This window comes from Sebastes fasciatus, chromosome 1 (genome assembly GCF_043250625.1).
Source record: "Sebastes fasciatus isolate fSebFas1 chromosome 1, fSebFas1.pri, whole genome shotgun sequence".
Lineage (NCBI taxonomy): Eukaryota > Metazoa > Chordata > Actinopteri > Perciformes > Sebastidae > Sebastes > Sebastes fasciatus.
Window position 1 is genome coordinate 32,392,830 of NC_133795.1, and position 288,358 is coordinate 32,681,187.

Below are 288,358 nucleotides of genomic sequence, written 5' to 3' on the forward strand. Positions count from 1 at the left end.
CTCTTTTAGTGTTTTTTTTAACCATATCTACACTGTAAACAATTGCTGTTCATTTACATCAGGATTTCAACAGTATTAACCTGTTATTGCTAAAAGCAGTGCTTTACTGTTAATACAAAAGAAAACCTGTTAAATTACGCTCATGGGCCGTTTTTTAACTGAACGATAATGCATTCTTAAAAAACAGCACTTTACTGCTGATCAGCTGTCTAAAGTATCATCAGTAACAGTTTCATGCAGTATTTGTTTAATTCTGGGACCTGATCTGCACATGTGAGGCTTGTACATTGTACATGATTGTAAAATCAGTGAATTAGCTTTATTGTTCTTCACTCACATGTTGTTCTGGTTTGCATTCTGTGCTTGTAGCCAGCTATAGACAGACATTTTGGGAAAAGTGTCAACAAGTCTATTATAGCCTTTTTCCTAACAAGTGCCTTTAATTGTATTTAGTGTGACTATTCCTATGTCTGTAACCTGCTAAGTCTATTCATCTAGGCAAACAAATAATGTTTATTAAAATGTATGTAAAAAACACAACCTAAATAGTGCATTAAAACAAATCAGTAAGATAATGTAAAAGAAAGGTGAAAAACAGCTTTATAATGTATCTTTAAACAGTAAATTAACTGCAAAATACTGTGAAATTAATAAAAAAAAAAACAGTTCAAACAGTATTTTTCATTAACAGTACAAAGCTGTAAATTTCAGCGACAGTATAATAATGTTAATTTTACAGTAACATAAAGGCAACCCTGATGCCAGTTCTTTACTGTTATTTTACTGGGAAATTGTTTACAGTGTAGTATTTTGTTGTGTAATATGATTTGGGAGTGAATTCCATTCTTGCATTGCTCTGTATATTGCTATACTTGTGTCTTGTGTGTGTTTCAGAAGCTGTGAATAATAAATGGCACCCTTTCCATCCTCCCCCCATCTCCAAAACCCCCTGCCATCATTACCAAGTCAATGGAGGGAGGCAGAGCGCGCTCATCAGCCTACACAACTAGTTGCCAGTCAGTGCAACATCTGTATAGTGACGAAGCGTAGGTGAGCTGCTGTGTCACACACACACACACACACACACCGGCTGAGAGCGAGAAAACACACCGCATGTGTGATGGCTGGGTCATTTTTGGAAAGTGCTGATCGTTACCACGCGGAAGATCCTTTACGCGCCTTTTAAGTTTCTCCCCAGCTGAGCGCTCGTTTCTTTTTTTTTTTTTATTTCGTTATTTATTAGATCACTTTTTTTATGGTTAAACTGCTGAGTTATACTCATGAATGAGTTTGCGAGTAATTCACATTTTTTGAAACTCTAATCCAAGAAGAAGAAGATGGATAGTGTTATTTTTGTCTTCCTATTATTTATTCTAGAGACTCATGCGTTGCGTTATGGCAACTCCAACAATCTCCAACCCTACATGTGAGTAACCTTTTTGTGCCATGTTTTGTTGTTTATCAGCTGTTAACTTATATTTTCTTAGTGGACATTTGATTCTTTAGGGATGATGTTTATACTCTTCATCTTTCCTGAGATATTTTTTTTACAGCCTCAAATTCCGTTTGAAGTTTGAGTGTGAGAAAAAAACTGCTGGCTCACCTGCACATGCAAAAACTTGTGTCAAAGACTCAACCAGAGGCAGAAAACGCACACTAGTGAATTTTTTTTTTTGCTAGAGCAGCTGGATGATCTGTTTTGTAGATGCTGGTATGATTCATTTAACTGTTGTGCACCCTCATCTTCGTCTTTATTTGCTTCCATGCACAGTATCACTGTAATTTACATGATTATATATTAGCTCCATGTGGATACTGCATTCCTAACTCTGTCAAAGTAAGTTTGAAGCCCCTCAAAGTGAAGAGCCAGACAATTATAACAGGTATTTTAAACCCCCAAAATAATAAACAAGGTGCTTGAATTATATGAGAGAAGATTCTCTGCCGTGGTTAACCTGCCACTAACAATAAGGTCTTTCATATGCAATTATGTGTGCAGCTGGAGGTGATCGTGATTACTGTTGTTTATGAGATGAGCAGCTGGATGTTGTCTTTGGATTCCTGCTGATCTCCATATGCAGAGCCTTCCTGTCTGTCCTTGGAGAGTTACCAAAATGTTTCAAAGATCATGTTGCGCTTGTTCTGATGAGACTTCTCTCTGTGTGCTGCAGCAGCAAATGGTGCGAAAGACATCAGTGGCAGGTCTGCCTGTTAACCCAGACAGACTTTGTGTAAGAAGGACAAAACATCACAGTTGGAAAGGCTCATATAGTGTTTTACCTGGGGGCGAAAATGTTAAACTATCTCCTGTTTCTGCTGACTTTCAGTCTCCTAAGTACAAGTGAAAACATGCATGTTCTACCGTATCTCCAGTGAAAACACTATAAATGTGAATTACTGCAAAATTGTGGCATTTTTCTGGTTTATTTTGAAAATATTGTGCAGTGAAGTGGTTAATGGTTACAGAGATTTTACATCATATGCTTTTTGTTTCCCCAGCAAACCAGTGGCTCACATATAAAACGTTTTTGATCTTGTCTGGTTATGATTTTGTTGCTTTGAAGTAGAAGATGTGGAAATGAAACAGAAAAGCCTTACCACTTTCATGGCTTCCTCTAAAAGACTTTCAGGTAACAGATTTCAGATGAATTACAGAGTTTAGGTGGAACTACAGGTAGTGTCTTGTGCAGCGCAGCGTTCTGAAAGGTGATGTATGAGGAATTCCCCTTAAGTCTTTAAAAATACCAAAACCAGACATCATCAGCAGCCTGACACCTCAGCACAGGTATAATGCCCTCACAGGCATTACGTCGTAGTCCGCTGGAAAACGCCCTGGAAGCTTTGTCCATTTATCGTACATCTGTAAAAACATTTTGACACCTTAAGTATTTTTGTCTCTGTTTTCGTTTCAGGCCCAATGTGTGTGTGGAGAGGGAGGTAACGCTGGTCGCCCAGAGGCAGCCGTGTGTGCAGGCCTTCACACGCATGGTTAAAGTGTGGAAGCAAGGCTGCATGGGACAATCGTGGTGCATGGGATACGAGAGGAGGTGAGTAATACACCTAATTTATTGTAGTCAGAAGAACCTCTGACTCTGTTCTCATACAAACACTCCCATCTCCACCTGCAGGGGATGTAGTGCTTTGCTGATTAAGCCCTGTCTAGAGCAATGCATTAATTATGTCTTCATGAGTCATGCGACCAAAAGAATTCATCACAGAAGGCATGCTCCTTCATTTGTCTCCACCTCCAAACAGTATCAAACAGGATGAGCTCCTTGACCTCCTCTTTCCTCTCAGTCTCTCTCCTGCTCTTGTTCTGTAATCACAGCTTTGAACCTCTCACAGAGTTAAGTGCAAGGTGTAGCCTCACTTCATCGGGGCTTACCATCTATTTAACACCCGGGCGTCTTCGCAGCCAACATTCCTTTGAAGGAGAGTCCTAATGCTAACATTTTAGACAGGGCTGGACTGGGACAAAAAAATCGGCCCTGGCATTTTGGCCCAGACCGGCCCCATCACCGGTTATCTGTGCTGTGCGTACCCCCAGTTCTGGGGGTCCTCCTGAATTCTTGTGACTTTAAAACAATGAAAATAACACAATAATAAGTACACTGCAACAGCTTTTTTATGTTAAACTTCTAATTTTACCTTTAAATCTCAGGAAAGAAAACTGAATAATTCGCCCCTCTGGCATAAACTTTTCATGTGAATATCTAGCATCATCTAATATTCATCAGTTATAATTCATTTTTTTGCCCCTGTTGTCCTTTTTTTAGGATTATAAATGCTGAACAGTGTCAGAAACAGGTTAAAAAAAGTAAATTTGATATAAATTGGGAGAAATACGAATTGTGACCCAGAGAGGAAACCAGGAGAGGGCGAGGAAAAACGGGAGTCGCCCGGCACAGAGCGATTGGGCCAGCCCAGTGTCAATTAAGGAAAAGAAATGGGCTGATTTACCTGTTTTATGGGCCAAAAAACAAAAAAGACATACGTCGGCCCAAAAGGACGTCGGCCCACCAGGAAAACGCCCGGTATGCCAGATGGCCAGTCCAGCCCTGATTTTAGGCCATCTCTGTGTCAGGAGTTTCTCACTTTGCTTGCTCACGCTCGCTTTCACGGCGTTATTTAATGCGTTACAAAGTCAAAAGCCGCTTTGAAGGCAGCCAAGGCCAAAATTACTCGCTGTAAACAAAACGTGTTTCTGTGTAATGACTGTGGAGCAATGAGAGGGGTCCCAAAGTACAGGGATAGGCACCACTCTCTGAAGTTGAGTCTGCCAGTCTCACACTTTAAAATGGCGCCTTAGAAGTCTGGGAAAATGCTTGCTGAACATTATACTGCATGTTACTCAAAGGACTGGGCGTCGTTTGATCAGATTACATGTTTGTTTTTCCTAATCTCGTGGTATTTAACCACATGAAACACTAGTAATTACATGTGCCAAATACTGTCAGATAATCCCTTCGTATATATGCGTGTTCACTGACATACTACTGTTTTACAATGAAATACTACAATTACACTTGTCTTTTGTCAACTTCAACTATTTTTGTCCCTTGAACAGGTTTGATTGAAAGTTTTTAACTTGATGTTTGTCATGTTAACAGGACAGCATACTACACTGCATACAGACAAGTGTACAGACAGGATTATCAGACTGTGTACAAGTGCTGCCCTGGATGGTCTCAACTCAACGGAGAAGCAGGCTGTCTGTATCGTAAGTATCCTCAACTATCTACATTTTTCTACCTTCAACCCCTTAAAGTAAAAAAAATCACATTTATCAGGTTGTGTTTACTAAAAGGCAATATGTCTTCTCCTGACTCAGCAGGAGGAAGGGTGCTTCAAACAGCACCTCACCCTTTGGCGCAGACCTCTGAATGAAAGGTTTTTAGTAAAAGGTCAAAATCTCTTGACCCAAGAGATGCTTTGCCCATCCGGACTCCTCAGCAGATGTTATCAGTCAGTGTCATGTCCACAGTACTTGTGTTGTTACAATAGTCCCACGAGGTTTAGATGTGGACGGTGGGAAAAAAATCTCAAGTGTTGAAAAGATTTGAAGTGTTGACATACGCTCTCAAATGAGGTTTGCATTGTAGTATCTTGTTCTACACTCAGCGAAAAACAATTACGATCTAGGTGAGTTCATGGCTCTGTAGCGCTCCTGTAGTTTACGACAGCCCGTCTGGCAGTCAGCTTTTACTTGGCTGGATGTGCACTTTAAAGGCAGGGTCGGCGATCTAGAGAAACTAGCAAGAGTACACTAGCTTTTTAAAAATGATCCAACCGAAACAACAGTTGGCCTGTCTTGCCAATTAATTTCCAATGACAGTAGCTAGCAGCACTAGCTCCAAACATCCCTAAATCTAGTGAGAAAGTCGCCAAGTCGGCAACACTGACAGCCCATTGCTTCAGGCCTTCCTCCAAAGCCACTCCCAAAATGATCATTATGAACATAAACATATCATAATGAACATGAACGACGAACATAACTATTGTTAATCCTCACAGCTGTCAAACTAGCAGCTTGTGGAAGACTCCGGTGACGCGCAATGAGTGCATGGGCAGAGTGTGTGCCGGCAGGTAGCCTGTCCAATCATTACATTCGGGCCAAATGAAATGATTGAACAGGTTTATTATAGTCCTGCCACAGGTACCGGATTTTTTTCTTTTTTGTCAGGTAATTTGATTTATTAATTACTATCGGTGTGTCGATGTAAAGAGAATTTCCACTGATGTAACAAAAAAAAATCTAAAATCCAACCCTGCCTTTAAAGTGTACATTAAAGCCCCAAACGACCACATCCCCTCTCTAGCTGTGGTCCCGTGTTAAAATCTTGGCTCTCATCCATATACTCATGCCACTCATTTCTCATTCAGAGGTGTGACATGGCAGTGCAGGTCACAGGATTGCATTATGGATATGAAAACAGACAAGCCCTTCCAGTGTTCACCCCAACCAATCACAGTCAAGGCCCTTCAAAACAATACCCATCAGCTCATGGTGGAGAGACCACCTGCTGATACGCACAAAAAGAACAAACCCAAATATGAATCTCTCCTCTGTAATTCCAGTCCTCGGGTCCATGTATGGAAAAGTAGTTCTGTTGGTCACACTGGGGCTGCCAGCAGCTCATCTCCTTGTGGATAAGCTTAGCTTCACACCGCTGAGACCAAGAAGCCTCCTTTGATGGGATTTTACAGCCAGTGATCCAGAGCGCATAGCCTGCATACCATAGACAGACCTTTGGCAAAGCCTTCCTGTAAACAGTTTGTCCCCTGTCCGGTTGACTGACAAGAAAGTTCCCACTTCCTTGCTCTCATTGCCCTAAACCTGGATAGCCCTCTGATGAGAAGTGGCTGGGATGTGGAGCGAGAGAAGATCTCCTGGATGTGCCTGTCATCGGTGTCTTATTATGGCATCTATGCTCTCTTCAAAGAGCTCTTTGTTTCCAGGGAAAAGGTTATGGTATTAAATTATACAGTACAAAGAAGCATTACGCCGTCTGCTCTGCAATGAGTTTGGGTTGTTTTAAAACACTCGTAAAGACATTTCTTAAAAATACATTCCTCAGGACTCCCTCAGTTAAATAGACGGGGGGTTTTGTTTCTTTTTTCGCGTGACAATGGCTGCCCTTTTCGACGTGAGGCAGGGCTTTTATCTCTGTAACCAAAGACGTGGCAGCACTTTGAGATGGGACAAACTAATCACCCTTTTCTCTGAGCCATTGAACCAGGATAAAAGGAAGCTCACACCACAATCCTCCCTCTCCCACTCCTGCGCACTTTGCTATGCTGCTATCTGTACTGTACCTCAGTCAGCACAATGCAATCTGTGGGGCTGTTTTCAACAGCGCCTCCGACATCCAAAAGGAAAAATCTGCTCTGCAAAATGTACAGCTTTAGTAAATCCTCTGAAAACCCCCCAAAGAAGGGAAGATAGGGAAGATGGGAATGCTTTGTGTTTGAGATAGTGATTTAGTGTCTGGCACTCCTGAGTTTTCTCTCTGTCTGGTGTTGCCACTCTTTGTGTGTGTGTGTGTTCCCTAATAAAATGTCAGTGGAAGGTAATTAGGCAAATGACTTGTGGTTATTGTGAGGTAGTTGAGCAGAATTGAGGCTCTAATCATGTTGTAAATGCAGCACACACACACTGTGGCTGGGAAGTGGCAGCAAGTTGAGTAGTTTGTCCTTCCTTTAGTTCACCTGTGTGTCTCCTCTGTCTCTATATCCACCCATTGTACAGATGTTGACATCCTGTCAAAGTCTTGCAGTGAATGGCCTCAGTTGTTGTGCTCTCCAGCATTCTTTGCTTAGCATAATTAGTCACATATTTGGAGAAAGAATATACCACAGCACAGCAAACGTCTGGTTGTTTTCACATTGTATTCTGCTGTTTTGACCCCCTCCCTCTTGTTTTCCATATCTTTTTGTTTTCAGGCTACTATATAATCTAATTAGGAAGGTCTGAGTTTTCCATTTATGCAAAAGCATCGATTTAGAGCTCTTGAGCGGTTTGCAAATATCTGAGATTTTAAGTTTTTGTTTACAAATTCTGATGTTTTCCAGCCCTTGTAGTTCTTTCACCACGTAGGTACGCTCTGCAGAAATGCAATATTTGGGCTGCAACTAACTTTTTTTGATTAATAATCATTTAGTGTGAAAAAGCCAGAGATATTCAGTTTAAAATGGAATAGAAAAGAGAAATTGAGTAAGACCTTACCTTGAAGAAGCTGGAACCAGATAATGGTTTACATTTTTGCTTAAAAAATGACTAATCAGTTATCAAAATAGTTGCCAGTTAATTTTCTGTCCTATTTAAGATCTTAGAGCCACATCTATTCAAAGTTTTTACAATACATCTAATGACTTCTTGTCTACAGAAAGTCAGACTTGTGCGGCACAATGCATTTTTTTTTTTGAAAACCCCCAAGTGCAACCGAGGTGACTTTTGTGTGTTTTGAAAAGACTCCAATTGGCTCGATGACTGTTGTTCTCCTGAAGGTGAAGAACTCTTGACTTTCTGATGGCGACTTCCTCCACTTAAAAATTTGGAGGACCACTCAATCAGTGAGTTAAACCTTTTACCTCGGCAAGTAGCCACGGGCCGGGTGAGGATGGACGGGGTTAGGCGGGAGTGGAAACGAGCAGTTATGTTGATTGACGGCAACAATAAGCTTTGTGACGGGGGCTGAGAAGCAGGGACAATGGTTCCTCCAGTTTGTCGTCCTCGTTAACTGCTGAATGGGAACTGGCCCCCTTTTGTGGTGGGAGCAGGCTGGCGAAGGTAGCTACATGTGAAATAGGCCCAGTAGCCAGAGAAGAGGAAGTGGTCCTCTGCCTATCCATGGGTGGTCTGTGTGTGTGTGTCTGTGTGCAACAACTATGTCAGCGGTTGTGGGGACGGCATCGTGCATAGCTGAACACAACTAGAGCCAGACTCATACAGAGAAACAGACAGAAATCAACCAACTGAGACATAACATGGTGAATTGTACGCCAAAACGGTGGTGTAATTTAGATTCCATGAAAATACTGCTTCTGGTTACACCGACGTATTCCTTTTGATCAAACATGCAGCAGAGATTGTAAGGTCATATGAGGCTGCGAGCAAATACCAGTTTACTGTTTGATACTAGCTGTAAGAACTTGTAATGGGAACAGATTGTAGAGTTATTCTAGTATAAGTCTGGCCAGCAAACATGACTGTCAAAGTTCTCAGACAAAAAGTAAACATGGACCTAAAGCAATCGCATGACATTGCTGTCCAGTTACAGATGTGGATGTTTTTGTGGGATGGTGAATGCGGCTGTGCGGAAATTAGCCAGCTTGTACAATATATGAACACGCTGCTTGTTTTATGTTTCCTGACATGTGTGCCATTATCATGTCTAATCCACATCTCCGTTGCATTAGAGCGAGGAAAAGAGAGGAACTTTACAATGCAGTGGGCCAAACGCTGACCATGTGTGGCAGGTGTTTTTGGTCGTGCTTACTCTTTGTGATGTGATTAAATGTCCATATTCTCATCCATATATAAGGATGAAAACACATTTCTCTCAAAGGAATCTGTGTGATTTAGACAGTGTGATATATGATGCAGCAGATGCCCCAGATATTCTAATTACAGGGTCTTTCTTGCTCACTTTTCGCTATGCATTTTTGTGCCTGCTTTGTCAAACTGACCTAGTTCAAATGGTATTTAAAGTCTTTCCAAGAAACCTGCTGGCCCTGGTTTTTACACAAACTCTTTGAAATGACACATTCCTCTGCATAGCAAAACATGATTTGTTGCCTCAAAAATACAGTGCTCGGCTCCACGCGTACCAGTTGTGGCACCAAGCGGAGCCTTGAGCGCCGGCCTTTGTGTCTGTGAATTGCCCTAAATGCGGTCTCCCTCTGGGTTGCACTCTAGGGGTTAAACAGATCGACGGAGCCTAAACAAACACTGGGCTGCCTCTGTGCTGATGTGGTCATCCCCTTCACAAGCTGTAAGGGTGACACCTGCTCGCTGGTTTTCAGTTTCTCGGCACGAGCCGCTGACCCCTGTCTCTTCTTTTTGTGGGAGCTGCTAATCCTCTCAGAGAAGGTGTCTTTGTAATAGAGTGGAGGCATTCACAGCGACAGATGAGAGTGAATTTTATGCCACGCTGCATGCCACATTAAGAAATTATTTCAGGGAAGATTAAGCAGCGTAAGGGGCTCAGGATGGGGGCGGCCCAAAAATGCCCTGGTAAGCTGCCAACAATCCTGTGTATGTCTCACATCTCAGAAGGGGGAATGTAAATTCCCCTTGTTGTCGCTTGGCCGTGCTACCCTGAAGTGACTCTGAGAGACATCTGACCTTTTACTTTGTTGCTGGTAATTAAGTTAATTTAAAGATTTTTACCACAATTTATAAATGTCTCATTAATTTAATCTCTCACAGCTGGTGGTGATATAATTGTCCTGAAGAATTTGGATCTTTTTGCAGTTAAATCCCGACCACTGGGTAATGCATTTTTCTGCTCGTCTGTCATCCGTAGCTGTCACCACACCAAAATTCCCTCACATTAGATAATGACAGAAGTGAGGATAGATATGTAGCTGTATGTTGAACTACTACAGTGTATCACAGCTTCTGTAGCCACACAGTCTTGAGGAACTGGAAGTCATCATGGGCAGATTAGCAGCGGTGAGGTGGTCTTCCTGTTGGAGTAGGATTTCAGCGGCTTCACCAATAGGGTACGATTTTAGTCTAATAGGTATTGAGCACAAGAACATTTATGTATTTCACAATGATGTCTGTTTTAGGTTGTGTGTGTGTGTAGACTCCTTGGATGGTCCAACTGTTGAGCAGGTGTCTGAGGATGGAGCCAGATGACATGCGGATGTTTAGACTGAGGGCCGGTCTCCAAGGAGCCCTGTGAATCTTCTGGATGAAATTACTCATCTGGGATTATTACAGATCACTTATTCATGTCCTTCTCCTTTTGTCTGGAAATGTTACGCTATTCCCCCACTGCTGACACGATGCGGTCGAAGCCAGAGTGTGGATATACTTTAGTCAGTTTATATTTTCACAGCCTATAGCATCTTTTAGTTTCCTCAGCTGATCAGTTTTATGTTTAATTGTACCTCTTTTTAAAGTATATGGAGTGGATATTAATGGAGTGGATATTTGTATACAATTAGGGCTTCAACTAAAGCTTTTTCTTTAGATCTAGTCCATCGGTCGTGTCTAGGTAGTAACCCTCGATTTGTGAAACTCTTGCGAGATGCTTAAGGTTAGGCATTGTTCTTGAATGGTTATGGTTAAATAGGTCGTCGGGCGGTGAGTCTCGTAAGAGTTTTCACAAATTTAGGGTGACCATCTAGACACGACCACAATTTTGCAGAACTGACCATCATAAAACAGAAAAAAACAGCAAATCTTAACATATGAGAAGCTACAACCAGAAAATGGTTACAAATACAACATTAAATGTGCTGCTACTATACACGCAACACAGACACAATGAAGGGTTCAAATGATAAAGGCAAGAAAAACAACAAAAACAAGAACAGGGATTAGATCAAATTCACACTTGTCGTGTCTCCATCCACGTATATTTTGAAGTATCACGTTAGAAAAGCTGAATGGAAAAGAAAAAACTCGATAAAACTTCCTCAGTTGCGCAGAAAGGTTTTTGCGCCCGATTGAAGCAGTGACTGACTGATCAGCTGTTTCCCATCTTCCCGGATGTTCCCATAACGCGTGAATGTTGTCTTCGTCTCTGGACAACATGAAACATGGCCAATGACATGAAAGAACAATTAAAACTTGCCCAATTGAAACAAATTCCTGAAGGACCTCAAGTCATTTTTCTCTCATAGAGAGATGGCCAAGCCGACTTGTTTTGTTTCCAATTCGCAACGTCTACTTCTTCTATTCCGTTTACTGGCAGATTACAGCCATACAAGCTTAGAGCACCAACATCTGACCAAACTACACTGTAGCCAAGTTTATTCACTTCAAACCAGTTGATGGCAATGTGCCCAATTCATTTTTTTTTTGCAACATATCAAAAGTTTGCTTAAAATTCACTTGACAATTCAAAGGAACTATCTTCTGTTTCAGCTGTCCTGGGCACATTGATACCATCTCTATGACCATATATGGCCGATAAATGGCATCAGAACTGGCAGCGCCTGGTGTGATGATTGGTCATGCTGTCTCTGGTTGGATTAGATGGGCAGAAAAATGCATATCTGGCAGAAGACGCACAGTTAAACTGGCATTCAGAGGGTTTCTTCACAATCATCTGAGGGGAACGATCGGCATTTATATTCCTCTAGTGATTAGATAGGCCGCGCTTCTTCACTCGCAGTGTCCTCATGTTGGCAGTCGGAAAAAGCGATGATAGACATCAATCCTCTGGACCTGTCATCACTAAACACTGTACTCTGCTCAGGAGAGTGCAAACAACAGGCCTGGCTTAAACAGCTGTGTCTTACTTAGGGATATTAGCCTCGACGCACATCAGATAAGCATACAGGCGGGGAGACTTCAGCACGCATGTACACACACATTTTTAGGTGAAGGACTGTCCTGATTAATGTGAGTGTTGTGTTAGTGAAGGGAATGTGATGGTACACCTCGAAGGTGGATTCCCATGTTTCGGAGCTACCTAGTTTATATATCCTGGATTCTTTGAATTTCCCGTCTTAACTAGCGTGAGCAGTTTGACTCGCAGGGATTTATGGGCGCATTGCCGAGGGCTCCAAGAGATGGATGAGCCACGCTCACCCTGTGGCTCGCTGATTTTTATCCCTATGACTCACCCATGCACATCTGTATGATCACTGTTTGCGTGAATGATCAAAGTTCAGTTAATCAATCAAGGTCATTCTCAGGTAACATTCTCAAACTGTCAGGCCACTTTCCCTTTTAACCCCAAGAGACCCACATTGACCCGTTTTTGTCTTTTTTTAGATAGCAGGTAAACAGTAGATGCTACATAGATAAGTTCAGCACTGTGTGTCAAGTTGTTCTAGTCATGAATCAGAAATAAACAGGAATGAATGAATCAATGAATTAAAAGAAATTGTGATAGTGTGTGAAAGGGCTAAGAACATTATGATAGAAGTATGTGAAGGCCATTGCCATGCTCATTTATGTCTCATAAGTTGTTGCGGCAATCTTTTGGGTCGATACCATTTGTCACACAGATATGTTGCTAAATTTAACCAGCACTATTGTTCTGGAAACCGCTCAGAAACCACCTTATTGTCAATATACGTAGGAATGCTCTGGGTCACAACAGGTCATTTTAAACAGTTGTCTTGCTACAATGAAATGGCTACTATGGGGACTAACATCATCACACATGAATACAAATTTGGCTCATTGGATCCACAAGAGTTTCAGCTTTCCAGTCATACCCAATGACTATTGCAATTCCAAGACTGGTTAGGTGCCCCAGTATGCAGAAATATTCAAACACATCATTTTCAGAATAGGCCAAAATAACACATTTGTACTGCATGCATAAAACTGCATGTTTTTTGCCCCAAACTGCATGTGATTATCAGTGGGCCTGTCTGTAAAGGGGAGACTTAAGGGTACCCATAGAACCCATTTTCAGTCACATATCTTGAGGTCAGAGGTCAAGGGACCCCTTTGAAAATGGTCCTGCCAGTTTTTCCTCACCAAAATTTAGCCTAACTTTGGAGCATTATTTAGCGTTCTTCTCAACAAGCTAACATGGTTGGTACCAATGGATTCCTGAGGTATTCTAATTTCGTATGATACCAGTACATATGTAATGTCAGTCGGGATCGCCGACGATCAGGATTAAAAGTCATGCGAGCTAATACCGCCACTCATGTTGAACACTCAACATCACTTGAATCACTCACAAATGTCTTCCACTTGGCCAAAAGCCTGTGCCTCTGCTCAGAGAAAGCCAAGTGGTGGATTCCTCTCACATTGGTTCGTGTGAATGGAGGAGAATCAAGGTTCCTCCTTAGTCAGGAGTGAACAGGCTGATGATAAGGCTTTGATAGAAAGAGGTCAGCGTTTGAAACTGAAGATGTTGACATCTCATGACAACAGCCAGGTGTCTCTGCTTCACTTACTAATTTTTTTTCCCCTGTCTTTCTCTTTTTCTACCACCCTGTCTGTCCACATGTGCAGCGGTGTGCAGCTACGGTGTGTGCTTCAACGGGGGCCAGTGTCGGGAGAGATCCACCCAGCTCTGTGACTGTCCTGCAGGGTTCAACGGTCCCAGCTGCCAGTATGGTGAGTAGAAACATCTTGACTATGGCTACGGTCCAAATCACATACTTCTTTTTACTTTTAGTACACACTGCAGCTGCCCTTACAAAGTACATACTGTTACATGCAGAATGCATACAATAGGGACATCCTACTTTGTCATGACATTGCGCCTTAAACTAATACCCCCTTGCTCATATACCTGATGAGCAAAGGATTATGGGTCAGAATAGCCAGAAAAGCATGCTGGCCTGCATACTGCAAAATGTGACCGGATGTAGTAGGACATCCTGGTATTTTTGGCGTTTTTTCATTTGTCATACTATGTATTGGGACATACTAAATCTTTTTCTAGTCTACTAAATAGTACGGTAGAAATGGTATTGGAACGCACAGTAAGTTTCATCTCTTCATATTTGTTTGTGCTCCATTTCTTTTCTCCCCTTTGATTTTTTTCTGCCACTCTAGCATTATAGTGTAAGAATAAAACAGCCTACCTTTTGTTTTCACTAAGGGAATGATTTGAGGGGATGAAACTGTCACACACTGCACGATTATGTGAAGTTATTCATTTTGACGCGTCCATTTTCCGTCACTGCCAGTGGATGCAGTTACAGTAAAAGTAGGAATCATAAAAACTCTTCAGATGGATTGAAACTGATAGCAGGTTGACATTTGATTAAAATCACCTTTTTTTGTCTCTTTGCTGGATTCTGATCCATTTCAGTCCGCTCTCCAAGCGTCCCCACTGAACTTTTGTTTGAGTGATCGCCTTTCTCTACGAGTGAATGAGAATCTCCTCACATCAGCAGTTGGCTTCTTTACCAGCAGCCCTAGTATTTTATCAGCAACTCCATTGTTGAATTTGAGCTGTTGAAGTAAAACAGCGGAGGATTCTGTTGTTTTTCTGATAACACCACACGACAGGAAATTCCTCTAATGTCAACTTCTTACCAGAATCATCCATCTGTCCCTCAAATTAGGCCCTCCTAGACACTTTGTTGCATAAGTCCAGTTCAAACTGCGGTGACAATTGAAATTCATGGTCTCCTTTTGTTACGATGGTCTGACCTAACTTTACGCTCTCTGGCCAGCATCCAGGAGCACCAAGTTCATCTCTAACTCGCTCACTTTTTCATCCACACGTGATTTTCTCAAACAGTTCTCTGGTGCCACAGATGTAGCTTCATGACACCCTGTAGCTATACCTTCACCTCCTTTTTGCTATTATAAGACTTATGATCAAGCCTTGGGAACTGTAGCACTGACAGCCCGTCTATATGATCAGAGCTCTCTGTGGTAGCTAAGCTGACTTGGCTTTACTGATTACTTCATGCTTGAATGAAAGACTTAATCATAAGGACAGTGGATCCATGAACACACATGCCCATCGAGGTGCTGATTAAGGCCACTGACAGTTTATCAGGAAACTATCAAAATATTGTCTTAATCGGTATCGGACAAAGAAAAAGACAACAGGAAAGAAAACAATATCTTATTCTGGTTTAGTGTCTGTGTTCCTAAGATCTGATGAGATATGAAAGATGAGTTCCTGTTTCTGACTTCAAAACCATTACTAAGATACCAGAACATTTACACGTCAAATATATTTATTGAAATATGTAACTAAATCTAATCCAATGAAAACATCTCTCTCCTCTCCTCTTTTGGCTCCATACCAAATATACAGCGCTGTCAAAACTCAAACAGTTTTTCTCATCCTGTTGCCACATTTTATTGCTTTTATTCATGTTCTCATTTTTAAAATATCAAAGAAAACATGAATACTGGGTTATGAAATCTTTGTCTGACACAAAGTTGAAGGATCAAAACTCTAGCAACACTTCATAGTATTAGAACAAATGTATTGTGAGACACACACACACACACTGTGCTCTTGTCTATATTCTGTTGTTGGTGTGTGTCTGAAGAAGACAACATTGCGTAGCGTGTTTTGAAGGCGATTTTTTTTTAATGCCAGAATTGATATATTTGCTTCATTTGAGTCTATGCGGAGGTAGAAGGAAGTTACTGCTTTTTAGCCGTCACTCGCATCTCTGTGGTCAAATCGTCCGACACTACAACTCTAGAGCACCCATACACTGACATTTATGTTAAATGCATTCAGACGGCCCCGATTGAGCTCACTATGGATGTATAAAGAGAACAAGGCTGACTGCAGAGCTAGCGACGGACTTGGTGAAGTATCGTTATAGTATCAAATCGGGAGATAGGTGTATCCTCCCAGCCCTATTATAATTCCTTGTCTTCATTCAGTTCTTGGCTTACGGACATTTGATTTTTGAATTATCTTTGTATCCCATCAATATAAAGGTTCTCATCCCTTTTGGTTTCGCTTCCAGGCAGCCCCTGAGCTCCACTGTTTGATATCAGTGCAGACATCAACTGCCCCCCTTCCCTTTCCACACATTGAGATCCGCCTGCATTGTTCTGCATTGTGAATGATAGCTGTCATCAATGGGCACCTAGGGGCCCTAGCTGGTGGAGAGCTATGCAGCAGACCCCCACACCCTGGCCCTCCCTTTATTGGAGGCTATCAGTCCGTAAACTATCTGGCAGTTATATTGCCCTGTGATTGGCATAGAATAGACGCTGGATGGCGGGTGTGGAGCTGTCAGTGACTCCGCGTGACCGGGGGCAACATTTGGGATTATGGGAGTCGGACACACAGGCAGGAATACACTCACAGCTGTCCCTTTTTTGAGGTCCTGCATGTGCCAAATACAGGTCACTTCGGTGTCGAGAGTCCTGAGGGTAAAGGGAATAAACCGCAGGCTGAGTACAAAGTGACTCATCGGAGAAACATCACTTCTAATGAATGACTCTTTTAACTGACTGACGGCTCTGATATATAGTTCAGCCGTTAACAAGAACACTCTGTGGTGGTCAGGCAAATACCATTTAGTTGTAAGTCTGTCACATTCTTGAGCCCCAGATAAATAACCTTACACAAGCTGCTGTTATAATTCAGTTACCGCTGCGGTCCACATGCTGCACACAACTGTCAGTCACCGCTTGTTCTCTCGTCCTGTTTACGTAAAAGCTGAAGCCACAGCGGTGGATGTGGCTGAGGACGAATGCTTGGAGCCGCAAAGACCCACTCATCATTTAATCACTTTAGATGGCAATGTAAGCATTCCTCTGCACTCGCATGTGGCGATATCTCCTTGAAGTGCTTTTGATGTGGTTCGTCTGTATTTGTGTGCAGCAAATGTTGTTTATGTCGTCCAAAGGGCCAATTAGTGCCCTGCTTTCAATAGTTGTCTGACGCTGTCATCTGTTTTGCCTTTTAGTCCCATTGTGTCTCAGTGATGATGCGTGAGACAATAATTATTATTATTTTTTGTGTATTTGTGCCTTGACTCTGTGGTAAAGAGAGGACCGGTGCCTAGAGGCAAAGACAATAAATCCCATTTATTTGAATGGGTCGCCTGCCTCGGCTCCATACTTCCCAAAACCATGATACTATCATACAGTAGGATAGATCATTTCTAGGTTGTATAATTTGACATGACTGATGGAGACTTCTGAAGATAAGTCATACTCTTGTAAATTACTTTCCAGACAGCAGCAATTTTTAACAAAGGTGGGGCACATGTTGTAACATTGGACGGGATTAATGAAGATAAGATGGAACTTTATTTTTCCCGAGGAAAAAATGTTGTGCAGCAGTTGCAGTACAAAGTAAGAAAGAGTATAATACAATATACAAGTATATCGAATGCAAATAAAACAACTATAAAGATTCAATAAGGTGCAAAGCCAAGCGTACATTTCAAAGCCCTGAAACCTATTTTATTAGCAACTGTCAATCAAACCTGACCTACTAGGGATATTTATTATTAATTCTGAACTTTAGTTTTGATTGACGTTTTTTTTTGTCATAAATATTTAATGTTGTAAGGAAATACTTCTGCATCTTTCGCTTCACATTTATAAGTTATAAATTAATTACCAAATCAAATAAAGCACTTGTTACAGAACTGGCAACCCTTTTCTGTAGCCAGGTACCTGTACGTATGAAGTTTTTTCTACTTTTGCTCTGAAGTCCTTTTAGAACTCTTTGTCTCGTCTATATCCAGTGGGATTTCGTCACTTGGTGCTTGATGCACTCTGAATCCAGCCTGTCATCAGTAGACAAGTGGTATCCTCTGGGATCAAGAGCTTCCAAGGCTTTTAGACCTCTGGCAGGGCAGATGTCTTCATACCAGCTGACATCTGGACTCAGCCACAGACATACAGACAGACGAACAGAAGAGCAGGCAGACACTGTTTGTACATGAAACGTTACCGGCTTCTTAGTTCAAGAATCTTGAAGCATCTTTTAAAGCTAGCTCTCATGTCCTGTAAAGAGGTGAAAGGTAAAATGAATGTTATCTCAAATACATAAAACTGATGGATTGTGTAATAACTTTCTAAGAGTTATTTGATACGCATATAAGGAGGAGGAATAAGGAGTCAGTGATATCAAAGTTAAATTCTTGATAGCAGGGAAACATTTTTTCAAATAGACGTAACCCGATATGAGAAAATACTGTATTTCTTCCTTTCCCACTGGTTTAATATGTGTTTATTAGGCTTTTTTTGTTGATCCCAAACTGAGAAATATTTTACTGAAAGAGCTCTTTCTCTGTTACTGTAATTGCGACTCATTTATTTGCTCTTTGCGAATGATTTCTGAACCGTAAGCTAATATCTTGGCTGGGTTTGGGGTCATTGCAATGCCAGGAGGACCAGCATGTTCTACACATCTCTCAAGACAGACCCTCTGCTGATGGCTATCATCATTATCTTTATTCTGTAATGTTTACTTCAAAGCAGGCTCCCAGGCTCAGACACGGCTATGTTGGCTTTGAAGCTTAGTCTGTTAGTATGTCATACAATCTGTAGAGCTAATTGCATTCATCCACCAAGATTATGGTCAAATATAGCTACTTAGTCTGATTTTGTACAGCTATTATCTAGCAAAATAAGTGCTACTGATATTTTATTTAAAATCTTTCAGAAACGGATATGAAAAATATGAAATATATATGAAAATAATGCCCCCCCCCTCCCCACAACTAAACTAAAATCAAATATTTTTGTTCATTAGAAACATCAGATATACAACTAAAAAGGAACTTTTCAAATGTATATCTTTTTGTTTTTCCTTTTACAGCAAATTAACAATGCAAACAAAGCCGTAGGGATGGCAAAAAAACCCGATTCACCTTTGTATCGCGATTTCTTTTTTTTTTTTTTTATGATTCTGAAGTTGATTTTTTATCGCCAGAATTGATATATTTGCTTCATTTGAGTCTTTGATGAGGTAGAAGGAAGTTACCGCTTTTATTGTCGTAGTCTGAGTAATGTGATGTCATATTCGCTCCGTATCCTTCAACCAAAAAAAAACGCAAAGAGCCGAAACAACAAAGCAGAGAACGGCGGAGGGTCTGCGTGGATACAACCTGCACCCTCAAATGTTAAATCCAACGTGGTAAACACCACACATACAGTAAATTATGGAAACACTTGCACACACTGCATACTAACTCTGTTATGGACAGCTAACTTTATCGTATTGCCGTAACGTGCGGTCAAGCCAGCTGTCACTCGCATCTCCGTGGTCAAATCAGTCGACGCTACAACTGTAGAGCACCCATATACTGACATTTATGTTAAATGCATTCAAACGCCCCGATGGAGCTGACCTTCGATGTATAAAGAGAACGGAGCTGACAGGAGAGCTAGAGATGGACTTGGCAAAGTTAGCAAAAGTATACACGTGTGACTACGTCCGGTTTTCAAAATAAGGTGTTAACAAACGGAACTGTATATACAAAATATATGTATGGAAATAAAATTGATTGGGTTATATTAACCAGAAATATAACATACTACATGAACCTTATAAATTAAAAAGAAAATACCATTAATTTGTGAGGGAAATATCTTTATTCTTTGATTTTGGAGTTTGCGGAAAAAAAAGAAAATTAAATTAAAATTGCCTGACGATGACTGATATATTTGATTCAGGACATGAAAATCAAAAAGTCCCTAGAAGTGTATGATTCAACTATTTCCCACGATCTAGTGTTAAAGAGTTAACAAAAATCGCAGTAAATTGTAATATCAAATCGCAATACTTGTAGAATCACGATACTTAAAAATGGCAATACATATCGAATCAGCACCCAAGTATCGTGATAATATTGAATCGGGAGATAGGTGTATTGTCCCAGCCCTACAAGGCAGATCCTATTTTACTTTTACATTTTGTGGCATCAATAACACGTATGCATCAATAACATGTTCTTATAGCCCTGAGATGCTCCTCCATTAGAATCTCTTCCTGTAATCCAGAAAGATTAACACACAAGTATTGAATATGATGTCTCCAGAGTTTTTTTAGTTAAACCTATAAACAGTCGACTGAAGCTCTAAATAATGAGGTCAGTTATTTCTACGGAGCCTGTTGGTGCATGACGCGAGTCCTCCACAGTCTGCTGGCCGAGGTGCTGAGAAATTGCACAGGGGGAACACACTGAGATCTGAATCTGACCAAGTTTACCTTGTGAAAGATGCAGAGATGATAACATGTCTGAGGGTATTCCTCATAATGTTTCTTAACCTTTGATTAAGACGTTCTGTAATGTCGGATCACATGGGTCACAATTACACAATGACAACTTAGTACATTTACTAAAGTTTTTGAGGTGCCTCTATTTTCAGTATTACAAGTTCATGCTACTTAACTTCTCCCCTATTTCATTTCAGAGAAAATATGGTACTTTTTTTACTTCCTTACATTTATTTTTAGATAAAGATTTCACTTTCAAAACATATGAACAATTTATAAAATATAAAGCATTGTTAAAGATTGATTAAAATGCTGCTTACATGTTAAAGCTTCAATAATAGTGCAATAATATTGATATAAAGTCCTGTAAGGGGCGGTTTTGAGTACTTGAGTACTTTTACTTTTGATAATTTAAGTACATTTGGCTGATAATAATTAAATAAATACATTTCGATTGCAAGACATAATTATCATTTGTCAACATAGTATTTTTACACTGTGATATTTCTACAACTATTGGAAAGTATGAGACCAAACGTGTAAAATTTGGTCCTATTTTTCTATGGTGTATGTTTTTCAGTATCGTGGTTATTCTGCTTCTGTCTTGGAGCTGCATTGTGAACTCTGCATGTTTGTTACCATGGTTGCAAGGTCACGACTCCAACCCTGGGGCTATTGTGGGAATTCAGTGTCTTGTTAAAGACTTACACAGAACCTTTGAAGTACACAGACTTGAACCAGGGTCGTCTGGTCGACAACTCAATGTAAGAGAGAAAGATAGCTGTAGAAAACTGTAATAACAGGTAATCTGGTCATCACATAAGACCACTGACATCTGACATGCCGCTTCCCGATTGTCTGTGAAGTACGTGCTTAAGTTTTTCTTAAGCCTGGGATGAGTTTGCGTGTGCAGCCGCAGTCAGCGAGGGTGATTTCAGATGTTGTTCTTCGCAGTTCCTCCTCTAATAGCTGTCCTACTCTGCAATTACGTAAAGTTCAATAGTGGTCTTTCCTCAGACAGCAGTCCAGCGGCCTGTTGTAACCTGCCTTTTGTCACCTCTCTTCTCACCTCACACACCTACAGACATAGTAGATTCCCTTAAAGCAGGCCGTGGGGGGAGTTCTCCAACTGGTCCATGTTTGTAAAAGTTTGATAAACTAGATTGCTTGCCCCCCAGAAGACCTGCTTGCAGCGTTGTCGAGAACCGCAGCGTTGTCAAGAACCGCAGTGTAGCTGCGTTCACCCACCAAGTGTGATGTTGACTGGGTGAACGGTTCTCAAGATATGCGAGGGGCAGTCATACATACGTACATACGCAGACCGACAGAGATTCCTTCCTATGTAGTTAGATCAGTGGTTCCCAACCTGGGGTCCATATTTGTTGGCGTTTAACCTTTCAAAAACAACATTTTGCTCAACATTTGCTGTCCCGCTTGCCGAACACAAAGACAGGCAGCACCTGTATTAACAGGGCGGTCTAGCAGCAATCTAACCGCATCACAAATTACATTTCTTTAACCACAATAATAAAAAGTCTATTTTGGCTTTAACACTCCAAAGATCATATTATGTATCTTCATTCGTTTGGCGAATCCCTCAAGACGTCATCTTTTTATTTATGTTGACGAAACTGACGAGTTGTATACATAAAAGAAAGTTGATTTAATAAAAAAGAAGACTTGCTTATTGAATACACTGAATCACCTCATTCAAAATGAGGATTTTGTTCGAGAATTTATAATAAGTAACTATTTCCGACTTGGTCCAGAGATGTTCTGTACCAAATTTTGTGATGATTGATCATAATGTGTAGGAGGGAAAAAATCTGATTTGGACACAATTCCAAATGGCGGAAAATCAATCTGGACGCAAATGGGCGTGGCTTATATAGATAGATGCATCTGGACCCACAAAATCCAGGAAAAAAAAGATTTTTCTGAGACTTATGGTTAAAAAGTAACAGGCCAAAATGTAAAGTTCATTGTTATAGCGCCACCATCCTGCCAAATTGCACCACATTCGACACTGCACTCCCTTGGGTCCTGAGCAAAACACCCGCCAAGTGTGAAGTCGGTCGGATGAGCGGTTTTTGAGATATGCGAAGGAAGCACGGAAAGACAGATTCCTCGCTTTATAGAGTGAAGCGCATATCTTTCCTGACACAAACATGTCTTTTTTTTTCTTTTTACATGTTTGTCAAGGTTATTCCTTCGTAGTTATGGTAACCACTGAAGCACATAAGGTCAAATGTGACCAAAGATATGGGTGGGTCATGCCTCCCAGATGTCAAATTCCAGTTAACTCATTAGTGGCATGTTGGTGAGAAATACAGCTTAACTTTGCTGTTACTGACGGCGGTTTCATATTTGAATACAACATGCAATGATATGGTATTTGCTCATCTTTTACTAGTCTTGTAAAATGGAAAATCACCAGCGATTATAGTATCATTAGTAACTGTGTGCTTAGTTAAGCTGATTTACGTGACAGTGGTGACTTTTGTTCTCTCTCCCTGCGCTGAAGATTGCAGAGGAGCAGAGAGGTCAAAGGTCAAGCCCTCATGTGGATCCAGTATGTGCTATTTTAGAGCGGCCTCGAACTCCCGTGGCTGCGCTCACTGGTAATGAACAGCAGGAAGGCTACGTGACATCTAACCCTATTTGAAAATATGAGTTAACTGCTATCATCACTGCTGCCCGTCAAGCCGTTAAGAGACTGACAGTGACGGGACGGAGCAGCAGTGACTCACAGATGGTATCTGTCATGTTTAAAGGATGCAGGGGGCCATGTTGTAAAAGAGAACATCTCTTCACCGTATGGCTAAACCATTTCACACATGCTGCTCACTCTGGAAAGGAGTTTGACTGTCAGTTGATTAGTGAGGAAACACTCTTTGATTTTTCTTTGGTTAAGTATATCGTGTATCTGCTGTTCCCTTCATGTTCGGGACCACTGAGGAATGTGATGAGAGAGGAGCTTTCAGCATGTCGGCCTTGGGACCTTCCCCATTGTAAAAATAAATCCCTGAACTCCGAGTCCCATTGAATGGTTTTTACTTGGGATCAAGAAAAAAAACATCTGAAAAACCTCCTAGCTAGCTGAGCACTTTAGCGAGTAAGTGCCCCTAAATGAAACACACATGCCGGCCCCGGTCCTCATGGCTGGAGGTAGGACAGTGTTCTTGCCTCAGCATTGAGTTAGTGCGTGACCCCATTGTGACGATTAGCCAGTGTGGCTGATAATATTAATGGGCCCTCTTTCACTAAGAAAATATAAGTTTTTTTGGAAACCAGTAAGTGGTCCACGAAGAAGAGGAGGTGGAAAAGATCCAAACATGAAGATTTTCACGTCAGCCTTTAAAGAATGTGAATTGCTGGAATTTAACAACCTGTAATCTGAGGCTTCTCTTAAATTAAACTTGAAGGTACCTTGCAAGGCTTTGGTATTAGCTTTTCCTTGCATTTACCAGTTTATATGCTGACAGAGAGTCCGTCACAAGCTGATTGATGACCCTAATCGGTGTCCTGCACCTTGAACCACTTTTAGTTTTTCAGTTTGCTCCGCTGCGCACATTGACATTGTTTCTTTTGCTCATTTACATTTTTTTCCTTCATTGTCTGGCTGTGCGTTGTATCCCCCACTCTGCTAGACATTGAGAACTGTTCTGGTCCACCTTTTTGTCTCAAACCACTAACTTCTGCTTGCTGTGAATGGGCCCTCCCCTCCCCCAAATACTAATGAGGGCATGGACATCTTTGTTTGTTGGTCCTCTTTCTTTAAAGTAGTGGTTCTCCTGATTGATGCTGATGCTGTAGCAAAATGGGGGTTACATTTGTGTTTTTGTTGTTGTCGTCTTTGTTTTGATGTGACAACACATCTGCTTTGCCAATCATGATCAGCAGCCAGCAACCCCTGAAAGCTGAAACTTACATTTTAGTATCATGTCCTGAGCAGTGACGAAATTTAGTTCCAGGAGCTCGTCCCCAAAGCCGTTGGAGAAAATTGGAATCAAAACCGTAAAAAATGGCTATGCTAAACATAACGTTTTATTTAGTTCCTGCAGTGGAAAAGGTATTGGTTGACGGGTATAGCACAGTGATATTTTTTTATACGCTCTAATAAGACAATTGGATTACAAAGTAGCTGTGACCAGCTCAAATCCACTTACACTGTTGGCAGCCTCATCATAGAAAAGATTTCAGGAATATCGCACCTTAAATGTTTCCTGTTTTCTACTCGACGTAAGAACTGTGAACTGTTGGCTGGGTTGAAAGACTTAAAACACTCAGCCATAATTCACATGGTTATCTGTTATTGCGGTCAGCTACCCAGAGCTAAATATGAGCATTAAAGACTGTGATGCCATGGGATTGTAACGCTGTGAGATGCCCAGCTGCAGCAGTTTGTCACTCATGGTTGGTGTGTCCATCCTCCACTGAGAGGTCAAAAGGTGTCGGGCATTAGGTTATATAACTGTTTTATAACGACCCATCAACACATTTGTTTTATCTGCTCAAAATTGGGCTGTTATGCTTTTAGAGCATTTTTTAAGTGGGAGAGAAAAAGTTGTAAAAGTCAAATGGCTGATAATGGGATAGTAAATGTCTATAAAGATCACAAGCAGTCTAAATCATTCTAAGGGTTTCCCTTTTCCTCTCTGATGGGCTTAACAGGCTACAGCTGAAATGCCTGTGAACAGGTTGAAGTCTGCTTTTTTACTTTACTTGGAAAGAGTTATGACTCCTTGGTTGTAACCTCAAAAACACAGAATGTGAAAAATGTTGTAATGAGAGGTGTTTTAGGAACAGAAAACAAGGTCAGGTGACATAATCTTGTTTTTCAACGCTTTTGTTTGGATAATGCTTAGATATTTTTTTTTTTGTTACAACACAATCTCTCCCATCAGTCATAAATTTAACTTTAAATGGACCCTTCACGGAGTCACTGGCATGTTTTCTATTTTTTTGCCATTTGAAGGTTTAATCCCGTTCTTTGAGTATTGTTAGCAGCCAGTTTAGCGTGACTTCCAGAGCAGCTGAACTGAAGGAGGCCATGGAGATGTAAGCACTGCCCAAAGAATCAGAAACTCCCAGAAACCGTTTTCTCACACATTCTCCTCCGTTTTGTGCTGAACTCCTCTGATTCTTTGTTTTATTCCCTCTTTAGTGAGAGCGAGTGAAGCAAAGGATAAGAAAATGGATGTGGAAGGAATGTACAGAAGTAAACAGTAGAGATCTGTGACTGTTTCATGGTGAAAAGTCACATGTCTAGGGCCACAATTTATGATTATTTTCAGTATTGATTCATTTGTCAAGGATTTCTTTTTATAATCATTTAATCCTTTGGTCTATAAAATGTGAGGAAGTAGTGTAATATGCTACTCACAATTTCGCATATCCTTTCATGTATTTTTTTTAAATTGCAAAGATATTCTGTTCACAATATTATATAATAGAGAAAAGTAGTAAATACTCACATTTGAGAGTTTGGAAACAGTAAATGTTTGGCATTTTTGCTTTAAAAATAATTAAAGGTACCGTGTGGAGTTTGTGAGCACTAGTAGCGCTGTGGAGCATTTTTTGTACCAATGGGTCCACGTTTTGTTTTGTTTGACACACATGCGATACATAGTCCCACCACCGGCTTCACACTATTCCACTGATCGACAGTTTGCAACGGTAACAAATAAAGAAACAGCAAAGGCAACTTGATGTAAATAATACACCATGTGTTTTATTATATTATATTATTTAAAAAAATGACAACTAGAGTTGTTCCGATACCGATACTGCCCAAAAACTGGTATCGTGTATTGGCGAGTACGTCAGTCTATGCACCGATCCGATACCTTAATTTATTAACCCAGAAAGAAATCGACTCGTTTAACCGGAAATCAATTCTTCTTCACCGCTCCAAAACAGTAGCCTTCACTGTGCTGTCGCCCTGGATGTATCATGGCTGCTACTGGCAACTACTGTTTTAGAGCAGCGAAGAAAAACTGATTGCAGGTAGTTTGTCACGTGACGATAGCAAACTACAACAGTGCGGTGACAATAGAGAGTATAACGGTAGTCAGAGCGAGGAAAATGTCAGCCATTTGGCAATATTTCACAGTGGAAAATCCAACAAGTAAAATGGCGATATGTACAGTATGTAAGGCTTCCTATCCATTTTTTTTGATCACGCTGGTATCGGATCGGTACTTGGTATCGGCCGTTACTGCAAGTTCAGGTATCGGTATTGGTATTGCAAAGGAAAAAATGGTATCGGAACATCTCTATTGAAAATTGTATGATGACGGAAATGCATTCAACACCTTTGTCAGGTTTCATTGATAGACATAATGCACTTTGGTGAGTAACAATGAACGTAAACATAATTAGCAATGACATTGACACTGAGAAGGGGTTATATTTTTTCTTTTGCAGGAATTGTTTGCGATCCCTTGTAAACAAAAGCATGGATCCTGAAATTCAGTCAGTCTTCCCTCTTCCCGTGTTTGCGGTCCCATCCTGAAACAGTGTGAGATATTTAGATTTAACCCTGAGAGAGAGAGAGCAGACTTGTTCCTGTGAAATCAGGAAAGGCACCTCTAATGAGAGGGAGTGCGTTGCAAGGGGTCTAAGGGTGGGATACATCCTTGCCCACCTACCTGCCTTTGCGTCCTGCACAGCACCCTAATCTCCCATAATTGTGCCGAGTCTGGGCTCCCATTCTCATTAGTCTCATTAGGCTCTTTACAGCATTCCTGATGAAAGGTCGCTCCTGGTCACGCTGGGGCCAAGGCCATCAAGTTAGTGTAAATTGGCAGTGACAAGAGTTTGCAAAATACAATTAGAGGAATAATCAGCGTGGACTGATCCCTTCATCTGCCAGTGGTGCCCTGATTCTCCTCATCTCCCCTACCTTTTTACTGCATTGAAACTTCCATATCTTCACTAAATCTGCCTCTGCTGCCTTTGTTCCTCCTTATCAGCTCCATATGTTCTGCACTGAACCAAGCACTTCACTTCTAATCTCTGTTTTCCCTCCACCTATAATGTTATCTCCTTTGTGGTGTATTATCTCCATATGGAAGCCACTTAGCCTAGGGGAACGTTCTCCCAAGATTGAGCTCTCTTTAAATGCACAGCCAGCATCTCACTGATGTTTCCTGAGGTGTAAGAAGCAAATGATGAGCTGACAGAAATGTAATGAGACGGGGTCAATTGCCTTTCACATGTCAAGGCTGTTTAAAAAAAAAAATCAGACTGTAGTTTTAATTCCATAACTGACGGATGGCTCTGTTTCATCAGATCTTATCTCAGTGGAGATTTGAAGAGTCTGAAGTAGCAGGTTTTAGGTGGCTGAGTACACATGTATGAATATTAGGGATGTCCCAATCAATTTTTTTTTTATAAATCCGAGTCCTTTAACATTGAGTATGCTGATACGGAGTATTACATAGCAGCAGAAAATATGCATTTTTGATTAAATATGTATCTGGAACATTTAGATAACAATTGTAGCCTTCTAAATCTGACTTATCTTATTTATTTTTTACAAGCTATTAAATTCAAATACCAAAGGTCCTGGTTCAAAACTATGAAATAAATCAGCGTAAATTATTGATATGATGAAATTGAAAGTTTGGGAGGATGTGACTCATGAAATTGACTTGAAGTGATCAAAGAAGAGGTATCTCTTTGTTGAAGTTTTTGTAGCTACAGAAACACTCTGAGGAGTTGTAAAACGATCAACAAATAACAAAAAATAGGGCTGTCAAAGTTAATGCGATAATAAAACTTGTTTTAACGCCACTAATACATGTATATTTAACGCAATTGATCTGTCAGAGGTTGTAGCAGGCTCAGTTTAAAGCTAGAGTGAAGGTACTGCTATCATAAGAAGCTATAAAACCTAAGGAATCCATTGGTACCAACTAATAAGACTCCAAATCTGCACTAAATTTTGGCAAGGAAAAACTGGCTTTGCCATTTTCAAAGGAGTCCTTTAACCTCCCACCTCAAGATATGTGAATGTAAATGGGTTCTGTGGGTACCCACGAGTCTCCCCTTTACAGACATGCCCACTTTATGATAATCACATGCAGTTTGGGGCAAGTCATAGTCAAGTCAGCACACTGACACACTGACAGCTGTTGTTGCCTGTTGGGCTGCAGTTTGCCATGTTATGATTTGAGCATATTTTTTATGCTAAATGCAGTACCTGTGAGGGTTTCTGGACAATATCTGTCATTGTTTTGTGTTGTTAATAATTTCTAATAACAAATATATACATGCATTTACATAAAGCAGCATATTTTCCCACTCCCATGTTGATAAGAGTATTAAATACTTGACAAATCTTCCTTTAAGGTACATTTTGAACAGATAAAAAAATGTGCGATTAATTTGCGATTAATCATGGAAAATCATGTGATTAATCAACATTAAATATTTGAATCGATTGATAGCCCTTGCTTCATGAATTAATATTAATTTATTTTGTGGCATTTATGTTTTTCCTTTTTTTTTTTTTTTTTTTTATAAAATACTGAATTGTTTTACCTCTTCAGGCTTTTGAAAATATTCAAATCAAACTATCTTATAGTTTGGTAAAATCACTCCTTGTCTTAAATGCTCACAGCTGGTAGAAATATGTAACCTTTGATGACAGATTGCGAGATGACTTAGTACTGTTTAAATGATCACAAGTCGAAAAGGTTGGGAACCACTGATCTTGATGCATCCTCAGATTGGAGATTGCTCTCTGGTTCTCATCACCTAATTATCGACTGAGAGGTGCTGCACTGAAAACAGACATAGCCTTTGGATATCTGGCTGTATGCTGCCTCATCTATGTGAGGCTCCCATCTTGTTGCAACTGTCCTCCTACCGTTGTGCCACGCTGGGTATGAAAACACCAAAGACACGGACAAACTTATTTCAAAGTCAGGAAAATACCACCACGTGCTGCTTGAGCAGGTTTGTGCACTGCCATGAAAACAGAGCTTCTGAATAAGACATAGCCCGAGGGGGGTATTTGACTGCCGTTTCTCTCAAATTTGAACGACTGTGAAACCATGTAGTGTCACACTTCACATGTGAAGCAATAATCAGAGCCTCAATGTTTTTACTCTCCTCTTCACTTTGAGCATGACAGTCTGTCATGTATCTGCCTCCTTTTGCCCCGCAGGTAGAAGGCTCTGAGCAAATTTCCATCCGCTAAGGCCCTGCACATACCACAGCCGCATATCTCATATATATCTCACACATGCGACCGAGAGGGAGACAGGCTGGAAACCAAAAAGTAATTTTTAGATGCCTGCTGGCCTCCATGTGTTGTCCCAGGCGCTCAAAACTCCAGGGTCAAAGTTGGAAAACACCGGTCCCAACAGGTAGAGCACAGATAGAGCACACGCAAAGGGTCAGAGGGCAATCCCCCGAGGTCCGGGAGGTATTTGTTCCTCCTGTTCGTCTGTGTAGATCATAAAATGTTATTCTGGAGACATGATTGGTTCATGCAGCTGGCCTACTTTTTTTCTGTGTTGCGGTCTGTAACTTTTACTGACAGTGAAAATAAGTCAGACACCTTTGGCTATCCACAGGCTTTTGAAGGGACAAACCTCTTCCAAGATGTATTGCTCTGTTAGGCACCTTCCATCAAATGATTACAGTCAAAACAGTCATGTGAAAGATATTTGGGATGGTCTCTTCCAGTATATAACACTTTCCAGCTTGAGGTCAATGACTGCTGATGGCACAACCCCGTGACTCTCACTGAGCTGCCTCTGTAGGGAAGACGAGGGAAAAAATGAAAGCTTACAGGAGAGAGAAGCAGCTGGCTCTTAAGAGTGGGGTATCCCATAACACACAAACACACATGAGGGCCTATACTCAAATATGTGCAAATGAAACACACACACTAGCACACTTACCTTGCGGTGCAGTGAAATGGATCATCAAAATAGGGATTAGAGGAGTTTAGGACTCAGTGGAGCAGAATGTTCACTAAACAAACTCAAAAACTGGATTTTAGTGTCTTTGATGTCGCACATAAATCCCTTGTGGTCAAACATGCACGAATAATAAAAGTCAAGGCTCAGTGGGGTGCGTAATAAGCTGTACAGAGACTACAGAGTCGCTTGATTGATATTTTTACCCAAGAGTCAGACAGCCTCTCAGTGCTTCTCTCAGCACAACGGTCTGCTGCTCATCTGTGGTTTTTTGTCAACACATGCCTTGGGGAGAAGAAGTGTATAAAAACAAAATACAAATGTTTAAACTGACAGATGAGCAGAGGATTTAGATTTACACGAGAAATGTTCAATTGAAGGAAAGCGACCACCACGGCTGACTCTAATGGGCTGACACACCTGTGAACAAAGCAAAAATATCTCAAGTAAATCCCTAAATGTAGCAATGATTCAATGATTATTTTCATTATTGATTAATCTGCAGATTATTTTCTCAATTAATTGATAAATCGTTTGGCCTATGAAACATCAGAAAACGGTGAAAAATGCCCATTACAATATATATAGCCTGATGTCACATCATCAGATGTCTTGTTTTGTCCAACCAAAAATTTAGAATATTACATTTATTATAATGTCAGATCAAGAAAAGCAATTAATTCCCACATTTGAGAACCTGGAACCATCAAATGTGTGGTATTTTTGCTTGAAAAAAGCTTGAATGATAAAAATATTTGCCGATTAATTTTCTGTTAAATGAATAATCGATTTCGTTACAGCTCAATACCCTCTGTCATATGAATTTATATTTCAAGAGAAAAGTTGGAATGTTTTTTGTTGACTTTAGTACAGTTTATTGGAGCCAATAGAGGTGCAGCAGCTCAAAACGCTTCACCCCTGAGACGCGTGGTTGCCCCCTATAGTTTATATTTTAAAAAAGGAAACGGAAGCGCATTTCATTGCCTATACCGTAGTACCCTTTACTCACAGATTGTTAATGACTTCATGGAAACATTAGAGGTTTGTGAAAGGAGGTAAAGAAGCCTTAAACATCATAGAGGTCTGTGTGTGGTTGGTCCTTTATCATTAAGGGGACATTTTTTAACTTGGTTTCAGGAAAGCCACACCACTTCCGAATGATGGTGCCACTTAACAACAACTCAGCAGCCACACTGGCCACAATTACAGGGCTTTAGGAAGAAATTTGTACCCAAAACTGTGTAGAAAGCATCATTGGACCAGGGGTGGAAATTATTGGATGCTTAATACAGCCTACATAGTTTTCTGGTTCACCAGAGTGGAAGATGTTTTACCAGAACGGGCACTTTGACAAGTAAAGTGTGGTCCTCTTTGACTATATTGTGGCAGCTGTGTTTTAGTTACATGATGAATGAGAGCAGAGCAGAATCACATAGTGTTAACTTGATAAACATCCAGCAGCACATCTGGGCTTTTATTGACGTAGCAGGAGATTAACAGCAGGGGGCAATGTTGAACTTGAGCTGATGCCTTGCAGCGGAGAAGGAAGGAAAGAAATGCATCCTGATTTTTGTCTTATTTTGCATAAAATCACAATCAAAGTATTGCCTCCTGCAGTTTTAACTGTATTTAGTGCCACGTCTGAGTATCTGACCATCTGAAGCTTTGCCTCTGGAAATAGTGTGCAAAAAAAACATGCCGGATGTTTTGTGCTTTCATACTTTCTATATTTTATTTATTTACAAAGTCATTTAGACCTGAAGCGTATAAGACTAATCCTCAAAATGCCATTGTTTACCTCATCTGATTACACCTGGCATGTAAAGTGAGCAGGCTTCCTGATCTCCGCTCTTGTTGCCTACAGTCTACCTGTAAATGTTACATAGTGCAGAGACAGTAGTCTGGCAGAGAGGCATTACAAGGAAACCTTAGAGCTAAAGTACTTACACAATGACCCGGACCGCAGCAGTAATGTTCGGATAAAAAGCATTTTAAATGTGTCTTTGGGATTCTCATGATATCTGACTCCGGGAAGAATATCCATGTGAAATCCATGTGGAGTTATGGGGTCCATAAAATAACTTTTATAACAACATTTGTGGGCTCGGGGTGAGCATTTGTCACCAGTTCATCTGTTTCACTTGAGCGTCTGCCAGGCAGATTTGTGGGGCTGCCTGGCAGACGGATAAAAGAAACATGTCCTTTACATAAGGCATTAAAGCATGTTTATTTGTATATAACACCTTTCAACAACGAGGCAACTCAAATACTCATATAAAAAGAAGCACATCAATAAAATAAAATGTAAATGTAATCTAAAAAACAATAAGATTAAACAGTAGAATAAAAATAGTGCAACTATGGTGCAATGCAAGATATGAATAAATGGTCTCAGTCTTATAACTGACCACCAGTATAGCTGACCCTGAGGTCAAAGGTGAGGAGGAGTTTCCTGTGAAAGAGTGTGAAGTAAATTGTCAGTTCCAGTTCATAGATGGTTGGTTTGTTAGTCAGGCAAGATGTTGTCATGAACCGTCCTGCTGCTACATGTGCAGGTCAGTCAGTGAATGAAACCTCGAGCCAATCCCCATCTTTATAGCACCTGGTAAATGAAAGCAGCTGTGAGGACGGCAGGGAATGCAACCAGGAATGAACACCAGCAAAGCACATTATTACACCAGCAGGCTTCTAGATCAGGGCCCTAAAAGGAAACAGGTTATCCTCGACGTCCTCCCCCCCCGCTGATCCCGCGATGAATACTGCAATTTTCCGGCCCATGACCCCCCTGAGATAATATCAGAGGTCTGGTGGTTTTTTGTTGGCCCCTCGAGGTCTACCGAGACGTTAGCCCCAGTCGTCCTGGGAGCAGTGGCTGTCGTCCTTATCGCAGGAAGTCGCACAATACAGCAGAGGAATGTAAACCTAGAGCTTTGCTGCAGCTGAACTTGCAGAAACACAATCAAGATTTTTAGTTTTCAATTCTTTACCTGATTGCTTTGGAACAGAGTTTCCACTGCAGGGAAATACACATTATACAAGGTTGTTTTATATTAAATTTGCAAGAAGACATAACAGCATTGAGCAAATTTGGCACAATATTTGTTATCCTATTGGAACAAAGCACAGAAACTCCTCCTTCATACGGACGTGAGTGTGACAGAATATCAGAAATTTCCATAATGAAATTGTTTAGATGAGGTGGCAAGCCGCTCAGATCTTGAGTTTTTCTGGATCGATTTAGTCAGTAGATGCCTAAACAAGTCACATCCAATATTGTTATTGTTATTTAATGATGACATTATTGTTATATGTTTTTTGTTTCATAAAAAGGAATTTATTTATTTTGTTTGATCAAAATAATGTGAGCTTCAGGCTAGGTCGCCCACCTCTGTTGAAACACCACAGGAAACCCTTAATGCACTGCATTCAAATTCAAAACCACTAACTACAGCTTCGGGAATTACACAGTTAAACACTTTCTTGATAGATTTTTAACAAAGACTCTACAGTATAGTATAAGCTTTTAGTGCTGAAACGATTAGATTAATGATTTTTCATCTCAATACTATACTGAAATGCCCCATATGCACATTGAAAGGGTTATTGGTAATTGTTGCTCCCATTAAAAATACACTATTTCCCAAAATGTCAAACCTTCCCTTTAAAGCTACAGTTGGTAACTTTGAGCAAATATTATAAAAAGTTATTTTTATAAACTGTCTCCTATATCATGACGGTAGTGCATGAGACAGATAATCTGTGAATAAAATTATGTTCCTCTGTGTCCTCCTGTGCTCATAACGGCATTTGCAAGATTTTGAACGTGCCCGAAGGAAAACAACCAATCAGAGCCGAGCAGCCTCTACAGCAGCTGTCAATCACTGCTCGCGAATCTCGCAAACTCCGATAAAACGGTCAAACTATAGGCAGCGCTGATCAAATATGAATCAATATTCTGTTACTGTGATGCCTATTTATCGCCTCAAATGTTTTCAGAAACATCTTGGAGTGTACTGTTTAGCTGTAAAATGAGAAACATCTGATAAACAACATGATAACATCTAATAAAGGAATCCTCATGTTTGTTTGCTACTTGCCAAGAGGACTCTTGTGCAACATATTTTATGTATCTGAACATCCACCACATGGTGAAACAGTCCCGTGTGATTCTCCCTGCATGGGTTTGACCCTGAGCTTTGGCCTTTGACCCTGACCTGGGGCATAAATTAGGCTACAGACGCACTACAATGGTTCAGGCATCTGATGTCTTTTTGGAAAGCGTGCACATGGACCCCCCAGAGGCTCAGGTCAGGGAGAACAAACCTTGGTGATCTGATGTTCAAGGGAAGGGGGGTGATCTTAAAACATGCTTCTTTTTTTGAAGGAGGCTACAGCTCCTGTTTCGCTCCTTTAGATGTGTCTGATCACTCTGCGGGAGGTTCAGCTTGGTGACGGATTGACGGATGAGCGAGGGTGACACATAACGAAATGCACCCTGGAGTCCGATGGAGGTGCATCCTCTGCTCCAACCCCCAGACTCACTCATGTCTTCAGAGATCATTGAGTTTAACATTCAGAGAAAATACTTTTATGGATGGGAATGATTCTCATTTTGAAAATAGCTTACGGTATATTACTGCAGCAAAGAGATAAAGTGATAGATAATCTTTCCATGCTGCGACCACATTAACAATAATCTGTTTCATCTCTCTTTTTTGTTTTTTGGCAGAGTTTTGGAACTATTTATTGATTTCCAATGTGGTCCTCATTGTGTAAGAAAACAACAACAATGTAATTGAAGACAATATAATATAAGATATTAATACAATAAAAAGATCCTCAAAGCACATCATTTCCATATTAAAAACATAAAACCTGTGCATGATTTTCCTCTAACGATTTTCTTCTGCCCTCTAAACACAACTTTGGCTAAACTTTATACCTGATTGGAGAAAAAGACAAAAATCCTACTAAAAACAAAAAACATGCTACTTTATTGATCCGCTTTAAGCCAAGTTCGCACTACACGACTCTCAAAGTCGTCAGATCGCAGTACTGTTCACACTACACAACTTGCTATCTTGTAATCATAAGTCTTTAAGTCGTTGTGGTTTTCACACTACATGAATAACTGGCGACAGGAAGTCACACACTACAAGATCTTTCACCGGGAGGAATCCCCGATGTGGTCTCCAAACTAAATTTTGTCAAAAACAAAGGCGAAAATAACACGGTAAATGCCGTGATACCATACACGAGACACATGCTGATGTTGTTGTTGGCACATGTGTTCACAAAATAGCCCGTTTCCACTGGTTTCCACACACTTCTTTACTATTTATTACTCAATTTGCAACAACAACTTTTCTCCGTGTTGCAAATGCAACACATCCAGTAAGTTCCTATTGTTACAGGTGACCCCTCCTGCCCCAGGTTTCCTCTCAACTCATGTCTCGCGCTCTCATTGGCCGGAGTCCCCGACAGGTCCAGATATTTAGCATGCTAGATATCTGGAATGTGTCTGCGAGGCATCGGCGAGCATCGGCGAGCTTGAGCGCTGATGTACGAGATGCGAGTCAACATAGATTTTCCTCCAATCTGGAGCTTTTGTTGGGAGCTCAAAAAACTGTCGAGGAGCGGAAAATCAGGGCTAAAGTCGTGTAGTGTGAACTAGGCATTAGACATTTAGTTTCCAGTGTTGTGTTTCATATTCTGACCTGTAGCAGTTGAACATTCCTGACCGCTTATTTGGCAGAAAGACCCAAAGAATGGCGAGCATGACACTGACCCTGGGCAGACCCCCGCTCAAGCTGCCACACAGGTGTGTGGCTTCGGGGAGGGTAAGAGGGGGAGATGGACATCCACACACACACACACACTCAACATCACAGAAACACACTTGTGCTTCAGATCTCACCACAGGATCCTTCAGGGTCTTTAATCCTGCCTTTGACTTCAGGTCACCATCACCCGTTTGCTTTAGTCTGTTTGATTCTGCATGATTTTCTTCAAACCTCTTGTTATCATGGTATTTATTTAGCAAGTTAAATGAACTGTACTAAATGGCAGGAACTCTCTCCCACCCCGGGACCCAGACTCATTAAATCAAGCTCTTGTGGTGTAGTGCCCAAATAAAACTCATCCCTCACAAGTGGATCTTTTGCTGCAACTTTATCTCGTCTTGCTAAAAAGTATTGGAGTAATACATTGATAAGGAATTGTGTTTCATAGTATAATAAAATAATAAAATTCATTACATATTGTATGCCAGTTAGGTTTTATGACACTTGGCAATAAAAAGAGGGCAGTGTTTTTGGTGTGAACATTTCCAGATGTTGTAAACTGAGAGGGAAATCGTTTAACTGGATGGTTAAACGCTGGCATCGCAATGCACCGAAAATTTGCTTGAGGGGGGAAAATGTTCTATAAAGCAATTTTCTTTGCATTCGCAGTCCTCCTCCGTACAGTAACTCTCCTCTTTTATGGACATGGAGAAAGTTTACAAGCTGATTAGTGCCAAGTGAATGCTCCCTCCTAATTTTCTCCATGGCTTTCAATTTTCAGTCCAAGATTCCTCTGCTAGCATGGCGAATGAAACAGCCCAATGTCATCAAGTTTAAAACTATACGCCGTAAGCACAACCTCTCCTGACAAACCCCCATGTGAACGAAATTCAACATTAATGCAGGCAATGTGGCGCCGTGTCCCGGAACTGCAGTGTAAAAGCGAACAACACGCGACACATTACTCCTTTTGGTGTTCGTTTTCAATATCCTCATTACGCAGACGCTCTGCAGCTCAAATTATGGTGTATGGTGACCTGTCATCACCTGACCCCGAGTCATTATGTGTAGTTTGGGAACTGGAGGGGAAGATTTTATCTGATTTAGTTGATGACAGCTTTGGCAGGATATTTAGCTGATGGAAATGAGATGGAAAAACTGTGACTTCTTGTGGAAGTGTTTCAGAGGTTGTGTATGATTGATAAATGGCCATCCCGGTTCATGATGGAGGAAGTTAGAGGCGATGAGGATAACATGGAAACGCTGCATATTTCCTTTTGTCCCACTCAATTTATTACTCCTATTTTGATTCTGTTTTGGATATGTTATGCATTTTTCCTTTTTCTTGAAGTTGGTACAAAGGAGACAAGTTTCAGGATGGAAACGGAGCACACCATTTCCTGTAGTCACTCTCATGAATTTCCAGGCACTTGAAAACTTTCCACATTTTTTTAAAAGCTATATCCAAATATATTCATGGAAAACATTTGAAACTTAATCAGACTGACATGAAAAGGAAAACACATTTTTTCTTAATACTTGCTGCTAAAAAAAGCTCTATGCTGTTTTCACCAAAACACTAAGCTTATGAAACATGTTGGATTGTTCTTTGTTCTTTCTAATTTCTGCTTTTGGTTGTGCTTTTGATATCTGCAGGATTAACTCTGTCCTTGTTTCTCCCCATCAGATGTTAACGAATGTGAGGAGACCAATGGAGGCTGTGAGGCGCTCTGCTGTAACACCATCGGAAGTTTCTACTGCAGGTGTCCTCCTGGACAAAAACTGAATGGAGATAGTAAAACCTGTCAAGGTGAGTCCTCTACTATATTTATTTGCTTGTAGAGCTGGGTTGCATATCAGTTTAATATCAATATCAGTAATATGATAACCAGAAATCGGGTTTCTGGTTATCATACTGTTCTCTGATACAGCTTTTCTGATCTAGCTGAGTACATTGTTCTCTCTGCTGGATCATCAAATCCACATTACTACACTCAAAATGTTGTTGAGTGTAAATATCTTTTGGAAGCATAAATGGTCGTCTCCAAAAAAAAAAAAAATTCCGCACTGTCACATCCCTACCAACGACCATTACAGGCATCGTACGGTACCGTCGGTACTGTAGAAAAAGAGTACCGTCACTGTTTTAAAATTTTGGCATCGACTTGGTACCGAAGTATCGGTACTCTTGACATCCCTAGTCCAGACCGACATATCTTAATAGTTGTTGAATCCTAACGATTTTGGTGATCTCCTGACCATTCAAGGACCAGTGTGTAGCATTTAGGGGGATCTATTGGCAGACATGGAATTTAATATTAATAAGTATGTTTTTTTTTAGTGTATACCCACTTGAAATGAGGGCAATTGTGTTTTCGTTAGCTTAGAATGAGCCGTTTATATCTACATACGGAGCAGGTCCTCTCTTCGCAGAGCCAGCCGTCATGTTTCTACAGTAGCCCAGAACGGACAAACCACGGTGTTAACTTTTCCTCTGGCTCAGCTATTCTCTAAATGACCTACGCTACTCTTACAACAACTGGCTCTAGATAGGGCCGTTCACCTTTTCATGTCGACCACCGTAGTTGTCCCACAAGCTTGCCACAAGGGAGAGTTTGCAATCTGCAACCTCACCGCTAGATGTCGCCAGATCTTGCACACTTTAAATTTACATTTGTGATTTTCAGTGAAATGTCGCGACTATTGGATGGATTGCCATGACATTTTGTTCATTCATTTCCCCCTGTGGATGAATTGCAACAACTTTGGTGATCCTTCAACTTTCCATCTAGCACCATGAACATTTTTTAATTTGTCCAATACTGTAGTTTATGACCAAATACCTGCAAAACTAATGTTATTCCCATCAGCCTCAGCTGTGCTTTGTGTGTTGTGCTTCATGGCACATTTTAGAGCTGTGGAACCTCAGTCTTATTTAAACAGTTTATAGATTATTGGATGACATGTTGAACGACCTATTTCATTTTAAACATACTAATGGTTTGTGTTTTTACTCCACTCAGCATTCATTTGTTTTCGGTCCTTTATTCTGTATTCCTCTTTTTGCACATGTTCATGTTGACATTTATGGAATTTTGTTTTCATTTTTATTTGTGGCTAAATGAATGTAGACCACCCGTAAGCATCAAAACCAGATCGTTGTAACTGAAGTGAACCACAGGACCAGATCTTTTTTAACTTGTACACTCTAGATGATAAAATGATGTGGCCTCCTGTTGTTTCATGACTCAAAATGCCTGTGGACGAAAGCACAGCTACCAGTCTATCAAGAGATCGAGCATCTCTGAACCACAGCTCACCAAAACGGAGCTTCTCCCCAAACATTTTCCCATGAGATTCCCATTTTTGCTCCATCATAGTTTGATGTTTCTGATTAGGAAATCTCTGCCAGTGGTTGGTTTAATCAGAATAATGACTCCTCTGTGCAGCAGCCAAGCCTAGAGGAGAGACGCTGGAGTGCGCTGCAGTATATGGCTGTCTGCTGGAGGACCCAGTGAGAGATCTGATCCAGGTCACGGTTATTAAGGAGAGTCGATGGGAACGTTGTCACAGCTGGCTTTCATAGCTCTCTGCCCTCCGCCACTGGTGTATATTGGAGGAAAACAGCTACCCGCAGCATTAATGTCCTAATTGTCTGTAATTGGCAGTAGTATTAACAGAGGTAAAAGAAGCTGAATGAATGCGGTGAATGTTTTAGTTAGCACTGCATGTGTGGCGCTGCGTCTGCAGAGAGTGATCAACTTTCCTCCTGCGTGACGGACTGAAGCTGGGAGGGCTGCAGAGTCAAAAGCCGGCATGAGTCCGGATGAGAGACAAGATCCATCCATTTAGCTGTTAAGAATAAATGGTTCTGGGGAGTTGGATCGTACACAACCACATTACTACTTTGGGGGAATCCTGTCCTTGGCAACATGCTATAATTTTTTTGATGAAAGACATCTGCTGTGGGAATATGCGAATACTGCTGGCACGGACAAGAAACGAACAAATGCATCTTTTGTTCGGTGCAAAAAAAAAGAAAGAAAATACTGAATTTACAATTTAATCCCTTGAGGATAGTTCCCTGGATTTAAGCTCCTGGTCAAATTCCATTTTATTGATGCACTTATTTATTTATATATATATGTATTTTACATTTTGAATAAGCAACGTTGAAACAAATGGCACTGATTAAAGTGGAAGAGGCCAGCAGTAACTGCTGTCGTGCTGAGTGCAGTGCAGTGCAGCAGTGTCAACATTTTAGCTGTCATGCCAAATGAACTTGACTGCTCGGACCAATACGAGCGTGAAGGTGGGAGTAATGGTCTGCCAGTGCTTGGCACCTGTCTTAATAGTGAGCTCAAGGAGTGTGTGAGTAACGACTCCCAACATCAGCAGGTAATAGATGCTGTTGTTGTTCCTGTAAAGATTTCTTTAAAGAAAATCACCTTGCTGTTGCCAAGTTCTCTTCTGGATTTTTGTGGTATTTTATCAGATTGTTTTACTCTGGCGAGGTATCTTACAGTTATGGCTCCGAGCCTATCATGTGTCTTACATGCTTGAGCGGACTGCGTTCCTCCTCACCTGGCTGGCAGGTGAAATCTGCACAGATTGGCATTTTATGTGTGCAGAGTGGTTAATATTTTGGCATGTGTGGTGTAACACAAATGTTCTGTATCAGTTTCTGCTGGTCTGTCTGAGCTTGAGTACTTCTCAGATGCTTGTGGCCTGATGTAATGAATGTACAGGTGTACGTTACAGAAGCGTTAAGTTCACATTATTAAGAAGAAAGGTCATAAGAAGTGAAGCTATCACACAGAGGTCTCTTAAGGATCATTTCTGTTCAAATCGGGGAAGTGATGCTGACCATGAACACGCTTTGCTCTTTATAAGCTCTATAAAGTGCCGTCATGGTCCCGCCGCTGTGTTTGTGTGTATGTGTTGGCAGCAGATGAGAGTGCACAGTGCTTAGCTCCTGAATAGACGATTTCACTGCAAGGCTCATTCCTTTCTCAGATGTTTGGATTATAAATACTGAATTTGACATCTGGCACTTATCACATTTGGCTTTCCTTTAGTGGCTTTTTAAAATACATGTCAATATCAAAAGAAAAATATAGACAGCACATCCTTTAGTCTGTTCACATTTTTTATTCTCCAACACCGGAGTGATGTGCACTCATAAATCTCGCTTTTTATCACAGAAAAAGATACAGTGGCCCAGTATAGTGAAATGTGGTAAATCATTGAGGGAAAGACATCAATCACTGTTGGCTGGTTTAAATGCAGGATTATTTATTTGTAGTTCATGCAGCACTGGATATAAAGTACCTTTAGTGTAAGAGAGACTTTAGGCTGGGGGTGAGAGGGAAGTGTCGGGAGAAGAGGAGAGAGAGGAGGGTCTTTAATATGATGGAGATTTAGTTTTAGTAGATGGGAGGGTGAAAGGGAGAGGGGGATGGAGGAAGGGAGAGAAAAATCAGGAGGCAGAGTGAATAAGAAGTAGTTACCATGCTACATTAGACCAGGATTCAGCACCTGCAGAACTGGTCACATTTTTTCATAGCTAATGTGCTTAATAAAAATTATGTTTTTACAGTAGATAATATTAATAACAACAAAATTGAAGTTCTCGTTACGTTCCACTTCCAGCCATGGCGTTGTCATCAGGATGGTGGATTTTCTTTTTGGTGTTAATTGAAGCGATGGCATGTCTGACATCTGCTGCCAACTATCCACAGAGTTACTATAGAAGGATTTGCTATAGGCCAAACTGTTACCATGGATACCAGCGTTACAACCATGGCTACCTGGCAGCAGGTAAGTGATCATTTCACAGCCAAAATGCAGATGAAGCTGTGGCAGCAGTGCTTTAATGCTTTCCACTCTGGGTCCATCCTCGAGAGGAATAGTTTGTAAAACTTAATTATTCAGCTGTTAATCACTGAAGAGAGTACCGCTGTCATGTCATTTAATTTTACAATAAATTAATTTGACTCTTTTCAAACAGTAGAAATGCTACCATGTACACTTCAAAATGTAGAAAATAAATATTTTTTTATATACAGTGGGATGCATAATCAGGGTGTTATTTACAGGAGTCAGAGTATTAGTTCGTGGCTCAGCCAGACTGACTTATCAGTCCCACTGATAATGTGTCTGCTGTATGAGCAGTCTGGCACTGCTCACATAACTTAGTCTCTGATCAGAGTAAGGGAGGATTGCTTTTACCAACCAAGATTAGAGCGCATGAAAACATGAACTATGAATCATGAGAGATGCTTTGTACCGCTAACACAAACGGGGCTAGATACCAGATACACTCTCGACAGATTATGTCAATATTATTATGAGTGAATATTTCTTTTCGTGTTTGGCAGGACTGCAGCGCTCGGGGATAAATGCGCAAGATGAAACATGTTTTACATTTATTATTACCATATTGCTGATAATCCCTCTAATCTGCTGTGCTACTTAGATGTCATTCTTGGAGTTAAATCAAGGCTGTTCAGAAATAATTTATCTCCTGCGCACAATAAACAAATCACCTTTCGGAAACGGACCAAAATAGTTTTCCATGCAGACGACACTGTGCTGTAGGTGGCTGCGGGCAGAGAATTAATGTGCCTTCTGTAAAAGCCAACGGCTGCGGAGGCTTTGGCTCCGAGCTCGGGGGGGATCATGTTCTGGAAGTGGAAACCAGGCTGGAGGGGCTTCACTGACTGTGCACTGCAGTCGTCAGAAGAACAGCAGCTCGGCAGCGCTGGACACATTTCATGAAAAACCAAACCAAAGGACGGCATGCAGCGTGGATGGAAAAACGAAAGGACGGCTCCTGCCAGCTTTCCTGGATGAAGTGGAGCTGAAGTTTGGCAGCAGAGAGACGAAGAAGAGGAAAGTTTAGAAGCTCATTTCTGCCCCAAACACTATATTTGAAGTTGTCGTTTGATATTATTATGAGTAGACGAGTTCAGCCGAAGGATATTCCTATAATTTAGCTGTCTTGGACAGGTTTTACTGGAACCATTAAGCAAGTAGATTTTACTCCCTTTATGCTCATACACTGCATTTTTGTTCTTATCCTTATCCTATCCTTTTTATTATGAAGAGCAGAAATCAGTGTTTCATGAATTACATTAACCACTAAGATTTCATAATTTACAACGCTGTGCTTCCTCCATCGTGTTCTATAACATCAGGTTGACATGTTATGGGTCTTTTAATGACCTGATTTATGGGTAAATCATTGGTCATGTACTGTTTGTGTATAATTGTGTGTACTGCGGGAACATGAACACAGTGATGTGGTGATGTGTAATGTGCATGATTAGGCTCAGATGCAGAAGCTGCCTCCATCCCGCACAGCGTGACAAGAGCACTGTGGAGGCTAAATTCACTCCTTATGTTACAGAGACTGAGATTCATATTCGTTTCACCACTGGCCACAAGAAATACGACCCTATAGCTGCTATAAACTATATTTGTATATTAACAAAATATGGAGACCAAATACAGAGCTTAAAGGAGAGCGAACATTGGACTTCATTTGATCTGTATCTGTTCAAAATGTACCTTCAAGAGACATTTGTCAAGTATTTAATACTCTTATCAACATGGGAGTGGGCAAATATGCTGCTTTATGCAAATGTATGTATATATTTTTTATTGGAAATCAATTAACAACACAACACAATGACAGATATTGTCCAGAAACCCTCACAGGTACTGCATTTAGCAAACAAAATATGCTCAAATCATAACATGGCAAACTGCAGCCCAACAGACAACAACAGCTGCCAGTGTGTCAGTGTGCTGACTTGACTATGACTTGCCCCAAACTGCATGTGATTATCATAAAGTGGGCATGTCTGTAAAGGGGAGACTTGTGGGTACCCATAGAACCCATTTTCATACACATATCTTGAGGTCAGAGGTCAAGGGACCCCTTTGAAAATAGCCATGACAGTGTTTCCTCGCTAAAATTTAGCGCAATTTTGGAGCGTTATTTAGCCTCCAGCAAGCTAGTAAGACATCGTTGGTACCAATGGATTCCTTTAGGTTTTCTAGTTTCACATGATGCCAGTATCCTCACTCTAGCTTTAAAACTGACGGACAGACAGACAACACATCACACTCATATTCACATCTATAGGCAATTTGAACTTTCTCCTAACTGGCATGTCTTTGGACTGTGGGAGAAAACTGCACTGAGAGGCGAGATATAGAGGCGACTGTATTTATTTGTGAATTATTCTTCCCACTGAGGGTACAAGACTGTCTGTTTATTTTTTTTGGAGGGAGGGGATTTGCACTGAGATGAATGTTGAGAAATTATTTATGGGGGTTTGTTTATGCTGAACAGTTTAATGCATTGTTTACAAAACAGTGCAGACACAGACTTAATGTGTGGTCAGTGGTGAGACGGTACAAAACAACACACAAAAAATTAATTAAATACAAGAGACAATTAAATAAAAGTAATTTCCCCCCCCCCTTAGCAAATTATATTATTAGGCTAGTTTATAAAACTAACTGTTTTTCACTGGAATACCTCTAAATTCTTGAAATAGTTTCTTGCTGAAAATAGCTGCCCGGAGTCACGACTGTACTGAACAACACATTTCTCATCCAGACATTTCACTTGGCGATGACTAATAGTCTTTTATGATGTGTTGGTTGTTTTTACAGTAGCAGCCAAAATACATTCACACCTTTTTAATACATCACACCATTTTTTTCATTCAGCAACATTTCCAGTAACTCCGTAACACCCGCAGTGATAATTGTAGTAATGTTGAAGCAATGTGTAACTTGTCACCGGCCTGGAGGTGAGGTGGGTTCGACTTCATGTCCAAATTTTTGCTGAAGATGATGGCAGCAGACGGGCTGTTAGTCCAAACAGAGCAGAGCTTCATAAATCAGCTCTGATCTCACAGGGGGTCTGCTGGGGAACTCAGAAAACAATTTATTAGTCTTTGACCTTTAAAATAAGAAATGTTTAGGGACACGGCTTGTTTCATTTGGAATCTGGTCACATGGCAAGGCAGTCGTGTTTCACTCACCATCACTTTCCCAGACACTTTCTTTTATTTGTTTATAATCTCAACGCTCGGTGGCTGAGAGGAATGTGTATGTTTAGCATCCTCTTGATTTAAGCTTCCATATGTTTGCTGCACCCAAGGGACTTTGACAAGAAGCAAAGGAATTTAAATTTGGGTTTAAATGTTCAGTAGTTGTTACCACATGGGGGATTTGTTTGTTTTGAGCTGCAATGCACTTGTAGAATACGTTCCCTTCTCATCCATCATCTCCTTTCTTCTCGGACTACATCTTTATCCTAAAACCTGCGGTACATTCCTCCCTCAGCTTGGCAGCTCATCTGGGCTTCATTCTTGGGACCAATCTTTTCTCATAATGAGAGGATTTAGTCAAATTGCACTAATTTCTCTCCCGTCTCTCTCTCTCTCCTTCTGCCTGCTTCTGTCTTTTCCTTTTCTCCCTCCTTCCTTACAGATATCGATGAGTGCCAGGTCCACAATGGAGGCTGCCAGCACAGATGTGTTAACACCAGGGGCTCCTACTACTGTGAATGCCACCCAGGCACTCGCCTGCATGTGGACGGCCGCACCTGCCTCGGTAAGGAACATTACAGCTACGTGGCAGTGCATACATCGTACAAGCTGAAGTCCACACACTGAAATAATACTATAACAGGCAATTTTGCCCTGTTAGGTCTTTGTTAACATACTGTGACTAATGTTACAAACACAGCTTGATTTGAGGTTTCATCCCTCCTTTAATCCGATTAGAAACAGAGTATGAAGGCCTGCAAAGTTTCCTCTTTGTAATGTGGCCCCACTTGTTCAAAACTCACATAAACAATGAAACACTGTGTCAGACGAACTAGTCTGCTGGAACGTTCTGAAAGTCTTTAGTGTAAGTACTATTTGGTCATTATTTCATTGAAGTTTAGCCACATATGCTTTTTGACACGGGCTCTTAATCATGGAGACCACATTTATAATATTGGAGTAGACGACCCCTTTGATTCTGACATACATTGTGAGATGATTCAAATAACATTTGCTGCTAAAACCACACAGAGTTACAGTCTGTGAATTTTTAATACCCTTCAGTGGATATCTTGTAGAATCTGAGAGTAAATCAACTCAATAATGATATGTCTTGGAGCACATTTGTACTAAGGCTCCAGCTAACTGCTTTTTTCATTACCGATTCACATGCGGATGACTTTATCGATTATTGGTTGGCCTACAGTATAGAATGTGAGAAAATTGTGTTGTTGGTGTTGTCATTAAATTGCTTATTTTGTTTGACCAATAGTCCAAAGATATTCTGTTTATGAACACATAGGGCAACGTAAAGCAGCAAAGTCTCACATCTGAGAAGCTGGAACCAATGATTTTTTGGCATTTGGGCATTCCCTTTCAAACTATTAACAGGCGCAAATGCATTAAATATATGAATTTTTCATATATTTTTTCTCTGTTTCCTGGCTATTTGTTTGGACTTGTCCCACAATGTCTTAAAGGGATAGTTTGGGTGTTTTGAAGTGGGCTTGTATGAGGTACTTATCCATAGTAAGTGTATTACTTACAGTAGATGACAGTAACAGACGAGGCACTGGAGCAAAGCAATACAGTGCTGTGGACGGGACGGCAATAAAACATATTTTAGCCACCTAAATGAAAGGCTCACCTAAAAAAAATTGATATCCGTTTAAGTGTACGCTTATACTGTAGTTAGAATATTTTCTGACGGTGAACTGACCTGAAAGTGAAATGTATCTTGTTTTTGTCAACTGAGCCTGCTGGCTTTGGAGAGAGCATAGATAAGTTTTACTTCAGTCTGGTCCCTGTCGGAAAGGGCCGTCTGACGGCAAAATAAACCGGTGAAAATACTCTAAATATAGCGTACACTTAAACGGATATAATTGTTTTTTAGGTAAGCCTTTCTTTTAGGTGGCTAAAATACGTTTTTCTGCCGTTCCAGTCGACAACACTGTATTGCCGTCATCTACTGTAGGTATTAATACACCTACTGTGGATAAGTAAACAACCCCACTTCAAAACACCCGAACTATCTGTTTAATCCCCTCCACTGCTACTCTTTTTTTTATAAATATACAATCAAAGTTTAACCACCTATGCATTGTATAAGTACTTACAATTAAACACCATCATAATGAGCGAATGTAGAAAACGGTGGGTTGATTGATCGGTTTAGTTGGCTGTGGTTTCTGTACCTCGCTGTAGTTTTGATTCCAACCTTTCCCTCCATTAAATTCTGCTTGTGTTATTTCAACGCTCACATAAGCTTCATATAAATCTACGCGTTACCCTGTCACTCTTGACCTCTGCTGAGTTTACGCAGTATCCATGTTCTGTTTCTGTCATGCCAGATACATTAGAATTGGATTTTCCAGAAATAGCTGATAGAGAAAAAGAGTATAAACCTGGCACCAGTTTTCGGCAGTCAGGAATGTATACAGAGTGTCCTGACATTTAGAGTGGAACTCATTATGTGTTTCTTGGCTTCATAAAGCGAAAATAGTTTCATTGTCTTATAGAGCAGGCACTGTAGCTGGGACACAACTGTCCCTGCGAGGCCCTTGTGTGACAGCTGTTGCGTGAAGAAATGACTGAGTGCACCAATAATCATAGCGCACATCTGGATTGACTCCCAGGTGAAGCTTATCTGTGAGGCTGCATATCCGTCTGCTTGGTTTCAAATCGTGCAGAGGCAAGCTGCAAAATGTGTGCATGTTCACAAATGGAGCAAGTACGGAAATTAACTCTGAAATCTTCATTTCCATATAACAAGTGAATAAAAGTGTTTTTCTTTCATTTTTGCACTATGTTCAGCATCATGAGCAAATACATACCGGGTAAAGGCCAGCACACATCAGTCAGCACAGATTGATAGGAAGAAAAGGAAGAGCAGATGTCTTGAAATCAATTTAATCTCAGCTCTGCTTGTCTTATCCAGCTCTTGATCTGCCAGCAGAGGTCAGATGTATCCCACACACTTAGTGTGTGTCTGAATAATATTTGAGCTGGAAAGCTCTCTGCGGTTTGACGTGTACTTGTGATGGATGGATCTTGACTCCTTCCTTTGAGTATGAAAAACACCGGCTATGAGATCGCCCGGCTGTTCAACCTCTACCTGTTGTTTTCTCTGAACGGATCTAGTCCTGACCGTCTACCGGGGTTTCATCTGTTGCTACAAAGAAGAGACGCAGACGGAGGGAAGATGATTGAGCTGGCTCTGCCCTCAATCTCATCAGCGGATGAGCGTTGACCACCACAGAGGTCCTGCCATTCAAATCTCTCTGTGATTTTTGGCTCTTTTGTGTTGATGGATCTCTCGTGGCTCAGAGCAAAGCAATTCTCGGAGGTATTCGCTGATTGTAGGAATGTCAGTACAGCGGTCATGACCTCGCTGAGAAATATTCCTGTGGATGTGGAGTGAAATCAAAAGTCAGGAGATCTAACATAAAGCTGCCGTTTGGATTTATGGGCATTGATTTTTTTTTCTGCAAAGATGGCAGATTTTCTCATTCCCTATGACTGCTCTCTCCGCCCCTTCATTTAAGTTTCTCTGGCCTTTTGTCATGTCTCTAAGGTTGTTTTTTTGTTTGCCTTTTCAGCTGTTCATTCGTGTGCCATCAGCAACGGAGGATGTGAACACTACTGTGTGCAGCAGTCTGCCGCTCATTTCCGCTGTCGCTGCAAGCCAAATTACTTGCTGGCAGAGGATGGCAAGCATTGTAAACGTGAGTACCCAAACTGGTGTAAGGCAACACTAAACACACATCAACACACGGCACAAGCCAGAAAGGAGGAATAATACATGGATCCATGGCTAAGGAAAGAGGGCCAATAAAACTGTGCAGTTTGGAAGATTATGAAGGTGTGATTTTCAAGATCTGATCACAACATTAAAAAGATATTTTCTGCATCTGCTGCCAGTTGTAATTATCTGACAGGATGTCTGTGATGAAGCAGGATTAACTGTCATTCATAGGATGGGACGTTAAATTGGAGTGAATCACAGCGGTCTCCTTCATTGATTTTTCCCTTCAAATTAGTATTTTGATGTCCTTGCTTCTTTTAATCTCTGATCTCTGAGGCCGTATAGTTGAGCACGGCTCTCTGGGGTTGAGAAATCATACATGCATGTATTTTAAATAACTGTCTCTCAGATGCTTTTACTTTGCAATTATTGGCTGAGAACAGCTTCCTCTCATTTTTGCAGAAGGTTCTCATCCCAGATGCTGGACAGGCTTACACAAGTCACACACACACACACACACAACTATGTCAAGAGAACAATAAAGAGATGAGGCGGAGGTTCAGGGTGGCAGTGTGAATTTAAAGCTCTCCACCTGCTCTGCATTAAGATGTCAGTTTTTACAGTTTTCTCCACGACTGCGCCAGAAGTGTTCCCCGCTTGACTGACAACGGTTGGATTTATGTTTATGAGTGTGTGCTTTTTGTGTTGCAGTGCAGAATCCCTGTGCGGATCAGAATGGAGGCTGCATGCACATGTGTCGGGTTGATGGTGGGAACGCTCACTGTGATTGTAGACCTGGTTACCTCCTGGCTGAAGACAGTAAAACCTGTCAAGGTAAATTCACTAGTAACCCAAATAATGACATTATAATGATTATTAATGTAGCTCAGAGTTAATCAAGTGAAGAGAATATAAGGTGATACATATAGAAAATGATTTAGAAAACAATATTGCCACATTTAGTATAGCTGCTCTGGAGCTTTTGATCACATCACACACTCATCTTCCTCAGCATGATGAAGTTTACCAAGTTGTCATGGAGTTAAAGCTGTAGATGTTCAAATTAAATTTTTCTGAGCACTTTAAAGATTGCTCGTCCTCGTTGACTCAAAAGTCAAGTTTGAAGATTGGAAACGGTAGAGAAATGGAAATTTGAACATTTACATGCCATTTGGGCAAACTGTCAGCTAGTAGAAGCAGAGAGAGGGTTTCTGGCACAACTTGACCTTCTTCCAAGGTGCATGGAGAAGGGAAAAAAGTCTCCAGCAATACTTGTGGTATATGAAGGCCACAAGCTGAAACGCGTTGGTCCCACAAGATTGTGTGATGCAATTGAAAGCAGCTCCAGAAAAACAGTTGTGATTAAAATAATAAGTACAGCTTTTAAGGAAAAGAAGATGCAGAATATGGAAGCCAATGTTTCCACTGTCGGTATCTACCAACACTGTTGGAAAAAAAGTGTGTGAAAGATGGTTTTGATTTATGAGAAGATGTAAATGAACTTGTGCACACCAGATGTGTTCCTACATTTTATAATTTTTTTTTTAAAAACATATTTCTGTCACAGATGTCGATGAGTGTGAGACAGAAGCAGCCAACTGTGCTCATGGCTGCCACAACACATTGGGCTCCTACGCCTGTGTGTGTAACGCTGCCTATGAGCTGGGATCTGATGGAAAACAGTGTTACAGTCAGTTTAAACCCTCTTAATATTATAACATGCATTAGAAACCTTACATTTAGCTTGTGATATTTAAGTCTTTTAATTAACACTCATTATCTTACTGTGAACTTGTAAAAGGAATCGCGATGGAGATCGTGAACAGCTGCGAGAGCAACAACGGAGGCTGTTCGCACCACTGCCAACATTCAAACAGCGGGCCCGTTTGCTCCTGTAACCATGGCTACAGATTAGACGACGACCTCAAAACCTGTACTGGTAAGAAGCTGTAATGTAATTGCATGTATTGAAAAAAATGCTTTAAACTAATTATAAGGCATACTCATACATTACATCAGCACTGATTCACGGTAACTTTCCAGAAACGTCTTATTCAATTATTAGTGTTTTATGTATTACTGGATTAGTAAATTGGTGTTTATGACTAGTTCTGATTTCCATTTCCTTTTTGGATCTACTCCTGTAATTCTAAATTTGGTAAAATACCAGATTTGTGAAGCTCAGAGTCTAACAAATCCTCTTTTGTATAGGCGAAGAGCTATGTTCAGTACAGAACTTTAAATTAGTACAACATTATCATCATTTTGATAACTGATATATTGAGAAGTGTTATGTACAACCCATTTCTATGAATGAAGGTAGGCTAAATATTAAAAACTCTTCTCAGTAAAGTGCAAAACAATTCAACAGCACCACAAACTACATCCTCCAAAGTTACCGGAAAGTTGAATCAACACCTCTCTATATAACAGTTTCTACAAAAACGGAACATTATAACCTTCATGAAGGGAGGATTTATTATAGGACTGTTGCGTTAGACTGCATTAATTTTACCTAATAAACTGGCAACTGAGTGCTTACTTTATTAGGGATTCAAAGGGATTTAGGTTCAGTGATCAAATTTGATGCTTGGTTAATATTCAAGATTTCTTTTTAGCACAATCCTACCTATGAGAGGTTGTCACACTGACAATATTGTGCCGTATAACTCCCTGTGGATCCCCTCATATTGTACTATAACTATTGATATAGATTTAATAGATATTATTGCCAAAGATCCATTCTAATGATGCTGTTCTTACTGCAGAAGGACCGCCCAGTTAGTGTAGATGATCACTCAATGCAGCTAGATAACAAAAAGCCAGAAAACAAAAGTAAAACAGGGCTCTATACATCCCCTGACATGTTTTAAAATATTTTTTCTACAAGTAATAAAATAAATCTCTTTCAGGACTCTAATCTGTTACGTCAAAATGCTCTTTTGGTCTGGAGGTGGAAGATGGTCTTGAGGTTTTGGTGTTAGAATACAGGACTGAATGAACTGATATAATGAGGAAGAAATATAATATAAGTTTAAGTTCAATACTATTATTTTCTACTTTGACCTTAATTATCTGTTAAACTTGTACAATTTACATGATCTCGTAAAAAACCTTCTGTCTGTGAGCAGGTAAGCATGTCACTACGGGCGGTTCATAATTTTGGTCTCCCTGCTTGTTGTGTTTGGCAGACGTGGATGAGTGTGGAGAGCAGCGTTCCTGCTGCGAGCAGGACTGCACCAACTACCCCGGGGGTTATGAATGTTACTGCTCAGCAGGATACAGACTCAACTCAGACGGATGTAGCTGTGATGGTATGTTTAACCCTTACTGGTTGGCACTCACACTTTTATGAGACTCAATATTTACCTCTGTTGAACTTGGGAGAGAGTTCCAGTTTGACTCCGTAGACGTCAACACAAACATGCACAATGTTGTCTTTGTTTAAGTTTAACATGTAGAACTAGAGCTGCTCGTTTAAATTGCCTTGGCTTCTCTCAACTTCTCTTAATGTACCAAAAGTGTTTGAGTCTGTGTTGTGTCTGGGTTTGTTTAGATGTAGACGAGTGTCTGGCTGCTAATGGCGGTTGCGATCACACATGCCAGAACAGCGCGGGATCCTTTCAGTGTTTCTGCCGCCGGGGTTTCCGTCTGGACGAGGACCGGCAATCCTGCATCTGTGAGTATCAACATTAAAAAGAGAGTGGCCAAGTGTGAATCACACCAGAAACATGCCAACGGAAAATCTGCCAAAATGTTGTCGTACTGCAAAAAAACATCCTGTGTACCGAGACGTTCAGTCTAGATTGTGTTAAAGAGCGTGTTTTTATCAAAAACAGAATTGTTTACTTGGGGTGGATATTGCAGTTGTGTAAGTGTTAAAACATAAAGCTAGTACTCCTTTTATGTAATAAAGTTGTACCATTTGAGCAAGCCATTCTACACTAGTTTGATGTAACTAAAAAAACAAGACAGGGGGCAGGTTAAGTACTATTGCCAGCCATTCATGATAGAAGTTTTTGAATAATAGGCCTTTTTCACAGCAGACATTTTGTGTCTCACTAAGCCATGCCAGTGTGGCAGTGAGCCAGCATCATGCACAACAGCAGGGCCCAATCCCACTGCCCCCCCAAGGCCTTAAGCCCTGAACCCTCATGAATTAACTGACGCCACCTGGTAAATGCTTGAGTGCGACAGGCTGCGAGGGTTGGAAATGGTAGAAATACCAATGGGACAGCACTTTTTGGCAACGTATCGCATACATCATATATTTTACTTTTGTTACTGCCTGATTTGAACGTTTCCCAGACTTTTGCTTTACGAGACGAGAGGTAGTCAAAAAATCAGTTTACTTGTTTTTGTCAAAACGGCATCATTAAGCAAAATAAATGGTTGATGAATAAAGCAGGTGTGTATTATAGCCTCTGATTTCATGTGTGTTTTATGTGCCAGGCTGAACACCCATGTGCCATCCTCTTTGTTTACCTTTTTGCTCTTTAACACCTCCGGGCTTCCCCCAGTAACTCTGTGTTTTAACATCACAAAGATATGAATTATGGGCAATTCCCTTAGGCAAAGTCTGCAGAAATATGGAAAGTGTGCATAAAGGGCTCAAAATGTCTGTGAGAGAGCCTTCAAACAATTTGACGATTTGACGGTGGGACAGCCCTAAACCCTCACAGACTTTGTGGGAACGTTGCCTCTAAGTCCGTGAGTCCCTGTCAAAATGTCTTCAGTGAAAAACGACTAAACCACTAACAGCCTGTTTTATTAGAGCTGGGTATGGAGCACTGGTATGTTTCGGTGAAGTTGAACTACCTTTTGTGGAGAAAATGTCTCTTATGTGCATCACAGACATACAGAATTTGTCATGAAAATTGAGGAAATGTCCCTTAGTCTTTAAATTATTTTCGTAGTTGACATCTGACAGAAAACCTACCAACAGGGGTGAATGAGTTTCAGTTGTTAGCGCTTTAAAAACAGATATTCTCGAATTAAAGTAGCATTATTATGATATCAGTCAACCTAAGTCAAGTCAAGCTAAGAGATGTGGGCATTCTTTCTTATTTTGTACTTGCTTAACGTACTATCATACATGTTGCAAATTGTAAAATTGAGGTATCTCATCAAAATGGTAGATTTTTGTTCACTTATTTTGAAAAAGAAATTGATTTTAAGACACAAAAACTAAATGGCCTACACTATGTATTTATTCCAGTGTGTGTAACTGACTTTCTTCCCGTCTTTCTCCCCGCAGCACTAGAAGACGCAGTTGAGGCCCTGTCCAGCGGAGGTCCCATCGAGTTGCCTCTTCTTCGACCCGTGATTACCTTGATGCGGGACTACAACCAACCCCTGGAGCGCTATGACGACTATGAAGACGACGAGGGGGAGCTGAGGGCCGAGAGTAACCTCGCAGAGAAATTTGGTGAGTTTTTCTCCCCCAAAACCGTTAACCACTCATTATCACTGAGAGGAACCTGCGTCTGATTACCTGAGACTCCTGGGAGGTGAAGCTGTCTGACAGACTCATTTACTGCAGGCCACATGGTGCGGGTTAATTACTGTGCTTCATGCTCCCAGACTGTCTGTACATACTGTAACACCACAGCGTCTTTGGCAGGAATGCTGAGTCTTATATGTCCTGGCAGTCTGTCACAGGAAGTCAAAGGCTCTGTTTTGTGTCGCACGAACTTGGACTCTTTTGACAACAGCAGAACAGTTAACGATTCATGTTACTTCACTGAGAGTTGACAGGTGCAACGCCTACAAAATAAATTTAGATATATAATATTATTTGACCTGACAAATATTCGACTGGGATCCAAACATTGTCCATTCAAATAAATCTGTGTTTTGGAGTCAGTGTGCGGGCGTTTACTTTTTTCATCAGTGCTACTTTCCAATAGCCTTGAGCCTTACTGTGATGTGTGTGTATAGCTATCTATGCTCCTCTTAACTTCAATGAAAGTGTAATAATCTCTGTCAACCTTGAAGATCATAACCTCTGACATCCAATGAGAAAATATTCTGCCCAAAAAAAGTCAGAGACAGTTACTAAACTGTGTGTTTGATAGCGTCAAATGTCATGATTAGAGTTTATATGATAAAAATAAATAAATCCTTCATTATGAACTGTTGTTTCCAGTGTGTTTGGATGACACTTTCGGCAATGACTGCAGTTTGACGTGTGACGACTGTTCTAATGGGGGAAAATGTAATCCATGGAAAAGTGGCTGCGACTGTCTAGATGGATGGATAGGCGCCGTCTGCAACCAGAGTGAGGATTGGCTCAGCATAAACAGACACAAATACATTCACATGTCTGTGTCTGTCACTACTGTATCAAACTATAAAGTCAGTTTGACAGATTTGCAATAATAGACTCTTTTTATTTTTCAATCTCACAGCGTGCCCCGAGGGGTATTTTGGTAAAAACTGCTCCTTCCCCTCTAAGTGTAAAAACGGTGCCAGCTGTGATCCAGTCACCGGGAGCTGTCGCTGTCCGCCTGGGGTCAGCGGGGACTTGTGCCAGGATGGTGAGTTTGTCCCCCTTTTGTCCCAGACAAAAGTATTTGTTCCTTAATCATCAGTGAAAACATTTCTTTCCCACCACGGGAGGTAGTTATCTGAAGTTTACTATGAGTTGTTTCCTTTGTGCTGCAGGCTGTCCTAAAGGCTTCTATGGGAAGCAGTGCAATAAGAAGTGTAATTGTGCCAATAACGGGCGCTGCCATCGGACCTACGGAGCCTGTCTGTGTGATGCAGGACTATACGGACGCTTCTGCCACCTCCGTAAGTCCCTCTGTCCTAACTTTACCAGAGTCTCACCCTTGAACTCTCATGTCAGGAACCCCGGATTATAAAAGCATTGATACACAGGCTCACTGTGAAGCAGTAGCATTGCATTGCAAGTATCCATATGCAATGAAACAATTTTGTAAATACTCGTATTGTGGCTGTAATTTTATTGTTGTTGTCACCATTCTTTCTGTGCATCATACTGTTGTGAAATCATCTTGTTTCTTCTCCTTCAGCTTGTCCTAAGTGGACCTTCGGCGCCGGCTGCTCTGGGGAGTGTCAATGTGTCCAGCAGAACACGCTGGAGTGTCACCGTCGCCATGGCACCTGTGTCTGTAAATCTGGTTACCAGGGCAACACCTGCAAGGAAGGTGAGCGTACTGTCACGATGCTCTGCTCATCAACGGACCTTACTCACATTTACAGTCGGTTGTGTTCTGCTCTAAGGTGATATTACTGTACAATTACAGATGATGGATTTTATAAGAAACTTTTTGAACAAGTATGTACAAAAGTATATGCAAAAACACAACAAGGAAACAACAAAACACAAGTCAAAACCCCCTCCCTTATATTGTATACACCTGTAGGCAAACGAAACAGAAGGAAAAATAAAGTTTGCCAGAGTAGCGAATATATGGCCATGAATGCCAACATATGCTGCTCTCCAGTGTCCATACAGGCTGAAATATAGACACGCTCAGAGGGTTGCAGCCACACGGAGTTGCAGCCAAGTCCATTTGCTCCATCCATCCATCCAATATCTGTAACCGCTTATCCTATTCAGGGTCGTGGGGGGGGGCTGGAGCCGATCCCAGCTGACATTGGGCGAAGGCGGGGTACATCCTGGACAGGTCGCCAGACTATCACAGGGCTGACACATAGAAACAGACAACCATTCACACTCACATTCACACCTACGGGCAATTTAGAGTCAACAATTAACATAACCTGCACGTCTTTGGACTGTGGGACTGTGTGCCCGGAGAAAACCCACGTTGACATGGGGAGAACATGCAAACTCCACACAGAAGGGTTTGAACCTGTGACCCTCTTGCCGTGAGACAACAATGCTAATCACTGCACCACCATGCCGCCCCAAGTCCATTTGCTTTCTGACATAATCTGTAAAGGGAGTCAAAATCGTAGCAAATGTACAGTATGAGTCTGTCGAGGAGAACCAAATCCCCTCTCAAAATAAAGACAGAAAAACATTGAGCCATGTCTCAAGAGGGGAGGAGGCTGTATTACAGCTGTCTTAACGTGGACAGTGAGTGATCTGTCCTGTTCTGTCTCTAGAATGCAACCCAGGTACTTACGGAGCCGGCTGTGAGAAGAAGTGCTCCTGTCCCCCAGGAGTGTCATGTGATCATGTGACTGGAGAGTGCCAACGAAAATGTCCTCCTGGTCGTCATGGAGAGAACTGTGATCAGGGTAGGTGGTGGCCCTACAGAGGACACACATTCCTCACACTTAAAGGCTAATTTGTCTTCAGTATTTGTCCTCTCGTGTTGTGACAAGTCTCTCCTGTGTGTCCTGTCTCAGACTGTCCAGAGGGAAGGTTTGGAACAGGCTGCGTACATCCATGTAACTGCACCGGCGCCCCATGTGACAAAGTGACGGGACAGTGCAAGTGTCCAGCGGGGACGTCAGGAAAGCACTGTGAGAACTGTGAGTGCAGACTGATTTTTTTTTTTTTTTAAACAGCTGAGTTGTTTTAAACATTTTCAAGATCGCAATTCTGATAATGTGAATCTTTTTTCACAGTGTGTCCGGAGGGTTTCTGGGGTCCAGGCTGCACAGAAACTTGCCCCGTTTGTGAGAATGAAGGCGTGTGTGACAAACACAACGGGTCATGTAACTGTCCTTCAGGGTTCATGGGCAGATTCTGCCAGAACTGTGAGTATCAGCACTGTGCATTTTTTTCAGTTTCCACAGCAACATGCATTAAGCAGTTAACCAGCTGAGGAGGATAGCAGCACGGTGGAATATGGAAATCACGCACTGGTGCAGTTTGGACAAGAAATAGAGCAACATGTCAGAATACAGAGGAGTAGTTTTTCTCCGTGGTCATTTGCTAAAATCCTGAAAACCGACCTCAGACATAATTCACTGGGAAGAACGAATATAATTCCATCTCAAACAACCACTGGCTCTTAAAGCTGAATCACAGAACCAAAGCTGTCATGGGAACTTGCCGTGCTTTCATGCAATCCGGCGAAGTCGGTTCTGGTAGATTAGTCTTGATGTTTTTTATATTTTTTTCCCTGTGCAGCGTGCCCGAGTGGACGTTTCGGTCAAGGATGCCAAATGAAGTGTGTGTGTGAGAACAATGCTCGCTGTGATCCGGTGAGTGGGCGGTGTACCTGCGCTCCTGGCTGGACTGGACACAACTGCAGGAAAGGTAACAGTGCTGGAAAAACATTTGTTATCACCTAACATCAGCTACTAACGCTGAAGAGAATTATATAAGAACACTGATCTTATATATCTGACAGTAAAAGATGTCCCTGGTTATGTCTAACACTCAATTTGTGTTGCAGCCTGTGATGCAGGACACTGGGGTGCAGACTGTGCAGAAACGTGTGACTGTAGAAACGGAGACGGCAGCTGTGACGCCGTGACGGGCCAGTGCAACTGTGAGGCTGGTTACACTGGAACACACTGCCACCAGAGTATGTAGTTATGTGTTAAAACATTTAAAGACTACAGTGTCCAATCTGTCACAATATCAAGTTTATATGTGTATCAGTTTCCATGATCATAGCATGTTTCAAGTTTTTGTTTGAACCAGTCACATGACATGAAAGAACCAACAAAATCCTTTCATCAATCATTTGCAGTTTGCGTTGCCATCATTCAGCACAGTATCATTCTTAGTGCTACCACCAGACGGTGCCAAAGTAACAATCCTACACACGGTGGTTTTAATTTTTCCGTTTTGTCTCTGTTAGGAGCTTATTTTGTATTGTAGAATTGTGTCATTTTACAAACTAACCTTTACATGTTCAACGTTATTTGAAGCTACATATCACTAGTCTGTAAGTCTAAGTTGTGTGTGTGTGTGTGTTATATTCCCTCAGAGTGCCCATTAGGTATGTTTGGTCTCGGTTGTCGCCATCGGTGTCAGTGTGACAACAAGGCGTTGTGCGACCATGTGAGCGGAGCTTGTACCTGCCTGGTGGGATGGACTGGAACCTTCTGTGAAAAGCGTAAGAGAAGCTCCCTCACGTCACAAAGACAAATTCATCTACTGAGTGTTTAAATATGCTAGTAACAGGTAGGCTGCGGTCGAAAGGTCTGTTTTGCTTGGGAAGGTTCCTAACTGAGCGAAATGACCCGGAAGTATCTGAGTAGCAGCCGTGATGAGAGCTGTTTGAATCCTCTAAATGCTAAGGAAAGGAGCTTCAATGCTTCCTTTCTTATGTCCTTTAGCATAGGATACACTGGACCATCCTTTACCAAAGGAAAGGAGATAATGCCGCCCCACAATTCCTTGCGGCAGCAACATTTAAAACGATGCACCATTCTGCCGTTCATGAATTCAAACAATATGCTTATCCTGCATAATATTATTTCATACAGTCATATACTAGTTGGGATTCACGTTGATAAATATGAGTGGACAGTGGCAACCATTTCGTTTCACTTTATTTGCAATTAATTATTTATTTATTTCGAACATAAAAAACAAAACAAGAATAACAAATAAAATGAACAGTAAACATATAGCAAACTGTCAAACAAACAATCAGCATAAATGAATATTACATGTCCGAAAAAGAGAAGGAAGAAGTACAGCCTACACATGGTCCTACCGCTTCTCTATAACTCAAACAATTAACTCAATGTTTATCATATATTCCTTTTTTTTTTTTCAATTTCAGCATGGCAAATGGAGTAATATTTTTCCCCGGTTGTCCACGTTAGGTAGATAAGAGGATAATACTTTATTATAAATTGATGGTAAAGTGTTACAGCAGCAGAAGGAGCTGTGGTATCTCTCTTTCACACACCGCGGGTGAAGGAGCCTGTTACTGAGAGAGCTATTTAATACCACACAGTTGCAAGCAGCGCCTTTTGTAGTCCATCTTCAGAACATTGTAGTTTCACCACAGCAGACCCGCGTCACTAACATCCGCCGCCATCGCATCATAATTATGGAGCCTAGTGGATGTGCAGTCAGATTCTCTTAACACCACGGTTGTCTTTTCCTTATGAACTTTCCTTCACATCTTTCCTTGACCTCATGACGTTTTCCATCGAGGTCAAGGAAAAGTGGTTAGGAAAAGACATTAGAACATAATGTTTGACTTTTCCACTGCAGCCACGGTCTTTACATCTGTGTGTGTGTGTGTGTGTGTTTCAGCGTGTCCTCAGGGTTTCTACGGACTGGACTGCCAGGAGAAATGTTTGTGTCTAAACGGCGGGAGCTGTGACCACGTCAGGGGAGTTTGTTCCTGTCCTGCTGGCTGGATCGGTCCGTTCTGCAATCTGAGTGAGTGACAGGTGCACAACAGAAAGTTATGAAGTTCACAGGTGCCGGCGTCACTCCAGTCTTATGAAAAGATGTTTGATATCAGGACATTTGTGGAGCAGCATGGAAGCACAGAGAACATCTTTGTAACGCTGACTCACAGTGGAACAAAAACACGCTCGGTTTCAGAGTTATTTGGGAAAACCCAGCGCAGTCACACATGAGAAAGCTCCGACTTGATGTTCCCCATGCTATGGCCTGTATCACTTACCAGACACTGGAATTTCCACTTTTGATCAGCAAAGTTCATCAGGAGGTAATGATATTGTTTGTCCCTCTCCTGGCAGCCTGCCCAACAGGTTTCTATGGAGAAGGATGTAACCAAACCTGTGGCTGCCGTAACGATGGCATCTGCCACCCGGCCAGTGGGCAGTGTGTGTGCACGCCCGGCTGGACCGGACCCAACTGCACAGAAGGTGAGTGAACACAACACAGAGCTAAGTAATCATCTATATGACAGGTAAATATGGGGGGGTCACAAGATGGTTTTGTCTGCTTTTCTCCCAGAATGCCCTGCAGGGTTTTATGGAGCAAACTGTCGGCAGCGCTGCTTGTGTCAGAACGGAGCCACCTGCAACAAGAGCAACGGAAAATGTACATGTGCCAGTGGATGGATGGGCACAGCCTGTGAACTGGGTAAGACTCAGAGATACTGTGAGTAAGAGTCTCTGTATGTATGACCGCAAAACCACCTTCAGATGGAACATTTTCAGGAAAATTCTCATTTATTACTACTTATTTTTGTACATTTGGCCGTCATTTATAATAACATACTCAGATCTGGGAACACTGATGTTGCTACGGCAAAGGCTGATGGGGCAAGAAACAGGAGATGACCAGACAGGCTGTAAACAAGCCAACAGTTTCATCATATTTTCTAAAATTTTTATTTGGATGCAAAACCAAAAGTGAGCACACTTGAAATGTCCGAAATATTTCCTCATTGCTCTGGAAAACTGTGCAACTGCAGCAAGTCCTGTAGGTCAAAGTTGAACCAACCACTGTCTGTCTACAACAGCCCCTGTTTTCACTTTCAGATAAGTTTGGCTAACCTGGAGGTTTGTTTAAAACATCTTTGGCTGCTGGTGTGTCTTGCCTTGCCAGGCTTATTTTTAGCAACTTTGCCATATTCCCAGTTCAGTGTCATTATTACCAAAATGGACAACTGACAAAATTACAAAAATAAGACCCAACTGGTACAAAATCACAATTTCCCTTTAACTTTGTACAACTTTCTTTTTGCCATCTACATGCAGCAAAATGCAAAATGTTTTTCCCATCCATTTCCTTATTTCCTCGTCCAAATCAAGGATATAAGAATAGAGGTTGTCGTGCGTTTTACAGATTGTAAAGCCCTCTCAGACAGACAGACTTGTGACTTTTGGCTGTATACATTTTTTTTTATGAATCAACTATACAGGTAAATTAAGCTTTTATTTTATGAGTTTCTACCTTTCTGCTTTCGGGATAATAAACCGAATTTAGCAAATTACAAATATCTTTTTACCAACCTACCTATTCATATCACAATTTACAATAAATGTCAGTACTGTAGCTACAACAACCAATGACATCTAACCAGAAGTTCAACCAACCAGTCAGCCAACAGACCGACATCTTTAACTCGTCATTCTGGAATTAAACCGGACAAATATATCAGAATTGAGCCAAAACAAGAAAACAAATACACGCATTGATTTATAAACCTTTTTTCAATGTTAATCTGATAATTTATCTTGATTTACGCTTTAGGTTGTTTGGCCCAGCTCTCCAAACTTGATGAATTCAGCCCTGTCTTGCAAAGCCATGACGATGTTGGTTAGTCTGAAGAGAAATGCAGAAGAATAACATTACCTGAACCCTGAAGTAAACATTTAAAAACAGTGGCCTGTGGTTGTTTTTACTGGGCTCTGGAAATACATCAGTCTGAGTTCAATCTGCTGCCTTAGCTCATTTGTTTTTTTGCCTACGGTCAGGTTATTTGCTGGCAGAGATTGTTTCTGCACCACAGACGAGTCTGCTCTGTAAAAGTCTCTGCCGACCCGGCGATGACATTCCAGCTCGTTCTCCCTCTGAGCTCCACATCACACACTATCCTCCCTCTGTGCCTGTTACAACCTTTCCCTGTCGAGCCGTGCCAAGCCCAGCCCCCTCTTCGTGCTCAGGAAACCTCTAATCCTGTCGCTGGAATGTCTTTACTTTCTAAAACTCTGTGGCTACTACTCTGATTGCCAACTCCATACTCTGTCCAACTATAAATTACTGGAAAAAAAAAAACATGCTGCATCCCTCAGCAAAAATATGACAACGCAGGTTTCCCTGTCATATATAGTTCACATCACGACGTCTCTGTTTTGTTTCTCTCTTGTCTTGTCTCATGTGTGTTTTTCTGCTCGTGCACGCTGCTGTATGTTTACACAGAGTGTGCGGCGGGCCGGTTCGGGGCGGACTGCCAGCAGCAGTGTCAATGTGAGAACGACGGCCAGTGTGACAGACAGTCCGGACGGTGCAGCTGCAGAGCCGGCTGGGTCGGAGAGCGCTGTGAGAAAGGTGAGCCAGTGAGTCTCTACGGCAGAACTGAAGCAAAACTAATGAACCAGCAGAAACTTTGACCTCATGGGAAATGCTGCACTGTGGAAAACTGTTGGACTGGCAATATTGTGTATTTTTGTTAATTATAACCTCTAATTTTGCACCTTCTCTGCTCAGCATGTGAACCAGGCCTGTTTGGTGCCGGCTGTGAGGAGAGTTGTCAGTGTGTGCACGGGGCTTCATGTCACCACGTCACTGGAGAGTGTCACTGTCCACCGGGGTGGAGAGGAAAACTCTGTGACAAAGGTACAAACCTGAAGACACTGTGGTGCTCTTGCAGCCCCTGGTGGACTGAGTTAGTCCTGGTAGTTTGATGATGAACCTGTTACATTTTCAAACATCTACATGCATGAGCAGTATCAGCGAAACCTTTTACAATTTGGATAAAACTTGTTTCTCATATGTTCTACACTCATTTACTTGATATTGTCATTCTGTTTCTCCAAGTTGCAATTCGACTTCTGTCTACTGTGAATTAGGGCCGCCCCCTTTTAGTAGATTAGCTGACTAATCGGTCGTTTCGGTCTTAGTCGACAAAGATTTCATAATTTGTTATGCTTTTTTCATGCTAAATGACTTATTTCCACATCTACACTCTAGTAAACACAAGATTTAAAGTGGTGCTTTTCTATGTTTCTTTGTGGAGAAACTCAGTTTTACAGATCTGCCCATTAAATCAACTAATAGGTTAGTCGACAAAATCATATGAATGTTAGTCGACTTTCTCTGATCGAGGACAGCCTATTGCATGTCTGTCTAGGAAGAGTGATCCTGTCTCTGTTGATCTTCCTGAGGTTTCTTTTGTCTTTTATCCCATTGATGTTTTTCTTTATCCTAATCGAGGGTCTAAGGATAGAGGGTATTGAGGATGTTGAACAGATTTAGAAGCCCTTGGGGTATACATTATTAATACAATTTACCTGACTTGACCAATCAAAGCAACTAAGAAAATACTAAATATACTTACCTATTCTTTTAAAATGACAGACTGGACGACATTTACAAGTAGGATATGGATTAAAGGGGAATATGCGGAATATAATTTCCTCCCAAGTTATAGCTATAAATACCTTATATTGTTTTGACTTTCTTTTCTTTCAGCATGTTTGCCGGGTATGTATGGAAAGGGCTGCGTGCAGCACTGCAGCTGTGCTCAGGGCACGTCCTGCCACCACGTCTCTGGAGACTGCGGCTGTCCTCCTGGATTCACGGGAAACGGCTGTGAGCAGAGTAAGTGCTGCAGGACCAACTTCTGCCTCCAGTCCTGGTTTTATTCACTCATTCTTGCATTAATAAAACACATTGAATGACACATTTATGATGCATCTAAATTGTACATGTGAACCTCTCCCCCCCACCTCAGCTTGTTTACCAGGAACATTTGGACAGAACTGTAACCAGGTCTGCCAGTGCTCAGAGACAAACCAGCTCTGCCACCCGGTGTCTGGATCATGTTATTGCGCTCCAGGATTCCATGGCCCCAAATGTGACCAAAGTACGTAAAATAACATGTATACCTCTTGGTCATATCACGTTACACTGAAGTAAAAGCCTTTTAAAAATAACTACTTCTCTGCTGTTTTGATTTTATTTTCAGTTTGTGGAAAAGGTCGTTACGGTCCAAACTGTGAAAGCGAGTGCCAGTGTGAAAATGGAGGGATGTGCATACCTTCCACTGGAGCCTGTGAATGTCCAGCAGGATTTATAGGAGCACGCTGCAACATCAGTGAGTCCATATCTGAAACTGTGCTGATGATGGGGACTGAATTAGTAATAAATGATAGATCGTATGGGATGACAAGTATCTTGTGTGTGTCTCTGTGGTGACAGCGTGTGCAGCTGGGCGCTACGGAGTCGACTGTGCTCGGGTGGCGACGTGTGGAGACGGAGCCCAGAATGACCCGGTCACAGGTCGCTGTGAATGCATCACTGGACGAAGAGGAGAGGACTGTGGACACGGTGAGTTCTCAGTGCTGTTGATACAGTTTGATGTTTCATCTACTGGTGCTGCAATAACCTGTACCTGAATGCTCTACATTACACACAAAGCCACCTGCCCCACTGTCAAAGTGTGGGGCAAAAAGCCTCAGTGGGGAAAGCTTTTGCCCATACAGCGGATCACTGGTTCAATTCCTCTTTTATGACCAGTGGGCATATTTCAAATTTAAGGATAATGCATCTTCCCGATAATTTGAATAGAAAGAAAACAAAAATCAACTAAGGATATGATAACCAAAAGAATTGTAGTGAGGAAACACGGCAAAGTCAGACCAGAGCAAGTTAGGTCTGAATTGTATCCTTATGTTTGTCTGTGTGTAATTTTGTAGAGGTAGAGTATAGTGTAAGATTAGGATTCATGTCACAAGACAGTGAAAGTTCTTATTGACAAACTTAATACAATGTAAGTGGACAGATGTAATTAGTATACTGTATATATTATAGTGTGCTTCTGCAATAGCGAATAACTCTTTTCAACTCTACTACAACAAGTGTGTGTCTAACTCAGTGAACTTTAGAAATGGCTTCAAACATATTTTTTGCAGTTTCAAAGAGAGCTTCGAACGTCACTGCTTCTGAATAGTGAACCAACCCTCGATGCACCGGTATCAGATGTAACATAACTACATAACTACTTGACAGCTATCTCTGTTTTATCTGTGACCTTTTGACCTCAACCTCAATCTCAGATCTCTGAGAACAGTCCCTCTGTTCATTGCAAAGTCTAGACTCATCTGTGCAGGTTTTTATTATTGTCATCGAGACTCTGTGCTCACTGTGATGGATTATGTAGGTCCAGCAATTTTCTGTATAAGTTGTTTTTCTTATTGTACAAAAATAAAGGGCAGCAAACGGCTCCTTCTAAAGGGAAGAAACACAACTTTTCTGTTACCTTGTATTTTGTCTGCTTTGATAATGAAGCAGAACCATGTCTGCAGTTTAATTTAAGAGTGTGTTTTCTGCCTCAGGCTGCTCTCCAGGCTGGTTCGGGGCGAACTGTGTCACACGCTGTAACTGCAGTAATGGTGGAGTGTGTGACTCTGTGACTGGCAACTGTACCTGCAGTCTGGGCTGGACTGGTTCATACTGCGATAAAGGTGACATACACTTTCATATATCTAGTTTCTTCATTTTTTTTAACCTTCTTCTGCTCATTATTGCATACATGGTCTGCTGTAGCATGCTAAATCTAAAAAATACCAAATAATAACACTGGTGTGAAGTCACGAGGATGATTTTTCTTCTTTTTTGACTGTGTGTTCCTGTTTCATTCGTCTGTCTCCCAGAATGTCCTGCGGGCAAATTTGGTGCCAACTGCCAGCTGAAATGTAACTGTCAAAATAACGGCACTTGTGACAGAGTGACAGGGACGTGTCAGTGTGGTCCAGGCTACTATGGACATCAGTGTGAACACGGTGAGAACTGAACAGACAAAACAAATACAAAGACAGACAGAAGTGTCTTAAAGGATCAATACATCCCATTAGTTTGCAATAAAAATGTCATGACAAAAAAGTCATAGTATAGTATACCATAAATTGTTTTAGAAAAAGTGTCATAGTATGGTATGCAATAAAAATGACATGCCATGAAAAAAGTTATTAAAAAAAGTCATAGAATAGTATACTATACTATACACTATGCCATGAAAATGTCATAATAAATGTAAAAAAATGAACTTAATATAGTACGTAATAGAAAATGTCATGAAAAAAGTCATAGTATAGTATGCAATAAAAATGTTTTTTTTAAATCATTATTTAGTCTGTCATAAAAATATCATAAAATAGTCATAGTATAGTATGCCATAAAAAATATAAAAAATGTGATAGTATAATCTGTCGAAAAAAGTAAAAACAAAAGTCATGTTATTAAAAATGTCATAAAAAGTCATTGTATATTATGTCATAAGAAATTTAAAAAAAAAATCATAGTTTAATATGTCTTAGTATAGCATGCTATAAAAATGACATGAAAGTCATAGTATAGTATGCCATAAAAAAGTTACAAAAAAAGGTATAAAAAGTCATAACATAGTATGTCATGCAAATGTCAGGAAAAACGCCAGTGCCAAGTTTTTGTTATGGTAAGTTATGTAGTCTTTTTTTAATTTATTTTTTATGAAACAATATATTTGTGACCCCTTTTTTAAAGATTTACATTTTCAGTGGGAAGCAATAGGTATTGGATAAAGTCAATACATTTTTAAATATTAAATATTATTGTGATACACAAGAGGGCAAAAACAGTAATGATCTGCAAGTGTAATAGGGTTGGGTATCATTTAAAAAAAATTAAGTCCCAGTACCATCTGAAATATAGTAAAGTAGAAGTAGATAGTAACACAAAATAGAAATACTCAAGTAAAGTAAAGGTACCTCAAAATTACACAAAAGTATAATACTTGACTTAGTTTCCATCACTCTTTAATTCCCAGCCCGGTCTCAAATGTCCATTTGAACTCATTGTTAATTAAAAGGACAAACAGAAAATTAAAGCATCCTGACTTACATCTTCTAACTAAAGCTTCCACTCTTGAGGTGTCAAAGTTCAACTCTCAGACTGGGGTTTGTACTCATTTATTAATTCAGTGAGAACATTTTTAACCATAAAGTTCGGCTTTACATCTCGTGGCGTGAATCCTTCGTCCTCAGCCTGTCCTCCTGGTTTCCACGGCTCGCTGTGCCAGCTGCAGTGTGACTGTATGAACGGAGCCTCCTGTCACCCAGCGTCAGGCCAGTGTGTCTGTACTCCAGGATACCACGGAGCTCGCTGTCACAGAGGTCAGTCAAATCGCTGCTGATCACCACAATAATGGCAGGATTACTGGCATTTTTTAGCTTAATTTGTCTTTTTTTTGAAAAACATTTTCCCATCCCCAACTCCTCTCTCAGTGTGTGAACAGGGTACCTACGGTCATGGCTGTGCCAAGGTGTGTGACTGTGAGGACGATGCTCCGTGTGATCCTGTGACAGGAAGATGCCTCTGCTCTTCAGGGAAGACTGGACTCAGATGTGACATCGGTAATCTTCTAACCTTTTTGTGACTTTGAGAACACACACACAGCGAGCTGCAGACCAGTGTGAGTCCATCAAAATGAAAACACATCGCTCAACTCCTCTCCTGTTCACCATGATTTATTTATGGGAGGGGGAGATTTACAAGTTGCTCGTTAAAGGCTAGGCATTCTTGGTTTTCTAAATTGTGCACTTTAAGCCTGAAGGGGTTGCACGAGGAATTAAACTTTAAGGCTTTTTTTGTAAAGTCTACTAGATTATATCTGTTCACAAAGACGTGGAATTTTTTTGAGAAGAATATGTAAATTTAGTTGGATGGATGTGTCGAGGTGAACCTCAGATTGACTTAATTATTAAAATAAGTTTGAAAAACAGGTTGAAAGAGATCAGAATTTGAGGCTTTTTGTTGAAAAATGGAGATTTAACCTTTTCATCCATTGATGGGTTTAGATGGATTTATATTGGCAGTGACACATGATATGTACATGTTTAAAAATTAGAAAAAGTTGTGCATTGAAGAGTGTAAGAATTATAATTATAACTGCAGCAGTAGATATGTTGGTTTTAGAGGGTTATTGACAGTGTATGGCTGATTAAGTACAGTGCTCTATAGCGCCTCCCAGAGGGGATAAGTTCAAACCGGTTGTGTCCAGGGTGTGAAGGGTTTGCAGTAATGCTTCCTGCCCGTTTCCTGACTGTGGAGGTGTATAAGTCCTGGATGGAGGGCAGGCTGGTACCAATGATTTTCTCTGCAGTCCTAACTGTCCATTGTAGTCTGTTCCTGTCCTGTTTGGTGGCCGACCGAAACCACACAGTGAAGGATGTGCAGAGAGCAGACTAGATTATTGCAGTGCAGAATTGTATCAGCAGCTCCTGAGGCATGTTGAACTTCTTGAGATGGCGTAGGAAGTACATCCTCTGCTCGGCCTTTTTCATTATGGTGTCTATGTTGGAAGTCCACTTGAGGTCCTGGGAGACGGTGGATCCCAGAAACTTAAAGGCTTCCAGAGTCAGTATATGTCGTGTTAGTCACGATGTGGGCAGTGTAGTAGGTCAAAGAATTTCATGACTTAAAGTCTCAGTATAGTATGTCGTAAAACTTTTATGGAAAAAAAAATCTTAGTTGAGTATGTCGAAAAAAAGTCATATTATAGTATGTGTAATAAAAAGTAATTGTATAGAATGTCAAAAAAAAGTCGTAGTAGATTTTGTCGATTAATTTCATGAAAAAAAGTCATAGTATAGTAAGTCGGAAAAAAGTCATAAGAAACTCATAGTATAGTATGGCAAAAAAAGTCATAGTATAATATGTTGACAAATTTCATGGAAAAAAGTCATAGTATAGTATGTCGAAAAAAAAGTCAAGAAACTCATAGTATAGTATGGTGAAATAAATTCCTAATAAAGTATGTCGAAAAAAAGTCATAGTATAGTACGTCGAAAAATAGCCTTAGTATAGTTTGTCGGAAAGAGTTATAGCTGAGTATGTCGATTAATTTCATGTAAAAAAAGTCAATACGTCGAAAATTTCATGAAAAAAAAGTATTATAGTATGTCCAAAAAAAGTCAGTGTAGTATGTTGAAATAAAGTTATAGTATAGTATGTCAATAAAAAAGTCATAGTATTGTATGTAGAAAAACAAGTTACAGTATAGTATGTCGAAAAGAGTCATTAAAAAAGTCATATTAAGTATGTCAAAAAAAGTCATAGTATAGTTTGTCGGAAACGTCATAGCATAGTATGTCAAAAGTTGAAAAGTCATTAAAAAGTCATAGTATATACTATGTTGAAAAAAAATCATAGTATAGTATGTTGAAAAAAATTATAAAAAAATAATTTTATAGTATGTGGAAAAAACTCATAGTACAGTATGTCAGAAAAAGTCAATAGTTAGTATATAATAGTAAAAAGTAATAAATAGTATAGCATTTCATAAAAAGTCATAGTATTTTATGTTGTAAAAATGTCATGATTTTCCACAATTTTTAAATTGTTTCCAAACCTGTTTTGTCGCTGCTATTGTCACCAAATCTCTGGGCTAAGCCGGAAAAAGCTACTTTCTGGGATTTTTGATGTTCCATACAGTTTCTCTAGTTGGCCCTCAAAGTTTGCTCAACTTCTGTGGGCAGGGCTTATATTACAAAAAATCTCGTTAAAGCTTTTTGTTATTGCGACCACATTTGGAAGAAGGAATCTCTGTCTGTTTGTGTGTGTCCTTTGTATATTTCGAGAACAGTTCATCTGATCTATTTCACACGTGACGGGTGTATTGCTGGAGACCCGAGGACGTGCGGTGTAGAAGTATTGTTGTATATGTTTTCAGTATTGATAAACTTTGAATAAACAAGCGATAGCGCTCTGTGCAGCAGCGCTGGAAACTATTGCTTTAAAAGCGCATTGACATCTTGTTAGTTTTTCTAAACTGTTTGTATTTGTGTTTTGTGTCAGACTGCAGAGTGAATCGTTACGGGCCAGACTGTGCAGAGACCTGCGAGTGTGACAACGGTTCGCAATGCGACCGACGCAACGGCCGCTGTACCTGCCTGCACAGCTGGATCGGACTCTCCTGTCAAGAAGGTAACAGTAATGACAAACCAGCACACATGCATCCCGGCTGTCTTTATCGGTTCTCTCACTTCATCATTACATCCATGTGGACAGCAGGTGACGAGCTTTTGCTGACTCATGAGTCAGAACAGAAGCAACATTTTCGCTGACTTTGTGAAATAAGAGTGAATAACTAGTTCAAATGCTGACAGCGGTCAGTTCCTGCAGAAGCTTCACTTTCTGTTTGGTGTCGTCTTTGTTCTGATCAAACATGAATGTGTGTGTGTGTGTTTGCTGAGGTAGACTCACAGCTCTTTGTGTGTTTTCCTCAGGTGGACCTCCACGCCTCAACTACAGCAGCAAAGGGGATTCCAGGCACGGCAACTCGTTGTAGCACCGCCAGCTAGCTGGAAGACTCAAACTACAAATGGGACAGATCAGCCACGTTTTACTGAAGTGACTCATGTTAGTGAGAGCTTGTGACGGGAAGTTGTAGCAGGCAGCTGGAAGACATTCATGGAAATAGACTCTCTGATGAGAACTGCAGTTTCATGTTTGGACCTCAGCTGGATTCTTTTTTTTTTTTTTTTGCGTGCCAAAGTGTCCTTTGAACAGCCAGTCAGCCTGACCTGCCACAGTGGTACTTTGTGATTTTCTTGAGGTCAAAGTGGAACGTCAAACGTTTTAGTCTTCAGGACAACTACATCCGCGGAGTGCAGTGTCAGAAGACTGTGGTTGCGTTTACTGCACTTTCGGTATTTTGTGTTTAATATTTTGTTCTTGAAATACCTTTTTGCAGGTACTGTGTATAAAATAACCTCTAATTTTGTAAGGAAATTGCTGGATATGATGCAACCTCAGTTTTTGAAACCATATTTCATTACTTACCAGTACTATGAAGTTGTTTTTCAATCTATACAATATGAAGTACTACCCTCAGTCCAATGGTGCTAAGGTGCTTTACTGTACAACGCAACAAAGATTAGATAATATGCCTTAATGGACAGCTGGAATTTTACAGTTCAATATGAGTCACTGAAGATTACACATGTATTTGCACCTTCTTTAAGGTTAAGAGTCTAAATATTTTTCTTTTGAATCATTTTGTGTATAAATTGCTTCATATTTATATTTCCCACAGTTTGTATACAAGTGAATATACCGCAAGTTTTAAAATGCATCTTTTGTTTTCCACTGGATAAAAGTGACTTTGCAGCTCTGCCAAATCTACAGTCCAACAAACAACCCAGAATGCTATTCTACACATGAATGTCAATAAAGACAGACGCGTAAAGGTTTGTTTACCATTCTTATTTTATCATTATTTCATTTTCATTGAAGATCGAAGCTGTACATCCTGTCTAAATTCAGACTCAAGCACAGTGCAGATAGCAACGCCTGCAAAAGAAAATTAAAAAAGAAAAAAGAAAAAAGAAAAAGGCAGAGGTGATCACAACCAGAAATATATATACAAGGTCAAACTATGTACAGGAGATACCAGGCTCTCACTACCTCATCTTCAGAGTGAATTCAGTCCACCATTGCATTCACTTCAGAGCATTCCTCATCAATGCATACACTACACAAAGAAATTGCTTCTTTCTGTCAGTCTTAGAATTGATACAATACTGATAGGAAAAATGCAGCATGATGAAAAAAATAAAAACTGTTCTTTTGATTCTCTCTATTGCATTAAAGGCTAAAACATAAAAAATATATTCTCTGTATAACCTAGAACCTTCTGTAAAATAAGCTCTATCCGTCTGTGGGTCTGGTTTCATTTCTGAACTAGTCATGTTAAAATGTTAGAACAGCAAATATGAAGAAACTAGGACCTCAACATTAAAGAGTTAATTCTACAATGTGCAGAAACCTTTTATCACCACAAGATCTTTGTTAGGCAGGTCAGCACGGTGTGAAATAACACTGATGGACAAACTAAATGCACAGCGATACCGATTAAAGGGCAAGTTTGACACTTATTTGCTTTCTTTACTGAGAGTTAGATGAGAAGATTGATAACACACGGGTGGGCACAAAATATGAAGCTACTAGTGGTGCGGGAAAAAAATATTTATTTTTTTTAACGATTTTTAAATAGATTTTTTAATGTCAGAATCGATGTATAATTGTTTCATTTGAGTCTATGCGGAGGTAGAAGGAAGTTACCGCTTTTATTGTTGTAGTCTGAGTAATGTTACGTCATATCCGCTCCGTATCTGTCAACCAAAACAAAACGAAGCCGGCTGCAGCGAGCCGAAACGACACAGCAGAAAACGGCGGAGGGTCTGCGTGGATACAACCTGCACCCTCACATTTAAAATCCAGCGTGGTAAACACTACACATCCAGTAAAGTATGGAAACACTTTGTCAGGAAAAGCAGAGTTAGACATCAAGGCTAAAGCTGCATGTTATCTCTGTCATGGACAGGAAACGTGCGGTCAAGCCGGCTGTCACTCATCTCCGTGGTCAAATCAGCCCGACGCTACAACTGTAGAGCAACCGTATACTGACATTTATGTTAAATGCATTCAAACGGCCCCGATGGAGCTGACCATGGGTGTTTAAAGAGAACAGAGCTGACTGCAGAGCTAGCGACGGACTTGGCAAAGTTAGCGGAAGTATACACGTGTGACTACGTCCTGTTTTCAAAATAAGTTGTTAATGATATATAATGATATATTTGACTTCAGGACATCTCTGACTACATACATGCTGAAAATCAAACATTTTTACTGTATCAATTTAGATATTTTCCAAATTAGAAGTCCCTAGAAGTGCAAGATTCAACTTTTTCAAATTTCTAGTTTTTCTCCATGGTCTAGTGTTAAAAAAGTTAATAAATCATAATATCGAATCACAATACTTAAAAATCGCAATACATATCGAATCGGCAGACAAGTATGGTGATAGTATGGAATCAGGAGAGAGGTGTATCGTCCCAGCCCTAGAAGCTACCGCCAGCAGCCGGCTATCTTAGCTTAGCATAAAGACGGAAATGGGAAAACAGCTGGCCTGGCTCTGGACATACCAGCCCCTCTAAAGCTCTCTAGTTGGATCTTGTTTGTTTAATCTGCACAAAAATGTCAATTTGCTGTTTTTATTACAAGAGAAAATGAACAGGACTTGTGTCAAAGTCAGTTTCCCTACCCTACAAACAGTTTTGTATGTATTAAACAAACAAGATATAATGAATTAGTGAGCTTTAGAGGAGCGGGTCGGTGGATGAGGTGATCAGACGAGCTGTTTCCAGTCTTTATGCTAAGCTAAGTTAGCCTGCTGCTGGCGGTAATATTACTTCATATTAAACAGACAGATAAGAGTGTGGTATTAATCTTCTTTTTTTTTTATTTTAACTTCCAGTAAGTAAGCGAATAAGCGCATTTTCCCAAAATGTCAAACTTTTAGTCTCAAACTTCCTCCCTGCAGATGAAAATATTAAGACACAGGAACTCCAGACTAGTTGAACTAAATACTCTTTGCTTTTTTTTTCTCTTCTTCTGAGAAAAACACTCAGACACAGCAAATCAAACATATACAGGGATCAACTAATACAGCAGGCTAAAGCAAGGGATGGTTTTAGTTGCCTCCCTCCTCATACACACACACACACACACACACACACACACACACACACACACACACACGCAAACAGGGTCGACAGCAGAGACATGAAATCACTTGGCTGCTGTTATAAATCCCCTAGGAGGAGTAACGAAGCAGACTTTGATTATCCCCTCCGTTTGAACATCTCATTCATGTCATCATTCACACTAATATGAATATAATGTTTTCTTAATGTGTACTAGTTTATTATCTGCTAAGAATCAATAGTTGTATCAGCTGTTAGTAAAGACTTGTTACCTACACGTGTTAGTAAGCGGAGTGGCATCACCTTACTTGTCCCGTAGGTACTGTAAGCTGGGTGAAAAGGGGGCCCATGCTATCACATGCTATCCACTTGTGCTTTAATCACAGTAAGAGAGCACCCAAAAGGAGAGAGAATGATATAGGGGCGCCGTCAAAATCTGCAGTAATATTTCTGACACAGGTTGTATGTCGCCTGAAACAAAACCTTACCGATCCTAAAGCAAGTAGCTGTACTTATGCATTCTGTATATGAAGGACGTATTTGTTAACTAGTATAACAGCGTGGTCAAGTAAAGATATATAAATGGAGTAAAGTCCATACCATAGATAGATAACAAGCTGGACAGCACATGCGACCAAGATGAGTTCTATAATCTTGCAGGAAGTGAGAGTGAAAACGCTCTTTGAAGAGAGATGAAGAAGAAGAAGATCTTTGGCTCAAGCCACGCTAAAATGTCACCGGTCCTGCCCAGTGTCCACACATGAAAGAAAGACAGGTGAGTAAATACGACCTCCTGACCATGTGCACGCCAACGCGCGACTAAAACCACCTGCTCCGTTCCCTGAGCTGCTGCCACCCACTGATTAACTGGACCTCCTCCTCGCAACTAACGCCACTTCCACCAGTCAGCCTTTCCAGTATTTACTTGGGACATGAGACCAGTCGGCCGAAGGTGCAGCTGCCGAGCTGCTCGTCCACGCCAAAAGCCCGCAGCACAGTCTGATGCAACTGTAAATAAGGCAAAAACAACTTGAACAAAATTTGATCAAGGAAAAGTTTCCATGAGATGTGGAGCCAGCAGTGATATGACCACTTCCTGCACAGTAAATCCTCAGCCTGAGAACAGAGAGCAGAGGCTGGGCGACACAGTGAAGTACGACACTGCGTGTGATTTAACGCGACTGCAGTTCCTACCTTTTAGGGATGAATAAATAGCTAATCAGACGAGTTGACACATCGGCCTACGCTCCTGACTCGTCGTCAAAGACGGTTCACTGGTCAGAGCGGAGGAGCCTCATTCCCCCTCCTCACTTTGGCCGCCACCGACACGCTTAGACAGCGGGAGCGTCGGGAGCATCAGGATGGACAAACATACTGCCAGTGAAGACAAAGGGAGGATGAGGAGGAGAGGGAACTATAGAGATAGAGATATGAGTCTATAGTGCAATGGCTATGAGATAAGACTATTGTAATACCAATCCTCTCCCCTCCTTAGAGCAACCCTCCAACACCTATACTGACAATACTAAAGTGCTGATTGTTAAAGCCCACGACGAGGCTCACACACTGACAATGTCGACAACACAAACAAAAGGTTTTTCAGAGAAACCTTGACGGACTCGTACAGTACACTACGGGCGTTTTGTAAACAAGAACGTCCAAGGAACAAATGCATGGCTATGGTACATGTGCAACTGAGTAGATATTCTCGTATATTCGTACAGTATGAACTTAATCTTCCTTTTAGTTGCATTCAGTCTCAGAAAAAAAAAAAGAAAAAAAAAGGAGAAGTCTGGCTGCCAAGCAAGCGTGTGCTTATGTGTTTTTTTTTTTTTAAAAAGGTATTTTTCTCTACGGTTTTAAAATACAGTTCAGCTGAATTGAATGTATAACTGATTTAAGTATGAGCGCATATCCCTAACCTCTCTTCCACTTTTGTCTTTCTTACCTTCCTCTCCTGTGGAGGTGACTGTATTCCCCCCCCCCCCTTTACTTATCTTATCCCTGTAACTCTAAATGAGGTGCCCTGGGTGGCCTTGGTGTGGCCAGACTCATGCGCCAGGGTCTCACTCAGTAAAAGCTCAAGCAAACAGAGGATCAGGCAAAGGTGGGGGCGCTGTGGCTGCAGCCCGGGTGCAGCCCTGCCGGGCGGGGCCGCGCTGCGCGTTAGGAGCGGTAGTCCTTTTTACTGTACGGCTTGTTCCCCAGGATGCTGTCCACCTCGTGTGTGATGGACGATGACAACTTTGGAAGAACCTGTGAAAAGGAGAGGGACACAAATGGTGGATATGTTACTGTGATTTTGGTTGTATTGTTTAACAGGAAATCATCAAACATTGTCTGCAGTTGCACATCCCAGCCTCGAGATAGCACTGACGGGGGAGGTTTTTTCTAGCCCAGTCTGCAACTTCCAGCTCGTTAATACAGCAACCAAAATACTGGAGGAGTTATTAGACAGTTTAATAGCCCCTCTAAAGTAATTCATTTGTATATAAATCTTGTGGGTCGTTTAAAAGACATTAACTTGATACTTGAGTTTGTTTTGCACTTTCTTTTACTCACATACAGCTGGATTTGTTAGTGTAGATTATTACACATTACACAGTGGAATCGATCTTTTGGAGGTCGTAGCGGGCTCAGTTTTTTTTTAGAGTGAAGATGTATATGGTATATGGTATATGAAACTAGAAAACCTAAGTCCATCGGTCCAAATCCATTGGTGCCAACAATGGCATACTAGTTTGTTGTGAAGGAGGTTAAATAAAGCTCCAAACTCACACTAAATTTTGGCGAGGAAAAAGTGGCATGGCCATTTTCAAAGGGGTCCCTTGACCTCTGACCTCAAGATATGTGAATGAAAATGGGTTCTATGGGTACCCACGAGTCTCCCCTTTACAGACATGCCCACTTTATGATAATCACATGCAGTTTGGGGCAAGTCATAGTCAAGTCAGCACACTGACACACTGACAGCTGTTGTTGCCTGTTGGGCTTGAGTTTGCCATGTTATGATTTGAGCATGTTTTTTATGCTAAATGCAGTACCTGTGAGGGTTTCTGATAATATTTGTCATTGTTTTGTGTTGTTAATTGATTTCCAATAATAAATATATACATACATTTGGATAAAGCAAGAATATTTGTTCACTCCCATGTTGATAAGAGTATTAAATACTTCACAAATCTCCCTTTAAGGTACATTTTGAACAGATAACAATGTCTGATTAATTGTGATTAACTATGGACAATCATGCGATTAATCATGATTAAATATCTTAATCATCGATTGACAGCCCTTTTTAAAATACATCAACTTGATACTTGCATACTCGCATCCTGCTGATTTGTTAGTGTAAATTATTACACATTATACAGTGGAGTAAAATGTATTCAGATGCTTTACTGAAGTAAAAGCAATAAGCACAAAAATACTCCATTACCAATAAAAGTCCTCTCATCAAAATTTAACTTGAAAGTATTATTAGCAAAATGTACAACAGTTATTGCGGTAAAAGTACTCGTTACACAGCAGAATGCTCCGTTACCGGTATATTATTATTTTTTACTGTAATTTCCTTTACAGGAATCCAGAAAACTGTTTAAAAGAGACAAATACTTTAATTTTGCCATGATGTAATTATTCCCATGTAGAGAATCTGTTCTCCTCCCACTGTGTAGACATTAAATACATACTGAATGAACAAAGATGACGTAGAGTGTGTCTATTTCAGGGTCTGTGATGTAAAACTCACAGTAAAAGAGAAACTGCTGAGCCCTTTAGAAATGTGAGCATAGCATTTCAAAACTGAAATATCAGAAGTGCTGAGGGAGAGGAGACATATAGCGTGCGCACATCTGGTAAACACACACGCACACGGGAGGAAGCTCAAAGCATGAGAATAGAAAAGAGTATGCTCTTTACTGCAGGCCAGACATAATGTGAGGAGAGGACGTAAACCCTCACCGGTCTGAAAACCCCATTAAAAGAGTGCATCTTATCAGGAGAGGAAGAAATGGCCGTGAGCTCGTCTCTAATCCCCCTGGCAAATGATACTGACCTTATTAACTCGGTACAGTAAAGCACCCAAGCGTGCGGCAGCAAACTGCCCAAGAGGCCGAGCTGTACCCACGAGAGGAAGCTGCTGTTACAGATTGTAAGGCACGCATACGGGCCTTATGAAACGGGTCAGGTCACATTTTCAACAAACTGAGCCACTGATTTGCTCTGCATGACAACAAACACATGTACAAGCACACTGCGACCTCACCTGTATCGCTCCGATGTTCTCCATCAGCTGGTCGGTGCTGGACGCCCCTAAAAGGACGGAGCTCACCCCCTCATTCCGTAGGCACCACGCTGCAGGAGATCAGTAAACACCAATGACACCCACAACTACAACCACACACACACTCTTATAGAACCACACACACACAAACACATTTCCACAACAACAACACACACCCGTTTGGTAAAACATGGAAGCTACTGAAACATTTCCTGTCCACAAATTAAATTATAAACATGAAAACAAATGTATAGCTGGCCACAAACTGCACTCGCATCACACTCACACAGTGGTGGAAGAAGTACACAAACCATTTGCTTATCCCGATATAAAAATACTCCAATACAATATATACTCCTGTACTTTGAAGTCAAATTTAGAATGCAGATCTATTTTCAGCAAAATGAACTTAATGTGTACTTACATCATCATATATCATTTTATTATTATGGACTTAGATGTAGGGCTGCAACTAACGATTATTTTCATTGTCGATTAATCTGTTGATTATTTTCTTGATTAATTGATTAGTTGTTTGGACTATAAATGTCAGAAAATGGTTCCCAAATGTTTCCCAAAGCCCAAGATGACGTCCTCAAATGTCTTGTTTTGTTCACAACTCAAAGATATTCCGTTTACTGTGATAGAGGAGTAAAGAAACCAGAAAATATTCACATTTGAGAAGCTGGAATCAAAGACTATTTACCTTTTTTTCTTAAAAAAATATTTAAACCGATTAATCGATTTTCAAAAGGGTTGGTTAATCGTTGCAGCTCTACTTAGATGGATTAACATGTAAGCAGCAGCAGCATCATTTTAATGTTACAGATGGTTGAAAGGAAGCTAATTTGAATTACTTTATACCGCAGCTCTTTTCCTATATTTAAAATGTGTTAATGTCGCTGCGTGGAGCTCACTAGAATGACTTTTATGTCGGTAACTTGAGACTTTCTGTGGCACGTAACACCACCATGACTGAAATTAATGTAACGGATAGCAGCAACACAGAATTTTAAAATGACAATGACAAAAGAAACTGTATTTAATCATGTCGTGGCTGAATCCTGATCCGCTTTAATGAGGTCAGTATCTGCACCGACACCAGCCGGCATATTAGTGCATCCATATGTGAAATAAATGTGGAGCAGAAACTGCAATATTTCCCTCTGAAATGCAGTGAAGTAGAAGTACAGAGTAGAATAAAATGGAAATACTAGCGCCCTTTGGTAAATGTGCCTAAATTCCTATACTGCACTAATAATGTGCAGCAAACACTCTGAATGTGAGAAAACGGACACAAAAAACTCATCTCTGTTTGGTGTGCTATTATAATTGTAATCCGTATTATGCAATACAACTGCATGTTTTTGCAATTGAGGAAAATACGCTTGTAAGCAGATTACAGCATAAAGGGATGGAGAATTTAGCTGTAAAAATAGTGGGATTATAATTCCAAGCAAATTTTCGACCTACATGAGAATATGGCCCAAAGAGACAACGGTTCAAGGTCCGCTGGATTGACTGACACAAGTGTAGAGCTTCCCCCTCAGGCCACTGAGACACCCACAACATCTATTAACTATGTTCTCAAAAGCACCACCTGGATTTACCACCTGCTCCAGCAGCACCAGGCCTCGGTCTCAAGCCAGAGGCAGGAAGGAGTCCATCATTGTTATATAGTTTATATTCAATACTGGAGTGCCACAGTGATGTAGGGGGACAACATGATGGACGTAAATCTCCTGTGCTGCCTTCAGGAGCGCTGGAAGGATTTATGGTAATTGGGAGAGATGAGTGTGTCCACTAATGGGCCGTGAAACCTAATCTATGACACTGCATTACTGCGAGGGTGAAAAATACGCCGGGATCCACGCTGAGATAGGAGAGGGAGTCCCAGATTTACTTGCCTGTGTCGCTAACGTCTGATGCTTTAACAGCCCTCGCAGGAGCGAGCGTCTTTGGGGTTCTCACTTTCCTGCCTGCCAGTGAATCGATATCGGTCACTGGATTTATGTCTGGGATGCTATTTTAATGCTGACACTGGAAACTGTTGAATACATGTTAACACCACAGACCTGCTTATAGAAATATATACTGTAAACATGTTTGCATTCCTTATGTTGGTATTCACATTACCATCTTAATGTATTCAAGGGACGGTGTCAGATCCTTGTTTAGAAGGAAATACTTGGTAACACTTCATTTTACACAAATTTCATGGTAATTAGCAAGTAACCTATTTTAAATTTCTTTGGACCTACTGCCAAATTACCCCAATATTTACCTAAAAATTACTTTATTATAAACATTATATAGTAATTATATGCTGAAATAGCATATAATGGTTAAAATAGGGTCCTTAGGCTTGAGAAGCGGCTGTGTGCTGCTCTTCATCGGAGGTGGAAAACCAAAACTAATAGAAGACACTTCTGATCAGGCACAACTCTCACCATTGTGTGACTTATTGTCTACACAAATGTATGATTCAGGGAGTTTTTTTGAACAAATTTCAAATAAGTTATTTGCTAATTATCATCTATTTATCAGCAGACATGGAAATAAAGCATATCAATTAACTTTGTATTCTTTTCCTGGAAATGTATTAAATAAATTACCAGCTATTTATTACTGCTTATTGGGAAATAGCGGAATATAATTATTAAATAATGTATAATAAAGTAATTTTCGATACATTTTGAGGTAAATATTGGGTTAATTTGGCAGTAAAACCAAAGACATTTCAAATAGGTTACATTTTACTGAAATTTGCAGACCTGTAAAATGAAGTGTTACCAGATACTGTATATTCTTTTAATGTTAATGCCTATTAGTCCCTGAGAGACAATAAGATTGTTTAAGTCCCTTTAAGATACACTATGTACTTTTTATGTCCTCATTCTCAATTTCCTCCCTATTTTCTTGTTATCTCTCTTTTTTTCTCATGAACCTCTTTTTAAAAACTACAGTTCACACACACACACACATACGTGACAACACGACACACCAACAGTGAAACCAGACAGCTGCCAGAGCGGTGTTGACCTCGGCCCGTCCGAGGCAGAGGGACGGACAGACAGACAGAAAGAGAGAGAGCGGCAGAGTGTATCTGCGTACCGATGGCGAGTTGGGGCAGAGTGCAGCCCAGCCGCTCCGCGATTGCCTGCAGCTCTTTCAACTTCGCCTGCTGACGCCGGCCCTCCTCGCTCAAGATCTTGTCCTTCAACCACTGGTAGCCCTGTCGAAAACACAGCACACCTGCTCAAAAACACAGCCCTGCTCACACACCGCTGCGCCGCAGCTCCTGTGTCACCAGGGCCTGTTTTTAAACACGTGACTCTGTCTCCTGCCGTCTACAACCTCAGCCTGGAAAACATAGCTAAAGCTTACTGAAATGCTGACTTTTTAATTCATTATCATTACAAAGTTACAAACGTTAGAGGAAAAAGTCTTGTAACTTCCTGTAATTATATCTGTCTGTGTTCAGCTGAGTCAAAACAGTAATCTTTATATAGTATCAAGGATCAGAAGTTCTACCATCAAGCTATTCATAACAAATTAGAAACCAGGAAGAATAATCAATGAGCCAAAATACCACAAACATCCACAAGGAACACTGAACCAAACAGGAAGCAGCACATTCAACACAACACCAAAACAAGTCACCAAAAGTACTGCACAACACCAAAACGGAGAGCTAGTTTCATCTCTAATCGACAGTCACTGACACCCAATCCACAGATACACAACATGCCACTCCACAAGGACACATCGTTGCATTAAGTGCAGGTGTTGTTGGCTTCTGTGTAACGCAGAGGTGGAGTTTCAAATTCTGGATGTCAAAATCTTGTTTTTTCGATAATATAATGTGTATTATAAAAATGAAAAGTAATCTGTAAATTTAAAGTGAAATATTCCACTGGGTTTGTGTCACTGAATGAAATCATTAAAACTGTTTCTCCACCTCATTAATGTTCAGTTTAGTTGCTTTATTATGCTTATCAGAAAACAAAAGTCTTTCAAAAAATATGAGTTGCCTGAAATAACAAACTGAATTTCTTTATGATTAATCTAAGTTTAAAAAGAGTTGGTATCCATGATGTCAAATTAAAAACAATTTAAATAAATATGGTCACATGCTGTGCTGCTATTGTTCTGTGTGTATCTATGTAACGTGTGTGCTCATGTGTGTGCACTAAAATGAGTTAAGCTGATACCAGCTGGCAAACGGTGTGGACCAGCAACGCTTGGGAAGAGGTGCACAGTGCATGGCGTCATCCATGGCACTGAAAACATACAAACATGTGAGGTGTGCACAGGGTTACGTAACCTGAAAGACACACAATAAACAAACAAACACACAAACCAGCAACCAGTAGGGAGACACAGAACGGTGACACCAGCACAGATGATCAAATAAAGACACAGCGAGCGAGGTTCGTCTACCTTCAGAGAGGCCCGAGAGTAGGGAGGCACCCTGCCGTCGTATTTCCCTGAGATGATCCCACAGGCCAGTGGTGACCACGTCATGGCCCCCACACCTGAGAGCAAAAGATGTGATCATCATGATGACACCATCACTTGCTCATAGAGTTGTAGCGAAACACTAAGTCGTTGCTGCACAAGTTGAAATCTCGGATCTATGAAATAGTCTGTTCATATTTGCATTAAAAACTCTGCCTTGTTGGTACAGAATTTGTGTTCAACATGTTGCAGTAACCTGACTGTCTGTAGCTGTAGAACGCCACCAATCCATCACTGCTCACCTATCTTATGGAAGAGCTCAGGTAGCTGCACTTCCACCTTCTCTCTCTGGAACATGTGGTACTCAGCCTGCTCGCAGATGGGAGGAATCTGGTTGAATTGTCGCGCCACAGAGTACGCTTCCTATAGGAAAACATGGAAGAAAGAAATATTAGGCTTATATACAGTAGTATGTCATAAAAGTGAAAAGTAAAAAAAAAAAAATATTAAAAAAATCATATTATAGTATGTCATAAAAAAGGTCAAAGTATAATATGTCATAAAAATGTTCATAAAAACATCAAAGTATAGTGTGTCATAAACATGTCATAATATTGTGTGACATAATACATGTTATGGAAAGGTCAAAGTATAATATGTCATAAAAATTGTTATATAAACATCAAAGTATAGGATGTCATAAAAACATTGTAAAAAGGTCATAGCATGAAATGTCATAAAAAAATTATAAAAATGTCAGAGTATAGAAGGTAAAAAAAAAGTCTCAAATGTCAAAAGTCATAGTATAGTATGTCATACAAAAGTCATAAAATAATGTCATAAAAAATCATAGTATAGTAGGTCAAAAAAACAGAAAGTCATTGTATAATATATCATAAAAAATGTCATAAAAACTAATAGTACCGTATGTCATAAAAAGTCATAGTATAGTATGAAAAAAAACTCCTTTGGCTATGTTGGAAATCAATATTTGCCCTGTTTATCCCTGATTCTTTTGGCATGTTGCCTACATAGACACACTGAGTCTCACCATTATCTCCATCGGGCTCCAGCGGGATGTTCCCCAGTACATCGCCATGCCTTGGTTTATCACATGGGTCATTGCTCGAACCGTTTCTGCAAGTAGAAACACACACAAATGTTAAAAACACCATCAATGCTGAAGATGTTGTGTTTACACAATAGTATTTTCTCTGCTGGTTCATTCTCTATAAAGCAGACAATGTCCTAAGAGTCTACTGTATGTGTATATGAGCTGTTCTGCATTATTATAAAGCCCCTTTTCCACTTGATAAACAAAACACCCACTAACACCCACTAACATCTCGCTTTTGTCTTTAGTGGGAAAGGTTACAATAGACATTCATTCCAAATATTCATGCTGGGAAAAATGACTCTGTCCCGGTAGTGATGGAAACATGACACCGGGTGGAAACATCTATGACACTGCATTCCATTTCCGGTGTGATGCTATGTGACGCACGTTGAAGTGAATATATCATAAATAAAATCAACAGGGATTTGGATAATTATTATAATCTATTAACATACAAAACATTCAATAAATACGCTCTCTTCAGAGCCACCAGTCTCCAGTCAGACAACAGCGATTTTACGTGATCGTCGTGAATACACTTCATTCAAACTCTCATCAAAACTGTCTTTGTTAGTCTTTCCACTGTTCCAACAATCACCAACTCTGGTTTGAGAGTTTGAAAGAGAGAGACTGAATAAGTTTCCTATATACAGTAAAAAAAGAAGTAACCACGGTAACATTTTCACTGTTTACTAACCCTGCCTCCGGTGCCAGCCAGCACGTCCGTGTCATCGAACGTGACATGCTAGAAACCCCCCCCCCCCCAAAAAAAACAGGAAGGCCAGTGCACCGGCATACTCGCAATGGGAAAGGAGTCTATCGTCTATATTTAGCTTTTTTTCCCCGTGTTTAAAAAAACCCTGCATATACGCGCTAATTTGGTTGGAAAAGGGTATCAGAGATGTATTTGATATCATTTGCAATCCAAACGGACCTGGGTCATTCAGGCGAGAAGTGGGAAAGCTGATTATGTTAATCAGAATGATGAGTTATTCATTCTGAAGAGGGTGACTTGTATTCATGACAAGGCACACTTGAATGACAATATAAAAATCCTCATGACATGTTTTTTGATCTGCAACGTGCTACAGGGGAACATAAGGTGAAATAAATAAGATTATATATTAATATAAGGGTATATTCGCACCAGTCAGCTGACAAAGCATCTTCACAAGGTTGACAAACTGGACTACAGCTTATGTTCTTTACGCAGAGAGGGTTAAAAAAAACAAAACACGTTTGGTTCTATGAAATGAAATATATGTCAGGGATTATTTTTTTCCATTAACATGCTGACAGAATGCTAAACAGATTTATCTCATGTTGTTCTGTCAACACATCACTATATTTTATTTAACGCCATCAGATAGGAATTTCATTTTACAGACATATCGGAGCCTTCTGTGATGGCGAATGAAATCTCACATTACCCAACTTTAATTTCCGTCTTTTCATCACAGTGGCACTATATCAAGGCAAAATACCAGGCATGTTTGATACCGATCAGGGGTCCCCAGACAAGATCAGGAGCACCGGAGCGCAATAAACAGGGCTGTGTCCCTCAATAATCCACCATCCATCTATTTATCTCGCTGATGTGCCGTTTCTGAAAAGTCTCTCTGACAACCAAATCAGCCCTCCTATCATCTAGTGGTCGCTCGGCTTAAGAGGGTTTCTCTGTAAACTGACAGAGCAGCAGCTCACCACTTCTTGCCTCAGCACACTGCCCTTTAGCTACTGCCAGAATAAAACACACCAGATGGTCTAACTACTGCGGTTTTAAAGACATAGACTCAAAGCTGTCGATGTGAACTGCGTGCCAGCTTTAAAGGGCAGACGAGCAAAAGAATCGCCTCGACTTTTACGTCAAACAACACCAGCTACTCCTGACTAACAAGACGCTAAGTATTGTGAAAGGGCCGGAGCCAGCGAAGCATCAAACTGAACTGGCAGGAACATGACCTCTGACCGAACTCTGTAACCCAAAGGGGAACTCCGACACGGGAGCAGATGCATACTGTGTGACCAGCTGAGCCCACACACAGTTAGCGCTCTGCCATTTAAAGGTCTCCGGCAACAGCATATATCCTCATTCTGACTGTGGAGGTGGAAGCACCAGGACAACACGCAGCATTTAAAAATAGATATTTCAGTTACAAGAGGTTTGTATATCTGAGTCTTCGCTTCGCAGTAGTCATAGAGACAGAAAAGAGGTGCGTTTTTTTAATGTGCAAAAAGACAAAACATAAGGAAAACATGATTAAGTGTGTGAGGGAAAAAAAATAGGTGATAATTCAAAAGCGATAAAGCAGAGAAAACAGAAGAATTACCTTCCATAGGTGTATTAGGGTCCGGTCTGTTCGCAAAAACCACATCCACGTAGTCTAACTGCAGTCTTTCTAGAGAGGCTTTTAAACCTAGAAATAAACACACCACAGTTAGTACAGTAATAGTGAACCTCTGTTGCGCTACATTATTACGTTCTTCATAAAAACTCAATATATACACTGCTAAATAAATAAAGCGGAGCCTTCTCAAACTATTTATTGTGCCCAAAACTTTTCTTGGCAACCCCCAAGAGTGTGTCAATTATTAAAAAAGCAGCCTTGATTCCCTTAAGCCAAAGTATCTAATTAGAAAGTATTTTGTTGTTGCAGTGTCAGCATTTAATCCAATAACCCGCGGTGGCGCTGCTACTTACCTTCTATAATGTGTTTTCGGGATAAACCTCTTTCAGTCTCCGCTCTACAAAAAAACAAAAAAACAAAAATAGACTTTACATTATAAAAAAAAACACTTGAAATATGACTGCTATCCCCTCCGCGGTGATATAATATCATACATCCTTTGTGAAATATGATCTAGTAAATGTTTTATTGAAAGCACCTGACAACAGATCAGTCTGGATGACTCATGATCCCATTACCAGGAGCATCAAACAGAAAAAAAGTATACAGGAGGATCGTTTCTCATTTGAGTCAAAGAAGCAGCCAGATGAAACTTACTTTCCACCCCAGAAGATCTTTGTTGTTATCACCAGACTTGAACGTCTGAAAAAATGGAAAATGAAAGCACATCTGTTACAACATCTGCCAAACACAGGGAGATTTATAGCAAAAAAATAGCCTCATGTATAGGAGCCGGTGATATCTAAGGTTAACAGCTAGGATGACAAGCTCCTTTGACACCTCCTTTGGGCAATGAAGCATTTCTACATTATTCTTTCAGTGTCACACGCACTCACATCCCACAATAAGTGTGACTGTGCCAGAACTCGACCGGCGCCAATGAACCGAGTGTTTGTGGGCGTATAACCTGACAGAGCTATACAAATGCCAATCCACGGCCCGACAAAGTAGAGGACAAGGCACTAGAAGTTCATCCATTATTCAGCATCTTTGAGGAGGGACACAGCGAGTGTGGGCATGGCACGGCTGCCCGCATTAATCTTTCATCTTCCTACCTTACTGTTCCAGTTCACAACACTCAGCCTCCCAATATGTGCAGGGAAGGAGATGATACAAGATTAGGGAGGCTGGCTGGAGAGGAAATTAAAAAAACACCAAACTCAATTCAAGTGTGCCTCATACCTCCATCCTTTCTTCTTTATGATGTTTCCGAGCACCACCTCTGCCCTGCGAAGCAGACGGAGAGAAGATTAAATAAAGATAGTTTTGAAACAATAAGAGCGTTTACACCTGACTGTGTCTGGGGGAATGATTCCAAATTAAAGAAAGCAGTCCAACTCTGAACACATACTGTATAATGCATAAAGGAGCTTTCATTGGAAGGAACACCTGTTTAGGACTGGTTTGTGTCTCTGCCAGGTCAGAGTCAGCAGCGCCTGGGACCAGCTGTGCTGTGGAGTCACCACTATGTCACTCATTAGCAGCCACAGGGGTGCTAATGAGTGACATTATGATCAACATGGGGCTCATTAGGGCTGGGCAGAGACCTGTCAGTAGGATGTTTCTCCAGTCCTCTCACTCTGACAAATAATGAGACACCTCCTTGTAGCACAGTTTCACATAAAAATGTATTTTGACTCTCCTAAGGAGGTAAAAAACTGCAACTGCAACTACTAAGTTTTATTTTGGATTCATTTTGGGTGGACTGATGAATAAATCCAGCTGCTCTAATCAATGCAGTTTTCAAATAAAGGATGTTTTGTTGCCAAGTGTCAGGAGTGTTGTTGAAAACTACAAAAATCATAATTTATCTCATCTAGGACAGTGCATCAAAAGGCTGAACACATACTGGCTGCTGCCTGTTGTTGTGTGTTTGTGTCGAGTGGCGAGACAGTCTGACTTGTGGTAATAGGGATTTATCAGTCAGCTAAACTAGAAATACAGATGGTTTATGCCAGACTGAGAGACTATCATGCCTGTACAAATGTTAGTTACTTGGATTGCTATATGAAACAATGTTGAAGGAAAATTTCAGCACCTATTTAGATTTGACAATTTTTTTCAACAAAGCTGCAAAAACGTTCACTAGTCTCAGCTCCTTAAAGGACCAATACATAATATATTTACTGTAACAAGTCATAAAATGTCCATGATATGTCATCAGAGATTAAGGAAACATGCTGAATTGAAATACGGGCTTCTCTGACAACAATACCACAGCCAGTATGTTCTAAATTTAAATTTCCATTCCGGTCCGGAAAGTCTGTTTTTTGTTTTGGCCGGTGCGATCCCGTCCTCTGCCCATTTCAACACCCTGTTGCCACATATGAAACAAATTAGCACGCAAACAACAGCCTTCTGCAGCTGTGGAGGCAAGCAAACAAACTCGATAGAAGAGATAACGTTAACGTTAGATTCTACCGGGCCTGAAAAGCCGCGACAATCTCTCTGTGGTCCGTGTGCAGCTGGGTTATCAAGGCAGCGAGTATTTGAGACACGCAGCTGGTGAATTGATTCCAACTGCCGGCCATAGGCTAACGCGGTAGTGTCTAGAAGGTAACCCTCAATCTATCTTTGAGTTTTGGACTATTGGTCGAACATTTCAAGATGTCACCTTGGATCTTGGAGACCAGAGAGATGATTTATTGGTGCCTTGTATATACCATATATTTGTATGTGAGTCAGTGCCAGTACTTTGCCGGTACAGATGTACATTATATATAAATATATATATATAAATATCATAATATAATATATTTGTCCAGAGGATATTGTGATAGTGTTAAGGGTCATGCTTTAATAATAAAACCCTACACACATTTTTATTTATTTTTGTTCCGCTCTTATTAAAATTCAATAAAATATGAATACCGGTACGGTCTGCTGATCCCACAAGCAGCACTGAACTACTACTAGCCGTTTCAGACCCTGCCAGCTGGACCCACACCTTTTTAAACAACGAGCACTCAAGCACTCCCCTGAGAACAATAATGTGTTTGTGTACATAACAGTGTGTGTATGTGTGTGTGTGTGTGTCTCTGGCAAACACCCACACAGTACACTGTGTGTGTTGCCCTTCTGAAATGTGAGTAATCTGAGAGCCCAACATAAGGTTCAGTGTGCCTTGAGCAGGTTGACTTTCTTCATCCATCCATTAATTAGGTCTTTATTCCAGCGCAGAGTCAATGTTATGACTTACGGCAGAAGCCAACGACATAATGCTGCATTATTCATGCTTTTACAATATTTTATTACTTTCAAATTTTCTCTGTAATTACGCCTCCAATTTGACGCTGGTTTCATACAATATCACGCAATTATATGCATCTAGAGCGAAATGTCTAAGCCTGAAAGGAAATGAAAAGGGAAATTCTGTTCTTCCAATTACTCGCATACTTTTAAATGCTCTGACGCCGTATGTGTTTGCTGATAAAAAGCAGCTTCACAGGGAAACGCAAAGCATGTTTATTTTTGCAATTACACATTTTTATTTATATTTCTGAGAAACAAAAGTCTGCAAATTGGGATGGATATGCCGGTTAGGAATCACAATCAGTATCTAAATATCTGTTATGTGCTGAATGTTTCTTTCTCTGTTTTTGTGGGGCTAAGCCAGGACAAACACGTCAAACAAACAGCCAACCGCCATGTGTTGTGCGTGAGCAGAACAAGGAGTGTGAGCACAGCTTACAAACCTCGTTTATCTGTCCACGCTCGCAACGCAGAATCAACATTACAGCAGCCGACTGTACAGCCACCGGCACCACTTCACGTTCTCTAAGTCTGACTGATGAAGGAGTCGCGGTAAGCCAGAACCGAGGTAAGCCAGAACCGAGGACTTCACATGAAAGCTTTTTCCCCATTCTGATGGGCAAAGTGTGTGATTTGTTCTACTCCTGTGTATGTGTGTAATATAAGCTCCTCTGCGCTGCTGTGCGGTGGAAGTTATCAGGATTAACACCTGTGCAACACATACCGGGCCGTGTGACATGCTGTCACAAACATTTGCTCGTGTCTAACAGATTTGTCCTTTCCGTCAAACTGTGGTCTGTTTTACGGAGCAGCGATAATTAAAATCAGGGTTAAAACTTCTGTGTCATAGATCAACTTGTTCTGGCCCCTCTATCGTAAAACAACAAGGCAAACTTGTTGCGAGAGTAATCCCAGAGTAATGAAGCATGTGTTGATGACGTTCAGCAGACAACAGCTGCTGAGGCATTAGATGAGAAACGAGGAAAACCACTGAGACCTGCTGCATGTTTTGTTTTCTTTTGTGAGACACTCTGATGCATCTCCCCAAACACAACGGCAAAACTAGGCTATTCTTGGGAGGATTAAAAAAAAAAAAAAAGGACTTGGTGCTGTTAATCAGAGTTTGCAAAGGATAATCCCTTAGATTATTTCAAAGCACTCAAGTTACTACAAAGCCAGATTAATCCATGCTGGAATTTAAAGCATCACTACATACAGCAGTACGGCAGTGAGAGGCTGCTTTCTGAGGTTAAAAATATCAACAATGGCTGTCCTGTATATTTAGACCGAGACTATGAATATCAGAACCCTCATGAATGCAACAATGACATGACGTTGAGGAAAAGGACGACCCTAATTTCAGGTCGAAGACCAAGGACAGAGACATTAATCTGTTGTGTCGAAACAGTTTCAATGAAAAGTGTTGACAGAGATCATGTGGATTGTGGAGTAACAAGGACTTTCGTTTCTGGAAAGACAAATTGTTTTTTTTGTAACTTTGACTCGCTCAGTACTCGGATGGTATCAAAGCCCCTGCACATCAAACTGAAACTATGTTCATGGCTACACACCTGTAGTAGTTTAAAGGTCTTATTGATAACATTTTTGTGTAGACGAATATTTGAAAAATATATATAAATATCCACAGAGCTTTTAGAAAAGTGGTGAATAAAAGTATGGCTTTTCCTGAAAAAAACTATTATGATTGTGAATAAATCATTTTAAAAAACGTTTTGCGGGTCCAAAATGAATGTTTTGTTTATCTCTGTGGAAGATATCTGACGTTTGGATCACACTTCTAACAAGGCCTGTGAGCCAGTAGTAAAACGACGTTGGTATCACGTTGGTATCTCTGTGTCGTCAGTTAGTGTTGAAAAAAAAACGGTTAATGGCTGATATTGACGGTAAGTGCCTGGCAACGACTTGTTGTGAAGTAAATGCAATGAACGGGGGAGGGAGAATGTGATGTCTAGTGACAATAGCACCTTTAAAATATGTTTTTGTGATTTGGGTTAACTGACCCTTTAAGTATGAGGGATTGTCTTACCACTAGTAGAGACAACACACTGGCAGCTTGGATAGATGTAGCAATGTAGTGTTTGTACATCCTCTCTAATGTCCTGAACATTTGCTTGTGCACCACTGTGTGGATCACTCTTGCACCTGGCCCTCAACTACAATAAAAATCTCTACCCGCTCCTTTTATAATCAATCACATGTGAGCTGCTTGGTAATATTTGGCGTTACTGCTCACTGCTATGTGATCTGCGGCACAGGATATACTCACTTGCCAGCAGCGTAGACCTCCGCTGTGTCAAACAGATTGATGCCATTTTCATAGGCCAGAGTCATCAGCTGCTCTGCCATCTGTTGAGAGATCAGGGGAGAAGGAACAGAGAGGGGGAAGGATGGGGGCGAGAGACCACCGATGTGAGGTGTTAGGACTTTTCAATTATTAAACTTCCTTCACAAGACTAAAGGAGGCTTCGATGGCTTTGCGTTCCTATAACATGTGTGAATTCCCCCCGTGATGACTCCCTCTGGCTGTATGTTTTCACTATAAGTAAAAATAGGCTTCTTGAGCAACCCAGGCTGTGCCAGATCATATGGAGGGTTTCCATTCCCGAGCTTTGACTGATGGAGGATGACAAAATCCATCTGTTCTCACCTCATCTGTTATCTGTCCGCCGAATGTCACCCATGTTCCTACAGAGGTCGACAGGGAGACGGGGTCAGAGTGTAAGTACATAAACACACGTACACACAGATGAGCAAGTGACATAACATGTTCTGTACAAGTGATACAGCACATAGAGTACAAGAAACAAAATCTAGCTAAAAAAAATCTAATTCAGTTTGGATCATTTACAGTATTTGAGCCATTTCTGCAGAGTCACTGGAACTTTCCACTGAACTTATATTTTCACACTGTTTAAAAAAACTCTTTTCTCCCCATTTAAAGATAAAGGATCGTGGGGTTATGAGTTCCCCTCACATGTCTCCTACACAAAGTCTTTGGTTGTGCAGCAAACTTCTCAATGTGTCTTACCTAGTCCAAGGCAGGACACCCGCAGACCCGACTTCCCAAGGTTTCTGTCAAAACAGAGAGAGTTACATTAGCATTAACGCAGCACTGAGGGGGCAGTGATTTGTGATATTTTGCACTTCGTCGGTGACTATGACTATTAGAGTAGGACATCATTTTTAACTTTGATCGATTGATAAATAAATGAATAAATACATTAGGGCTGTCAAAGTTAACGCATTATGGCCACTAATTTCTTTAACACATTAACGCAACTTGCGATTTTTAGGTTGTAGTGGACTCGGTTTTAAAGCCAGAGAGAAGATACTGAAATTATATATAATTAGAAAAGGAATCCATCGGTACCAGCGATGTCATACTAGCTTGTCGTGAAGGAGGCCAAATAATGCTCCAAACTTGTGCAAAATTTTGGCATGGAAAAAGTGGCATGGCTATTTTCAAAAGGGGTCCCTTGACCTCTTACCTCTAGATATGTGAATGTAAATGGGTTCTCTGGGTACCCACGAGTCTCCCCTTTACAGACATGCCCACTTTATGATAATCACATGCAGTTGGGGGCAAGTCATAGTCAAGTCAGCACACTGACACACTGACAGCTGTTGTTGCCTGTCGGGCTGCAGTTTGCCATGTTATGATCTGAGCATATTTTAATGCTAAATGCAGTACCTGTGAGGGTTTATGGACAATATTTGTCATTGTTTTGTGTTGTTAATTTATTTCCAATAATAAATATACACATATATTTTCATAAAGCAGCATATTTGTCCACTCCCATGTTGATAAGAGTATTAAATACTTGACAAATCTCCCTTTAAGGCACATTTTGAACAGATAAGAAATGTGCGATTAATCACAATTAACTATTTTAAATCGATTGACAGCCCTAAAATAAATAAATAAATAACTAAATAAGCAACCCTAACACTCTTCTGTAATGTGAGGAAAGCATGTTACAGCAGTGGAAGCTTAAAGTCATGAAAGCTGAGAAAAACAGGGGTTTTATATGGATTTGAAGGCAGCCTGCGTCTACTGCAGCGCTGACACATGTATGTTGAATGTGTAAGGAAGGACAGTAACACGTGTGCTGACAATGAGTGTGTGTGTGTGTGTGTGCAGTGAAACATCAGGGGAAAGCAGTAGAAAGGAAGTGGGTCTTAAGAAGGCCCAGCATGACATCCACTGAAATTCCTCACAGCACACCAGGATCCCTCAGCCACCATCTGACTAAAATCCCCCCACAGCAACGTGGAAGCTTGACTACTCACAACAACTTGCTCCTAAAGCTGGCGTCTCTGAGCCTATCACAGCGCAGACAGACCCCCTCTGCTGACAGTCACAGCTTTGGTTGGGCCTTTGATTCTTTTGTGCAAGCTTTTAAACTTTTCTAAGACATCTATGGCTCCTATGAGAAACACTGAAATAACTGATCTGGTTGAATTTGTTGTTTTATTGTCTCTTTTTTCAGGAGGAAGTTATTCATAATAGTTCTGTTTCATCAGACATCGCTGATCTAGGAAATGATTAAACATATAAAATGAAGTGTGCCGCCTCTGGTCAACCTATTTCAAGAGATAAGCTGGCAGTGTAAAGAGATAAAAGAAATGTGGCATCAGAGATGATGTAACATGTGCAGGAGTCAAAGTGAGCGTGTGGGAGGATATCTAATATATTTTTATAAGACTGTAGCCTGTATAGAAATACAGTTGATGTGAAAAGGAGTAGAGAGGGAGACAGAGGATAGGTGTGTGTTGTATGACTGCAACTGCATGTGTGAGTGGGACTGTATGTACAGTATGTGTGTGTGTGGGGGGGTGTTTTGTGAAGCCATGAGAAGATTGCTGAATTGCTGCTGCGACAAACAAAACACTTTTCATTCAATGTGGTATAAACACCTAGTCCAAAAAGACTGACTAAACCGTTTAAAATAAATATGGAAATCTCAACAGTATCACCTCTAAGTAGGCTAAGTGGGCTACGTTTGTGTTGTAGTGAAACAAAAGAAAAAGGCTCTTAAAATGTGTTACGTTTCTTTTTGATCCATCTCCATATATACTTTCTATTTTAGAAGAGTTAATCCAGTTAAATGTTCACTTCATCATCCAACATCATTAGTTCCACTCTTACTTCACTAAACCACCATGGATGCTAGCAGAGTCTCTCCATTCATTTATATTCTTTGTTTTCTGACTCAAGATATTTCAAATCACAGTAAAAAAAAAAATCTACTTCCAGCTATCAGAGGTTTCAGTGAGATCGAGCGATATTGAAAAATAATGAAATCAAAGTAAAGCATTTGGGTCAAACGCATTCACAACAAAGAGAGCTCATTAAAACGATGGGATTTGGTCAGTGAGGTCTGTAATCGTGTTACAGTTTGAATCCGAGAGCACGGTGACGTCACGTATAGGAGGCTGCTGACTTATGAGCAAACACGGTCAGTCATGAGGGAGAAGAGAGAGAGAGATAAGGGAACCCAGTGGGACCACGTGCCCTTACGGAGCACCACGGTGACAAGGTTAACGCAAGTCCCCTCTGGCAACCCACTGAAGCTGATCTACAATTAACTGCCTCTTAATTGCATGAGTAAAATACCCCCTGAGGGGGGGGTCTGCTGCTCGACGTCACAAACAGAGATAAGCGACAGCAAAAACACTGTACTGACCAAAAATTGTTAGAGAAGCATATTTGCTAGAGTGTTTTAATGACGGACTGAGACATTTGTCTGGTGTACTCAAAATTCTGCTCGACTGCATCCTTTAGTAGAGTTGGTCTCTAAACACTGTAGGGTGCAACTGTACATTCAGCACTGAATCTATTTGCACTCTTCCAGCTTTTTTAACGCCTAATGTGATTAAATGAATTAGTGTTGTTTAATATGTTAATACACGGTGCACAAGCATGTTCAGAAAACGGGATGCATAAACCTGTCTAATTAGATCAACTAGAAGAACAACTGTGTACACATGCTTCTTCTAGAGTTGCACCACTTTCATCAGCATGTTAGGGCTCATCACAAAGCTTAAGTCACAGTACAATCTTATGCAATTTTAAACATTCTGCGATATGCTGAGTATTACGATAAGATATATTGCGATATATTACCTTTTTTCAACTGCAAATTATGCAGTTTGGCAACATCTGTTTTATCTAATAAGATACCGTTTTCCATCTTTTCATCTCAGAGTTTTTATTCACATATCTTGAGGTCAGAGGTAAAAAAAATGGCTATGCTAGTTTTTCCTCGCCAAAATTTAGTGTAACTTTGCAGCGTTATTTAGCGTTCTTCCCGACAAGCTAACATGACATGGTTGGTACGAATTGATTCCTTGGCTTTTAATGTGATACCAGTATCTTCATTCTAGTTTTAAGACTTAGCCTGCTTCAACCTCTGAAATACAGAATAAAGGCAATCAGATTGTTAAAAGGTTAATAGTTTATATAATAAATAGGGCGGTCGACGTTAACACGCTAATAACGGGCTCAGTTTTGAAGCTGAAGTGAAGATACTGCCATCATAGGAAATTCGAAACCCTCAGGAATCCATTGGTACCAACCCTGTCATACTAGCTTGTCACGAAGGTCAAGTACCTTGACCTCTGACCTCAAGATATGTGAATGAAAATGGGTTCTCTGGGTCTGAGTCTCCCCTTTACAGACATGCCCACTTCATGATAATCCCATGCAGTTTGGGGCAAGTCATAGTCAAGTCAGCACACTGACACACTGACAGCTGTTGTTGCCTGTTGGGCTGCAGTTTGCCATGTTATAATTTGAGCATATTTTTTATGCTAAATGCAGTACCTGTGAGGGTTTCTGGACAATATTTGTCATTGTTTTGTGATTCGATTAAATATTTTAATTGATTGACAGCCCTAATAATAAAAGATCAATACTTGACCGCCGTGAATTGATACAATATTGCCACGCAAAATATCGCGATTCTATGCTGTATCGATTTTTTCCCCTACAGTGTAAGTGTTGCATAAGCATGCTTCCCTAAACCTAAAAATAAGTAACCAGGATATCAGAATACACAGATCTGCCCTTGCCATTGTTCTCATTGTAAGGATGTCCCCTTGTCAGCACATTGTTGTGTTCAATATTTCACTAGAGTGGTCTTGAATGCTGCATTGTGCATTGCTGCAGTGACCCTCTGCCAGAGCCTGGAAGCATGCAGGGGTCGGGTTCCCGCTGAGTCTCAGCAGACATGAACCACAACAGTAAAGTCATCTCTCTCACACCCTCCTCAATAATGAAGGAGACAGGCACAGTACAGGACGGCAACAGCTCTGCTGCCGCGGGGACAGAGCCTGATGAGACACGTAGTGACCACAGCACATGTCCAGTCCGGTTGTTTACTTTGAAACACTAGGTAACCTTTCTCTGCGTTAACATTAGCCTTCTGATCCCATCAGCCTGAAGCTCAGCGGACAAGGCAAGGGGTTTCATTTTGGTATGTTGGTTTATTTGATTAAGGGAGGCTTGGAGATCTATTCAGGGATTGTTTACACACAGGTTGCATTTCACTTCAGCTTGACACAATGAATCCTGCTTGTCTAAGTCAATCACTCAGCTCTGATGACGACTTTGGTCCGCCATTGATGGAAGCTGACTTGTGGAAAATAGTGGAGGTTATTTTCCATCAAGGTCAACATGAGGCAGGGCATATCAGACGTCACCTGACTTTTCAGTCATTTATTATTGATTACTGGATTGTTGATTATTGGGTTATTGTCTCTGGAGGAAAAATATTAAAAATAAAAAACAAATCTGTATTCTCTAAATCTAAAACTTGCCAACTAATATTGAAGCACTGCTAACTGCTTGATTCACCGTGTCAATATGGCATCCACATTCCCCCAAACCTTAGGGTGGGAAATAATATCCTCAATAGTGAAAAACATTTTACTAACCAAACAAAGACAAACATTCGAGGACAGATAAATAACAAGCACTATTAGATGCTTGTCTTTGGTACGTGGCACATGCTCAGCGAGCAGGAAAACTGAAGTACAGTATCAGAATATAACCAACACAAAACCAGCTGGTCACTCCTGTAGTTGACAAATACCAAAAACAAAACTGTGTTCATATGTCAGTGTTTAGAGTAACACAATACAGAGTTTTAAGATGAAGGAGGGAGCTGCTTCAAACTGTTGTGATATAACACCCAATTCTTGTAACTTCCCAATAAGGAATAAAGAAAATTAGGTGCAACCGTCGATGTAGTCAGAGTCTGAAATTTAAGACCTTGATGGATAGGAAATAGGTCTTAAATGTGCCATTTCCAATGACTGACACACTGACCAATCATTACCTTTAAACAACATTCAGAAACCTTCAACAATGCCTGAAAGACACAATGACATGAATAATTCCCTTGAGATTTGTGACACTACAGTCGGGGTCGTCTTGAGATGTTGAGAAGGACGTATAGCCAATGACAACGTTGTTACAGGGCATATTCTAATTTTGGTCTAATGCTGCAATCCATCGCAAGTCAGAAGTCCATAATTCTGAGTCGGTATTCCCGACTTCCAGTCTAAAGGAGTCCCGGTGCATCTGATCGGGATGCCTGCAGCAAACTGATGTTTGTATGGCAAGTCTCTGAGCTTCACAAGCATGTACATCAATTACCACAGCGGCATTAGTGAAGACAAACGGCGTATAAAGTAATCATCTTTAAATTAACAACTAGAGAATCATATAGGGAAGAATTTCTGAAAATGTAATTCAAGAAATTTTAAGGGTCCGTAGGAACCTTGTTAAAAGAGACGGGAGGAGTAGGGTTGTACCGCATGCTGGCAAAGACTTCTATGAAGCACAAATCAACTGAATGGAAATGGCAGCTACAACATTGTTACAGCACATTTCACAACACAAACGCCACAAAAAACAATATAAAACAATAATGAAACGGTAATTCACTGTGTGCGTTGACATGTTGCCGTGACGTCAGGTGTGTTTATGTCGGCAACCTCAAGTTTCCGACTTGAATGACCGTTCCATTTTACGTTTCCGTGTCAGAGGTAGATTCCCCCCCAGCCCCCGAGTACAATGCAGGGGATTGCTGCATAATACTAGAGGACTATAAAACAAAGTTGTCATTTGTCTTTCTATTTCACAGGGGACAAGTAAACGCCCAAATTGTCTCTTGATCTTGTTATCAAAATATGGCGATCAGTGTTTCCCAAAGCCCGAGATGACGTCCTCAAATGTCTTGTTTTGACCACAACTCAAAGATATTCAGTTTACTGTCATAGAGGAGTAAAGAAACCAGAAAATATTCACATTTAAGAAGCTGGAATCAGAGGATTGTGACTTTTTTTTTTCTTAAACAAATACTCAAACCGATTAATCGATTATCAAAATGGTTGGCAAATAGTTGACAACTAATTGGTTAATCGTTGCAGCTCTACTTAGATGGATTAACATGTCAGCAGCAGCATTTTAATGAACGTTATAGATGGTTGAAATGAAGCTAACTTGAATTACTTTATACCTCAGCTCTTTTCCCAAATTCAAAATGTGTTAATGTCACTGCGTGGAGCTCACTAGAATGACTTTTTATGTCGGTAACTTGAGACTTTCTGTGGTTCTTAACACCACCATGACTGAATGAATACTGATGGCAGCAACACAGAATTTTGACAATGACAAAGAAACTGTATTTAATCATGTCGTGGCTGAATCCTGATCCGCTTAATGAGGTCAGTATCTCTGTAACTCATCAGTAACTCAAAGATATTCAGTTTACTGTCACATTTAAGAAGCTACAATCAGAAAATGTTGACTTTTCTTTCTTAATTTAATTTAATAATTGACAACTAATCGATTAATCGTTGCAGCTCTACAGTTCAGTCTACTGTTGCACCCTTTAAATTATAACGGCCAACGACTAAATGCCTAAATCATGTCAAATCTGCTGTAATGTGTTTTGGTTGAGAACATTGAGAGGGATTTATAATAACGTAAATTCTTTCCAGATTAAAAGCTCTCTACCGAAAACTCATGGACTAGTTAAATCTCAGTAAGACGTGAAAGCGGAGCATCAGGACGGACTGGAGGCATGGAGACGGCAGACTGGGTGGGCGAGAGAGTCAATGTGAAGTCAGTGGACAGGACTGGACAGGACCGGACCGGACAGGACAGGACAGGACAGGACAGGACAGGACAGGACAGGACAGGACAGGACAGGGTGATGAATGAGGAAGCAAGGTCACTGCGCTGTAAAGAGAAACGTGTTGAGAGATATGTTCACCGAGTAGAACTATTAATACAACCTAACTCGTGGCTTCGACTTCAGAAAAACACACAGACCGAATGCCACTAGCTCGTGTTGGCTGCAGGTGGTTTCCTCCTCCATTCAGGTTTATGTAACATCCATTCCACTGAAAGGAAGGAGCGACGGTGGAGAATATTGGATTAGAAATGTCCTGACTAGGCAATAAGAAAGAGGAGGAATGGGCTGAGCCACTGTGCTCTGAAAAAGCTGCTTATACACATTAACTGTGATTAAAGGAACAGTTTGCCCAAAGATTTAAATTTCATTACCGTCTGCTTCTCTGTTATCAGCTGAACCTTAACGGGCATACAGTCTGCTAGCCCTATTTATCCAATTATCTTCAATTCACCTCACTGAATGAAGCATGAATGGTTGTGAGCTTCATCGTGCAGCGTTCTACCATAAGGCTCTGTTTACTTGCTGCCAGCTGGATAACCTTTTTTGTAACTCAAACCAAAACAAAAACACATAGATTTGCGGGGGTGTGAGTTGTGACTGGAGGTGAATGGAGAAAGTCTTTTTCCGGAGTTAAACTGTTGTTTTAAAGGAATAGTTTGACATTTACAAATCCATGTTCTTGCCAAGACTTAGATTAGAAATTCAATAAAGATGGAAATGATTAGTTTAGTTCAGCATAAAGACTGGAAGCAGCACTGAAACAGATAGTCTAGCGCTGTCCAAACCCCATGAAAGGAATCTGTCTACCAGCACCTTAAAAGCTCACTAATTTATACGTTACATCCTGATGTCTCCGCTGGTTGGCTGGAAACCTCACAGTGACAGTGCAAAATGTTGAATTATTCCTTTAAGTTCAAAGACAATCCTGTAAATTGTAGGGATGTAGGCATTTCAAGCAAAATTAGGCTACTATTCGATAATCACTGGGAACTAGTCAATCATTCCCCATGAGAGAGACACAGTCGGGGGAAAACGGCATGTAGGGTCGGCGCATTTTCCTATTTTCCACTTTGAATTAAGGGTATATTTTGTCCATATTGTTGCAACAGTGGAAAGACTAACCAAGACTGTTTTGATGAATTTTATACTGTTTCTTTCTGGTTTGAATGAAGTGTGTTTTACAATGTTATGCCGCTCGAACAGCAGATCTACGACGGAAAAGAACCGAACTGAACGTGCCTCACGTGTTTTACCAGTAGCGTTACTACCAGGCGGCGCCTGCGACAGTTAAAACAAGGGAAAATATATATTTTAAGACGTGACAGTAGTCACATAAAATATTAGATTTTTTATAATTGAATGACTGTTCGAAAAATTTTAAATCATGACCCATCCCTGGTAAACTGTAATTCAGAAGCTTGCACATTACACGTTTTGGCATTTGCACCATAAACACATGACGTCCAAACCGACCTCTGACCCCAAGATCTCACTCAAACATGTATCATCTTGTGAGACTGTTAAACAGCCACTTAATGTATGCGTGCACGCTTATACACAACAACAAAAAAAACATGAAAATATCCAGATGAAGCATGGCTGCAAAAATGGTTTTAGTTCGTACATTATGCAGAGCTGAAAGTATGCAAATCTTCACACACACATCCTCTACAAGCGAATCAGGGATAACTCTTTTTTGCTATTGAGTGTCAGCCATGATGCTCTTTAGGTGTGGTCCGGTTAAACTGGCATTATACACCTCATTGAGCCTAGACTGTTCCAATGACTTCAGGTTGGTTAGTACAATTTTTCCACAGCCTTGCATTTAATATGGAGTCGTCTGTAACTGGTCAAAATGCCATGTGGTTACTCCTAGGCTACATATTTTATCAAAGTTCACAGTTATAGTAGTTTCAGCGTTTATTTCTTGTTTTGAGGATGTTAACTTCTTATTGTGAGGAACCTTTCTGCTCATGTGTCGTGACTCGATGATCCGTTATCTCTCATGGAAGCCATTAAATGAACACACGCTCAGTTATACATAGTATACTGTACATTTGCTTGCAGCGCCACATTTGACAGCAGGCCGAGAACACCTCAAATGTGATTTCATGTGTAAATATGCAACTTCATACAGGCGGCAGCCAGAAACACAGAGCCACTGGCATTAAAGCACTGTAAGACCGTTGTCAATGGCAGTTTATTTATTTTTTTACTTGGGCATAAACAGATTGCCGGCTCAGAGGGTTTTCCTGAGGCTGAATTTGTTTTTCTTCTAAATCGGGCATTTTCAGACGCTCTTGTCTGTGGATAAATCTGCCAGTGCCCACAGGGATGGAAAATATTCTGCTATATGCTGGAGAGCAACGAGGGAGAAACTTATAGCACCTGGGGGATTCAACGTCTTAGCAGCGGTTCCTATACAGTATCTTTAATGTCCCACTGAGCTGTGCTCCAGCATCCTGACATGCTTTTAAATTGACTATTGGAGCCAAAGGATACTGCAAGAGCATATTCACTGACAATGCCATCAGATTAAATGCATTTTATAATCCCAATTTCAATGGGGAAAAAAAGTAGAAAATGTCTTTAAAAGGTTACAAACAAAATTAACTTAATAAATTTAAAGAAGGCAGTGAACACAATCACAAACAGAGCTGCAACAATTAGTTGATTAATTGATTGGTGGATTGACAGAAAATGACTCAGCACTTACTGGATAGTCGATTCATTGATTTGAGTCAGTGTTTGAGTTAAAAATGGACAAATTCTCTGGTATCAGCTTCTTAAATTTGAATAGTTTCTGGTTTCTTTAGTCTCCTATGATTGTAAACTGAATATCTTTGAATTTTGGACTTTTGGTCAGACAAAACAAGACATTTGAAGACGTCACCGTGGGCTTTGGGGAATTTTGATGGAAATCTTTTTACTATTTTCTGGCATTTTATAGACCAAACAATCAATTAATTGAGAAAACAATCAACAGATTAATCGTTTGCAGCCCTAATCACAAATAAGTTGATTAAAGGTATTTACATAAAAGGCTCAAACTGTACTAACTAGCTCTAATTAGCTTGTAAAAGACCATCTTGCTGATGATAAAGGAGATTGCGTTGTCCACTATCGATTTAGAGCAAACTGCCGGGTGCCATCTGCCTAATTAAAAAAAAAAGTTGAGGTTGAATATTCATAATACACATGACCGAGCATGATGCTGCGGGATGAATGGGATTTTTCCTCTGCTGGCCTGCACATTATTACTTTGTGAAGTAAGTAAGCAAGCTAAAGCTCTGGCCTCCTGCTACAGTACAGCCTCACTTCTATTTGTGCTACATTATTTCCTCAATCACACGTTACGTAACACGCGGCTCACACGCTTCTCATGCAGACAGAAAAGTTAAACACAAATTTCTTTGTCAAAACAAGTCTGTTGATTCAGAGCTCATATCTAAACCCATCTCCACAGCGTGGCAGCTTTATAATAACCTCACACAGAGTACTGAAACACGCAATTGTGCACATTTATACTGAACTTTGGACTAAGTCATTATTAAGTTAAATAAAATCCCTACACGCACACACACATATACACACACACATTATGAAACAGTATAAACTGACTGACTACAATTCAGATACTGAGTGAATAAAAGACTTGCTTCATCTTGGCAGTGCACAAGAGAATTAATAAATCTAAGCTATTTCTAGAGCGTTTAAGAAAATACCATGCAGAGAGAAATGAGTGGTGCTAAGACACGCACACACACACACACACACACACACACACACACACACACACACACACACTAATTAAACTCTATCAGTGAGGCAAAGAAAGAACAGCTGTCTTCATTTTCTCCTTCAACATAACACAAGTGTGTCTCTCACGTGCAGACACGCTTATAGGCACATAAGCACAATATTCCACAACACCCCTCCCTCCTCATCTCACTCACTTTCTTCTACACCAACACAGACAGTGCATACAGTTAAAACACAAGCCTCCATCAATAAATGAACCACCCACCCCACCGTTTGGTTATTTCTCTCCACATGCCCAGAGCAAACAGATGGCGAATGTTCTGTGCACATTTAAGATGGTACCTAAGTGGCTACTGCGGGACCTGAAATCTGTGCTGTGGATGAGTCTTAGTATTTACATCAGAGTGGCTCCTGTATGCGTGCTCTGTTCAACTACCACGGTCTATTTATGATTCATATTTTCAAGGGGGAGTGCAGGCTGTGGAAAGCTGGCTCCCTGATGAAGAGCCCTCAGAATGCAGGAAAACGTCCCAGCATGCACCCACACTCATGACGCCCCAAATCTCACACCCACAGCTTTTGTCACCTAGAGCCTGAGCGATGCATGCTTTTGCATAACAAAATATTGGGAAAAAAAACAAAAAAATTCCCTGACAAGGACAAAAACATTCCTATAGTTAAAGCAGCAGAGGGTAGAAATGGAGCAAATATGATTAAAAAAAAAAGTTATTTTTACGGTCACTATATCCTGACAGAAGTGCATGAAACAGGTAATCTGGAAAACATCATGTGCCTCTTTGTCCTCCGCTGTCCTGCGGTGCTCCTAATGGCATCTAGAAGAGTTCACAGACTGGAGGAAAACAACGAATCAGAGCCGAGCTGGAGTCTGCCGTCTCTGAGCAGCTGTCAATCACTCGTGAACTCCGGTCAAGCTGCCTAGTTTGACCGTTTGATCGGAGTTCGCGAGTGTTTGACAGCTGCCTCCGTTGAATGAACAGCCAATAGGAACGCTCTCTCCCTGAAATGACCTGTGATTGGTCAAAGTCTCCCGTTACAGGCTAGATTTTCTAAAGTCTAAAAACAGAGCCATGAGGAGGTGCAGAAGTCTAGTTTTCTCTCAGAACACTTGAATTACAATATGCTGAAAGGTTATTATGGAATTTGTGCCCAATGATGGAAAAAACATTCTGCCTACTGCAGGTTTAAGCATCACCAACTCAACTTCCCTTCTGCAATTACAGCTATAGTACAATAAAGAAACATTAAACCACTAGAGTGACAATTGATGCATGGATGTTTCATTTGTTGTTTACAGTCTGCTCCCGTTTCTGTCTTTATAAATTCCGCCATCTGCTACACTAAGTCAATTCAAGGTTCACTAAATGAAAACAGAACTAGTGGGATGGTCTTTTTTAAGTCGTGTCTTATCTCTGTGATTTATAATGATACATCACAGCTTCACACAACACGGTGGTGGGATTTAAATGCCATCCGCTTACACAACACTGCCAGTAGCTATTTACTGTGACAGTCAGTCACTGTCAACTTTACAACCAGAAGTGGACCTCGTGAGATGTGAGGAATTCTACTGACAGTCAGGGGCTGAGGAGAGTTACTTGTAGATTTACACCAGGAGAGGAGGTGAGTCAGCTCTGATTTACATGGCCACTGCGGTAAACGATACTGAGTGCAACACAGCAGAAGTGTTGTGTGTGACAAACAACAATACCATGCGTTGACAAAAAAGAAAAAATATCCTCCTAAAGCACAAATGTTATCCACAGTGGTCTATATTTAGTCTGCGCAAAGCACAAAAATGGCAGTCCAAACAAAAAGTGATATTCAAACTTATGCACCTCGGCGTTGCTTTGCAGCAGTTTATTTGCTACGCCTAAGCAAATAAAAGTGTTTCTTGTAAAGGGTGACTCATTCCCTCAAGACCCTTCCTTGGTTCGGTTGCTTGAGAGAAGAGCTGATAACCGGACTGTGAAAAGCAGGAGCTTTACGGGATTGACTCCCTACCTGCACATGCCGTCCCAATCTCACAGATATTCTCCCTTTTCCCTGAGCAAGACTACTTTACATAATCATAAGCCATTTTGCGTGCATCATTAATTCAGTCCTGACTGAAGCCATTTAATCATTCCTTGGAGGAGGTGCAGCCTCTCACAGTCAAGCTTGATGATTTTAACCAGTCATGTCATGCAGGCCCGGTGTCACATTACAGAAACAGCTCAGTCTGCGGCGAGGCAGCCCCACTAAAGCTGCCGCAATCCCTCCGTGTACCGCTGAAAAGATGCTCACTTTGATGGTTTTCCTCGGCCTTAGCGGGGGAGGTCACCTTCAGCCTAACCTGCGTCCTCGCCCATGGATGAAGACTGACAGACTTGATTCAAGCTCAAGGCTGCCATTCAAGGAAACCGAGAGGACTGTATGCAAATGAGGCTGATCTGAATTTCACACCGCTCTTCTGCAGTGTGGATAATCGTGGAAAGTTTTGCAGGGTGGATAAGCGTTCTCACTGTGTACTTTTGGGGGAACAGTTATAAAACAGCTAACCTCTTCAGCTGTCAAAATGGCAAAAATGAAAAACTGAATTTAACGGAGAAGAAAAAAAATCTCCTTGTGCTCAAGGATGGAAAGATAAATGCACGGCCATGTTAAAAGGCTCGCGAGCTTAAACTCCGAGAGGCATGTTTGAAAGATACACAGTGACATGAGCACAGATCACTCCAGCCTACTGTACTTCCTCTTGGGCATAGTGCCTACACCAGCATCAACCTTAGCACTCTCCTCTTTCTTTCTTCTTTTATTCACTCTCCTTCCTGCCTTCCCTTTCATTCGCATCTCTTAAAACACAATGCCGGAGCCTCGGTGCATGCATCTGTGAGCCTCGCGCTGCATTTAGGCCTGCATGACCTTCAGTTTACATCAGATGCAAGTCTGGTTCACAAACACAGAGCCCGTTATGTACTTTGCGGAAGAGAAGAACACAAACAGCCGCTGGCCTCGCGAGCTGAGAATGATTTTTACTCATTCAATATCATTAGCCTCAATAATGACAGTGCGCCAACATGGCAAGACTGCCGCTAGCAAAATCAGATGCAAAGGATTGTGCTGCTCCTTCAGACAACAGTACGGAGGATGTGTTTCCTCAAATCAACGTCCCTATCTTCAATTCTTTTAATGTCAACGTACCACTAATCTTTCACCCCCAACAAAACAAACTGAGTCTGCTTTAAAAGGCACAACATCACCTTGCAGTTTTTTCTTTTTTTAGGTTTTGGGGCTTGAAAAACATGATTTGAAAAGATAAACTGTTGATTTCAATATTTACAGCTCTATCAGAAAAGTCATTAACACTTGAATGACAAATCCTATAAAGAGCATAGTAGAAATACACAAATGTTCCTGTTTATTAAAACTTTAGAATATATATTTGCAATAAAATGGTTAAAAACAAGAAAACAGCTCAAGCTTTTGATGCAGCCTCTTCATTAGCCTCTATATTGTGAGATTTCTGCTGCAGTTTGGTTACAACTGGATACAAATTATATTAATTTTCCATCACAAGAACTGGCAACACCTTTTAGCAGAAAGACAGCACGCCTCGGTAACACTTTGCTACTCAAAACCAAGGCTAGAAACATGGAGGAATGTTACAATATCATCAATATAGTTTTAGAGAATAGTTAAGAGAATAGAATGAATAGAGTATGAATGAAAAGATACTGGAAATATGTATAATGCAATGGTTGCAAGCTGAGCTAAAATGTAGTGCACGGATGCAGGTTTTTTAGTGAGAGCTTGTCATTTTTTAAATGAATATTTCTTGTCAAACTATTGTCTTTGGTGAGCAGTTGAGTGACAGGTGGGAAAACATACAGAGAGCAGGTCATTATTGCAAAATAACTCCTGACGGACACATTGCATTAATGGACAGCTTGCTGCAGATAATAACGTGCTGTATCTCACCATGCTGAACAGTAACAGGATTCATTTTTTCCACCAATGCTGCCTACAGATTTTTTTGCCTTCTGCTACTGTTCAATTTGCCTTTCACTCTTCTACCCTCAGAGCTTCAACATGCATTTAAAAGATATCCCACTTCATAATCTGCTCCTTTTTCCTTGTGTAAAAGCTGGAATAATTGGAGTAATTCACCACACAAATAGAAGCTTTTTGTTATAAATGCATTTCTGCAAATACACCTTTGCCTAAATGTTAAATATGGGGTATGGGAGATAAAACAGTCATTAGTCTTTGTGTCCCTCGGGCTTCCTACACACAAAGACACTCAATAATTTCCACTGAATCAAATATTAAACCTTTTATTCCCCGTGTCAGAATGGAGGCAACAGAAGTGTAAATACTACAATAGAGCAGTAATCAACTGATTGAAGGGGTACGATAAATACTCAATGCAGCATCATGTCAACATACAACGCTGTGGGTAAAAGCTATCATTATGCAAAGTGTTTGTTTTCACAGCATGTCAGGGACACTCTCTAATATGACAACAAGGGTTATTCTAATAGTGACAACTGACTTTATGTGGCTTTTGTGTCAATGATTGAAAATATATCTTATTTTAATTTTTCTGCAATAAATTCAACAAAAGGATCTGCAGTGATGATACTCTCTGAAACTAAGGGATTATCAGTATAAGGTAAACAAACACAAAAATGGTGTTTTAGGGATAATAGTTTTATTGCACTTTAGTGACTAATCTGGGGAAATACTAATTAGTTTCTCCTTTGAAGCCGAACAAATGCAGCTTACTGTACTTTGTTTGTATCGCTTGTTTGTCACTCCTGCAAAGAACAGATTACACATCAATGGCCACTAACTAAATTGAAATTACTTGCCAGCCACTGAGTTTTATCACTTAAGTACAAAAATTAGATAAAACTACAAATTGCAATTCTTTCCTTGTGAGATCCTGCTGTTTTTGAGGAGGAGTTTGGAGGTTAATAATTAGTTATTAGTCATAATAACGGTCATCAATTCTAAACAGGTGGAGTTTGGCAGTTCTGACAGGAAGGAGTAAGGGAGAAAAACTGGTGTACAAAAGCAAAATTGGACAGATGGGCAGTCTCCTCTGTGATGTACTGTAGCCTGAGCCAAGAAGAATTTGATCATTAAAGATCTACTTTAGCAGGAGGAGACAAATCCTGCAGGTTAAGATCAATTCACATACTTTATATCGGTCTGAAGGGTTAACGGTTCAGACATGCCCTACCTATACTTCATGCCGGTCTTCATGCTTTGCTCGCTGGACGAAGGCACACTCTGAACAGAGAGTTGTCCGAGACTGCGAGCCACCATCGCCACTGCTCTGAACTTGCTGCGGGTGCCTGTGCTGGGGCTGTTGGCGTTCTGTCGGTTTAGCCGGTCCTCCGTAGTGCGGCTCACCCCCCCACGGTGGTCCGTGCACACTAATGACACCTGCATCCTGGCTTTTGGCCGGCCGTCCCGCTTGCAGACGCTCTAATTAAACTCTCCTCTGGTTGAATCAGGTAAGACAAACTCCCAGAGGTGTGAAGTCTGAGGACCCCGAAGAGCGTGAGACAGTTCGGTCTGTAGGAGGCAACTACTCCGGTTCCAGCCTCACACACTTTGCCTCCGTTAGAAATCACTGCCCAGTCGCTAAAGTGACTAAGCTCACAATGTTCACTGGATAAAAAGAGGGGCAGAAGGGTGGGAGGGCAGATCAGAACGGATTCAAACAGTGAAGGAGCGCTGATCAGGTGAAAACAAAATCCTCTCAAAGGAAGTCCAAATCCAAGCACAACATTACAGCATCTCTGTCTCAGCTGGTGTGACAAACAAATGTGCAATCACTGCAGACTTCAGGTACATAAAACGCAGGTCCAGTACAAAACTATGAATTAAAAAGAAAAAATCTAAATCTTCTAAAAAAGAGAATCCCAAAAAAAAGCAGAGCTTGTGTAAATTTCCCTCTGCAAGTTTTTCCTTGATTCATCCGGGGTGTCCTCCTCTCGCTTTATCTTTTAATCAGAAGCTCATCAGAGGCTGACAGGCAGATTTAGAGTCTTGCAATTTCCTTTTAAAGCTGAGCTCAGTGCTAGAGATAACACCTCTTGCTGCCAAGCTTTAAGAGTGGAAACGCATAGATCCTCACAAAGGGATGGAGAGAATCAAACACGAACACACAGTTCCAGGAGGTTTTCATCTCCCCTTCTGAGTCCGCCTTGACAGTTGCGCTGGCTGCTGGATATTCGAATGAATACTACTGCATGTTAGCAAAAGGGCAACCTCATATTCACTTGCCAGCTCTGGCCGTTGCCTGGCTCAAACTTACATCTGTATGCCTTGTGCTCAGCGTAAAGCTGCACGGTGCACACAGGCAAGAGATGGGAGGGGAGAGGGAGGGAGGGAATGTGGTGGGAGGGATATGAAGAGAAGCTACGAGGAGGAATATTCAGAGAGCAAGAGCAGCGTGAGAGAGCAAGGCATTGAAATCTGTTGTGTTTACAGCAGCACTCTTAAAGAAAAGGGTAGTGCATTTTTGTGTGCTCTTCTTTGTGCGTCTGTTGCCCTGCAGTATGCTAATACAGTTTGTTCCATCAGAAGAAAAAGGAGGAAGCTGAATGCTCTCTGGTCAGGACTTTACAGTAGCCTATGGCCCTAGAAATGGGGGCTCTCACGTGGGTGTGTTCAACTGCCCATGAAATATTCATTATGTAACTTTATCTATGACGATATATGTCAAAGGCAGCGCTGTCTGAGACTGAACTGAGACGCCGTGTTTGTCTATACTGCTTCATTCCTTGTACGTGATGATTATTTAATCTCGCGCGTTCTTCAACTGAGCAAAGAAATAATTAAGGTTGCAGGATACGACGCCTACTGTATAACATCTGTTGATACTCATCTAATGAACAATGAGAAGAGCTGAGTAGTAAAAAATATAATGGTTGGAGGTTGAAAGTAAACACCAGTAATTGGACTAAACGCAACAGTGGCTGCAGATTGAAGCGACAGTAGATTAGACACACGCTCCCAGTAATATAATAGTGAAGCTTATCTGAGTGGACCAGCTAGTGTGCCAGGGAGATAATTAAAAGAGATGTCATCAGGAGCAGACAACGTTTTGTAAAGCAGTCAAAGAGGCAACCTCCATCACGGGATCCAGCAAACAGGCTGTTGCTAACTGACAGCTCTATTCTAGGAGCGATGACCTTTGGTCTGCTGGACTTAAATAGAACCCTGAGGGGGGAAAAGGTGGTTTTAATTCAACGCAAATCTGATTTAAATTTCACGCCGTGTGCAGAGAGAGCAGAGGAGCCAGGCTCAAGGCTGCCTTTTTCAACGCTCCTTCCTGTAACAAAGTGTGATGATGGTTTTGAAAAAGGAACCAGCATTGTGCTGAATGTGACGGCATATCAATCTCTACAGCGGCAGCCGAAGCAACATATGTGCAAGATGGATGATAAGGGAACACATTTGGGATCTCTCTGCTCATTTCGACAAAGCAGTTATGAGCATGAGAGCAGTCTGATCCCGGCGTCCCTTCACCACCAGGTATACGGTCCATGCATTCACTGCCAGTGCTGTGGAAACGTGATGCCGCGATCCACTCTGCTCTGCTCCAGGGCCCCCAGGAGTCATGACAGGGAAGGTACTGAGAGATGGGAGAGGCCAGAGACGGGAGCTCAGGCTGCACAGATACAGTGTCAGTCTTGTGATCCACGCGAAGCTCACATAATAAGCTGGACAAAAATCCCACAGCTACATATGGCAACATGTCCCGAATATCGGCATGCATTTATTTCCATACTACCTTGGTCCTACAGTATATCGTTTAGGCTTTTACTGCCCTGCCACAGCTTGTCACGGCTACTGAAACCATGTGACGACTGATTTCTTGTCGTTACTAAACCGTATGAATCCTGGATTTATCTGCATCTGAAAATCCACATATTTATTGGCTGTTGTGCGACGCAAGGTGCAGTAATCGATACAAGCATGCATCATCCGACAGACTAGTGATCCATCACCTAAACGAATCAATAGAACGACCATTTTTCACCCAACTGCTCCTTCTGGCATTCTGTCCAGCCGACTGACTCTCCTCACCAGATGCAAACCACATTGCAACAGTCTGTATTCGTAATCTTCACTTTAAAATATCCCACCCTTAAAATCAAAATTACACAACACCGCATGCATCAACGCCTTGTAATTAATAAATACACCAGGAGCTATAAACTGCTACGAAAAATATGCCAACAGAGTGAGCAACAAATATGCTCAATCCAATAAAGCATGCCTGTCACACTTAGTATGATTTAATAATTCACAACAGGCACATCTGCCAACTTGACAGCATGCGTTTCATTCGCTTTGACTATATCTGGAAAACAAGAAAAAGGGACCAAAAGACCAGATAAACAGAAGAGGCGATTATTAAAGATGACTGACACCTTATCGCTGCATGACGACGTCTATGGTTCTCGCAGTGTTAGCAGGCGTCGCTGTGAGCACGCCTGACAGACACCAACTGCTGTCGAGTGGAAGGATGATTAGTGAAACACTTTCTACGTCTTTTGTTAGAAACCTGCGACCTTGCTCCACATGTGCCCACACATGTGGTCTTTTATCTGCGTGACACTCGTGCTCCATACACCACCTCTGTGTTTCAGTACGGAAGTTTTTTCCCTTGCGTGACACATCAAATTGCACTGCAGAGGACACATCGCCTCGTGGCCTGCTGGTGACCCACCAGTCAAAGTCAATCTGAGCAAACGCTTACACATTTATTATCTCATTTGGTCCTTTCATGCGCACTTTTACCGGGGTTTCTTTTCTCAACGCTATTATTGAGCGAATACTGGCCTGAACTATGAGCTGCTTTGTGTTCATTCATCAGAGTCTGCTGGAGCAAATTCGGAATGAATCTCCGTTCATTGTTAGTCACAAGATAAATCAGTCATAAAGGATGCTGAACTAAAAATAAGAGACTCTGATCTTTACATAATGCCTTAGAGTGCTGCTGTTAAATTGCTAATTAGTGACATTGTGTTCAGGGTGCGCACAGTGGGGTGACTCAACCCAATGCACAACTGTTCTTCTACGATAAAAAGTAATTTTTGTATCAATGCGGAGGGAAACAATTGAACAATACCTGAAAACCAAATCCCATCAGTTCCCATTGTTTAACGCTGGACTCAGTGGCTGGTTGTTAGATAGCACTGCTGAACAAATCTCAGTGTAAAGAAAAGAAATTCATCTCCTCCCACTCCACATATTATCACAACGTCCTCCCTTGAGTCGCGGCCTTCGTCTCCTTGCTTTGATTAAGTGCCTGATTTGTGGTTATCCCAAAAATCTACTGAGCTGTTAAAACCCCTCTCCCGACACTCAATCAGTGTGAGTGAATGCGGAGCACTGATAGGGCCCGGCCCTGCACTTCATTCAACGTGCGGGGGAGGAGGAGGAGGAGGAGGAGAGAGAAGCTGGAGACATACAGCCGAACATGTGTGTTTCTGCGATCACGACTACAGCGTAGTGGAAACAACAGCTCTCTTTTTCAAGAGCGTGCAGACGGAGAAGGAAAACAAAAGACGCTGATATTCAGATTCAGATTCACCATGTAGGCCAACAACTGTAAACACAAGCAAACAGCTGTGATGACAAGCTGCGGAAATGCACCTCACTTATTGATCATCCTACATCCTTATAACCATTACGAGAAAAGAAAGCTGCAGAAACACACACACACTTAAAATGATTGGTTTTGTTCTGTTCATCCCTACAGCCCTGATCGGGAAGAAGCATTGGAGATCAATGATGCCATACCATAATGAAGCCCCAGTAGTCTGTCGTGGCCGACGGTGTGCGAGACTTTGCTCGTACAGCTGACCTCTCCCGGCTTGCAGCCCACATACTGCAGCTAAGCAGCTTCAGTGGCGGAGAGGTGGAAGACAACTACTGTACTTTCATCGACAGAGCGTTAGAAACTACTCTGACCACAGAGGTACAGTGGGGCATCCGTCATGAGCAGTGATCCTTCATCACAACGGCAGCATTATCTCTAAAAATAGTCACTGGCTCTCTAAATCAATTCTACACTGTGAGCCTAGACAAAATACAAAGAACGCCCTTAGCTACTGAAAGGGGGAAAGGACTCCCAAATTTCATATTTGCAAGTGTCTCATTCGGTCCTTCACTAATTTGCTCTCAGGGGCAGTCTGGGTACCTCCATCGAGCTGGGACTGGCACATGAACTGGCATCCAGAGTTGCTGCAGGGTGCTAGGCCTGATCTGTCTAAGTTAGTTTAGCAAGCACTGGCTTCCTGCCCTCTGTAAGGACTACTGCAGAGATCCTCTGCCATTAAACAGGAGTATTACATCTTAAAGCAAAGAGTCCTTCAAGCTGGGTAACCAGAATAATGTACTCAACTGCTTCATCTCACTCTAGCTCAGCCGTCTTCTGTGTACATCTCGTAGGTTGATCGCCTCACCTACTTTAGGAGCAACGAAATTCAGAAGCTTCCGTTACCACTGTTTTGCACTCGGTGGCTCACGTTACCGCAGTTTCACAAGCGTGTCGGAGATCTACGGTGGCCTTCAGGTAACGTGAAAACGCAAAAGCCTCTCGCTAGAGCCAGTGTGTGGTTTGTCTGTTCTGTCCTACTGTAGAAACACGGCGGACTTGGTGAAGAGGACACGCTCCCTATGTAGATATGAAGGACTCATTCTAAGCGAACGAAAACACAATGACTCTTAGTTTCAGGTGATTCTACACTAATGAAAACATAGTTATGAATATTATATTCCATTTCTGCTAATAGATCCCACCAAATGTTACACACTGTTCCTTTAAGAAAGCGTATCAGGCCTGGACAATGTTGTTTGTGGCGGGCGGTGGTTGTTAGTGCGGTGTATACCCGGTTGTAGAGGATGACCACAGTTGCATCATGTGTAACTGCTGGCCAGCTGCCCAATGGAAGTTCAAGTTCCACTTTAATTGAACAACATTAGTGAGGATTTGAGTGACCGAGTGAAAAGGATAGCATCCCTGAGATGGCGAGGCAGAGGAGTGTGTGTGTGTATAAGTGAGTGGGTGAAAGGGCTTAAGAGAGTTAATGGAAAGTGATGTGAGTTCAGACAGATTGACAGAGTTGATCGACGGATGTCGTAATGCTTTTCTAGAAGCTTAATGCATCCTGAGGCTGAGGCTAAACATTTCTAATGGCTGACTCTTCCATCGCTGTAAAGACGATGTAATTATCTGAAGCAGAAAAATATATTATTATCTTAGCATTAATCTTTTCTTTTGTTATATAAATCAAATAAAAACTGTAATGCCTGATCTGAAGGATCTAAACAGTGTTAAAAAAAAAAAAAAAAAAAAAAAAAAAAAAAGAGGCAGTATTGAAGGTTTTAAATAGCTGTCACAAAGAATGCTGAAAATTAGGTTTAGCGAAGGCTAAATACTATGTCAGCTTTTCTGGGAATTCCTCAGAAAACAGAAGAGTGAAGAGAGACGCAGGTCACATCTGTGAGCAGCGAGTGCTGCGATTCTTAATTCTCCAGCGAACATGACAGATTCCCCGCAGACAGCAGGGCTCAGGAGGAGTTGTCGTTTCAGCTGTCCCCGCTGATACATCTAACAGAGCGGGAGAGCTGAGGCAATCAGAAATAGCAGACAGGGAACCCCTCTTATTATGTAATATAGTCTTTACGATGCCTTTTGGCTTTAACCATTCTCAGAGGTTATGTTAGTTGAAATACGGGGAAAAATGGTGACTATAAACAACATATTTGTAATGTTTATTGTACATTTAATGGGTTACTATAGTCAGATAAATATCTAAGAAAGAAAATGTGTTTCTGATACAATGCATTGGAGTACATACTGCACACAGTGTGAGTTTAAGTAAATATGTTGACCATAAATAAACAGCAGTGAGCTCACAGCCATGTAGGGATTTCAGGCAGCACGGCTTGTGTAACAAAGTGTGCTTACACCAAACAGGGCTGAGTTACACAGTCCGAGGGAGAGAGCCTACTAATGTGAGAAGAGGAGAGCGTGAGTGGAGGAAGCAGAATAATCTGTCCTGTTTGACAGAAGATCCTCCCGCCTGCCTGCGTGCATTTGTCATACCTAAGGTTCATACAGAGGAGCGTTGCTAGGCAGAAGTGCTTTCTATTGCACACATTTCAGTGGGAAGATGTGGCAGCTGGCTCTCGGAGCTCTTGGCATCTTCTGTCCAGACTGTTTTAAGAGACTTGAGTTCAACTACTGGTGAAAGGACCTGGGGCCTCATTACAGAAAAATACCCTAACTACTTGTCCTATCTTAACTTGAGTTTCAAAGAGGGGAAAATCACATCCTCCTCTTACAGAAGCAATTATTAAACACATGGCTGTGCTCAGACCTCCTATCTTATCTTAACTTAAGACATCCTAACTATGACTGTAAATTTGATTCTTCAATCTGCACTCGTCCTGTCAGGCCTGTATCTTTGATTAGACTGTACCGGCAGGCTACTTGAGATGGAAAAGACATAATATCAATGGCTCTCACTTGACTGGCTAGCTAGCTTGCAATCATGGACAAAAAATAAAAAGATGGACGTTCAATTTTAGCTACGAGGTGTTGGAGGCACTAATTGTGTCGGTGGAGGAGAGGAAACACCACCTTTTCAGGAACTTTTCTTCCAAATCATCTCAATTACACCTCTACAAAGTCGGACGTAGCACGTCAATCAAATTCCAAAATAATCGTTTTGGCACTTTTGGCAACATTAGGGATGTCCATAACTAACCGTTTAACCGTTAAACGACATTAGGCATTTTAACCGATTAACGCTATCGGTTAAAACGGTTAAAAGAAATGTTAATAATTACCTCAAAAGCTGAGCGGCTCAGAGGAGCAGCTCGTCACTTTAAGGAGAAAAGCTGGTCCACCTTAACAGCCCACCTTAAGAGGCGGAGCCGGAGTTGCAGGATACAGGAAGTTGTCTCTGGCTCGCTTGAGCTGAGCGGAGTTGTAGTTTTGTAGCATTTATTCACCGACAAATAAACTGTACACACACTGCTACACCTACGTTCACAGCTATAATGCCACCAACAACCTCACACTCACCGCCAACACACACACGGTCTGTTGGAAACTTGCTAAAGTTACGCAGACTACATGTGCGGCGGTGAGCACGAGGCCTCTGGCAATGTTAGAGCTGCTAACGTAGCACAAATACACACACTGTTTGTTGGCCACTCGCTAAAGTTATGCCAGGCAGACAAAGTATTGTGACACCTGGCAGACACACAGCTGACAACCTGCTAAACTAAACTTAATGTGCGGTGGAGACTTTTACTGGGAAAGTGGCTCGCGACACTACACGCAGCATCGTGGCTGCTAAGTTAACGCTCCCGGACGGTGAACTGGGGACTCCCGTCAACGAATATCTGTTGTGCTCCTGCAGCTGGTACGAGGCACAAATTTTGTCGGTTAACGGTTAATAATCGGTTAACGAGGGACTGACTACCTTTACAACATATCAGGTCAAATCATTAAAACATACTGTACTGTAGCTCCTTATATGACCTGGAACAATTTCAAAGAAACAAACTTGTGATCATTGCCCCTGAACACCTCTTCAAACAGATACAGCTACGCGCTGCTGGCCCAAATACCCCTAATATTACTGTACATCTGCCTCTAACATTTGGGTGCTGTTTTCACAGTGAAAGGTCTAATCCGTATTTTTTGACAGGTTCATTCCCAAATACAGTAGAGCTTAGTTTAATCACATTTAAACACGACACCACTTGCCTGTACCAACTGTCAAGAACTGCTAATTGTATTAGCTAATAAAAATGATTAACTAAATCAATAGAGATGGTTTCATAGAATAATTGATATAACAGAAACATCTAGTGTGTCTATTGTTGGTGAGTCATTTTAGGGTAAGAATTCAGACAGTTTTCCGACTCTCCCATTTTCACTTTCACAAAGATGGACGACACTGAAAATCTCCAGTTAGCCAAAAGTAGAAGGATGAATCAGCTATTCTAATATGAATGTGTTTTATTCACTCACATTTGAGATTCTCTCAATACTCACAAAATTACCGGTTTGTCTGGTCGCACCTGTCCTGTTTGATAATGCCGTAAGTAATAAAGTGAATCACATTTGCATTCAACTTACATTGCTGCCCAATTTACTGAAATATATTATACTATATAGAACAGGCTGCTAGTGAAGAGCCGATTAGAAAGAACCATTTTATGAAAATCTACCGGTATTGTGATGTCCTTGACGATCGGCATGTCTGAAGGCCTACGCAGATCTATTACAGTGTATGACCCATAGCTTTCTAGAAAATGCCATTTGATCATAAGCTTATGATTGTCCTGTCACACCAGTTATGCATATGAAACAGATGGTTCCTATTTATTTCTCCGCTACTGATTCGGTCACCCTGAACGGCCTCTAGCTGTACAAATATAGAAAACAAGGCAGCTCAATAATGCCGTCAGACTGCGGTTGGTAAATCCCTGACCTAGACATGCTGAGAAGTCACACCAGCTCACACCTTTAGCCCAGTGGTCCTGCCTGAGGTCTCGGTCTACACCGACACTACTGTATGACTTAATAAACCTTAATAAAGACAAAGGAACAATCTGAAAGGAAATATCAGGCAGAATAGATCATAATATGCACAAATGCTACACATTACCAGCAGAAAACAAGAAGGGAAATGGGAGACAGAAAACGACAGAAGAAAAGTAAGTTTGTTTGTACAATAAGAAATTAGGTCAAAACTGTAGTTTTGGAGAGGTGGATTCAGCTAGATTGGATATACTGATAAAAATAAGGACCATACGAGACTAAACAGAGCAAAAAAAGATGAATATGCCATCAGCTGATGCTTAGTGCTATGAGCAATGTGGGGAAAAGCATGGAGAGAGTTTCCTATCAAGCAAAGCAATGAACGGAAATAAGAAATAGGTTCCATTAAAGAGAGGGTGAGTTGACAAAAAACTAAAATTTTAAACAGCATCTGTGTTTTATGCTCTACAGCACAACACCACCTGCATCCAACAAATTCAGGACCTGGTACTGCTGCATTTCTGAAGGGTCGGTCAGGCGTGAAATAGAAAATTTCCCCATGCATTAAATTTGCAAGAGTGACCACAAAACCACAGAAATGTACTAAAAGCTTCGGTGAACTCTCCTTCTTCACCGGGATAGCCTTAGACTTGTGAATGAGAAACACTTTGGCTAAGTATTCCCTAACCTCATTTACTCTACTGCATGTTGAGACTTAGATCCATCGCATTTTCCGTTGCTTAAGGGCCTATTGTAATTTATTATGGAAACATGAATAAATCATGGTCTGGTTCCTGATAAAGTCAACACTGACGCAGCACATTCTGATGTTCAATGAGAAGGTCAAGAGTGGAGGAAGGCAATAGACATGGCCTCGAGGAGAACAAACAAAACTTCACATTTTATTCAGAGATGGTACTCGACAGTTTAGGAAATATGTGCTGAATGTTTGTTAAGTAAAAACTTCCGTGGGATCCAAAGCGACAACAGCACAACTCTAAAGCCCGAGTGTCTAAAAGGGTGAGGACAGTGGAGAGGGCCTCCTACCTCCTGTCACTACTGGGTATTCATAAAGTACAGAGCAATCCCCCTGCAGCCTCCAGTGACACACACACTAACACACACAGAGACACACACTCTTTCAGACATAAAGAGAAAACACACGGTTAATGCAGACAGGCATGAAAGTACATGTGAGGAAGAGCAATGTTAAAGGGGAACACCACCTATATTAAGATCAAATATGTTATTTCCATGGCGGAAAGTTCAATCAATATGTGTGAACATGAGCTACTCTCTTTCAAAGCCAGAAACCGGAGGAATAAGTCTCAAAGATGTGATGTCATAGGGTATAAAGTCTGGAGCTGCTCCATAGATAATGAATGAGAGACTGATTTTGTGGACCCACAGCATGTTTGTTTTCTTTTTTTATACCCAAATGAGCTTTATTCTACTGTAGTGTTGTCAGTTGTGAAACAGAAAATGTTCTCAAATACTCAGATCATCCCCTGGGTGCTCTCATTGTCGCCTATAACATCTTTCCCCAATTAATTTATTATTCTATAGAGCAGTTACACACTTTATACCCTATGACATCAGACATTTTAGTTTGAGCGCTCTAGTTTTTGGATTTGGGAGAGAGTTGTTCATGCTTACTAATCAGTTTGGACTGTCTTAGACAACATCTAAGACAGTCCAAAGTGCTGTGTCGAGCACAACGTGCTCCAGGGATGACGTATTTTTGTAGGCCAACCAGTAAGTTAGCATCACCCAGGGTTCCCTCAACAAATAGCCAATGGGATTTTTCCATTGGGTTTTGGATTATTGCAGAAATTAAGCTCTGTGGCAAACACACGTTTATGATACTTACACATTTTGTTCCGTAAGATAATCTTCACAAATGAACACCACTTCTATGATTTTTGAAGCGTGAATGCAATCGTCGGAAGTAAAAAGCTAACGCTATAAAGGAACTACACCACGGTTGCATGAGCGTGAGTATACAAAACAAGGCTGTAAAGGCGGACGAGTCGGCGTGATGACGTTTAGTAGTCTCATTTAGCCACTTTGTTAGCATTCGCCTTTTTTAAGGCACATAAAGGCTTCAAAATTCACGAGTGGGGTATTATTGATGTATTTTATGTCGTAGAACAAAACGTTAAAATCTCTTAAGCTTGTGTTAACCACAGACTTTTATTTCAGGCATCTAACTAAAAACACATAAAAAAAAAACACATTAACTTCCAGACGAGGGAACCAGAAATGCTAAAAATGCTAACTCATTTGCGGGTTGTAGGACTCATTCCTGTAGCACTCTATAGAAACCCCATCCCGATACAGTACTCCTCGCTAAAGTTCAGCAGTGTGATGAAGGAGAGTACAGGTATAAAGGTGCTCTTACTATTTTAATTTGGGAATAGCAAACACAGGGCCGGTGTTGGCATGTGTTGTTGGATATCAGTTATAACTATAGAAATCACTGGAAGGAGCAGCACTAGAAAACACCTTCTATTTCTCAAGAATTTACATGAAACATGTCAAATAAAAGCAACAGTAACTACTTCTTACGAGCTCTGTGAAGTCCACGGCTGCGCTTCTCGACATAAATACAACCAAATACAAATGCTTACGATTCAGACAGCTGCAACATTGTAAATAACCAATGATGACAATGACCAATGACACTATTTCAAGTTACAATCCTCTGGTGGCAAATTCAAGGTAAAACTACACACATGGCCAATTCAAGAATCTAAAAACAGTGTTCTAACCCTTAAACTGTGATCATGAGGACATCTTGTTCAGCTGCCATAAGAGACACATTGAAATACAACAGCAACTAAAATAAAACAGAATTGTCCAATCCCTGGCATTCCTACCTCTTGTGCCCACACAACATTTCTGACTAGAAGACTTTGACAGGCTGTCAGACCAGGCCAGACAGAGATGGCTCAAAAAGGGAACTGGAGAGGTCGCCACTGGAAACCAAATCTATATCTATCCAAATAGCGAAACATCATCTTCCACTCCTGTGACAAAGATAAAGCACAGGCACGTCTGCAGCTCTCATCGATGTAGCAAGACTGTGAGGCAGTGGGCTTGAGGTAAAATAGTGATTTAACAGGTTAAGCTGCAGCCCGTTCAGCTGTATCCAGCTGCAGCTGTGGATACGAGTGTGGTGCTATATTTAGCTCTGGAGTAGGGGATCGCCTCAAGAAAAACGTCACAGTTGCCCGGGCTGACACACACATGCTGCAGTGCTGCTGAGACTGAGGGAAAATAGTTTACAGTTTAGAGTGTCTCGGTGGGGATTCATGTCCCCACCAAAATGTTTGTGTGTGTGTGTGTGTGTGTGTGTGTGTGTGTGTGTGTGTGTGTGTGCGTGTGTGTGTGTCAGCGAGAAATAAGTGAAATAGATTGTTAAAGTGTGTGTTAGAGTAAGGGACAGAAAGACGTGTTTTCATGTGTATTTACTGACTAAGTGAGTGAAGGGAAATTAAAGAACAGCTACAGTCTGGTAAGTTCAGAAAATTGCATCACTTTACTGTAACGCAGCCTTTAAAACCAGGAAAAGACAACACTCATGTCATATTACGATATCCAAAATCTAAGACGATATCTAGTCTCATATTACGATATATCAATATAATATTGATATATTGCCCAGCCCTACTTTGAGGCAGAGGCAATTAACTTATAAGAACTAAGAAACGTTCCTCCATGCTGCCACCTGGCGACAGGGTTGCTATTTTACATCAATCAATCAATCAACATTTATTTGTATAGTCCTTTACAATAACCAAAATGTACCCAAAGTGCTTTACATTAACATCAAGAAATAACAGGAATAAAAACATTACATATCATAAAATCATATAAGGTACATAAAAAGCACAGGAAAAATGTCACAGCGCTACTAGGTATTAAAGCCAATTTAAATAAAAAAGTCTTGAGCTTAGATTTAAAAAGTACTAGGTCAGTCACAGTGCGTATATCAGGTTTTAGTCATCTTTTGGTCTACTTTTAATACCAGGCTGAGATAAATAGAAACTGATAAATATTAAAACTAGTTGGCCAGGATGTTCAGCAGTGTAGGAGTGCAAAGAGTGATGCACTCGCTGTGCTCAGTGAAGCAATTATAGCACTGAGTGCAGTGGGAGGCATTTGGAAAGTGTCTCAACTGTTAAAGTGGAGCATCAGCACCATCTAGTGGAGATCAGTTGTTATTAACAGAGAACTACTCATCATGGACTCAGTGGATGTAATATACAAATATATGTTCTTCAGTTCGCTAAACAAACATGTTCAAACCTCAACATGTATTTGTTGTGTTTAGTTTCTTCTTTCTTCTGTTGAGGAAAAACTGAAGAGACCAATACAGATTTCTTTTTTTATAATCATTATTTCTGTCTATGTTTGCTTCAACTTGCATGAAAAAAAATATATCTGCAACTATTTTGATTATCAATTAATCATTTCAGTCATTTTTCCAGCAAAACTGTCCGTCATTCTCTAGTTGCAGCTTCTCGAATGTGAGGCTTTGCTGCTTCTCTTAATTTCATCTCACTGAAACTGAATATATTTTGGAAGATATCCCCCCTGGGTTCTGATTTTTAGACTAAACAATCAGCAAATTAAACCTTAATGAAAACAATAATTAGTTACAGCCCTAACCTTTACTGATCAATATTTTTTCAGACTAACAATGAATCAAATGACTGCATTATAGAAGTAATAGTGCTAAAAGAACAGAAAATTAACACCCAACATTGGAGCTCCACAAAGCTTTCTTAGCAAACTGTTTTGGTTTTCCTGCCCACAAATTTGCTGTGTGGCTGAGTCTAAGCTGCTCTAATCATCCCCAGAGGTTTCCAGCATAGAAATCTCTTTTAAACCCACTGAGCACCACCTGACCAACACTAAACGGCAGACAGAAAAAGTGTCTGGTGAACATAGTTGAGCATCTCGCGGCTAAAAACATTTTTCTCTGAATTCAAGAGAGCAAATAGTGGTCTCACATTTTTTCAGGTAGTCATAAAATATACAAATAAAATATTAATGTTCCTCCGAGTTTGCTGCGAGTTGTCAGTGAGCCTGTGATGTGGTGCTGACTGTGCATGTGTCTGCTTGTTTTGATATTTTTCTGCCCCCTAGTGGCTAAATCTCGACTAAGGCACTTTTTTATTCAAAGGATCCAAGACATACTGTGTCCACCTGCACACCAAAGCTTTTCAAAATGAGCAGGAGAGACATACTGTACATCGAGGAGCAGCTGTGGTCAAACGTAGCTTTGCATGTAGGAACGTCTAAGTGGAGGTCATTACCCTGTCCATTAATGTTAAGTCACTCTAAAAATCTATACGAGATCTATACGAGATCTAATAGGAGACACATGGCTTCCTGTCTCGCCTCACTGAACTCAAGCTGGCTCCTCTACCTGCTGCCTGGCTCTTTCAGACGAAGGACATAGACACTAGGGAAAGTTCTCCAAATGGGCCTGCTGAGTGGGAGTATTTTGTTTCAAGGGCAACATAATGGAAATAAAGTAATAATTTTCCTTAATTTGAATTACACAATATCTCTAAGACCATTAGTACTCATTCAGTCTTGACTAGTATAGGAGTATTAGATTAATCAATCATGTCGAATTGAAGTAATGCTGATTATACTTATATTTAGAGCAGGGAAAATGAATCACGTGCTTTTCTAGTGGTGGAAAACAATATCTCCCGTTATGAAAGGTCTACCAAAGAACAAAGAGGAAAAATGTGTGTAAGTATTAGGGCTGTTAAAGTTAACGCGATAATAATGCGATAACCCAAATTTGTTTTAACGCCACTAATTTCTTTAACGCAACTTGCGATTTTTAGGTTGTAGCGGGTCCTTTTTAAATCTAGAGTGAAGATACTGGTATCATATGAAACTAGGAAACCTAATGAATCCATCGGTGCCAACAATGTTATACTAGCTTGTCGCTAAGGAGGCTAAATAACGCTCCAAACTTGCATTATATTTTGGAGAGGAAAAACTGTCATGGCCATTTTCAAAGGGGTCCCTTGACCTCTGACCTCAAGTTATGTGAATGAAAATGGGTTCTATGGGTACCCATGAGTCTCCCCTTTACAGACATGCCCACTTTATGATAATCACATGCAGTTTTGGGTCAAGTCATAGTCAAGTCAGCACACTGACACACTGACAGCTGTTGTTGTCTGTTGGGCTGCAGTTTGCCATGTTATGATTTGAGCATATTTTTTATGCTAAATGCAGTACCTGTGAGGGTCATGGTTTTGTGTTAACTGTTAATTAATTGATTCCCAATAACAAATATATACATAAATTTGCATAAAGCAAGCATATTTGCCAACTCCCATGTTGATAAGAGAATACTTGACAACTCTCCCTTTAAAGGGACTATTTGTAACTTTTTAAGCGTATAAATGTAGCGGGTCGTCACACATGCGCGTTCCCATATGCGCGCTCGCGTGTGGCTGGAGCCTCGTCTCCGCTGCCTGCTCTCCTTCACTCAGAATGCACGCGCGTCCTCGCTGTCTCGCTCCACCTCTAGATGTGAACGCGCGCTCACTCCACACTGCAGAAGAGTTAGTTTAGCTCTGAGAATATCTAGTGAATGCACACGGGACGTTTGTGCAGAAATAAATGCTGCAGCTCCTCCAGACCAACAGAGCTTTCCCGTGTCTTGTGAAGTGACGGAGCTCTACAGAGAGTTACGTTACCCTCTCGTTACCCTCTCGTTACCGACCGGGTGCCGGTGTCTCCTCTGCTCTCTCCGGCTGCGGGCGGAGAGAGCAGGGAGACACGCTGGAGAGCCCCGCTGCCTCAGCCTGCACTTAGGCAGGAAAAGCCAACACTAGGACCAGATCTAAATCATGTTCATGGAGAGACCTTCGTCTGGTCAGCTAACATTACTGCCAAGCAGCTGAAATATAGAGTGATATTGTGCTTTTAGCTGACGTGTGTCACCTCACTGTTTTGAGTGATGCTCGTTCAGGTATATTTAGAGCAAGCAAGCGCGAGCCCGACGCTGACTTTCGTTGATTTCACGGCCACAGGTGTCGCTGTTAAGAAGCATTTCTGAAAGTTACAAATAGTCCCTTTAAGGTTTTGAACAGATAAAAAAAATGTGAGATTAATTTGCAAATAATCGTGATTAATCATGGATAATCATGCGATTGAATATTTTAATTGATTGACAGCTCTAGTAAGTATGCATGCAGAGTATTGAGCAAGCCAGAGAGTTAAAAAGAAGAGAGAGACTATATAACTAATATAACCTTTTTGCTTGTGTTTGTTGGAAAATGTGATGTCAGGGCTAAGAATGGTTAAATGCTGCTTAGTAGCAATGCTGGCCCGCCTTCCTGACCACACACCTGAAATAATGATGAGTTTGACTCAGAGGTCACATGTACATGCTGACCCAATTGCAGCACTAATTACAGAATTGCAGGCGATCACGATACGAGAAAGACATCCGTTAGATGAGCTACTACTCCGGTGGTAAATGGATACCAACGGTTAAATACAACACCACAAAGAGATACCACAAATCCCACTTAGATTTGTTACTAGGTCCATTAGAAAGATAAAGATCTCCAGTGTTACTGATATGTAAATTTGATGGTTACTGTAGGAGGCTCTCTGAGGTCTAGGAGTAAAGAAGCACACATGCTCTTTGCAATATTAAACTCCTTTTCTACACACACGCTCGCAAAGCTGCACCCTAACCCGCCATGGGCCAGTGACTGAGCTTTACGCAACGGGGAGGTAACTAAGGGCGAGGAAACATGCCAGCACGGCGGTGACACACAACACTGCCTGTAGATGACAGTAAAACTTGGTCACCCCAGACGTGGTAACAGCAGCCAGCCATACCTGCGTTCTAGTCACTGGTCTCGGTCAAAAACAACAGCAGCCATGCCTGCGTGTGATGAAAGCTATCCATGTCCACGTCCATGTCGACAATGGCAACATCAGTTTAACAGGCTTTATTAGCCAACGCAACAGCCGTTCAGCATGCTGCACGGGCTCAACCCTTTGAACAGCAACAGTCCATCAAATAGGCTGTTTGATTAGCTGTCACTGTGTTGAGGACACAGATCAAATTAACTAATTAACAAACTCAAGTCCTGGCGTTTGACTTTTGAACTAAAGCTTGGCGCACTGACATTCAAATCACACAATATTTTTTGACAGACTGCCATGACACGGCATCGATGATGATGTGACAATATTTTGCGTATGACTGTCTATCACAGCCTTGTTTTCAGCTTAGTCACATTATTTTATCAGATAAAACAATGGGATTGTTAATTGTTTATCTTAAGAAATAGGAATACCCCAATCCTTTATTTTACCTGAAAAATTATAAATCACCAAATTTGAAAATACACTTACACTTCCTTGCCAAGAAGGCATGCGGTGTTTATCAGCACTCCAATAACAATATTCAAATAAGATCAGAAAACATTACAACTCAGACGAAGCAAATATTTAAACCTATATTACAATATTATGACAAAAACAAAATCATACATGATATCTAATATTGTTATATGTATGTTATCGATATCTCTCAGTTGAGATTTGAACACACAGAAAGGAGTTATTTCTGTTTGTCTTTGTGGGGCAGATTTCTCTGAGCAGTAATCAGGAAAGCCAGAGAAGAAGGGAGAGTATCTTTGTGATCAAGGGGAAAAAGAAAAGAAAGTCTGAATGAGATTTTTAAGGGGCCAGGTAACTCCTTACGGAGCGGTCTGTCCTTCCCATGTAGTTGGGCAAATATGCCACCGACCTAGATGATTAAAATAAAACCTGAGCCCCAGTACCTTTACATGAGTGCAGTCTGACCAGAGGACAGAGAAAAAACTGTAATGATATTAACAAAGAAGAGACTTATAAACATGTTCCTTACAGCAAATGGTACAAAATATTTATTTTTGAGGCCAACCTCAACAAAAACACCGATACGATGCCACACATCTGTTCAGTAGACCCTCAAGTATCTGACCTCCCTCGACCACAAAACTGCTCTCACCTGCTGGTTCTCAGCCCCACCACTGTCCGGGTCTCGGTGGTATCCGAGCCCTTGTCAAACCTCTGCCCCTCTCTTACCTGTACTTCATGCCTGTCTGATAGGACACACACTCCTCCATGGCCAGGCCATTCATCTTCATGAAGTCTTCCATGTTCTTAATCTGAGCGGCGACTTTCTGATCCCGGAGTCTCTGCAGCTCAGCGGGGTCGGGGGGCCTGGCCGGTGGCTGATTCAGCCCCTGGTCCGAGTGGTAGCGGTTGATCCCGCTCCGGATGCTGTCGCTGTATGTCATAGACAACATCTTGCCGCTGCCGCTGCTGCTGCTCTTTCGAACACCGCTTGGCACTGCCGGTTTGGGGATCTGCAGGTTTTCAGGAGGACAGTGACTGGACTTGCGCCTGCCGGGAATCCCCCCGGGGCCGCCGGCGTACCCTCCCGCAAACATGCCCCCCCCTCCTCCCTCCTTCTCTTCCTTCTTGTGATGCTGAGGCGACCCGTGCAGTCAAGATTAAAGTAGGGAGATGACCGGAGCGAGGAGCCGGCAGAGTACAGCCACCTCCTTAAATAGCACCTGCTCCCGTAAAAAAAACAGCTCTCCTGCTCGGGGCAGCACACGGCCATGCATCCTGTAATCAGAGTCGCACGGCATAGCCCCGCACCACCCTCCCCTGACAGGTACACAATGGTAGGGTTACACTGATAGGGAGCATTCAGGTGACTTGCTGGTGATTAAGGAGCAGGACCAAAGAGGGCACATGCTATCTACCAGAGGGGAGGCATTCAGACATGCACCAAGCAAGAGGGGACGACCTGGTCTCACTTCTGATTCTGACTAGACTAAGAGGGAGAGCCAACAGACAAACTTTCTGAAAGTAGTCCACGATACAATTCCACAAAAAGGCACAACGAACCCATCCGGACTGGAAGAAACAGATGTGCACAAGCACTAAAAGAATCCCCAAACAACTGCACAATATGCACTTGTGATGGATCTTTAATGTAGAGTTGGGCTTTACTTCAGGTTCAGGAGTTCAGGGAGCTTAAAGCAACTATGTTTTCCATTTCAAGAAGTTTAGTCTTCATTCTTCTGTTAAACACACAGACTCTTTGATTGAGTTATTTGATTCTTTTAAGATTCAGCTCTACAAAGAGTGTTGTGCTGTTATTTAATCAATAGAGGGCAGCACTGTGGCAGCTCCACCCATTATATCTGTGGTTCCACCATCACTACAAGGAGGCAACTTAACGCTGAATGCACTAGTGAGCACTGGCAACAAACCCACTCTCTTGATAAAGGCAATGAACTGTATGACACCAAGACTGCAATTTCATATTAGTTACACGATTAATATATAATACACTGACCTGCAGACCAATGCTATTCAAATACACATTTACTCTAAAATATGACTTCTGTGAAAACATGAAATGTAGAGAAAAGTGTAACAATTATTTTACCGGAAAAAAAATAAGATGATTGTCGGAGAGATGCAACAATTAATCGACTTATCGATCAGTTGTCAACTATTTTGATAATCAATTAATTGGTTTGAGTAATTTTTTAAGAACAAAAAGATTCTCTGATTCCAGCTTCTTAAATGTGAATATTTTCTGGTTTCTTTACTCCTCTATGACAGTAAACTGAATATCTTTGAGTTGTGGACAAATCAAGACATTTGAGGACGTCATCTTGGGTTTTGGGAAACACTGATCGACATTTTTCACAATTTTCTGACATGTTATAGAAAAAACAACTAATTGATTAATCGAGAATATAATCAAGAGATTAATCGTCAATGAAAATGATCCTTAGTTGCAGCCCTAGATTGTAGCCATTTATAAAAAACATTTGTCTAGAAACGAAATACAAAGACATTAAAAATACATGCTGAAACTATATTCCAGGAAATCTCTTTCTTAGTTATTTCTCATTATAGCATACATAGCCATGATTATGATTTGGAGATTATAGTTAAATTATTCATTAAATATTAACATAAGACATGGTGAACACTTTCTGGCCTAACATAACGGATCGATCCAAAATGACTTAAGGTGAGATTTACAACAGCATTTTAATTATGGCAATTTAAATAATTACTAAAATAAAAATGCAATTTATCTTATAATCCGTACCCTCAACAAGAATTACTTGTTGTTCAGTTTGGGTCTTTGTCAATGCAGAGTTCCTTCTTTATAACCAAATGAGAATAAGGATATGATATTTCACTGCTGGTTTGAAATAGAGCTGCAACGATTAATTGATTAGTTGTCAACTATTGAATTGATCACCAACTATTTTGATAATTGATTAATCTGTTTGAGTCATTTAAAAAAAAAGAAAAGTCAAAATTCTGATTCCAGCTTCTTAAATGTGAATATTTTCTGGTTTCTTTACTCCTCTATGACAGTAAACTGAATATCTTTGAGTTGTGGACAAAACAAGACATTTCAGGACGTCATCTCGGGCTTTGGGAAACACGGATCAACATTTTTCACCATTTTCTGACATTTTCTAGACCAAACGACTAATCGATTAATCTAGAAAATAATAAACAGATTAATCGACAATGAAGATAATCTTTAGTTGCCGCCCTAGTTTGAAACATACCGTGAGCTCTAAGCTGTATTGATCTTTTAAAAGTCTACTGACAAATACAACACTTGAACAGCACTTCCTTTGCCTCAAAACAGCACACAGTTATAACACTGACATCAAACCTCCATTTAAAAAAAGACAAAGTGGTAAAAAAAACTAATATTAAATCCAACACATTACAAAATACAGACTGTAAAAACCTCCAACCTCTATCTGTTTGAAATTCTAACATGGAAGAAAAAATTAGCCAAACCGTTGATGCCATCATGACTTGGATCTCTCCCACAAATCCTCTATTACTTTCCCAAACCGCTGGTTTCTTCGCTTAGAGACAGAAGACATAAATAAAGGAGGAGACTTCAAGCTAGGCAGCATGCATCCACACACCCACACACACACTCCTCATCACTCCGCCAACCTCTTACACACAAAAGACACACGCAAACAAACACACTCTCGACGTGGTCATGAGTGCAAATCTTTCCTCAAACTCACCCGGTTTCTTGGGGGTCGGCTCATGAGCGAGGTTGGTCTGGTGCCTGTCTGCTCTTATAAACACACACTGCAGACAGTGATGGAGCGGGTCCACCCAAACTGGGAGTGTCTTACTAGGAAACGTCTAAACCAATTAGTGAATAAGAGAGTGCATCCCTTCCCTCCCCTCACCACTTGGACCATACTCTATCGCCACAACCAACACCTCTCCTCCTCCCCTCCCTGTGAGGTCTCGTGGAAGAAATCCATTTATGTCGTTTAGTGGCCCGTCTTGTTTCTGCTAACCGCAGCAAATAATATCAGCCCTGAATTATTCACCAAAGCTTTTGCGCTAAAAGCCTCTGATTGTTGTTCCACAGGAAAGAATACTAAGAGCTGGACAATAATGAAGGCCTGAGTGTTGTGTGTGCACATGAAACACACACACACACACAAATGTACACGTTAACGAGCGAACACATACTGTACGTATACACACACACTGAAAAAAACAAACCGCCAAGCATGTTCGAGTACTCTCTAACTAAGGAATTATGAAAACCACACCGGTTAAGCACGCTATGCTGCATCTCTCTCCAACACAGCCTTGTGTTTGTTCAAGTCAAGGTCACAATCAGAATCAGACTCTGATTCTGTGTAGCTGCTCTGTTCTCGTCTTATTAGTTACACAGAGGAAAGAATCCAATGTACTTTGATCAAAGTTCTTTCATCATCATCTCTGACAGTCACTAAAAAACTAATGGACACCTCTGTTTATCTGTATAAGAGTATACAATTATAGTAACAGACACTAACTTCAGACATACTTGGCAGTAGTACTAAGTAATCCAGATCTCAACAAACATACACTAAAAGCACATCATCTGCCTTTAGCGGCATATTTTTGGTGCAGTGTATTCACACACTGGTGCTCCATGGTTTCTACAAACAGATGAACAGTCTGGACGATATGACCACAAATTATTTATCATTATAATCACAGTTTTCAGTACTTCCCAGCATTATATAACAATAACTCTTTATGATAAAATTAATTAAATTAACACGACCTAGACCCAGGCAAGTGATATTAAATGGACGGATTAATCAATTCAAAATTATGAATTAATTTAAGTTTATTTAAAGGTTCAATTAAAAATTCAGAGCATTTCTATTGCCTCCACGCAGCTCTCAACATGGCGACGGCTGAGCCGGCAGCTCGCAGCTAACGTTGCTGAGATAACAGTGTTTACCTGAGGGGGAACCGGATGGTGGGCGCTACGCTTCCGCGACGACACCGTCTGTCGGGACGGCGTTATCAGCGGTAACTGCCTTATGAGTGCAGGGCAGAGCGGCGGCCATGAGCCAGCCAGTGGGGCTCACATGCACTAACATGCTCCAAAAGGCACGCACGGCCGATAAGGCTATGTCAACAAAGCACAGAGAAGCTCTGATTACAACACACACAGAGGGAGAGTGACTTCATTCTCTGCTCAGGATGACATTACTCCTCTATATCTTTACATAGAGAATAGCTGTTTGCTCTGAATGTCTTATAGAGAACCTTTAAGTTTCTGCTACAATCAACACTTGTCTTTAATAAGACGATGAGCTTCCAAGCTATACTGTACTTAGCGGTAGTAACAGTGTTTGCTCTACTGTAGGTCTGATGTAGCCGAATGAAACTCCACAAAAAAGGATTGAAGTGCTTCTGCAGTACGAGAAAACTGATGAGCTATTTTGGCACAGCTGAGACCAGTGGTGCCACTGAGAAGACAAAGATTAATCAAGCCAACCTCCTGTATAGATTTCACTCCCGCCAAACCCTCTTGCACATCGCATGGTACATAATGAAAATAGCCAGTCTGTTTGGATATACTGCCCTTGCCCTAGTGCACATGACCGAGCGATTTGAGTTGGTCATTATGATTGCAGCATTAAAGGGGATTTTTACAATTTAAGTTCCAACCCACCTGGACATTAGAGATGTTTCCTAGTAATAGAGTTCACCTTATTATCAACTTTGTGAGCTAAAACAATCCATACATTTGAGTGGTTATACTTTATTTTGTAAAATAATGTTTTTCCTTGAAATCCGTTGATTGAAAAGGGACTTTACACATGGACTTGGTAATTTGCCAAGCTGGTACAACCTAGTTCAGTTCTCTAAGTTATGGCTTTCATAGCAGACATTTTACTATTTTTAAAAAAATATTTTTTAAACCAAAATCAGCCAGCTCAAGCGGATGAAATATGAGCCATAAGAATGCTAAACTGTACATATACCTGTGACCCGTGGGATGCATTAAATGAAGCACTTATTTCTTCTTTTACATTATTTATTTTCCCCTGACCCATAGACATGGGACATAGAGAGGTCAGAAGTCAACGGGCTTCATCATCGGAAAGCACTCAGTCCCCTGAAAACTGTAAAATGGTTTAACGATAGCCAGAGCCGGAAATACTTATCTAAGAGCATTCTTAGCACAGAACCATAAAGACAAACGTTAAAATGGCTCTGAATAGATCATGTCATAGACACATACAACTGATTAAAACTCATGCCGGAGAGTAAAGCAAAACAGGATAAAACTAGAATGGCACTCGAAGAGCGCCAACCTCCGCCAAGGTGCCTGACTTTAAAAACAGATCACAGCTCTCAGCTGGCGGTAACGTGAGGTGGTTGGCTTATTATTAACACGGTGTGTTTCCGTGTAACGTGTCGGCGGATGCCTCTCTCATTCAGCAGCCTTGTTATGTCTGTATAATGTTACACTACGTTGTCTCTCATCCCGTCATCTACTCATACATCCACACACCTATCTCTCTGCTCGAAGGATGATGAAGGCGTGGTCATGCGTCATCAACGCGTCATCAGTTACACGGCACATGTGTTATACCCTGTGGTCTTAATGCTCAGGCTGATCGGAATTCTTAAAAATATTCCTGAAGCCGGATCATGATCCGAATCCGGATCGCCACCAAAATCTAATGGATTGTTCATTGTGCTACACTCCACCCCTCCAAAAAACTTCATTCAAATCCATGTCGGACTTTTGGAGTAATCCTGCAAACAGAAGGAAGGACGATAGACAGACAGACAAAAAAACAAACCAACCCCGGTGAAAACAATACCTCCTTCCAAGGCCATAAAAGACAAGGTGGGGTTGAGACAAAGTTGGCCAAATCTAAACATTGTCAACATGACTGTGGACTTGAACTCCTTTCAGACTTAATTTGCATCCTAGTGAGTAGTAGTAAGTGTGCTAGCCATCACACACTCACTGTGTGTTATAATGGTGAGATGACTGAAAAGAAACTTCCCTTCCCAGCATCAGCCCGTTAGGCTGTCAGAGTGATAGACAGACAGAGATAGGGGGCTTCATCGATCCCCCTCACGTAGGCCAGAGGAGCAGCTAGTGGGACGGTTTGCACTTTAAAAAAGGACAGAAATGTGCGAGGCGCCAAGATAAAAATCCGATAGTGAGCTCATTACAAGCACATCCACATAGTCAGGGCTTTTTATAACTGGATCAGCAGAATAAGGCCTGATATCAGACCATAAAATATGATCCTACTCTAAAGCAGCAGAAAGACTGACCATCTAAAAAGGCACACCACAACCCTACTCTAAGAGAACACTGTCTCATCTCTAACACTGACTGACGGATCAGGTTGAACTCCCATGAGGTCAAAAATTAATATAGAAATGATGAATAAAGGAAATGACTATCTGCTTAATCATGTCGAAGTAAAAGACAAAACAAAAAAAAGTGTCTAGAAATCAGCTCTGTAAGGAGCTTCTTAGTCACATGTTGAAGTTTGACAGGAAAAGCCGGTGTCGAGTTTCACTGCTGAAGAAAAACGGTGAAAAAAACGAAAACAAAACATTAAAACGCAGACAGTTATTGTTGATTCAAAGGTTTTGAGAGCAACCTTGCAACAAAATCCATCATCATCACCCCTATCAGGTTTAAGCTGGATAGTGCATTGCCAGCTAAATAGTAGATGATAAGTGTTATCTATGCTGCAGAGGTTTACTAATGGATGTATGGTTTTAAATGACAGAACAGCAAGTCTCTACAGCAAGGTTGTTATAGAGAAATACAACTAAACACAACATTTTATAAATACATACCGCACATATACAGAAAAAATACACTTCACACACAAACACGGATACAAAAAAAACACATATATATAAAAGAAAATTCTTCACTTAAAAAACCTGCTTTGCGACAACAGACAGTGACTGGCAGATACAGACAGACAGGTACCTGTAGAACTGCAGCTGTCGTTTGGGGCTCCCATAACGAGCGCTGAAGACATCAGGCGGAAGGAGGAAAAAGGAAAGCGTTGATTAATATAAGCAGGAAAAGGAAGACGTTAGTAGTGGGGGAAATTTGATACAGACACTAAGGTGACGTAAGATGTTGACTGCCAGCCAAAGGTGCTACAAACTGTGGAAGAGCAAAGTAGGAAATAGAAAATACTGCATTAGAAACGACACAGATATAGTGCATTAAATATAACATTCACAAAGCCTTGTTTGTTCAGAATGTTCACTGGATTCATTTATGTATGCTAGAAATGTCTGAGCGATATGACCCTAACACACAATCACTGTATAGTAGGGCTGGGTGATATGGAGACAATCAAATATCCAGATATTTTTTAACAAATACCTCAATATGAATATTGCGATGATACTGTAGGGATGATTATTGGTGCTTTTACAAAATATTTACACAATGAGATTTTTGATAAATAATCATTAGTAATGTGGATATAATGGCGAAGTGGGTAAAGGCAAATAATAGAACAGCTAGAACCGTCTGGTAAGTTCAGATAAATGACTAAATCTAATACGGTATCTAGTCTCATATCATGATATTGATATAATATTGATTTATTGCCCAGCCCTACTGTATAGTCTTCACAAAAACAGTTACCATACTACATGAAAAGTGCAGCTATTTGTGCATGTTTGAAGACAAAATTAAAAATCTTCCTAGTGTTTGCACAAAACCTAAACTCTTCAAGATCTGAAAATTACAAAAAAATCTCTTCTCAATGTTTACTTTATACTAAAATCAAACTATGAGTGGGTAAAATGGATTGGAAATAGTTCACAATATTTTGAGATACTGTTACAATTTACATATAGATTAGAAGATTTTGTCTTTTCTGGTAATACTTGCCTGTTATGGTACAGACAACAAATCAAACAAAACGCCTTTCACCGTCTTGAAATTAAATGTGTGACAACAATACAAGTTGTGACCTTTGAGTTCATTAAGCACAAGAAAAAATCATTTTCTGATCACTGTTAATTAATCTACTTCCAAGCACACTGTGCAGTTCCTAGTTATAACAAAAGGTTTCAAATATAATTGAGTTTAGACCATAAATCACTCATCTTCCACCTGCACCTCTGTTTTAAGAAGAATCATTCTGCATTAGGCAAAGCACTAGACACTACAACATCCATTACCTACACCTGTTTTGTTTGCTTCCTCCCAAATAACTTGAAAAGTATTATAATTCAAGTTAATTCAATTAATTAGACAGAAGCTAATGCAAAATACCAAGAGTTAGATAAAGAGTAAAAACAGAAAAAATATATATTTATAAAACAGAGTAGTTGACAATATAATATAACATATTATGACAGTACTTCCATGGCCCTAGTGTTACCCAGGCATTATAGGGTTGCTTAGGTGTGTTTACCAACTACAAGTTGACCATCACAAAGACAGGTTTGATGTTTGATGATGTTACCTTTTTGAAAAAAGTAGCAAAACATTTTAAGCTTTTAGTGTAATAGCAAAGTTACGCTGTGACTTGCAGGAAATGTGTGGAAAAGTAGTGGATGTAAACTAGTAGTAGTGAAAATTATGAATGGTACTGATGTGCTGGTAACAGGCTGCTATACTGTGTCCCTCATCTTCCCACTGAAGGCAAATCAAAATCATGTCAAAAAATCTCATCCACTTTTTCTGTTATGTTACACCAGTATATAAAAGACAAGAGTCAATAGCTGTCCCATAGCTTTAACAAAGTATCACAAAACCTATAGCTGACAGCCACTGCAATGTGAAACACCACCATAAAGCTGCTTGAGAAGAAGAGTGGAACAGATGCTGTATATGCAGATGGGCCTCCGGCGCCACTTGCAGGTGAAACATCAGAGTGCAGGATAATCATTAAAAATTAGGCATGGGTGTCCATGCTGCTGTTTCCACTGAGTAAACACAACATGCAATGAGACGAGTGAAAATTAAATATGCTGTGATTTGCCTGCATGTGACTGTGAGTGTGAGTGAGAGTGTGCTCGCTCTGTGTCGCAATTTCAGGGACCTGTTTCAGACTTTACTAGTTAGGGAAAGCAGGTGCATTTGTTGTTCCTAATGCATTCCCACCAGGGTTAAGTAAAGGTTAGATAAAGGTTAGGGTAAGGCAGGTAATGGTTACAACTTCACGTAATAAACATGAATCACAATGTCCTCGATAGTGGTATAAACAATAGGTAAGTGTGCATATGTTTGTGTGACAGAAATACAGTTTGTGTACTAATTCTTGGTTGCACATTAATAATTCTGAATTAACTAATTCAGTCTGTGCTTGGCTTGATACTAGGGATGCACCGATACCGATACTGGATCGGATATCGGGCCGATACCGACTCAAATACCTGGATCTGATATCGGTGACAGTGGGGCCGATATATTCAACTCGATTTTATGTTTATATACTACGTACATTAAATACTGGAATTTGAATTCCTGTTTAAGTTTTGACCAATTTGTTGCTGTATTAAAAATGTTTACACTTGAATTGTAATTCCTGTTAAAGGGGCAGTAGGCAGTATATCTTTGGCATCATTGGGCAAAAATTCCACAATAACTTTTCAGCATATTGTAATTCAAGTGTTCTGAGAGAAAACTAGACTGCTGCACCTCCTCATGGCTCTGTTTTCAGGCTTTAAAAAATCTAGCCCGTGACAGGAGACTTTGACCAATCACAGGTCATTTCAGAGAGAGAGCGTTCCTATTGGCTGTGCTCCGGTCATGTGACCAGTTCCTGGCGTTCCTTCAAGCCATCTCAACCTGATCTCAACATGGCAGCTGGATCACAAACTCTCATTTTACAGCTAAACCGTACACTACAAGATGATTCTGAAAACATTTGAGGCGAGAAATAGGCATTAACGTAACATAATATTGATTCATATTTGATCAGCGCTGCCTAGTTTGACCGTTTGGTCAGAGTTCACGAGTGATTGACAGCCGGCTCTCATAGACAGCAGATGGACAGCAGATGGTCAGGTCAGCTGTGACTGCTTGTTTTCCTCCGGTCTGTGAAATCTTGCAGATGCCGTTAGGAGCACCGGAGGACACCGGAGGACACCAGAGGACACAGAGGCACATGATTTTTTCCAGGTTACCTGTCTCATGTACTACTGTCAGGATATAGTGACCGGTTCAGTCACTTCCACACAGTGAGGCATACAGCTTATTAATTAAACACTGGTATCGGATCGGTACTCGTTATCGGCTGATACCAAAAGCCCAGGTATCGCTATTGGTATCAGGACTGAAAAAGTCTGATCGGTGCATCCCTATTTGATATTAATGAAAAAGTATAAAATTATCATGATACTGTGACGTAAGAATGAGCAAGGACAGGAGTCAATTATTTCTATCAAAACAGTGTTACATACTAGACACTGCAACACCTAGAAATCAATTATTGGTGATATTTTAAATTACAATTTAAATCCAAATAGTCTGTTAATTGACACATCCTCAGTGACTGGCATATGGGCATACATGCACATGTACAGAAATGTGTTGTGTCTGTATACACAGTACACGCCCAGCAACTCACCTGTAGATCATGCCCGGTGAGCCAGTCTGTCGGAGGGAGAGGCGAGCAGGGGAGTCGGTGGTCGATTCAGGATACATGGAGGCAGGAGGGAGGGGATGTGGCCAGCCTGCCGGGGGTGGTGTTCTTTCACCGGGACCACGGGGTACAGTTTATCACCAATCAGGGTCTCTGGAGAGGAGAGAGAGCACACTTTTGTCAGTTGGTGGTGGGGGTTTTGTTTACACAACAATATAACCTCAGTGTTTCCCCGACGCTTAGGCTATAGTTGGCCAGCCCTCTTAATTATATTTGGCCCGCCCAAGTACCGTATTTTTCATGCTTATTTGCCATTTATTTATCAACTATCATTACAACAAATTACCGTACTAATCTATATACAGTATAACATATGCCATACTATACAGATCTCCACAGCCTGCTCTGTCCAGCCCCATTTCACACCTGAGGTTAACACTGCACCCTATTAACCACTTCCACTCCTTGAGGGCGCCGGCCGACTTTACTTTTTTCAGAGGCTGTAGCGGGATGTCAGGAAGAACGCTAAATAATACTACAAAGTTATGCTAACTATTGGTGAGGAAAAACTGGCATGGCCATTTTCAAAGAGGTCCCTTGACCTCTGATCTCAAGATATGTGAATGTAAATGGGTTCTATGGGTACCCACGAGTCTCCCCTTTACAGACATGTCCACTTTATGATAATCACATGCAGTTTGGGGCAAAAAACATACAGTTCAAATGTGTTATTTTTGCCTATTCTAAAATTTCTGGCGTGTTCGTTATGCTATGACAGTTTACCTAGATTAGATTTAAAAAAAAAAAAAAAAAAAGACAACAGACACTCAGGCAAAAAGCAAGACCACAATATGTTATGCCAGGAGACTTCTCACATCAACTGAACACAACTTCCACCTTACTTTTGGCTACAGTAATCAGTCAGGAATTTCTGACCATCCACACTAAAAGACTGCCAACTAATATCATGCATATTCGGCAATGATCCAACACGTCCCAGACAAGGTCAGGAGCATGAGAGGGTAATTAAACAATGGCGCGCCAACCCTCCCACAGCAACGGGGAGACGGGGCTTCACAACGACCCTGCCTGGAATGGTCGGCCATCCAGTTGATTAGTGGCCACTCGGTCTAAAACAAGGTGGATCTCAAGCCTCTTCCAAGCAAAGGGTAGTGCACGACGTGTGATGCAGGATGTAGGGGTGGTAAATTGCTGCAAAGACCGCAAAGTTCATTAGCTAACCTCATAAGAGACTAGACTGTTTGATTGCTTCAACAAAATTTCAAATGTTGCAGAATGGTAGATTACCAAGAGAAAATCCAATAACTGTGACACTTGTGAGACCATGTCACTTACGTTTTGGTCTTTGTTTACTTCTAATTTTGGAGATGAACTTAAAAATGAAACATGCACTTGAACATTATAGTCAGGAAGAGAGGCGTAAGTGAAGTTATTTGCCATTGTGTCACCTTTTTTCAAAGGATTGCTGCATGTTTCCACCACTAGATGGAGTCATGTCCTCAGACTGCGGACATGAGCTGAATGAATAAATCAGACCTCTGTAGTTTCCCACAGCTATGACTTAAAGATTTTAACATCTTCACAGTAAAAGCTTGGTATACCAGTCTGGAATGATCAGAACAACTAACTATATATAGAGAGAGAAGGATAATCACATCGCAGAAAATATTCTGGTCAAAAAGGCAGTAAAAAGCCAGAAGATCTCATATATGAAGATCTGGTTCCTACTTCATCATCTTGTACTTCATACTGTACTGTACATAATGTGTGTGCAGTGCACCACAGCAAACCGTAGCTGATCCACTGCTAAGAGCGACTTGATTCTATGAATAATTCAAAGTGTCTGCCCAAGAAGCAGGCCACTGCTGTAGAGAGGGTTATAGCCAGAGAGCAGGGCATCAATGAGGGTATGGTGGGTGGTTAGGTATACATAGATGCCATTAACACACATTTAAAATACCTCGTCAGGTCGTTTCAAGTCAATAGCGTCGGTTGAGAGGGAGGGGAGCGGTACTGCTGATGTGTTAGCCCAGTTTACTGTAGTGGATTACATCAAATGAGGAGAGCCGCAGAGAGAGTGGCATCTATTGTCACCCTGACAAAGCCGTGGGCTGAGCAGCCCATGCTACCCTATTTCACCAGTGGCTGCACTCACGTGAGTCATGGCTCGTAACCGACATCGTAATGACAACGTGAAGGTGACTTTCTCTTCCCATCAATTTCCCAGGCTGCACATCAGGTGTCCCATGTTCCCAAGGACTCATTTAACGCTCCCTGCCCGTTCATTTCAATCACGACGCGAAGTGACACCGGTCAGACCTGCTATCAGGTGATCATGATGGCATGACCCTGATGGGTAAAAGGCAAGGTAGTAGATCTACTACACAGCACAGCAGAGTCCTCCTGGAACAGCTGTCATTGATGCGGATCAGAGGACACAGTGGGTTTGGGGGGAGGGGGGCCGCATGCGGTAATAAACTGAATATCTTTAGGTTTCGGATTGTCAGTGGGACAAAACAAGCATATTGAATTAAATCACCTTGGAATAAAGGAAATTGAATGGATCATTTACGCTATTTATAGGCTAATATTGCATATGATACTAGGGATGCACCGATACTGGATCAGAGATCGGGCCGATACCAACTCAAATAGCTGGATCGGATTTCGGTGATAATGGGGCCGATATCTTCAACTCAATTTTATGTTTATATACTATACACATTATATACTGGAATTATAATCCTGTTTAAGTTTTGACCAATTTGTTGCTGTATTAAAAATGTTTACACTTGAATTGTAATTCCTTTTAATGTTGGTGCACGATCCACCATCCCAATAATAAAGACCAATTAAATACATTTATATATCTATGTATTTATTGATCACATTGTGTTTTACAAAGTTAAGAAAGCAATGCTTAATTCAAGCCTGATGTTGCCTTACACATAAAAGAATGATCTCGGTCACTTCCACACAGTGAGGCATACAGCTTGTTAATTAAACACTGGTATAAGATCGGTACTTGTTATCGGCTGATACCCAAAGGCCAGGTATCGCTATCGGGACTGAAAAAGTCGGATCGGTGCATCCCTATTTGATACTAATTAAAAAGTATGCCATTTTTCATGATACTGTGACGTAAGAATGAGCAGGGACATGAGTAAATTATCGAGAAAAACTGTTTTGTCTTTTCAGCTATTAATCGTGCACTGATTTCCAGAATAACCTTGGATGAGTAAATCCCAAAAGAAGAGCGCTCAAACTATCCACTGAGTTAATCTCTCACACACACACACACACACACACACACACACACACACACACACACACACACTGCTGGCAGCACCATAATATCAGAAGAAAACTGTGCAGGGAAGTGACAGAAGCAATCAAGTGTACTGAATTCAAGTTCATTCAGTCCACAACAAGGTCATGATACCGATCCAAATAGACACCATTGATTTTAACGAAAACAGATGCAAATTCACAACACAATAAGAACATACAACTCATGCATACTTGTGTTGCAGTTAAAGTTGCATTTGAGTGAATTTGTACTGTAGTTTTGCTCAATTATACGAAAAAGATAATCATGCAAACTACATCATATCAGGTGAACAACAGTGATTGGTCAACACAAAAGGTAATTGCTAGCCCCATTAGATCACAAAACAAAAATCCTACAGAGAAGTGCTTTTGAAGTGAACAGTGGAGTGGAACCTGACCTGTCCAATTAGTGCATGTTTGCATAAATAAGGAAAATGACCACATGGGGCCTTGAGGCTCTAGTGCCTATTTTTTGCCCTCTCTGCAGTTTAATGTAGGAGGTTATCAGCTGTTTGAGCCTATTTTAGATACTCTACAAAACACTTTGTGTTTACACCTTATCACTGACTGTGGCACAATGCACCAGTCTTTCACAGAGATGCCTGTAGTGAGCTGCAGTTGGAGAGGATGCTGCTGCTGCTGATGCTGATGCTGCTGACTGCAGCAATGCGGTATATTACAGGCTCGTCCTGGCTCAAGTTAGAGGGCTCAGATTTACTGCACTAATGGACCAAGGTGCACTTTCCAGATTAAAACTGCAGAGAGAGAGAGAGAGAGAGAGAGAGAGAGAGAGAGAGAGAGAGAGTGAGAGAGAACAAAGAAAAGTGTAGAGAGAACGGAGTTGATATTGGAGTACAACCGCCCTGTTTGTTGATTTAGACACTATATATTCAACATTAAAAAGTATCACTACGGGTTCAGAAACAACACGGTCAACTGCTCCAGTTAACATTTCTTGTTTATTACGTTAAGGAATGTTTCGAGCCCAAATTGTCTCTCTATCAGGTACAGAGGAATCCATCAATGTCCTCTGTCCAGGCATTTGATGAGCCATCGAAATGGACTTCCAGTATTTTATCCTCTCACCGGTACCCCGTAGCAAGTAGCAATCCGCCCACACCAACACAGCTGCTTGCGTTTTTGATGCCCTGTTGTTGTTGATCAAAACACAGCCAGAAGCATCAAGCGTTGCGTGTATTTTTATATGTCATTTCCAATTGTTTTACTGCAATGCAGCACACAGGAATGAGCACTATTTATTTGATTTGCCTAAATTAAAAGAAAAACAAACAATACCTGCACTTTGTTCCCCAATTTCTACCACTGGTGCAACATTACATTTCGCATTACCACAAAGATAACCTGTAACTTTAAAGCCGCCCACACATGATCACTCCCCGCTGGCTGTGCCATTGTGGGGAGAGCGGTGCAGCCCGACTAGGCGGAAGCACTACCCTCCAAATTGCCACAGAGCGCTGCGATCAAAGTTAAAAATATTTAAACTTTGACGTCGGTTGCCGCAAACCTTTCAAAGAGAAATTAATGAGAACAGCTGCAACTGTTGTTGTTGCCTAGAAACCGTGAATGGCGTTCCTTGCCCTCTTTTTGGAGACATATGTGACAGCTTAAGGTTCATGCTAAAATTCTAATGAGGATTATCTTATTTAACAATGATCAGGATCATTACGTCATCATCATCAGTGAGCCGTTTCCGTGAACTAATTTACTGCAATATTGCACTTTACATTTTAGTAATTAGCAGGCGATTATATTAATCACAGGGATGGTATGTGTGGACTGGACACAGACGTCTCTGCAAGCTCATGTGGAGATACTGTTTGACTGCAGTATCAACACGACTGCTTTCTTGCAGGGAAAGCATGCAGGAGGCATTGCCACCGCTTTAATACTTCCCAGGAAAGTGTCAAACACTTCATTTCCTGCATTCTGGTGAATTTTTATGCACCAATTTTTGGTGGAAATATTTTTATTTTATGTTAAGGAAAACAAAATTCAGGCGGCAGGTGACTCAACCTGCAGTGCGCTCTCAGCGCTCTTCCGACCACAGAGACGCCCCGCAGCGGCCGCGGCCTCATGTCATAAGCAGCACATTTCCTCTGTCACACACTCAGAGGCTTCCCCCACGCATGTTTTTTTCTAACAAAATGTGTCATGATGAGTTCACAAGGGCTGATTTTACTCCTCGTGTGGACGGTGCACATGTGTTTCTGTCTGCACTCAGACTCTTTGCTCTTCTCATCCCTTTGTGTGTGCGAATGTAGACATAGGCTACATCAAAGTCCTGTTTGTGGGCAGGCTCTCACCCCCAAACCCCTCTTTCCAACTTCCTACCCCCCAACATCCGGCGCCCGTGCCGTGCAGCCAGCACCGAACCACAGATGAACCATGAGTCTACAGCAATGCAGTGTCGACTAGTGGTTTTGGTTGTCGACTTTTCTGTGAAACCCCTCATTAATGTTTTATTACGCACAGAATATGTAAACAACTTGTCTGTCATCTGGTTTAAACAGATGTTTCTCAAAAATAACATGATTATGGGAATTTTAGGCTTTAAAACATTTGTGTGCTCAACCTCGGGAGAAGAAGGATCCTGGTTTTGTTGAACTTTTCTATTCTTTTTAACTTTTCTGATCACATGAAATAGGAGAGCATGATACATGGGCTTTTCAGGGAAACTAACATTATAGTACTTCAATATGAATTAAATGAACCATTATATCACAAAAATATACTCTAAAATCATTACAAAGCATTTTTCAACACAATTCATTTACACTTTGTGTTAATTTACTGCAGTTTTTAGTAAATTCTCACAATAACATTGGTCAATATTGTATCAAATGTCCTGTTAAGTACAGATCTTAGTCACAATAACTTAATTTAAGGGATCTGTATTAACAATGTTTGCCCATGGTATACGTTTGCATAAAAATATATATTATAATATGATTTTTAAGGATTTTTGTAACTGTCAAGTACCGATATCAGTATATGATTTAAAAATTATAGTCAATATAAACTACAGACTTGTTACCTTACAGCTAGATAGAGGTGATAGTCAAAGAAGAAAGACCTGATGGAACGGGGGAAGATGGTGCCACGTCATACCTGACAACCTGAAGCCATGAAAGACATGCAGCTCCACAACCTCTGCTGTCTCATACACCTCAATCTCACCTCAACAAAATGCAAAAATTGAGTCACAAAAGGCTGCTCTTCATGCTTTCCATCCATAAATCCACCTACACCCAGCCTGAATGAATTCCCTCTTGAGACAAGGCTTACGTGAGCAAGGCAAGCAGGCAGGCAGTGCTGGCCTGGAAAGCACAGCACGGTGTTGTGTAGTATGTTGGCAGCTGTGGAAAACACACGGACCCGAGCAGATGGCTGCGGAAGAGGGAGACAGGCTAAACAGACGAGAACTGCCGGGAATATCCTACATGGGAGATCAGTCAGGCAGAGAGAAGCGAGCCCAGCCTCGTTCTCCGTCAGGCTACAAGGAGGATTCAGACGGAATCTCCTCTTCTTCTTCCTCAGTGACATTTCATCCAAGGATGAAAGTCAAAACCATCTAAAGATGTGAATCCATGTCAGGCGCATCATCTTTACCCTCACCATCAGACAGTTTGTGGTTTCATAAACGGCCTCCTCTCTGTTAGGCTGTGGAGGGCCCTTGATTACAGAAACAGTGCAGGTCACTGTCTGCCAACAGAGAAAAAAGCTAGCAGCAATTTGCATAAATAGCCTATTTATACAGTAAACTTCTGATACAAATCCTCCTCCCCCCAGTTAAAAGAAGTTAAAAGCACAACTGAGAGCTCTGCTGTCAAGAATCATTAAATTCTAGGACAGCTGCAGCTGTTTTACACACAGAGGTTTATCACATATTATGGTCAAACTTTAAGCTATGCACATCATCAGCTGCTGTGACTGGGCATACATAGATTAGAGTTCAGATGCAAAGGTGTAATGTTGGGCATTATACTAGGGTTGCTCATTTTGAAAAAAAATTCATAACAGATAACCGACCCTCGTTAACCGATTATTAACCGTTAACCTGCAAGATGTGTGCCTTGTACCAGCTGTAGTAGCACAACAGATATTCGTTGACGGGAGTCCCCAGTTCACCGTCCGAGAGCGTTAACTTAGCAGCCACGATGCTGCATGTAGTGTCGCGAGCCACTTTCCCAGTAAAAGTCACCACCGCACGTTTAGTTTAGTTTAGCAGGTTTGTCAGCTGTGTGTCTGCCCGGCATAACGATACTTTGTCTGCCGGGTAGAACTTTAGCGAGTGGTCAACAAAAGTGTGTGTATTTGTGCTACGTTAGCAGCTCTAGCATTGCCGGAGGCTTCGTGCTCGCCACCGCACACGTAGTCTGCGTAACTTTAGCGAGTTTCCAACAGACCGTGTGTGTGTTGGCGGTGAGTGTGAGGTTGTTGGTGGCGTTATAGCTGTGAACGTAGGTGTAGCGTCCAGTGTGTGTCCAGTTTATTTGTCGGTGAATAAAGGTTACGAAACTACAACTCCGCTCAAGCGAGCCAGAGACCGGAGCCGACTTCCTGCATCCTGCAACTCCGGCTCCGCCTCTTAAGGTGGGCTGTTAAGGTGGACCGGCTTTTGTCCTTAAAGTGACGAGCTGCTCCTCTGAGCCGGTCAGCTTTTGAGTTAATTATTAACATTTCTTTTAACCGTTTAACCGATAGCTTTAATCGTTAATTGTCCAGTTATTCTTTAAAATTATTTTCAGCATATGTTAGGAAACTAGGGATGCGCCGATCCGATCCTCAGTATCGGTATTAGTCCGATACTGGCCAAAATCACTGGATGGGATATCGGACGGGGAAAAAAAGTATAATCCGATCCATTTCCGTCACATACGCTCTTCTATGTCGGCGTCTGTGCCGGAGCTGTCCAGGGATCAGTCCGTCACATACACTCTTCTAAGTCGGCGTTGCCAGGTCATTTTGCCAGGGCTTAAGTCCCGAATGTTTTGAGAGTAGCCACGACAGAAAACGTAATGTGTGTGAATGTGCAATAGTGTTCGTCACAGAACTGACTGTCAACGTAAATGCAGGTCTCTAAACCAACTGTGTGTCTGACGGTCAGCAATGAGTGATTTACAGCGGGAAGAGGAGAGAAATGGCAGAGTGTTTTGTCTTCTTCATGATTGCAGCTGCCATGTTGTTTCATTTTACAAATCTCAAGTTGCATAACATTACGTTACGACGTCGCTCCAAAACAAACTAAAGCGGTAAACGACTCATTTTAATATAGATGAAAACTCATGCGAACGCACTTTGGAGAGAGACAGACAACAGAAGTAGATGATGGAGAGGTGAAGCGTGCATGCACTACACTGCATTAACTGTATATGAAAATTGTGTGTATGTGAGTGAAAGGAAACCCTTTTAATATTTCAATAAACTAATAATAACATACAGAGATGGAAGAAAAACTCAGATCTCTACAGAAGTAAATGTAGTAATACTACAATGTAAAATACTAGCTACAAGTTAAAGTTCTGCTTTAAAAATATTACGCTACTCAAGTAAAAGTACATAAGTATTAGCATCAACATATACTTAAAGTACCAGAGGTAAGAGTATTCATTATGCAGAATAATATAAATTATATATTATATTATTGTATTCTAATTATTGACGCTTCTAAGTGTTCATCCCTTTAATGTTGCAGCTGGTAAATGTGGAGCTCATATTAATAACTTTATACACTGCTAGGTCGTTTAATCTGTAATAATACATAATTTATTAGTTAATAATATTTTGTATTAATAACCTGAATCTGCAAAGTAACTAAAGTGATTACATTTATTAAACTTAGTTGTTTAAGAGAGGGAAAAATACGGTGTTGGATTGGTATTGATATCAGCAGATACTCAAGGTTGCGGAATCGGACATTAAAAAGTGGTATCGGGCCATCTCTATTGGAAACCATGTACATTTTGAAACATTTTGTCAGATAATGCTATAGTAGCTCATTTTGATCCTGATAATGTTATAGCTGCTCATTTTTTTATCAAATTGTCCAGAAACCTACCTTAAAAAATATGACAAAAACAAAGACAGTCTTTTGCTTTTCTCAAAGCTCTTGTGCATAAAGAAGCCATGAAGTATGCCCATGAAGTGTAGTACATATCTCGCACTACCTGGTTATTGTACAGTATGAGATGTATGGTCCCAGGTTGCCTGTATCACTGACAGCATGAAGATGAATCAGCACTCCGTATGCCCTTGCTCAACATTTCCTTTATGCTGATCCCTAACATTAAAACATGGTGCTACAGAAGCTCCTACAGAAATCGGCTACTATTCATTACAAATACAAGTCAGGTTTACAGACCACCTGGAAATATGAAACGAATGAGTAGAATATCACAAGCGGCAAGTTGGCAAGAGACTGTACAGCTAACTTGGGCCTTTGAAGCTGAAATGAAGCCTTTGCTAGCACTGCGGGAAGAGAACATGCTGCAGTGAACCAGGAGCACCGAGCGGCACACTGCAGTAGAAATATGAAACCATCTTTCTCTTGTTCTGTGTCCATCCCAGCTCTCCCTCCGTCTGAACACCAAAGACAATGAAAATTAGGGCTGGAGAGAGACGTGTGATTTTAGGAAGTGTTTCTGTCTCGCGCCAGCTTCACACCCCGGCACTTGGCAAATGGTATTTGAACTGAAATTGTCTGTCCAGATAGAGTGGACAAAGACGGAGGAGCTTTAGGTTGGACCATGTGCTCAGAGCTGTTAACCTAAATAGGTAGTGCTTTTAAACAACTCCCCCCACACTTTACAGCACCACTAAGTTCAATAAACTGTGTCCTTGCCTTTCTGGCAGGTTTTCACGCCAGTTAAAATCACAACTCTAAGCACCCATTCAAAATGTAAGATAAGCAATACTACTTTTCTTTTTTGGCATGCCTGCCAAACCCTTCCAGTACACATACTACTTTCTCTATGCTTTACATCCCAGATTTCTTTCACTAAGCATAGCTTTCCTAGTTTTTTATTAGGCTTGCCGCGGTAGTCGGTGTTACCGCTGTTACACGTTGGTCAGGCATACACCAATTGCATTACTTGGCCACCGCCCACACCGTCATTTTGCTTTTTTTTATAGAAATAAAACCCATTTAGTTAATTTTGGCGTATCAGCGCTGTGTTATCAATACATAGTCGGACGACAAACGCTACAATCTGAATGTGAAAGTGTCTGCTTCTTACAGTGTCTCAGCACAAAGCACCAGGAGTCAGATTTCACACAGGACGACAGAGTTGACAAGAAGATGGAGGATATGGTGTCAAAGCGAAAAGTAAAAGCGCCTATTTGGCGGATTTAAACCCAATCATATAAGGGAACCATAACTTTAATGAGGCAATCGCCGCGCGGAGGACGGAGCGGTCACAGCCGGTGTGCACGGTGCAGCGGCTCCAGGTGGAAACCTGCAGCCTCGCAGCGAAAGCTCGACCGGAGAGGCCAGACACACAACCATCCGACGGTAAAGATCAAAGTAAGCGCTCTACATATATTGATCTTTTCTTGTAAAAATGTCCGGTGTAATTGGTAACACCGGTGTTGTCACATGTTTATTTACTGGTGGGAAAATGTCCTCACCGTCACATCCCTATTTTGTATCCTTCTTCAAGTACTACCTATCAGTTTCATCCGCATCACTGCGCATGTAATGACACATGGGCACGCTGTACAGAGGAGTTAAATCTTTAGTTGTGCAAAGATGAGCAGAAAGCGTTAAATTGATACAAAAACAAAGCTGGGCAGAGGGCTACAGAGTGGTGAAGTCGGTCAATACACCTAAATCCAGACTGTCATCAGGGGGGATTAAGAGGACAGCAGCAGATCAGTGAAACGATATTAATAGTAGTTTAATTCTGCACAAGACATACAGTAACTTTTTCAACAACAGACTTAATGGCCTCACTTTTTGCTGCTATAGCCAAAGTAAGAATCTATAATATTTCTACTTAATATTGCATCAGCTTTGACCGCACAGAGTAGAGGTTTTAATGTTCATATAACTGATGGATACAACTGTGGCTAGGTCTTCTGTAGTGGCTACAGACTGGAACCTGGGCTTCTAAAAAAATGAATAAATACCTGGTGACATTTTGGTACTGCCCTACTGTAACACACTTACTCTAACACAAAACCAGAGAAAAGAGTCAGCCTACCTAGCTCGCCATCTGAGCTGGGTAGAGGAGGTTGCTGGGTTGATGCATTAATAACCATAAACACAGACATTATAGCCAGTGGTGATATTGAAGTTATCTGCTGGATTTAGTTTACATGTAGTCAGCTTGCTTCCTTGGAGTCTGTGCAGATGGAAGAGAGCCATTTCAGCAGATGAGAGTTGTTTAATCCTGAGCCTCTGCTGCTGGTTCTCCATTTATACAATTGTACTTATCATTTAAATAGATTGTTCAATAATTCACAATGTATTTTATGCATTCTTCCTAATGTCTTCACATATACAAGCCCTTGATACCTCTCGCATTCTATTTTCCAGCCGTACGGGATTCAATCTTCTCCCCCAGGGTGCTACTGCGCCACTCTGACGAATGCTGTTGTTTCTAACGGACGGGGAAAACAGAGCGTACGGTCCAGAGTTACTAATGAAATCTGGCGCAAATGCAGTAAGTGGCTGCCGGCGCTTTGAACAGACTGTGAGTGGCCCCAGGAGAAGCAGCCTGCGGCGAGTAACAACCAACACACACCTTCTGAGGAGTAGGAGAGGAAAGGAGAAAAACACAGAAAATAAAGAATGGGGAAAGGTGGAGGAAGAGAAAGTAGAAGAGAAAACTGCAGTTGAGCAGACATTGTGGGGAAAAAGCTGAGTAGGCACTAGAGAGCCGGCTGGTCCAGGGAGGCCACATGCTGCAGAACAGCAGTGTTATGCATCACTCCTCCCACTGTGGTCTCTCTCCATCTCAGACCTGCACTTCTCTCCTCTCGTCCTGTAGTAATGATTGACACTTGACTAGTCACATATTCTGTATCTATCATTTTGGAAGTAATGATTATGATCATACAGAAGAGCAAGCGAATGTTAGCGCTGTATAAACATACAGTACACAGTGTGTATAATGTATGCATTGTGCAATTTCAGCAATACTATTTTGTATTTAATTCCACTGTTTCAAACTAACGCAATTCTGCAATGTCTTTGTTTTAGACAACATAACTATGACTACATGCACTAATAACAGACTTACTTAGCTTGCAGAGTTTTGCAAGGAACAGTATGTTAGACCACTCAACATAAAATATTAAACGAGCTTCTTTCTGCACTCTATTCAGCGGTTCTGTGTTTAGACATGGGGATATTTCACTAACAGACTCTGTAAAGACATTGCTGTCAGTCTCCTACAGATATTTTAAAAAGGTTTTAAGTAGGGCTGTCAATCGATTAAAATATTTAATCGTGATTAATCGCATGATTGTCCATAGTTAATTTAGATTGATCGCAAATTAATCACACATTTTTTTTCTGTTTAAAATGCACCTTAAAGGGAGATTTGTCAAGTATTAAATACTCTTATCAACATGAGAGTTGGCAAATATGTTTGCTTTATGCAAATGTATGTACATATTTATTATTGGGAATCAATTAACAACACAAAACAATGACAAGTATTGTCCAGAAACCCTCACAGGTACTGCATTTAGTATAATAAATATGCTCAAATCATAACATGGCAAACTCAAACCCAACAGGCAACAACAGCTGTCAGTGTGTCAGTGTGCTGACTAAACTATGACTTGCCCCAAGCTGCATGTGATTATCATAAAGTGGGCATGTCTGTAAAGGGGAGACTCGTGGGTACCCATAGAACCCATTTACATTCACATAACTTGAGGTCAGAGGTCAAGGGACCCCTTTGAAAATGGCCATGACAGTTTTTCCTCGCCAAAATTTAGCACAAGTTTGGAGCCTTATTTAGCCTTGTTGACATGGTTGGTAACAATGAATTCCTTAGGTTTTTGAGTTTCATAGGATACTAGTATCTTCACTCAACTACAACCTAATAACCGCAAGTTGCATTAATGTGGTAAAGAAATTTGTGGCATTAAAACAAATGTGTTAACACGTTATTATTGCATTAACTTTGACAGCCCTAATTTTAAGCTTTTATTTGTCACCAAAAGTAACTAACAATGAGATAATAAACAGGGGTTCTGTGTTTGTCTTTCTGTAGAAAACTCGGCCAGGACACATGAGTGTTGCAAAGATCAACACTGTGACCTTTAGGTAATGGGATGATCTCAGTACAGCATCCTGCTGCGACTTCACTGGAACAAGACATGCTTTTCCTATTCCTCTGTGTGTCATTCTAACCAGTGCAAGGTCACGGAAGAACTGAGAAAATGTAAGAGAGAGGTGATGTTTCCGTGCTATTATTACTTTATTCTTGCTTTTACTTTTCCAACTGCTGCAAATGTGCTTTCACACATCTCATTTCAAGTGTTAGTATGGTCGCGCATTGCACAGGAAACCGCCGCCTCCTCTTGACTGTGATGCAGGCTAGCTTCAGTTCAGCATCTTCACATACAGAGTATTGACACCAAGAGTTAGGTTTGAAGTTTTAGTCAAAAGAAGTTGGTTATGTGGTGTCCGACTAGTAATGATCAGGGTTTTTTAATACCCACGCGACCCATTATGAGAGCCAATCAGCATTGCCCAACCCGCAAAAAATATGCGTTATCCACCACCTGAATTCGACTCGCAAACCACCAACTTTATGCATTATAGTAGCACAATTGTCAGGACTGAGGACTGAGACAAGGATAGACACCAAGACCGAGCGTGTGTGTGTGTGTGTATGCGTGTGTGTGTGTGTGTGTGTGTGTGTGTGTGTGTGTGTGTGTGTGTGTGTGTGACATAGAGAGTAACAAAGAGTGACAGACAGAGGGGAAGAGAAGGTGGAAGGTGGACTGATTGCACGCAATGTTTCTGTAAGTTACTAATAACTTACTCTGAACGCTGCTTTGTCATTTTTGGCCTGCCCGTCCAAACCCGTGATATTGTCTAGTTAAGCTTACTCAAACCCGCCCGACTGGGTCGACCCGCACATCACTGTCAACTAGGAGTTGAAGACACTATGTGTGATCACAACATGTGGGTCTGGCTGGAGACCTTGGTTGCATGACATCCCCTTTCTCTACCCTCACTTTCTAAAGTTAATTTGTCATGGCAAATAATGTGTTTGACTACAGTCACGGCAACACAAGACTATCCATTCAGACAATTATATAATATGTTTCCCATTCCCGAGGTCACTAAATTGTGTTTTTATTTATGATATTCAAACAAAATATAACGAGCACTAAAATTCAAAGTATGTCTCTACAATTTGAAATGATATTTTGCAGAATATCAGGTGCAGAAGTCTAGTTTTCTCTCAGAACACCTGACTTTTTTTGCCCAATGACGCCAAAAACTTTCTGCCTGCTGCAGGTTTAATATCAGAAGAAAAGCAGGGCAGAGGAAATAAATAAAAATGAAAAAATACAATATTAGATTACACATCCTGAGGTGATGTGTTCCTCTTCCAAAAATCCCCAACTTCCCCTGTCCACTGTACTGCAGCATCCCTGTTAATGTATCACAGTATTAAACTGAGGCATTGTGACAAACTGGTCATTTACACATACAATATAACCACCCACCCACCCACGGTCCTCACTCACACAGTCCATGTTACTTTGCCCACTCAATGTGGCAATGTTGACAGGAATGACCAATGCACTCACTCACACACAGAACTTACTGTACATGTGACAAAGTGCACAGACATTCATAACAACAAGCAGAGTTTCTTGTTGATTCGATTTGTGTGCAGGTAAATTAAAAGCCACCGAAGTACCGCAGTATAGTTATTCCAGAGTTTCCCTTCATTGTACTTATGACAGATGAAATGCCAGCACCACATATGCCTGTTTCTAAGAGTATGTACAGACTAAGGAGAAGCATCACTGCTGTATTAATATTATTTATTATTAGTTCTACTAGCGTAGTGCCCGTCCGGAGCGGGCCGATTGCTTGGCTCCTGGAAGTGAAGCTCGCAGCGTTCTCGAGAACCGCTCATCGACTCTAAGGAAGTGAAGAACAGTTTGGTTTTAATGTTAGTAAATGATGCATCCAGCAGAAAAAGTTAACTGCAGTCAATGAGCCGTGGCCTGTAAAGGCCCGCTGCAGACAACATGCTTGACTCAGTCTGCTGAGCCATGAAGCCCTGAGCCATGAAGCCCTGCCTCCGTTGCTGCACAGAACGCTATTCGCTTGATTATTTAAAGTTTATTCATATTTAACATATCGTGTGTATAAATTGTCCCAGATTAAACAGGGAACTCCCCATCAATACACCAACCAAGCGTGAAGTACATTGGATGAACGGTTCTTGAGATATGCAAAGGACATACCCACAGACAGATTCCTTGCTTTATAGTTAGAGTCACCTTACTTCACAAAACAAGAAAAAAGGATTTAAGGTTTTTATCTGGAGCAGCTACAGCTTCCCGTAGGCTTAGCCAACAACATTAGTGAACTACAGATGCTTGATCTGTGCCGGTCAAATTTACACTCATGCGCAGCACAATGGTTTCCGTTGCGTGACGCACACACAGTGGCACAGACAGTAATCAACTAGAAATGTCACGGTGAGGTCATTTTCACACCTGTTAATAAACATGTGACAACACCGGACATTTTACAAGAGAAGACAGCGCTCAATATCTGTAGATCTTTATCGTTGGATGGCTGTGTGTCTGGCCTCTTCTACCTGGAGCTGTGCACACCGGCTGTGACCTCTCCGTCCTCCTCACGACGATTACCTCATTAACGCTATGGTTCCCTTATAGCATTGGGTTGAACTCCGAAGTATTGCCAAATAGGCGCTTTTGCTTTGACACCAAATCCAAATCCATTCTTGTAAATAGATACTGATTCATAAATAGTTTTGTATAAATAAATAGTTAAATAAAGACATTGTTTTAGAGAGAGAATATTTTCTCAGATTCTTCTCTGATATGTATGAACATACCATTGCATTTTCCATTAAAGAAAAGTTGCAAAAATGTTTGCGTGTGCTGTCAATCATAGTTTTTAATTATAGAGAGAAAAGAAAAAAATCTGAGTTGGCCATAATCAATATAGGCAGGTCTGAATCAAAAAAAAAAATCTGAATCAGCCAATAAAATTGCAATCAGTGCATCTCTACTAACTACATGAAGATATTATGAACATTCCAGTACTGCCAGTAGATTAGTTATACTCTGTATTGGATTTAGAAATGCCTTACTTTAGTGCCTTCTGGTATTGATACCAAGAATGACACATTATGGAAGACCATAAGGTCCAACAACACCTTTTTTTAATGTCTCCGCAGCGATGATGACTCTTTTTTATAAAGGTTTTATTGAATCAGTCTTAATGTCCTGTATTGATATGGGAACTTGACTTTGGCCAACAAAAACAGGCTTGGTAGCCTCATCAAAAGTTGCTAGTAAGATTTCAGGGAGGACTCAAGCCCAGTTTACAGACCTGTATAACAAGCAGGAGCTTGGGAAGGTTACTTCCCTTCTGGAGTGCCAAGATCAACCCCTTCGGACAGAGTTTGAACTGTTACCCTCAGGTCGTTGTTTTATGAGGACCAAGAGATCGGTTTTCTTTTGTCCCTGCTGCCATTCACATCTTAAACAGCAGATAGCAGCCTATTAAACTTGTATATAGATGTTCATTTGCACAGATTATTTACGATTGTTTACTTGTACTTCAGAACCTCCTGCTTTTTGTATGTAACCTGGCTGCAAACTAATTCCCTATAAAGGGAAATGAAGATACTTTGAACTTTAAACAATGGACATTGCTACACCCCTCCTGTATTTGCCCCTACCAATACAATCCCAACAATCTGACTGTAAAAAAAAGGCATTTACCTGCACAACCAAGGGGTTTCGTTGTGCTATTACCATAATGAGAAAAAAAATGTCCATCCCAGTCCCTGCGGCATACTCAGTATCAAAGGATGTGTGGTGTTTGGTACATCCCTAATGACAAGAAAAATAGATAAAAAGTAAACAAGTAAACAACAGGATGATGTCAACACAGACGCATGCTAAAAATCTTGGCAGACACACACAATTAGAGAATAGATTACAAGTCCAGCTGGGCACCATACTGTGCCTTTGAAATGGAAGTAAAACCCTGAAGATTTGTGGCGCACAGACAATCTGTCTGTCTAACATAGTACGTGTGATTCACGCAGGCTTTGAATGCCAGCTGAGGGAGGTTGCGGCCTTTACGGTGGTTATCAGCTGTGAGACAGTGATAGTCTGCAGCGTTACGTCCTGCTTTAGCCATCATTGTAAACCCAGGGTCACATATCGACGACGGAGAAAGTCCTCCCGTATATGTACAATAAGTGTACATACATATGTGCAGATCTGACTCAATCATGGATAACTTGGCAGGGTTACTTTCCACACACACACACACACACACACACACACATACCACCTCAGGACACTTATGCAGCTGCTCTTTAATAGCATAAGCATAAGCAATGCACCTTATAGTGGCTCAAGAGTGAAACATCATTCACTCATCTTTGTATGTAGCATTTGCACTCTAGAGGGCACTGCAATTAATTGCTAAATAAACTCCTAAACCACTTTGGGGTTTAATATGGGTACCCACGAAGAGAACTGGATACAGCGTTGGAGGCGGGGCCCCGTTCATTTCTATGAAAGTTGCTCAGTGGCACATGACGCCAAAATGGCTCGACTTCCGACTGGAAAAGTACCCGGATCTTCCGCAACCATTGGGCCCATGGGGCAGCCGCGGTAGCGTCCGCTCGGTCACATGGCTCCGTCACAGGGTCAAAGCCGTCACGGCTTGCTAACTCCGCCTCCCAGCCCTCGCTCCAGCCTTGGTCTGGGTCTCATTCATATGAACGGAGGAAGAAAAATAACTCTGGACTTGGCCATTAGTGCATTTTACAACTTTCGGACCTAATGATTTAAATAGGGGCTATTCAAGTGTTCATACTTGGAAGTTGATTCACCTCAAAAAAATGATCCGCTGAGTTACAGATGTCTCTTTCCCAATGTAAGCCTTATGGGATAAAGTCTTTTTGGGCCCAATGGCATCATGTGACGGACACAGAAGTTGTAGTACCGCCGTTTGGCCACTACGAAGATTGTCATCAACGACCGGCGCTCCTCCTGAGGGCTTGGTAATAGCGATCATGAACTTAATTTAAAAACAGTAAAGTCCAGCTAAATGAGTTTAATTTAATGCCTCATCCACACCTTCATCACAGCATCGGAAAGCACATTGCTATCGCCAGATAATCAGTTATCAACCCTGATTCAACAGATTTCGTAAAATGCTTAATTTCAAGTCCACCGAAAAGAGAGAAAAGGCTGGTGTTGTGCTGCGACTGTAATGCTACACTGGTGACGGTAAAATGAGAAGACGACTTCTCGTTCTCGAGCCATTTTTTTAATTTCCAGGGTAGAGGCACTTTAGCCAAAACTCTGGGGTTTAGTTACTCTTCAATACATTTACTCTACGTATAACATGACTGAATTGGCCCTAAACACGAAACTCCTGTATCTCAAACAGCTGGTTACTGGCTTGTTTTTGAGTGTGTTATGGAAGCGGAGAATTGCCTTCAAACAGAATATGAGTACCAACAGGGGAACTGCAGTGCAGCGAGCATATAAAATGCACAGAGCCTTCCATCAAAAGTAGGACAAACTTAATGGCTACATGCAGGTGCCCACACAATGACAAGTAAATGGATCCAACCAAGCATGCTTTGACACAGTAGCTATTTGAGTTTCTATAGGAAGACAGAATGATGACTGACACCAAAAGTCCATCTCCCTCTTTGTTTTTCTGCAAACACACACTCACATTACATCAGACTACCTATAGCGCTTCCGCCATCAAGCATGAAAATAGCACCAGGTTTCCTGAGGCATACAGGGTTAACGTCATGCTGTTTATTCATGGCCGTTGGCCAGCCCATAGTCTGTGTCACAGACAATCATTGTGGAAGTTCAAGTGTTTGTTTACCAACTCATTTCTGTGTCCCCGAGGCAACAGCAGCTACGCTCTGAGAAGAGGGGGCTTCCATGTGCATTAAGGTAATATCACTTGTTTTGATCCTGTGTGCCAGTGCAATGTGTCCAGGTGCCATCTGTACCATTACATTAACCTTGGTAAACCTTGAGACTAACAGTGGGCAACGTGTAGAAGTGTGAAAAACTGCTCACAGCAGTGCTTTATAATTCAATGTGTGCATTTGCCTGAGGTCAGTTGTTACTATTCTAGTATTGTTATATCTTCACAGCCACATTAGTCTATGTCTTTACTGTGTATGAGAGGTTGTGTGCCATATATATACCGACAATAAAGCCATTGGAAAACTTGACATGTTGACTGAACCTTCTTTTGATGCTCATAGAGTGGTACAGGAATGAGTCCTAAAACCCAGAGGGGGGTTAGCATTTTAGCACATCCGGTTCCCTCGTCTGGAAGTCAATGTTTTTTAGAATGGCTTAAGAGATTTTAACGTTTCGTTCTACGATATAAAATACATCAATAAATACCCCACTCTTGAATTTTGAAGCCTTTACGTGTCTTCAAAAAGGCGGTTGCTAACAAGTGGCTAAATGGGACTACAAAATGTTAGCACGCCAACTCGTCTGCCTTAACAGCCTTGTTGTCTAATCATGCGACCGTTGTGTCGATGCTTTATAGCCTAACGTTGGCTTTTTACTTCTGGCGATTGCATTTACACTTCAAAAATCATAAATGTGGTGTTTATTTGTGGAGATTATTTGGCTGAACAAAGTATCAAACGTTTGCCACAGCGCTTATTTTCTGCAATAATCCAAAATCCGATGAAAAAAATCCCATTGGCTTTTTGTCGATGGAACCAGGGTGATGCGAACTTCCTGGTTGGTCTACAAAAATGCGTCATCCCTGCAGCACTCTATTACCATTGGTCAGTAAGTAGCTAATCAATTAGTCAATCACCACAAAATGAATGGATGACACATGATAGTTTATCAATTAATTGTTGAAGTCATTTTTCAAGTAGGCTAAATCCCAAACGATTAATGGTTCCTGCTTCTCCAATGGGGGTTCTTCTTTATTTCATATCACTGTACTTTCACCACCTTCGAGTTAAGACTGTGTGGACTGTAATCAGACTAGATAAGGAGTTTGCAGACATGACTTTAGACTCTGGGAACTTGTGATGGGTATTGGGTGATTAATTATTGACATTTTGAAGAATAAACAATTGATTTATTAATAGTAGAAAAAGTAACTGGTACAGCAGATGAATCCTTAAGTAAATAATTATTAGTTGCAGCCCCAGTTTACTTCTTTTAAGGGATTCAAGTTGTTTTTTTTATAAGATTGTACAAGTTACTCACTTGTCGTAGTTTGATGCCTGTATATTAGCCGAGAGTAAGTTCTTTCAGTTTGAAAATAATCCTGAAAAAGCAGACAAGGGAGAAAAGTCCTGTCTCATGTGAGCCCTTTCCATCTTTATCCATCTCAATATCTGTATCTCTGTTTCCAGTAGACTGTCTCTCTGCCTCCTACAGTGTTGTCCATCTGTCTCTCAACCTGTTTTGAGTAGCCCTTCCCAGTACATATCACTAACTCTGCCTCGTTGACACTGAATAATGGGCCTTTTCATTCCTCTCATCAGTGAATATTAAAATTTCTTGTAGTATTTCTGTCACAAAAAACACAAGATTCCCCCTGCTTGTGATCTAGAAAATGATGCTCTACTGTTGTACTTCTTGCAAGTGAATCAAATGCAGGGTATAAATGCAGACTTTGTGAACACATCACTATATAAGGGCCCAAAATTACTATTTATACAAACATCATTGTTCAAGCAAAATCCTGCTTGCATTCCTGCCTGTATTAGTGTTGAAAGAAATATTTCCAAATCCAACTGCACACTAATGTCCAAAAACAACCCGAATAACGGTTCTCTTGCATTTTTAAACTCTTAAGAGTGAAGGGTAAATTTTAGCTTGGGTTATGTAGTGAACTAAGTTGAACTTAACATCTGTGTAGAAGTCAACATGATTAAATTGTGAGAGTTAACCTAAAGATGCTATGTCAAGTTTTAAATCTGCTGTACACCAGCGTTTTACATTTCTATCTACAGAGGAAAATGGCAACAAAACCACTTACAAGACAAAGATTATCTGTACAAATATAAAAACATCTCGACTTACAGTTTACACTAACAATAGTCTACACAGCATATGTCTCAGGCCTTTTGTAAACAACTTCTTAGCAGGAGATGAATGGAGTTTTTTTACTGACAATATTGACAATTCTTTCACAGCCTTAATATGCCAAATGCACCACAACAATGTTGTTTGCACAACAATGTATCTAATATAATGCTTGAAAACCAAACAACCATATAATGGATGCTCAAGGAGAAAATTGGTTTGTTGATGTTATTCAAGCTAAAAAACAATTAATATGCAAGCAATACTGCTAAGTAGAACAGACTTCAGCAGACACATCATTGACACTGATGAGGGCTTCAGTGGTACATGACCATGGTGGGTTCCACTCTTGTCAACTAACAAGAAGACAGTGCAAAGGACACATCATCACCAAAGCCTGGATGAGCAAAGAGTGGAAAAACCTCAACCTGTCCAACAGTTTCCAGGTTGTGGTGTGACATGTTGATGACAGGGGACTGTATGTATCCATTCTGCCTGGTGTCATCAGCCCGGGCTGCTATGGGGGGTGGGAATACATTCTTGGCAAGCATTAGGCCCCTTGGTATCAAATGAGGTTGTTTGTTATGTCAATGCTACAAAAGCTGTAACAGCGGCGACACATTCAAGTCAGACAGGGACTAAATAGTGTTTCCAGCACCTTAATGAATCCATGCCTAAAAGAATCTGTTCTGGAGGCCAAAGTGAAGCTTTTTCTGTACTACAAGCAAGGTTTACCAAATAAAAGATACACTGCAGTAATTATATTAAGGCTGAGAGGAAGTGAAAGGGAAAATCCTTGACTCAAATCCTCTGACTTAAAGCTTTGTGTCATTGTGAAACTATTGTGAAAGTAACACAGCGGATGAGTCTTCAGAGTCAGACTTAAATCACTGTGAAACCAATAGCTGATCATTATAGTTTTCAGTTTGAATGTGGTCACGCAGCTGTGCTAGCTTACTTATCAGTAAGATGACCTACGTGACCGCTAGCTGCCTATAAGGATATGTATCTGTCAAGTTTTAAAAGAGATCTGCCAATGGAAATAGTATCTGTTGTTGAAACAGTGTCATGCCAGTGATTATATTTTTATACTGGTGTTTTTATTCACTTTTACTACAGTTTACAGCAATTGTAAACAAATAATTTAGTGAATATTGTGTTTCTGCTACTTGCCATGCTACTGTGCCATTGCACCGGCCTTTCTTTTTTGTTTCCAAATTTCGAAGCGAACTGTTTTTAGATCACAAGTGTCTCCAAACCAGGCAGGCTGTTCTCATACACTGTTTGTAGCTATTCCTACGAAAAGTAATCCACTGTAATTCGTATGTGTAATTAACGTAATTGTGAACCAGGAAATATAAAGAGCGGTGAAGGAGGAGGTAAGAAGGAGGTCGGGGTGGACTGGTGGGTCAAAAAATACTGGACTTTCACCCAGGAGACTGCTGTTTGTATCCTGTGTGAAACCAGAAGTCAACGTTGATTCATTTCACATAACTCATGTACTTAAGTAATGCCTAAACCTAACTACTTGTGTTGCTTAATCCTAACAAGTCAATCTTTTCCTAAACCTAACTAAGTAGTTTTGTTGCCTAATCCTAACCAAGTCAATCTTTTCCTAAACCTAACTAAGTAGTTTTGTTGCCTAATCCTAACCAAGTCAATCTTTTCCTAAACCTAACTAAGTAGTTTTGTTGCCTAATCCTAACCAAGTTGATCTTTTCCTAAGCTTATTATTATTTTGAAAAGACTGTATGCAAGTTAGGAGCTGAAATTGACATGTTGTGTTGCTGGACATTCGCAGGAAAACAAATGAAAAAGGAAGAATAACGTTTTCGTAAGATATCATAGGAAAATATGTATTCTCATATGTATGTATGAGAATACATTGAACCAGGCCATCCTAGGGGTAACATAGGGACGCAGAAGTCAAACCTGCTGTCCACACCAAACAAACAGTGATTCAGAAAGGCCCCTTGGTGTGTAAAGCCAGTGTTTCCTGTCAGCTTTCGGTGGAAACAAGCTAGCTAAAGATTTAGTCTGCCCCCCTCTTCCTCAAACTCCTTTTTTCACTGCACTTAAATTGTCTTATTTATCCAATTCTTCTGTTTTTCCTTCTCCAGTGAGCTGTCATAGTTCATATGACCTTTCAAATGTGGAATTTTGTCACAGTATTGTTGTTTGAAAAGACAGTAAATAATAACATTTAATTATCACCCAGCCTTACCCGTCATCTGCAGAAAAGAACATTGAAATGAAAATCAAGTACATAATCCAGTCTGATCTTGCAGTCTATCTCCTAATGTGTACATTCCACATGACAAGTACTAACAATATGCCTATTTGGTAGGTTTGTCTCCTCTACTGGTGCTCTTTTTCTCTGCATTTCTCTTCCCATCAATCTATTTTCACCCTCTCCCACGTCTTTGTCTGAGAATTATGTGCCAGGTCAGCCGGCCCTCTGCTCTCACTGCAGCACAGACACACACAAGGACTGACAAACCTCCAACAGAAGGGATGTGAGGTAATTTGTGTTCAAGATTTGTTTACAATAACAATGCAACTCAGTTAATGTGTGCTTGATCTTATTACTAAGATTTGAGCCCACTCGTGTCATCCTTGTCATGTGCAAGCAGAATTAAACAGGCTTAAATTCCTCTCAAGCCATTTTTCTGAACCATTTACTCTGTTTCTTTTGAGGCTACGTAACAGAGACAAGCCATAGCTTTTTTTAGTGATGTGCTGGGGGCCCACTGGAGGACCCTGGGGCAGCCTGGGTCTGCTTAAGTGATGTACGGGCAGTGACACCATCATGGCATGTGTTATCTTAACACATCCCCTAATGTCCCAAAGACTGGGACACAGAGCACTGTACACACAAAACACTAATTTGTGCACATCACACAGAACTTAAGTTTGCCTAAGGTGCGTTGTGTTAGCCTAAAATAAACAGTAAGCACATTTCGGGAGCAAGTTAGTGATTAGCATGCTAAGCGGGAAAAAAATCCCACACAGTGCTCAGACTTCAGACTGACGCATTCTAATCAATCTCAAGTATTTGTAGCAAATACAGACATGACCTCAATAACTCAGCCATCACGAACAGCACAATGTCTCATAAGTCACAGACACACGTCAACAACAACAGTCAGTGCTAAATCGTTATTCACACCTGCAATATTGTTGCCGTAATTCAAAAGGGCTGTCCACACGGTGTTGCAGTGTATCATGATCAACTTGGCTTGGTCTTTGCCGATCGTGTCTGCACTCACAAATCACCGCTGACACGCGCACACATAACTTAAACAGAAACCCTGAGAAAATTAACATGGCACCACAAATCATGATGGACGCACTGAATCTGTGTAAGATCAGGGATCATCAGAGAAACATGTAGGAGGGGAGAGGAAACAGCCCTACTGCAGATCAACACTGACCTGTATGATCTAAAAGTAGCCTGTATGTGTGAAAATGTGGACTGTGCTATTCAGGACCATCAGCCTGTGATGTTTGCGGTCAGTACTAAGAAGGAGGCTACATGCAGACAGTAACTCGCTGAAAGATTTTCTTGCTTTAATGCGGAGGCGGGCCTCCTCCAAAATCAGAAGACGCCAATACACCTTTGTATAATAAAACCTTCAGAGGGAATGAGCACAGGCACTGTTTTACATACATCACATTCTTATGTATATCTAAAGAGTGAGGCCATTGTTAAGACTGTTATGTAATGGCTAAATTGATCAAAAAAGATCAAATGCATGACAGCAATTGTAATACGTTGTACGTCTGCTATGTTAATCAAAGCAAAATGTTGTAATGTTGCGTAAAAACAGAAAATGATCTAATTATTTTTGCATAAACGATATTTTTTTTTTATGCAAAACACACACTTCACCTTGTTGTGTCTTCTTATTGACCGAATAAGAAAACAAGATAAGAAGATAGATTTGTGGTCTTTTTATTTACTTATAGCCTAATAACATCAGACACTCTCTGTCCACACACCGTTAAATATACACTTCTGTTATGCCATGTAAACAAACCACGTACCTATCAGCTGTACTACAGACGTAACCACTTAATAGATGGGTGAGTAGTACTTGCTCTCTTCCGACGTTTGTGTTTTTTTTAAACAGAAAAACACAGGTTTTATACTGCAATATTTACTGAAAATGACATACAATTAGGGATGTCACGATACCAGAAATCTAGTAGTCAATACAATACCAGTGAATTTCCAACATTCTTGATACCACAGTAAAAAAAAATCCTTTATTCCTCTGGTATAACTCAATGGCTGTAAGAAAACAGCAGAGGCTGTACAGGCACACAAGCACTCTCTCTATATAATTTATATATCCTCAGATTGCAAGCAGTAGTTTAAATTCACTGACATGGTGACAGACCATTAGAACATTAAATATTCATTTAAAATGCTAATGTTAAATTTTGATGACAGTAAAAAAGCACCACTTTTCAGAGATTTAGCAGAGGACAAGAAAAGATAGAGGTTCAGTTTGTTCAGTTCAATTCATTTAATTTTTTCCCCCCACAATTGGGTCCACTTCTCAGGCAAATCAATAAAAGATCTCTGATCAGTTTTTCAGTTCAGTTATTTCCACAGGAGTGAGTCATCTTCTCGAACAAATCAATAAAGGATCTCTGAAAAAGTAAACAAACCCAACATCTCGACGCTGTTGCATGGCGCTGTTGTGTGTGTGTGTCGGGCTCCGACACACAGAGAGCAGAGTACAAACGCCTTCGGAGAGTTGCTCGTCAAATGGAAAATCTACCCGCATTTGGCGCTTGGCGGATGTTCATTTCGGACCGTGATTACAGGCATCGTACGGTACCTTCAGTGTAGAAAAAGAGTACCGTCACGTTTTTAGAATTTTGGCATTGACTTGGTACCGAAGTATCGCTTCTCGTGACATCCCTACATACAATACAACCAACAGCAGCTTAAATAAACTTTCAGGTGATCTCCCTCCAGCCAGCTGTCACCTTATTTAGGTGTCTGTAGTGAAATGAGCAGGTATCGTATAAGATAACTCCTCATTTCAACTTCACCAATCAGCCGTTCCTCATCGTTGGAATAAGGAATACAGTAAATAGAAACAGGGCGTCTGACAAAAGTTCAGCGCTGCAACAATGCAATGAAACTGATTTTGTCACTGACGCATGCTTGCGTCGCATTCTGTTTGGAGGGTGTAATATGTTAGCTACACACATAACCTAACCCCACCAGTTGAGAAGTGTAAAAATATATTTGGTTCATTATGAAACTGTGGCGGACACTGTGGTGAATGTGGTCGAAATCATCACCGAAACTCAGGCCAATGGATTTTCTGATTGCCAAATAGTCTATATGAAGAAAGGAACAAAAGTAGTAGTCAAATCTTCGTATTGAGCAGCCAAATACGAGTCGAATAAAAGAAAACTTCTGATTCGGGTACAGGCCTATAGGTAGCACAGTTCTACTTGTGAGATTACAATATTTGTCATTGAATTAGCCTATCTCAAGATCAATTTGAAATTTAACTGCTCTCCAACATACCATGCTATATTCACATTTTGGTCACAGTGCCTTCATCAGGGTGGAAAAAGCATTCTATTGTAAATTGCAATTGTAAAAATTGCTATGATATTGTAAAGTATTCATATTCATACGTTTTAGCAATTTGCCGTACTATAACAAAATAACTTTCAAAAGTTTTGAAATCTCGTTCTATGATAGATTTTGGTTACCACAATATGATTACACCAATATACTGAGGATTCTCACATTCATTTGTCAGGTGACAAACGTTTATCCTCCAGTACATTTTTTCATGCTGTGGGACCATTTGTGCGATTGAACTGAGAACACTCAGCAGCAGACATTTCAAAACAAACAGTTAAAAGTTAAGCTCTTTATTAGTCAACCAACACATTATCCAGCATTGTGTGGGACCATTTCTACAGTCCTGCTTGGCTAACAGCTAACGTACATAGGTTGCATTGAGTTACAATATGTTGCATTGAAGCTTTTTTCAGTAAAAATGAGTATTGGGCAAAGGTTAGTTATAACCTTATCATGATGTCCTCAAATGTAATCTTGTAAAATTTAGTTTTGAGAAACTTGAGGTGAATCATCAGGGATTAATAATAAATTTGCAAAAAAAAACATGAAAACGGTAATAAAGGCGTGTATGTTAAAGTACATGGGATTTATTGTTTTGTTTTTTACTCTTGGTATCACATTGGGTATCGAGAATCGTGGAATTTCACTGGTATTGGTATCGACTATGAAATTTCTGGTATCGTGACATACTACTATAACCAGATTCTTCTCTTTTCCTAAACAAACATAGATTTTAAAATAATATGGGAACTAAGGAGGAGGATAACACACCTGCTAAATAAATGTGTGATAAGTTCACTCAGTTCTTTTGCGTGCGTGAGTGTGTGTGTGCGTGTGTTATATCTGTGTGTCTTTTAGTGTGAGTGGGATGCCTCTTGGGAGCACCAAAACAGGGCTAATGAAGCTAGGCAGGCCGCTAAATCTCCACTGCAGAATGATTACTGAGCTCAGTTTAGGAAACACCCCCACTGGTGCATCCAGCAGACCAAGCTGTAAAAACTATAGTGGGTCAGGACCTACATACTGTAAGTGACGACAGGTATGAGTGTCAAATGTGAAACAGATACACGTCCACTCTAACCAACATAATGACTCGCACCTCACTACATGCTACGGAAGTCACTCACCCAAAGTGACTTTTTAAGCTTCAACAATTAGTCAATTAATCAAGTAGTTGATCGACCGAAAATTAAATCGCCAACAAAAATGTAAAAAAATTCACTGGTTTCACCTTCTCAAACATAACTATTTGCTGGTTTTTCAGACATTGTAGTTTAAGAAGTAGGGATGTCCATAACTAACCATTTAACCCGTTAACCGACATTAAGCATTTTAACCGATTAACGCTATCGGTTAAAACGGTTAAAAGAAATGTTAATAATTACCTCAAAAGCTGAGCGGCTCAGAGGAGCGGCTCGTCACTTTAAGGAGAAAAGCTGGTCCACCTTAACAGCCCACCTTAAGAGGCGGAGCCGGAGTTGCAGGATACAGGAAGTCGGCTCCTGTCTCTGGCTCGCTTGAGCGGAGTGGAGTTGTAGTTTCGTAGCATTTATTCACCGACAAATAAACTGTACACACACTGCTACACCTACGATCACAGCTAGAACGCCACCAACAACCTCACACTCACCGCCAACACACGATCTGTTGGAAACTCGCTAAAGTTACGCAGACTACGTGTGCAGCGGCGAGCACGAAGCCTCTGGCAATGTTAGAGCTGCTAACGTAGCACAAATACACTGTTTGTTGGCCACTCGCTAAAGTTATGACGAGGAGACAAAGTATCGTTACGCCGGGCAGACACACAGCTGACAACCTGCTAAACTAAACTAAATGTGCGTTGGAGACATTTTTCTTGGAAAAGTGGCTCGCGACACTACATGCAGCATCGTGGCTGCTAAGTTAACGCTCCCGGACGGTGAACTGGGGACTCCCGTCAACCAATATCTGTTGTGCTCCTGCAGCTGGTACGAGGCACAAATCTTGTCGGTTAACGAGGGTCAGTTATCGGTTAAGACATTTTTTCAAAATGAGCATCCCTATTAAGAAGTATTTGGCAACACAATAGAGACATTTCCTAACCAACAACAACTAGGCCAGAAAAGCACAATATCACATATGATGATAATTCAACATAAAATTCAGACATTTGTAGTTTCACATCATCAATATCTCACCCAGATATAATATACTGCTCTTCATTAAAGCTATAAACTACAGCAGCACTTTGGTGCAACTAGTTTGTATGCTAAAGATGTCCATTTCACAGAAACATATAAACCTCAAAGTAGAGTAACTGCTCAAAAGATGTGTCTATGGTTCACTTTCGCATCAGCAGATCCCGCATAATTGCGACATCATCAGAGAGTAGTGCCTCCTTTGTTTCTAGCATAACAAGTATTGGGCATGACACATAACCAAAGCAATTTTGCAAATCCCAGAAGAATCTGCCTTTCCTGTTGTCATTGGATTGTCACACAGCCTTTCTTTGAAGACATTTTGTTTGAAGTATTGTTAGTAGTATTGTTTGTTGAGCCTCGTCGTGCCTTTCCCCTAAAATACAAGACAACAAACAGAATGGAAAACCTAATTACTGTTCGAGCATTGTCACACTAACACCTGTCTCATCATAAGCCTATTTGTTGAAAACAAAAGCTATGTATTAACAACAAATCTAACTTTGCAAAGTTCGGCTTCTCAAGGACAAATGAATTGCAGACATTTCAGAAAAGCCTTGCTTTCTGCAATATCGATGTACCGGCCCAGTGAAAGGACACACCAGCACATGAATCTGTCTTTTTTTCTGCTCGTTACAGAGCATTCAACAGCTTACTGCACCAAACTGAACCCCTGCAGCCTGCCTCTCCTGTGCTCTCCTCTTGGACCAGAGCCCATAAGCAGGCAAGCAAGCACAAACACACACACAGACACACAAACACACACACACACACACACACACACTGTTCACAAGAGTGCACATACATGTACAAGTATATACAAGCATGCAGAGATACTGACTCACAAAAATCACCCACATGCAAACATTTAAATGACACGGTAACACAGGCACAGATGACTGTCACAACCTTTCAGCAAAATCACGCACACAACAGTTGAAGCCTGGCTTCAGGGTGTCGCTGGCTGTGGCTACGGCAACAGATGGAACTGCAGCAGCAGCAGCAGCGGCAGCGGCAGCGGGGCAGGTGAGGTGAAAAGGAACCGAACCTCCTGCGCTATTGTGCACGTGTATTTCCGCACAAGCCTTTCACCCTGGCTATTTTAAGGTGGTTCTTTATAAATCCTACAGCATGGCCAAGTCTCCGGCAAGAAGGACAGAGCATGCATAAATCATGACAGGCATTCAGACAGAGGAGAGTAATGGAGTGAGGCAGAAAAGAGAGAGAGAGAGCAAAATACATGCCAGAGTAATAATGTATGCAAAGACTGTTTTCAATGCAGCAGCAGCACTATCAACCGTACTGACTTATCTGAGACAGAGAGAGAGATCTAGAGAGGTAGATAACGCTACCTCGCTAGCATAGTGTGTGACAATGTTAAATTCTGCAGCACACAGATCGTATGGTGTTTGCACCCCTGTAGGAACAGACAAGCATGATCATCCCAGCTCTCACTGACAGAGCGAAGTGGGAAGAGGCAGGAGGAGAAAGGGCTGAGAGAGAGGAAGAGAGAGAGAGAGAGAGAAAGATACTAAAGACATGTAGCCTCAGACCTAGCGATGATGCTCTTAAAACACCCACCTCAGTCTGCTGCTGATTCCTGACGCAGTGAGCACAACCGGGGAGCAAATGCAGAAGACAGTTGCTATGACGGAGGACCAGCAGCCAAAATCCAAGAGAGGAGTAGAGAGAGGAAGAATGATACAAGACTGGTGAATGTGAGATCATGTGCAACTAAAATAATGTGTCCGAGTGAGACGAGCATGTAGGTCTGACACGAGACAGAAATACGAGAAAGACGGAAAAGAAAGTGACACAAGACGGACAGAACAGAGACGGAGAACAGGCAGAAAGAAAGAAAGAAAGAAAGAGACGGGTGAGAAGAGACAGAATAAATGTGCGAGCTTGGAGAGTCACTGAGCAGAGCAGAGTAGATGCATTAAAAGGAAATGCCCCTCCCTCTTTCCTCTGCACACACACACACCTCCCTTTGCACTGTCAGCATTCGAGTAAGCATGCATTCAATGAATCGAAGTGAGCTGTAAATGGTGAAAGAAGGGTGGGCAAGAGGAAAGCAAAGCAGGAAGCATGTGTTCCTTTTAAATTCAATGACAAGACACTCCTTTTCTCCCACTCCGAGGTTTGTGGTTTCCACTGAACGTGGCTCAAAGTTGATTAACTGCATAGCAAGTGAACACAGCTCTGCTGGCTATAGCACGGAGAGGAGGGGGGTACATTATGCTGCAAACACCTGTAACTCCTACTCCCTATTATGCCAAAAGGTAAAATTAACATGCACAAGTAATTTACACTGCATCCAAAGAAATCTGTCAGGACCTGGTTCAAGCTATGACAAGTAGGTCCTTATATGCGGTAGTGTCTTTGAGCATGGCATCAAATCCTTATCAGAGGCCTGTGCTACGTAGCAGGATTTGGGGTTAGCGAGGTAACTTCAGGGTTAACCCGGGGTTTTCGGTCCGACGACGGTGGTTAATTTCTTACCGGGGTAGATCACCATGGTAACTTATGCTGAACACCTAACCTGCTCCAGAGCAGGTTATGTTCCAGATAAGAGATCAACTCGTATAAAAGCTCCGCCTCCTGACCAATCAAAGCTCGGTTGCGCAGATCGTATGATAATATCACACAAATACCAAGAAGTTAAAAATTATAATCCAGGCAAAAAGAAACAGTTTAAACTGAGAAGAAAAGACAGCTGGCTGTATGCTGTGGGTGCTTACCGCTTTGAATTATGTTTTTTTACTTGCTCTCAAGTCCATTTCACACCGCCCGAGTCGGGGACGCAGCTGAAAGAAGGCTGAAAAAATCCTACACGCGACGCCCTAATCAAAGGGCATAGAGAAGTGTAATCTATTCATCCATTCTGTTTCGAAAGCTGTTTATATATCAGTGCCCCATCTAGACGAATATAGCTGCATTTTGAGTATACCGTTAAATGAATAAGTCTGTTAATTTACACATTGGCAATTTTTTCTTTTGCCAGCTGTCCTTCCTGCATTTGGCAGCTTCAACTGTGCTTCAACGTTTAGCCTGGATTATATGTTTAACTTCTTTGTATGTGTCTAATATTATAGTCTGTTTTTGGTTTGTATAATGTGCCGCTCCACTGACAGTAGACTTGTCCATGTTTGTGATTGGTCCTATGCTGCAAACACCACCTCTTTCATGCGATCGTGCTCATAGCCAGATTGAGAAACCCTGGGTTGACTTACTGAGTTGATAACCACCGTCGTAGGACCGTTTAGCGGGATCTGGTTTGTTCGGGTTACTTAAGCCAGATAACAAGAAGATACCCTGGGTATGTTGAACTCACTTGCAGGCCTCAGGTCCTGCTGGTCTGTTCACTGTAGCAGTGCACTACACTCTCATCTTCATGTAAAGGGGGAGTCAAGTAAGAGGATTGCTTACCCACAACGATCAATAACATGTTACATAATACATACTATTGTACATTAAATCCAATCCAACCTTGTATGCATAAACTGCCTATTTTACTCTCCTAATATAGATTTAAGATACCAATCATATCGCCTGCTAACCAATTCCTATCAACAGCAATTCAGAAAAGTGCTACAATGTCTGTGAAAGTGACCCCACCTTCGTTAAGTAATGCTAACAGAAATCAATAGGCTATGAAACCACTGCTCTCAAAATGCAGGGATGAAAAATTCACTCAATGTTATTGACGTTTAAAATAACATTTATGAAACCGACTACCCGACTACTACTTAAATAAATTGAAGATTAAGAGCAAGCGATCGAAAGAGTGTGTGGGGCAGGAAGATAAGAGTGGCAGAAGATTAAGGAGGCTCCAATAAATCAGCCACCGATCGTTATTGTCTGATATGCATTCTAAATAGTTTGATCAGTGGACGCTATAGAGGCCGATCAGAAGAGCCGATCAAATGACGCAAAACATGCAAGACAATTTCTCTATGCGCCGCTAAAATGGCTTCACTGAAGTTGTACGTTGTGTCTCTAAACACCAAGCTGACGGTGGGCCGTCGGACAGTTTGGGGCCGTCGGTGAGCCTCCATCAGCCAAGTTTTTTCGGTGTGTCCTGCACCGTCGGCTCTAGTCTGCCAGTGTCGGAGGTTTTTCGGACGATTCAGCATGTTGAATCGGCGGTGGCGCCTGTCAGAGAGAAATCACTCTGATTGTCTGTTCAGCTTACGAACGAATCAGTGCATCAGCCAACGAGTAAAGTCAAGAAGAAAGACACAGAAGACTCTTCTCATTTTCCATCTTCACCTCATCTGATTATTCAACACACAGATATTTTCACAACGACATGGCCATCTGGAATGAAACTAAGTGGTGAGTGAGAGTGGTGTGAAATCTGGGGTCTTCTTTTCTCTGTATAAAAGGGGGTTATGAGAGAGAGTGGAATATGTTGCACATGTTGCCTGCCAATAAATAAACAGTTGTCAATTCATGATACTTTTTCATCTCTTCATTTTACTTAATGTTGTTAAGAATATTAAATACATAAAAAATGAATAATACACGATAAATAGAGGGCTTCAAATAGATCCTGTGATCGGCCTATACTGCCTCCAGCGATAAGTGATTGGCCCAAAAAACTGATCGGAGCACCCTTAGTAAAGGATGAATTTAAATGTCCCTGTTCTTGGTATTTGTGTCATTGTGGTTCCTACGCTAGCTGCATTAGAAGGATGAAGATGATGATGATGATGATGGGTGCAGGGAATTCCAGATTTGTTCAAACTGGGTTTTCAGTGCAGATTGCATTAGGAAACGGGTAACTGAACAGGTGGCTGACTAGGTAGTTGGGCTCAGAGATGACGCCTTCGAGTGGAACACAGCCCAAGTCGCATCATGTGTCTCTGACTAGCCGGGGCCGAGGAAATATTTAGCAGTATCAGTAGATGAGCTAGTACTTAGGCAAGAAAAATTAAGGGTTTAGCATAGTTTTCAAATCTTAAAGATATTAGGAGCATAGCAAGTCTGAACTTATATAATTAGACACAGTCAGCCAAGAAAACAGTCATGTATCACAAATAATGTGTGACAGAAAATTAGATAGGCCTGGTTGTTTGCAAACATTTTCAGCAAAGAAAAATTTGACATTTTGCATTCTCTGCGTAGTTTGTGGGAAATGATTTCAAAGCACTTCTACTTCCAAGAAATAATATTCTTAGATGTGATTTACCTCTTTAGTTTGTTGTCAGTGTGGTGTTCGGATCAGTTTCCCTTAGATCTGTATAAATGTATTTGCCTCACCCTGTGTGTGTGTGCGTGTGTGTTGCTCAGAGCCTGAGGGGACAGCTACAGCTTCACTGTTGCGCACCACTGTCCCTGGCCTTTCTCTGTGAGCTCAAGCTCAGTCACGGCATCTCCAACTTCTGCTTCCAGCCAGACTACGGCTCCATAGCTCGCTCCTTTACAATCATGACACCAAGCATGGCGGGGCCTCTGCCAGACAGTCTGATCTTCACCCACACCCACAATAATAACTACACTCTGCAAAGAGTTTCTGAGAGTTTAAGGCAAACCACACCGAGTCCATTCAGTCCACCCATACAAAACTGCGTCTAAAACATGTAATGTTACCTTGTATGAAATGGATAATGTGACTGATTTTGCACCATCTGCAACTGGGGGCTAATATAGAAAATAAATGCCCACGTCCATGAAGTCCGCTACAAAATTCACTGTTTTCATAGTTCCACAGACAACCGTAAACACACTGCCAAACCTGGTCTTCCATAATGTCCAACCTATGACCAAAGAACGTATATTGCTAAAAAGTGAAAGTCAATTATACGTTCCATTACAACGCCAGCGCCCAGAGGCAGACCTACGCCTCCGCCATTTTGGACTGTAATCTTGTCTCCTACCATAATGACGCCAGTTAAACAAAAGTACGTTACAAAAGTAAAACAAAATTATTTCTATTCTATTGTCATAATTGTAATATCTCTAATAAAATGGCCTTTGTTGAACAATAAAATATTATAAATATGCATACTATTATAACTATTTACTTACTTACTTAGTAAACGTCTTTGCTTGGTCGTTTCCTAGAGGAAAATAAAGTGAGTGATGGACAAAAATGGAAGGAAGATTTTGAGAGCCATCTCAAAGTTTTTCATGTCAAGGACCTCCAAAATCGATGTCCAATAGACCACAGACCACGGATGTATAAGAGGTTATGTCCTGTGCTTTTGCCCTGAACATTAGCAAATAACCTACAACTATATTAATTTCTGTTTCTGTCATGCTACTAGCACTACTAGCTACTGGCCGATAGCCAGTTGTTTGGGACCAGAGACGTTAATACATCCACCACGGTACAAGCTTACAGCATACATCCCATGGGTGTATTATAAGATAATAAAAGTGATAAATTACAGCCAATATATCCATTATTACAGCCGCATACAGCTAGCAGGAAGCCAGCAGAACCGGATATGTCATATGAGCGTGCAGGGTGCTGCAGTCCCGTGGATCAGATGCATGTTCATTATGCCGAGGAAAATAACTCTGGATTTGGCTCTTAGTGAATTTTACAACTTTTAGGACAAAATGATTTAAATGAGGGCTATTTAAGTGTTCTAACTGGGAAGTTGATTTAACTAAAAAAAATGTATCCTTTGATTTACAGACATCTCTTTACACATTAATGGCTATGGACTCATTGGCGTTTTCAGTCCAAAATGGCGGCAGCGCTACCGCAGCGCCATCTATCGGCATTTATCAAAAAAGCACCAGAGTCTCGCCTCTTTGCTTCTATACTCTTTGCTATGACTCCATGTTCATACTGAATGGTGTGAGGGTTGGCTCTATGGTACGTATACCTAAATGCAGTAGGCCTGTAGTCTGTGTGTGACACTTTGGAGCTTTGCCAGACAGCTGCATAAAGGAACGGTGATCCTCCTGTGATCACGAGTGTTTGCCCTCCTCAATACCAACTGGGAGGTTTAAGAAACAACTAGGCCATTCATTTTAACCCATACCTTCCTGTTGCCATTTCGAGGTTTGGGTTGAGGCCCCAGAAACAAACCAAAATGTAATTTCACAAAATGTACAGCAACCTTGAATGGAACTAGAGGTGCATCTGAAATGTTGATTTACCTCAAAAACAAAAAAAATATCTGCTGATTTACAAACGTCTCTTTCCCAATGTAAGTCTATGAGAAAAAAAGTTTTCTTTTAGGGCCCAATGGCATCACGTGACGGACCCAAAGTTGGAATTCCGCAGTTTGGCCACTATGTAAAATTGGCTTCAAAGCCCAGTGCTCTTCCTGGGGGCTTGATTTCCACTACAATGGTTGTCGCAGAATGATTCAGGCATCTAAAAACCTGCTTTATCAGCGCCTCTCTTGATTTATGGCTAATCACTACTTTTCCAAGAGTCTGCATTCACTCAAGGAGATGGGGAGAATTTACTTCAACATAAAGTGTAACTAACACCCCCAGGTCTGAGCCTCACTCCATCCACGGCATGATTTTGAAAAATATTTAATTTAAAAAATTGTCATGGGCTGAGGAGGAGGGGGGCTGGGTGTGTGAGGTAGGAGTTGCTCACTGACTGATTATAGGGCGTTAACATTTGTTGTTTTTTTATATAAAATTCATGATGTAGATTTGTCCCAAATGGTCAACTCTATCTCAGCATTGGCCTTGCGAGGTTCAGGGCTGATTTAAAACAGTAGATAGCATGTTGAGCCATTTTCAACCTATGAAATATGGATCTTTTATAAATTTTATAAGAAATGTTAATATTAACACGAGCATTGATGCGTTTCATCACAGTTCAGTTATATTGTTTAGTTTACAGCTCAAAAAAACATGTTTCAGTGTGCAGTATCACTTTAAATATTTATTTAACACTGTTGCATTTTTTCCTACAGCAGGTGGATCCTTGAAATCTTCCATGCAAGATGCTCACCGTCACACTGTTTCCTCAAGTGAAAACTATTTTAATCAAATGGTAAATCTGCCCCCCTCAATCACCACACATTTTTTTAAATAAGCAAAAAATTTGATGTTAACTTCATCTATCAAAAATTGGCTAATACTTTTCACGGTAATTGTTTTAGTATACACACATTCTTGGGTATAATTTCAATAGCACAATTGATAACACAAATTCTGAGCAATTGTTGTCTTGCATATTTACATGATCTTATTATTTAACCTCTCTAACATATAAAGACAACCAGTAATAGACAAAACAGAACTAGCTTGCAAAAACACAACATGCAGTTGGTTACACTTTGAGCCCGATATTGAGTTGGCTCTGAGGTCCTCTGGGTATTGCTGAGGAGAAGGCCATTAGGCTTTTAGTACTACGGTCTCCCTGGGATTACCAGAGAGAACACAGCGAGTGACTGGCATTAAGTAAACAAAATTACAGGCTCTGAGGAATTAGTCTGTAACTTCTTGTAAAACACAAAAAGCCACACAATCCTGGATCAGCTCCAGACTGGTACATGAGAGTGTTAGGATGCAGTATTGACTGATGTCTCACACTGACAACACAAGAGGGTGATGCTGCCATGCTACTGCTATAGGTTTGGACTCTTAATACACAGTCAGACAATCTAAAGAAAGGGAGAAGCCTTGAGCTAGTCTCACATCTCAGATCTAGAATCCATAGAGGACAGTGGTTATAGAACTATAACATAGATGCAATGCAAAAATCATCAAAATAATTTAATTTCAACCATGCAAAAGCCTCACCAGTCTGCAGAAATATAATATAAATGTCAGCAGGATAGGAAGGCAGCAAATATTGACATGTGTGGATCCCAAGTGGATCTGTTTTTCTCAGCAATACAGCGTATGAACGATTACCAATTATTCCAGGACTGATGGAACTTCAGCAAACAGTTGATACTGCACAACTAGCAGGTCACCATGGGACTGCACAGTATCTGCACTTGTCTGTATTTGCTCAGCTTTAATAACATACAGCAGACAAGCAAATACAGTTATTCCATAAAACAAACAAGCTGTAATACTCTTCCCGTTTCGGATTAAGGTCCTCTTTTGTACTTCAGATCAGACCTGCTGACTTCTGCTGATTGTACCTGACCTAAGGACAAACAGAATAAAATGCAGAAAGCAATGGCCATTTAATGTGTATCGGTCATGCCCGGACGATTACTTTAACAAAGTCAATGCAAATACTGATCCAGTTAAACCAAAAAAACGTACTTGAAGATTTATTAAGATTTAAAGCTTGTCCCCACATATAGCCCCGGAGCCCCATTTTGTTTATGGAAACACTAATTACAAGAGCAGTGCAGAAAAGTGTAACTTTGGACAGCCGAGTTCAGCGTTTTTCATTAACCTTTGCTAAATTATCTATGCAATTACCTTGTCATGTTCTCTTCTAAATAACTAACATCAATTAAGTCAATACTTTGTATTTGTAGATGCCATCAGAGCGATTTGTCCAAACCACGTCTCCGGCCAACAAAGACCCCGAGAGTAAATGGTTGGGGTAAAATGGTTGCTAAAAACAAATACTCAAATACCTTAAGCTGGGCATACACTGTACGATTCTAGAAATGTTGTTGTGTAATTCTTACTCCTATTGTACAAGTAGATTGTTGCCAATAAAGATTTGTTCGAAAGCTCAGAGGCAGGTAAAGTTTGTTGCTAGCAGAGGTCTGTTTGGGTCACAAAGCCTAACAAGGCAGAAAAGTCCTGCCTTCATCATCTGTGCCAGCATGTCTGCTGAAACATCTAAAGAAAATAGAGATGCCAGCATATATGGACTCGCAGGTGACTAGGAAGACGTGGAGAGTATGGCTTGTCCATTTTGCAGAGAGAATTGGAGGTAACATTGCTACGTTTTACTATATCTATTGTAGGCTACTTTGTTATCTTGCTCCGCTTGGATTGTAACAAAAGAAAAAATAAGGCACTAACGTTGGGGAGATCGGCCCGTGGTTCTGCTTCAACTGTGCGAGGGCCTGTGGACGGCCGACCAAAATTTCTGGCATGTCAGAAATTCATCCGACTGTTCGGCGGCTGATTGGGAGGAGTTAATCGGTCTGCGGTCCCCCCTGTACACTCCACAACAAACGACGCCCGACAAAGCTGAAATTCGGTCCAGTATATGCCCAACATTAGGCAGCAATACCAAAATACAGTAGTACAGCATCATTCACAAAGTCACTTTTTTGCATATCAGTTTCATAATGACAATGGTGTGATGGCAAACAAAGTCCCCCAGAGTAAATAGTTGCTAAACAAATACTTAAATACGTCACGCAGCAATACTAAAATAGTACAGAATCGTTCACAGTCACTTTTTTTACACATCAGTTTCATACTGACGATGGTGTGATTCTGTTTCATAATGCTAATGTGCAAATTGACACAAGTGAAAGAGTTCATCATGCAAACTTTAAAGCCCAATTTGGCATAACATTTCTATTTTACTCCAAAGTTAAGCACAGGAATCACTGACTTATAGTGGTTCCAAATTGTACAATCGGCAAGAGCTATAATTGAGATCCCACATTTGGTGGAGTGCCAGAGATCGACAAATCTATCCATTCATTGCTGATGACACAAAAAAAACGTTGATGTTTGATGAAATCCCAATTGCTTACAAAATTGATTATTACCTTTTGAAATTGATCTGCCAAAGCAACTCAGGCAAGCAAATTCAGTCTCCATTGTCTGCGGGCCCATGCGAGTAGGGGATCTAATCAGGAGATGCAAAGTGCAGCTCTCTAATTGCATCATTAGCTAAACCAATGACTCAGTCACAGTGACTTCAGCCTCCCCCTCCCCCCACTGCCCCATCCAGAAATAGGGAGTCAAGCCTCAAGCTCTTTACTCTACAGCTGCTCAAGCAGAATAATTCTAACATGTTATGTGCAACAGCGCAAAATGTTAGCGTTCCAGAAATATCCAACTGAGAAACGTAGCATTAATGAGACTGTGCTATGAAACATGTCATCATGACACTACTTAGGCCTAAGCGTTGGTGTTTGTCTTCCAGGGAATGGCATCGATTGGTTCTTAAGAAATAAAACATATTAGCTTGTGCACACAATGTAGTGATGTTGCCTCAACATGACAGGCATAGCCCCATCTAAAATGTTGAAGACTGTCATAGGGCAAGCAACTAGCCTAAACCTTTTCGCAGAGTACCCAGAGGTAACCGTCATACACACTCAGGATTTTGAAGATTTGGATTTTGATGTGATGCGATTTTAACAGTAAACAATGCTCTCTTGTTGCACTAAAATGGGAACAGAGCCTTGCAGTCTTATTTTGGCTCACTTGGTTGTACAATGGTGGATGAAAAAGCCACTTGAGTTGCCCTCTCATTTGGATGTAGGGTGACCAGGTGTCCCACTTTACGAGGGACTGCACAGCATTTTTATCCCTTGTTCCACGTCCCATATATTGATAAAGTGTCCCACATTTTCATTGGCTCTAGTTTTCAAAAGGCTGTGAAGAAAGCAGGGAAGGCTGTCATCACTGACTGGGCTGTGTTTCCTGTCAATCAAGCTGTGCACACGTGGGTCAAGTTCAGGTTGACCTGTCACCGTCTTTGCCACACTATGCCCAACGGGGAAAATTGCGAGTCACTGCAAAGTCACCAGCAATGCAGATTTAGGCCAAATATGATGGAAACTACCACAAAGAAAAGGAAAAGCAGAGCAACAACAAAGACTGTGAAACCACTTATAAGTATTTATAAGCCAGTGGAAGGCGATGCTCAACAGTTTTTTATAAAAATTTCTCAGTTATTTTTCAATTTCACATGAGGGGGAATACGACATGAAGCGACACAGTTCATGCGAGTCTCACAAGAAACAAAATCAAAAGGAGATGTGCCGATCTATGGATGCATTCGGGCAAAGCATAGAGATGTTACAAGATAAGGGGCAGAATAGAAATGTTTATTATTTAAGTTAGATAGACATATCAAAATTGTAGACTACCTCTCAGCCTTGGTAACGCGTCCCACACAAACATATTCTTTGTCCCACATTTGGTTTGTTGAGAACTAGTCGTCACCCTATTTGGTTGACCCCCGACTTGCTTTGCATAGAATGACTAAAAGAGACAGTTTCCCAGCAATTGAAAATGGAAGTCTACCAGAAATGAAACTTGTGTTTCCTGTCAGTGTAAAGTGTAAAGTGTAAAGTGAAAGAAGCGAAGACGGTAACACCTCTGGTACTTCCTGTTATAAGTGCTCAAATGCAAAATGAGAGCATAATCTTGACTGGGCCTCATGTCAATGGAGATCTCTAAAACGGTGAAGTCTACTGTTCTGCTCTGCTTAGATTAATGAGAAACACCACTGTCCATGTCTTATGAGGACAAGTCATTCATATAATGACAGCTATACCAATGTGAGGAGAGGAAAACATGCACATTCTCAAAATAGTTTGTGGTGCTGGAGAGTAGATCCCCTCCAATATGTACTTTTTCAAAACAATGACTTGCTCCGGCACACACTTTTCTCTGCTTTATTAGTCAACGTTTCGGTCAACAAGGGCCTAATGTCATTTTCTTGAAAAAGCTATACCAACGTGGCCTTAACTTCGACATTATGACATTTCAAGTGTTTTTTAATACAATCTATGCACAAAGAAAATCGTCTAGTTTGATTATATAGTCAGTTGCACGTGTTTTTACAGCATCTTCAGTCATTGTCAAGGTGATGTCTGGGACTGATGGCCTCTGGCTCACTGTGATAAGCTACAGTCAGTGAATGCTCAACTGTCCATGTCTTATGATGACAAGTCATTCAAATGATTACAGCTATACCAACCTAACTTCAACATTATGACATTTCAAGTGTTTTTGATGCAATCTATGCACAAAGAAAATCGTCTAGTTTGATTATATAGTCAGTTGCACGTGTTTTTACAGCATCTTTTGTCGTTGTCAAGGTGATGTCTCAGATTGATGGCCTCTGGCGCACTGTGATAGTCTACAGTCAGTGAATACAGCACAGCTTGACTGCTGCTGCTGAGGAGGATGGAGAGCTTCTGGATCTGACGTCTCCATGTCGGGTCACATCTGCTGCTGTGATCTCTCAACGTTAAAGATATACACTGTGAACATGTCAGCGTCAGTGAACGACACAGCCAGTTACCGTGATTAACGTGGCGTTTAACTGCTTTGCCAACGCAAATTAGAAGAAATTAACGCTATTAAACCCATTTCGGAGAAAACATAATCGTTGATAAGTGTGTAAATAACCCCACACGACACTTTACAGTCACTGTAGAAAGCACATAATGCTCTTACCTTTGCTGAAATCCTTCTCTTCCTCTCAGACTGAGTGAAGACACCTCTCTCTCTGGATTCTGTTGCTCTGACACACAACTACCACGCTGCTGCAGCAGAGCCCCGCCCCCTCTGGCTGGGGGCGAGCCGCCATTGGTCGGTTAGAATACAACCGCAGCCAGGCCGAGGCTTCTGATTGGCTTAGACCATCTGCCAATCTATTCGGATTCTACTTCCCGCGTTCTGAGCAGCAGTGCTCACAATACATTACATGATGCAGCAGCCCTATATTTAGGTGACAACAACAACTGCAGATGTGTGAAAACAAGTCACAGTGACTTTCAGTTTTTATACACCGTAGAGTAAGACAAACACAAGTTTAGTCACATTAATGTTTTAATGAAACAATTAAAAGCTGTCAAAAAAATGAGCAATTTGTGGAAAAACAATGTCAGAAATTAAATTTTATCTAATTTGGATAGCCTGTGATTCAATATTGTATTTCTTTGTTAAAAATAAACAAATGGGTGCGTTTCATTGCAAGACAAAGGAAGACAATAACCAGTCAGAACAGAAACCTCCTTAAGTCCCCCTGGGAGAATGATTTGTCACTAGTGACTTTGACTCTTTGTACCAGCTATATTGGATTAGCTGTTCTCAGTAGTGCAGTAGACTTCTATAGCGAGCAGTGCTGCTTTGCAGGATGTAAGCAAAACACGGCTACAGTCAGTCTTTCATAACAAGAGGAGCCTTGACTTGAGCCGCAACCTCAGCCCCCATAAGTTCCTCTACAATCGTCAAGGCAAACTCGAAACTGGTTCCTGGCCCACGGCTGGTGATGTAATGTCCGTCCTTCTGTACTCGAGCCTCTGAATATTTATAGTGGTCTAAAAAAAGACAAAGAGCAATACCATGAGGATAATCACAACATGAGAGCTTCAAGCTACAGACTGAAAGCCACACGTCAGACATCACACTGTAGTAGTATATGTATAGATGATCTATCACCGTTTTAACTGACCCAGTTCTAGCATGTTCTGTCAGATTCCTGCATCCGCTTTCACCTGAGTGATGTGGTCTACTCTACTGCAGTGACATGATTTTCTATAGGCGAGAAAGAGCTAGTATAGCACCATCTGCTGGTCTTTACACAGAATTACAATTCCTCCTGCTCTGAGTTAGAGCTGCACATTATTCATGTATGGAGGACGGAATCTGCCAAAATAAAAAATAAATGAATAAATAAATAAATGATTCGATAAATAGTTAAATGTGTCATTAAATATAGCAAAAATAATATTGAAAAATAAATGTTGCCATTAATTAATTGATAAAATGTGACATAAATTGATATTTGTTTTAAGTTGCTTCTTTATTTTTTCACCTTTGTATTAATTCCCTAATTGATTTACTCTTCTGTTTAATGTTCCCTTTTACTTATTTACTTATTTATGTATTTATTTTTATTGATTTCTAAATTAATTTATTCATTTTTGCATTCATTTTTTTATTTATTTATATATTTTTGCATCTATCATCTATGCACTCTGACCCCATGACACACGTTGAGTGACAGCCCCCTCATTTGCATAATCAGGCAGAAATGCATAAAGAAATGTAAAAAGAAATGTGTCAAGAAAAGAATACAGAAATAAGTTTAGTTTGGGGAAATAAAGAAGGGGTGAAATAAGAAGGGAAAATCGTGCAGAAATAAATAAATAAATGCACAAATACACAAATACACATGTTTAAAAATAATCAAAATATGAACGCAAAAATAAATTAATGTATGCAAAAAATAATTAAATAATTCAAATAAATAGATAACTAATTAAAAGGACAAATTAAACAAAAGAGTAAATAAATAAGGGAATTAATACAAAGGTAAATAAAGAAGCAAAACATAAAACATAAATATCAATTTATGTCACATTTTATCAATTAGTTAATGGCTACATTTATATGTAATATTACTTTTGCTACATGTAATGACATATTTATTTACTTATAAAGTCATTTATATATTTAATTTTTTATTTTGGCAAGTTCTGTCCTCCTTAATCACTAGCTGTGTATTTCAGCAATATTTCCACCCTTTTGTTTGCAAGAGTCATCTTTACCTCCAGCCATCATCTTCTCCTTCATGCCAGGATGTGTAGTGACTGTGCTGCCGTACCCGATGCCATGTGCCAGAAGAGCAGTGGGACCTGCAGAGAACCAAAGCTGTTTCAAATAACTGCTTCCTGTGATTAAGTGACACTTGTTCTGTTGTTCATGTCAGTCCAGTTTAAAAAAGTTAGTCATGGGTAAAATGGGGTAAAATAATGTATCCTCGAATCACTTCCCTAAAGCTAAATCAAAATACAGTGCCATTAGTGCACAAAATTATGTCCTAAAGGTGTCCTCAACTGTGCCATTGTTTCTAAGAATACACACATACAGTATACAGTTTCAGCCTCTCTCCAAAGACTCTGCAGCACATTGAAAAGAGAGGAAAAAAGGAGAGGCTGAAGACATTGACTGCTGCTGCATTAACTTTGGCAGCGTCCTACCACTGCAGTGAGCTCATCCAAAAACTGTTAATAAATAGAAAGTTATTGATTATGCTCCTTGGCTGCCTTCCCATGCAGTCTAAAGATTACACTTTCCCCTGGCAGAACAGCAGACTGCCAGTTAAAGCCAAGCTACTCCTGTTACAGCAAGTCACCACCCAGAGGACGCCAGTCTGGGAGAGAGAGAGACCTTCTGAGAACCAGAGTCAGACAGCGAGGCAGACGTGGAGAGAAAGGTGATGATGACAATCTTTCTATTATCTGATGAATCCTAAAAATTATCTAACTATGTTTTGTGGACAAAAAGAGTAATATACAATGGTAGTCTCATCCTGCTAATTTATTTACACTCATTCTTGTTCTGGTTTTCAATAAAGTTCTTTTTGAACTGACCTTTTTTTCACATGTCAAGATAATAATTTTCGCCTTAGGGCAGAATAATAAGCCTTGCAAGTGGCCCTCTTCCTGGCAGTTTCATTAAACTGTATATTCCTGTGAGGATTTCAGTCATATTCTAGGACACCCTTCAATCCACTTTGCCGCATTGGTCCCCGTCCCTATTCAAAATGTCCTTCCAGTGTCCTTCCTCTGCATACAGAGTGCTGTCGGTAAAATGTCGGTGCTTGTGGGCTCACTCGGGGAGAGTCACTAATCAAACACTCACCCTTTCATTCCAAATGCCAAAAAGGTGTCACACATGACCATACATTAATGAAGCATGTCGTTTGTTAACTGTAGATTTTTCAAAATGTTGCTGAGGCATGTGATAACTCTTTCAAGGTCACATGCAGTTATTCAAATGCCAGAAAAATCCACTGCCATGTGCATATAAAATCTGCACCTTTTTTTACCGATTCTATTTGCGAGCAAATCCAAATCCCATTTACTGGCACAACATTAGCTTGGTACATTTAAAACCACAATACCATACATTTAGTGTTGTTTATAGTTCAAATATTTACAGGTCTCATGATAGCATAGTGCATGGTTTATTCATTTATATCACTGGATTGACTGGTTTGATTTGATAAGGAAAATGACTGCGAGTACATTTATTGCTCTATTACAGCAAGCATCAGAATAAACTGCACTGTGTAGGTTGGGGTAATTTACATCTATTTGTTCATAAGCAACAACATGACAGTCACATTTGAGGTCATGTCATACTTAAGCTTTAACCCATAGAAAGGCATCACTATTACAGGTTGGTACTGTATAATTATGACTTTGGTTTGTTTTCACAAACTGTACCTGCACAGATGGCTGCAATCAGACCTTTTCTGCCATCCTGATCCTTCAGCACCTCTTTCACAGCAGGAGACTGCAAGAGAGCATGGGAACCAGATGCACAGTAAGTCATTTGCAGGCCATGTGATTCATTGCAGTGTGTATGCTGACTGTATAGTCATTGAGGGTACAGTGTTTAGGATTTTGCGGCATCTAGTGGTATGGTTGACTGAGCCAACTGAGTACCCCCTCAACTCGCTCCTGCCTTTCCAAGACTGCGGTACCGAGTGCAAACCCGTGGTAACGCCGTTTGCCTCGCTCAGAGGCCATGCTTACCATAATAAAACCACTTTAGATGCAACGGAAGTCAGGCAGCGACTGGCGGTACCACAGTTTTGCATTCTGCAGCTCACGTTACCACAGTTTCATAAGCGTGTCGGAGAACTACGGTGGCCTTCAGATAACGTAAAAACGTGAATGTTTGGTTTGTCCATTCTGGGCTACTGTAGAAACATGGCGGTGCAACATGGCGGACTCTATGAAGAGGACCTGCTCCCTATGTAGATATGTAGGGTTCATTCTAAGCTAACGAAAACACAACAATTCTAATTTACAATAATTAAAACATAGTTATGGATATTATATCCAATTGCTGCTAATAGATCCCCGAAATGTTACACAGTGTTCCTTCAATATTTTAGAAATATTTAAAATTTTAAACCAAGTTTTTATGCAAATTCAGGCAATTCATGTTCCTCATACTGTTTTTTTTAAACTTGGCTTGTTTTGTTAGTAATTTCCACAATATTATTAAGTGTTGACTCAGCCCATGGAAAAACTATAAAACACTAAAACTCTATATGTGATTAGGACCCTAGCACATCAAAACATGTAGAGACTGAGCCATTTAGAGGCAGTTTGTCTGAGTGTCTCTCACCTCTGCCAGGTTCTGGGCCCCTGGCATTCCTCCTGGCAGAAGCACCACATCGTATGGGCCCTGGGAGACAAACCATGATAGATGAGGAGAAACTGCAAGGTTTGATATTGTAGGACAGTCTTCAGAATCAGAAACCGATTCATTGCCAAAAAGGTTTTCACATACAAGGAATTTGCTTTGGTGTTTCGTGCATAACAATAAACAGTAGAGAAAATAAAAGATAAAATCAAGTACAGTACAGAACTGGTGGGAAAAAAAGAAGGATAGCTGAAGTTTGTGGGGTTTGTTCTGTTTGTTTTTCTTTTTCGGTGTGTTAATGAGGTTTTTAAGTATATGCATGGTATATTAATTTGTATTAAAATGAATGCATGGTTGTATGTAAGTGAATGGTTTTATTTGTAAAATGTGTATGTATGAGTATGTATGGGTGCATGTGTGTATAAATAAATGTATAGTCTTTATTTATTTTATATGTACACTCATGTATAGATTTGTATTTTAATCAATGTATGTTCTGCTTCTATTCAATTGTTAACTGTGAGCATAAATGCAAATAAACTCAAACTCAAACAAAGTCAAATTGAAGCATCAATTTAAAAAAAAAAAAGACAATAAAATATGAAAAAGATATTATACAATACTTGTGTTTCAAAAATGAAGAGCTGAAACGTTTTGTGTAATAATGTTCAAAATATTAGGTAACACTTTGTAATTACTTTGTTTGGCTGTCTTAACTTGGGACTTGACTCAGGACTTTGATTAATATTATTTTAAATCTATTATAAACATTATTTAATAATTATATTCTGCTATTTCTCAATAAGCAGTAATAAATAGCTGGTAATTTATTTGATACATTTCCAGGAAAAGAATACAAAGTTAATTGATATGCTTTATTTCCATGTCTGCTGATAAATAGATAATAATTAGCAAATAACTTATTTGAAATTTCTTTAAAAAAACTCCCTGAATCATGACATCAGCTACCAGGTTACATTTGTGTAGACAGTAAGTCACACAATGGTGAGATTTGTGCTGATCAGAAGTGTCTTCTATTACTTTTGGTTTTCCACCTACGATGAAGAGCAGCTCACAGCCGCTTCTCAAGGCTAAGGGCACTATTTTAACAATTATATGCTATTTCAGCATATAATTGTTAAAAAGTGTTTGTAATAAAGTCATTTTCGATACATTTTGAGGTAAATATTGGGGTAATTTGGCAGTAATTACAAAGAAATTTAGAATAGGTTACTTGCTAATTATCATCTAATTACCATGAAATTTGCGGACCTGTAAAATGAAGTGTTACCTTATGTTACAATGGTTCATATTTTGTTTCACTTTGTTTAGCTCTTTTTTACTGTGTTAGCTGATGCATCTTGTTTTTTTGCACTATCTCCTTTGCTGCTGTACACTGCACATTTACCCACTGCGGGACTAATAAAGGAATATCTGATCTTATCTTATCTTATCTTAGTAGTAGATAGATGCTGAGCCCAACCTGTTTGCTGGCCTCCTCCAGGCTAGTATCAGGACAGATGAGGACGTTTCTGCTGCACTGGACTGGCTCTTTGCCCGTCAGTCCTGCAACCGTCACTGCAATCTACAGGTTTGGGTGGGTAATAAGAAAAGTACATCATTAGCATAAAGGCACAACATGGCATCCTGTCTGTATATTCAAGTTCAAGACCTTTATTTTTCCCCGAGGGGCAATTGGTGTTGCCGCAGTAGCAAACAACAACAACAAACAACAACATCTCATCACAATAAGACAATACACACATACTCTACATTCCCACATACTAAAACACTGCAAAAAGGTGAAACCTTGAAGTACCAAAAATATTAAAAGAGTTACAATATAAAGATAATGACAAGAACAGAAGAACCGGCCTGGGTGGATGTGCTGATACCACCTATACTTTACAGAGTTGAGCAGTGAAATGGCCGAGGGTATGAAAGAGAATTTATATGGATTAGTTTTGACTGATGGTTGTCTGAGAGCAGAAACTTAAATTCTGAATGCAGGGGGTGAGTACTGTCTGAAATGATGGATTCTGCTTTCTTTATCAGCTGTTTGTTGTTGTACAGTTCAGACAGACATTTCTGCTGAGTGCCGACGATTTTGCTGCTGATTTTTATCACCCTTGTTAAAAAAAAATCAATCGGACAGCTGCAGCTGATTCAGGACGCTGCTGCTGCTAGAGTCCTCACTAAGACCAAGAAAGTGGATCATATCAGTCCAGTTCTGAGGTCTCTACACTGCCTCCCTGTCTCAGAGAATTGATTTCTAAATACTCCTGCTGGTTTACAAAGCACTAAATGGTTTAGGGCCAAAATACATGTCTGATCTTCTGCTGTGTTATGAACCATCCAGACCTCTCAGGTCATCTGGATCAGGTCTGCTTAGTGTCCCCAGAGTCAGAACTAAACATGCTGAAGCAGCGTTCAGTTTTTATGCACCAAATATCTGGAACAAGCTCCCAGAAACCTGCAGGACCAACTCCAACTCTGAGTTCTTTTAAATCAAAGCTTTAAACTTTCCTGTTTGCTGCTGCCTTTTATTAAACCAGATAATGATCTTATACTGCACTAGAGCTTCTACTCTTGTGTGTTATATTCTATTTTATTTTCTATCATAGCTTTTATTTCTAGCTTGTTTTTATTCTCTAATCTTTAATGTTTTTATAACTGTTTTAATTATGTCTTAATGTTCTTTTGCACTTTGTCTTAATGTTCTTGAATGTTTATGTAAAGCACTTTGAATTGCCCTGTTGCTGAAATGTGCTCTACAAATAAAGCTGCTTTGCCTTGTTAATGAGTTTTTCTGTTTGAGGTTGAGGGATGCATACCAGCAAATAAAAGTAAAAGTGTAAACTGACTCAATGTATAAATATGGCTGATGGAGACTTTTATTTTGAAGGCTATCAAATGACAGAGTAAAGCAATGAAGTTGACCTTTGACATTTAACTTGGTCTCTGTCTGCTCTCGCTTTAAAGGTTGAGAGTGGGTCAACAGTTCACCAGATAGCTTATTATACATCATTATAACATTATATTATTATAATTATAAAATAGAAACTGAACGATCAGTAAGGATATTGTTAGCTTAGATAAAGTTAGCTGGTTACAAAAACAGCTTAATGTTCAATGTGTGATGTCAAACATTAACACAGTGACAACCTAACATTAGCTGTTGTATACTAATAAGGCTGTTGTGCTTAATATAAGGCTAACATCATGATAAGTGTTGTTGAGCTGACTGAAGGCTGAACTCCTGACCAGTAGCATGATGAGCTAACTAGCTGCTATCATCCAGTAGAAGTGAACCAACCCCAGCTCTCCTCATGATGTCCACAGGAATGACGGTCTCCATCTCCTCTGCTCCTTTAGACAGGATCACTAACGCCCTCTTGCCTGCCATGGTGAGCCTGTAGTTCTGCTACTGTCAAAGTGTAAAGACGTCAGTAACTTCAGTGTGCAGCTTCAGCAGGTAGTTAGCATGCTCTGCAGTGACTGGAGGAGGGTTGCCAGGCTGCGTCGCTCTATCCCCCTTTCAAAGACGGTAAGGCAAGGCAGCTTTATTTGTAGAGCACATTTCAGCAACAGGGCAATTCAGAGTGCTTTACATTAACATTCAAGAACAAAATTATCATACTTGATACATCATTAGTCATCTGAATAAGTCAGAACACTTCATCTTGTTATTTATGATTTCTTTATTTGTGTATTTAATTAGTTTTTTTCTATATCCTTTTTAATTCAATTGATAGTTAACTAGCCTATACTCCTTCAGAGTATGGTTCTTTTTCAGTTTGTATGTGGGTGGGATAGGGAGGGAATTTGGGGCCATGTTTGTGTGAGTTTGTGTTTTGTATGTTTTGTATATTTGGTTAACTAAAGAATTTGAAAATAAAATATAAAAAAAAACCAGTGAAATCTAAAAATCATAAAGAAGATATGTCATATTTAAGGCAAGGCAGCTTTATTTGTATAGCACATTTCAGCAACAGGGCAATTCAAAGTGCTTTACATAAACATTCAAGAACATTGCGACAAAGTGCAAAAGAATATTAAGACATAATTAAAGAAGTTATAAAAATATTAAAGATTAGAAAATAAAAAAAATAAAAGCTAGGATAGAAGCTAAAATAGAGTATAACACACAAGAGTAAAAGCTCTAGTGCAGTATAAGATCATTTTCTGGTTTAATAAAAGGCAGCAGCAAACAGGAAAGTTTGAAGCTTTGATTTAAAAGAACTCAGAGTTGGAGTTGGTCCTGCAGGTTTCTGGGAGCTTGTTCCAGATATTTGGTGCATAAAAACTGAACGCTGCTTCTGCATGTTTGGTTTTGACTCTGGTGTACTCCTGTACGCCAAATGAATGACAAACTGGGCTATAAAATAATGTGTGATGCCACTGTCAGGTGTAATGACCCACATAGATATTCAGCTTACCCTCACCTCATCACTGCCTGCCATTATGAATCCAAAGTATTCAGGGTCATATTTCCTCACTAAACACTTTTACTGGTTTGAAAAATTGCTTGATTTTGTGTCACTGCATCTGTGACATATGTATCTGTAAAGGGGGGACTCGTTGGTACCCATAGAACCTAATTTCATTCAAATATCTTGAGGTCAGAGGTCAAGGGACCCCTTTGAAAATGGCCATGGCAGTTTTTCCTCACCAAAATTGAGCGTAAGTTTGGAGCGTTATTTAACCTCCTTCCCAACAAGCTAGCATGACATGGTTGGTACCGATGGATTCATTAGTTTTTTTTGGTTTCATATGATGCGAGTATTTTCACTCTAGCTTTAAAAGTGAGCCTGCTGTAACCTCTGAAATACAGAATAGCGGTTAATCGAACCATTTGGCAGCACCTTCGTGCCCCACTAGGTGGCTCTCTAAGGCCCACCAGTGGGCCCCGGCCCGGTGGTTGAGAATAGCTGCTGTACACCATAGGCAGTGTATGCTACACCAATAACAACACACGTCAAGTATGATCCCTTAACTAAGAAAATAGTTTGAAGGCTTAAACCAATGTATGAACTAAAGGGACACGAACTGTGAAACGAATACAAATAATTTACACCTGCAAAAAACAAATGTAATATGCTTGTGCCCTCTGAAGGGAAACTATAATGGAAGCTCAACCAAAAATTCCAGTTAAATGAAATTGTCAGTTTAGGGCTCCAGTATTAGCTATAAGTTTTGTTTTCAATTGTACAATTGCTCAGAATATGCATTGTCATACATTGACAGATGTATGACCGTCGGATTAGGCACCCTGTCCTCAACAACACCAACTCATTTAAAAGTGGCTCAACTTGTTGAGTAGATGTTTTCCAGGGGAAATTGATTATTTAAACTCAAGTCATTGATAAGAATAAGAATGATATTATTTTCTTCATGAAGACGTGCCTTGTCAATTTCAGTGTTTGTTTTAATAAACCGTAAGCAGGAGACATCAGCATTAAAAACATACAGTATACGTTAACCAGTGTCCATATAAGTATGTGCACATATAAGCTAACACTAGCTGAAAATGGCACAGCTTCTGGTGCCATTAAAGCAGCAGTGGGTAGAATTGGAGCAAATATGATTAAAAAAAGTTATTTTTATAAAACGGTCACTATATCCTGACAGTAGTGCATGAGACAGGTAATCTGAAAAAAAAATCACGTGCCTCTTTGTCTTCCGGTGCTCCTAATGGCATCTGCAAGATTTCACAGACCGGAGGAAAACAACCAATCAGAGCCGAGCTGGAGTCTGCCTTCTCTGAGCAGCTGTCAATCACCGATCAAACAGTCAAACTAGGCAGCACTGATCAAATATGAATCAATATTCTGTTACTATAATGCCTATGTCTCGCCTCAAATGTTTTCAGAAACATCTTGTAGTGTACTGTTTAGCTGTTGAGATCAGTTGAGGATATACCAAACACCGCCCACCAGCTGGAGCAAACTTTCAAATTTTACAGCTAAACGGTACACTACAAGATGTTTCTGAAAACATTTGAGACGAGAAATAGGTATTATAGTAACAGAATATTGATTCATATTTGATCAGCGTTGCCTAGTTTGACTGTTTGATCAGAGTTTGCGAGTGATTGACAGCTGCCTTCGTTGAATGAACAGCCAATAGGAACGCTCTCTCTCTCTGAAATTACCTGTGATTGGCTAAAGTCTCCCATGACGGGCTAGATTTTCTAAATCCTGAAAACAGAGCCATGAGGAGGTGCAGAAGTCTAGTTATCTCTCAGAACACTTGAATTACAATATGCTGAAAGGTTATTATGGAATTTTTGCCCAATGATGCCAAAAATATTCTGCGTACTGCAGGTTTAACACCATTATTATATGATAACAAGATGATCATTACTGTGGTATACCACTAGAAATAAAAGTGTTCTAGTCAGTGATAGTTCAGCTACAAGCAGGCATCACAGCAAGGTGCTTATAATGGTCTTTATTAACAGACACTACATGCTTTCCTCCAGTAGATGGAGGCATTAACCAAAGGTTCTTAGGGGGGATGTCAAGGGAAGCTTGAGAAAGAAGTTTACGTTAAACAGTCATGTTTACCACTGTCTTGAATCCAAAGGAAACATGTTACTACTCGTTACATTATGGAGACAACACCACAAAAGCTATTTCTAAAGAAAGCCATGTACCAGTTAATGCCAGTTAATCACAGGCTTATCATCAGCTGTGAGGTGCAATGCAAAGAGCTAATTCAGTAACGTAATGAATGTGTTTTTGAAAACAACACCAGGCAGCAGGTCCCCAAGTTCACCGAGTTCTTCAAGATCTGTCTGAGAACTTCTGCACCAAACTCTTAAGACAGTTAGGGAATCATATTCCAGTGTAAATCCTAGACTTAATGTCTGGGGCTTTAGCGTGCAGGCACCCATCCTAGTTAATGTGCCTCTGTGCATTCTGCTGCTGAGATTCACTTTCATATTTGTGCGACAAACTAGAGCCCAGTGAAACGGCAGATTAGACAAAAGCGTAGGGGGTGCTGGCAGCAGGTTGTTTATTGCGTGCCTGTGAGTGAATCCAAGAGGCAGCGGTGATTACCAACATATGCAGCTGGGGATCAACTGAACCAGACCCGCGGTGGCACTCGAGCTAATTTCCATACATTAATTCACTTATGTACATTTACTAATTCCTTTCAGTATGTAATCATAGGGTGCAGGATCACACTGAGGGAATATGTCAAAGTGACAGCAGTAAGGATGACAAGACACTGAAAACAAAGAGACTGACTAACAACTGACAAATTATATAACTATTTACACAGAGCTTCAACTTCACATCTCGAGCGAGGTTCAATTCGTTAACGCCTGGAAAAGAATGAAAACACATTAAATAATAAAGCATGGTGATTTCCTATATTTTCATTATTCTCAACAAATCCCATGAAAAGACCAAACCATCAGCAAATTGATGAGACAAACACGTATTGTCTGTGTAGCCAAAGCATTGCTTATTCCTTTGTGCCATGGATGACCATTGTTGTCAAAAACTATTATATGAGCCACATTGTTGCACCGGATTTATTTATTACGATAAACACGGGAACTGTAGTTTATTAAGTGAGTCAGTCCCACATACACCGCCCCGCTGCCGTGAATTAATCCACGGCTGAAAATAGTCCCCAACAAATGCACTGATTTCCTCCTGTTTAAGTGACATTCAGCAAAAATCACACTTTAAGCAAATGACATAGCCTTTTTTAAATGAAACTATGGATATTTATGGCCTATTTTTTTATTTCTTATTTTAAATCTTCAGTAGGAAACAATAGGCTCAGGGATGAGGGTAGGGAAGTTGGAAAGTGTTGAGAAACAAGCTAACACATTTGGTTTCAGTCTTTCAAATATAAATCAATACCAGCATGCTTTGGAAAATGGTTAGCTGTAAAAGCATATAGTTTGTAGGCTATGTGAGCAAAATATACAAACTGTTAGGGGCCATAAGTGTGGCATGGTAGAAAATGATCATTCAGTTTGTAAAATTGTATAGTTTGTATGTTCTTCTTGTGATATTTGAGATTGGCCTGTTGAGTAAAAGGGTGCACGATTCCTTTGCGTATTATTATTTCTCTGGTGCTCCCTCATGCCTGCACCACCAGGCCCTTGCTCTGCTTTATCTGGCCCTTCGCAGAGGTCTGCTCAAAAACCTGAAGGGTTTCTGGAATCAAACCTCCGGGGAGACGAGAATACAGAAAAAAAAATGTTATAAGACGGGGACAGAGGGAAAAGAAAATCCTCAAACTGAAATGAGGGAATTCCACAAATTACCGTTTGTCACAAAGTAATCCTGTTACTATTGCAAAGAATATGAAACGGTGTAAACATGGAAATAAACTGCTAATATGGATGTAGCTTACAAGCAGAGGCTCTGTTCAGTTGAGATATACAGCCTGCAAGCCCTGTTTCAGATCCCCAGTAAGGAAGAGTGCCACAAAATTCAAAAGTGGTTACAGAAAATTTGCTTCTACGGGGATAGATTAAAATTTTCAGATGTTTTTCTTCATTTATTCTTTTGCATTGCATTTCAACTCATTCTGGTCTCTGAGCGGTTACTCTTCCCCAGTGATCTAATGGCAGCACTCAGGGCTTACATCACTGCAGTCGGAAAACTGATGAATATTTAGAAGCGTTTTATCTTCCCATCTGTGCACAGGCTTTATCTTGTGTCTGTTTCACACATTGTAAGCCACCGAGTGCATGCAATGAGTGACAAGCATATAATCTTGATTGCATCTTGATGCTATTACCTTATGCTGCCAGGAGCTCAGGTGACAGCTGGGGGACAGTGAGGAGATCTGGGGGAAAAGGTGACATTGGATTTTATGCACCTGTGTCGGCACTCGGCAGCCCCCGTACAGACACAAGATGGCGCCAGTCGAGTAGTTGAGATAGTTCTAAAAGTAGTGGGAGAATGTTTTCAACAATAATCTCTGCAAATGATAAAAAAAAAAGAAAATAATACAAAAGAAAACTTTGTAAAGTCACAACAATCAGTTCTCCTCTTTGTCAAATCAAAAGTTTTCAGATGTAGTATATATATTGCTAAACTAAAACAGATAAACCAAACAAAGATGCGTTTGGATGTATGTCTCAACAGCCATTAAACAATTTGTCTTAAACGCTTTATTATTCAAAATGAGATTCCTATAAATTCAACGCATGACAAATTGTTTTCAGCTACAGAGGCAGTATTACAAATTAAGGCAGCACATTAATGTGTTGTTTAGATTATTGAGTATGTTTAACAACATGAACCAGAATTGCCTCACAGTCATTTCTGGTTGCAATAATCTGCCTATCCTCAAATTATGCCCCCAACTCGTGCTATTTTACGGGGGGGGGAGAGGGGGGCAGAAGTGACTCTCCTTTTTCTTTATTCTCCCTCTCTGTCTCAGTGAGTATCAGTGTGTTTTGCTCTCAGCTTGCCTTTATTAGACGCCTTAATGCTGTACAGCGTGGCCTATCTTCAAACAGGAATGCTGGTGATACTGGCCCTGCAGCGGTGCTCCCACCCCCCCAGCCCCAGCCCCAGCCCCAGCCCCAGCCCCAGCCCCAGCCTGCTCCTCTACACAGAGGGCAATAAAGACACAAGGAGGATTAGTGTTGTGTGCCTAACAAAGTGGTTGCCAGAGAGTGAGAGGGCCATGCCCATGGGCTCAACCGCAGCCCCGCTCAGCTCCACTCGGCTCTGTCGAGGTCCCCCCCCCCCCTGCTTGGGCTTCCCTAAGGTCCGCTCTCTCTCAGGGAGCTCTGTGGATGTGTGATAGACTCTGAGTGGGTGAATTCATGTTGATGCTAAAGAGGCAGAGGACGCAGACAGATAATCCACGGCTTAAGCAGTGCTGTAGTAACTTTTCCCCCCTTAAACAAGGGAACATATGTGCAAACAGTTAAATTCAATCACATACTCGTGCTGTGCATATTTTGAACTCGGAACAAAAAAGTTCCAACTCTTTGACTAGTAGGCGCTCGGAAATTCATCAATAAACCCACGACGATGTGGTTTAGCCTACGCGGCAACCTGTGTCTTTTATCCCACGCACCGCCCGGTGATGCAGAGCACAGGCGGGCTAAAAGGCCTTACAGCATGTTTATGGATATCTCTCCCATTATAACCAGTGTGCTTATATACATGGAACACCATATAATTGTACAAGTGTGATAAACAGAGGGGCCGTGGTCTTGTAAATGTCGTCACATTAGATAGGAGTGTTACATCTGAGATTACTGTGGAGGAACACGTCTGGTGTGCAGGCCTGCGAGGACAGCAGCCTCTGGTTTGATGGAGAGCCGTGTACGGGACAGGACAGGTGAACCAAACAGCTGCTACCCGAGTTTTTCCTTAAAAACCCCAGCGTGACAGATCAGGCCATGGCTCTCACACATAACGGCCCCGCTTTTCACACGGTAGCTGTCTCAGGCCACGTTACACACGTCTTTTAAGATGGTCCACTTTGTGCGTCGGGTAATGAAATTTACTCTGGAGACCCCCAGAATATGCAGACATATGGTGGCTATTAATGCTCCTCTCTCCCTTTTTCAGCTGCAGCCCTGTGCCAAACGGTATGGTCTGTTCCCGCCTGTCTGTTTTGGGTCCTCTTCACTCTTCAAGCTGTTTGCCTTTTACCTCTTGTCACGCCAACCAGGATTCACACAGCAGCATGAACCGCTGCGTGCAGAAGACAGGCCAAGTTCTGTTAATACTTGGCTAAGTTTACATGTTCATTCACACTTGATTATGGGGGAAGCCCTGAGTTCTGAATGGTTTCAGTGTGTCAGAGAGGCACAAGAAGGAACGGGCTATCCCTTTTAACAGTAGGTACACAATGGGAATCCATTACTTAACACAAATATTGTAATATTAATTCCAAAATAAATTTAGAAAAAAATATAAACTATAATTTCTCAGCAACTTATAAAAAATAACAGAACAGAATAACATAGTTTACATGATTTTTTAGAAAATAAAAAAACTTCTCATAAATACAGTTAAAGGCAAAATGAGTAGGATTTATTGGTTGCAGTTTGTAAACACAAGATTCTCCACGGCTCAACGAGGGTCTGGAGCAAACCCCAGATTCACTTTTGGAACGAGCTTTGTCCACTCGGTTTTTCGCCTCGCTATATTTGCATTTTTTCCAGGGCTGTGTCCACCATAAAGCTGGGTGATATGGCCCAGATCTCAATATCAGTCATTTCATATCTCGAAAGCGATATGTATCACGATATAACATGTTTTCTGGCAATTCAATTAATAATATTCTAAATAAAATAACCACATGGTAAAATTAATATATTAAACCTTGATTAGAGCAAGTTTATTCCTATGCGGTGTTACTTTATATATTTGCAACTCAGCATAATTCATGGTGCAACAAATTTAGCAAGAAATTCGGATTCAGTTCAGGTTTTTTTCCCCGCTCAGTCAAGTCAAGTGAGTTGACGGCAGCAATACGCTTCATTCTTTGAACAACGTACCGGAGCCACTCCGAAAACTGATGGTAAAATACCCTTTTCCATTCCTTGGTAATGGAAACGGATGCTCAATAGTCTCCCTATGCAAAGTATTATGGCGGTAAAAAGGCATGCAGGTGTAGTCTATTTTTACCTGCATAAGCCTTTATAGATTAACACAGTTTACCAGTCCCTGCTCGGCTCTCCGTACACTATCCCAACTCTGAAATTAACCGGATTCTACTCACCGAATCTCCTACGTTTTTATATAAATGCATACTGCATTATCTGACTTAATGTCTGAGACGTTTCCAAACAATTTTCCTTTAAAACTTCTTCAAATTGGTATGAAAAGATGCCCACGAAAATGATCGCTCTTTTATTGTTGTCGAAGGGGGTATTTGCAGCTTGGAGTGTAATTTTTCGGCGTTTTGGAGGAGACAAACCGCCTATAAATAAATCCTATGCGATCTCAATTATGTCTGTTTTTTTTACCCCCCTCACTATTCCCACCACTTTTGATTTCCACTTTAAAAGCAGAGTGATATATCCCTATGATTGGAAATGTTCAATGCACTTCTGGAAGTGGGTGCACTGTCCTGTGCAGATAAGGTTGCAAATGCAAGATCTGTCTCTCTGAAATAGAAGCCTGACAAACAGCGCCGTCTCTCCCAGACACAGTGGGAGAGGAGTGTGCTCGGATGGAAGCCTTTGAGACCGGCCTTTTTAATATCGGCGCCGCTGTAACATCAGTAAGGTGACATTTCGGCAGCACCATCAAGATCCAACGGTGGCCATGCTGCTTCGACAATCAATTATCCATGCATAACATCCCGGCAGTGTGTGCGACATGAATCAGTCCTGGACCAGGCTTCTCCTCTGCCTTGATTCTCAAGAGAAGAGGGACCTTTCATTCGACCCTTAAGAAAGAGAGAGACGCTCTGTGTGCTGATAAGGGAGTGAAGAGAGGAAAGTTATGAAAAAAAAGAAAACAGGTAAATCACGCTGATATTTATTTGCATTATCTGGAAAGGAGCTCAAATTGGTTTCATCCCAGCGACTGTGAATTGTGATCCAGAGAGCACAATGACCATCTCCGAGCAGAACACTATGATTGAGAACGGGCAGAATACGTTCTCAGTGTTGCTCGGTGGACTTCAGGGAAGAATGTATGTTATCTGTTGCCCAAGGAGAAGGAAATAAATTTCACAGCACACATTGCTCATATCCGTTTTTGAGACCAGTTTAGTTGTTATATGATTGTTATCAATGTAGTGGCTGTAGGTAATGTACTTCCACAAATAACTGACATGAATGACATCCCTTCAGCACACTGGGAGTTCTTCCCGTATACTTATGTTCCTTTTCGGCTCAGAACAGGTTGTTCAGCGAATGAAGGACGTCCGAGGGAGAAAATAATTCTTGTGCATACATCAGCGGGCCCTTTAGGCCAAAAAACACCGGCACTGTGACATTGTGCTTTATCAACGCGTTCTCATCCCAACTCGTCACATACTGACGCTTTGTCAAACCCCTCCGTGTCACTTTTTGGTCGCAGTAAACACATCCTTAATGTTGTGAATTAAACAAAAACACTTTTTTAGGATTAGGCAATAAAACCACTTAGTAAGGTTCAGTTAAAAACGTGGTTGGGCTTAAAACTGCTAAGTTTGTACAGTGAAAATGACACTTAACGTTGTGACCACGGGACACGAACGAACAGCTGATTGTGATGTGAAAGTGAAGCTTAACGCACAGGACACGTAGAGCGGTCTCCTTGATGAAAGCCTCGTGTTCGACCCATCCACCTGCCCTCCCACCTGCCTTTAGTGTGTCTTTTTGCTCTTTAAACTACGTCACCACAGCACTTTCCCTGACGGTTTAATATTTAGGCAGATGGGTTTACATTGTAGAGAATAGAAAGCCCAGTGCGTCTCATACCAGCGCTGAAGGGTGCCTTGTGCGTCGGTATCTAACGCCAACGGCCGTGACATAGCATTGATATTTGACGCCCTGGGAATTAGAGTTGTTGGGTACGATACTGATCAAAATTCTGGAATCGGGTATCGGCGAGTACACCAGTCTATGCACCGATCCGATACCATCATTTATTACCCCAGAAAAAAATACTTGTTTAACAGGAAATCAATTCTTCTTCGCCGCTCCAAAACAGTAGCCTTCACTGTGCTGTCGCCCTGGATGTATCATGGCTGCCACTGGCAACTACTGTTTTAGAGCAGCGAAGAAGAACAGATTGCAGGTTGTCAGTAAACAACAACAACAACAACAGCATGGTGCTAGTGGAGAGTGTAACGGTAACGGTAGTCAGAGCGAGGAAAATGTCAGCCATTTGGCAATATTTCACAGTGGAAAATCCCACAAATAAAATGGCGATATGTACAGTATGTAAAGCTTTCCAGCGGTAGCGGTACCCTGGTAGGGTGTGTGAATATTACACCCTGCAGGACAAATTGGCACACAGGCTGTCCACTGAGGAGACAGAGAATAGGGAATTGTGATTTATTCCTAGCTTCATTTATTTATGTTCTTTGTAACTGACAAACTGAATAAAATAAAATAAACTTCTATTGCATTCATTCTCTGTATGTATTTGTTCATGTTTTAAATGTTTAACCTGAGTCAGGCCATACAACAGAGATAGTAATCATATCACATTAATACATGGTCAGAAGTAAACAGCTGTTAAATAATAATAATAATAATATTTTTTTTAAATCACGCTGTTATCGGATTGGTATTCGGTATCGGCCAAAACCTCAAGTTCAGGTATCGGAATTGGGAAGGAAAAAATTGTATACGAACATCTCTACTGGGAATGAGAACAGGCTGTCTTTATCATTGTTTATAATGAAGTGTCACACATCTGTATGTGTTTAATGGTAGCAAATGGAAATGTGAGGGTGTCGTGCTGTCTTGCAACAAGCCTGTGGTAAAAAGTGCGATTTCCTGTGTCACTTTGATGGCTCTACAACATATCTTGTGGTAATCAGATCGTATAACTTGAGTCTACATACAACATGTGTGATAACTGCGTTGGATTTCGGGTGCTGAAACCTCACAGTCGGAGGACCCAGTTTGGCACAGCAGCCGATACTCCCTGAACCCAGAAGCTCCCTCCAGTGTTTGACAAACAGCACCATTCCCCCGCTCGCCTTCATTTCCATCTGTATGCTATCACTTGGCTGTCAGCGGCCGGATTGGCCTGTAGTTCGCAGGATGAAAGGGAGAGAGATCCTGTTGAGTGAATAATCTTGCCAGTTTACAGAAGAGAGTGGATGTCAACTTGACAGACTGTGAGTCGCACACAGATTTGGGATTCACGGGCAATCCCATAGTCCCTTTAAGTCTGGACGTGTGAATGTGAAATCAATAGTACATCCGTACAACAGTTTGTTTGCTGGACTCTGGGACGCTTTGTTATGAAAATAAGAGTCATGGATCTTTTCCTTACGGATTGAGGACACAGAAAAGGGCACCGTAAACATGGCATCTCAGCATGGAAAGCCTGATCTTTTTCTATTTATTTTACTTTTTTTTTTACTGTAAATAAAAAGCATACACTATTAAAATACATCTAATTCAAAAACATGAAAGCAGTACGACTGATCAGGAGCCATGTTAGCGTTAATATGAAACCTCTCTTGTGTAAAATGATATTCTCTGTGAAAGGGTTTGTTTTAATTACCATATTCACCTGTGATGCTTCAAAGCAAACGTGTCACCCTGAAGGTAAAGCTCGCCGTTTGAAACATCTCCTCGGGACTCATACATACAAACCACCTCAACCTCAGTCACTATGTCACAATGATCTGTATCACGGGAGACATTCAATAGATTTCAATGGCACCTTCACAGACATCTGCACATGCATCATCACCGCCGCGTACATATAACATAGCTGTCTGGGTTGGCACCGCCATCATGCCCTGCTGTTTATTTGATATGCAAAGGAGTGCTGTGGAGCGGCTCCACGGTCCCCGCTAAAGTACTTTACTCCTCACATAACCCAAAGTGGCAGCGGCAGCATCAGGATGAGCTCCAAGAGCGAGGTGGCTCCCCTCTCAGTAATTTATAATGCACTTAACTCCTCTCTACCCTGTTGATTGTCTGCATTACCGAGAATCAAACACGAGGCAAAAACAAATAAAAAATGCCACTTTTTATTCTGCTTTAACACCTTCGAAAGCACAAGTCTTTCATTACGCTCCCTGCTCATTCACGTCAGGGTCTGTGTTGTGGAACAGGAACAGGGATTACGGTGGCAAAGGGAGAAAAAAACCCACTTCAAACTGCTTCCAGAAACACCATCAAAGAATGGCGTCTTGAAAAGCCTGGGTGAAAAAATAAACACAAATGTGTCAGTTGTACGTGTGGTTACATTTTAGTCGTTTGAAAAAAAAAATGTCATCATTGAAAAGCGCTGTTAGATTTGTGAAACAGACACTGAAGGGACACACCCATCACGGCGGTATACGACAAGCCCTCCCAGAATGCTGTGCTGCCGCCTCAGGCCTCGAGTCGTACGGACTGCCCATCGCTCGGGGTGGTGGCCATTATTAAATGTGCTCTGTGGAGGGCCTGCAGGTAGCTCCCAGGATCAGACACAGGGAGAGCAAGAGGGGGCTGTTTGACTTAAGTGTTTTTTATTAGGATAGATGGAGACCTAAGCTCCATAACAGAGCTTCAGCCGCTCTCTCCCAGACAGGGGCCCACTTTCCCTCCTCGCTCCACACAGGCACACATATCAAAACACCAGACACTCAAAAAAAATGTTCTCTTTTTTCACTTGGCTCAGCTTTCTCCCTGTCAAAATACAAAATGCTCTGTGATGGAATTCTGCAATTTCCTTTATCATCTGCAACAAGCCCATTTCTCCACTGTTAAACCCCTAATTATTGTCACTGAAAACAAAACTACACAGGGAGGATTGACAGTCCTTGCGTGTGTAAAATTAATGACTTTCTTGTGAGAACTTGTGAAACTCTGCTGGAGATTTTATTATTGTGCGTCTGCGTCTCCGAATCCAAAGATAAAGAATACGGTGGGCAACTGCAGACAGATTTGACTTTTTGGCACCACCCTCAGGTTTTTTGCTCTTCCACACAATGCTGCAGCACATATTAGAGCCAGCTGGCCCGATGACATAACTTCCTCCTCTACTTGTAACGATATGGTGACATGTGTAAGCCTGCTTTTACACTGCCCATCACTGACACCAGAACACTCTGAACATCTGCTCCGAACAAGGACGGTAAGTCTGGGAGGAAGAAGACTGCCCACGAACACCTCCGTCCCTTAATTTGATGACCAGGAACAGTTGTTAACAAAACTCTTTGATGGAAGAACTTTATGTGAACTTTATATATCTTACAGCAAATGTTACAGAAGTTTTATATCTTTGTGTGACAGAATTTCTTTCTCTGACTATAAAGTGTAAAGCTGGCACACTGTATGATTTTAGCCCGTTTCCTGCCCCAAGTTATAGCCGCACGACTCATTTTAGAGTCGGATCGAATTTCAGCTTTGTCGGGCCGAGGACCGATTAGACCGGCCGTCGGACAGTCGGATGAAATTCTGACTTGTCAGAAATTTTGGTTGGCCGTCCAAAGGCTCTCGCACAGTTGAAGCAGAACCACGGGCCGATTTCCCCAACGTCAGCGCCTTATTTATGCTTTCTTTACAGTAATCAGAGCGTAGCTATCAAGATAACGATGTACTATAGATATAGTAAAACGTAGCTAACTTACCTCCATTCTCTCTGCCATACACGTCTTCCTAGCCACCTGCGAGTCCATATACGCCAGCGCATCTTTTTCAGATGTTTCAGCAGACAGGATAGTACATATGATGAAGGCAGCACGTTTCTGCCTTGTTAGCATTGTGGCAAACAAACTTCATCTGCCTCGGAGCTTTCAAACAAATCTTTATTGACAAATGTCAACAGCCAGAATGGTACGCCGGCCGACGATCGTACAATGTGAGCACTCAGGTCGTGGCTGACGTTCGGACCGTACAGCGTGAGCTCATAAATCGTGACCTTTGGCTTTGCGTCGCAAACGATCTACTCATACAGTAGGAGTTACACAACAACTAACATTTCTAAAATGGTACAGTGTATGCGCAGCTTAATCAAAGGTACAAGGAAATATTTTATAAAAGACTTTACCTCGTCTTGACCCCGCTGTCGTCATCAGAGGAATGCTGCGAACCCGGAAAAAAAAGCGTTCCCATCTGGCTCGCCATCACTCCAACTGCTGCTGTTATGCGTGTGGGAATTACAATGGTCTCGCACTGGGCACAGAGGAGGAAGAAGAGAAGAAGGAGGAATATAGGAGAAGAGAGGGATGGATTCACTTGAAAGATCCAGCTGTTGGGCCATCCGAACCCTGGGAAAGTCCGATACTGTTTTTAATGTATGGGCGAGGTGCTCGCCAGCACATCAGCCTGACTTATAAAGCCTCCTTAAAAAAATGTAGGGAACAGGTGGACGGGGAAGTTTGGCAAAGGGTGAAAAAGGGCTGAATGCCAGGTCAGTTCTCACTGCCAACATTATGTGTTGCTTTGAAACACCCTCCCTCCCCTTTCTTCTTTTTTACCTCCTGCAATGCAGTAAATCACTTTTATTTCTCCACATTAACATCTATTAAACTACACATTGATTTCTCCACCTTTAATGCATAGATTCTCCACATGCTCTGTACGCAGTAGTTTCAGTATAGGCGGACAGATATGAAAAACTCGCTCCGAAAGCTTTAATGTGGTGCAATGCGGGTGATGTTCAGTACAGCAGTGTGTGTATATTGACTCCTCTGTTTCTGTAATGTTTCATTGAATAAAACAAACAGCACAGCCCCCTCAATCCAGTTTTATCCATAACCTCTGAAATGAGACTTTATGTTTCATACAAACGGCATCTCGGTTACATCAATAATCCCGCAAATGAAATCGATTTCCCCTCCCGCTCTTCCAATTCTGATCACAGCTGGGTTCCCCATATGGAGTATTAATGGGGTGGAGCACCCTGAGCCTGATCTAAAGCTGGAGAATTCTGGGCACACCACAACATCAAATCCCACTGTAATTACCTTCATGCAAACACAGGGGCCCTCTCCAGCACAATATGGGTTGAAGATTGGGATTTGTGTGCATTGTTTTTCGACGCCGGAATTGATCTTGAAAATTGTTTGGTGCAATTTACCGAGATGCTTAAGAAAATTGAAGAGCGCTGACTGCGCGGCATACAAATGCCTTGTTGTGATGAGCACAATGTACCAGCTCTAGGTGGCTCATCTACATTTCTGACAGCTATGACTTTCCGCCACAATACAACAATAGCCGATCATTGTGTTTTCCATATATCCAAATTACGGAGATCATGGATCTTGACAATCGTCACTCATCTTTTTACCTAACGAGAAATTCTCCAAATCGCAGATGAAACCAATGCAGACGGCTATATGCGGCTGCTTCTTCTCAATTAGCTTACACGTGTATTTCAGCCCAATTTTGGCACAGCAAATAAAACGCCATTTTGTCACTAGATTATGCTATCTGACATAAGGCTATTGTCTTAATTCCCTTAGGCTGCGGTGGAGGGGGAAAAAAAATCACTAAACATACAGAGGACCAGGCTATATCCTGTCTCACAGACGTCCCTATCCCATCATGCACACCCCAGCCTTCTCTCTCCAGCAGGTGGGGGTGGTCATGCACCACGCAACACGGTTATGGGTTTAAGTCTGAAATCTACATACTGAAATGACTTCAGCTCTCTCCTCTCTCGCACAATGCCAAACTTGCTGGAAGTCTGATGAGTTTATTTCATCAATTCCAGAAATGCTGCAGAGAGAGAGAGAGAGAGAGGGAGAGAGAGGTGGACGGAGTGAGAGGAGAGAGTCTATTTCTACATACAATAGCGTGTGTCCATCATCCTCGGAGTACGTGTGTGTGTGTGTGTGTGTGTGTGTGTGTGTGTGTGTGTGTGTGTGTGTGTGTGTGCACGTACATCCCCTCTGCATACATAGATGTGTGGAGGGAAGTTTGATGTGAATCCTCTCTGCCCTCTGAGTAGCACAGTGACTGCTGTCCATCTGCTCCAGGGTCTCAGGTGTGTGTTATCTCCTCCTGTGCCCCTGGGAACTTTCAACAGATATGCCAGTCAGCCCGGGCTGAACTGCTCTTGTAAATTACTCACTAAACAGCCCTGCCCTGGATTCTGCATTCGGGGGAAAATCAATTATTTGACCCCCCCTTACATTTCACAGTCCATTTTCAGCATGCTGGGGCCAATTACACCCAGCAGAAAGACTACTCTTTATGTCATTCCCACGATGACCTCCATCTCGCAGCTCCACACGGAGCACTGTTAATGCACCAACTACAAGCACTTGTGCCACGAAGGAGCGTGCTAATGCACTGGTTACCCACACTTTAGCCACACCAGGCAAGCACACAAATACGGCAGCTGAGAGAGGCAGCGCCACAGCCAGCTGTAGTGTCTCTCAACTGGGAGGTGATCATCCCGTGTCCAGCGCGCTGAGCGAACGCCACTGACGGTTTGACAGCCCTAATGAAAGCTGATTACCAGGAGGCATCTATTAATTTGTCCTTAATCATGACAAAGAGAGTCTGTGGCTAACAGCTGTGAAATGGCAGCCGCCGCGCGGAAATGAGGCTCAGGGAAAGGCCGGGACAAGGGTTAGGCCCTGCGCTGTCATTAACCGGCTGCCATTGTGTGTGCTCGCTCAGAGCTTAGCTACAGGTAACTCAATAAGATAACACGGGCCGCGCTCTGCCCTGGTCTTTGTGAAAAGCTATTGCTGTGAATCCTGGGCAGCTGGGCGAAGAATGGGAGGATATTGGTTTGATGCTCCGAGCAGGAGCTCTTATGATCCAGGTGAGAAGCTGACAGTAACAGGTTTAAGCTCTGTTCCTTCATCTGCTGGAGGGCTGCTGCTCAGGGAAAAGTCAATCACTCACTGAACAGGCTGCTGAATAAGGAACTGAGCTGGCTTTTCAAAGAGACACAGTGCAGCAAATGTACACTCAATCAAGTCCTAATTTTAGAGTTTCAGAATATGAAGACATAAATGACAAATCTGCCTGGTGTTTGAAAGCGACAGAAAATAAAGCTAAAACAAATACTAACTCCAATATACACATATTCCATGTGTCATCATGAAATCATCATATATGAATATTTACAGCTGTGTCGAATCCTGGATGGAGCTGCTTCAGTGGACTGGTGGAGTGATGGAGGCCCCTCATATTGGTCTAAATGATCTGCCTGCTAGAGTGGCTAATGTGCTTTATAGGACCCTTAGGTCACTTAGGTTTCACTTAGGAAGCATTGGGAGGGGGTCATTATAGAGGCAGGCTACCAAAAGGTCTGTGATCTAACAACACCGAAGAGTATTTAAAGGAGTAGCCGAGCCCAGTGGTTCCCAAACTTTTCAATGTCAAGGACACCTAAACTGACCCAAATTAGACCAAGGACCCCCAACCGTGTCAAGATTTTGTCCCGGGGTCCCCCATCTGTTTTTTTTTTTGCTTTTAGATGTGTTATTACTAGGGCTGTCAAAGTTAAAGCAATAAAACACCTTAACAAAAATTTGACTAACGCCACAAATTTCTTTAATGCATTTACGCAATCGATCTTTCAGAGGTTGTAGCGGGCTCAGTTTTAAACCTAGAGTGAAGATACAGGTATCATATGGAAATAGAAAACCTAAAGAATACATTTATACCAGGTCATACTAACTTGTTGTGAAGGAGGTTAAATAACACTCTGAACTTGTGCTAAACGTTGGCAAGGAAAAACTGGCATGACCATTTTCAAAGGGGTGAAAAGGGGTTCTATGGGTACACACGAGTCTTGAGTTTGCCATGTTGCCTAATTTGAGAATATATTTTTTATGCTAAATGCAGTACCTGTGAGGGTTTCTGAACAATATTTGTCATTGTTTTGTGTTGTTAATTGATTTCCAATCATAAATATAAACATACATTTGTATAAAGCAAGCATATTTGCCTACTCCCATGTTGATAAGAGTATTTAATACTTGTCAAATCTCCCTTTAAGGTACATTTAGAACAGATAAAAATGTGAAATTAATTTGCGATTAACTCTAGACAATCATGTGATTAATCATGATTAAATATTTTAATCAATTGACAGCCATAGTTATTACAGAAAGTATTAAACCCATGACCAAAATAGTCATACAATCTGTCATCATGTTACTAATGGGGACCCCCTGGAACCCCCCTCAAGGACCCCACTTTGGGAACCACTGTCTTAGCCTACTTCACACACATATTGACAACATTAGTATAATAATAAGTATATCAATTACTCACCACGTTGTTAGCTTTAATTCTTTAAGAAAACTTTCGGAATGACAACTTCCGTTGAATCGACAACAGAGTAAATCCTTGATGAATTTAAGTAAATGGAGGCCACGTTTAACTACAGCAAAACTATATCAAACCTGTTTACAAACTCTCACACAACTCGTGCAGTATATTCCAAGTCTTGTTTATCCATTCGTATGCTCACTATTTCCCAAAACCATGCATTTCCACCAAAATCTTACTATATAAAAAACTTCCGCCTCTAACGCAAGGCCTATGGAAAGGAGGCTGGGTCACGCGTCATCAACGCGTCATATCTTTGGGGGTATAACAAATGCGCAGTAAAATCTGGCCTGCACTCGCCGAAATTGAGCCAATCACAACGTACGACTGCAGCTTTAATTACGCTGCGCATGTGTTATACCCCATACCCCAAGACCCATGTCCGCCCGTGACCCAGCCTCCTTTCCATAGGCCTTGCTCTAACGTCTAATGCTTGCGCAGGCGCACTGCGAGCCTTCTTTTTCTTCTGTGGTTTTTAGAGGCGGTTTGCATCACGCAGCGAGACAGAGCTGGGTTTTTTTAATTTCTCTTCAGCACAATAACGAACACATGTTTTTGAGTGTAAAACCAAACAACAACAGCCCACCCACATGTAACCAGTAACAGCTGGCTGGTTACAGAACCAGACCTCCTTCTTACAGCCTGTGGCCTCAGCTACAAGTAGCCTATAACTCCCACATAACACTGCATTTTACAGGTCTGCAAATGTTATGGTAATTAGGAGATAATTAGCAAGTAAACTGTTTGAAATTTCTTTGGAATTACTGCCAAATTAACCCAATATTTACCTCAAAATTTATTGAAAATTACTTACCAAAACTAATAGAAAACACTTCTAATCAGGCACAAATCTCACCATTGTGTGACTTATTGTCCATACAAATTTTATCTGGTAACTAGCGTAATGATTCAGGGAGTTTTTTAAAGAAATTTCAAAGAAGTTATTTGCAAATTATTATCTATTTATCAGCAGACATGGAAATAAAGCATATCAATCAACTTTGCATTCTTTTCCTGGAAATGTATTAAATAAATTATCAGCTATTGGGAAATAGCTGAAACAGATTATAATTATTAAATAATGTTTATAATAAAGTGTATTTTTGATAATTTTTTAGGTAAATATTGGGGGAATTTGGCAGTAATTCCATAGAAATTTCAAATAGGTTACTTTATTATCACCTAATTACTATCAAATTTGCAGACCTGTAAAATTAAGTGTTACCGAGGAGTTATAGGCTACTTTTCCAGAAAAGGTCTGGGATCAGACTCACCATCCGTAGGATTGTTGGGTCATATTAGTTGTGGCAAAAACACTGCTTAATCACGGTTAGAGGGCATTATTTAAAAAATTAAATAATAATAATATTAGAAAACATCAAATCGAACTGGACTGGTTTTCTGTTTTCATTTCCATCTGCTGTTAGGTTATAACCACTCTGGACTCTTAGCTTGACCAAATGTCCATGCATCACTAATGTTAAATAATCTGAATAATTCATTTAATTAGTGTACTACAACACAGGCAGATTTGTGCAGTGATGCTAAATCTGTTCTGCTTCGGAAGATGTTGGGTATTAAATTGTTCCTGTTCTTGATGTTGCCTTTTTCTGCGTTGTGTCTAATAACGTGGGTCTACCTGTGCCCTGTGAAATTCCCACTAGTCTTTTTTTTTTATTTCATTCTTTTCAACATGAATGGCAGTGTGTGACCTTTAGTTAAAAAAAAAAAAAAAACTCAAGAGGAGAATAATTACAGTTTTCGAGATCCATTCATTTGGAATACAATTTTACAGCGAAGATTGTGTGAAATTATGCATTTTGTTTACGTACATCTGGATATACCAATGTGTGCTTTGTGTTTGCAGTTTGCAGTTTAGGGTTTGGTTTCAGGTGTAGATATATAGAAATTATGTAGATGTTATATAATGATATGCAAATTATTATTAAATTATTAAAAATTAATTCGAATTTTATCACCCTGAAAATCTATTTGTGTTCTGAATATAATACTTGAATTATATTATTATTTATATGAATCCTCTGCTTTATATTTCATTGTTTTTGCTGCAGTCTAAAAAACACTCATTCTGATGGGGGGAAAGACTGCAGGGCTCGGATGTAACATGACAAACAAGGCAGAACATTTCGTTTGGCTTCGTATGAATTAATCAGTGGAAATGGGCAGACATGTTGAGCAAAGAGTCATTTAAGACTCTGCTGAGACACTGATGGAGCCCGTGATTCAATTAGATACTGAGCTCTTTAAAGATGCAACAAGTCTTTTAGCTCGACAACAACCACAGAGACACACAGCTGACTGACACTCACACCTCTGGAAACCTCTGGATGCAGACGACAAGTGATAAGGCCTGCAAAATCTAATAATCTAATAATATAGGGGAAGATTGTGTATTCAGATACTTTATTTTTTATGCAAATGAACATTGTGGGAAATAGTAAAATTGCACCAATGTGCTACTGTGTTTATCATTTAGAGGACCCAGGAGGATGAAAACTTGGTTCATATTTTAAACTAATTTGTACACGAGTACATTTTACATTTCACATCCGTTCAGCATATTTTGTAGCTTATTTGCATTGCACCAGAAACTGGCATTAAACCTGTATAACCATGTAAAGGAAATGTTATCGTAATATGTTATGTTTCGGCGCTTGTTCCAATGTGCAAATATGAGTACGAGTAGGTCTAGGCCTTGTGATTGTGCTGCAAAATAATTTCCCCATGGGGATGAATAAAGTATCTATCTCTGCCATCAGTGTGTATATCTATCTATCTATGCTTGAATTCTGCTTAAAAGCTTAAATTCAGTAGTGTTTTTATGGGTGAGCATCTGACTTATAACGGCTCCTAAAAAATGTAGGGGAAGTTTGGCAAACTCAGCAACACACTCTCTGATTGCAATATGCAATGCGAATTTACCTACCTAAATGTTACCTAAAAGTTTGCACATAACAATTTAACAATATCAGTTTGCTTGACATATAGTACAGTAGTTTATTCCCCTTATTTACAAATATGTGCCTCTATAAACCTAAAGGCCAGTCAATTAATGTATTAGATTGTATGTGCCTGCAAAAATATCAAAATTATATTGTTAGATAAAAGACAATTGTGATGGAATAAGAAAACAACTTTTATGTTTTGCTATTATAGAGAACCACACAGTATATGTATCTGATTTAAACCGTCTTAAAGACACGTTGCTTACGTTGCTTTAAACAGCACTGAATTGTGCCATCAAAGACATTAAGCATTGTTACTGTAGGTGCTATGGGGGCTTCTTCATACAGCCTTTCTCCTATCAATTCTATTGTTTGTCTTTATTAATTAGCAGCCCATTCTCATTCCAAAAAGCGTCAAGTACTGGTTCTTTGTCACGGCCGTCAGCGTTAGACCCACCGGGCTTTCCATTAACTACAATGAAAACCCATCCACGTCAATATTAAACGCTGAGGGAAAGTTCACTGGGAGTGTGGTGACGTAGCTTTAAGAGCGGATGGGAGGGGAGGTGGATGGGTCCAACAAACAGGAGACCGCTGTTTGTGTCCCGTGCGTTACGTTTCACTTTCACGTTACAATCAAATGTTTGTTCTTGTCCCCTGTTCACAACGCTCAGTGTCATTTTCTCTGTACAAACGTAGTAATTTTAAGCCCAACCATGTTGCCTTTTTCCTAAACCTAACTATAATGGTTTTATTACCTGAACCTAGACAAGTGTTCTTGTTTAATTCACAAGATTAAGCACGTGTTTACTGCAAAAGTGACGCCGAGGGGTCTGACAAAGCGTCAGTATGTGACGAGTTGGGATGAGAACGTGTTGTAATCAGACAATTGCAAAAGCATTCTTGCTGCTTAAGTGCTAATTTGCATGTAGCCTATAAACCAGTGGCAGAATGAACGTGATCAAGTGACAGATTCTCGAGTGAAACAACACAAAGTCGATTTTTAGTGTTTTCATGATTTAAATTCAGACATAAGGTATCTGTCTAAGAGCCAGTTAGTGTTTTATTAGCATTTGATTATTACACACTTTGTATTGAAGAGACTAGATGATGGCATGTGGCACGATACGTTTCTCTGTATCTGTGTTTTGCCATTTGGTGGGTGTTGTCGGTGCAGGGTTGAGGCGGCAGGGAGCTGAGCGGCACCGCGGGCCTCATGCTGAGTCCCCTGGTGCTGCCCCCTCTCATCTACGAGAAGAGTCTCTTCCCCCCCTGCTAAGTTTGCAAAGTCCAATTTTCAGCTAATACGGAGGTCGCAACAGCAGGCGCAGAGGGCGTAGTAGGACATAATGGCTATGGGATTGTAAATATTGGTTTTAGAGAGACACAATTGGAGGGCAAGCGGGGAGAAATTTCCATAGAGTATGTGCTGGCGCCATTGGAGGCCTCGGCGCGGCAGAATAGATTTTCCATTCTAGTGTGTCACATTAGATTTTCGGAGGTGCTCAGTGGCAGGTACATGTCATTAGTAACACTTTAGCACAGTAATGAACCTTTTTATTTATCCGGTGCCTCTCTCATGAATGAATAAGGAGCTGCTCTCCAACTGTGCCCAGCCGTGAGGAGCAGACAGAGGAGGCAGAGAGAGAGAGAGAGAGAGGAGAGAGAGGAGAGAGAGAGAGGAGAGAGAGAGAGAGAAAAAGAGGAGAGAGAGAGAGAGGAAAGGGAGAGGAAAGAGAGAGAGGGAGCCGGGAGCACTGTGAAGTCTAAAGGGGAACGTGGAGCCCTGGGGAATGCTGAGGAGGGTTAAATGATCATTATTGTGACACACACTAACACACACGTATGCATCAGTGAACAAAAGAGCATACACACACACACACACACACACACACACACACACACACACACATGCACACTCCCCACCTCCGCTCCCTGGGGTCCTGATCTGACACTCTATTTACACACACATTTACACAGTCGACTCCCTCCTTTATAAAGCTGACAGGTACTTAAGCGGTACATTACTCTGAGGAGCTCAAGCCTCACGGCGGTGTAACCAAACTGTCCATTCAGTGCTAGCCTTGTCTCACTGTTCATTCAATAATGGCCTCAGAGAAATGCACCAGTAACGAGCGGTTTGTAACTGGGCAGGCAGGCCCGGGCCCGGGATGTCTGACGCTAAGCATCAGGACACTTTTTTAAGATGGCCCCGGCTCATCGGTGGAAAAGAAAAATCTGTCAGGGTTCAGTAGCTCGTAGAGACACTGAGATTCAGTCACATGGGAGCTGAGCTCTCCAGACCTGGCGGTACTTGACGTGCGTCTGCTCCTGTTAGTTTCATCAGAAATCAATAGCACAAGAGGATTTTTTGAACATCGCTGAAAGCCAATCAGTGCATATCTGTCTTAGGTCAGTGGCTTGAACCGTTGTTATACAGGTGGCAAAACCTCAATCTGAGCACAACCTCCTCCTCAGGCTCCTCTCAGATCTCAGCCCGGTGCAGTGAAGCGGTTAGAGTGGCAATGGCTAGCGTGGTCAGGGCCCCCATGTCACCCCCAGCATCCTCAGTGTTCATTTCCCTTTCATCTTGAGTGTGAAATCGCTGCCGGTGCAGCGCTGACCTCAGCATTAAGAGGTCAACTATTGAAATCTGATGTGCAGCCTCTCTGGCTGAGGGACTTCAACAGATGGAGGGAAAGAGAGAGGGAAGGTGAGAAATGGAAGGAGGAAAAAAGATCATCTCGTCCACTCGACGGCACTCCGTCTTAAAAAAGTTACTCTGCTCAAAACATGTTCAAGAATCTGTCAGTGGGGTGAGAAGTAGTTGCTGATTTTTGGATCAGGAGCCATTTTCTTGGTTTGTTTCCATTTTGGAAGAATTCTTTGAAAGGAAATCAAAATGTTTAAGAGCAACCATGAGAGTAGATGATGTGGGAAAGTGAACATCTTTATACCCCTGCAAAATGATCACAGTGTTGGACCCCTTTCTGCTCTATAATGGAGATAACGGGGCAGGCGCTTAGGAGTGGTCTCTACGCATATACATATATATATATATATTTACATACTGTATATATATATATATATATAATTTTATTTATTTTGTTTTTGGCTCTCGTGTGTGGAGAACATGTTCTTTTTCGAGAGTACGTTGGAAAAGAGGGTACATATTTGTATTATGCTCCTTAATCCCTGATTGTTTGACCCTTTGGAAATCAATAAATATACTCTTAAAAAAATATATATTTCACAGTCTGAGCCTTTGTTAGTCTGAAGAGAAGTGAAGAGAATATGTGATTATGAATCTGAATACTACAATGAATATTAGTGTCCATTGATTCAAGGTCATGCTCAACATTTGGATATACCGTGTTTGTTTCTCCTTCTAGTTTGTGGTAGTTCCCGACATGTGTTACATCAACATTGATTTTCTAGAAACATTATGTTTTACTAATATCTCGAAACTCCAAAAACTCCAAACTTTGCAGCTTTTGGCAGCTTTCTGCAGAACACATGCCAGAACTTCCTGTCTCCATGTGTTTCAAACACAAGGTTCTGCATTTAAAGTCAATTCGACACCTCATCTCAGTATGAATCCCCTCCGAAAGCATGTGTGATATGAAGCGTCAGAGAAGTTTTGAGGTCTTGTCTCATATTTCCCATCGGCTACACTTTCATCCCTCTCTCTGCAGCAGACCACCCCTAGCAGCCCTGCCCAAATAAGGTGTTCTGCCTTCAATACTCTCCTCTCTGAAGAATCTGAGGAGTTCACAATCTGCCGAAACTTTGGATCTCAAACACAAACATCTTTTATTCAAAGGGCGTCTGTAATCACAAATAAATAGCATTTCTAGCGATGAGCACAAGGCACAAGAGAGAGAGAGAGAGAGAAAGAGAGAGAGAGAGAAAGAGAGAGAGGAGCCTATCTCAGGAGCAGATAACTAGTAGATATGATTCCTCAGATAAGGAGCAGTAATTTGGCTTTTAGAGATAGCTCCGGGGGCCGCTGTGCAGAGCCGTGCTGATTTACTGTGTGTATGGGAGGTTGTTTTTTTCCACATTTTTATCTCTCCTGTTGAAGAGCTTTTCATCTCTGATGATTTTCTCTCCTTTTTTATGTATTTCCCCCAGAAGGTGAGATCACAAACCCACAGAAGGCAGAGTGGCATGTTTTAAAGCGATGGACAAAATACAAATATTTGAAAATGTATTTCATGGTAATTATGTCAGGTTTCATGGCCCTGGCACAGTACTGAGGCACAGCCTGGATGCCTTAATTTGTGTAGAAACTGTAATCATTTGTTCATTTCAAGGTGAAAATTGCATTTTTTAATTTAAATTGTATCCTGCGTGATAGGCTATTATCTAGAAAAATTGTCGCTGTGTATGGCGGTCTATGCCCCGCCGTCACGCCTGTTTGGAGCCCACCTCTCCTGAGAAAGGGCTTATATATGAATCTCCTGACTGAATGCACCCAGCTTGTTCTTCACTTAGGGCCGCCACTGCACTCATTTCCATTTTGTTATTAATATTAATTAGTTTGAGAGCACAGCTCAGATTTCAAATGTAAATCAAGCTCGGCTTCACAGTGATTTTTATCTCGCTCAGATTTCTTAGATTTACAACTTTACTTGGACTTTTTTCTTCTCCATTTTCTTTTTTTTTTTTAAACTGCTTTAAGGGAGGTGTGCATTGGTGTGTGTTTGTGTGTGTGTGTGTGTGTGCAAGTATGTGCACACTTGTATTTGCAATATTAGACAAATAAGTTATATCTCATTTAATTAAATGTAAACAACATAAGTAAAATATATGTTATAATTGGGAATCAGTTCTTGGTAAATCAGACGACTTTAAGCTATGACAATGCCCCATTTGAGCTCCTGCTTTTTCCTTATACATGACAGATTGTCTATCTGTAATACCTGAGAGGGGTAACCATGAAATTCAAAATACCTCAAATGTTCTGAAAATAAGATCCCCTCCCTATGCAAAGCACTCAGTTGGGTGGGAGATATATGCACACCAAGCTGTGCGTCTGTGTCTGTGTCAGTGGGATCCTTGAGGTGACGAGCACAAAGCTGAGGCTCAGGTACACGGCGTATGCTGGCATAATTACAGGATTTGGGGGATTATTATACTGTAAGTGCTTTCATGGCGACAGCTGGGAGCTTTTTACTCCCCGTGACACATAATCTCAAAGAATAAAACCAAGACCCCCAGAGCATCTCTTAATCATTTCTTAGCATACCTGCACACGGCTCTGAACTCTCTTTCTGAAGACAGATTTGTAAAATTAGAATATAATTATCATATCTGCTGTAAATCATTCTAAAGTCATGTTTTCAAACACATATTTTCTTTAAAATGGGGACATATTTTTTTTGGCCTGTTTTTCTGCACTTGGAGGCCCTCGCTGGCTCTTCTTCTTCATGGCTTCCCTGAGTCTTCAGCAGCGGCAGGCTATTTATCACAGCATGGCCAGGTTCAGGAGCCTGCTCCTAAATTAGATCTGAATCAGGGCCTCTATTCCATGGCTCAATTTGAAAGTGAGTATGACCAGGCTGAGGCTGTGACTCCTCCTGAGCGATAGGGCCTCCTGGTCTCGACGGCGAGGCTCAGGAGTTTCATTTCCATCCCTGTGATCTAAACAAACCCATTACCGCCAGCCATTTATGCACAGGGGCAGTACGCGAGCCCCGGGCCTGAGGACACAGCCCCACGGCTAAGCTACCGTGGCACAGAGCCACCTTCAATGGCCCTATGTCCATATAGAGAGAGAGAGAGGGGAGAGGAGGAGCGGAGAGCTCGGGCCTCTGCACTTTATCTAAACCACTCCAGAGAGGCGAGTGGAATCGGCTCTTGTGGGCTCTGTTTATCCTCTGCTCCTGTAGTCAATCAATTAGGGGATCAAAGGGGGAGATGAGGGAAGTGTCACAAAGCTCTCCCACACACCAGCGCCTGAGCTGCCACCTCGTCCAGTCTGAGTGACAGCAGACCGGAGGGAGACAAAACTCCCGGGCCGGCACCTCAGGAGACGAGCTGGAGCAAAGGGGACAACCATAGCACATGCCAAGGTCTAATCTGGACAACCAGAACACAAACTTTTAGAGGAATATGTGAGGGATGACACACAGCAGACAAAGAGCCACCTGACAGTGCATATTAAATATGTTGAGAGGATTCACTGAAACCCTTCAGAGTGAACTAAAAAATATCAACTTAGTTTGTTGACCCTGCCTTATTGACATGCTTTTCCAGAGCCCAACAACACTGTTTTTATTATTTTTTTAATATGTGTTTTGTAATTAGACACTGAAGAGAATTTCCACTTGCGTCAAACTGAACTGAGCCTCGATGATGTGATAACGCTGCAGTTTGAGGCTGATTTGAATCTGTACATCTAAAGTGAATACTAAATATTCTGCGTCTATTTATACGAGCTGAGGCTCTTCAAATCTCTCAAGTATGAAACATGAATGGCAGTTACCTCACGATAACAGTCTGAATAGAAGTTTATTCAGATGAGGCCTCACTTTATTTAGCATCAAAATCTATCTCCTAATACAATTTGATGTTAATGATGTTAATACTTGTGATTAGTGATGCCTTTAATTGGTTTCATTTACTTGCAAATGAACAGTAAAGTATTGGTTATGATTTTGCACTATGTAAAATGTAAATCCAACTTGGCATGATGTGCTGTCTTTACTAATTTACACCAGATTATAGGCATTTTATGGCTGCATATCCAACATGTTTGAAGTGTGTGTCAGGACTGAATGAACATACCTTTGACATACCTCCAGCAGTGCTGATGTAAAAAGTGAATGAGCTCAAGTGTAATATAAAACACAGCGGATGCTTCCACAGCACACCGGTTAGTTCCCCTGCATTCACACCATACCGCAGAGATTTGCAGACAACATTCCTCGGTCAGCGGCGGGAGAGGAGAGTGCTGCTGGTCAGCGGGCACAATGAATGACTTCCTACAGCTGCAACCAGACACGCTCTCGGTCTGCGTCTCTGAGTCGGGGCTGTCTGAGCTCTCATCACTCCCTAATCACATCACCAGCACTGGAACAGTCTACTGGTGGCCTCCACTAATGGACTTGAACACACATGGAGGACACACACAAGCACAGGCTATGTGTATATACGTACTTGTATATGTATACAGTATGTGCACAGGTGCACTCATAAACTTGCTTTTACTTGTGTGATTTTCCTTTTTTATAAATTTTTTAATGAGCATTATTGAAGGGTATACCTGAGACCCAAGATTTCCATTGCCAACGACTGCTTGCTGTAATTGTTGTGCATATGATGAACAGAGAATCTTGAAATTTCACACTAGGGCTGCAACTCGATTTAATCAATCATTACATTTTTGGTCTATTAAATGTCAGAAGATACAGAAAATCACCTATCAGAGCCCAAGGTGATGTCTTCACACTGCTTTTTTTGTCCGAGCAATAGCTCAAAATATAAAGATATTCAATTCACCATGATATACAACGGAAAATTCTCACATTTGAGAAGCTGAAAGCAGGGAATTTCTGTCATTTTTGTTTAAAGAATGACTTAAACGATTAATCAATTATAGATATTGTATATTATTATTATTGTAGATTAATTTAATGTAATAGATCAACTAACCAATCACACTACTCCCCACATGGTAAAACCACCTGAAATCAAAATGTAATATGTTTTAAAGGCACTAGTACAGTGCTCGTTCGGCAGATGGCTTGGCCTCCGGTATTGCTGCTTTCTGGAGAACCGCTCATCCAAACAACGTCACACTCCACACTGCACTTCTTTTGGTCCTCAGCAATACACCTGCCAAGTGTGAAGTCGATCGGATGGGCAAATCGAAGGACAAACAGACATACAGTTAGACAGACAGAGACTCCTTCCTGAAAGCATTGTTTTTTGTTTAAAAAATGACTTACAGCTGAAGTAGGCCAGATTGGAGCAAATATGATTCAAAAAAGGTATTTTAATAAAACGGTCGCTATATCGTGACAGTAGTACATGAAACAGGTAACCTGAAAAAAATCAGGTGCCTCTGTGTCCTCCGCTGCTCCTAACGGCATCTGCAAGATTTCACTTACCGGACGAAAACAAGAAGTAAGAGCTGATCTGAGGTCTGTGGCCATAAGAGCAGGCTGTCGATCACTCACGAACTCTGATCAAACGGTCAAACTAGGCAGCGCTGATCAAATATGAATCAATATTCAGTTACGTTAATGCCTATTTCTCTCCTCAAATGTTTTCAGAATCATCTTGTAGTGTACTGTTTAGCTGTAAAATGAGAAAGTTTGTGATGCGGCTGCCATGTTGAGATCTGTTGAAGGAACGCCAAGTTTTCATCACATGACCGGGGCACAGCCAATAGGAACGCTCGCTCAAAGAAATGACCTGTGTTTTTTTAAAGCCTGAAAACAGAGCCGAGGAGGTGCGGTAGTCTAGTTTTCTCTCAGAACACTTGAATTACAATATGCTGAAAGGTTATTATGGAATTTTTGCACAATGACGACAAAAATATACTGCCTACTGAAGCTTTGAATACAGTCTGTGATAGCAGGCCGCTGGGCAGATGAAAGCTTTCTGAAAGCAGAGAATTTCTGTCATTTTTGTTTAAAGAATGACTTAAATAATTTATCAGTTATAGATATTGCTGTAGATTTGTTTAATGTAATCAATTAATTGACGAATCACACTCTTTCACAAACTCACACGTGTTGAAACCACCTGAAATCAAAATGTAATAAGTTTTAAAGAGGCTAGTGCGGTGCGTGTTTGGCAGATTGCTTAGTCTCCGGTGTTGCTGCTTTCTCAAGAACCGCTCATCCAAACATCTTCACACTCAACACTGCACTTCCTTTGGTTTTCAGCAATACACCTGCCAAGTGTGAAGTTGATCGGATGAACAACAAACAGACATACAGAGACTCCTTCCATTTTAGTTGGACAGAAAAACAACTCACACAATAAAAAAGAGACAGATGTCAGAATCAGTTTTGGATCTTTAATTGATAACAGTTACGCCAGTGTTACAGTAAACACACCAACAGGCTGAAGGTAGTAAATACCAGTACAAGTTTCCCACTACTCTAATACTTCATACAGCAGAATAAATTATACCATGATAATATACACACATGCGAAACAGAAAAAGGAGTAAAGCAAAGCACAGATGTCAGAAAGCAACTAAACAGGTTAAGGGTCAAACAGACGGGGAGGGGGGATAAGGAGTCGTATGCTTTAAATATCCAAATGTTTATTGACGCAAGTGTTAGAAATGGGTTTGATACACTAAAGACGATTCTAAAATTCTTCCTTTTTAAAATATACACATGAGTGAGGCGTCTAAGCGGAGCAGACGGAGCTGCTGCGATTCAGTGCGGAGTCAGCGTTGCTTCGACTTCTTCTCCTGAAGTCTTATTGGTCCACAAATCAAACGTGACTCGATTCAGTTTCCCAGAGCAGAGATGCCGCGTTCGCCAGCTTCATCGCCATCCTGAACCGTTGGTAAAGTCCCACACCCAAAGTCTCAGGGTTCAGATGTGTCAGGTCCATGGTCCAGTCAAGTCTGGTCTGCACTAATACTCAGTCTGTGAGATCAGGCGGTCAAAAACACACATTTCAACCACCTTTCTAATATACAGCGGTCCTGTGGTCCAGGGAGTCTATCCAAGCTTTCACTTTCCATTCAGCTCAGTTTGATCCTCTTTTATACACTTTTTAATTGGAACATTTTTTTTATGGAAATTATGTTTTACTAATTTATACAAATTCGTTTTGACCTGGGCCCAAAAACAGGAACAAAACTTTTGGTCAAAACAGGTAAACCAATTAAATACAATTAAAAACAAAACCAACAGAAAACAAGCCAGTTAAGGAAACTCAAATCAAACATTTACTTCCACAGATCCCTTGCTTACCTACCACTCGACATAGTTTTGTTTTAGTATAAAACATACTCTTTATAAACAAACAATACACAATCTGCTCCAGCTACTGTACAGTTTTTGAAAGGCGACTGAGGACCAGATCATCATCACACTGATGCCAAAGAAAACATCACACACATCTCAAGGGAACAGCTGGTCCTGGATCGTGTCAAAAGTCAACTATGAGTGCTACACAAACGTCTCGTATCCACTAAATCTTTTTCTTCTTTTTGTACATTTCAGTGAGTACGTCGAAGCGGAGGATTAGAGGGGGTCCGAACCAGAGAGGGGGGCCAATCAGTGGTGTTACCTGTGCCCTTTCACGACTGACTGGATTATCTGATTTTCCAGAGTGCATGTGAATGGCACAGCTTGTGTACTTTTTAATCTCATAACAGAAAGCGCTGGAATGCCTGTAGTTTATTCGTAGATGGAGACGGAGGAATGTTTCGAAGGAATGCTTGTTTTAGTCCGAGAGAGCGGAAACCAACTGAAGGTGCATTTACAAAATGAGCTAATCACTATATAAAAACAGAAATACTGGCTGGTAAATGGGAAGGGTCACTGTGAATTAGCTTTGACATTATTTTCGTGTGATTTTAATCTGCTTTACACTGTTAAAGTCACACAGGGTTTCCTGGCAGATGGGATTTGAGAGGAGTAGAGGGGGGGAGGGATTGTGTTAGCCCTCCTTGGCAAGGTCCATATTTCTAAACAAAATACATTAATTTCCCCAATCCTGTTTTTGCAAACAATGCCGCCCTCCCCATGGACCGCGGCTAAGGATGGGATGGAGGTTAGAAGGGGAAAGCTATTGGCGGCCAAAACGCTGCTTTAATTCCCTGCAGAATCCATCCAGCCAGACTTCCCACAGAGTGGCCAAGTTCTTTAGGAATGTCAAGATGAATATGAAAAGTGGGAAGGTCAAATCGCTCACGAACATTAGAGCCCAGGGAACAGGCAGAGGAGCAGCAGCTTGGAAAACAATCATCCTCTCTTAGTGTGACACGCGAAACATGCACACGCAACAGACACTCATCATCCAGTCGTGTTTTACACACCGACATCTAACAGAGAAAAGAGATACGAATGGAATCAAAGAACAACATAAATCACATTAACCATAATCATATAACAGCAACAATAATCTTAACAATATCAAAAAGGAACAAGAATAAGAGTCGTTCAAATGATATTGGCTTTGTTAACTACTATGAACAGCAAGGTCAAAGTACATGTTGTTGATGGCTCTAAATGTGTGCTGGACTGCAGCCATGACAAACAGGAACCCGGGCCAAGGCGGCCGACCATCCTCGGGTGATCTTCGGTCCCGTCTGGCCTTCTGGGGGAAAACAAAGCAGGGTTTGGGGCTGGAGGAAGGAGAGTACAGGGAGCAGGCAGGGACGCCTAAAAGGTTGAGAAGAGAGGGTGCAGAGCCGCCTGGTGGTTGACAATGGCGTGAAAACTTTAGTTCCATTCCCCCGTTGTGCTTTTGTCACACTCGCGAGCGTCACTTTCTCTCAGCGAGGCTGCGTGTCTGTGCGCTGATGTCATGGCCCGGCTGCAGAGCGAGCTGGAGTTGGGAGTCCAGACTTGATGGAGCATGGAGGAGGGTGGCAGAGGGCGGAGGAGAGTGGCGCAGGGTGCGACCTAGGGGTGGGGTGGGAGGGCTTTAGTAGGCCTGTCCCGTCTCCACCTGCAGCAGTCCCAGCACCGCCGAGTGGTCTCCGAGTTTCATCCTCCTCTGGGTGGACAAGCTCACGTTCTTGGCCAGGTAGTCCACAGCAGCTGCACAGAAACGACAGGAAAAAAAGCACACGTCAGACAGGTGACGTGCGTCCCATTCACTCTCATTTCATTCCTCTGATTAATAAGTTGTGGCAGAAGCGAGTGAGTCAAAGGGAAAACAATTCACAGAGAGAGAGTGAAAGATAAAAACCCCTCCCCTGTCCCTTGTCTGAGGTTGGCACGCCGCTGGCATGGAGCATGTGCATCCTGGTAAAGTCTCCATGCTGTCACTCAGGCGGCTCCCCGTGTGTGTTCTGTGTGCCAGTCTTCATTACACTTGGCATCTCTGATTTCATGCCCTCCACACTCCACATGGCCGATCATTTTCATCCTCAGACAGCAGCTCTCTCCTCTCTCCTCCATTCATTACCCATCTACTGTGCTCAATCACCATCTTAATTAACCTCACATCAGCTCACATCCGCACTGCCATCAGTTTCTTTGCTCGCTGACAAAACACTGGTGCGCACACACATACACGCACACACAAAACGTGACGGATTGGCACGCGCTCACGTGCATTCCCGCACAACAACAGAAAAAAAGAAAGATGCACAATGCAGCGGAGCGCTGCTAGAAGCTGCATATAAATACAAACAAATGTGGGCTAGCTGGCGCTGGCTGACTTGTTGGGGAAGTGTGCTTCATTTTACCTCTTATGAATGGCTGTGACAGCATCAGTCAATTATGCTAATCTAATAAAGCAAACTCTTTCCTGCCCTGAGGGTGTGTGTGTGTGTGTGTGTGATGAAGAAGAGAGGGAGAGGTGGGCAAGAGGACACTGTGGCCCCTGAGGGTGTGCCGTTCTTTGAAGTGGCCCTCTCCTCTTTCCCATCCAAGTGGAGTGGGGTGTGACTAAGGCAGCTCTCTAGGAGGATGGTGTTGGGGGGGGGTCTTTATCAAGAGCACGTGTCTGCCTCCTCCAACCAAGGGGCAAAGGTCAGGAGGCTCTCTTGCCTGGGAGTTGGGCATCACTTCATACGCTTTTTAAATTTAGTCAACTTAAACCTGCAGTAGGCAGAATATGTTTGGCATCATTGTGTAAAAACTCCACAATAACCTTTCAGTATATTGTAAGTGTTCTGAGAGAAAACTAGACTTCTGCTCCTCCTCATGGCTCTGTTTTCAGGCTTTAAAAAATCTAGCCCGTGACGGGAGACTTTGGCCAATCACAGGTCATTTCAGAGAAAGAGCGTTTCTATTGAGCGCTCCTATTGGCTTTGTTCTGGCTGGTGGGTGGTGCTTGGTATTTCCTCAACTGATCTCAACATGGCTGCTGGGTCACAAACTTTCTTATTTTTACAGCTAAACAGTGCACTACAAGATGTTTCTGAAAACATTTGAGGTGAGAAATAGCCATTACAGTTACAGAATATTGATTCATATTTGATCAGTACTGCCTAGTTTGACCGTTTGATCAGAGTTAGCGAGTGATTGACAGACAGCCGGCAAGGCTCCAGCTCAGCTCTGATTGGTTGTTTTCCTCAGTTCTGTAAAATCTTACAGATGTCTTTAGGAGCACCGGAGGACACAGAGGCACATGATTTTTTTCAGATTACTGTTTTATAAAAAATACTTTTTTTAATCATATTTGCTCCAAATCTACCTAATTTAAGAGGAGGATATAAAAGAATGACTCGCACAACACCACAAACATACAGTTTATAAGTGTCAAGGCAGGGTTTACTCACTCTGGCCGTACTGGCTGTACTGGTAGCCTGCAGTGACGGGGTCCACGCTGTAGCTGGTGGCGCTGTAGGTGGGGGGGCAGTATGACTGGGTGGAAGCCAGGCTGTCCTTGATGCTGTCAGAGCGCTGGCTGCAGCTGGCTGAGATGGGGTTGGAGCTCTCCAGGCTGCCGTGCAGGGGGGAAATGGAAAAGTCGTGCTGGGGCTGGGAGGGTACGGCGCTGGGGTTACTCAGAATACTCATCACCTGGGAGGGGAAGGGGGAACGGAGGATGTTAGAAATTTGGAAAATTGAGGATCAAAGCATTGACAGAGTTGAGGGAAAGTACTTTTTTTCTGCAAATATAGTGCCATCCTAGCACTTCACGGTACAGATGCCAATAGAAATACACCATTTCAACTTTGAAATAGGGAAAGGGAAAAACTTCCCCATTTTTTTTTAAAGAGCAGGGGGAAGGATACGAGGAGGGTGATGAGGTTAAAAAAAGGAGAAAGGGAACAAGAGATACTGTTTCCATTAGCTGGCGCTGCCAGTAAGTGTTCTGCTGTGGGACAGAAGGGTCCCAGGGTGATAATAGACCCACCATCCGTGCCAGACAGCCCCTGTCCCGGAGCCTGAGGCCTGAGCCCGAGCCTACAGCACAACAAGCACCAAGGGAGTCCCTAATCCCTCGCCCCTAGCCTACCCATCTCATGAATAGTAATGGAGTTGGAACTGGTAAATGATCCCCTCAGATCCCCACACAAAGTAGGCTCCACAAACCTTACTGAGGGGCCCGCTGATACTGCAGGTTGAGGCTCGCCTGAATATCACAGTGTGTATATTATTCATAGTGCATAAAAGCTTCCAATTCAATATTCTAGATTAATGTAATAGCATGTGACACTCGTCAGAAGAAGGTCTCAAAATATGTTAAAATGGAAGAGATTACCTCTAGTGCTAGCCCAGTCTGGAGCACAGCGGCCCAGAACACTGTGAAGAATTTACTTTTCTTATGCTGCGAGTTTCTTTAAGTGAAAAAGGAAAGTGGAGTGTGTGCGTGTGTGTGGGAGGGGGGGTGGTAAAAAGGGGAATTGTCCCACACATGCTTCCCTCCTATAGGCAGGGAAGCCTTCCCTTCAACATCAGGTTCATGTTGAGTTTTGCTATGCTGCACTGGCCTTTGGCCCCTTGGCTGCTAAACCAATTAGCCCATCATGGAGGTGGTTACACAGGGGTGATTCACGCACGCAGACATACGTTTGCATGCAAACGGACACATAGAGGCGACGCAGGGGCAAGCCAAACAGTCCGCAAATGATGCACTACGCCAGGAGTACCGCTCAGAGGGAGAATTAACCGTATTCTGCAAATTAACCAGAAAAAGGCCTCCCATGAAATATGAAGCATCAGAAACATAAAGGCTGTTTAGTCATTTCCACATGTTAATTCTATCAGTATGGGAACCCCCCCCCACAACCCTCGTCCCCTCCACATCTGCGGACAAAGCATGTGACATGTATCCATAAGAGGGAGATTCATGGCTCTCTTCATGCCGGACACATGTGATGCTTCCTCCCATATGGAGCCGAGCTGCACACTCTGAGGAGGAGGAGGAGGAGGAGGAGGAGGAGGAGGAGTGTGTGTCCTGATGGCGGAGAGAGTGAAGTGGGGGGGGGGGCTTGTTAAGTGTCCTGAGAGAGACAGCTGCAGGGCACGAGTCCATTTTAGTCATTGGTTAATTGGAGCTTGATTACATCGCTTCCTTATGAAATAGAATAGCCAACAATTGGCCCGATTATTATTCATGCTCATAAAAGTTCTTCAAAAGAAAATGACGTCTTATCGCTGACATTGTGGCAGTTTTTTGCTATTTTAGCGAATTAGGATGAGACGACCACTTTAGAGAGTCTAACGAGTGTTGTCATCTGTGAGGACGTCGCCATCCGTCACTCGTCCTTCTGCCGGAAGAGGATTCTCGCTTCATGATTTTGCTAGTTTTTTTTGTTCACTATAACAAAAATCAATGCTGTTTCAACATCGCCCTCTCAATCTGATGAAGGTACAGATATAGAGAGATGAACGTATGTTTCAAGTGCCAGGTGTTGGGAGTAACTTCAGCCTCTCACCAAAGTTGTCTTATTCCACCCACATCTACAGTATTTTATGTTTTCCGCGGGTTAATTTTAACTGCATGGCTTTGCTACTTTGATGTCCCCATAAAGTCCTCTCACTTCACATGCAGGGGTTAAATGATACTTCGTCGCGTGAGCTTGTAAAAGCCGTTTGCAGCCTTCACATATTTCTGTTGCTACATGTGATGTAAAACTAAACTTTATAGATATTAAATTCTGGCACAGAGTCAGTGAATTTACTCTCAGAGAGGAATAAAAAGCTTTTTGTTAGATTTTATATATATATAACATGCACGCAGCTTGATAGACATTAATGGATGGATTAATTGATGGAGTTTTGCTGAATGGGGTCTGGTGCACCAGGATGTCCCTCAAGTGTTAAATTACACCTCTCAGTATACACACAGGTGCATTAAACACGACTTGTGGAGTTTGAATTAGAGTCAAATTTTAGAGCTGAGAAAAAAAAAATACATAATTTTTTCCTAACATACACTCTTGCAGAGAAGACTTCCTCCCTGCTTCCCTCCCTCCCTCTCCTCTCCTCTCCTCTCCTCTCCCCCACCTCCCTCTCTTTTCTTGCATACAGCGTCCTCAGCAGCCCAGAGTTCGTTTGTTGTTTGACGTTGTGTGAGTGCTGGTTTGGGAGATAATGTGAGCCAGGACCTAGTTTAAAGGACAATGCTCCAGGGCCTTCCCTGCCTCTCTCTCACCCCCCCCCCCCCTCCCCTCCCCCACCCCTCCCCTCACCCTCTCCTTCTCCTTTTTCCGCTCCCTCTCTACAGATAGATTACTTTATAAATAATAATAAAAAAGTAATTAATTCTCTCAACTTCTGAGCCCTCCAGCCTGTGGCGAAGTGAAGGGGGGTGGTGGGGGGAGGGAGTGTAAATTGATACAATGTGCATCCTTTCAGATAAATAAATAGCGCACTTGAAACACAAAAAGAGGCCCTTTCATACCTCCCTAATTTCTTCAACAGTCAAATTACAGTTTTTTTTTTGTCTGCGTGAATGTTTGACGAGATGTTCTTTGTTGGATTTCTTTCCAGAATAAAACAATGTGACGGAGACAGAGCTGAGAGAAACACTGTGAGTGATACAAGAAAAAATAAAAACAAAAAGAAGGGGGGAAAAGGCAGAAAAGAAATAGAGAGCAGATGTGCTGCAGCACCACTATGTTTTATTCAAAGTTGTTGGTGTTATTGCACTTTTTCAGTTTAGTTCTAATATAATTGACAATATTTAAATGTGCAGCATTTATGCCTTTTTATACTTAGCAGTATGTGCCTCAAATCTAGTGTTTGTTCTTGTTCAAGCACCTGGCGATAATAAGTGGGCACATGAACTAAAACAACACAAATTCACAAATGTGAAAAAGGAAACGGAGCAGTGAAAATATGATAGCCTATAGAAAGAGGGCGAGAGGGGCAGAAGAGGGAAGAGAAAGTGATACAGAGTGAGTGAGAGGAAAGTGGAGGCTTTGGGAAGTACAAAGACTCCTGTAGGACTGCGCTGGCCTGAGGGCTAGCCTGCCTGGAGAGCTGATAGGAGCCCCTTCTGTTCCATCCCCGGCGCCAGCGCCAACACACCCCACTCCACAAATACTCTTAATCTGCGCAAGACTGGATTAGTTCCTCTGTCACCGATAGCACCCTGTTCTGCCCAAATCAAAATGCCCCCAAGATGTACCTTTAAGTTAGGCAGAGGTCACCGGGGCAGGCTGGGAAAAAATGAGCCCTCCAAATGTCTGTAAGTTATCTGAGTGGTGCAGAATAGCATCTTGCACCTTAGCAGATCTGCCTGGCTGATATACTCGCTTCAGCAGAGAGTGATTAAAGATCCACAGTGATGACACTGAATTTCAGATCAATATTTGAAGGCCAGTCCTGAGGGTGTGATTACAGGACGAGAATATATACTGTTTAATTCTGACACCCAGGAGTCACACAGAGCCAGTGTCTGGAAAGTGTATGACTTTGACAACTGCAAAATCTGAAATATAGACATTTAAAAATAAAAATATTATATTTTAATAGATATAAAAATATATATTATATTTTAATATAAATATATATATTATGCTTAATAAGAAACAAATAAAAGAAACATATATTATTTTAAACATATATTAAAGTATTTATATTACATTTGAATATAATAAATGGTATATATATAATACAAAATAAAAATAAAATATATTTATTTATGCATTTATATATATACATATACATATGTATATATGCAGAAAAAATATAGATATTTTCTTTAATAGCTTTGCTGAATAAAACTTTCATTGCTACAAATCCTCATTTAAAAAAAATCTGAATCCAACATCTAATAACCTGAAACAAAACCAACATGAAGGAATAAATAAGAAATGAAAATATCAGGGACCCCCCCTCCCAAGTCAGTCGACTCCTGCTCCCACAGCGTCCCACCCTTCCCCCATCCCTCACATGAGAGGGCCGGCCCAGCGGGCAGTAAGGCCCCTCATCTGAGCAGACAAAATGACTATTTAAAAATAACAGTGATTGCATAAATTGAATTAAAGCGTTTTGGTCACGGTGGAGGTGGCGCGAGGGGTGGCGTGGGGCCGCAGCAGACAGTCGGGACGGTGGCAGGCAGCAGATGACGGGCTCTGGCCTGCATGCCACTGCGTTAATTGGCCTCGGCACATTAATAAAAACTGAAAAGTGTCTTCCACCATGCAGCGCCATAGGATGAAAAGACAGAATGAGAGGTGGAATGGGAGGAAGGGTGGGGGGATGCTGGAGGGAGAGGAATGGGCCTTTGAAGAATGTGGTCCGTATGGGGGGGTTGGTGGTGGTGGTGGTGGGGTGCTAATTGTGTTCAATTAATTGGCTGATTGGCAGTGACAGAATCTGGGCACTGACAAGTCAGGCACAGATGAGGACGATTAGTGGGCACTGGAACAAGCTGTCACTCCTCACAACATGTTAGCCATCCTGCGCCTGTGTCTCCTCTCCCTGTGAAGCCGTTCATGCGTACAAAGAAAAGCTGAAACAAGTGGAAAAGGAATATTTATTTTAAGGTTGTCCATACCTCATTCATTTCATTAAGCTAAATCCTCTCCAGCCCACTTTAGCTCGTGCTAGTTTTAGTGTTGAAGAAAGCACAGCTGCTCAAGCTGCTCAAGCTGCGAGGAAGGTCCCCCCCCCCGCCAACCCCCCGCTCCTAAACATCCCACAGTATAAGCTATAAACTTGGCCCTGCGCTAACCAGAGGTTAATATGCCGTCTATTGGACTGCAATTGGAGAACGTGTGGGGAGCAATCCTCTATTCTCTGCTAGTGATATGCTTGAGTAACTATGGGATGGATTCAGCCACTGGGAACAAGAGAGGCCCCTTCAAAGCGCGCGCGCACACACACACACACACATACACACACACACGCACACACACAGACTTCAACTCTCCGCACCTTGCACCAACGCCTCTTCTAAATTAAACGGCAGATTTTCTGATTCCAGGAGAGTGGTTTCAGCGAGGCAGGGCCCGTGTGTGTGTGGAAAGCGAGGCGGATCGAGGGAGTGAAGGAGAAAAAGGGGGGAGGAAGAGGAGGAGGAGGAGGAGGAGGAGGAGGGCGGGGGTTGTTTGCTAAAAACAGCAGGGGCCAGGTCTGGTGAAAAATGTCAGGTCAAATTGTTCTTGACAGTGTTAATATCTGCACCTCATAGCCATAATTACATGTAAATAAATAGTGAAATAGCTCTCAGCTGGAGACTGAGAGGGGCGAGCTGCTGCATGAGACAACCAGCTGAGGACCCGACCACATCCCATATTCTCATCTCATTGTCAGGAGGAAGAGAGGAGGCGAGAGAAAGAGACACGTGCAATGAACCGTACTGGGAATAGATACTCATATTTCAAGCCTTTTCTTTTCCTTTTTTTACTAAGCAAACTGTGAGTGTTAGATCAACTTTGCAAAGGGGTCACAAGCACAGCGAAGTCAACAGCGAAGCAGGGACCGAGACACCAATGAGGGACATGCAGAACGAGACAGGGGAGGAAAAGAGGGACAGAATGAGAAAACGTGAGAGAGAGAAAGAGTATTAATCACGGCTATGCACCTGTCAGAGTGGCATCTGGAACTAAGAGGAACCACATGCAGCTAGACAACAACCCGAGACCTCCGGCTAGCAGGACAGGTTCTCCTTCTTCCCCAGCCGTCCCATAACCCCCTGCACCCTGACCCTTGACCCCAGAGATAGGTCACCCAGCGTATATGCCCCAAAGACACTTCACCTGCCCAGTGGCCTGCTATCACAGAATGTATTTAAACCTGCAGTAGTCAGTATATGTTTGGCATCATTGGGCAAAAACTTCCATAATAACCTTTCAGCATATTGTAATTCAAGTGTTCTGAGAGAAAACTAGACTTCTGCACCTCCTCATGGCTCTGTTTTCAGGCTTTAAAAGCGTTCCTATTGGCTGTGCTCCGGCTTGTGGGCGGTGCTTGGTATTTCCTCAACAGATCTCAACATGGCTGCCGGGTCACAAACTTTCTCATTTTACAGCTAAACTGTTCACTACAAGATGTTTCTGAAAACATTTGAGGCGAGAAATAGGCATTACAGTAACAGAATATTGATTCATATTTGATCAGCGCTGCCTAGTCTGACCGTTTGGTCGGACTAGTAATTTTTATAAAAACAAGTGATTGACAGCTGAGACGGCAGACTCCAGGTCAGCTCTGACTGCTTGTTTTCCTCCGGTCTGTGAAGTCTTGCAGATGCCATAAGGAGCACCAGAGGACACCGGAGGACACAGAGGCACATGATTTTTTTCAGATTACCTGTCTCATGCACGACTCTCAGGATATAGTGACTGTTTTTATAAAAATAACTTTTATTTAATCATATTTGCTCCATCGCTACCCACTGCTGCTTTAATTATTCTTATTATTTCCATCCAAGTCACCTTCAAATTGTGTATGTATGAGGCTGGAAATCTCCGCAGATGAGCATGTGACACAGTGCACGTCCGTGTGTAATAGGTATTTTAGATAGCATCGGTGTCTGCACCTATACTTTAATAAAAGGCAGTACCACTCGCCACCTTATAGGCATTTCAACTGCGTGGGACACACAGCATGTGAATCAGTCGCAGTCATTTTCCTCTTTAAATCCCCATCTTCTAGGATTTACTGAAATTCATATTGGCTGCCTCTGCAAGATAAATGTAAATCACATTCCCTTATATTTACTATTTATCAGGATGCAGCAGCTCACTTTCAGCGGGAAATATCTCTTACCCGCACACAAACACCCTTGCATTTAAATAGCATTTTTATTGTCCGCCATAGCCTTTCATCTGGGCGTAGGGAGAAGAGCTGCCTCTCCAGGGGAGAGAGTTGGAGCAAGAGAGGAAGGTGGGGAGAGAGAGAGAGAAAGAGAGAGAGAGCAAAGCACTATTGGCAAGGCATCATGGGATGACAAAAAGCCAAATGGAGGGAAGGAAGGTTGGTAGGTGAAAAATAGATTATGAATACATAAAGCTCCGACCAAAAATATTTTGGAATGGTGAAGAAAATGGCTTCACTCGGGTGCTCAGGAGACGTAAAGAGAGCAACACATGGCTCAGGTATACAGACGGCCAGTAAGCTGCAGCACTGTCTCAGCTGCATGTATGTAAAGCTGCAGCTATGAACCATGATGTGCTCCAAGAGTGGCTCTCTGTGGTTATGTAAAGTGTCTTTGAGTTTAGAAAGAGAAACCATATTAATAGTTATGTCATACTTCATATAAACTACAGTCCATGCAGATATAAGTCTCTGCAGAGAGAAACCAAGATACATCATCACACAGAAGACAAAGAGCCAACGCAACACGACGACGACGACCACGCTGTGTGCAGAGGTGCATTTCTGGTGTCACACGCGCTGAATCTTTCCTCAGAGTTCAAGAGTGTTGCAAAACAACAGCAAACACTAATAATCTGTGCACAAACAGTATAGCCAGTGGATATGATTTACAGTCCCTGGATTTTCTTGGCAGCTGCCAACAGCAGGTCTCTTTTTTCTGAAAGCCTCTTACATCTTTTTTTATACTTGCCAAATTGAAACAGTATTTGTTTTAATGGGAGTTCTAATTAACCAGTATGTATTCCCCCTCTTGCTCTGCGAGTGGCTGAGCTATGAATGCAGGCTATGTGCTCATCCCCTTTGATTTGTTGTCAGTGGAGCCTGCCAGCTGACACAGTGCCCGGTGAGAGGCTTAATGCCCAAGTTTTAATAATGTGGGGGACTACATGAATCTCCCCCTCTCATTGGTATTCAGGTGCAGGATGTCTTGTTAGAAGTCAGGGAGGGAGGCGGAATGAAGCCAGAGCTCCAGATTGTTCCGTACATTTTCCCCTCTCCATTTTTTTTTTTTTTTTTTGGCAACGGCGGAGCTTGCTTCTTAAAAATAATTCATCCCGTTTTTAAAAGAAGCGTCTGTGCTAGCTAATGGAAGAGCAGCAGCACAGTTTGGAGTCTCCCCTGGCTTATCTCTCTCAGACAGTTGTGGGGAGTCGCTGGTGAGCATGGTGTCAGCGTGCGTGGTACGGTGCAGCGCCGCGCGGGCAGGCAGGCCTGGGGACACAGATCAAAGGGAGGCAGGGGTGAGAGCCGCTCTGCCTCTGATCCCGTGTACGTGTGTGTGTGTGTGTGTGTGTGTGTGTGTGTGTGTGTGTGTGTGTGTGTGTGTGTGTGTGTGGAGGCCCGGCCCACTCACACAGCCCAAAGGCCCTCCTCAGATACACACACATCCTTGTCATTCCAAAACACACAACACTTTCATAAAAACTGCAAAACAGAAAAAAAAAGTTCCTCACAAAACTTTGCAAACTTCCTTCATTAAAACAGAAATAAAATCTCCATCCGTCACACCTTTGACTTCCCACTCTCCCTATCACTCTGAATAACCGTACAACATCACTGCAAAAGCATTCAACAGTTTCCCCACTTTTACTCCGCAATAGAAATGCTATTATTCCCTGATTATTTCTAGAAATGTCTCTGAGGAGTGAAACCCTAGCGCTGCCACTGAGCTCCTCTCGCATGGCTTCAGCTCTCCAGTCAGTCAGTCAGTCAGTGCAGTTGTTTTCTTTCCTCTCCCAGCAGGTGTCCCTGTCATGCAATAATGAGGAATTCAGCCCAAATGTCTCCCCACAAATGCAATGCCCATGAACGCCGCTTCAAAGAACCATTTGAAAAGTATCTAAAAGGCTCTTTAGAGTTTCATATTACCAGGGTTTGTTGGAAATATACAATATTCTTAATAGATGACTGTGTTGGCTGTCAAAGCATGCCCTCTTCAGTTATAGGAAGGCTGCCTGTCCTGTTGTTTTCTAGTCAGAGTATGCAAAATTCAAATTTGTACGAAGCCGAGACAAAGGCCTGTTTCAAAAGGAATATTAAAAACGAAAAAGACCACAAAGAAAAAAGCAGATACAAGCTTAAATCTTTAGGTAGAGATAGATACTGGAATGCCTGTCCTCCGTGCCCTTTCCTTCTCTCCAACACCTGCTGTGCCGCTAAATGAAACAAGACCAACAACAAAACACACTTCTGGTTTCATACCTTTGGCCCAGCCATGCACAGCTTCACTCTCACCACCCCTAATATATTGCCTCCCTCAACCAGCCAAACACGTTGTATATCCCACAATGACAGCAGCCAGTTTGAGTGCGGACGGCTTTTCCACCGCCTGTAATGGGAAAATGTGTGCTGTCGGGATAGGTTATGGGATTGGGATGGACGCGGGCTCCTGTCGGGACTGCTGAACGTTGCAGGATTCCATTACAGACTTGGCACCGCGCCACCGCAGCCCATTTACTGGGAATCAGAGAATTTCTGTCAATCTTTACAGCAACCGCTAGGCCATCAATGCCAGACACTTGAAGAAATAGCTTGCACATACCAATGCACAAGCATATCTCCTGCAAACAGATGCTGTCTGTAACTTACAATATCAAATTCTCATTTCCATCTCGATAGAGAGTTTCTTTGTGTTGCTTTTTTTTCCATTACAGAGAGGGGAAAACAGGAAACGTGCTGTAAATCAGGGAAAATAAACCACTAGGTGTGTGGATAATTTTCCAAAACCGATTTTCCGTTTGATTTAAATTTGTTTAAATGCAAAGACAATACTTAGTCGAGGTAAATTTAGTGTTTATTGTGTGACTTGTTTTCTGTGTTGTAAGTTTTATGTGGATAGTTTGTGAAGAGAGAGAGAGAGAGAGAGAGAGAGAGAGAGAGAGAGGGAGATGGGGGCTGCCCAGCCCAGCAGGACGCTGCACCACAGAGTGAACTCTGATTCTGCTGTCAGTGGGAACATTCATCTCCATGCTGAGAGACTGATAGGAATGCCACACAGCATTCTGCATGCATTCAATACATTTCAATTCTGTGCACTGCAAACACGGTGTGACATGTCAAAACATCTACACCGCATGCATTTGCCCCTCTGAAAAAAAAAATGAATTTAAGTTCTAAATAAATAAATGAATCAAAAAACAAATAAAATGCATTTCAGGTGGGTTTTTTAAAAGACTTGATAGAGTAATTGAATAGTGAAAATCCATGCTGTACAGTTGCCCAAAGGCTCCTGTCCTAATCCTCACTATGACAGGAAATGTTTAATATCCCAACACATTCTTGAATGCCTGTGAAGAGAGGGAGAGAAAGCGACAGTGCACCCCATGCCAGTATTAGAGAGAGCCATTAATGAAAAAAGAAAAAAGAAAAAAAAACGACTCCATGTTCCTGGTGTTTTTCTGCAGGTTTGCAGTGAGAGCATTAGCAGTTAAAGCCCCTGTGCCACGATTAACAATCAAACACGCTGTGAGCCTCCATGTTATCCTCCGTCGCTCCAGCAGGAGAGAAAATCTCTTTTTTGTCACAAAATCCTTAATTCTTTCTTCTCTGAAGAAAGAGGGTAATACCAAGAATGTTTCCAATCTGCTTTGAGAAATATTTGAAGAAAAAAAAAAAAAACTCCCAATAAAACATGTGTGAACGACGGGGTAATTGTGGACAAATGCAGCATTGAAATTCATTTTCAACTCTTTACACACCATTTCAATCTTATTTTCTGCCTGTTAACCACATCTTGTTGGTGAGGGTGGGCAAGACTGGCCAGTATTGATGGGTAATTGTGTATAATTCACTCCGTACACACGATTTGCATCAATACAAATCATTTTTCATTCTGTGCTGCTTAAAGCTCAACCCTCACCATAGAGTCGCATTTAAACGCTCATTAATGGAGGTGTCCAAAGAGGTTAACATGTGAAATCCGGCACGTTTCACAAGAGGAAACCTGCACATAGTGTGTCACGCGTTAAGATGGCACAGAGGAGGATGGGTGGAGAAGATATTTTAGGGATTTAAACTGCAATTAGGAAGCCCAGAAACCTAAGTAGCCTGGGTAATGTTCTTCTTTATCGTGACATGAGAGTGCACGAGAGCATGTGAAGTGGCCAGCAGGATAGAAAACCTCACACGTAGACAGAGAGAGAGAGAGAGAGAGAGCACATCGCTTCTGTTACTCTGTACATGGAGCTGCCTGGAAATCATGCAGTAAAAGAGATGAAGAAAATTGCTACATAGCACTGGAGTCTTCCAGCTGCAGACAATTACGTGAAGAAGATTATGGGTCTACATTTATAAGCTTTAGCTAATTATTTCATCTGCATGTGTTCTCACTGCGCTGCGCAAGGATTTAGACGTCCCAGGAAAGTCGAAATCGCTGTTTGGAGCAGCTTGGAGTACTTGCGGTGCTATCAAGATGAATTTTAATTTGTTGATGTTAATCCAATTGTTTTACAAATGTAGCAATTTAGAGTAGCTAAAATAAATCCCGGGCTTTGGAAGGCGAACATAAAAGCCCACACTGGCAGTTATTTTGCTGAACATGCTGTTTCTGAATTTTAATTTCAGTCAAATACAATTAAATATTCTGAACAGTGAGAGGAGGAGGAGGAGGAGGAGGAGGAGGAGGTGGGGGGTGGTAGACCTATATGTGGGAACATTATAGATACTGGAAGGATGTGTGGAGGTGAAACTTGTTGGACTGACCTGTGGGGAGAGCCCGTTGCCAACGGAGTTCATGTGGTTGCCGGACGCCGAGGGGCTCATGAAAGTATCGGAGTAGCTGGAGAAGCCGTGGCGGTTGGACGAGAGACCGTAAGCGGAGCTGCCGTCAGCAGTCAGGCCTCCCTGGTGCATGGAGGACGGAGGCAGGGGTTGGGGTCTGTGCAACGTACTGCCCTCTGACACCGAGAACAACACAAACAGGTAAGAGAGAATCGAGGGGGGAAACACACTCAAAATCCTAAACAAGAAGCAGGCCTCAAAATTTAAGCTCACTAAGTCATAAATCATACATTAAGTGTCCTTCTTGCAAATTGGTTACCATAGAAAAAAATGTCTCTTTATTATGTCCCACTGTGACAAAGATGTGATTGTAAACATAACTACTTGCTGCATGGTTCTTCTTATATGCTGCACATGGTTCATATATAATTTTTAATCTTATTAACATGAGCATAAAATATAAATGCATACCACAAATAAATAGGACTAATGTACCGAAATTAGATTAAACTCAAAGTACAGATCATAGGCTACTGTGTGTATGAAATATTTTGTGCCGGTCTTACCCTGCGATAGCGTGGTGCCGGGGTAGCCGGACTCTTGTAGCTGGTATGTGGGTAAACTTGGCATCCCTGTGGGCGGGAATCCTCCAGGAAGCAGGTGGTTGAAGGCCGCTAGCTGATTGGCCCCGGCCTGTTTACGCCACCGAGCTCGCCTGTTGCTGAACCACACCTGAGAAGAGGAACACACGACTTCAAATCAAATTGTTTTTACTCATTTTCAGCTTTGAATGTTGAGCTCCTGCAGGTTATGAGTGTTTTATTTTTCATTCACTTAAACTCCATTTATGTTTGTGTTTCTGCGAGCGTTTGACTGCGGTCGACTCCCAGTAGCGTCTGCCGGTTCCTGCCACCTGTGATTAATCTGCCAGTTAGTGTGAGTGGTGGTGGTGCTGGTGGTGGTTGAGAGAGTCCCTGTGGGAGCTGCCACAGAGGCTCAGTGGTCCGTCCCTGTTGTTCTTAAGTGGCTGAAGCTGTGATCTGTGTAAACAGGCTGCCCTAAGCCCTCTTCAGAGGGGAGAAGTCAGTTAAAGGTCAGAGGTAGGCCACTAGCCTCCACATCACACACCTCAAGTATGTTTGTGAAGCTACTGGATGCTTTGAGAGAGGCCATCACTTCTCTGGAGACGCAGAGAAACATTAACTACTGCTGTGCTGTTTTAACGTATGGTTGTTTTTAAAGCTTTAAAAGTCAGTTTAAAGAGAACGATTTTAACTTTAGAGTCGAGACACAGACTTTTGTGGCTGCAAAATAGCGAAAAACGCTCACAAAATGAGCAGGACCAAAGCGCAGACACACAATGTCAATTCCCTGAATGAAAAGGGGGAAAAATAGGACTCTTTTGAACTGCAAAGATTTACACATTTTAAAAAGGCTTCTGCTTCAACAAAACATGAATATAATCAGGCCCTTTTGAAAAGAGCCAGCAACCTGTTCCATTTAACCAAGACAAGGCCCGGGCTTCACTGTGTGCTAAGGGTTGAAGGACATTGATCTATGCCTCGCACAGGCAATTCATCAGAGTTTAATACACTGTCAGCGCAGTTCATCTACTGTTGTGTTTCAAACGGCCCGGGCCATTGTGAGAGCACATGAAAGAGGGGGACAAAAGCCCCTCCATACGCCACGGAGAACAGTGGACACAAAGAGGGGGCGTCCCTTTTAAACAGGTCTTAAAGAGGGACACTTTCAAGGGGACTTACACAGCGACATACTCACTGCTTTTCGGGGGGCTGCCTCTTTTTGTACACACAAACATACATATAAACTCGTATAGGCCTACAAGGGATCTCAGCCCAACGGAGATCTTAATTTGAATGTGGTTCTTTTCCCACACAGTCGCTGCCTCTGCTAAGAGTCAACCAGGTGATTTTCTTTTGCCTATAGTTTGGTTTGGCTCAGTAGAAAGTAAATGGGTTGCAACAGGCGATGACTGTGACGGACGAACCTCAAACACACAACTGGAAAACCAACAGGAAATCTTTATCTCAAGCCCGATTGCCTCTAAAGACCCCGTTTGAATCAATCAGCTATTCCAAAACAAATGTGGTGAGTGGCTCCAGTGAGATTTCTGCTATTGGGATGTAGTGGAGCGTGGTCCGAGGTCTGAACTAAGCTCCTACTGGGCCAGACAAACAGCTGCCTGGCCCAGGGGAGGGAGGCACGGGGGGCACACCCCTTTCTTCCACACACTCCCCATCACCCCACCCCGCGGTGCCACTTCACCTCCGACCTCATCCACTCACCCCACCCCTCTTTTATGTTCACTTTAACTTCCTTCCCCCGTTGTCATCCAAAAGCTGAGGAAGGAGGTGTTCCATCATGGCAGACACAAAACACTTAAACGTTTTGCCACTTTCCTTTTGTCCCTGTTGCATTTTCAGCTCTTTCTCCCACTCCTAACTTAATGTTTCCAGTGTATACGTAGATTTATTTGCAGCCGCTCCACCACGATGTTAGACATTTCCTTTTCAAAAATGATTTCTCTAACAAATATGATGGTTCTTAATACTGTAGTTTGAATGTAAATTTATAAATGTACCAAGATGGCTAATAAAATCTAACGAGACATGGAATTGAAATTAGGTTTGAAAATCATTAAATAGGAATGTGTCATTATTAGGGTGTTTTTCCTCCCTGATCCGACCCTGTGTCCTTAAAAGTACATTTATATACTACTAAATTGTTTTGCAATTGCTTCGTAACTGCACAAAGATTGTGTTTTTAGTTACACTTTGTGTCTCCTACTTCAAGTCACTGTTGATTTTTTCAATATTAAACCAAGACCCCAATCATACCTTAACCCTGACTGAGTGCTGTGTGTGGCTAAACATAACCATAAAAAGTTGAATCATGCTTTAATTGCTACGCTGTGGGGAAGACAAATGCAATAAGTTGTCAATAAATATGTTGCGGCATTTCCTTATTATAGAAAATGTGATCCAGCCTGCATTAAGTTTCTTTAAAAAATGTATTTGCTGTTGCAAATTAGTAGACTATAAACATTATTTCAAGGGGACACGGTTGTGTGATCACAATCCCTTCGCTGACAGTTTAACTTAACCATGATTATTATTTGTCATTATTTCATATGTTTGTTTATATATTATTATTTATACAATATATTTTCCTGACTATTGATTTGTTTGTTATAATACTACATAGGAACAATGTTTACGTCCTATGTTGTGCAGGGGGACACATTTAGTTGTGGCAATTTCCTCCAAGAAGACGTCTTTATGCTGCGCACAAAGATTTAAGTTTAAGGTGATATTGCATTGTCTGTTTTTGAAGATTTAGTGGTATTCAAGTGGACTCATTGGTTGCGTGCAGCCAGCGAGGTATGTTTATTTGTGTTTGTATATTTGCAGTTACATTTCTACAGTGTGTGTGAGATGTGAATGTAATTATTCTGCACATTGTCATGTATTTTGAACACGGTGGATTTGATGACGGTGATGTTGACTGAGGTGCAGTTAAGATGAATAAATCCATCAGTAACAGAAGAACCACGGTGTCGTGTAGCCAGAAAAACTCACATAGAGGAACGTCAATGACGGGTATCCTCGTAATTTATTGGAATTTACCATATTCTCAGGCTTTGAACAGGTTTGCTTCAACATCAACACACTAAACTTATGTAAACTACCAAACAGGCTGCAGCTCTATTGAGTTAGTGAGCGCAGAACCCGGGTGCAATGTGTCCAGTTTAATACGTGAGCATATGCCGCTGACTGAGTGGACCGTTGTCAGACTCTCAGCACAGGCTGGGATAAACATGTACACAAGTGGCGATGCACATGTGCACGAGTGCCCATACGCTATCACACACATGCATACATTACGTACACTCACATTCGCTCTCGCATAGACTAGCACACAGCCTGAAGCTGAGGATTTGAGGCTGCGCTCTGGAACCTGATCACAAAGTCACCTTGGACCACAGATTCTCCTCTGCTCTCCCCAATCCGGTTTAATTCTCTGCAGTACAGAGAGCTGCAGCGCTCCTCCATGTCTCCCCTATCTACCTTACAAGTGTGCCGCCGAATTCATGTGGCTCACTTCTGTTTCCTTTTCACGCACTAAAAGGTTTCCCTGCATCCAGTGCGCTTGGATGCGTCTGCACTGCATCTCTGAGTTGGTTGTGGGGAAGGTTTTTTTGGGAGGATGGAAGAGCAGTAACCCATCTTACAGAAGTCAAGCTGAGCCCTGCTTGTGAAACAAAAGAGGAAGGCTTGGAGGAAGACATAGCTGGAAGAGGGTGAAGGTTGTTGTAGAGCACAACTGGAAGAGGAAACCTGCAATCGGATAACAAACATTCACAGTTTCAGTCTCTAGTTTGGTGGCTTGCCTCTAATCTTCCATTCACTCTCAGCTGACAGAATCGCATCCTAGCGATCAAGTGGCATTTTCTTATCGCTGATCGGCGATAATACGCACTCGCAAACATTGTAAACGTGTGACACTGCACTGCAGTAAAATCTCTCTCTGTTGTTTCTCTTAAATAGGATCACTCATATTTCAGAATTCCCCGTTCAGACAATCCTCCATGAATTATTTTGTCAAAGACGAGCCACTGAATGTGTGACGCCTTTCAGGAGCCAATTTGCAACATTCGGTAGATGAATACCGAGAGCCGAGATAATGACAAAACAAAATGTGCTGCTGACTTCATATCCACAAAAACACAGAGGGGTGATGCAACCAGCCTCAACATACAAATCCTCTTCTGTCTCATACCACGCAATACCCCCCTCCTCCTCTTCCTCCTCCTCTCTCCTTCCCCTCTTCTTTCCCCTCTCTCTCTCTCTGATTCCCTCCCTGCTTGCCTTCCAGACTGGCACTATGCTAATTAAAGTAGCTAGGAGTGTGAATTTGAGAGGAGAGTGGGATTAGCTTGATAAGTATCAGGAGTACAGAAGCACTGTACCAAAGTCATTTAAATTCTAATAATAAGAAACTGTTAGAACATTCACACTGATGCATTGCAACAATTTCTCCCCTACAATCTACACAAATCCTATTTATTCCTTTATGAAACATAAACCCATACTGGCGGGAATACAGTTGCCTGTTGGGTTTGGTTGTCACCACTCAGCTCCATTGTGATTCTCTCTCTTGCCGCTGGTACTCGACTGATATTATAACAATCAGGAAACTGTGTAGTACCTCCTGATACCTCCCTACGGGATTATATTCTCACTAGCAGTGCTGAAAAACTTGTTTAAAAGCGCCAGCGTGAATTTGCGTGCGCTGGTCTGTCACATAAAGCTATAGAAGACCAGTCTCCATATTGGTCTTTTCCCTGTGCTCATCCCATTGCATCAACAGGCCAGCACAAGCCACAGATAAAGAGAGAAACTTTTTACCAAATTGATTTGCACGCTTTGTAAAAAAAGCAATGCTTATACCTTATTAGATTCCACTAAGTATAATAGCTACATGCAGAATGTTTATTGGTAATGAAAGAGGATCTATGTGACAGATTCGGGAAAGCGAGCCGGGGGCAGCGTGCTGAGATGATGAGCCTCAGCCGAGACTCAGGAGTCACTCTCTTTAAAAACTTCCGTCTAAATGGGGGAGAATGTAATTTGCTTCATCTGAGAGCGCTGATTTACAGCGGCCCGCAGCCTATTGCCTGCACACCCACCCCCCACCTGGTCCGCTCTGCAGCGGACACAAATGGCGCCCTCTTCTCTATAATAGCTCATGGAAAGGCTGCTCCTGTTAAAACTGAGCGGTTATCAGATGGAAAGTGGCAGTGCACACTGCACCAGCGGAGCGCATACTGAAGGTAGACTTGGCAGTATCCTCTCACACTGAGACAGCCTGGAACTAATTGCCGAGAGATACGGATCATATCCCACAATTTGTCAGTTGGGGTGATAAAACCATTGCGGGGCTCGTGGTGGTGAAGGAGCGCCGGTAGCTCTGCTGAAAGGGGCAGCGGGGCTGATAAAGATGGATGGTGAAAGGGTCTTAAAATGGCAGGCGAGGGCAGACACAAGGGAGTTCGCTCTGTTTATGAGTTTAGGTTGCGAGTCAGCGCTAAGCCAAACACTCAGCGCAAGAATCTAGCAGTTTAATTTACAACACAGCTTGGCGGTGGAGTGCCGGCGTGGCCATGTTTGCACCTCACAAGTAAAGTTTACCTGAAAAAGAACTGCTCTGCACATTATCACCGTGTTTAATAACTAATGGGGAACAGTGAAGCATGACCGCGGACACATATTCAAGTTAAAATATGAGTCTGTGGGAGCACTGACACCCCCTGCCTATACTTTTTCTCCCGACCCCAACACCAGTTTTGTCTGCGAACAACATCTGGAAGATGCGTCATTGCAGCTGTGCTGGAGAAGCTTTGCTCTCAGGCCAAAGGGTCTCCTCTCTGCTGCCCTGTGATGGGCCTTTTGGGCACCTATGTGAAAGCCCAGCTGGTGGACATTTTCAGAACGCACACACACATGCACACACCATCAAATTCACATTTAAACAAAATACTTCCAGATCTAGTTTATCTTTATTATCTAATTCTTCATGAAAGGGGTTAGCTCTTGATGTTTGTGCGGCATTTCGGACAACGATTCTTTTGAGAAGCATTTGGGAAATTCTACATCAAAACTATCAGACTTATGTTGTAGTTAAATCTTACTTCACCAAACTGCAGTGCAACTTTGGGCATTATTTATTTTGGCTACCAGAGCCCCTTTCTTCGTAAACCTCTCTGAAAATTAAGTTTGAGTTGACCTTTTGAAACTTTCAAAGACTTTCAGAATTAGATTAAGAGGAAAACAGCATTAACAAATTATAGCCATGACTCAAATTCTTCAGGTTTTCACATGACATCATTTAAGTCTATTATCTAACAGCAAACACACAGCAGTCACTCCGTCTTCTTTCTTGCTTTTTTTTTTCGCTTTCATGTTTAGATATTTTTGCCAGGCTCCAGAAATACGCAGGTGCTAATATAAGAATGGATTTTGTTTGTCAAACCTGAAGTGTTACTTGTCCTCCATGATGACTTTAAGTTGCACCGGATCCATGCATGGCTTTAACTATGAGCTTTAAAAACAAATAAGTAAAACATGTGGTTTGTACAATTATGTGGCTGTATTAAACCATATTAGGATTGTTGGTTTACAAAATGCAAAATTGAATTTACCTTCTAGATATTTATTATCAAAATGTTTTGATGTTTAAGTAGATTTCCAATGGAAATTATTGATGCTTTCACTTCTTCCACCTCCTTACCTCCTATAAGAAAAACTAATATATTGCCTTATAACAGCCATGAGATAAATTTCTCCTCCCTTGAGTGAGGCATTAAACACTCGGACATATAGGACATCCGTGCGTGTTGGGGGGTTTCAAGATGGACAAAGACATGTGTGGAATTAGTTACCCCAACTGCATGTTTGTAGTGTGATGAACAGTTAGCATGCGGTGAGGAGTTTGGGGGGTTCAGAGGGAGTGTGAACGACTGTGGTAAGAGGAGAGGGGTGCCCCAGACCATTTTTTTTTACTAGCGGCTGATTGATTAATGTTGTTGTCGGGGCACTGGGTCCCTGGAGAGGATGAGGAACCCTGTGTGATATGTGGAGGGTTTTACAAGCAGCGGCGAGCTTGAAAGTGATGGGATGAGATCCTGGCCAAAGGCCGAAATGAGAAATCCATCAGGAATGCATTCCCTTTCTCTCCTCTCCTCTTTTTTTTCTCCCTCTCTCCGTCTGTGGAAGAACAGCTGCTGCCATAACTCTACTGTACATATCTTCCTTCAATCTTACATGCAACTGCAGGGCACCGGGGCTGTCTGACAGCTCCCTGGGTCCGAGGTGTGAAGATGGGGAGCATCTATCTCAAACGTGAAGGCTAATGATAAGCAGCAAACTCCCTTACATGCAACAGCACAGTGTGGTAAAACAGTGCATCTTCCTCCTGACAGATGAGTAAATTATTGCTTTGGGTAAAAGAAGGGCAATAAGATTATGTTTTCAGAGCATCAAACGGGATGCTTTATGCTGTGTGTTTAGGGTGAAGGCTGTTCAGGCAGCACAGATCCCTGCGAGGCCTGAACAAGGTGAAACTTTGGTGAAGCCTCTTTTTCTTCATGAGTCTCAGCACTGAGCGACTACTACACATTAGTGTTTGTAGGTGGTGTTTTTACAGTTAGCTTAAGTCCAATTACACATGTCTAAAGTACTGGATCACCTGAAAACAGCCTACGAAAGACACATTTCCTCATGTACCCCTAGCAACGCAGATAGCCAATGGTGTAATGTAACGAAGTAATATACATTTTTTAGGTGTATCTGTACTTTACTTGAGTTTTCATATTTCTGTCAACTTTTACTTTTACTCCACTACATTTCCTAAATAAAATGTGTACTTTTACTCCGATACATTCCCCCTAAGCGTCTTTGTTACTCGTTACTATTGCAAGCAAGCAGGTTTGGTGAATCAGTGGTCCTAGCTTGCAAGATGCATCATTTACGTGATGTACCAGTGCAAACAAAGTGCTCTCAAAGCCGTAGTTAAGTTTAGATTTCTGTTCAAGTCCAGGCTGGATGCATGTCAGATCATGCTACATGCTACTTGCAACTACGAGGGAAGGAAAAAAACGGAGTTTGTTCTTTAAATCCTTTAAGTTGTGAAGACCTCGTTTTTCTTCAAGTGTAATGTAGCCTACATTTTAAGGTGGCGTACATGTTCAGAGGAATAAACTTCTTAAAATCCTTGCTTTTTTATTAACGGCATTTACCCTATACTTTCAATATTTAAGAACATTTAATATCAGAGACTTACTTTTGATACTTAAGTACTGTAAATATCAAACATGTTAAGACTTTTACTCAAGTAATATTCTAATAGGTGACTTTCACTTATACTAAAGTCATTTTCTGGTTCGATATCTGTACATTTACTCAAGTGTGGCTTTCAGGTGCTTCACCCACCACTGCAGATAGCTTCAGTTTTTATTTGTCCAGGTTTTTTAATGGTCATTATCAATCTATGTTTCCAGACTCAACGGCTTGGTTATTTAGGATGATCAACACATGACACACTTTTTACTGGGACGTTCTATCAAAGAGATAGTCCCCATGAAAGGATTTACAGTGTTCCAGAGAAACAGAGACATTGATGATGTTGCTGTCAATTTTTTAACATGCAAATTGTTCGATTTGCATTGGGGTGGAAGCAGAAACCTCGGGGACAGATATTTCAAAACCTGGACAAATTAAACTCAAACTTTCTGCATATGCTAGGTATCGCCATATCTATGTACAGTATATTAGAAGATTAGAAAATGGGTTCTATGGGTACCCACGAGTCTCCCCTTTACAGACATGCCCACTTTATGATAATCACATGCAGTTTGGGGCAAGTCATAGTCAAGTCAGAACACTGATTTGATGATTTGAGCATATTTTTTATGCTAAATGCAGTACCTGTGAGGGCTTCTGGACAATATTTGTCATTGTTTTGTGTTGTTAATTGATTTCCAATAATAAACATATACATACATTTGCATAAAGCAGCATATTTGCACACTCCCACATTGATAAGAGTAATAAATACTTGACAAATCTCCCTTTAAGGTACATTTTGAACGGATAAAAAATGTGTGATTAATTTGCAATTAATTCAGATTAACTATGGACAACCATGCAATTAATCGTGATTAAATATTTTAATCAATTGACCCTATTGTATATGTTTAAATAATTAGGTTGCAGCACAGCGCTTGGTCTCACTTGTACCTGTACTCTGGCCTCTGTGAGCTTCGTCCTCTGAGCCAGCTCCTCTCTGGTGTAGATGTCGGGGTAATGTGTCCTTTCAAAAGCCTTCTCCAGCTCCTCCAGCTGCTCGGCGGTGAAGGTGGTGCGACTGCGTCTCTGCTTCCTCTTCAGGGGCAAGTCGGGCTCCGAATCTACATCTGAACCTTCGTCTGTGCGGTTACCTGAGGTGAAACGAAAAAGACACAGGGCCATCTGTGTGATCATGGAATGAAATCAAGTAAATAGTGTTTTATGTGAATTAACTGAGGGCTGTTTTGTGGAAAATAGCATCAAATCTGAGCTGCAACTGATCAAGCAGGAGCTCTAACAGCATTATCTGCATTTTTGGAGCCTCTTTTGTTGCTCCGGAGAGCGGGACCGGCAACACAGAGGATTCAAGTGACAGCTACTCCTCTCTGAATGTACAACTGGGAGAATATTATCTTAATCTGTGGATATTTATTTAATATAGAGGAGGCCCTGATACACAATCCTGCCTCAGCGAGGGGCCCCAGAGGCTGTGAAGGCAGAGGGCTGAGGGGGAGCGGGGGTGTCGGTGGGTAGAGGGGTTAATCTGCACAGGCCACCTTGCTGCTCCTCACCCTGCTTTTCTCTCTCATTGGCCCAGGGCACACTGCTCATACACAGCTCAGCCAGAGTGTATAAAATAGAGCACAATATCACACCAAAACCATTCAGTCCCGTGTGTTTCCATCTGCTGTCATTAAATGAATTAGAACATATTTTACATTACTTTTTAGGCATTCAACTAAGCTGAATTTTTGCTCGAGGAATATAGATACAGCACAAAGCTGTACAATCCGGGCCGACAGGGAAATTTTTGACAGCAAATACGCATTACCATTGCACATTACCATTATAACTGAATTTAGAAAATTGCATCATTTTCACCTCCTCTGCATGTCTATTCAAACTACATGGCCCTTTTCATTTCATGTCATAAAATTCATATTTTCATAATTTCCTCATTGAGACATTGACAAGGCGGCGTGATGTGCCAGTGTTGCTCCAGGCCTAGTTGGATTGCATCATGCACAGTCCAGAAAGTGTGGGAGAGGGAAAATAAAGGGAGATATTGAAGGAGAGGGTGTATGAAGAGATTTCTGCTTCTGACAGAGGCCCCTTTCGCTATTCAGCTCAAATGAAAACTATAATGCTCACCTGAATGTCTCGACTTCCTACCGTCTAATTCATTGTTTTACAGGTTCGATCTCCGTTTAAAGCTCACTCCAGTCAAATCTTTCAACACAAGTGGACAAAAGAATACTCAAACCTAGCCTCCAAATAACAACTGTGAGAACAAAAGAGCAACAGAGCTGGCGGAGTCTCAAGGCCAGCTCCAGAGTTTAATTAAACAAGGAATTATGGGATTATATGGAGACTATCATTACAGGCCACTCTATGAGTCTTCTACGAACATTTTTGTCCCCCTGAGCTCATGCTCAATGATTCTCTGCGGATTACATGTGGCTGCAGGACATGAGGCCGCATTCATTAAATCAATTCTTCAGTCTTATCCTTTTTAATAAAGATTGATTCTTGAAGCACAGGCTCACTCCGCGGCAGAACACCCTTGAACATACAAAGTTGAATATGTACATACACCACATATCCCTTTGTTGGTTTTCATGAGGATGCGTATATCCATTTGCCCGTTAACTTGCCATGACGACACTCGAGACCAGCCCAGCAGTCTGCAGATCACTTTCCAAAGTCACCTCTGTGTCCTACAGGGAGACGTGGGGGCCAGAGTAGACACATACTCGAGGGGCTCCGAGGAAGACAACTAAAGTCCTCTCCTCCTTAAATTATTTTCTTTTCCTCCCCTTTGTTTGAGGCGCTTTCACAGACTTTATTTTGCAAGTAAACCGCTGTGGCAATCTGTGTCACATTTAGCATGCTATCAGGCTAATGACTGATAAACCTCAACAGACAATAGCTTGTACTGCTGCTCTCCATTAAGCCCTACAGAGCCAACACATCTGCTCTTGTACATGAACGAGAAGCACAAGGTCAACAGCCCTGCCTGTAATGAGCAAGGGAAAATGGAAAATGGCACACGCTGCATGGGGCCAACTGGGATTGGGGTTGGACATAAAACTCATCTATATGCCGGTGACTACATTTGGCGAATCGAAGACAGAAAATACATTAAAACACATGGCTGCTTTCCATGTTGATGTAAGACACGAGCCTGACACTGATTTCTGGTTGTTACAATAGTCCGTCCGAAGAGAAGACGGCTTGTTAGTAGGCACAAGTAGGTTTAAAGACAGAAAACAACCATTTTTCAGTCTCTTTTCCCAACAAAAGCACTTTAAAATCTTAATTTCATGTCTCTTTTTCCCCCTCACACATGTGCCAATGTTAACAATCACAGGCAAAATAAGACTCAGCGAGCAAAATCCCTGCAGGGCTGTCGAAGTCAATTCCTTAATGGTCCGCTCGGCACAAAAAGGTACATTCTGATTAGACCTTCCTATAATACGACGGTGGTAATTCCATTCACAGGTTCATGGGATATTGATAAACCACTCATGCCTTGTCTCATTACTTATCATCCAATTAGAATCTAATTATGTGCCATCCAGTGGGCACGATTACCGCCGTGTACTCTCCTCCAGGGGCCCTCTGAGCTTTTTCCCTGATATTGATTTAAAATTGCGCCTATTATAAATAGGAATTAATCAGGTTCACACATTGCTATTTCCAGGTAAGTGCTTGATTAAGATTAGAAATAACACTGGGTATGGTTGGCGAAAAAGCTACCTTAACCTAAATTGTAATGACTTGTGAAAGAGATGTTTTCAATACAGGAACTAGTTTAAAGGTTTAATTGAAGAGGATCAATCCCTGGACTAAAATAAGACTGTTCTGCATATAATTGACAAAACAATATAAAGGTGTTGTTAACGACTTGTAGCATTAAAGTGTTTTGATCGGGGCATTGTGCTGGAAAACTCAGCTTATTAAACAAACTATGGTTGCACAGTGGATGAACACTTGCCTCCACACGGCTCTCAACATGCCACAAAGCACAAACAGTGCAAAAATACGCTCAAGGATGGGTGGCTAAGAGTCTTATTATAACATTGGGCTCTACAATTCCACGTCAACCGACGTTGTGATCAGTTGTAACCGCCGTATGAGTGCAGTTCAGAGTGGCGGTGATTAGCTTGCCAGCTAGTGGGGCACAACAGAGAGACTAGCATGCATTAAGAGGCACCCGGCTACGTAAACAAAGCAGAGAAACTCGGATTACAGCACACACAGAGGGAGGGGGATTTCATCCTCTGCTCAGGTAACGTTAGACATTATGGTACGACACCCGCAGTTTTTTATTGCGAGGGATCGCCTCGCTTCCCAGCATTGGACGGATGATGGGCTGCCACTAGACACAAGGCACTAGGCACCTGATTGGACGAACGCTCTCCCTCCGTGGGCTGCTGCTCCCAGTTTTCAAACCGGAACCAACATGGCGGCCCGTTTGTAAACTTTCTCCTCTTATATCACGAAAATAGTTCACCGAAATGTGTTTCTGAAAACACTTTATGCGATAAAATAAGCCAAGCAGTTGCTGAATCTGTCTTTATTTTGGATCGACAAAAGCTTAGTTTAAAAGTTCCTCGGAAGTTTCCAGAGACAGCGAGGGGCATCGGACGCCCGTGATTTACATGAAGTAGCCTAGACCTCAACTTTATGCAAATGAGGAGCGGCCAACGTGATGCCCAGTGTCTCGAATCGCGCCACCACGCTACCAGAATGCATTGCACGGCTCCTTTGACATTGACAATGAATGGGAAGCGTGGAAAGGACGAAGGCTCTGGACACGTACCTTATGAGCGCAGTGCAGAGCGGCGGCAATTAGCTAGCTAGTGGGGCACAACAGAGAGACTAGCATGCACTAAAAGGCAACCGGCTATGTAAACAAAGCAGAGAGAGACTCGGATTACAACACACACAGAGGGAGGGTGATTTCATTCTCTGCTCAGGTAGACATTACGCCACTAGCTAGCTACATCTTTACCTAGCAAATAGTTGATTGCTGCTATATTAATGCCCTAACTTTCAAATTGAGAACCTTCAACAGGTTAACAATGTTTAAATTGATGTCGTTGATTCTATACTAGAAATGATCTCTAAAGAGAACCACTAATTTCTTCCGCCCTGGTGTGACTTTGCTTTAATAATGCTTTAATTGTGACCAGACCTTTTAGCAGAGTTCTTGCTCTTGAAGGACTTGTGCTGCTAGTTAATAGTTTTAAGGTTACTACGAGGTTGAAAGCCTGCTGCTCCTCTGCTGACCCCGCAGACAGACTCCTCAGACTACAGGCAGATGGGATCCTCATCATCACCACAGTTTCCTCTAAACCCGTCCCCTCCTCTTATCGACCCCCTCCCCATCTCCTTCTCTTCTTCTCCCCCCCTCCCCAAACCCCTCGGACTCCTCCAGTCCTCCACCTTTACCCCCGAGACGCTGAGGTAATGCCGATTAAACAGACAGCTGTCCACTCAATGCCGGCAATTAGCCAAGTGATCTGTAAGGTTACAGATTTATGATACATGGGCTAACAACAGCAATAAACTGCATGTCTACCAGGTTGTTGAGAAATGTTGGCTAAATACGTGCATCTGTTTCTTTGAGTGAAAAACCTAAGGCCTTAAATGAAGCATTACAATAGTAGGTGTAAAAATCTATGACATTATCAAAAAAATGCTATAATTGGGTCCTTGTATGAATTACACCAAGAAAAAGGGTAAAAATGTGAATAAGCTTTATTCTGAAAATGGGTAAACTAAAAAACTAAAACTAAAAATGGGTGAATATCTATACTTCCAACGAGATTTCAATCAATAATGGGGAATAAAACAGTAAAATCCACCATTAAGACAAACAAAATAACAGAAATCAAACACTTTTTTCGCAAATGTAGACGATAAAATAGAAAGAAATTACTCTCTCTTTGTGCAAATAAAATGTAGTAATATAATAAAATAAACAGAAATGGTGGGTTTCTCTATTAGAAACATTTTAAAGAACATCCCTTTGCAGTGGTGCAGGTGTTTTATCCCTCATCTGTGACTCACCTGTGAGCCATATTAGCCTAAAGTTAAGTAGTGCTCATCTTAGTCAGACTGTCTGTGATATCATAACCCATGGCCTCAATATCAGCCATACCTTTGCAAACTATCCAAGACAGAGGGACAAAAACAGACAGGGCTTTGGCAGTGCAGCATTAGCTCATAATGGCTCATTTTGAAAAGCATATTAGTTCCAGCATAATTACAATCAGGCCTCACGCTCTGTGTTTTGCAGGCATTCACAGGACCAGCCTCTGAGCACCGAGTCACACCAGTTGACTGTGACTGACAGCAGATTTAGTTTAAAATGCTGTTTTTCCTCCCTCTTTTTTTCCCACAGGACAAAAATAACACCGCGTCTTTTCTCCCTATTTATGTTGACTTGTTTATTTTGTGCCTACCTTTTGTCGTAGTTGATACTGCAATTATACTTTTTGTCAGTCAGAGGGGGTGAATATCAAAAGGCCTAATTATGCAAACAGGCCTGTGATAAGAGGCATCTGCCTGAGATGGGATCTGCTATCTCTGACATGCATCTGTCTCTGTGCTGTCTTTGCTGCTCCAGGCCTGCATATAAACAGCCCTGCCTGTCCCCAGGACTGCATGCGATTCAACCACCAACACTGGAGTGGAGGGATGTTTCGGGGGCGCAGCAACATCAAATAACTAACAACTTCCCAATTTGCATTTTTCTGAGAATGGCGCGGCATCTCTGCTTAATGCACTTGCCTGTTCATCCCAAAGGGGTTGCCAAGTTAAAGGAGGCATGTGATTCAAGGCATTTACCGAAGGATGTATCTGAGATAGGAACCTTATGTGAATACAAGATAGACGACAGCGATAACCGGAATGGTTTAAAGACAAATTCTCTATGAATAATCTCCTCCTGTAGTTATCTCCCTTGCAAGTGGAAAACAAAAACAAAACTCTAAAAGTGAGCGTAGCCGCGGCATAATTGGAATATATATTAGATTAAAATATTCAGATCAACATACTAAACAATTTGTAAAAAAGACTGCATACGAGGCAAAATCAAGTTAACTGTTTACTTGGGTTTGGTGACGTGCCAAAATGCACCATCAATTTCCTCTGGTTGTCAGTGACCTTCTGTGGGCCGTAATTTGACATTTAGCTGAAATTGAATCTGGATGAGATGTGTAACTTTACATAAGGATATTAAAAAATCCACCATTTATCGGAAATAAAATCATTCTCAGTTCACCTTTATGGACAGATGTCATTGGATTCAGCTTTGTCTCATGCCTATCATGTCAATTACCAGTTTATAGCTGGTGGCCGAGAGCCAAGGGTACTTGTCCCAAAATCTATTTAAATCTAAATCAGATGTGAACAAGAGCTCTAAAACGTGTGTACAACCACAAGTTTTTAATTTACTTTTTAACATACGTTAAAAAGTTCAAACATACGAAACAACTTCCTGATGGAAATAGAAAAGGCCGCTTTGCTTTTGCCGCCAAACGCACAACCTCTCACTGCCAGCGTCAAGAGTTTTAGGCTCTTTTACGTCGACATTCCTCAGGAAAATACCAATACTTTTCTCCCCTTGTCTCTCGGACAGCATCGCATTCTTTAGAAAAGGAGTAAAGGGCTTGCAAAAGAGGAGAAAAAGGCAAGGGAGGAAGAAAGATGGGAGGCTGTATAATCTTTGGCTCTCACAACAAACAATTAGCCCCCTTTTCTGTGTTTGAGGTGGGGAGAAAGTGGGAGAGGGAGGGTGGGGGAGACACAAGAGAAAGCAGAGGAGACAGAGAGGGAGAAGCAGCGAGAGCGATGCTCTTTTATGGCTCTTGTCATATGGATGAAGGCGCGGCGCGTCCATGAGAGCGCACGCTCACCTTCAACAACAGGGCGTCCACTGGGCCTCCCGGCCTTTTCAGCCCAGAGAGACGAGCTCCTCGGGGGGCCATTAGAGCATGAATAGGGGCCTGACAGCCCTGTGCAGCTCCGCAGGGCATCCATAAACGCTGACATATTGACTCCCCATGCCTCTGCGCTGCCTGAGTGTGAAAGCGTGAAGGGCTTGAAGGGTGGGATTCTTTTCCTTTAATATGCTACTGACTAAAAACTAGGATATTAAACAATAAGATTGTTTGTTTTTAGGATAAACTTTGAGACAAATACTGTAGTTCTCTGGATTTTAATATATAAATTATTGTTTTTAAATACTTCTTTTGATGTAGATATCAGGGAAAATGCACTTCAGATAAACTTTGAGACAAATACTGTTGTCCTCCAGATTTTAATATATAAATTATTGTTTTGAAAATGCTTCTTTTGATGTACAGGGAAAATGCACTTTTAACAATTGCAAATATGTTAGTTTTCTTCATTCACACAATTTAAAATCCCACATTTTATGAGCATGTATGAATTTACTTGCTCAATTATCACATCATTTCCTAATGTGGCAGAACAAAGCCAGATTAGAAAGGAGCCACATGGACCCATAAAGACTTCAGAGGACACAAAATGTGGACCTTGTTAGGAAGACTGTCCTGTGACACTTCCCTCTCACTAAGACTGAGCTTTGCACCGGGTTTCCTCTTCTGTCGAGCAGAATGTCACCGCCTGAGCTCGAGTCTTTGCTAATTGAGGTCACAGCGAAAGTAATGAAATTAACAGAGAGCACAAGAAAGTAAAAAAAAAAAGGAGCCCATGGGGGTCTCTGCCAAATGGCACCGAAGCCAGAGCCTCGGTCCCCCAGCAAAAAGCTCTAAAAACCTACGCAGGAAATCAAACAGTAACGTCTCAGGGCTATGAGCCGAGGTCTCCTGGAGGAACAAATCATTTTCTCAACAAAGCCAAAGAGAGATTACTGGGCACAGTATAGGAATGCACAGCGGACATTTTTATGTGCCCAAGGGAAGTTTCCTAATTTTCTGGACAAGGCTGGGCAGCAAATATTGTGGAAAAGTTTGTGCGACATATAGAGGACACTTAGGAAGGAAAGAAGAGTTGTGAAGAATGATGGAAACTTTAATAAAAACTCAGGATTGACATGAATAAAGCCCCAAAAAACAATGCATATATTAAATTAATGGGCAGGTTTATCTTTTACAGAAAGAAATTACATTTTACTTGACTGTTTTTAGAGCTATTATTGGCTTTTGGCTACTGATTTATATGTCTGAATATTACTTTATTCCTGTTTTGAAACCTCAGAAAAATGGATCCATAATCTCCATATGCAATGTGAAATCATCAAAAAAATACTATTATATTATTATACTCCACTGTGTTATAGTGAACTCACAAACTGTTTCCTTTATATTCAACAATTTAATGAATATTGCCTCTAAAGAGCTTTTTTCTGGGCACAGTGAAGCATTCATTTCTGAGATCCCTCCATATTGAGGGCTTGTTATAATGTGGCACAGTAGCAAAGCTTTTTATACTGAGACTACATGTTCCCCAAGGAGAGAATGACTGACGATGCAGAAATAAGCCCATTAGTTGAAAATAGCGGACAACATTTCAAGTTGTTATTTTGTGGACGAGGACAGGAGCTCCACCCCACTGTTTGGACAACCGCTTACACATTTTAACTTGGTGGGAAAAAACACATTTCTGATTTGCAACACTTAGGGAACATGTTTATTGTCTTTGTGGTTGTGAAAAAAAAAAACATGCACAATTAAAACAAATGAATATTTCAGTGGTGAAGCAGATCAAGAGCATAAAATGTGAAATGTTCTGGCCCTAAGTAGCATAGGCTAATGGCGATTTTTAAACTAGCAGACCATGGTCAATGTTTCTCATTCATCACTGAGGGAGAGCACTGTGCTAAACGTAATTACTGTTGCACATTATGTGGGCTATTCCTGTATTGTAATAAAATTAGCCAGAAATGCCTTTTGTCTTTTCTAATGCAGCACCATGGTAACCAGAGGATGGTCATAATGCAACACACTGTCCTCGATCTGTGCCAGCTGTCAGAGTTTGACAACCTTAGGTGGCAAGGCGAATTGGAGGAAACTACATTTCTTTCAATAAATTACGTGGCTCTGACCTGCTCATCCATTGCGCAATTTAACATGGACGTAATACAGCTTGAGACGTACTGTATACTCATTTGTGTGACCCTTCAGCTTTATTGTTTGGCAGGATAACAATGGTTTAATCACCAAGACAAAGATCTGTTCCTGCCAAAGGTCCCGCTTATTATTACACTGTTCATCTTAAAATTTTTACCAAGATTACCTCAGACAGGCAGGAAATTCAATTACACTCTATAATTTATTTTATATTCCTCAAGCTAAAGAGAAACATCTTAAGAGTGGGCTTTAACATAACATTTAAATGCTACATTTAACCCAAACAGATTGTTGTAATGACAGGACTGCAACACTAAATTCAATCGGTTTTTTTACTGATTCAATTATAATCAATTATGACAATTAATATTTGTAAAATACAGAAGGGAAACAAATATAAGACTCTGTTAAATGTGAGCCTATATATTACCCAAACTAGCTTTCACAGAGTTTAAAAAAGAATCTATCAGATTCAGTAAAAAAAGACAGTGTTTAGTCCAATTGAACCATATATACAAGATGGTACTGATTTATCAGCTGTAAGATTATATTTGGATGAAATCAAAGAAGCAACTGCACACTAATACTTGTCTCCTGACCGATATGGCCTACATTAATATACTGAAGAATTACACAAATTAACAGGCCTTTGTCATTGTTTGACATTATCTGACAGCCGACAACAACATTTATGTTGTTTGGTAGATAACTTATTAGGCAAAATGACGACGATTTGTGGAATTACATGGTTAATTAGATACTGCTTAAAGCTGAAATTACTCTGAAAAACAGTCTGTCCCCTTTGGCGATGCACCTAGTCGAGACAAAAACAAAGACTCCACATTACATTTTACCTACAGCCTGATCAGTCTATGTTTGGGGCTTCTCCTCTCCGTCGTGCTCAGAATCATTTTATAGCTCGTTGACATTGTTATTGGTGCTTTCTGACAACAGGCAGCATTGTCTGTAGAGGTCAAGAGGTCAGTTAATTACGCTTGTTTATTGCAGCAAAATGATGGCAGCTTCTCTAATGACTGTTTTAGTGGATGTTACCTGAATTGAACTGGTTGTTGCCAGGAGGAAAGAGGTCCAAGAGGACATCTCAAAGCAATTAAATGAGATTTCTGTCAAATAACTATAGGTTTTTTCCCATTAAAACCTTTGAAACTAATCTCCCCCCGCTGAGAACACTTGTCTCTCCTCATGGCATGGCCGGGAATCAGCAGTGAGAGATAAATAAATGGCCTTTTAAAAAAACATTGGCCCTCTTGTCAAGACACATATCCACTCGAGAGCAGCAGCAGTCCACATGTCAACTCGTTCTTCTTCCCATTTCCTCTGCTCTCTTCGCTAAGACACTAATGAAGTAGAGGGACTGCAATCCCACAGGGCTAAGCAGAGCTCTGTCATCCCTGAGTGTTGTTTTCCCTCCGGACAGCCCCAGTCGGCGTCCACTATCCAAGGTAATACTCACCAATCAGGATTCATTACAACACCAAATCTATGAATGAAACTGCCCACTGCAAGCGAAATCCGCAACTAACACACACAACTGCCCGGGAGAAGAAACAGGCCTCCCCGGGACCCCCCTGCAAACTAAATTGGATTGCCAATACGGCCCACAGACGTTTGAGAAGTCGAGAAAAACAATGGAGCAGAAAATAAATACTCCAAAGCCACAATGATGGCTCCACTTGGTAAACTAACACAGTATTGATCGTCTTCTTCTTTTTTTTTTTTTGTTTGTTTAGAAAAGCCTCATCCCTGCTAATAGCTGTCTGAGAGTGTAATCTCTCCCTTGTCCTCCCCCTCCTCTCCTCCCTCTCCACATTCCCTATTATGTGGCTCCTTTCAGCGCGCCTCAAATAGTTTAGGTTCAGTGTCGCGCTGGGGTACGGGGCATGGGACCGGGGACCAATTGTTTGCTAATGTTGACACCTGCCAGAGCAGGCTTGGTCTATTTGGGGCCCGCCAAGCTGCAAACTGGATGCTCCCCCTCTTTAGCGAGATTAAGTGTGGGTTGCTGGGGTCACAAATCACTGGACTCCCTCTGATGTAGTGAGGCACAGAGCCAGAGACGGAGAGGACTAAAAGAGAAAGCTGGAGAGGGAGGGACAGGGGAGGGAAGAGGGATAAAGAGTGACAGTCTATTGTTTACTGAAAAGGAGGGGAATAATGTATCTTCTTGAGTGCGCGTAGCCAGTGTGCCCCATTCAAAAAAAAATCAACAGTGAATCCACGTCTGCAAAGCACACACAACAGTTTTCTGCCTTGCTTTTCTGTCTCCTTTTTGGGTGCATAAATGATCATATTTGAAAGTGATTTGTTTGGAATTCAGCGCAGGAACAGGAATTGTCACACACAGGTTGTGCAATTTCCACACCCAAAATATAACATTAGTAGACGGAGAAAATAGGATGCAAGGTGTTAAACTATCTGCTTTTATGAGGATTCACAAGACAGACTTTCTGTGGCTTGCATTTCACCAAATATACATCTGTTTCTATAACCTATAATTTCCTCAGAGAAAAGTCTAAGAAAAGTGCTCGTTTACCACAACATATATATCTTCTTTAAAGTTTTTTTTAAGCACACATATAGTGTAAAGCCCAGGGGGGAAAACCAGCGTGGCCATGACAGACAGTGCCCGGCTCCTCCTCCTCCTCCCTCCTTTCTTTGCAGATGTACATTAATGCAGAAAGAGGCAGAGATCTGAGCTGCAGCAGAAGCACCCTCGCTCCCTTTAAAACTGCTGCTGTCCAGCCTGATCGTGTCAGTTTGAAGGCCCCTATTCAAAAGTATTCATGCATCTGCCTTTGAGGCACAATAGCAGCTAGTTTATAAACTGTCTGCCCAGGCACCCAAAGGCTTTAGTTCTTATTGTTTTCAGCCCCTTAATAAACTTTTTGGAGGAGTTCATCAACTCGCCTGAATAGCCTATGCAGCAAGTCTCAAGACAGAAAATAACAGAAGGGCCTTTTCTCCTCCCTCTTCTTTCTCTCGTCCTTTTCTAGTGGCTGTTCATCTAACAATGGTGAGAGTAGGCTGTCAGACATCACAGGGCTTTTTTTGTACCAATACAAGAAGAAAAAAAATATTCAATAAAAGGAGAATGCGGCCTCTTAAAATGGGAATCGAAGACAATTGCATTTTCACATTTGCACAGGAGGTGTATAAGGTTATAACTCAAGCAGCACAAGAAGAAGTTAAAAAAGTTGTTTACAAAATTAAAATGTGCATCCATATATTTATATATAGCATCAATAATTAGCAGAAATTGTAGATAAAAATATTTAGATTAATTTTTTTTTTTTTAAATATCAAAATACTGTTGAGGTGAAAAAACAGAGAAAATTAATATAAAGATATTATTTTTCTCTTCTGAGTCTGTAAATTCAAAGATTGCCTGACACCTGTTAGACAGGCAGAAATGATGGGATGCAATAAAATTTAATTTTGGCTGTAAGCCATTAATCCACTGTTATACCTTTAAACTCTATGCAGAAAAAAAAAATTAGCCAAACTTAAAAGTCTTTAATAGATGTCTGCTCTAATTAATTTCATACCTAATTAAAGCAAGGCTACAGTCCATGCAGGCCGCCCTGTTTAGCCTGCTGGATGGCCATAATTGAAGTAATAGCGGAAAAAAAGGCCTGCTTAGAAAATAAAACCCCGCAGCGGTCCAATTCAACACCAGCAGCATCACCCTCCTCCTCCACCTCCACCATCTGACCCAAAAAGGCCTTATTGGCTGCCCTGGACCAACCACCTACTGTTTCCCACCGATGCACTCGGTGCGTTTTAACACCCTAATTAGATGTGACAAGTTCAACGAGCTGGTTTCAGAGGAGGAAAAGCCGGTCAGGTTATGATTTCCGAGTCAGACTCACAGGGGAATCTGTGGACAGCTGATTCCTGTCAGCCTCATTCATCTTCTTCCAGCCAATTAAACAGCACTGCTTACAAAGCGATGGCAATTTGGGGAATACATTAAACGCCTCAAGTGGAAATGTAAATGTTTGAGGTGCGATGTCAGTAGGCTGGTAACACTAACGTGGTAATAATAATAATAATAAAATGGTAAATTAATAATGATATTAATATAAAAATTGTAAAATAATAATAATAATAATAATAATAAAATGGTAAAATAATAATGATATTAATATCAAAATGTATAATAATAATATTAAAATAATTTAAAAAAATACTACTACTACTAATAGTAATTAAATGGTAAAAAAAAAATACAACTACTACTACTATTACTATTACTGCTCCTACTACTACTAATAATAATAATAATAATAATAATAATAATAATAATAATAATAATTTATGCTTGATTGAAAAAAAAAGACATTGTAATGGACTGGAGAATCTGCAGTGTATGCCTGTGTAGAGCACAATATCTGATGTTGAATTTGGAGTTGTTGATGCCACAAAAACAATAGTTAATATATAAGGTAAATAGAAAAGAATAGAAGAAATATTTCCAAGAATATCAACTGTCAACACTAAAAATATTTCCCAAAACATTGACCCTATTTCAACAAAAACACCACCACAAATATAATGAAATAAAAATGAGTAAAAAAAAATACCACATAACTAATTTGCCTCTAGAAGCATTAAATTCAGAATAAACTGAATTTTAAAAATTATATCAGAGCTATTTAGATCATCCATACTTTTGAGATGAATCACAACAAGAACAAATTATGTGGCAAATAAAACCCCAAAAATGAAGTTACACAAAATTCAGCTACGTAAAAAAAGGTACAATTTTGTTACTGATACCCCCACCTGTTGACATGAATGTGTGATGCACAGGAGAAGGCTATATATTGTGTGTGAGAGAAAGAGAGAAAGAGAAAGAAAGAGAGAGAGAGAGAGGAAGGAGGCAGTCAAACTTAAGCAAAGAGAAAAAAAGATGAGAAATGTGGATTTTCTATTTATTTAGGACTCCAGCCCTGCAGGCAGGATCCTGGAGCTCCATAGTGAAAATTGGCGGAATAAAACACAGAGAGAAATAAGAGACGTGCTGAAGCAGCCTACTGTTGTGACAGGATACCTGCAGGGCAACACTTCCTCTTTAATTTGTCTCGTATGGTTTGAGACCCCCAACCAGACATCCAATCCTCAGAGTCTGAGTAAGCCTACTGACTTTAATTCTCGATGGTGAAATTATATGCTATAATTAAATATCATATCATTTAAAAAAAAAATGCTCTGTGGCATATAGAGGCATCTTATCAACTTGGTCTTCATCTGCTTCGTCCTTGTTATCACATTAATAGTAACAACATCTAGAATGGGCCTATCAGCATTTGTGGGGGGAATTTGCAGGCTAAACAAAGGGCACCTATGGGCTTACAGCTTATATTCTGATATTTTAGAGCAGGAAATGTTAACCTTGAAATGCTACTATCTGCACTTAACAATGTGTGATCATAACCCCATAAATGAGGGGAGAAATTGAATCCTTTTAAGTTATTAAGCAGGAAAGGATTATAAACTCGTCTTTATAAATGAGCTAGAAATCCCCATGTCTTCCTCTGTACACTTTTAAATTTCCCACAAGAAGCTGGAGAGGAAAGATTGCCCCCTTTTCAAGAGCCCCACAAGAGATGGAAAAACCATTTTTGTGCCCAGATAGGGAGTCGTCCCACATGGTAAGAGCCACTTTAATTAATAGACAGCCTTGAGAGGTATCACTGTCAGCCTGGATAATGGTGGCAGAGCCAGTGTTTGTGCTTCCATGAATATTTCTGATGTGATCAAAGTCAAATGCCAGCACAGAATGAATTTAAGCCTACTCCATTTTTTTTCTTATTTAGCCCTAATGCTGCAGACACTTAAAGCTGCTGACACTCTCTGCAGTGTGGTAGGCCTACAAGCTTAAACTGCACTCCTTCAAATTGATGCATTACTCATTACTCATATAAGCAATGGACTTCATGTTATTATGTTGCACGGTTTGCTTCATGTTACCTTGCTGGAACCAATAGGCTAATTTGTTACACTGGTAGTATAGCTCTTCACCATAAAACATCTCAATGGGTCATTAAACGACCAATTAGACCACCATTTTTGAATTTTGAATACATTTTTCTCTCATCTTTAAGCCTTAAATATTGTGGAGATATCTGAATATTATGTCACCATTTCTCTCAGGTGGAATTTTATTTTATTTTTTCATCTTAAGCCTTAATTATTGTAGTGCAAAATGGATGAATGGAGAAAAAAAATGAACAGGTCTATTCTGCCCAGAGTGTCAACAAAAACTATGATTTTAGCCCATTAAATTATAAATTTGTTACACCAATAGAGGCCTATTGAGACTGACTGAGATACTGCAGTTACCTCAATTTAAAATAACTAATGTGCTCACTATTTTATCCAATGTTGTTATTATTTCTAGTATTATTGAGCAGCTGTTGTATGCTCCCAGAGACATGTCACCATGCCACTGTTTATTACAATCATTAGAGAAAGACTACAGATAGCTATCACTTATGACAACTAAACATCATCTTAAAACAAAACAAAAACTGTATTGAATACCCAGATGGTATGACAGCTAAAGGTGCAGAATAAACTAAAATATTTGAGCAAAGTGTAAAACACATTTGGCTCTATAAATATTTATTTTTAACATGGAAATGTCCAAAACAAAACTATGTTTATTATTATATGAATTGTTATATAACAAGCAGCCCTAAGATTATTATTATTGTATTACATTGTTATAAATTATTGAGTTATTGTTATTATTATTATAAATTATTATGAGTTATTATTTGTATTATTATTATTATAAATTAGTATGCGTTATTATTATTTTTTTATTAACTAAAATATTTGAGCAAAGTGTAAAACACACTTGGCTCTATAATATGTATTTTTAAAATGGAAATGTCCCAAAAAATAATATTTATTATTAATTTAATATTATTGTTTTTATATTATATATATATTATATATATTATTTAATATAATATTATAATATGAATTGTTATATAAGAAACAGCCCTAAGATTATTATTATTATATTATATTGTTATAAATTATTATGAGTTATTGTTATTATTATTTAACATTTTTATTTTTATTTTTTATTTTTATTTAATGTGGTGTCTTTCAGCTCCTGCCCCTCTATAAGGAGAAATGTAGGCCTACCGATGTAAATTCCAGTGAAATGTGGCTGGAGTGGCTGCAGGGACATGGAGGTTAATCCGAGTTTAATGCAGTGAAGCACAGCGCAGGGTCTGGGCTATGATGGGTATGTTATCTCTGCCCAACATTTGGGTCTCCCTCAATTTCCACCCAGCCAAATAGCTGCGAGAAAGTGCAGATGGAGTCACTCTCAATGCCTGAGGAAAAAACGTTATTAATAGCTAAATAACTTCCCCATACTTTCACTGAATCTCTCTCACACACTGTTCCAGATGGATTTGTTTGAAGTGGTCTCTCGCTTCATTCCCCTGTCCTTCTCATTCAGCACGGCTTTAGACCCGAAATATAGCTACATTATATTACCATACACTTAGAGACTGGCTGCGCGTGCGTGCGCTAAAGGAGTGTGTGTGTGCGTGTGTGTGTGTGTGTGTGTGTGTGTGTGTGTGTGTGTGTGTGTGTGTGTGTGTGTGTGTGCGTGGCCGTGCGTGCGTGCGTGTTTGTGACGTGGAGAGCGTGGAGGGGGGGGCAGCTTTTCACACTTTTCATCACTATAGGCTCAGTTTATCCTTAATAACAGCAGGAATTATTCTTTTTGTGTTTCTTTATTTTATTTTTTCATCTTAAGCCTTAATTATTGTAGTGCAAAAATGGATGAATGGAGAAAAAAAAATGAACAGGTCTACTCAGTGTCAACGAAAACTATGATTTTAGCCCATTAAAATATAAATGTGTTACACCAATAGAGGCCTACTGACTGAGATAACTGCAGTTACCTCACAGCTAATGAACTAAATGTAATTTAAAATAACTAATGTGCTCACTATTTTATCCAATGTTGATATTATTTATAGTATTATTGAGCAGCTGTTGTATATGCTCCCAGAAACATGTCATCATGTTTATTACAAACAGTAGAGAAAGACTACAGATAGCTATCACCTATGCCAACTAAAAAAGAAAAACATATTTTTTTGCATAATTGGTTGATGTATAAAGTAAATGAACACACTAAAAAACAGAAATTGAAAAAGGGAAATCTAGAGACAATTATGTTTCAAACAAAGTGTATAGGTCATGATTTACGCATCACATTCATTCCACTAAATATATATATATATTTAGCCTCCTTTTAGCCACCCCTAACCTGTATCTTTGGTCTGTGTGACATCCTCACACCTCTCTGTCACTTCCTCTCTCTGATGCTCGGAAATAATCCCACCTGACATCTGTTTAATTAGATTGAGGACCTGCAGGTAATCCTGCGATTTGCTGAAGTGTCCATCTCCTGTCTGCAGCTCATGTGACGGTCAGGTTGGTTTGTGTTAGTGTGGCAGATGATTCACCTTCTTCTCTCCCTCTGAGCGGTGTGGCGCAAAAACAAAAGGATGTCCAAGTTTGCACAGATGTGGCGCAACATTTTCCCCAAATTCCTTGCGCGTAATTAAACTTTGGCACAGAATTTAAAAAGACGCATATGACAAATTAAAGTGCTCAACAACTAATTTCTGCGCAAAACAGACCAAGATCTCCACTCAGGTGATCAACAATTATCAGAATAAAAAAGAGCCAATATACAGCAGCGTGAAAAGGTGGAACTATATTCTCCCAAACTCCTGAATGAACTTCCTATAGAGATTCTAGAATGCACTTCCTATAGAGATTCTAGAATGCACTTCCTATAGAGATACGATCATCTAACTCTGTATCCTCTTTTATAAAACTTTTGAAAACACATTTTTTTTTAGGATAGCATTCCTATAAGTAGAAAGGTATAAATATATGTATGTATACATCCGTTTCTGGACGCATGTGTACATTTATACACATTTATGTATATATACTGTATATTTGTTTTATCAACTTGTCCTACCATTTTACCACTTCTATTATTATTCATATGTTCTGTGGTGTTCTGTCTTAGCAGTTACCATATCTTTTACTTTATTTATCTGCTTTTATTGTCTTGTGAAGCACTCTGTAACATCTCTTTTGAGAAGTGCTATAAAAATAAATGTATTATTATTATTATTATTATAATTATTATTATTATTATCGGAGCATATATACAGCTGAGTTTGGTTGGTTTATAGCTTCCAACTACATCCGTCTCAGAAATATAACAGTTGACTCCCAGCAACAAAATGAAATTTACAATATTGTAATATGGTTTAACAGTTTGAATACACGTTCAATAAAGCTAGATTAGAGCTGGGATAAATCCGTGATGTAACCTTCTGAGAAAATCAAATACAAGGGGCCTAATAAACAAATAGATAAATAAATAAAGTCTTAAAAATCTGGATAAGTAAACGACAAAAAAAAAAAAATCTCATGAATTTTGTGCCCTGGGCGAGCCACTGTGAGCTCCGCTCAGAGATGAAAGTGAAAAGAAATAAAAGGCTGTATTTAATCTGCTTTAAAACCCCTCTCCACATAAGAGCTGCGCTTCAGACTCGCAGAGTGAGCGGCTGATTGGGGATAAATACATTTCTTACCATGCCTAGGAGCTATTACACCCGGCACGAACACAGACACCTATTCAGCAACCAGCGTCTCCAGCGCTTACTCTAATAAGTATTAACATTATTAAGTGCCATCCGGATGCCGGTAGAATAAACTGCTTTACGCACACATGCAGGGTGCGTCTCTTTTTATAGAAACGTAATTGAGTCCCAATTTAAAACACAAGAAAAAAAAAACAGAAGCAGGAACATTATGTAGATATGTTGTACCAACAGTAGACAGTCAGTATAATAATGCAATGATAATGTAGTTAACACTAGCTGCTGAACCATAATCATGGCACCTTATGACACTTTATGATCCATTTATTTGTCTACATTTTGATTTGAATGTTTTTATGTTTGATTTTAATATGATATACGCACTGTCACTGACCTAGTACTTTTTAAATCTAAACTCAATACTTTTTTATTTAGATTGGCTTTTAATACCTAGTAGCCCATGCAGTGACATTTTTCCTGTGCTTTTTATGCACCTTTTTATGATTTTATGATATGTTGTGATTTTATTCCTGTTATTTCTTGATGTTAATGTAAAGCACTTTGGGTACCTTTTGGTTATTGTAAAGGGCTATACAAATACATTTTGATTGATTGACTGATTGATTGATTAATGTTTGCTTTTACTGCCAAGAGCTGCTAAACTGTTTTTCGTTTTTTTCCATGACAATGACAATAAAGTCTCTATTCTATTCTATAATGTAGTTAACACTTTACAAGTCAAACTATATCACATTACGCACAGTTTTTACGCGGCACATTTGTGCGTAACGAGCAGCTCATTTATAGCCAGCAGCTTTTACAAACCATCTATATGGACACTTGAAACATTTCCACCAAAAATTGTGACATTTTTTTTCTCCTAACATTACTGCGTTAGTGGTGTGAAGGAAAAAGGACCGTTTTCACGCTATCAACTGATTCTTCTCCATTATATAAAATTACAAAACTATCTAGCAGCGGGGCGCACTGAATAATTCATCTCCTTTTATGTCTCTGCTCGCCCTTTGTCCAAAGTTTTCTCTCTCTTTTACCCGATGTGTTTGAATGAGAATGGAGGAGTCCACATACTCTCCTGCTTTCCAGGATTTGCTTTTGTACCTCGGACTCTTCCTCTAGAAAAGGCTCAATGGATGAGGAGGGTTTGCTCATGAAGTTCATCTTCAAGTTTGAAAATTTTTTGGCAAGTGTGTTTTTTGAGGATAAAAAAAGGGGAGGCTTTTTGTGAACTCTTATCTAAACTCCCATTCACTCATATTTGATCATCAAAAGAGCCGTTTTGAAAGCATTTTTTTCACTCCACAGCAAAAAAAAACAGTGAAGAACTAAACATAATGTGACAATAAAATAATATATGACAATAAAATCAGGATTTCATCTTGTAAAATCAAATAACTTAGAATAAGACAAATCTTCTAATTTAAAGTAATTCCTTCTTATTACCTAATTTCATCTTGTAAAATTAAATTAAATCTCACATTTTCTAATTTAAAGTTATTCCTTCCAAACTCCCCCATGCGTTATTTATCAAGTGTACTATTATATTTGATTTGTAAAAAATATATATAAAATATGCTTCAAAGATATTATACACCACACTACATTTAAGGCTATTATAAAGCTTATAAATACTATTGATAAACACTGAGAGCGAATACCTGCGTCAAAGCTTTATTCTCCCCTCCTCGCAGCTAATTACTGATAGAGCAAATAATAATATGAACATTGATTTCCACTTTAACTGACAAGTGGTGAAATGTCAGCGAGCTGACATCGATTGTGAAATGGGTCAACTGTCAGCTGTCGTTTAGAGGTCGTTAAATGACTGAATGAATGAATGAGGAGGAATTCGCTACACAAATTAATTTTCTGCAGTTAAATACCTTCTGCCAAGGCTCTCGTAAATAATTGAGTGAATGAACAACTGCTGGCTCGGAGTTAAAAGCAGGAATAAATTCTCTGCGTTTAGCTGCAGATAGGATGTGGGACTATTTCCCAAGAGGAAAGTAAAGTCCCTGTTTACAAGGCTGTAATTTACCCTAATAATAATAATAATAATAATAATAATAATGATAATTTGTTATTTCAGACATATGCAAAAGGGCCATATAGTTTCTGCTGTTAACTTACATTTATCACCGAGGATGCCATCGATGCTATGCTTTGTTTTCTTTTCTCCATCTTCATCCTTCTTATCACAGTCATCCTCGTCATCTTTTTTGCCAAATCGGGCCCTCAAAACGCGGCTGATGGAGCTCACTAATGGCAACAAAAAGGTAAATGGGTGATTAGCTCTAAAACCCATAAAAGAACCATATGTAATCCTATCATACATTTTTTTTAGGACAAAAAAAAAAAAAAAGCACAGGAAAAGTTTTACATAAAAAATAAAATTCTATATTATTAAAGGAAAAATAAAACTATAAATAAATGCAACAATGAAAATTAACTATCGACACTAAAGGCACATTTTCCCAATAGAGTGATATTTTTTTCTGGGTCACACACAGCTGTAGGTGTGCTTCCTGCTACACTCAAACATGTTATTATTATCAGTAACGGGCTTAAAACATGTTGGATTCAAAGTGATGCTCAGAAGTGATGCTGCAGTGTTCGCTCGTAATAAGGAAAAAAAAAAAGTGCAGCTTACCAGATGAAGCCTCACCTGAAGGAACTGTGCTTCTGTCGCACACCCCGTCCTTCAGCAGCTTATCCCGGATCTCCCAGCTGAACATGCCGGGGTTTTCTCTCTTGTACTCCTCGATCCGCTTCTCCACGTCAGGAGTTGCCACCTGCTTTAGGTTGGAAATGGTGTGTAAAGGGAAGAAATTTCAGTTTTAATTGAGAGGCATTTTTTAGAGATGAATAATAATATAAACGAAATATTTAACACCACTGGAAAACTAGTTTAATACATATAATTTAAACAAATACAAATACTATAATGAAAACAGATGCCCTTTATTTAGTATTAAATATATACAATAATCAATCAATCCTGAGCACATAGACTATAAAATTGAAATTATAGGAATTGGTTTCTCAGTGTTTTTAATTTCTTTCTTTTTTTGTAGATTATTTATTATTATTATTTCTTATATTATTATTTAAGAAGAACAAAATATCAGCTGCAAAGTTTGTTATAAGATCAGTAAGGATGTTACAGGTGGGCTGTAATGTAAATATAATTACACATTTTAGGAGCCATAAGTCACTGGTTAGATAAAGTTAGAGTTACAAAAAAAAAAGTCTTGATGTCTGGTCTTGATCAGAATCAGAATCAGAATCAGAATGTTGTGTATTGCCAGGTGTATGAGGTATACACTAGGAATTTGCTTTGGTTTTGTTGGTGCAAGTCAAACAGTATAATAATAACAAAATAATAGATAAAAACGTTAGAATAAAATAAGAATAAAAAAAATTTAAATTCTACCGATATACAATTTACAAAATAAGTTATAAACAAAAATAAACATGATATAAACAGATAGTGCAAATTGATTAATGCATTGATCGTGCACCTCCATCGTGTTGTAATACAACATGCAGGTTTGAGCTCACTCAGGTGTCCAGCAGTGACCCCCCACAGACCCAGGTGTGTTCATGGACCTCCACTCACCCTGGGCTTGCTGCCTCCTATGGCTCCTGGACGGATGGATCCGGTCTCCTGGTATCTGCAGAGGATCTTGGAGACGCATCCGTGAGAGACTCTGAGTTGTCGCGAGATGACGCAGGGTCTGATCCCGTGGTGGGCCATCTCCACTATCTTGTGTCGGATGTGGTTTGGCAGCGGCCTCCCGTTGATGAACACACCGCCGAGCTGGTTCACTCTGCCCTGGCCCAGAGGAGTGGACACTATACACAATAATAAACAACAACAAAGTCTCAAAAACAAAACAAACGACAACAACCTGTTCTGTAACATGTCCACTTCACTGTGAGCTATAGATGGAGAGGCATTTTTTTTTTTAGAAATGAACAAAAACTGTGATCCTAAAAAAATATAGGTTACAAAACAGATACTGAAAATAAAAGACAAAACTGTAAAATATGCATTAATGGTAATATTATAGAGACCAACCATTAAAAGGTCTGAACGACACTATATAAACGAAATATTTAACACCACTGGAAAACTAGTTTAATACATATAAAAACATACAAATACTGTAATGGAAACAGATGATTCAATATGATTCAGCTCCTGTTGAACAGTGGCGTTGTTTGCTGTGTTACTGACTTTTTAATGGTGCGCAGTTTACGCACATTATCATATTAGACATTTTCAAGAGCGCGTCGTGCCAGATTCATCCAGCGTCAGTTTCTGTGTATCCGAGGACACTTCAGCATCCAATTTCACATTCAAGAGACACTAAAGAGGGCGACACTTCCAGACCTTGATTATTCCTAGTCATGCTGTACAAATATTGATGTGATCCTTTGAGTCGTCTCTTTGCTGTGTGTGTGTGTTATTGCCATTTGCAGCAGCAGGACACTTGAACAAATCCCCTCGGCTCGAGGAACTCGCGAGCTACGTGGTTTTTGTACATTTCAGTCCAGAGCACTTGAGCACGAACTGGGCTGTAATGGGAAAACTGTTCCCATAAATGCATGCAAATACAAAGTGATCTTTTTTTCCGCCCCATATGTTCAGACGACTTGAGTGTGGGCATCGAAGTTTTTCAGAAAAAAAAATTACCAATTAGATTGCTTTTTTTTTTTTTTTTTTTGGTGTGTGTGTGTGTCTAACAAATGAAGCTGGACTAATATAAATGTCTCTTAAAATAATAATAATAATAATAATAAACAGCTGCTTATTCTGTCATCTCAAGTATTATGGAGATAAATTAATGTCAGGCTGGTTTAAATTTGAGTACAAAGAATAATACAAAATAAAAACATTTTCTGGGCCTATAATTATTATTAATACAATGTCTCTATATAAAGCATCAAAAAACATAAAATAAGAAAATAAAAATTGCATTTCATACAAATATTTCAGAGTGATTCTATATAATAAGTTGTAATTACTGAGAGATGTTTAAACACAAATAATCACTTACAAATAAATATATTCTATTCACATAAATTAATAAAAATATTATAATATTAGGCTGAATAAAAACACACGTAATATAATGTATTTAAAAAGGTTGTGGCACGAGCTGTTCTGCAACTATAATTCACTTCTGATTCAGGTTGTTAACTTTAATCATCACTGACTGGAGGTCGCATTTGTTCACCCATGCACCTTTTTTTATTTCCCAGCGTGTGTGAGACTATATCACGCTGACAGAGTGGAGGACTGATGAGTTTTGTCACACATGCAGCACAAGTTCAAACACATGAAACACAGACAGGTTGTTGTGATGTCTCTTACCTTCCAGAGGGAAGCCGGTTCTCGGGTAGTTTTGGCCCGGAGCAGGGCGCATCATCCGAGGCATCGTTCCTGGCAGTGCAGCCATCATCTGGCCGGTTGGACGAACCACAAAACGGACTCCAGTCCAAAGTCAAAAAACGGGATGTCTTCAAAAATGATCAATATGATGCTCAGTCTGCTGTCAAATCCCAAATCCCAACTGGACGAGCCCTTCTTCCACCAGGGGAAAAATAAGTGATGCTCTCCTCGATGAACGTGCCAAAATATATATAAATATATATATTTAAAAAAAATAACAGCTGCTACAAATAAAATATAAATCCCTTTTACACAGGGACGCCTGCAAAAAATGGAGCGCTTAAAGTTGTGTTATCTGAGTTGGAGGAATAAATGTTATTCTTTTTTCCCCTTGGTGTAGTTTTAGGTTCAGTATAATGTCTGCTGGCTGGTTGGAAGTAGTTTAAGTGGACAACTTTGGTGCATGTCGTAGGAGGAGACAGAGGAGCGCTCCCATAGGCTGCCTGGCCTTTCTTTTATGGATGAAAGAGAGTGGGTTTAGCCAGCAGAGCACCGACCAATCACAGACACACACTCTCCACTTTTAATTCACTGATGCCTCTCTCATGAGACCACATACACCAGAAAAAGCATTTCAAAATGTTATTATATCTAAATGTTATTCTATAAAGTCAAAAATGGGTCTGCTTTCCCTGACATTCAGCATGCTCCAACCTGGGGGAATATTAATTATTTTAAAATTATCACTTATTTTCTTTCTTTTTTGATTGATATAAGAAGAAAGTAAACTAATTAAAAATATATATAGTTTAAAATCTGCTTCTATATGGCAACGAAATTCAAACAAATAATTTAATTTAAAAAAAAAATGTGCAAGTTGGTAATAATAGTTAATATTGTCAGCAGATAAATCATTAAATTCCGATTAAAAATCATATTTAGAAAAAATGAATTAATTCACCATCCGGTTCCATAAAACTTCCCGAGTGTAAATATATATATGTCCGAAGTTATTCCTCCATATGTGCATCACACATAGCTTCATGTGAATAAAAAAATCACGGCCCCATAATAACAATCAGGAGTTGCTGCTGTTGGTGTGTGAATGGACAAAAGCAGCCTGCATGCTGAAGGTTGGACTATATAAGATGCTTTCAGCTTGTTAACCTTTCAATTAAGTCAATGTGCGCAGCATGAACATCTAAATCGCTCCTATAAAGCTCTGGTGGTAATTACAACATTTGGATCGACCCTTCTATTGATGACAACAGGTTGACTTATACCCTCCAAGTATAAGAGTATAATTGCTTAAAGGTAATTGTTAAAAAAAAATAATAATAATAATTTTCTACTATTAAAGTGGAATAAAAGGAGCACATATGGCAGAAAAAGCATGAGGTGCGTGTGTCAACTCTGTGGGCCCACCGTGCATATAAAATTGTGTGACAATTGCCGTGGAAAACACTCCTGGTGGAAGGCAATTTCACAAATAATTTTTGCAACAATTAGGGAGTGTGGAGGGGTGAAATGGCGATTTCACATGCAGATGTGCCGGTGGGAAGGATCTGGTAGCCTGCCGAACAGCTCTGACCCTCAGTCTCCAGCTTTGGTGTGCTTCACATGGGACAGCAGAGCACAAAGAGACCGACTCAGCCTCCTGGGAAGAAGCAAAGAGCACTGGATTAAGTCAAGCATCAATCATGTGGAAGCCAAACAATGGCACATTTCTCACATGGAAAAAAAACATGGGTCTTTTTTTACGCACACAGTTCACTGAAGCTATACAACAGGTATGTTTTGTTTTTTTAAATCACACAGACACGCAAATAAAGCTATAATATTGTCTGCATTGGTTCACCAGCATCAGGTCTGGCCTCTGTTATCCTAATCATTATTAGCCTGTTATTCATTTGATACGCAGCTGTTGATAATTACACCCAAAAAGAAAAAGAGTCTTTGCAGAGAAATGTTGCACCGTTTTACATGATTATGAAATTAAATGTTTGTTTTGAGGTATTTCAAGAATATTGATATTGTGCTGTTGCAATAAAAAGTGAACTATACTAAAGATCAGTTACCATATTATCCTTTTTTTCCACACAGGCATGCGGGAGGTGGACATCTCTACAAAAACCTTTAAAAACCCAAACCATGGAGTTTGCAGAGAAATGTTGCACCTTTTTACATGATTATGAAATTAAATGTTTTAGGTATTTCAACAATATTGATTTAGTATTGTGCTGTTGCAATAAAAAAGTTAAGTGTACTATAGATCAGTTACCATATTTTCTTTTTTTTACACAGGCATGCAGGAGGTGGACATGAATGCCTCTACCGCAACCTTTAAAAACCAAAACCATGGACTTTACAGCTGAATGCACCGTTTTACATGATTTTGAAATTAAATGTTTTTGTTTGTTTTTTAGGTATTTCAAGAATATTGATCTAGTATTGTGCTGTTGCAATAACAAGTTAAGTATACTATAGATCAGTTACCATATTTTCTTTTTTTCCACACAGGCATGCAGGAGGTGGATATGAACTACATCAACCTTTAAAACCAAAACCATCCACTTTCTTTCCAGCTGAATGACAGCATCACACTACACAAGCTCAACAAAGGCAGCATTTATTGCAGAGCTTGAATGGCATTTTATTATACACTTGTTTGTTTGTTTGCGTTAAAATTTTTTCTTGATGTAACACCATGTTCAAGGATATTTTCAAAAGAGGCCAGATGATGAATTTAAAATCCTGCTTAAATGTATGATAACTTCAGCTTTGCAATGAACTGAATCCAGAGGAGCTGAATAGAACAATTACAGCCTCCTCTTTAAATGTTTTACTTTCATTAAGAACAAACATTAAGCATAAACAGTTGATTTCAATTTTGCAAAGGCCTGTAGTTGGTCTATATTTTCAGATTTTTTTTTTTAGTGTTTGTGTATTAATACTGTTGTGGCACCATGTCCACTAATGGGCGACTACTGTTCCACTTTTTCAATCAATTGATTTATGTGGAGAAAAAAAGCCACATTGGGCATCTAATGTTTGTGCGAATGCATTACATTTCTGTCTTATCTGTGGAGTCTGAATCCCACTCGTCCTCATCACACCCTAAACTCCATTTAGCCTGGTTGTTTCTGCAGGGTTTCGGCTCAGCGTCTGGCTCATATAAGTAACTCTGTCACTTAAGTTTCCTTTCAGCTGCATGCAGCAGACAGAAAAACACTTCCTCTCTCTCTCTCTCTCATGATACTGTCTCCAATCTTATCTTGATCAGGACCGCTCTTCAAACACTTTCCTACATAGCCTCTCATTATTTGTGTTATGGCAATTACCAAAGTTTCTTTTTTGCTTGTAGGTGAACACTTCCCCCCTCTCTCCTATCTACATGTATTTTCTCTATACACAACGTTTAGCTATTCACATTGAGGAGCACAAAGAGAAAACACCTTTGATGAGAGGCATCACCAATTCAGGCTTTATCTTTGTCTGAGCTGAACAAAGGCGAGAAGCACAGGCATTAAGTGTATATAAACATTATTTTTTACTGTATTTAAATTGTGCTTTTTTTTTTAGTAAGTGAGGGGGGAGTGTTGAATGCAATCAAACACTTTTTGTCTTTACTGAATAATGTGCAGAATATGTTTAAATTATATGTTTTTACAACAGACAATTCACTTTCTGAAAGATGTCTGTGCTGACAGACCTTTGTTCTGCATTGTCTATGTACTGTAAAAAATAAATAAAATATATATATATATATACACACACACAATTTTTTGTTTTCAAATTTGGTCCCTGTTTAAAGGGGAGAAGATAGACTGAAATATATAAAACACTGGAGTTTAAAAAACAGGATGTTAAGCAGGTATGGTACACAATTTAGTTCTTAATTAGTTAGTTAGTATGATAAGGAAAAATTTGTTGTGATTGGTCAAAAGTCTTGAAATTTGGTTCGGACATACTTTGGGCAAGTATCTAACAGTACAACTATGATTAGATCAATGTTTAGATCACATGAAAAATCACACTTTTAATAATAGTCAAAGTCAGGATTTTTGAAAAATGCGGAAAAAAACACCAACAGTGTGTTTATGAAATGTTTTCCATATGAAATATATTTTTTACACTGCATATGTGTGCATATCTTTGACATTCAACTTGTTATGAATTCATAGATACCGAATACTTGATTGAGTTCCTTGTAGTTTGGGAGATACGGCCATCTTCTTATCATACTATATCTAGTATTTGGGCAAAAACAGTCGTCCCATCATGTGCCCAAAGACTGGATATAGTATAATGAGAAAAACCCACTTTTTTGATTTTGAAAATTTCTTCCCATTTGTGCTTATGCAAGCCCAGAGAACACTTCCACCGATGGAAAATACAAATTTTAGTTTTGGGCACAAATGGGTTAAAAAAAACTCCTGCAGTCTTACAAACCCTGCTGGCCTTTAACTATAAAAAATAAAAGAACTTCATGAATCTAATTCAGTAGTTTCCTGAAGCCTTTTTCCATTTGGTGGGCACATTAATGCTGAAGGCAAGTTCTGTTTTCAAAAATTATCTAACATCTGCACCCACCACATGAATCATAAGCTACTTATTCTCTCCCAAGATGGCTGGCCTGTTGAAATTTGAAAGTGTTGCATGTGAAATCTGCCTGCGTGTAACAACACAGTGATAAACTGCGACCCAAAGATTTCAAGGAGGAAGTTTCTAAGTGCATAAAGCCTCAAAAAGTACAAACAATTGGTTTTCCATCATCTTCCATCCCCTCATAGTTAACCTCTATATACTGCTGCGGCACGCTGCTACAACAGTGACAAGATCTGCACTTCCACCACAGCCTTGTTAACTTGTTGAGATATTTTCACATCTGCTCAGAATCACCCAAATGTGTAATCACTTCCTTATGGGAATCATTTTATCACGATAGAGAGAGAGCGTATAAAATGTGCTCTTAGGAGGAGACCGGCGAGAAGCTTACTTAGTGTTGTAACTTTAACTAAAGAAAGCTGATCTGAGATATTCATCTCATTATGTGTGGCGCAGGGAGGAGCCTTGAACAGGCATGTAGGGTCTGACAAGGTGATGTTTGGTTAATAAGGAGAGCAAGGAGCATTCCTCACACTCATTTGGAACAGGTTAGCCTATGTGTGAACCTTGCCTGAACTCCCACTGTTCAGCCTCCTCCTAGCTGGCTCTATACAGTACATATATAGGAAACACAGAGGCATAATAAAATAAGGTCAGCAAAGGCGAGGCAGCTAGTCTGGAAAATTTAATAACTCCGTTTCTTACAACCATAAAGACTCTTAAACAATTCAGTATTACAGACCCTTTTTTGAAATGGTGCTTTAGAGCAGTGGATCCCAAACCTTTTCACATCAAGGATCCCTAAACTGTCACAAATTACGGACCCCCATTTGATAAGATTTTATCCCAGGGTCCCCCATCTGATAGGATTTTTGCTTTTAGATGTTTTATTATAGACAAACCCACAACCAAAATAGTCATTGTGTTATTTACGGATGGAATTATAGTGAAAATAAATGATTCCTCCTTTTGCTGTGGACCCCCTCAAGGACTCCTGGGGGTCTCCAGAACCCACTTTGAAAACCACTGCTTTAGAGAGGCAGTGGTTCCCAACCCTGAATCTGAGGACCGACGGGATAATAACCGAATAAAAGATCTGTTACACAATTTTTTGTCATATTTTTCTTTTTCTTTTGTTACCTACTGAAATCTTTTACCTCTTCTGGCTGCAAAAATTCTTCAAAATGAAACAATCAAGAGGAGAGAAAATCACTCTTTTGGTTGATCTCAAGTGGATATTGTTTAATTTTGCTAAAAAAAAAAGCCTGGAAACGTCTGCTGTATAGAGCACAAGATATCCCGCAACGATGTTAGTCTTTCCTACATCACCACGTACTCTATTCACACACAACGTGTGGTAGGGGAGCGGGGAAAACAACATATGTTATGTTGACATCTGAGTCTGGCGTCTGAGTTATGAGTCATGCAGACATCTATAACTCAACCAGTGATCAAACACAGCCAAAGGCCACATAGAGAGGGCAGCTCTCTTTGGATTTCCAAGGAGATCAGAGGTATCAGAGGGAGGACAAAGTGGACATGGAAAATACCAAACGACGGTACAACAACTGTGGTAAAACTGAGGAGACAAATCAGTCATATCAAGCGAAGCTGGGCAGACAAGAGTGGATGTTGCCTCCTTGTTGCAACACCATCAACAGGCTGATCGGCTCAGCAGAGAGAACAACTCTGTGGAAACGAGCGAGGTGACATCACATAAACATTCAGACTCAGCTGGATGGGTGCAGGTGGGTGCAGGGGTGGCAGCGGCGGCTTGGGGGGGTTGACATCCTGTCACTGCTCATTATAGTGTGAATTCTGTGTATCCTCAATAGCACCTTCACTTGGCACAAGCAGAACAAACTAGTGATGCCACACTGGAGATAGAGGTCTGTAGGAGAGAGAGTAGTTTGATCACTGAGGAACAGGTGGAGGACAATAGAGACGGTGGACAATTCACCGCACAAAAGACAGACAAACTGAAGTCTTCAAATGAGAGCAATCTCACTATTTGAAGCCATGTGAACAAATAAATACGAACTACAAGGCACATGACAAAGCCATGACGATGGCTGTTGTCTCCTCCGGCGGTGCAACAGCGCTCCTTTATCCTCCTTAAACAATGCATTAAGAAACCTGTTGTCTGCACATCCCCGAGGCTCTTATCACCCCGCAGCAGAGCTCACCTGTCCTCTTCTGTTTAACACAACCGAAAACCAATAAAGCACCTCTTTCTGTTCTACTGTCACCCGAGGTCACACTTTAACCTCAACACCAGTTTGCTTGTTTATGCAAGGATGGCGTTGGTCGTGAGAGTTTAACGCGATGCCTGCTACTCCGAGTCGTGCATAAACAAGGTACCATGTCATAGCCAACCGCTGATCTCGTGTCTTTGATGATTCGCCTCCGACCGGCACAAACGCATTGAGATAATGCAACATTTTAACTTGTCATGGCCGCCTACGATGTCCCTAAGATAAGGCACCTTTTGGTTTAGTGTCAGTTTGCTAAGAGAGGGGCATCATTACAGTTACACAAGGAGTAATCTCTGCGTTGCTACTGGGTGTTCAATAAACAGGTTACACCAACACCTAAATGTGAAAGATCACAGATGAACAGATTTCCCCGAAGCATGCATGAACACGACTGAGACTAAATCAGTGAACGAGTATTTTGGAAGAATTTGTCCCCGACGATATTTGTCACTTTGCTCAAAATCCCTTCAAAGGTTTGACTAGAAAACAACCAGAAGGCCTTTTCTATTAATTGAAACATTTTTTTTTCTTGGTCAAATGAAACTAAAATCCACTTTTAAGTTTGTCCAATGTAAACCTGTTTGTGCTCTGTCCTGTAAATTGAACATAAGGGAAATGAGCTGCCTTACAATTCCCCCTCTCCATAGTAAGAACAGGAAACAGAGATTATTTACAAAAAAATACAGTTGTTAAAACCTCCTTTTAATGCTGTAACAACACTGGACACTGAGAGTACACTGAAACCTTTAGAGAGTTTGTCTGTAAAGGAATACTGTGGGTTGCTGGCATCATTTCATTACAGCGGCCAGTGTTACAATCCATTTTACACGACCAAGAATGCTCTGTGTGCGTGTTGTACTTGTGTGAGTGTGTGTCTGTGTGTCTGTGTGTGTGTGGCATGTGATAGGACCAAAATTCTTGGGTATCACGCTCTGATGTGCATGCCAAATCCACTTGTCCTCTCACACAACCTACCAGTGTGGCTCTGCCGTTTCAGCTCTGCCAGCTGAGGTCTGGGGAGAGCAGCGGCACAGGAAGCAGGTCACGAACCCTCAGAGCAGCAATCACAATGTGATGTGCTGACTGAATCGGACCAAATATTACCTTTAACTGGCTATAGTTACCCTGTCGGCTCTCACCGGAGGTTAATTGTTTCATAACGTCAATTGAAAAACTAGTTGCTCTTCAAAAAAATATTTATTTTCAATAAGTATTATCATTCTTGAATAGAGGTTTGCACTTCCTATTATATATATTATACTATATTATGTCTTGTTGAGAGTTCAATCATCCAATCCACCAAACAACTCGCAACAAGAGTCAACACCAACAGGAGAATACACTGTTTACCATTGGTAGAGCATTTTGGCAAATTTTTCTTGGGCGCTACCCACATAATCAGCTGTGCTGCTCATCCCACAAATGCATGATCCTTACAAGTTGGACATCATTGTGAAGGTAAATAAACAGGCTTTCCAACGATGTAAAATACAATGCCAATTAGCATTGAAACAACAGAGAAATAATCCATCAAACACAAGTTTCCAAACTTTTTTTTCCGAGTTTATATAATTAAATGACTATTGTGCAATAGTGATGAAGGCATAGCTGAGACATTTTACTCCCTTGTGCTGAACATAGAAATTGAGTAAGTAATTAGACATAAATAGAATTAAAGGAGCAACCAACGGGTAATGCCGGGTACACACGACACGAGAATCAAGCCGATTTTGGGCCCGATTCCCCCCCCTTACCGACAATCGTCAGCAATACCCCGTTTTTTTGATGATTATCTTTCCAGATATTCCTGTGGTGTGAGGTATGTCAAGAGTGTTTTTTACATCCCTGATTGGCTCGGAAGTCCATTCCGGCCTCACCGATCTCAAATTGTAAATATTAAACATGTTCAGTATTTACGATCGGATATCCTGTTGTGTGTGGGGAACCCCGAGGACAGCCGATGACACAGTCACGTGGAAAGAACGACAGCCATATTGAGAACCAAGCTGACTGAAGCAGAAGGACAACCACCGCAATCAACCATAATGTTATTTTACGTGTCTCCATGACTTCATCCATCCATCCTCGTGAATCCATCGTGAATTTTCAGTACAAAGTAGTGCAAAAACCAACATCGCTAATTCAGTCACGTTTGATCGCAAGAGATTTTGCAAAATTTTGCGAGATTTCTGGTTTTTTTTAGTCAGGACTCTTGTTTTTCGTGATTGTGATCTGTTATTGTGTGGTGTGCTGTTTTGGCCAAATCGTTAAATAACACATAACATGTCGTTATGTGTGTGGGTCTCTCACATTTTCAAAATTTGTTACGATTCGAAAAAATCTTTTAGTGTGAGCCAGCCTTTAGTGAACTCCTTTTGTACTAGCTGGACTAATTCATCCTTTATTTAACCAGAGAGCTCCCATTGAGATACTATATCTCTTCTGTCAGGGAGTCCTGGTGAAGATGGGCAGCAAGTAAAAAAAAGTTTCATATACAAGTACAAACGGGGACAGATAACATCACAATGAAAAACATACCAAAACAACAACAACAGACATACTGGAATCACATAATCTAAAATTATCACGGCAAAAATAATAACACTTGTTAAAAGCAACTACATTGTTCTGTAAAAACAGATTTTAATAGTAGTGGAATAAGTATTCAGATCCTCTATTAAGGTAAAAGTAGAAATACCACAGTGTATAAATACTCAATTACAAATAAAAGTCCTGGATTAAAAATGTAGTCCAGAAGTATTATCAGCAACAAATACACAAAGTAATAAAAGCCTGGCTCCTACACTTCTTACCAATTATGTTATTTAATCAGCATCACTGATGCATGAACATGTAGGAAGCATTTTAGTGTTGTAGCTGTTTGAGATGAAGCTAATTGTAAGAACTTTATATATATTTATATATATATATATATAAATGCTTCTTATTTCATATACTGATTGCGTGATTTGTATGTAAATCTGAATCTGCAATGTAGCTGTCAAATAAATGCAGAGATGTAAAAAGCTCTGAAATGAAGTGCAGTCGAAATATGTTGTAGTAGAAAATGGAAATACTTGAGTTAAGTACAAGTACCTCAAAACACATTCCACCATTGGACTGTGAAATTATTTACACGTGCCTCAGCTCTCTTTTTGTCTATGATTGAGCGCAATCTTTTCTCTTCAACCCATATCTTATCAAAATGTTGTTTCCCATCATTAATAATCCTGCATGGCACATGTACAATTTCTCTGATAGCTTCAGTGTAGATAAATTTACCCTTCCGATGTAGCTTGTCACTGATTATAAAAACTGTTGAATGTGTAATTGTTTGGGTCTTCAAAATGTAATTTTCTTGAATGGGGAGCTCAGATTTTAATCACACAGACATATTTGTTCTACAAGTATTTTCTTTTTTTTTTTGGTTGCACAACCTCACGTTTCCGGTGCTGAAGAAGATATAAAGTCATCAAAACCTAATAGAAAGTGTAGTTTACAACCCTATTTCCATGTGCTTTCTGTTTTCGAAATGTTAACCTGCTCTTTGAAGACTTATATGATATCCCATTAGACCGTGTTTAAGCCCTACAAGAGTTCGTCAGTTTATCGAAGCTAAAGCTGCTAAAGAGGTTGTGTTGTACAAGATGTAAATGATGGAAAACAACATTTTACTGTATGATGGTCCAGGTTGAAATACAGTATATTCACCTATTCTTTGCAAATGTTTGAAAATAGAACCAGAGAACCATTGTGCCAACAGTTTGCTTTGGTAAATTAACACGATTACTACATAATTAGAGACAAATAAAAGCTGTAATAGTATTAGTTATTTAAAATCAGAGTATTTAACACATTGCCTAATGAAATGAGGTTATGTATCACCCACAACATTCACTACTTTGTTGATCGAGGCATGAAGCAACCACATGCCTCTCAATTCAAAAGCACACACAACATTTTTGCTTTAATCAGAGGCTGCAAGAGCAGAGAACTCTTCAAGAAAAAAAGTAACTGAAAATGAAAAAGTCTCTTTGTTAATGAAGATAAAAGTAATGCCTCCATTTTGCATGCTATCACAATTAGTCTCACCACAACCATCTGAAAGATCCTTCCAGAGAAGCGAGATCACTTGACCCCCCATCTGTGACCGAATCCTGCCTTTCCATTAGGTGCTCTTCGCAACCATAACGTCTATCTCTGCTCAAGCTGGACACAGATGCTTAAAAAAGCACGGGGCATCACAAAGAGCTCACAGACGAGAAGTCACACGGCGCCTGTGATTGAAAAGATCCATTATTCTGACTAGCAGAGCTGAAGAATCTTATATGATGTTCCTTTCAAAAAATAAACTTAAAACAACACAAACGTTGGTTGTCATTCAGTTTTGGATGGCTGTTTTACTGATAATCTACCTTAGAAAATGTATTATTTGGTGCAGAAATGGTGGTCAGAAGTAAGTAGCATAAAATGGTTTAAGGCGTTCAAGAGGTTGGGGTGATTCAGCGGTTAACACAAGGACTCAGGTTTGATCCTTGTTGGTTTTTATGTGGTATTTCAATGTTCCACAGACAAGAAATGAAAATTCACTTTTGCTGTGTCTTTCACTTCTTGTTCAGGTCAGAGAAATTTCTCATGGCCTCCCGTGCTGTGATCTGGCTCATGATGGGATCTGGACCTTTTAGTGTTCGCATGCACTCCCAGTGTTCATGTGGGTTTCCATGGGGAACTCCAATGGCTTCATTAACATTTCAAATTGAATAGTCAACATTGCTCAAACTGTACAAATTAATGTCTACACACTATTTGTGTTGGGATGTCCTACGGTTGTCTTCTTCCCTTCCATATATATGCTCCTTCTTTCAAAGTTTAACGACCCACTAGGGCTGTCAAAGTTAACGAGATAATAACACGTTTAACGCAAATCTGTTTCAACGCTACTAATTTCTTTTACGCATTAACTCAACTTGTGATTTTTAGGTTGTAGCAGGCTGAAGGTTGAAGGTACTTGCATCATATGAAAGTAGAAAACCTAAGGAATACATTGGTACATGTCATACTAGCTTGTAGCATTAAGGAGGTTACAGAAGGCTCCAAAATTACGCAAAATTTTGGCAAAGAAAAACTGTTATGGCCATTTTCAAAGGGGTCCCTTGACCTCTGACCTCAAGATATGTGAATGAAGACGGGTTCTATGGGTACCCACGAGTCTCCCCTTTACAGACATGCCCACTTTATGATAATCACATGCAGTTTGGGTTAAGTCATAGTCAAGTCAGCACACTGACACACTGACAGCTGTTGTTGCCTGTTTGATTTGAACATATTTTTTATGCTAAATGCAGTACCTGTGAGGGTTTCTGGACAATATTTGTCATTATTTTGTGTTGTTAGTTGATTTACAATAATAAATATATACATACATTTGCATAAAGCAGCAAATCTGCACACTCCGAGGTTGATAAGAGTATTAAATGCTTGACAAATCTTCCTTTATGGTACATTTTGAACAGATAAAAAAATGTGTGATTAATTTGCGATTCATTGTGATTAAATATGGTCAATCATGCGATTAATCGCGATTAAGTATTTTAATCGATCGACAGCCCTACAAAACACACCAAGCAATAAACGGACACCGTTCTAAACACTGCCCACCCCCCAACCTACCGGCATGTAAAACAGGAAAAAAAGGTCAAATACACAAGAAGAGACACCATAAAGAGAGGTTTTAAAAGATAGACAAATCAGTGGCCGTTAGCTAGCCAGTGGGGCACACTCACATGCACGAACATTTACTAAAAGCACGCAGGGCTATGTCAACATAACACGGAGAAGCTCGGATTACAACACACACAGAGGGAGAGCAACTTCATTCTCTGCTCAGGTATTACTCCACTATAGCTGCGTCCAAATACTTTGCACCACAAACCCAATATGTGTCCTATCGTTCAACATACTTTTGTGTGAATAAACAGTAGTATGTATCTTTTTGGACACACTGAGCAGTAACCATGGTAACCCGTGCCAACCTCATGTGACAAAAACAATGATTTGTGAGAATCAAAGTCTGAACCAAGACTAAGACTTTTGAAGACTAAGTTACACCTAGCAAAGTGAAATCTTATACTTACACTTAAGATAAGATAAGATAAGATAAGATAAGATAAGATATTCCTTTATTAGTCCCACAGTGGGGAAATTTGCAGTGTACAGCAGCAAAGGGAATAGTGCAAAAACAAGAAGCATCAGCTAACACAGTAAAATAAGCAAAACAAAGTTAAGCAAAATATGAACAATATAATAATAGAAGCATATATAGCATATACTGTAGAGCAATACATATAAAAATAGGAGCAGTATATACAGTATTGACCATACAAATTGTTAAATTGAAGCATTATTGATGTTACAGAGCTGTCTGTCGACGTCTGTTATGAATGTTGTGGTCACCGCCACATTGCATTTTGGGATATTTATGCCACTGTAGTGTCCAGTGTTTGCATACTGTAATATTTCACCAGAAACAGTATGCAATTTGGGTACTATTGGTTTCATACAAAGGTTTCGGAAATACTCAAAAAATCTCACATGCTGTTTTAGCGTAATAAATAGCATGTTAAATAGCATATGAGAGTGGAATTAACCTTCTCATCTAACTCTCCACCAAAAAACGAATAAATGTCTTTCCCAAAATGTCAAAGTATTCCTCTAATTCCTGTGTGTCATAGATACTAATCATGCCAGAAAATGTGAACTTTCAATTTGGATTTATGCAACTCCTGAGGTGTGAGTTAATGAATGTAAAAATCTGAACCTTGCACGAATAGCAGCTGACCCACTATTGTGACACAAGTCTGACCAAAGTTCTGCATCAATCAACATTTCCACTTATTTCTAATTATTTGAACACATATCCCAAAAGATAAATCTCTGCAGTTTTAGCGGCCGGAAGTGATTCAAAACAATTTTGTGATTCTAACCTTGAGTTGGTTAACAAGGATATATGTATTATGTTAAAATATATTAATACGTTAAGGACAATATGGCCTCACAATGATTTAAATGTTGCTTTAATTCAGCTTACAGGTGCAGTGAGAGTTGCTTCTAAATGCACAATGTAAGATCAAGCTCAGTGTGTGTTTAGAAGATATTAGTGGCATTTTCTTCTTCTTTCACATAATCAAATTAGACTCAGGCATCTTTGCCTACAATGTCTGGAGCAGCCTTCTACGTTTAAAGCAGACTCCTCTTGCTTTTTCCTAGTAAAATATCTGGTCATCTGAGCGTCTCTAACTGAGCTGTCACAGATGATTAGAGGAGGAACAACTTGTCTTGGTATCCCAAAGAGCATGGGGTCCTCACGAGAGAGTGAGCCACAACTAGAATCAATGTCACCGTTCAGATAATCACGCATTGCCGATTCACCATGTAAGATGAATTTTGTTTGCTTCCTAACTGTGTAAAGCCTCTATTCATTTTCAGATTTTTCCGTAGAAAAAACGTGGTCAACTCAATAATGACGCTTTCCTCTTGCAATTTCAGCCCTGGCTGTTGAGAACCAAGTGTTTTGTGTTATTTTGTTCGTTTGGTTGCTGAAATTATTTCTGTGACAAACTGAACTGACAAAAATATTAAAAAAAATCAATTATATTAGATTTAAATACTGTGTGCTAGGAAGTACTTGCTGGCATTTTGTCTTTAGTATACTTCATGTTTCCCTTAAAATATGGTAAAATCATTTGCAATAACTGCTACAGAGATCTGTAATAATAGTTCATAATTAGAGAGAGAGGTAAATAGATAAGTTAGTGAGACTACATTACAAAAGAAATTGTAATGTACAAGGTGGCAACCATGTTGAAAGCTTTTCAAATACATTTGATTGAATAAGAGTTTAATCAATTAAATGAAAAACAAGATTATATCAATTTTTATAAAGACAACAACATTTTATAAATTTTCTTAGGTAATGCCTCTTTTATCTGTTTGTAAGTCATAACTGGCTTTATGTATGAGGAGTCACGCAGGGACAGAAGGATATTTTCAGAATTACAAACGAGGGCCTATCTCTTTTGTGTGTCTTCAGTGACCTCTCCTCGCAGAAACCCATGTGTTTGTCACACACACACTGAAAAACAAGCTTTGCACAACAGGAGTGTGAAATCACCATGTTCCAAGGCTGGGGGGGTAGTTGGGCTCCCAGTGGGCAGAAATCTCTGTGCACTCAGACGACATCAGGCAAAGCAATGACCCCTGAATTCATGAACGCTCTCAGGAAATCAGTGTTTCATCTCCGCTGGGGTCAACAGTGGAAACTGATTTAAAACTCAATGCGTTGCTGATGTAAGACACAAAATACATGTAGAATAGAAATGACATAAAAGAGAGAGTGGGAAAGATCACCTGACAGCACAGTTGTAACCAGAGAGCCTATAATCTCCAGCGACAGATCATGATATTTACAAAGTCATAATTATAAAGGTAACAGCTGGTTTTGTTATTTTATTGTGTTATTACCATGCTTATGATATTATCTTTGTACCAGCTCAAAGACCTTTACTAAAATGCAAAACTGTATTATTCATGTATTTAAAGCATTGCATTTAGGAAAAGCTATATTTGAGTACATTTACATAATCACATATTTTAAGTATTTAGCTGCATTCATAGCTAATGCATGCAACCACTGAGACCTACTACGAGTGCAATAGTAGAAAAATATTAAGAGGCACTGAAATAAGGGTTTTACTTATCAACAAAAGCAGAGGTATAATTAAATTTCCATTGCATTTACTGAAAGACTGCACTGAAGTGATGTGATTTTAGCATTTTTGTTTGCTGTTTTTACACATTCCACTCAAAGATATTCAGTTTACTGTCACAGAGGAGTAAAGAAACCAGAACAATTTTTCTTTCAAAATCACTCAGACCAATTAATTGATTATTAAAATAGCTGGCGATTAATTTAACAGTTGACAACTAATCGATTAATTGTTGCGGCTCTAGGGTAATACATTGTATAAATACTGCACTTTTTACTCCACTACATTTATCTGACAGCTGTAGTTACTAGTTTAAGATTTGACATACAAAACATAGGATCTGTTTACAAGATAGCAGCATATAAAGTAGTTTAAATTCGCTCCACCACAACCTGCTAAACGATTAAAATGCTGCTTAATATAGGCCTACCAATAATAATAATAATAATAATAATAATGATAATAATAATAATACAATAATATAATGTAGTAGCAGCCATATAAAATATTAGCCGATGACACTCAAAAGGGGAAATTCTGAATAATGAGAAGGCCTACTTTTACTTTTGATAAGTACATTTAGCTGATGGCTACTGGTGTACTTTTACTTTAAAGTTTGAATGCAGGACTTTTACATGTAAGATATTTTAGGATTTTTACAGTGTGTTATAACAAATGCTTACTTAAGAATCTGAGTACTTCAACCACCTCTGACCAAAAATTATTATACATTATATAACCAAAGCATAAGATCTTGAATGTAATGAGAAAAAAAGTTGTAATATTACGAGAATAGATAGATAGATAGATAGATACTTTATTGTCATTGTCATTGAAAACAACGAAAAACAGTTTAGCAGCTCTTTGCAGTGAAAAACAAACATTAAAACATTCAGTCACAAGTAGAACAATAAATAAGTGGATCATCATCATAAAGTGCAAATTATGGTTCAGCAGCTAGTGTCCTCAGCCTTTGGGGGGGGGGGGGTTCCACACACTTGACAGCCTGTGGGTAAAAGCTGTTTCGTAGTCTGTTGGTGTGTGTTTTAATTGTCCTGTATCTCCTTCCGGAGAGAAGGGGAGCAAACAGTACATGTCCAGGGTGGGTGGGGTCTTTGGAGATACAGCTGACTTTCTTACAGAGCCGACCAGTGTATAGGTCACTGAGGGGGGGTAATGTGGTCCCAATCACTTTTTCCGCCATCCTCACCACCCGCTGCAGGTCCCTCCTGTTCTCCACTAACATAAGTCGTAATATTATGAGAATAAAGTCATAACTTTGCGAGAAAGAAAGTTGGAATATTACGAGAAAAAAATAAAATACCAGGTAATATTAAATTTTATAATATTATGACTTTATTCTCTTAAACTTCTGACTTTATTCTCATAATATTACGACTTATTTTTCTCGTAAACCTATTACTTTTTTCTCGTACTATTATGACTTTATTCTCAAAATCTCTTATTTTATTTTTTTACAGTGTGTTATAACAAATTTTACTTAAGAATCTGAGTACTTCTACCACCTCTGAACCAAAAATGATTATACATTATAAAACCAAAGCATAAGGTCTTGAATGTAAAGTCAATGAGTGATGGCATATTTTTATAATTAAAAACAAACAAACATAATAATAAAAAAAAAATTCAATTTTTTCGAGGCTGACAAAAAAATTGTTTTAATGTGTCCGAAAAAATATTCCAGACTGAAGCATAAACTTTAACAGTGCAAAGTATTGCAGGCCTTCAGTTTCCCTGTGGTTCAGTGGAGAGCAGGGCAACATCGCCATCTAGCGTCACGGTGACGCAATGACGCAGAGGTCGTCACTACGTCACTTCCTGTTCAAACATGGCCGTGCGCTGACAAATGTCACATTGCTTCTGCTGCTGAAACATTCAGTTATTAACGTTCATTATATCATCTGTACGGCGAATATAGAGGAGGCCACATCTGGGAAGACTTTAGCTTTAGTTCGTTTAACATCCTACGAGGTATTTCGCTCATTTATTGCTCATTTTAACCCGTAACGTAACGTCAAACAGGAGCTGCTCTTCACTGTTACTGTTAGCAACAGCTGCATAGCAACATGCTACTGCCATTCGATGATGTGTTCAGGGGTCATCGGATATATAATGCATGTGTGACAGTAGAGACTCTAGAAAGAAAGCTACTTATGAAATGCACTTTTTGTTCTATTGTCCTCCAGGCTATATCACAATCTTAGATACAGGCCTTTCCTTAACATGTCTGCAGACTGTCCTGATTTGTCTTCTATGTCTGATGATGAATGTCACTGCAGTACCTGTTGACAAGGTGTCTCACCTGGCTCGGGTTGTGTTCAATTAAATAATGTATGTGTTAGATTTCTAAATACTCCTGTTGGTTTACAAAGCACTAAATGGTTTAGGGCCAAAATACATGTCTGATCTTCTGCTGTGTTATGAACCATCCAGACCTCTCAGGTCATCTGGATCAGGTCTGCTTAGTGTCCCCAGAGTCACAACTAAACATGCAGAAGAAGCAGCGTTCAGTTTTTATGCACC

General features: G+C 40.8%; 5 protein-coding genes across 16 annotated transcripts in view; 2 read left to right on the plus strand and 3 right to left on the minus strand.

The window, feature by feature from the left end:
- Positions 1 to 979: 979 nt before the first annotated feature.
- megf6b (multiple EGF-like-domains 6b) lies at positions 980 to 71,648 on the plus strand. 2 transcript variants are annotated; one of them, XM_074643747.1, is made up of 38 exons: positions 980 to 1,426; positions 2,913 to 3,047; positions 4,611 to 4,720; positions 13,661 to 13,765; positions 37,733 to 37,855; positions 45,559 to 45,681; positions 48,716 to 48,841; positions 49,573 to 49,695; positions 50,429 to 50,551; positions 50,663 to 50,800; positions 52,053 to 52,175; positions 52,418 to 52,540; positions 54,119 to 54,289; positions 55,010 to 55,141; positions 55,272 to 55,400; positions 55,528 to 55,656; positions 55,899 to 56,033; positions 56,962 to 57,096; positions 57,208 to 57,333; positions 57,430 to 57,561; positions 57,938 to 58,066; positions 58,206 to 58,337; positions 58,746 to 58,874; positions 60,032 to 60,160; positions 60,487 to 60,615; positions 60,707 to 60,835; positions 62,621 to 62,749; positions 62,909 to 63,037; positions 63,893 to 64,021; positions 64,155 to 64,286; positions 64,389 to 64,517; positions 64,622 to 64,750; positions 65,758 to 65,886; positions 66,076 to 66,204; positions 67,444 to 67,572; positions 67,684 to 67,812; positions 70,256 to 70,384; positions 70,687 to 71,648. In XM_074643747.1, exons 1-38 carry the CDS (start codon positions 1,338 to 1,340, stop codon positions 70,746 to 70,748), a joined length of 4,791 nt encoding a protein of 1,596 aa, XP_074499848.1. In that variant the 5' UTR covers positions 980 to 1,337; the 3' UTR covers positions 70,749 to 71,648. The 2 variants fall into 2 exon arrangements, with proteins under 2 accessions (XP_074499848.1, XP_074499856.1); XM_074643755.1 differs by lacking the exons at positions 980 to 1,426; positions 2,913 to 3,047; positions 4,611 to 4,720; positions 13,661 to 13,765; positions 37,733 to 37,855 and adding an exon at positions 41,588 to 41,865.
- A 1-nt stretch (position 71,649) lies between these two features.
- kcnab2a (potassium voltage-gated channel subfamily A regulatory beta subunit 2a) lies at positions 71,650 to 180,988 on the minus strand. Of its 8 annotated transcripts, none has more exons than XM_074643797.1 (16): positions 180,841 to 180,988; positions 138,070 to 138,237; positions 134,457 to 134,498; positions 92,520 to 92,563; positions 92,139 to 92,176; positions 91,758 to 91,837; positions 87,401 to 87,445; positions 86,816 to 86,860; positions 86,512 to 86,555; positions 86,141 to 86,227; positions 83,745 to 83,830; positions 82,996 to 83,116; positions 82,676 to 82,770; positions 81,347 to 81,467; positions 78,215 to 78,303; positions 71,650 to 76,203 (listed from the first exon to the last, which is right to left on the minus strand). In XM_074643797.1, the coding sequence occupies exons 2-16, from the start codon at positions 138,144 to 138,146 to the stop codon at positions 76,114 to 76,116; spliced, it is 1,104 nt and encodes a 367-aa protein (XP_074499898.1). In that variant the 5' UTR covers positions 138,147 to 138,237; positions 180,841 to 180,988; the 3' UTR covers positions 71,650 to 76,113. The 8 variants fall into 8 exon arrangements, 6 of the variants coding, with proteins under 6 accessions (XP_074499898.1, XP_074499916.1, XP_074499907.1 ...); XM_074643815.1 differs by lacking the exon at positions 180,841 to 180,988 and adding an exon at positions 178,191 to 178,329; XM_074643806.1 differs by lacking the exon at positions 180,841 to 180,988 and adding an exon at positions 169,141 to 169,487.
- A 209-nt stretch (positions 180,989 to 181,197) lies between these two features.
- On the minus strand, positions 181,198 to 189,088 carry park7 (parkinson protein 7). The gene is made up of 6 exons (XM_074643837.1): positions 188,870 to 189,088; positions 187,037 to 187,138; positions 185,536 to 185,595; positions 184,623 to 184,692; positions 182,940 to 183,026; positions 181,198 to 181,706 (listed from the first exon to the last, which is right to left on the minus strand). The coding sequence occupies exons 1-6, from the start codon at positions 188,957 to 188,959 to the stop codon at positions 181,546 to 181,548; spliced, it is 570 nt and encodes a 189-aa protein (XP_074499938.1). The 5' UTR covers positions 188,960 to 189,088; the 3' UTR covers positions 181,198 to 181,545.
- Positions 189,089 to 219,455: 30,367 nt separating this feature from the next.
- pax7a (paired box 7a) lies at positions 219,456 to 270,657 on the minus strand. Of its 4 annotated transcripts, none has more exons than XM_074643862.1 (9): positions 270,169 to 270,654; positions 268,408 to 268,643; positions 267,454 to 267,583; positions 266,919 to 267,047; positions 245,909 to 246,108; positions 236,657 to 236,822; positions 236,073 to 236,266; positions 223,874 to 224,117; positions 219,456 to 222,182 (listed from the first exon to the last, which is right to left on the minus strand). In XM_074643862.1, exons 1-9 carry the CDS (start codon positions 270,254 to 270,256, stop codon positions 222,067 to 222,069), a joined length of 1,503 nt encoding a protein of 500 aa, XP_074499963.1. In that variant the 5' UTR covers positions 270,257 to 270,654; the 3' UTR covers positions 219,456 to 222,066. The 4 variants fall into 4 exon arrangements, with proteins under 4 accessions (XP_074499963.1, XP_074499953.1, XP_074499981.1 ...); XM_074643852.1 differs by having other exon boundaries at positions 267,439 to 267,583; positions 270,169 to 270,653; XM_074643880.1 differs by lacking the exon at positions 266,919 to 267,047 and having other exon boundaries at positions 270,169 to 270,657.
- Positions 270,658 to 287,604: 16,947 nt separating this feature from the next.
- mrps16 (mitochondrial ribosomal protein S16) overlaps positions 287,605 to 288,358 on the plus strand; it is a 5,505-nt gene continuing 4,751 nt past the window's right edge. Inside the window, exon 1 of the mRNA XM_074643894.1 lies at positions 287,605 to 287,806. Coding sequence (XP_074499995.1) covers positions 287,624 to 287,806 — 183 coding nt within the window. The 5' untranslated portion in view covers positions 287,605 to 287,623. The remainder of the gene's footprint in view (positions 287,807 to 288,358) is intronic.

Coding starts and splice junctions, on each gene's coding strand:
- megf6b (XM_074643747.1), top strand. CDS start 1,338: ATGGATAGTGTTATTTTTGTCTTCCTATTATTTATTCTAGAGACTCAT. Junction 57,334..57,429: donor AGGAAAGCACTGTGAGAACT/GTGAGTGCAGAC, acceptor CTTTTTTCACAG/TGTGTCCGGAGGGTTTCTGG. Junction 58,067..58,205: donor TGGACACAACTGCAGGAAAG/GTAACAGTGCTG, acceptor TTTGTGTTGCAG/CCTGTGATGCAGGACACTGG.
- kcnab2a (XM_074643768.1), bottom strand. CDS start 127,407: ATGTTGTCTATGACATACAGCGACAGCATCCGGAGCGGGATCAACCGC. Junction 86,861..87,400: donor ATAAAGAAGAAAGGATGGAG/GTATGAGGCACA, acceptor CCATTTTTTCAG/ACGTTCAAGTCTGGTGATAA. Junction 86,556..86,815: donor AAGATCTTCTGGGGTGGAAA/GTAAGTTTCATC, acceptor GTTTTTTTGTAG/AGCGGAGACTGAAAGAGGTT.
- park7 (XM_074643837.1), bottom strand. CDS start 188,959: ATGGCAGGCAAGAGGGCGTTAGTGATCCTGTCTAAAGGAGCAGAGGAG. Junction 185,596..187,036: donor TGGAGGAGGCCAGCAAACAG/GTTGGGCTCAGC, acceptor TTTGTCTCCCAG/GGCCCATACGATGTGGTGCT. Junction 183,027..184,622: donor GATTGCAGCCATCTGTGCAG/GTACAGTTTGTG, acceptor GGTTCTCTGCAG/GTCCCACTGCTCTTCTGGCA.
- pax7a (XM_074643852.1), bottom strand. CDS start 270,256: ATGATGGCTGCACTGCCAGGAACGATGCCTCGGATGATGCGCCCTGCT. Junction 267,048..267,438: donor TTCAGGTGAGGCTTCATCTG/GTAAGCTGCACT, acceptor TGTTGCCATTAG/TGAGCTCCATCAGCCGCGTT. Junction 236,267..236,656: donor CGGCACCACGCTATCGCAGG/GTAAGACCGGCA, acceptor TCTCGGTGTCAG/AGGGCAGTACGTTGCACAGA.